Raw genomic sequence first — 288,358 nt, 5'->3', positions numbered from 1 at the left:
ATTTCAGTAGAAGGTGTTCTCCTATTTGTTTAGGATTCCATTTATGTGAAATCTCCCTAAAAAAATAAATAAAATAAAAGCCATGTTTTTTAAAACATCTTGAATTGGCTTAAGCTTTAAAAAAGTAATCAATTTTTAATTTTTTTTAATCTGTGGGAGAAATATATTCTCATGATGAACATTTTCCTTTTTGGGACCCGTCAAACAATTACAGTGGGTTGAAAAGAGAAAAAACATAGAAGGTCTTTCTGTATGTACTGACAAAAGGGGATGACAGAGGAGGAAGAGTTATAACTGATTATAAAAATGAACATGAGACATTAGATAAGATACAAAAATGATAGACTGAGGAAAACAATGGACAGGGAAGGGAAAGGGAAACAATAAAATAGGATAAAGGAATAAAAAAAGCTTTAAAATGTATGTAAGAATGAGAATTAGAAAACAAAACAAAATTAAGTAACTGTAATGCAGAATGACACATACATTTGTATAGCCCCTAATTTTCAAAGTGCCTTTACTTATTAAGATGACATTACTTTTGTGACCTTTATTATATTCTATTGTCTTTTTTAGCTCCTACTATATGCCAGGCATTGTGCAAAGCACTCTGCATAAATTAGTTCTAACCCTCACAATGAACCTGTAACCCCCAATTTCATAGATGAGGAAATCGGCTCAGAGATGGTTCATAACTTACCCAAAGCCATGCAACTAGTTAGCGGTGCAACTGGGTCTAAACCCTGGTCCGTATGACTTCAAGTCTATACTATCTGCCTGTACTGCCTCTCATCTCATTTGATACAAGAAGGAATCCTGTGAGGTAAGCAGAGCAGGTACTGTCCTATTTCTTTTACTTACGAGAAAAATAAAGGTCAAAAAGATCACAGGGATATGTTCAAAGGAGAGAGGCAGAATGCCAGGTCTGGAACCAAGGTCTAGGACTGCGTGCTTCCTACCATTTAGGTTACCTTTGGAAACCAGAAAAGAGAGAAGAAAAAGGAGAGAGGCAAGCTGAATGAAGAACAAAAAGGGAGAAAGTTATATCAAGAGAAAAGTCAAAAAGGAGAAAAGAACATGGAGAATAAAAGTGAAAGTAAAAAGGAGGCGGTGGGCGGGGGGAATGAAAAGACAGACAGAGGGGATGGAAGGGAGGGGAGGGGAGGGAGGAAGGCAGAGTAATAGAGAAAAGGAAAATGTAAAATAAAGGGGAGACTGGCTGCCACCTGTTCCCCTGATGACACTGGCACCCATGTACCACGGCCACAGCAGGAACCTGAGAAAAACATTTTCTATTTGAAATGAGTAAGTATGACAATCATAAGGAGACAAAGGAATATATTTTATACTAAAAAGGTAAAGGAAATTAATCACTGATAATGTAAGTGCTCTAAAAACAAACTCAGTACACTTATGGCATGGGTGGTATGTGAACTTTTCTACATTTTTCTAGGAGACTGAAAGGTCTGCAGAGAAACTTGTAGACAACAGAACAACCATCTCTGATTCATATAAGACCTTAGAGAGTGTTCTGAGTCACATTCTGATTAAGTTAATACCAGAATACTATATGAGGCCTGAACAACTATCAAAAACTACAGCTGGAATGACATTTAATGATTAAGACGAAAACTGTAAAAAAAAGATTAGGCTACTTAACTTACTGACAGTGACTTTATGATTATAAAACAATGCTAAATATGCTAAAAGTTTTATAAATCTTCTGGGCACTTCTATTACTGTTACTATGGCCTCAGAAAGGGTTACCACAGGTTACTATGACATTAAGTTTGCGCACTCCATTAACATTATGGATAGATGGGTCTGTGACCTGCATTTCTGTAAGGACTGGGCCACCTTTCCTTTGAATACTAATTACTCCTGCCGGTTCGTAAGATCATTAGGATTAAGGTAAAAAGACTGAAAAAAGAAATTTAGAATCAAGTATAAAAAAAAACCTGAGGGATTCCCTGGTGGCGCAGTGGTTGAGAGTCTGCCTGCTGATGCAGGGGACACGGGTTCATGCCCCGGTCCAGGAAGATCCCACATGCCGCGGAGCGGCTGGGCCCGTGAGCCATGGCCGCTGAGCCTGCGCGTCCAGAGCCTGTGCTCCGCGATGGGAGAGGCCACGGTGGTGAGAGGCCCGTGTACCGCAAAAAAAACCCAAAAACAAAAACCTGAGATGCTCTTCCTGGTATCTGCTTTCTACTCCTTTATAAAATGTGTAAATCTTATTGCCACAGCTCTAGAAATTTAAATTAGCACATTTAAATGCTTCAGGAAAAAGGGTAGTGTAAAAATCTACTTGTGATTAAACCTTTTTATATTTCACCATCAAATACCAAAATATATAAGTATATTTAACTCGCTATTTTCACAAGCAAAAACTGCCCTTCAAATGAGCAACAAAATTAAGTGAAGTGACTTACTTTTTATCAAAGTTTTTCATTTGACAGACTAACACACATACTCCCATGCATATTCAATACACAAAAGCAATAGAATTTTTAAATAACGCTCTATTTATACAGTCTTTACTTTCCATTGCCTCTTATTTTCCCGTGCTCAAACAACTGCCCTCTTAAAAAAAAAAAAAATCTTCCCTCAATGTAACCCAAGCCCCTCATCTTCCAGCTCCTTCTCTTCATCTCTCCTCTTCACAGAGGACTGTCTAAACTTGCTATTTCCATGTCCTAGCTTCCCACTCACCTCTGAACCCATTCCAAATTGGCTTCTACCCTATTATTCTACAAAAACAGCTCTTGCCAAGGTCCCCATAACCTCCACATCACTAAATCAAATAGGCATTTTAAGGTTGTGCCTTATTTGACCTTTCAGCAGCCAACATGCACTTGTGTTCTTCCCTCCTTCTGGAAGCACTCCCTGCCCCTGTATTCCACTATCCCATACTCTTCTGGTTTTTCTCCTCTCTTCTGGTCTCTACTTTTGACTCCTTTGCAGGGGCATTTTTCTTAACTCAGCAACCTATTCTGGAGTTCCTAAAGGCTCAAGTCCTGTTCTTTTCTTACTATATAAGTTACATTCCTTCCCCAGGCAATCTTACCCAAGATGATGTTTCAGAACCTCCCAAATCTATTATCTTCAGTTTAGACTTCTCTCTGTGTCAAAATGAACTTGTCCAAAGTCAAACTTATAACTTTTCTTTCTTATTCTTAGACTCTTTTACTGTTCCCTAATTGAGAACTTAATCAGAAAGGAAATCTATTGAATTGGAGAAAGAGTTCATTGTATTTAAAATGGAATGTGTTTAAAGTCAGTGAATTCAGAGGAGTCATTAGGAGAAACAGACAACATGAGGAGAAAACAGTAAAACAGTACTGGTACAACTACAAATGTGAGATGAGTCAAACTAAGCTGGAGTTCAACTAAATGGATTCTGTGAGAGACTGAACTATACAGGTAGCCTTGGTTAGAGGTGCTCCTTATGCTAACGATTTGAGAAATGCCACATGAAAGGAAAGGGTACTTCAGGGTAGAGCAACACAAAGTCTAACTCACTCCACCTGGGGGAAGGTTTGGGGAAGGATTTAGGAGGGATCTGAACAGTAGATAAAGAAAGAGATCATAGATGATGATCCTGGGCTTTATACATTTTCTTTTTTTAAATGTAATAGGGGCTTCCCTGGTGGCGCAGTGGTTGAGAGTCCACCTGTGGATGCAGGGGACACGGGTTCGTGCCCCGGTCCGGGAAGATCCCACATGCCGTGGAGTGGCTGGGCCCATGAGCCATGGCCGCTGAGCCTGCGCGTCCGGAGCCCGTGCTCCGCAACGGGAGAGGCCACAACAGTGAGAGGCCCGCTTACCGCAAAATAAATAAATAAATAAATAATAAAATGTAATAAATACTGAGAAACTATAATGTGATCAGATCACAAATTCAGATGTGATCATAATCAGTATAAAAAAATATTGGTGAATCCAGACTGTCTCACCTATTGTACTTAGTGATCACCGTGAACCTCAGTCTCAGAGACCCTAGAGCTCATCCTCCTCAAGTGGTAACTTCTGTGAAATGCTTTGGGTTTCTGCTTTAATACTGTGTCTGCTGTGACTTTGTTTTCCCCCAAGAAAAGTCAACCTTGCCCAAATAAGTTAGAATTAAAAAAAAAAAAAAAAGAATGTTTACACTGTATGTCTGAGAATGGCTTTATTTGACATCTAGTTACACAAGCCAAAATCCTATAAGTCATCCTCGACACCTTGTCTATCATCAACCAACTTTAATCCATCACCATGTTCCATCAATTTTACCTAAATATATCTCAAAATCATCCATTTACATCCATCTCAAAATATACCATCCTAGTCCTAGTTACCATATTTCTCACCTAGATTGTGATAGCTTATGAACATGTATCCTTTTCTCTACATTGGTCCTCCTGTAATCTTTTCATCTCCACTTACAATGACCCTTTAAACACATAAATCTGATCATGTCATTGACTCCTGCTTAAAACTCCTCAATATTCTTAAAGTGGCCTACAAGGCCAAGCACAGATTGGCTCTTGCTCTCCATCCTGCTCTATGAGCTCAAACCCTGTGAGTCTTCCCTCAATTACAGGAATTCTCCACATTCCCCCTGCCGCATTGCCTCTGCACCAACTGGTCTGTGTCTCCTGAATGCCATTCGGATCTCAGCTTAAGTGTCATTTTTTTAGGGACACTGTTCCTAACACTCTAATACTGTCACAGAACCATATTCTTTTCTTTTAGAGAACAAGCCTCAGTTTGTAATTATTCATTCATTAGTGGGATTATTTTACTTAACGTATGTCCCTTACACTAGATCCCAAGTTTCATGGTCACAGGTACCTTTTGTTTCTTCTCCTCACTATATACCTGATTTCTAACACAGAACCTAGCACATAGTAGGGACTCAGGAAGTATGAGCTAAATAAATAAATGAAGTAACGAGTGAGATTTACCACAAAAATTTAACCCAAGTAGAATACCACAAAGATAACCTTTTCTGTCTTCTTTAGTAAGACTCAAAATGACCAAGAGACAATACATACCCACACAACTGATGTGTCTCTATGTCTACAGAGTAAGAAAGTTAGATAATAAAATTTAACAAAATTCTGTGCCCTCTCATTCCCATTTCTCTTTTCCCTTCCCTTCAACCTGAAGTTAAAGTTACTACTTCATCTCTGCTTTAGAGAAATGGTGTTACTTGCCTAAGGTCCCAGAACTAAAGAGTGGAATAGTCAGGACCAACAGTGTTCTGACTGCAAATACAGAATTCTTTACTCTTTGCCATATAGAAATTACTGAATTTTGTTAAATTTTTATAGAATTTTGTGTTTGTGGGAGAACTTCAAGAACATTTGATGACAAGTACTAAGTTTTGATCTTATCCTGTGATATGAAAAACAATGGGGTGAATAAAGTTAGCCAAGGGCAGAAATTCAGATTTTTTTAAGTATGAGAGGAGAAACTTAGCTGACAAAACATTTTTTGTTTTCTCTGTAACACTCAGCAAAGCTGTGTTAAAGGTTGCACCTCACACTTCCTTGTCAATCCAAAAAATTCACCCTGCCAGGGGCCAATTTTGGAATAACAAACCACTCGGTCTTTAACTCCATCCCTGGGATTTACTGTTGATACAGAAAATCACAGAGTCCTTCCAAATAGCACCTAAACAAATTTATGATCTCCAACATTATCTCTTAACATTATTTTCATGTATTCCTTGTAAGGTCCCCTTTCTGCTACTCATAGCTGTGACTGTCTCAAATGTCTATCATTGTTCTTATGCTCTATCTAAATAACCCCAGTACTCATCCTTCTTTCTTCACCTGTATCCTGTTTCAGAGAGAAAATATACCCAGAATCAAACATTCCAATTTCTCTACCGTCTCCCTCCAAAAGAATCTACAATTCTGATTCTCCTCTCTTGGCTTGCAGGCCACTGTCCTACAGCTTACTGCTCTTGTTAATTTTTTTTTGTGAACATCTCTTACTACTCCCCTCTATTACCTCTCCTACCACACACACACACACATGCACTCACACATCGCCCAGGATTCTGTCCTTGGTCCACTCTCTGTCATCTAGTCTACACGTCCTCCTTAGGGAAATTCATCCATCCTAAAGCTTCAACTGCCATTTTTGTGCCATAACATTCAAAGCTATGCCTCCAGCTTCAAATTGTCTCTGAGACTCTGATCCACAGTTCCAACCACTACTAGGCACGTCCCCCTAGATGTCTTGCATGAATCTCAAACTTTATTTATTTATCCAAAAACATTTATTTATTTATTTATTTATTTGGCTTCATCAGGTCTTAGTTGGCAGCATGTGGGATCTTTGTTGCAGCGCGCGGGCATCTCTCGTTGTGGCGTGCGGGCTTCTCTCTAATTGTAATGCTCGGGCTCTAGTGCATGTGGGCTCAGTAGTTGCAGCACGTGGGCTCAGTTGCCCCACAGCATGTGGGATCTTAGTTCCCTGACCAGGGATTGAACCCACGTCCCCTGCATTGGAAGGTGGATTCTTAACCACTGGACCACCAGGGAAGTCCCTCAAACTTCATTTATTGACAGTTACATTCCTTATCTTCTTTCCCACTACTCTTCTTTATGAATTCTCCAACTCAATTCCAATCTAGAAATCTGTCACTGCTGCTAATTCACTCTCCCATAATCCCATTCCCAGTCTATCACCAATTATCTATTATACTTTAGAAATGTTTATCCAGCTCCTCCCTTCTGTTCTACTCCATAGTTCAGACCCTTCTCCGTCTGGCCTAGATTACTGTAACAGTTCTCCGTAAGTCTCTGTCTACAACACTCCATGTTTTAAAAAATCACTGCCACTTGAGAAATCCTTGATCAAAGAACCCATATATTAAACAAAAAGAAACAATCCCCACCTTAGATTCCCAACTCCATAGACAATAAAGCCTAAGTCACTTACAAAGGCAGAACCATGCTTTAGTCTAGCACTTCCGCCTCTTTTCATGTTATTCTACTCCACACATGCCCAATATTCTAAGCACAAGACACTTATCACCTGGATCTTCCAACTTCCATAAAATTGGGCATGCTGTCACCTCTACTTGCTCTCCTTCTCTGCCAAGTTATTTCCTACTCATAATTCCAGACCTAGCTCAGATTTCAAGCTGTTAAAAAAATCTCTGCCAATAAATCCACGCAGTGTCCCCTGCACTCTGAAAGGGGTTTGTTTAATTACGGCACTAATCACGATGTACTAAAACTTGCTTACATGTGTCTCCTTCACCAAACTAGCCACTTAAATAACAGGAATTGCTCACATACTCAGGTTTGTTCCTTAGTTGATAATTGTTGATATATAGCAGTAGGGGCTGAAAGAGCTCAATAGATACTAGACCAGGAAGCATTTTCTTTATCACATACTAATTCCATAAGATATAATTAATTATTTATTCTCAGTTTCTTCTCTTAGCTACTTCAGGCAAGTTTTCAAATTCAAGGTATTTTTAGCAACTATCATATTTTGTCATATATTTAATATGAAGTTAATCTGAGAAAATGCCAAAAAGGTACCTCGGTAAAGGTGTGAATTCACTGATTATTCCCTCTGCTCCAAGTGTGACTCCCTGAACAATAAATGTACTTCCCATTCCTTTCCAAAGAGCCCGTGGTCCCTAAAATGAACAAAATTTATGGTTATTTCTGTTAATGCCTAAAAAAGAAACCAAAAAAGGTCTTAATAAAACTTGATATTGAATGTTTACTGATATTTTCCAGTAAGGCATTATTCAAAAGGACATTTTAGTAAAGAACTACAGCTAAAGTAAATCCTATCATTATTTTAATATTTGTTGGGTGGCCTACATTTAGGTGAAGATAAACACTCCAATTAATTAAGTATCTCTAATATGGATTAAATACCCCTAATATTTCATTAATTTTGGCAAAGGTGTGAATTTACTGATTATTCAGTGATATCAAGAAGATGTCATTATCATGTTAAGTTAGTTTTAGTATGAGTTACAATATCTTTAATAACTAAAAGGAATTATTGTTGCTTTAATTATTACTAAGGCAAAATGGCACATTACAAATAACTTTAATAGAATGTACAGACTAATTCTCACCTGAGTTTTGTTGAAGCTGTACATAATATTGATGACTGTAAATGGAGTGAGATGATAATGCCGAGCATGGTAATTAACCTGTAAAAAAGATATTTCATGATTATTTTCTGTTATTGTCTCGTTAAGAAATAAAAAGTCATGAAAGATACAGTGAGTCATAGCATAAATGAAAGTTCAATTCTAAAGTCAGCATAAATTACACATAAGCAAAATTACTCTTGAAAGTGCTTTAAATAACTTAAAAGTACAGTACATGAGGTTATACAAATACAGCCCTGAAGACCAATGTGCGATATACATAGTAATGTAGAATATATAATAAAGAGGGCCTTGGTGTTTGATATTTATGTTTCCTTAAACACCAGAATTACGTTCAGTGTGGCAAAATGCTCATGCCATTAACACACAGGAACCACGAAGAACTCAGGGAACAGCAGATTCCTGTCTACCAATGGCAAGCAATAACAAGCTACAAACAATTGGTAAATTATGAAATCAGTATAGGGGGTCAGAACTAATACTTATTAAGTGAAATAATAAAAAATAAAGTAACAGAATGCATCATACATTCTGAAGGTATTATTTACTAAAACGTTTTTAAAAGTTCCTCATATATAAGTATACACTGGATCACATTGTGATATTGTCACAATGTAAAATATATGCCTGAAATTCACTGTTCTAGTGTATGTAACACTGTTAGGGCTATTTAAATAGCTATTTCTCTCTATATGCTTACTTTTTGGTGCTAAGCATAAACAGCTTAATTTTTAACTATTTCTATCTTGTCTAACTCAATTTTCAAAGAAGATAAGTTATATTATAGGAGCTTTTGCCAGTGTGGTCCACTAGCCCTCAAGGGCCTCATTACCCTTTCAGGAGATTGACAAGTTCAAAATTACTTTCTTGATACTAAGGCATCATCTTTCTTTTTTATTGTGTTGACATTTTCAGTAATACTGCAAAAGCAATGGTGGGTAAAATTACTCACTCCATAGCATGAATGAAGGCAGTGGCACCAAACTATATTTTTGTACTTATTGCATTCTTTATCTGACTCATAAAGAGGCAAAAGCCACTTTCCCTAAAGAATGCCCTTGGTGAAGCAGTAAGACACATTTATTTTATAAAATGCTGACTCGAGTACACATCATCTTTCTCATTAATATTCTGTGTGTTGTATAATGAAGATGGCTGTCATAAGGAAAAGAACTTGTCCGATGGAGTTGTGAGCCTGAACTAACCACTTTTTTCATGGATCACCATTTTTTTCTGGAAAAACTAACAGAATATAGTTATTCACACTTGGGACAACATGTTTTTAAAACTGAACAAAGTGGGCTTGTTGATTAAACAACAACAACAACAACAGTATTTGTTGCCAGTGATAAATTTGAGCTTACAAGCAAAAATTATAATTATGGAAAACCTATATCCACTATCAAGATCGTATGAAAACTGAAACACTTTTCTGGTGAGACTGGTAGCAATTTTAATGATGGTGGTCTTTTGATACTGTAAAATCAACTGTCATAACATTTAGATCTATATAATTCAGTAAATCAATATTTTTCAATTAATCAATGCATGATGTAACAGAAGCATGCATGCATAAAAAAATCTATTCAAGGGCTTCCCTGGTGGTGCAGTGGTTGAGAGTCCACCTGCCAATGCAGGGGACACGGGTTCGTGCCCCGGTCTGGGAAGATCCCACATGCTGCAGAGCGGCTAGGCCCGTGAGCCATGGCCGCTGAGCCTGCGCGTCCGGGGCCTGTGCTCCGCCATGGGAGAGGCCACAACAGTGAGAGGCCCGCGTACCGCAAAAAAAAAAAAAAAAAAAATCTATTCAACATGAAGTACAAATCAATAGATTTTAATGTAACAGGGTATAAAAAGTTAATTGACATGGTTTCAGATTTCACATTGCAAATAACTTTTAAAAAGTTACCACTTATTGAGTTTTGATGTAGTATCAAAGAAGAATATCTGCCAATTACCTCTTGTTTCTTTCAAAAACAATTACCTCTTGTTTCTTTCAAAAAAAAAGTGTTGCAACAAATTGACTACAGAAGCAGTGTGAAAATCTGGCTGCCTTCTATTATGCCAGACATTAAAGATATTTTCAAAAAAGTAATAGTGATTTTTCATAAAAAGGCTATTTATGTCAGTATCTAATGAGTTTATTAATACTTTAATGAATTAAACATATATATATATATATATATATATATATATATATGCATAAATTTTTCCAGTTTGGGGTTCTGAAATGGCAAATATTGATAGATATAATCCATATAAACAATTGTTCTTTGGAGACCTCAATAATATTTAAGACTTAAGAGCTTTCAAAGACCAAAAAGTTTGAGAACTGATATATTATAGATTTTGGTGCATGTCACATGGGATAATGGTTACATGGTCTCAGTCATTTATCTGAGGTCTGTACTTCAAATCAGGGTTAGGATTACTGTTTAGAAAATCATAGAAAGTACATTTACCTGACATTGGCGGCGTAGAACAATGCAGGGATGGGCCAGTACATTTTCTGTAAAAAGACTATAAAATAATAATTTATAACATTTAATTTACAACACATATAAATCTGAATTTATTCTTGAAGAATCATGCATTATTTAAGTTATGCATTTTTCTTAAAATTAAAAAAAAAAGTTTTCAAATGTCTAAACATGTTTGCAAATCATTGTACCAATAACAAGATTCAATATGAAAAAACTAAAGCCAGATTCGCAAACTGGTGAGCAAAAGCAACAACATATAATATTAATACGTACAGTATAACGACAAAACTACATCTTGTATGCCTGATATGGAAAACTTCTTTCCTAGACAATTTAAATGCCCCTTTCCATTTCTTTCAGAGGATGTCCTATGAACAAAATTCCTATCAGAAGAGCCATCTGCCCTATAAATTCTGTAAATTTTGGTTTTGATGTACTTTGCACTTAAGTTATATGGATTTTAACAGCCATGTAAGTAAAACCTAGATGCTATGTTGCTAAATATCTTGTTATAATTCTAATATTCAGCAAAAAGGTTCAACGCACAATTACTTTTTTTTGGAAGGGAAGACAAGATTAGATGTTATTTTATTCTTTGGATAGACACATGAAACTTCTTACAATATTCCTTACAAAATTATTTTGTGTTTATAAAATTGAATGACTATTCTCTATCCTTACTGAGGGAAAAAATCAAGTTATTGATTTTAAATAATAATTTTTTTCTGCAAAATATTTTTCAATATTTTAACTACTGCTCTAAAGAAAGCAATACTAATTACCTAACATTATAAATTACATTAAAGAAAGAACTTTAAATAAAAACTTGAATTAAAAATCTTTAGACAAAATTACCTTGCAAGTCCAATACCAAATCCAGCAAATCTATTCAGCTGTTCTAAAACAGAAGGAATAAGATTACTCATAACCATTATTTAGGTTTACTGTGAAAACAACAAAAAGTATTTTCTTTTTAACATGATATTCATTTAAACTCCATGGACCAAAATCAAATTCTGATAGGGGCCAGAGAGGCCATCTGAGGAAGTGAAGAGCTCTGTGGAGGCTTGTGGCAAGTTGCAAGGTGTAGACCTTCTAAAGGCCCAACTGCTTTTCAGCTCCAATCCATTGTTGCCACATGGGACTCTGAGTCCAAGGTTTCAAAGCTGTGATTTTTCTAAAGAGATATTCTCATTTTTATATAGCATCTTCCAATCTTAAAATACTAGCAACTATTTTAAAAAGCGTTAAAATGTTGTGTGGACCAAATCAAACACATTTGCAGGTAGAATCTAAGGGCTACCAGTTTTCAACTTCTGACTACAAATAATTTAAAATTTTTTCTAGAGAAGACTCTGACTGATACTTTCACCAACTTTACCTCCCATGTTGTAAAATTCGTCCTTCACTGTTACTGATGGAGAGCACCTATGTTAAGCCACTAGTTGCAAGCAAAAATACCCATGAAAATTATTAAATTGAAAGATCACTTAGGGTAACTGAAATGGGTAAATAAGGCTCTCGTCTCTATTTCTCCAAGTTTTAAATACTTTGATAGTAGCTGCTTAATTAGGTCTCGGTGATAGACTACTGCGTCCATATGCACTATAGCTGATGGCGTATCTATAGTCTTATTAGAAGAGTTTACAGCTGGAAAATTCCTATGCATATGTCAAAACAGAAAATAAAATCTTTTTCTCCTTAACTGGAAAACTTAAAATCATAATGGTGAAATATCATAACCCCAAGAGACCACACATTAAATTTCAGCTATAATACAATATTCACAAGGGATAATTTTTCTCTCATCCTCTTTTCTCTCTCCCCTCTCTTCTCCAATCCCTCCCTCTCATCTCTGCTCTTCTGAATGAAGTAATGCCCTCACTATTCCCTGACAGACAGAACAAGGTCACGTAAACAGTCTCTGGGGAAACCACTTGGTTCACTATTGCCTTGAAAAACGTGCAAGGTAGAGAGAAGCTCCTTTTGCCCAATTAAGATACTTTCCTTCTTTCAGCTTTTCCCTTTTTGTGTGTGTATAGGTCATCTGCTAATATTAACAGAAAATACCACTGACATTTTCTGGAAGGTGTCAGGAAGGTTTACTATTGTTAACTGTGTAAGTCTCTCAGGCTTCTATCCTCTTTGCAAAGTTATTCACCAGCCTTTAAACTGCTGAAAAACCCCCCACAAAACCCTGGTTATTAAGAGCTCCTCCTCATTGTAACCATCAAAGCATACATTATGAAAAGATAAAAACATCAGCTTTACTGCCTAAGAAGGTAACTGTGTAGCAATCGTACATGCATTTTCAATCATTTATAACTTTCCAGCACTCCTTCTGGGACCTGTAGGAAAAAAAAAAACTAGACAGAGTGAAAAAACTAACTGTATGACACTGTGTAAGTCACTGATCCTCCTCCATCTATCCTCACTGGATGACATTTGAAGTCTATTCCTCCCAGTAACCCAAATCAAATAAATATTACTGTATTTCCAAGTCAAAATCAAAGAAATGAGAATACAATTTATGTCTGGAATATACATAATATTTAAGGATGTAATCTATTATTCTAACAATTTCAGGAGGATGGGAAGATGCAGGCATTATTTCCATTTTACGAATACAGCAGATGTTGACAATATCTAGATCATACAGTGTTGAAATTAAAACAAGTCTTCTGACATCCTACAGAGAATAATTATGTCTTGATTCCAAAGACTTATCTTGAAAATCTCTTAGTGATTTTGACTTTTTAGTGGAGTTAAGTCAGAGAAAGAAAGCAGGAGGTGGGAAAATACAGGGGTAGTTTGGGGATCTAGAACAGATATAATTACTATGAGTAAATGGAAAAAGGAAAGATGCACATTTAGCCTATTGTGTGCTCCATACTGTACTAGGCATTACTCACACCTCATTTTTTTGACACTTATAAAACCCTGAGTTATTCTCCTACACACCTTAAGATGAGAACACTAAGAAATCACAGAGGTTAAGAAAGTCTCTCAGCTTTTAAGAGTGGTAGAGGCAGATTTGAGCCCAAGACTGCCTTTGCTGGAAATACTTCTCTTTCCTTCCACATTTCAAGGAAATACAGCTGTTGGTCAATTAGGCATTTTTCACATGATTCCCAATAAACAGTAAACCATTTCCGTCTTTCTTGATTCAGGTCATGGAATGTAATACGCCAAAACCCTCCGAAATCCTACCATGCAGACCACAGCTAAGTCAGTCGTCTTCTTTTGGAGGTGATCCCAGAGAAAACACTGGTGTGAAGAAGCGGGAGGAGGCCCGCTTCGGGGACAGAGGACTAAAGGAGGGCACAGGGTGTGGCGCGCGATAGGCCGGGAGGCCCGGGAGGCGGGACCCTCCGCGCGGCTTCCGGGGTCTGCAGGACCCGTGCTGCGGCTCCCCACTCCACCCGCCCCTACCGTGCGCCCCAGGTCCCTCACCGCTGCTCTGCCCGGGCACGTTGCCGCCGCCGCCGCCGCCGCCGCCGCCGCCGCCGCCGCGGGGAAAGGGTTCCTCTGCTGGGCCCTCGAGCGGGGTGGAGGGGGCGGGCACACCGTAGGGCGGGCTCTTCTCGCCCCAGTGCAGGTTGCGGCTACCCGGGATGTCTGGGGGAGTTGTCACCCAGTGGCTCAGGTCCGACGCGGAGCTGAAGGACCTTGCAGGGAAAGCGCCGCCAAAGCCCTGCTCATCCCGGGCACCACTCCGATAGCCCAAGCCATCGAATCCGTCCGGGCGCCGCGGATGCATCGCAGACGGGGCAGGATGAGAAGAGCCCACCCGGAGCCCACCACCCCTGGGGCCACGGCGACCTCGGGCCACACAGCTTTTACTACTCGGCAGTCGCCGCGTCTGGGGAAATTCTGACAACCGGAAGTCACGTTACATATCCGGACGTTCGGGGAGCACGTGATCGTAGCCTCTTCCGGTGGCCATTAGAGACACGGTTGCTAAGGTGACGCGGCAGAAACTCTTAAAACTGCGGCCCTTAGTAGGGATTGGGAAAATGACTGTGCGGTTAATGAAACACAGTACTGAGAGATGCTGTGAGGGAATTGGGGCAAGAGGTGCGGCCTGGATGAGAGGAGGTCGAATAAAGATGTTTCCTAGAGGGAGTTGACGCGTGGATGGAGCTGACGCCAGAAATCGGATCTCAGCCAGAAATGCCCCGCCCCACACAAAGGCCCCAGGTCTAGCTCTTTTATTTCTTCGCTGGGCTGGTGTCCCGCCTGCCACGAAGGAGCTATTAGAGGTTAGAGTTGCGGGATGTTCGTACATCTGGCTTTACCTCCCGCACTTAGCGTTTTGGGTAAAATCTATTGAGAGTTCTGGTTCGGCCCAGTGAACCCAAAAGTATTGTGGACGGCTAGAGCAAGCGTTAGAATAGAGCGTCGCGGGAGAAAATCCTCCTCTTCCCCTCCCCTCCGCAATCCACCCCAAGAATATAAACTGTTCTCCGGGATTTAGGAATTAAGCATTTTGCTTTTCTGAGGCCACAAAATAACAATAAATAGTTTTCTGTAGCTTTTTCTTTCTTTTCCTGCTGCATCTAAATCACTCAGGGTATTTAAATCCAAAGCGATACCGTTCAAAATCGAGACCCTAGTTAAAAAATTAAGAGGACTTCTAAAGAGAGTCTCCTACTACCTGTTTTCATCAGCTCCATGGGCTTTTCTGGCAGCATCTCTCTCCCTAGATCTGTACGAGCCTAACATGGGTTCTTCCTGTGTCCCTTCTGACCCGTTGGACTCCCAGGATTCTGAAGGCTTTCGGAAGAGAACCCTGACGCACTATTCTGAATCTTCCAGAAGCCAACCGTTTTTTTTTTTTTTTTTTTTTTGCGGTACGCGGGCCTCTCACTGCTGTGGCCTCTCCCATTCCGGAGCACAGGCTCCGGATGCGCAGGCTCAGCGGCCATGGCTCACGGGACCAGCCGCTCTGCGGCATGTGGGATCTTCCCGGACCGGGGCACGAACCCGTGTGCCCTGCATCGGCAGGCGGACTCTCAACCCCTGCGCCACCAGGGAAGCCCGACATTCTTAAATTGAGTTGTAATGTGGCTTGGGCAAATGTATTGAGTCATTTCCTTAATAAGTGTATCCAGTATTACTCGAGTACTAATACCAAATTACTGTGTACCTAATATCAAATTAGTTACTGGACGTAATAAAAATATTTCTGTGTTCCTTAAGAATGATTGGTTCAAGATTGGGATTGGCTCAGGTCCAAAACGTATTGTTTATTAAAAGAAGGAGAAAAAGGCCTGTGTGTGTGTGTGTGTGTGTATACATACTTATATAAAAACAATGGCATCTCACAATTTCACATCTACTTCAGTGGAGAAAGGATGAGTTATTAAAAGGAGGACAATTGGGTAGCCACTTGAGGGGAAGAAACAACAGCCTCACCTTACAGCTTACTCCCAGATGAATTCCAGCTGTAATATATATATTTTTTTCTTTAGTTTTTAAAGATTGAATATTAGAAGAAAATAATTGGTGAATATGTTTCAAATAGTGGATTGGGAAACTTTCTAAAAGTGACAGCAAAAGTCAAAAGCCATGTAGGGAAAGAGTAATCAATCTGACCATATAAAATTTAAATTTCTACATGATAAAAAAGTAAAAACATAATAATCAAAATTTAAAGACAAACCACAAACTGGGAAAATTACATTTTAACATGGTTTAGACAATGGGTCACTTTATTGTAAAAAAAGAGCTCTTACCAGTAAGGAAAAATTAGTAGAAATGTAAGCAAAGGACATGAAGAGGCAATTTATTTAAAAAAAAAATGCAAATGGATAATAGTTACATGAACAAATATCTGCCCTCTAGTAACTGAAGAAAGGCAAATTTGAATAATAACCATTTTTCCTCTATAAAAATGATGATGTTTAAAAGGGAAATGTACATCATTATGCAAAGTGAGAAAAAAGTAGCTCTCATTCATTTCTGGAATGGTATAAAATAACTTTTTGATGGAGGTCAGTTTGGCAGTTTGTATCAAAAACCATAAAAATGATATCTTTTGACTCCTAAATCTTAGGAAACATATAGGGTGTAAATACTTACTTATGCACATGTTCATGACATAATTGCCCATAATAGGAAAAATTGTCAGGATTTTAAATATCAAGTAATTATTATGCATTAATAATTAAAATGGTACATCCATATGGTCCTTTAATTAACATACATTTATTGAGCACCTAACTGTACCAGGTACTGTTCTAAGCAATGTGGATAGAGTGATGAATAAGCCAGATGAAGTCCCTGCTTTGTTGGAACTGACATTCTTTTGGGGAGGCAAATAACAGGTAAATATATCGTGTCAAATAATGAAACAAACATATACTACGATGTTAGGTAATGACATGTATTATATTTTAAAAATTAAATGATAGAGGCAGAGTTTTTAGATTGGGCGGTCAAGGAAGATTATTGAAATAAAGATTATTTCTCTGAGGAAATAATCTTTAAACAGATCTAAATGAACTGAAAGAGTGAGCCATATATGACTATCTGGGAGAAAATTTTTCAAGGCAGAGCTAAGTATAAGGTCCTGATGACAAACTAGGTAGCCAGTGAGCAAGGACTCACTGAGAGCTGAAAGGAGGGCAGGGGCCAAATTTTTCAGGGCCTTGTTGGTGATAGACAAGAATTTAGGTTTTTTTAAGGCGACCTTAATGATGTTCTAGAAGGATCAACCTGGCTTCCGTATGGGGCAAAAGTGGAAGTCTCCTCTACTTGGCAGGCCATTGCAAGCTGCTGAGGCAAGAGATAGTAGTAATCTGATGGAGACTGATAGTGGTGAAGGAGGTGACAAGGGCTAGAGTCAGCATGTTTAAAGATTACAAGAGAGATAGATATCAAATGACAAGTGGACATGTTAAATTAAAAATATTGTGCACAGTATGATTTCACTTTTGTAAAAATAATAATAAAGATGTACACACAATGAAAGGATATATGTTATGTCTGGGTGTAGGATTGCTTATGAGTTTTATTTTTTTACTTTGCATTTTCTAATTGTTCTAAAATAAGGTTTTTATTTTTTGCTAAGAAGAAAAATTATTTTCAAAAAAATTAATAGATTTAATTATGGGACACAGCAATAAAGTTCTTTCTAGATTATTAAATCTGTTCATAGCATTTAATCAGCAGTCTCTAGAGCACTATCAAAGTCCTTCCATCCTATATGTCTTTAAAATCTTTCTAAAATAATGATGTTGAAATGGTCCAGAGTATATGGCTTCAAACTAGTTTGAGAAAGACATAACACAGAAATTAATACACGTAATTCTCTATAGCATTTAAAAAGATGGTCAATATGCCTTTTATGAGATTAACGGTGTAATATTTGTATTATCTGTTTTGGCATAACAAATTACCCCCAAACCAAGCAGCTTAAAACCTTTATTATCTCGTAGTTTCTGTAATTCAAGAATTTGGAAATGGCTTAGATTATTAGTTTTGGCTCAGGGTTTCCCAGATGTTGCAGTCAAGACTTCAACTTGGGGTACAGTCATTTTAGACTTGACTGGGCTTGACTGAGACTGGAGGATCCATTTCTAAGATATCTTGCAAAACATTGTGGAATTCTTGCTGGTTTGTTGTTAGGAGGTCTCAATACCTTGCCACATGGATCTCTCCATAGAACTTCTCAAGTGTCCTCATAACAAGACAGCTGGCTCCTTCCCAGAGCAAATGATCTTAGAGAGAGCAGGGATGAAGCCACACTCTCTTTTATGACCTAATCCTACCTCATCACTCCTGCCACATTCTATACTCTAGAAGTGAGTCACTAAATCCAATCCATCACTCAAGGGGAAGGGATATAGCTTCATCTTTAGAAGGGAGGGTTATCAAACAATTTGTGTTCATATTTTAAAGTCACCACAATTAAACCATTATATAACAATTAATGGATAGAAGATATTGTAAGCACCAAAAATTATTAGGAACATTTTCACACAATCATTAATAGAATGATATGGATTGTTCCTTAGTAAATAGATATGAAAGACTGGTTTTTGGGAAAAGAAACATATGATAGAAATATTTATATCATGAAATAGTATAATAGATATTTTTGAGTCCAATCATTATTCACTTAGATTTGAGTTAAAATACAAGTGAAGATTAGCAGACTATTTTGACAGTTTTCAAGAGTTGGCACAGAATGATGTGACCTGCTAAACAAAAGTACAGAATAAGCAGATCATTCATTTATATTAATATTTTACTCAGAAATTCTGACACTGAATAAATACAGATCACAGGATAAAATAAAAATCATCTACATTTCTATTCAAGAATTCACCCAGCACTACTTATTAAGCATGTACTATGTTTAAGTCAATGTATTAGGTACTGTGATGCAGCTACCATTTTCGAGGATGGAATCTGAAGATATTTAAAATATTTTATTTCTAGAGCAGATATGTGGGCCAGTAAACAGTTTTCACAGTAAGTTTTAATATGTAGTAAGCCAAGCCAAGCCCTCCTGTGCTTGCTTCTTTTTCATAATTTTTTTTGGCTAACCTGCCATTTATTTTTTCAGATGAACTTTAAAATCATTTCATTTTTCACTCTCACTCTCCTAAAACACACACACATACACACACTTTGAGATTTGAAGTGTACTTGCATAAAATTTATATGGTAACCCTAAGAGGTTTTTTTAGTTCTGTGAAATATTTCCGTCAAGGATTCATGATTTTCTATTTGCTGAGGGCTATATTTATGCCACTAAGTGTTCTCTTCCAAAAACATGATATATATTTCTATTTATTGAAATCCATCATTTAGTGTGAGTTGAGGATATAAATGAATTCCCCCAGCCTACAGCAGTGGAACATCTTTACTTTACACTCCTTTGTGAAAATTGAGAAATACCTTACTGCTTCTCACACTTCATTATTTTAACCTGAATTATAAAAACTATAAACATATCATCTTTTTGGAAAATTTTTTTGCCATTTCATTTGTGGCCAAGGAAAAATTACCTTGTTTAGGTACATCTTGTTTTAGGGCTCAATATAAATTCTTTCCAACTTTTACATTTTTTAGTTCTTAATTTTGATTAATGTCTAAGTGATCTGTCCTTTGGTTTACTTTGAGTGGTTTAATCTTAAAGTATAAGAAAAATAGGGGACGAATTGGTGAATTCTTTCTTATATAATCAAGTTCTTTAGTTATCTTCCCCACAGAATTCATGGGTAACTACTTTTTTCTCTAAATGCTTAGTAGAATCAACTGATTTTTATATTATGACGAAGAATTTTTTAACTAACCTGCTTTTTATTCCTTTGAGAGTAACCTGTTTAACAGTTTGCTTTTTTTATGCTTTTAACATTTTTCCTAGATCTCTTGGAAAAAAACAAAAAAAAAACCCACCAAGCTATTTTTAAGTGCAGCAGTCTTTACACATTCATTTTATTTGAAATATAGTAGGAACTCTTGATTTGCTACCTCAAGTCTTTTTTTTTTTTTTGGATTAAAGAAGTTCCCCCCTACTAATTCTTTAATATTATTTATATTTTCTCTCTTTTTGAAACACGTTCTATGTGAGTTAGCACTCTAGGATCTGCTTTCTAAGAAATATCTTCATAGTCTCTCTCAATTTCACTTTTGTTCTTACCCTCAACTTACTGCTCAGTTAGGAGGACGTGTTTCAGAGAAGCCTGGGATCAGCTACTGTAATTTATGGGTTTTTTTTTTTAACTCTTATTTGAAAATAATTAATTTATTTGAAGTCTTTATTATTACCATTTTTAGAGCATTTCTAGGTTCACAGCAAAATTAAGAGGAGGGTAGAGTGATTTCCCATTTACACCCACCCCTTCCCCCAATGGATAGCCTCCCCCATTGAACATCCCCAATCAGAGTGGTAATTTGTTACAACTGATGAACTTATATTGCCACATCATAATCACCCAAAGTCCATGGTTTATACTAGAATTCACTCGGTACATTCTATGGATTTGGACCAATAATTTTTGTTTTAAATATCAAAATGTAGTTTAAAAGAACCAAAAGACTTATTTGGTGCCTATTATGAACAGAAATAATTCAGGACTGATGTATTTCATCAGGATTAGTTAAATTCTCTTTTGAAGTTCTTAACTTTTTTAAGGCAATTTATTTCACCAGGACAATCCCCACGCCTTAGCTTTGAATTGAATCACAATTGCTCTTAGTAAAACCCTTGTGAACATTAATAGAATATTTGAAGTTGTTCGCCCGTTAATAGAGATAGACATTTTGTAAGAATTTAAATTGGATAATTTTTTGCTATGCTACCTTTAAAATTAGGCATTCCTTTGTGCTTGAATTCGCCCCCCTGTGGTTAGTACATATAGAACACACTGGAAGCTTGGTTTATCCAGTTCCCTCATTGAGAAAGACACTGGCAGGTTTGGAGTTCTATGTAAAAGGGGCTCACGAACAGCAATTTGATTAAAAGACATGGCTACCTTTGTATAGCATGCATACTGTTTTTATTTTTTAACTTAGATTTTTTCCCCCCCTGGAGGAGAGGCGAGGCTTTGGAGGAGGCATTTAGACTTTGAGGAGACACTAAACCACCGCCAAGGCACTTCTTGCCGCAGCTCCTGGCCGGATAGCCGACGTATGCACAGTATTTAAAACGAATCACTACCATGTGCTTTATGATTGTATTTTAAAGCTAATAAAGGTCCTTCACACATCATTGCATCTAGTCGTTCGAAAGCGAATACAGCTGTGGTGAGGGCGGGGAGGGGAAGGTGGAATTGCACTAACAGGTCCTGATTGGCTAAGCCCTGGTCAGGAGACTCTAAAAAGCGCAACCTTCCAACTCTGAGAGCGACTCCCACAGCGTCCTTAACAACTAGTCTTGGTCCCCAGCGACCCCGAGCACCGCGGTGAGTGACTACTACGTCCAGCTTCTGATGTCTTGAGAGCTAAGGTTATTGCCATATTCACCATCCCGGGGCAACAGGGAGACCCACAGAGGCTCACAAATGGGGCACCGAGCCTTGTTTCTTAGCGTCCCGTAGCGCTGGTTGTTGGAAGAAACCTTTGCTACTCACGCTCCTGGCCCAAGCCCGCCATCCAGGCCCCTCCTACGAATCTAGGCGAGCTCGTGGAGACACTCCAGCGGGGGTTGAGGGATAAAGTGGGGGATCAGCCTCCAGTTTCGCTTATTTGGTAGTCTCCCCAGCAGAAAGCTATTTCCCTAAAAGAGGTGGGTGAACTTTCTCATTGCTATCGGTTGGGAAATTCTTCTAATTTCCTCTGGACTTGGGCTTGCTTGTCCTCCGGGGACCCTTAACTCAGAATCCCGCTTTCTGCGCTGGACGATTTTCAAGTCCTTATATTCTTGATGAAATGGCAGCCCTCCCCGCAGACTCTTTTGGATTTCAAAAAATTTCAAAAGTTCGGAGAAGTGGGGGTGGGGTGGGGAGGATTCTTGAGGATGTGAAATACAAGGATTTTTAAAAAGGCAATTCATCTTGAGAAAAGGGCACAAGTTATCTATTAGGAAAAATTTCTGGGAGGGGGTAAGGTAGGATTCCATTTTTTACCTTATCTCAACGATTTATCTGAATGGATTCCACCTTTTTGGTCAATTAACCTTCGTTCCTTCCTTCAGGTTATAGTCTGCGTCTTGTATTTCCTAGTGCACGTTACCTATCCAAAGGCTTACTATAATTTTAATATTGTCTAGTTCTCAGAAATTATTTTTTAAAGTGTACCTTTCCAACCTTGTTTCAACTGGAGCTTAAAAAAATACACTAGGGATTAATGTTTAAAAACTTAAAAAAAAATTCTGAGTCTATGCCAGTTAGGTATAAAACATATCTTATCCATACTTAAATTTGACTATTCTCTAGCTCCTGTCATATTTATAGAATGTCATTTTGATCACATAATTTTCTTGGGCATTTTTTGCCCTCTGAAATCACCTGGAGTACTGTAATGGAATTCAGTATCTTCACCTGTGATAATGTTGATTTACAGGCCAGTCCTTTTTCTCTAGATTATAATTTCTTAAAGTAAGGGACCGTATTTTAATTGTCTTTGTATCTCTCAAACACAGGGACCTCAAACATCATTTGAACTTTATTTTTGTGAAAACTGAACCAAATTGAATTTCCTAAATGACAACCACTTAAAATGAACAATGTGGTTACTAGTTGGTAGTGCTGAAAATGGTCAAAAACATTCTTTTATTTCTAGTTTATATGTAAGTGCATGTGTGTCTGTGATATAGTTTTTTAAATTTCATATTGTATGTTGAGTGTTGCAAATATAAAGCACTGGCATACAACGGAAATCCAAAAAAAGAATTCATGGACAGTTATATCCATTTTTGCAGTTCTTTCACAAACCATTCATCACATGAGTAGTTTGCATCAAAGCCAAATGGCTTCCTATGGTGGGTATCAACCTAAATAAAGAGGTAAATTGAGGCAAGCTGGAATTACCAGACATTGAATTTATTCGGGAATAGCAGAGGAATTTTAATTCGGGAAATAAAAACCATAGCAAGCTACAGATGAGTCCATTGAGGATTTGCGGTGGGCTGTATTTTTTGCGGAGGGAGTCCAAAGAGTGGGAAATCCCGCCAGAGTCTGATTAGTAAATTCATTGGCTTAAGGATGGGGAAGGATTCTTGGTGGATATTCTTTGGTCAGGAGATAAGTTCTGGTTTTCTATAAGCTGGGCATTTATGGGAAATCAATAGCTTTATTTTTCTGAGGGCACATGTGTGAGAGTCTCTGGTTCCATTTTAGATCGAAATCCTTTCAGTAAGTAAACAAGATTTAAGATATTTAACCAAGTCAGAACAAGACTATCATTTAAGTATCAGCTCATTGCAATTTTCCTGAATAAATGAGTAAATAAGTGACTCATGAGAAATGAACGGAAATAGTTCATGTTTAACTTTAATGGTACCTTTCAGTTCATTTTCATCATTGTCCAGGGCTTTCTTAGTCATACCTGAATAATTTAACCACTTCAGTTTTCAGTGTTTTGGATATTGCTATTTCACATTGATTATGGATTATATTTATATTTATTTCTGGAAAAATGTCAATTACTTTACTTACTAGTACAAAGATGAAAAGACATGAAGTACTTATGAATCATACTTGGACTTATGTGTGCAAGAAATATTTCTGTACTTTTTTTTTTTTTTTTGCGGTACTCGGGCCTCTCACTGTTGTGGCCTCTCCCGTTGCAGAGCACAGGCTCCGGACGCGCAGGCTCAGCGGTCATGGCTCACGGGCCCAGCCGCTCCACGGCATGTAGGATTTTCCCGGACCGGGGCACGAACCCGTGTCCCCTGCATCGGCAGGCGGACTCTCAACCACTGCGCCACCAGGGAAGCCCCTGTACTTTCTTTAAATTGACTATGTACCCTCCAAGCCTCTGTTCTGCTTAGCTGGTTGGATATTCAGTCTTAGTTTTTACTAAGCCTGCCTCTGCCCTGGGGTTGTACAAAAGTCCTGGGCGCTTATGTATCAACAAAGCACTGGAGGGGCACCAGGGGACATTGGGCCAAATGTCGCATCCATATGGTTCCCTTTGTTTTGGCATTCCTCTTTGGGACCACAACTAGGCCAGGGGAAGATTTTATGCCTCTGCTATGCTATGGGGTCCAATCTCTCAATGTTCAGTGCCCAGACATTTCTTCTGTGACACTGTCACCTCCCGGGGGTGCTGCTACAACAGAGGAGTTGGCTCTGAATGACCTCTGTTATCTCCAAGTCTCAGGAAAATCTCTCTCTCTGTTACTGACCCTCTCAGATCAGGTGGGCCCCAACTAGGACCTTTCCTTGCCTGGTGCCATTCATGCCAATTGAAGGAGACCAGGTTTGGCAAAGCAGAGCGGAAACTTTATTCATTGATCAAGGAATGGGGAAAGGATAGACCATGCTCTGAAGACCTCTTCTCCTCCAAGAGAAGAAAGCAGGAAGCTTTTAAGTGGTCACAGCTGGGTGCGCCATCAGAACTCAGGGAAAGGGGCGGTGATTTTTAGAAACAGCCCGAGCATGCGCAGGCCTTTGGGTTCCTGTGCGCATGGCACTAATCGTGCCTAGCAGTGCAAGTGCCCCTTTGGGCGGAGGTCTTAGCATGATAATAGGCAGAGGCGACTTTCCCACACTTCGGGTCTCATCTGTGCAGGCACTGCCCTCGTGGTCAGGCTGGAACCCATTCAGGTCAGTTGATTGTCGCTATTTTGGGCTTTTCTGGCTCAGGCTAGTTCTGTGGTTTATGCAGACGTCTGCTTTAGTTTCTGTTAAGTAAGCACAGCTGTGAGTATTGATGAACCAATTATGGTGTCGAAAAAGCAAGAAAGTAGGTTAGCCTTGGTATAAGTGTGGGTCGTGGTGACATCTCCACAATCCTAGGAGCTTTTTTCCTCCCTACAGGGCACCCAGTGTCAGCTCTACAATAAAGTTAATTTTTTTTTTTTTTTTTTGCGGTACGCGGGCCTCTCACTGTTGTGGCCTCTCCCGTTGTGGAGCACAGGCTCCGGACGCGCAGGCTCAGCGGCCATGGCTCACGGGCCCAGCCGCTCCACGGCATGTGGGATTTTCCCAGACCGGGGCACGAACCCGTGTCCCCTGCATCGGCAGACGGACTCCCAACCACTGCGCCACCAGGGAAGCCCTAATTTTTTATTTTTGTGTTTTTAAGTCAGGAAAAAGCCAGTGACTTCAGGCAGTTTCACCTTTCTGCCTTGGAGAAATTCAGGCAAGAAAGAAAGGGAAAAAAATTATCTATCTTCTCAGAATAGAGAAGTACAAATCAAATGGGAGAGTTCTTAAAAAAAAAAAAAAAAAAGATTTCATACCTGAGGTATCAGTGATACCCCATCACCCAAACTTCTCTTTTACAAAGTAAACATCTTTAGTTTTTTTTAACTATTTGCAAAAGGGACATGGTTTATATTTCCTTTTTTCCATCATGCTGAAACCAAGCAGGACCCTGTGGGACTTTGTTGGGTGCAAAAGCCTTCCCATGTCCTGTTTCTTGTTTGTAGGAAAAAGGTTTTCAGCCTCCCAGACCTTCCCTGAGTTCTAAAGTGTAGATTCAAACAGTTACTAATTAGGGGAGTTTGGGCTTTTTGAGCATGAGCTGCTCATTGTCCTTGCTTGGACCTGCAGTAAACCTTTCTCTGCTCCAAACTGAGCATTTTGGTTTGTTTGGCCTCACTGTGCATAGGGCCCATGAACTTGGGTTTGACAACAGTGGGGATGGGCGAAGAGTGAAATGATCAGGAAATTTACGTTTGGAATAGTTACTCTGGCAGTCATGTAAAAGATGAGCCTAGAGGAAGAGAGATCAGGAGGAGACTGGAAGATAAGAAGGCTCTGTATTAATCTGGAACAAAGATAATGGCATCCTGATTGAGGAGAATGGAAAGAGGAATGAAAAGGAGACTGAATTAACAGAGCTCCCTTGAGGAAAGGAATATAGTGACCAGTAGTGCCTCCCCAATGATTTGATGCTACATGAGCTGGGGAGCAACCTGAAGCCAGGTGAGGCTAGACAATAACCATGAAAGGACGATTTACATGGAGCCTTGGTTTCTTATGACTGTGAAGCTGGTGCATAGACCCTAGATTGTCTAGCTTTAGACTTAATTTTTTTTTTTAACATCAGAGAGAAATACACCTCTATCTTGTCTGAGGTATTGTCATTTTTACTTCTGTTATATGTCACTAAACCTAATTCTAATATATGTTCTCTTATAATCTTATTTTTATTGAGGTAAAATTTGCATATAGTGAAATGCACAAATGTTCATTGTACGGTTCAGTGAGTATTCTGGGTTATCTGTTGCTGGCAGCAATCACTAAAACTTAGTGGCTTAAATAATTTTTTATCAACTCTCATGGGTCTGGAGTTGATTGTTCACAGCTGGGTAATTCACACTTGGGATCTCAATTGTGATTTCAATTAGATGTCAGCTGAGGCTCTAGTCTTTTGAAGCCTTGACTGGGTTGGACATCCAAAATGGCTCACTTACATGCCTGGCAGTTGCTGCTTGCTGTCACCAGGAAGCCTGGTTGGGTACTCAGGTAGAGCTATCAACCAGAGTGCTCACACATGGCTTTCCATGTGGTGTTGGTCTCTTAGCATGGTGGCTGGACTCTGAGAGAACATCTCAAGAGACCTAGGAGGAAACTGCAAGGCTTTTTTTTTTTTATGGTCTAGCTTCCTATGTCCCAGAGTATTATTTCTGCCGTACTGTGTCAGTCAAACAAGTCACTAAGTTAAGCCCAGATTCATGGGGAGAGTGAGTTAGATTCCATCTCTTGTGGGATAGTGACAAGGCCACATTGCAGAACAATGCACAGTATGGGAGGTATTGTTGTACCATTCTGAAAAATGGAATCTGCTACGCTGAGTTTTGATACATATATACACCCATGTTACCCCCAATATAAATCATTTCTATTCAGTCCCTACTCCAGTACTACTTCCCATCCTCTTGTGGATCATCACCACGTAATTGTTGTTGAACTTCATGTATATGGAATCATGCAGTGTGTACACTTTTCTGTTTTGCTTCTTTCATTCAGTGTAATATTTTTCACTCAATGTTTTTTTGTTGCATGTAGCAGTAATTTTTTTTTTTTTACTACTGGGAAGAATCCTGTCACATAAACATATCACAAATTTGTTTATCCATTCTCTTACTGATGGATGTTTGAGGTGTTTCCAGTTTGAGACTATTGTGAATAATATTCCTATAAACATTCTTGTACATGTCTTTTTGTAACATTGTTTTCATTTCTTTTGGAATGAAATTTCCAGGTCAAAGGATAGGTATGTGATTAACTTTCTAAGATGGAAATAGATTTCCAAAGTGGTTATGGCTTATTTTCACTCCTATCAGCAACGTATGAGAGTTCCATTGTTCTACACCTCACAAAACCTGGTACTGTCAGTTTTCAAAAAAAATTTAGCTGTTCTATTTGAAGTGAAGCAGAATTTAATTGTGGGTCTAATTTGAATTTTCTTGAAGATTAATGATTTTGAGCATACTGACTTTGTTGATTTTCTCTGTCAGATTTTGTTCTGATATCATTAATTTCTGTTTTTAAGAATTCTCTTCCACTTTGGGGGAGTATATCTTGCGGTTATTTTTCCTGTAACTTTTGTTAGCTAATGAATTTTTAACCTTTCTTTGTTGTTAGAGATAAGTGTTTAACATTTCCTCTGAAGTGCCACTTTTGTTGCACTTCGCAGGTATTTATATGTAACGTTTTTATTATCATTTAGTTTTAAGTGTTTTTGAAATACCGTTTTTTTTTGTTTTGATCCACAGGTGACTTAGAATTGTTTTTTATTTCCAATATATGACTTAGAATTGTTTTTTATTTCCAATATATGGAGAGTTAATTTATCTTTTTATTACAATTTTCTAATTTAACTGTGTTTTGATATCAGGATTATAATCTACTCATGTAGATTACCTACTCTTTGTAATTTAAGACTTGCTTTAGACTAGAATTTTTAGATAATTGTACTTGTGTGCTTGGGAAAAATGATATTCTCTAATGATTGAATGCAGAATTCTGTGTGCATCATATTAATTATACTATTTAAATCTTCTATACCTTTGCTGATTTTCTTTTTGTTGCCTACTGGACTTACAAATAGTTAAGAAAGCATAGCTCACACTACATTTTACTAATTTATTTTCTCAGAGCCACACTGGCTAACTATCAATACTTCTTTCTCTACCCATATACAACCAATTCCTAATAGCCTTTCATTTCCCCCTGTACATTAGCTCAGGGTTTTTTCCCTTATAATTTCTTGGATTTCAATATTCCTTCTTAGTCCTACGAAGTTGTTTTTAAAGACAGGATCCAAAGCCTATGTTAATTGGTCATCTTTTCTGGAACTGAAACCCATATCACTAATTTTTCTATATTAATTGTTTATTCATACATCTTTTTTAATTGAATGTAATCTATATTTTGTATGTGCAGAGTCTTCTGAGATTTTTATGCAAGTATTTTTCAAGTAAATATACTGTTCCTCTTTTCCCATGTTTACGCCTCTTTTTTCCTTATATTTTTGTTGGCTAGGACTACCTATAAAATGTTGAAGAGTGGCAATAATAATGGATATTCTTGTGTTGTTCTTGGCTTTTTAGATAAAGCTCCTAAAGTTTTCTTGTTAATTATCATGATTCTTTTAGTTTGTCCTAGATACCTTTAATTAAATTGAGTAAAACTCCTAATCCTAACTTGTAGAGTTTTTGTTTGTTTTTATAATCATGAGTGGAAACTGGATTTAATTGAATTATTCTTTGGCATATATAAAAATATTTTCTACTTTTTTGCCTTAAATCCATCAATGTTATAGTCTACAACAATAGATTTTATAGTATTAAATTATCTTCACTCTTTTGAGACTAACCTTCCTCAGTTATAAAGAACTATTTTTTATTGGTATTGCTGGATTTGGTTTCCTTAAGAATTTTTGCACCTATGTTAATAGGTAAGATTTCCCTATGAATTTATTTTCCCATACTGACCCAGATCCTGTAACTTTGGATGATCTAAAAATTTATTTCTTTTTGTATAAAATCTGATAATATTGTTGAAACTCTAAAAAGGCATAAAAATAGTAACACTATGAAAAGCCTTAGAAAGTTATTCTGGAGAGAAAGAATGAGCATAAGAGTAAAAGAAAATGACAAACTAAATAATTTTATTAGCAGTTTTAAAGTAGTTTTTGTTCAAGTGTTCTGGTTATTCTTTTGGTGTTAATGTTAGATATTCTGTCTTTTTTTGGTTTATTAACATTTAGAGTAAATTTGATATATAGCATATACTATATCTATATATAAATATGGTGGCCTTGTGATTTTTAGTTAAATGCTGAGAAAAATTGATTAAATCTATGTAATTGTGAACCAGTACTTTAAAATATTTTATTATAGGGAATTCCTTGGTGGTGCAGTGGTTAGGACTTGGTGCTTTCATTGCCAAGGGCCAGGGTTCAATCCCTGGTCGGGGAACTAAGATCCTGCAAGCCTCATGGTGTGACCAAAAAAAAAAAAAAAATATATATATATATATATATATATATGTGTGTGTGTGTGTGTGTGTGTGTATGTGTGTATATATATATATATATACACACATATATGATTATAAAAGCTTAAAATCATGCAGAAAAGAAAAGTTGGGAGACTAGTAGATGAATCCCCATTTACTTTTAAGCCAGATTTAACAATTATCAATTCTATCCATACTTTGTATTAATTATGTAATAATTTTGTCTAAAGTGTTTATTACTTAACACATTTATATGATTAGTTAGAAGAGTATTACACAAAGAACAAATAGTAATGAGCTGTACTCTCCACTTGGATAATAAGGACAGAAGACACTTTTATATTCATATTTATGTTTACATTACATTTATATTATAGATGAGGAAACTGAGGCATCTGAAAGTTAAGTAATTTGCACAGTAACAGACATAATCTGTGCTGGAAACAGAATTTAAAGTAAGCTGTTGATTCCTGCACTTGCACACTTATCTATTACTGATAAGGAGACTTCACAGAGGCAGGGAGACAAGCCAAGGGAGGAATGTCATAATAAATGAAAACGACATTTATTTCTAGAAGGGATGGTAGACAGAGTCAGTAACTATAGAAGGATCAATGAGATCAGTACTGAAAAACTCATAATTGAATTGTCCACCTGGAGATGATTGTCAGCCTTGGAAAGATTATCTCAGCATTGGGATAACAGAATTCCAGACGTGTTTTGTGCACTGGAATAAATATAAGGGTAAATATAATTTAATATAAAAATAACGTCTGATGTAAGTAAAAGGTAAAACAAGCTGTTTATTTGCCCACTTCAGATAAATATGCAAGGTAAATATTCACAATCTATTTAAATTATTGAAAATCATCTCTGGAAGGTGGTAGAGAAAACATGAATCACTGCAGATCATACTCTTTGGTGGAATGCTGTATATGCTAAGAAATTAGAGCAAGAGAAGAGGCAGGTCTTAGAATAGTTGATGTCAAAAATGATGATTTTTTAAAAATTAATTAATTTATCTTTGGCTGCGTTGGGTGTCCGTTGCTGCTCGTGGGCTTTCTGTAGTTGCGGTGCGCAGGCTTCTTATTGCTGTGGCTTTTCTCGTTGCACAGCACAGCCTCTAGGCGCGCGGGCTTCAGTAGTTGTGGCTCGCGGGCTCGAGAGCTCTAGAGTGCAGGCTCATTAATTGTGGCACATGGGCTTAGTGGCTCCACAGCACATGGGATCTTCCTGGACCAGGGCTCGAACCCGTGTCCCCTGCATTGGCAGGCAGATTCTTAACCACTGTGGCACCAGGGAAGTCCCTGATTTTTTTTTTTAACCTTTCTTTTCAGAATTTGAGGGAAGACTTTATCTAAAAAGATCAATTTTAAGATCTTTTGATCCAGTCTTTAAGATCAGTTTTATTCACATAAGATTTTGTTTCCATTTCAATCCACAAACTCGGTCAGTACCCTGCATCTTTGGGTACCATAGAGAATAAAAGGATATTTAAATTGTAAAGATCTATTTAACTTATAAAAAAGCTCATTTTTACATTTACATCACATTTTGCTAATTCAGGAAACATGATTATTTCTTGACAGTGATCTAAATGTGAAATAATCCAATTTAACAAGTCCATTTTAATCTCTTTACATTTAATTGTGATTTCCCAGCAGTATAAATGAAATGAGTTTTTGTATTTGATAGCATAAAACTAAAAATAATTTGGCCTCACTTTAATTTTCTATTCCTGCTTTAAGGTGATCTGGGTGTTACTGGCTCTGGTCCTTGGACTCTTAAATCAATAGAAATTGATGAGGCCAGATGAAGAATTCAGGCAGCACAAGGGAGTGAAAACAAAAACAGGCGCCCTTGCTCACTTTCCCAGAGGAGGGCGGGCAGGTTCCTTAAGTGGGGTGAGGGTTAGGGGCGGATCCGTGGGTGGGGCTGGAGGGGTGGCTTAGGTCGTCTGCCCACCCCCTTGGTGGTGCTTTGTGCAGGGATCATGCATGGGTACCCTGCTTTTCCTCTTGGCACCTCAGAGATGACAGTTGATTTGTGGCCTTTTTGTATCTAATTGTTCATAATTTGCCCCAAATGTGCATGCATGCAGTTATTTTTAGTCCCTTATAATTTCTTTGTATTCTTTTGCTGGAGATGTTTGTCCAGGTGCAAGCACTGCAGTGAAGGGTACCAGGTCCCCCACTGTCTCATAAGGTTACTAAAGAGCATGAGATAGGCAACTGTGTTTGTCCCCTTCTATACAATTCGGAAGTCAACATCACTACATATAACTGTCCTGGGGAGGCATAAAAATGGTACAGATGATCTCTCCTGTAGGCTTTAATAAATGGTTCAAAAAACCATTTTATCAAATAGTGTATTAGAAGCTGAATGTTTTAGCTTGACTAATGATTAATATGTGTGACTCTGGTTATATTAATACAGTGCAAAAAAGCCCTGCTGCACATACGATCTTAGTAACAATAACAATTCCTTGATGATGACTTAAGGTTTTGGAAGGTACTGAGAATTTGAAGAATATTCTTATGGAAAGACTAAAACTTTTGTGAAAGTTGATAACATTTTTTTTTTTTTTTTTTTTTTTTGTGGTATGCGGGCCTCTCACTGTTGTGGCCTCCCCCGTTGCGGAGCACAGGCTCCGGATGCACAGGCCCAGCGGCCATGGCTCACGGGCCCAGCCGCTCCGTGGCATATGGGATCCTCCCAGACCGGGGCACGAACCCGTATCCCCTGCATCGGCAGGCGGACTCTCAACCACTGCGCCACCAGGGAGGCCCTGATAACATTTTTATGTTCTATTTTTTGAGGGTTTTTTTTGGCGGGGGGAGAAGGGAAGTCATTTTAAATCTTATTTTCTTTGTTTAGTTACCTGACTGAGCGTTTAATTCCAATATCTCTATGGGGGACATTTCTGAAGACTTTGATCTTTTCTTTTCGGAAATTTGAGATTATTTGGTTACTGTTTCTTTTACTCTTAGTCAAAAGCAATCATAACTAATAAAATACATTAGGGAGTCATATTATCTCTCTCATATATCACAGTACTATTCAAATAGTGGTTCGTAAACTAGTGTTCATTAAGCACTTTTACTCCCAAGGTAGGTACTCCTAAGATACGCCAGAAATCGAAAGTAAGCATGTCTTTTACAGCAATTTGACATTTTCTACCCATCCAGTCTGGGGAAGTCTCATCAACAGGGTGTTGTGGAACTTGCATGTTGAGTAGATGGTGCGAATACCCACCACTTTTACCCACAGATGTGAGGACTCTTTGGATAGTAGGTTCAGTGATCAAGGGAGAATTTCTAAAATAATTAGTCTCTAACTTTTGCAATTTCAAAAAGTATGACTAATCATAGTCAGTCCTCTGAAATATATCAGGAGACAGCTAAAAGCTCTAGGTCAATATGCCTAACACAAGCACATAAAGACCCATTTGCCTTCAATTCACTTTCCCATCAATTATTTTCCTCTGGGTGGCCTGTACCTTTTACTTTCTATTCATTTGGCATTAAATGTTTTAAATTTATCTAAGAGTATGTCTGACTGACGTTTGTATTTCTAAGCTCTATTTCTGAAATATGTAATGTTTTATGAGTGCTGGGGTTCCTTCGTCTTTTGCAGAGTTTGTCTACCTAGTCTACTTAAACATCTATCTTCATAATTTTATATGATTCATAATGAATACTTATGTACTTATGTAATTTGTAACATTTATTACTAGATTTATCAAATTGTTTCTACATCTTTATTCTGTGTTTACATGTATTTTATCATGAATTCATTAATAATTGTTTGCAGTTATTTTCCTAAGTGCCTTTTAAGATGAAAATATTCAATGTGATGTTAACTGTTAAAAAAAAGAAACTCCTGAATATATCAATCCTACTTGAAAATAACTTGTATTTTATATTAAAGTTAGGCCAACTCTGAATGATATTCCTGTAATAGCTCAGTGCAGCTGCTGACTTAAAAATGCATTTGCTCTATATCCTAATGGATACAGATTATAAGAAGCAGACCTTGCTGTAACCAATAGCAATAAAAAATGATGTTTTATGTTTATAATCTGTTTTGCTGGATATTTTCCCATTGCCCCTCCAGATCTACCTTCCATCCTTCTCCACTTTGCCCTGAACCTTCTGGCTTCTAGTTTGGTTTAGCAAATGGGAAGCACAGGTAGATGACTGGAGTGGAGTGCAGGAAGGCTCCTTCTTAGCAGGCAGCCTCAGATCGGTTGCATCTCTCCACCAAAGGCCAAAGATTTTTATTAAGCACCACTCTCCTACAGCTGTTCTTTCTGGGTCTCTGTTCCCCTTAGTCCCGAGAGTAGTGACAGTTCACCCTCTTCTTGCCTACCCCTGAGGATGGCACCATCTTGGGTTTTTTTAAACTATATATTTTTTTCTTGAATAACTCTGCCCACATCTTTGGAAAGTCTCTTTATTCAGTTACCCCATTTGAGGGTGCTGTTTCCTGCCAGAACCTTGACTCATCAGTTTTAAAAATTGGCTATCTTAAAAAATGAAATGAAAAATAATTCAATGTAAGTATGACTATCCAATTACTTCATTACGTGTTTGATACTCTGCTAAACACAGGTAGTATGTCCTAGTTTTGGTCATACTCATAAATGTGCTCAGATATACTTCAAGAGGGAAATAAATCTGGATGTGAAAGCAAGCAGAGGAAGCGTAATCTAAATGGCAAAAAACAGACATAGAAAGTACTTTACCATGCTTTCTCTTTTTTTTAAAGTTACTTGTAATCTAATGATTATCACAAGCACTTAGGTAAAGCTTCCCATATACCAGGTTCTTTTCTTTTTTTTTTTTTTTTTTTTCTTTTTGCGGTATGCGGGCCTCTCACTGTTGTGGCCTCTCCCGTTGCGGAGCACGGGCTCCGGATGCGCAGGCCCAGCGGCCATGGCTCACGGGCCCAGCCGCTCCGCGGCATATGGGATCCTCCCAGACTGGGGCACGAACCCGTATCCCCTGCATCGGCAGGCGGACTCTTAACCACTGCGCCACCAGGGAGGCCCCCAGGTTCTTTTCTAACCGATCTACATACATTGAGCTATTTATTTCTTCCCACAACTCTATAAGGAGGTACTATTCCCATTGTACAAGTGAGGAGACAGTCACAGTTAAGTAAATCAGTTAGTCTGGTTGTATTCTCTTAACTACTATGCTGTGCTGTTCTTTCAGTGGTTTCGCTGATAAAACTGTTAAGTATAATAAAGACTGAATATTATATGAAAGGATAAGTTTATAATAGTAACATCATAGAAATAACATGGACTTTCAGTTCAAAGTTGGGTTTGACTCCTAGGTCTGACAGTTTAAATTCTTCCTTAATATAATTTTGCCTTTAAGCTTGATTTTTTTTTTGTTGCCACCCTTTTCCCCATAAATCATGAATTTGTGTGACGTGCATTATTTGGTACTGTGAGTGCATTTGTATTCTAATATAAAATTTAATATTTCTCTTTAGGTTTACGATCTGTGAACATGCCTGCTAACAAATCATCTGTGATTAATAAATATGGAGTAGTATCTTCCTCTTATGAAAAATCAAAGTAAGTTTGAAAAAAATTTCATATTGTTAAAGTAGTAGACCCATATATATTGTAGAATTTAGAAGGTTACAGAAAATTGAACAGTAAAAAATAATCACTCATAGTTCGATATCTAAGAATAAAAATGTTAAGGTTTACTATTTTATAAATAAATAGCTTTGGAATGATTTTTTGTAATGATTATTTGTAAAGATCATATATTTATAAAATTTTGAATTCTATACTTTTTAAACTAAGCATTTTTTCTATAATCAGTGTTTTTTTTAAATTAGTTAATTAATTTTTGGCTGCGTTGGGTCTTTGTTGCTGTGCGTGGGCTTTCCCTAGTTGCGGTGAGCGGGGGCTACTCTTTGTTGCAGTGCGTGCGCATCTCTTGCAGTGGCTTCTCTTGTTGTGGAGCACGGGCTCTAGGCACGTGGGCTTCAGTAGTTGTGGTGCATGGGCTTAGTGGTTCCAAGGCATGTGGGATCTTCCCAGATCAGGGCTCAAACCCGTGTCCCCTGCATTGGCAGGTGCATTCTTAACCACTGCGCCACCAGGGAAGTCCCTATAATCATAGTCTCTCTTTTTTTAAAAATTAATTAATTAATTTTAAACTTTTTTATTGGAGTATAATTGCTTTACAATGGTGTGTTAGTTTCTGCTTTATAACAAAGTGAATCAGTTATACACATACATGTGTTCCCATATCTCTTCCCTCTTGCATCTCCCTCCCTCCCACCCTCCCTCTCCCACCCCTCTAGGTGGTCACAAAGCACAGAGCTGATCTCCCTGTGCTATGCGGCTGCTTCCCACTAGCTATCTATTTTACGTTTGGTAGTGTATATATGTCCATGCCACTCTCTCCCTTTGTCACAGCTTACCCTTCCCCCTCCCCATATCCTCAAGTCCATTCTCTAGTAGGTCTGTGTCTTTATTCCTGTCTTACCCCTAGGTTCTTCATGACATTTTTTTCTTAAATTCCATATATATGTGTTAGTGTATGGTATTTGTCTTTCTCTTTCTGACTTACTTCACTCTGTATGACAGACTCTAGGTCCATCCACCTCACTACAAATAACTCAATTTCGTTTCTTTTTATGGCTGAGTAATATTCCATTGTATACATGTGCCACATCTTCTTTATCCATTCATCCGATGATGGACACTTAGGTTGTTTCCATCTCCTGGCTGTTGTAAATAGAGCTGCAATGAACATTTTGGTACATGACTCTTTTTCAATTATGGTTTTCTCAGGGTATATGCCCAGTAGTGGAATTGCTGGGTCATATGGTAGTTCTATTTGTAGTTTTTTAAGGAACCTCCATACTGTTCTCCATAGTGGCTGTACCATTTTACATTCCCTCCAACAGTGTAGGATGGTTCCCTTTTCTCCACACCCTCTCCAGCATTTATTGTTTGTAGATTTTAAATCATAGATTTTAAATCATAAATTAAATCATTTTAATTTGCCATAATAATCCATGAAATGCATGAGAGAAAGTATTCAATAACTACTGAATTGTGAAGCATTTTAGTTATTTCTAAGCACTTTTCTATTTCAAATTAAACCACGATAGAATATTTTTCTGCATTTCAAATTATTTCCTTGGGATAAAGTTTCTGAAATTAAGTTACTAGATCAAAGTTTGTTGATAATTTAAAAATTGATTGTGATTTTAAGAAATTTTTACAAACTTAAAGAACATGATAGAATACATAATAAAACTTATGTGTTGACATATTGTTATGTTTGATTCCAATATTTTTCTTTAATAAAGAATAGATCAGCAGATAAACTTGAAGCTCTTTGACCACATGTCCTTCCAATTATAATAATTGTGGCATATATTATTTCCATTCATTTTTGTACTTTAACATACAAGAATGTAAAATTGCATTTTCCTGGGCTTCCCTGGTGGTGCAGTGGTTAAGAATCCGCCTACCAATGCAGGTGACATGGGTTTGAGCCCTGGTCCGGGAAGATCCCACATGCTGCAGAGCAGCTAAGCCCGTGCGCCACAACTACTGAGCCTGCGCTCTAGAGCCCGCGAGCCACAGCTACTGAAGCCTGCTTGCCTAGAGCCCGTGCTCCGCAACAAGAGAAGCCACCGCAATGAGAAGCCTGCGCACTGCTATGAAAAGTAGCCCCTGCTCGCCGCAACTAGAGAAAGGCTGCGCGCCGCAACGAAGACCCAACGCAACCAAAAAATAATAATAATAACTAAAAAAATTGTATTTTCCCGTCTGTTTCCTAAAGTACATAACTAGGAATGGAATTGTTGTATATGCCATTTAGTAAACAGAACTTATTAGTTCTGTCTAATGATTAGTCATTTTTGTATTTTGGTTATAAAATCTGTCTCTACCACAAGATCATGTAGATACTGTTATACATCATTTAAAAAAAATCTTACTGTTTTATCTTTAATACATATGGAAATGATTTTTGTTAGTGGTGTTAAGCGCAGGTCCAGTTTCCCTTTTTTTAATGTACATACCAGCTTGATCAACGCCATGTATTGAAAAGAACATCCTTCTTCACTATTTCTCTAGTACAACAGTTATGTAAATCAAGTGTCCACATATAGTGGGTATGTTTCTGGGCTCTCTTTTCTGTTTCACTGGCCTCCCTTTTTAATATTAATACCACACTACTTTAATGACTGTCACTTAGTGATAACATTTAATAGTCAACATAGATTTTTCCAAGTTTCTTCTTCTTCAGTGATATCCTGCATATTCTATTTAAAAATTTTTAAAAAATTTATTGAGGTGTAGTTGACTGCAATATTAGTTTCAGGTGTAGAACATAGTGATTCAAAATTTTTAGAGATTATACTGCTTTTAAAGTTTTTTTATTTATATTCCCTGTGCTGTACAATATATCCTGGTAGCTTATTTATTTTATACATAGTAGTTTGTATGTCTTAATCCCCTACCTCTATCTTGCCCCTACCTCCTTTCTTCTCCTCACTAGTAATCTCTAGTTTGTTCTCTATATCTGTGAGTCTGTTTCTGTTTTGTTACGTTTATGTTTGTTTTATTTTTTATTCTCCAAATATAAGTGATAACATACAGTATTTGTCTCTCTCTGACTTATTTCACTAAGCATAATAACCTCCAGGTTCATCCGTGTTGCAGACAGCAATGTTTCATTAATTTTTATGGCTGAGTAGTAGTCCATTATATGTATATACCACATATTCTTTATCCATTCATCTATTGATGAACACTTAGGTTGCTTTCATATCTTGGTTGTTGTAAATGCTGCCAGTGAACATTGAGGTGAATGTATCTTTTCAAATTAGTATTTTGGGGGAATTCCCTGGTGATCCAGTGGTTAGGACTCTGCGCTTTCACTGTCAAGGGTGCGGTTCCGTCCCTGGTTGGGGAACTAAGATCCCACAAGCCGCGTGGGTTGGCTAAAAAAAAAAAAAAAACAAAAGAAAAACCAAACAATGCCAGAACAAGTCAGTGTTTTCATTTTCTTTAGATGTATACCTGGGAGTGGAATTGCTTGATCATGTGGTAGTTCTTCTTTTAGTTTTTTGAGGAACTTCCACATTGTTTTTCACAGTGGCTGCACCAATTTACATTCCTACCAACATTGTACAAGGGTTTCCTTTTCTCCACATCCTCGCCAACATTTGTTATTTGTGGTCTTTTTGATGATAGACATTCAGACAAGTGTGAGGTGATACCTCATTGTAGTTTTGATCTGCATTTCTCTGATTAGGGCTATTAAGCATCTTTTCATGTGCCTGTTGGCCATCTGTATGTCTTCTTTGGAAAAATGTCTATTCAGGTCTTCTGCATATTTTTTAATCAAGATGTTTGGCTTTTTTGATATTGAGTTATATGAGCTGTTTATGTATTTTGGATATTAACCCTTTATCAGTCATATCATTTGCAAATATTTTCTCCTATTCAGTAGGTTGTTGTTTCTTTTTGTTGATGGTTTCCTTTGTTGGGCAAAAGTTTTTAAGTTTAATTAGGTTCCATTTGTTTATTTTTGCTTTTGTTTCCTTTGCCTTAGGAGAAATATCCAAAAAAATATTGCAACAATTTATGTTAAAGAGTTTTCTGCCTATGTTTTCTTCTAGGAGTTTTACAGTTTCCACTCTTACGTTTAGGTCTTTAATCCATTTTGAATTAATTTTGTTTATGGTGTGAGAAAATGTTTAATTTCATTCTTTTATATGTGGCTGTCCGGTTTTCCCAGCATCACTTATTAAAGAGACTGTCTTTTCCCCATTGCGTATTCTTGTCTCCTTTGTCATAGATTAGTTGGCCATAAGTGCATGGGATTATTTCTGGGGTCTCTATTCTTTTCCATTGATCTATGTGTCTGTTTTTGTGCCAATACCATGCTATTTTGATTACTGTAGATTTGTAGTTTTGTCTGTGAAGTCAGGCAGTGTGACACCTCCAGCTCTATTCTTCTTTCTCAAGATTGTTTTGGCTATTCAGGGTCTCTTGTATTTCCATACAAATTTTAAAATTATTTGTTCTAATGTGAAAATTGCCATTGGTATTTTGATATGGATTGCAATGAATCTGTAGATTGCCTTGGGTATTTTGGTCATTTTCACAATATTAATTCCTCTAATCCATAAACACAGTATATCTTTCTATCTGTGTCATCTTTAATTTCTTTCATCAGTGTCTTAGTTTTCCCAGTACAGGTCTTTTATCTTCTTAGTTAGATGTAAATTTTTATAGAGGTACTGTCTATCTTTTCTTAGATTTCTTCCTCTGTATTTGGTATTTGTGAGCCTTCTGTAAGTTTTATGCACATATTAAAAAAAATGTCTTCTCTAGCTGCTGCCAGAAGAAAGACAGTTGATTTTTGTGTATTGATTTTACATATGGAAATACTGCTAAATTTTCTCATTAATTCTAAACATGTTTATCTCAGTCTCAATTTAAAAAGAATAAACATTTCATGATTAAGCATGATCTTTTTTGAAACCTTATCTGACACTTAAATTGTATTTTGTGTGTTTTTTTTAATTTCATTAGACTTCATTACTATTTTAAGCAGTTAATTTTCCTTTATATTTTATTTATTGTTCATCACTTTCCTTGCTTTTCATTCTTTGTTACTTCTTAGATCTGGTTTTTCTTTTGCCCGATGTACAACTTTTTGTTTTGGCCGTGCTGCGCAGCATGTGGGGATCCTAGTTCCCCAACCAGGGATCAAACCTGTGCCCCCGGCAGTGGAAGCGTGGAGTCTTAACCACTGGACTGCCAGGGAAGCCCCAGATGTACAACTTTTTGAACTTTGCTTAGTGAGATTTCGTTGTTGAGAAAAATCTTAGTTTTTGTTAGTCTGAATATACCTTTATTTTATTCTTATTTTTGGAAGAAATTTAAAACTGAACATGGAATTGTCTTTGGTCTGTTATAACTTTTATTGTTTTTTCCCACCAGAACATTGATGATATCGTTCCACTAACAGCTTCCATTAGTGCTGTTGGGAAGTTAGCTGAAATTTTGATGCTATTTCTTTAAAGTTTAATCTGTTTTCCCCAACTTTGGGTGCTTTAAAAAATTTCTTATTCTCTTGTATTCTGCAATTTTACTATGTTGTGTTAGAATGTATTTTTAAAAATATTCTACTTGGATTTCTTGCACCTTTTGTATCGGTGGACTGTGTCTCTTGTCATTCCTGAAAAAATATCAGATATTGTTCCTTTAGATATTACCTTGACAACCCATTCTCTCTTTTCTTCTGAGACTGTTGATTGAATGTATATTAGACGATCTCATTTTATATTTCATATCTTTTATTTTGTCTCCATTTTCTATATTTTCGTCTCTACTGTATTTTGAATAATTTATTCTGATATGTGCTGTTTTCCCATGACTAACTCTCTCTTGTTACCAATTTATACATTGAATTTTAAAAACTATATCTTACATTTCTAGCAATTCATTTATTTTTCTTCAGATCTTCTATGTAGACTTATAGTTTCTGGTTGCCTGTACATACTTTTAGCATATTGTGGAAATAAGTATGATGGTTTTATAATTTGTGTTGATCCAGTGAATGGGGTATAAATCTATGTTGAGACTAATCTTCTCAGATATATATATGTGTGTGTGTGTGTGTGTGTGTGTGTGTGTGTATTTTTTTTCTTTCTCTTTCCTTCTCTGTGGAGCAGCAAGGCGGCCTTTTCTACAGCTCCCTGAGGTTGGGAGAAGGGATAGCGATTAGTTCTGATTGCTCTTACCTCGGATATTTAGTCAATGTGGAGGGAGTCTCCTATAACTTTTCCCCACCTTGAAAATCCTGGATTTTTTTTTTCTTACTGTGCAGTCATTTAGAAAACACGCTTTGTTTTGTATCAGTGGCCTCTTGTATCAAGGTAAACCAGATTCTGCCCCTGGCATCAGCTGTTTGGGATGAAGCGGAGATCTTGATATCTTGCATGAAAAGACATTACGTTTGGTTTTTTAATGTGTTGCCTGAATTGTCATAGACCTTGTACTGTATTTGCTTCACTTATTCTTCTTAGAAACAAGAGCTTTGCAGGCTTAGTGTGGGTTCTGTTGGAGACGCATGTAGGGCTCCATGTAAATCCTTCAAGTGAGGTACTGAAGTCCACCCATTTCTGGACCAAAGGTTATTTTATATCTTTCTCACAGAAGCTGCTCTTGAGGTTTTTTTTTTTTTTTTAATCTGGAGACTGTAGTCTTCAAAGCTTCCTGAAATGTCAAAGCCTGAAATTTTTCCTTTTTATTAATGTTTTTGACTTTTGTATTTAGTAAAGTGTGCTCTACAAATGTGCTCTAAATATTTAAAATATTATATATTTATAGTATATATGTATATAATGATTTTGATATATATACATTTATAATACCATGTAGCTCTATAGTGTGGGCTCTAAATTTGTGCTGTCAGAAGCAGGAAGAAACTTTTCTACACTCATATTTATATTCTTGTCATTTGTTTATTTGATCTGTGATCTGTAGTCTTTTTCAATTATCTGAATTACTATAATCTTTTAAGTGAAATTCTAATGGTTGAGACCTTGTAATTAAGTCTGTTAATTTTAACCTAGGACATCTGTATTTGTAGCATTTGGGTTGGCTACAAATGATTTAGCCAAAAATATGGTAATTTAGGAGCTGGGAGGCCATAACGAGCATGAACACATTCAGTATATATTGCAGTGTAATTTCCTTTAGGATGAATTGCCCCAAATGCGATATCAGCAGCTACTTATGAGATTATCTGTATAAAGTAAGTAGGATCTTGCAAGATCTTAGAAACCACAGTCCTCTTATACTTGTGCGTACACCACTGTCTTGGCTCAAATCTGTAAATGGCAGGATATGAGAAGAGGATTAATATTTTAATACTAGATTTGTGGTATACAAATTCAATTCAGTGAAGCTGGAAAAAAAAAAAAGGAAAATGAGGCAAAAAGGCTTGATGTATTACCACCCTGATCACTAAATCACAACTTGCCTTAAAGAGACACAGCAGAGCCTTTTCTATACTTGACATTTGGAATTTATCAAGACAGATTTCAAGAAAAAACTCTCAAAATGGACCATAAAATGGAGACTCAAGGAGGGGTATTGATCTCCTCTGCTCCCTCCTGTCCAGCATTTTCCTTGGTCAAGATTCACCCCAGAGGTGCTCACTCATCCATACTTCCAAGTTGTGTCACCCAGCCCTTGCTACTCCAAATGTGCAAGGGGAGGGGCAGCTCAGTGTTTGGGGGCATGAAGGTTATGCAGGCATCAAGTCAGTCTGAGACTCTGCACAATGTTTATGTCCAGTGCAGCCACTAATCATGAAGGTCTTCATTTGGGGGAATGTTTTCAGACATCAGATTTTTCTTACCTCTAAACTCAACTCAGTGTCAGTTATTCATAGCTTAATCTAGAGGAAAAAGTAGAGTCATTGCCCAAGTGTTCTATAATAGTTATTCAGTCTTTAGTCTTCCATTATCCTGGGAAACATGTTTTCCTACAATTATCCTTTTATGTTTTAAAAACTCTTTAGATCTGGGATGTTTTCAAGTCTGCTTCTCACCATGCTGCACCCCCAACACATTCACCAAAGCACTAAACTTTTCATTAGCTATGGAAGGAGGCACATCATATCCCAAATGTTGTCCATTACCCCCTTTATCCTCATAGAAAGCTGATGTTGTCAGGATCACAAAAAAGTGATGCTCTAATGAAATGAGTCTTTCCTCCATGGCCTGCCATTTGTTTCAAAAAGGATATCATTGAAAGTTAGTCCCATAGAGCACCAATGATGATGATCTGAGGAACTATCAGTCAGTACTTAATGAGTGGCAATTTGTGCTAGTATTTCAGTCTATTTATGATAAACTATGATCACCAATGCAAAGACTGCTAATTGTCCCTTCTCCCATACCAATTTTCTCCTTTTGTATTAATAGAAGTTGTATTTGGACACATGAGCAACCATTAAAGAATACAGTTCTCAGCTTCCGTTGCTTCTAGATGTGGTCATGGGTATAATCCTGGCCAATGATGTATTAGCAGAAGTGATATGTACCACTGGCATTTTGTGCCCTTTTGAAAGGAGTAGTATGTTTTCCTGTTCCTCTCCGTGTCTCTTCCTTTTAGTCGGAATGAGGATGTGATTGCAGCAGCTGGAGCAGACATCTTAGACCATGAAATGAAAGTTGAGAATAGCAGAGTAACCAGGTATAAAATGTCAGATACCAATATCCTGGAACTGCCATATCAAGCCTGGATTGCTTATCTTGGTCTTCCGCATGAAAGAGAAATGAAGGTCTATCTTGATTAATTTATCATAATCTTGTCCTTCTAATAGCAGTTAAACTGGTTTCCTCACCCTTGAAATAAATGTTTCTGGGTGTTTTTTGAGGTGAATCTTCTAGAATGAAGCCTCCAAGCAGTGCTCCATAGCTTTGGTTATCACATCAGCTTTATTCTGTTGCCAGATGACTCATTTACTATGCAACTGACTAAGAATTAATTTGTTTTTAAGCCTTGATCCAGTTGGATGAGTAGGGAAGGGTTGGCTATAATGGCCCACATCCTAGGGGATTGTTCCAAAACATAGTGAAAGGATGATTATTCCCTTGCTCATGTACAGTACTGAAATTATTGTTTTTCTTATTAATATTCCTCCACTGACCCTGCTGTGTTCACTCAGACTTGCTGACCCCACTTCCTAACATCTCTGTCTCCACCTGAGCCAGCTGATTCTTAGGGTTCTCTGGCAGACACCCAAGTTACAGAAGGCGAACAAGTGCTGCCAGGTTCTACTCCATTTCCTTCTTGGAGATACTGCTACCCTTACAATTTTGGTGAGGTCTTCCCCAAGAAGGAGTGTCCTTGATTTCATCAAACCATTCTTTGTGGAATTAGAGGAAGATGAACCCATTTTCAACTTCTCTTTGAAGAGACAAAGTTCGAAATTCTTCTCTAAGCAAAAGAATGCAGGCAGAGGTTATCTATCTTTAGTAGTTAAATATGTCACCTTGGGTACTGTTACCCATGCCAACCAGTCAGTCCTTTCTGGTATTAATAATTACATTTAAAAAGAGATGACATTAAACTTTAGAAGTCTAGTTGTTTCTTACAGACCACCTTGAAAGGACCACTGACTGTTAAATGCAGAATAGAATGGTTGCAAATAGAAGAACATTCATTAGGAAAGGGACTAGGTTTTTATTCTTGTAAATATTTTTTTTAGCCTTCAGTTTCTTCCAACTGGTTTTCTGTTCAAAATTCAGTCTCTATTAACAGCCCCCTTGCCCCTTATCTGTTTAGAGTTCTCTTTATTCGCAACTACCAAGAAGGAGGGTTTGCGTTTTCAGGGCTTAAGACAGTATTCCATTTGCTAAGACTGAATCAAAATTTAAGATCTAAAGAAAAACAAGGACCTAATAAAAGAATATATCAAACCATAGATATGATGTTTTCAGAAGTGAATCTGAGTGGCAATTTCTGGCCTCATACCATAAAGCCTGTTGGATATCCACAATATGAAAATGCTGTAATCAATTACACAGGTATCAGGAACGACAAAATATATTTTCAGTGTCTGACTTCAAAAGCCCATACCCAAGATCAGTGTATCACGGATGATAAATTTAGGGGAGGCATTTATAGAGTAAATTTATATATATGGCCATTATCACTGACTCTTTTTTTTTTTTTTTTTGACCGCACTGAGCGGCATGTGTGATCTTAATTCCCCCACCAGGGATTGAACCCATGTCCCCTGAAGTGGAAGTGCAGAGCCCTAACCACTGGACTGCCAGGAAATTCCCACCAACTCTTTATGCCTTTTAGGTTAATAAATCTGTTCCTGAATTCCTTACACATTCAGTTGTATCATATACATACCTGAAAGGGCTAGACTGTTCTCTAATTGTGCTGGTACTTTTGGTTTTTAGGAAGTACCAGCCAAGTTAGTTGTTATTCAAAATTTCTATCTGTTTCAGTTCCATTTTTTCACCTTCCCATAATACCAAATTTACCAAAGGTATAGCCAGATTAATTTTTTAATTCATCTGTTTATTAGCACTATCAAATCTGGTTTCTGTTTTTATTTATCTAGTAAAAGTACTCTCTTAATGATCTCTACTGACTTCTTAAACATTAACTCTAATGATATTTTCACTGTCCTTAGTTTTTATCTCTGCAAGATGTACATTTTTGATCATGGTCTGCATCTTCAATCTATTCTTGCTTGGTATCTCAGTCTAGGATTGTTTGTTTGCATGGAACAGGCACACATTCAGCTTAACTGAAGCAAAAGAAAAATGTAATGGAAGGATGTAGGGCTGTCTTGTGGAACTTGAGAGTGGAAGGTATAACCAGGTCTCATTTATTCATTCAGTGTCTCTAAGAGACAATGGAGATAAAATGATCAACAGGTATAGTCTGTATCTATACTAGACTACAAACTCTGGCTGTACATCAGTAAATCATCCAGCAAACATGGATCAGGGCTACGATGGTGAACATATTGCTATAAAACTACATACCCATAAAGAAGAGGCATATAACATTAACTAGTAGTACGTGAGAGTTGTATTGCATAATACATGCTGAAAGACCATCATCTGTAAATCACACTTATAAATTAATACGTAAAATATTCTCCATTTTTCCGACAGCCAACAAATAGAGCAATCCCTACCTATGCAGTACCCTTATTATCTAGTTAAATGGTTCCAAAATATATGGAATAAACAGTGAGCATGTTCTATATTCATTAAGTGGGATCAGAGGAAAAATTGCAAAGGAAAAGCAAACAAGATATAATGCAGACAAAGGCATATCATGAAAAACATGACAGAATACTAACATATCTTTTTCTAAAGCTCTGTGCTTTAGGGTATTTTGTTGTCTTGAACAACATTTCAACGAAAGCCACCTCTTGACTCCACATAAACTATCAACTCTGACATCAACTAATTAGAATTATTAGCTTATTATTTAAAATCCCTGAAGAGAAGATTGGATTGGCCTAGGGTGAGCCAGATGTCTATTGTGACCCTGTCAGCTATGGCCAAGGTAGGGGAGGATGGAGCCAAATGGTGCTAATGTCGAAGTTAGACCCACTGGCCCAGCAGGGACTATGAGTGATGAACAATTCTCAGAGAAAGAGTTTACACCCCAAATTGTACAAATATTTGAATTCCATTGTAGTATTTCCCTGAATCGCCTATCATATTTACCATTCTTTTCCTCTTGCCTCCTACCTGTAGGATTTGTCCAAAGATCTCCCTTGATTCTTTTTTCTCAGTACTCTTCCTCTTGAGATTTCATAGCTTTGAGTATGTAGGTGAATCTTAAGTCTTTATTTCCAGATCTTATCCACTTAATGTCTGCCTCACAAGTTCACTTAGATTATAGATCTCTGCACTTGGTTGTCTCACAGGTAAATCACAGTCAGTACATCCAGAATGGCACAGATCATCTGCCCAGATTTTTCCATCTAATTGTCTTGATGACAACTCTCTACTACTAATCATGTTGGCTCAAAACCGTAAGATTATCTCTATGTCCACCCTCACAATTTCTTTTCTCACATCTTGGTAGTCATCGAGCCCTATTGATTTAACTTCCAGCTAATCTCTCACATTCATTTACTTTTTGTCATTATTATTGCCCAAACTGTAGTTCAGACCTTTATTACTTACCTAAATTGTTCAAATAATTGTCCAACTTTTTATCAGTAGTCACTCCTCACTCCAAACCATTCAACATCGGACTTTAAGTTTAGTCATCCTGAAGCACAGCTGTAATCTCATCACTCTTCTGCTGAATAATTCTCTTATTTATCAAATAAAACTCAAAAGTCTATGTGTAATATAGAATTGGTGGCCACTGCAACTAAGAGAATCTAAAATAGCAATGATACTTAAAAATAGTTTATTTCTCTGAATATAGTCAGTCCAGAGCTGGTATGGTGATCCAGGATTTAGATTCCTTTTAACTAGCTGGTCTGCTACACATGACTTACTCCTGAGGGCATTTCATGTTCTATCCTGGCTGCTGAAAATCCAGACATCACAGTTGTGCTACATGCAGCAGAATAGAGGAAGGATAGAAGAAGGGTTTATACACTTTTTCAGGAGACTTCCAGAGCTCTCTGAATTTACTTATGTTTTATTGGCTGAAACCTTAGACATCTGTGCATACCTAACTGCAAGAAAGAATATTTTAGTAAGAAAGGGAGGAGAATAGATACTGATGTAGGTAGCTTTAAGTCTACCACAGACTACCATTCAATGCCATTTGTATGTGTCTCAACCTAACATTTCCATCTTCATTTCCTATCTTGATTTTAAGCATTCTGTCTCTATGCTACATTAAGACTGTTTTTTTTTCTTTGTTTCTACTTGTGTTAGGGTAAATTTGAAGTGACTATAAAAAGAGGTCTTAATTTCAGAGGCTTAAGTAAGATAGAAGTGTATTTATCTGACATATGAATCCAGTGGGTGTAGGCTGACAGGATAGCTCTGCTTTTGCGGTCAGTGAGAAACTCACAACCCTCATTATCTCATAGTTGTACTGATCTGCCTAATCAAAGCCAATTCAGCACCATTTTTGTATTCCAGTCAACTGGAAGGAAGAAAAGTTTTATTCTAGGGAAAGTGGCCTGTCTTTAAGTTAAAGGTGACCTGAAATTTGCATATATTGTATCTCCTCACAACCTGCCAGAAAGACTGGGAAATATAGGCACTAGCTGCGTGATTATGTGACCAGGAAGAAACAGAGAAAAGATTTTGAAAGGATAACTGCCATTCTGTCACATTCTAGTTCCTATCTTCATATCAAGGTACAGCTCAAGTGCCACTTCTGCAATGAAGCTTTTTTGAATCTTTAACCAAAAACAGTAATTCTTATAACTAATAGTTATCCAGTGCTGAATCTATGTAAGGAACTAGACAACGTGTTCCAGTTCATTGTTTTTCAAAATTCTGCAAATTTTGCCCTCATTTCCACAGATGGAAAATTATAGCTCACACAGAGTAAATGATTAAGCAAAGATTATAGCATCAGGAAGTGTTGGAATCATGACCTTCTGAACTCGCCACAGGATTTTATTTCCTTTTTTTTTTTCTTCAGTGTGTCTCCTTTATGTTACATCATTTGTGATTTGTCTCACTTCCCTCCTAGAATGTGAATTTACTGAGGCCAGGCCTGATTCCTCTCTTAGCCCTCATTATATCTAGTGAAATATCTTGTATGTGGGAGGCTTTCATTAAATGTTTATTGAACAAATGAATTGTCAGCTAAAAAAAAGTTCTGAATTCACAGATAACATAAAGTCATTTGGATTGATATCCGTGCAGTCAGAAGACTTTAGTATATTTCCCTTATATGAAATTGGCATGATGACCTTAACTCATTACCTTTCCACAGGACTGCACTTATATACTTACAGTAGATTACATTTATCTTTGTGAAATCCTTTGATAGTTTAAAGAAATTAGAATGTGTGAAGTTAAGATATATTTTCCTTTCACATGCCTATATTTACTTTTTCAAGTTTCCTTTTGCTTCTTATCATGGGTTGTATTTATCATTAAATAAGTATTAATTTGTATAACCCCTATTTGTGATGGGCAAGAAATAGTTTAAAAAGCTATATTTATTTCCTGTTAAATATTTATTGACATGAGCTGAGGGAGTCCAGTTAAGGTACTCAATCTCTGTACAGGAAGCTGGAAAGCATTAGCTTTCCATATTTTTAATGATTCACTACAGGCCTCAACCATACTGAAAGAGAATTGGCAAAACTAAAATTATTTATAAAATATATTCTAAGCGTAGAAATTTTATTAGATATTATTTTTACCCTGAGGCTTTACTCTACTTTAAAAATAAAATGATACAAATGCATTTTTCTCTATATCCATTTTCCCTTGGATATAGTGTATGTATTTGTGTGTTTGGAGTGTGTATAGTGTGTGTATTTGTGTGTGTGTGGGGGGGGACGCTGTGTCTTTGTGTGTTTGGAGGGGTTTCTGTGGTCGGTGGTAGGGAAATCTGCTTAAACGAGATGGTTTTAATTTGAGTTTCCCTATTTATGATGTTAATCATTGTTTAACATAGTTATTGGCCACATGGATTTCTTCTTTTGTCAATTACCTGTTTAAGCCTCTTCTCTATGTTTCTATTGTTTGGGAGTTCTTCATACATTCTGGTTATATTATGGATATGAGCCCTTTGTCAGTTGGATGTGTTGAAAATATGTTCTTTCCTTTGAAGGTTTGCCTTCTAATTCTCTTAGGATGTCTTTATATAGATATATTTACAAGCAGAGGTGGTAATCAAAATATTTAACTATTGATATAGTGTGGAGATTGATAAATCAGAATAGTGTGCACCTACTAAATATCAGGCCTATGTACAAGGATTTAAAAAAATTACAGCATCAGTTAGCATGGCCAAAATTATACTGGAAGTGATGGGAAGTGTCAGTCAATAAAGACATTGTTGCATTTGTTGGGTACATCCATACTACTGCATGTTAGGGTCAGTTGAACTTTAATGTCTGATAAATTTAATGAAGAAAGCATGCTACAGTGTTGCATACATGGTTCTATTTACTAAAAACAGTACACATAGGTTGGTTTATATTTGTGAGTATTGAGAAAGATATGAAGGATACACACTGACCCATTAATCTTGGCTATTTCTAATGGGTAGAATTGGAGATGGTAGTGTTGGGATGCATCCCTGAATGTTTGGTTTGTTGTAAACAGCACTGTTATGTTAATACGTTTTTTTTTTTTTTTTTTTTTTTTCGGTATGCGGGCCTCTCACTGTTGTGGCCTCCCCCGTTGCGGAGCACAGGCTCCGGACGCGCAGGCTCAGCGGCCATGGCTCACGGGCCCAGCCGCTCCGCGGCATATGGGATCCTCCCAGACCGGGGCACGAACCCGTATCCCCTGCATTGGCAGGCGGACTCTCAACCACTTGCGCCACCAGGGAGGCCCTATGTTAATACTTTTAAAGAATCTAATTTCTAACGAAAATTAGAAAAATTTAAATGGATAAAGGGACTATCTTATTCCCATAATACTCTGTACAAATGGGAAGACTGAAGCTATTTTGGACACTTCGCGAAGAGTAGGTCCATGTCCATCAAAGATATGTCATCCCAGATGACTCTTGAGAAGAGTTTTCAGCCAATCTTTACCATATACATCTAACCTCATATCTCCAAAAGCAAGATAGCAGGTAGTCAAGAATGAAGTTATTCATTTCAAATGCCCAATTCTAGCAGACTTTGTGAGTTCTAACACCTCAACTCTTCTGCTATACGCTGCTTGAGGGCAAGGTTGTTTGTTGGTTTCACCGTTGTAGCCCAGTTCCAAGGTTAGTAGCACCTGATACATAGAGATAGTCAATAAATGCTTACTGATTGAATGACTGAATAAATGCCTCCTTTAGGGTGGCAGTTAAAGAGCTGGTCATTTCATTAATTGTTCTTCACTGGGATGTCTATTTGGCTCTAGTTTACAGAGCATCATGGTTTTATCTCTGCTTATCCTGTGATCATGTGGCACTGTGATTACTTTTACATACATCTGGCTTCCCAACTGGACTATGAGTCACTCAGAGGCAAAATTTGATTTTTATTCATGTTTTTTTCCTATATGCCACAGAGCAACTAATTCAGTAAATTATAAATACAGTAAGTTGTTGAAAGATGTTTTATTTTCTCAGATCACTCCTTTTAATCGTATGACTCCAACAATTATTTTATCACATAAACAACTCATTGACTCTACTACCCATTTTCTATTCCTCTGATATCACTTTTGATTCCATGCCATTTTAAATGCCATGATACATCATTATAATCACTTTACTCATTCTCTTGCATACAGCCTCAACTTTTCTCACTTCTCTTTGAAATACTTGTCTACCCTCTCTACACTTTGCCCATGGAATCCTTTCCATTCACAAGACTTTAAATGCCATATGTGTGCTAATGACTCAAAAATTGATATATTTAGCCTGAACCTTTCCCCCAAATTCAGACTCATATCTAACTTCTTACTCTGCATCTCCATTTGGATGGCCATGGTCATCTCAAACATAACATGTCCAATACTGAACTTATTCTCTACCCTCACCTCAAATCTGCTCCTCTAGCAACCTTTCCCATCTTGGTAAACAGCAATTCTATCCTTTCCTTTCCATTACTCAGTTCAATCATGACTCCTTTTTTTTTTTTCTTCCCTCTCATGCCTATTTCTAATTCATTGGGCAGTCTGGTTGGAGCTAATGTCAAAATATATCCATTATCCAAACTCTTCACTTTAATTACTTTGCTATAATTCTGATCCAAGCCAAATTACCTCTCAGCTAAGTGTATATGTGCTCTCTCCCTTGCTACCTCCCCACACTCCAGCTCTCAACACAACATCAGAATGATCTTGTTAAAATATAAGTTGAATTATGCCACTCATCTTATCAAAACCCTGCAATAGATTCCCATCTCATCCAAAGTTAGTATGGCTCCTTGTCACCTCTCTGACCTTACTACATACATCTTTTCTGTCCTGCCTACTTTACTTCAGACACAGTTCGACTGATTCCACTTGCACGGAGCTTAAATTGAACCAACACTGAAATACGTGAGGAGTTAAATCAGTCTTCCACATAATGAAGCTATGCTGGATTTTTTTCAAAGGCTACAAAGTTCTTCAATGTCATGAGAATTATATTTCTCAATCCAAGAGTATGATAAGATCAATCTAGGAGACATATATATATATACACACACACACACACACACACACACACACACACACACACATATATGTACATAAATATTTTTACTGATTTTTGTGTGTGTGAAACTTTCTCATTAAGGTAAAGTGCTTTTTCAGAAAATAGATACACTTAGCCACTGGATATTTGATTAATTAAAATTTGGAAGTGATAGCTATAATTATTGATTTTTTTTTCTTTTTTGGTTTAGGCCACCATTTTCAATCACAAAAGAATTCATCTTGAGACCCAACCAAACAAAAAATCCAAAAGAGGAGGAAGAACTGTTGGACATAGCTAGAAAAAACCTTATCAAATGTAAGGTAATGGCACACTATTGATTACTAAGTATGTGAACTTTCTCTTCCAGTTGGTGGATAATTACATGTTCTAAAATATTGAAAGAAAAAGATAAGAATACACCTTTCTTTAATCATAAGTAGACATAGTTAAAAATACTAATGCAAATTAAAGTTAAAACTTATGACCAAATTATTCAATGTCAAATGGCTTTTTGGATGAAGATTCTTCATAAATTATTGGAGAATATAGTTGTTGGCACTAATCCGAGAGCCCACAGCAAAATATCAACGGCTGGTAAATAAATTTTTGTTTATGAAAATTACACTTTTTACTAAAAAAATGTTAACTGATATATGATGTTTCCTAAAGAGGAAAGAAGGGTCTCCTAAACATTCACTAGACATGCACAGAGTACTCTGTTCTTTCTCTGTAACAAACTATTCACCTAACTTGTAGAAAATACATTCTTTAAGAATATGTCATTAATTCACAAAATTTCAAATACATATAAAAACAGAACAGAAATTAAAATAAGTCCTGTTTTACCTTTTCTTCATTAGATCCAGTTTAAGTTTTGGCAGAGATATAATATACATATGATTTTGCTTTAACACTAGATAACTGGTGAAATAAAAGCTGCACAAAACTGAAGCATAAATTAAGCCAACTTTTTTTTGTGGCTGTTATTTCCCAGCATTTTGGCTCATGACTGACCATATATTTAAAAATTTTTTAAAAATCCATGAAAAAAGTTGATTAGAAAAAAGAATATACTTTATTAGCTTTGCATGCAGATAGTTGCCAGCAGGTACATTCATCAGTGAGTTTCTCTTCAGTTGGCCAACTGGGGCAGCCCCAGGAATGGTCACATTAATATAAGGGGGGAAATCTTCATATCTCTTTTATGTTCACTAACTTCAGTCCATCCACAGTGAAGTAGCCGGAGTTTTCCAGAAAATTTGCATCAAGCTATTTTTTTCAATATAGTTACCCTTTTAAAATCAGAGATGCATTCTCTTGGTGAGGAAATGAGACAGAAGTAATCCCTAGAAAGAAAGAGTGAAAATTATTTTCAGCAGACACTGATATTACTCAGAATATTAACATTCTCTATATTTTAACACTAATACAGTTTACATAAAATGTCAAAAAATAAATATAATAAACGCAAAAATATACAGCTTTAAGAGCATCAGCCTCATAGAATGACTTTCAGAATAAAGGGATAATACAAATAAATAAGTGAATAAATAAAAATGAAAATAAATGATAAAATAGTAATAAATAAAATTCAAATAATAGAATTAATAATAAAATATAAATAATAATATATCAATCATATATATATATAAATAAATATATAGATAGATCAATAAAACAAAGAGCTGGGCTTTTGAAAGGGTAAACAAAATCAACAAACCTTTAGCCAGACTCACCAAGAAGAAAGAGAGAGGACCCAAATAAACAAATTGAGAAATGAAAGAGGAGAAATAACAACTGATACCACAGAAATACAAAATATTCACAAGAAAATACTATGAACAGTTATATGCCAACAAAATGGACTACCTAGAAGAAATGGACAAGTTTCTAGAAACATACAGCCTACTAAAACTGAGTCAGGAAGAAACATAATTTGAAGTGACTGATCACTAGACCCTGAAATATGTAATAAAAAACTCCCTGCAAACAAAAGTCCAGGAGTAGAAGGCTTCACTGGGGAATTCTGCCAAACCTACAAAGAAGAACTTATACCTATCCTTCTCAAACTCTTCCAAAAAACTGAAGAGGAGGGAGCATTCCCAAAGTCATTCTCTGAAGCCACCATCACCCTGATGCCAAAACCAGACAAAGACACTACCAAAAAAAAAAAAAAACAACAACAAGAAAATCACAGGCCAATATCTTTGAATATAGATGCAAAAATCCTCAGCAAAATATTAGCAAACTGAATCCAGCAACACATAAAAGGATTGTACACTATGATCAAGTTGGAGTCATCCCATGGTCACAAGGATGGTTCAACATATGCAAATCAATCAATGTTTTAAACCACATCAACAAAAGAAAAGATAAAACAACAACATGGTCATTGCAGAAAAGCATTTGATAAAATTCAACATCCATTCCTGATAAAAACTCTCAACAAAGTGGGTATAGAGGGAGCTTATCTCAACATAATAAAAAGCCACTTATGACAAACCCACAGTCAACATAATACTTATTGGTGAAAAGCTGAAAGCCTTCTTGCTAAATTCTGGAACAAAACAAGGATGCCCACTCTCACCAATTCTATTTAACATAGTGTTGGAAGTCCTAGGCACAGCAACCAGACAAGAAAAAAAGGTATCCAAATTGGAAAGGAAGAGATAAAATTGTCATTGTATGAAGATGATATGATACTCTATATAGAAAACCCTAAAGACGCCACACAAAAACTATTAGAACTGATAAATGAATTCAGCAAGGTAGCAGGATACAAGATTAACATACAGAAATCTGTTCCATTTCTTTACAGTAACAAGGAAATATCAGAAAGAGAAAGTAAAAAAAAAAAAAATCCCATTTAACCTCATGTCAAAAAAAATACCTAGGAATAAACCTGACCTAGGAGGTGAAAGACTTACATGCTGAGAACTATAAAACATTGATAAAGGAAATTGAAGATGATTCAAAGAAATGGAAAGATATCCAATGCTTTGGATTGGAAGAATTAATATTGTTAAAATGGCCATACTGCCCAAAGCAATCTACAAAATTAATGCTATCCTTATAAAATTACCCATGAGATTCTTCACAGAGCTAGAACTAAGAATCCTGGAATTTACATGGAACCACAAAAGACCCAGAATTTCCAAAGCAATCCTGAGGAAAAAGAACAAAGCTGGAGGCATAACCCTCTCAGACTTCAGATAACACTACAAAGCTACAGTAATCAAAAACGGTGTGGTATTGGCACAACAGACATATAGATCAGTGGAACAGAATAGAGAGCCCAGAAGTAAATCCACACACATAGAGTCAATTAATCTTCAATGAAGGCGGCAATAATATACAATGGGCAGTCTCTTCAACAAGTGGTATTGGGAAAACTGTACAGCCACATGTAAATCAATGAAGTTACCCTCACACCATAAACAAATATAAACTCAAAATGACTTAAAGACTTAAATATAAGACATGACACCATAAAGCTCCTAAGAGAGAACATTGGCAAAACATTCTCTGACATAAATTATACCAGCATTTTGTTAGGTTAGTCTCCCAAGGCAATAGAAATAAAAGCAAAAATAAACAAATGGGACCTAATCAAACTTATAAGCTTTTGCACAGCAAAGCAAACCATACACAAAATGAAAAGATAACTTGTGAACTGGGAGAAAGTATTTGCAAGTGATGCAACTGACAAGGGCTTAGTTTCCAAAATATACAAAACAGCTCATACAGCTCAATATCAAAGAAACCCCAAACAACCCAATCAAAAAATGGGCAAAAGACCTAACTAGATGTTTCTCCAAAGAAGATATACAGATAGCCAACAGGCACATGAAAAGATGCTCAACATCACTAATTGTTAGAGAAATGCAAATCCATACCATAGTGAGGTATCACCTCACACTGATCAGAATGACCATTATCAAAAAGTCTACAAATAATAGATGCTGGAGAGGGCATGGAGGAAAATGAATCCTCCTACATTGTTGGTGGGAATGTAAATTGGTGCAGCCACTATGCAAAACAGTATGGAGGTTCCTTAAAAAACTTAAAATAGAGTTACCATATGATCCAGCAATTCCACTCCTGGGCATATATCTGGAAAAGATGAAAAGTCTAATGCAAAAAGATACATGCACCCCAATGTTCATAGCAGCACTATTTACAATAGCCAAAACATGGAAGCAACCTAAGTGTCCACTGACAGGTGAATGGATAAAGAAGATGTGAGATATATATATATATATATATATATATATATATATATATGAATATTACACATCCATAAAAAAGAATGAAGTATTGCTATTTGCAGCAATATGGATGGATCTGCAGATTATCATACTAGATGAAGTAAGTCAGACAGAGAAAAACAAATATCATATGATATCACTTACATGTGGAATCTAAAAAAATAATACAAATTAACTTATTTACAAAACAGAATCAGACACACAGACATAGAAAACAAACTTATGATTACCAAAGGGAAAAGTGCCAGGGAGGGATAAATTAGGAGTATGGGATTAACAGATACACACTACTATATATAAAATAGATAAACAACAAGGACTTACTGTATAGCACAGGAAACTATATTCACTGTCGTGTTATAACCTATAATGGAAAAGAATCTGAAAAAGAATATATATTTATTGATGTATATGTATAACTGAATCACTTTGCTGTACACCTGAAACTAAAACAGTACTGTAAATCAACTATATTCAATAAAAAGAAGTAAAATATTAATAAATTATAAATAATAAAATAATAGAATAAATAAAATATAGATAATAAAAATAAATATATATTAAATTTAAAAGCTGTACATTTTTGTTTGCCTCTTTTATCTTCCCCATAACAGAGGAAATTGGGTCTCAAAACCTTAGGTACTAGGAGGCATGTGCATCTTCCTATGACATGGACTGAAGTAGTATATCTGGCTCAGTGCAAAGGAGAAATCCAAGATGGTATGTCCTCTAACTAAGCTCTTCTTAGTTACCGTAAGTGTTTTCTATATTAGCAGTGAAGGCATAATTTGACAACTTTAATATTTAGAAATTGTGCAGGAGCCAAGGAAAATCTACCTTTCTCTATTGAAATACCTGATAATGTTTCATTATGAAAGGTCCTTTTGTAATTTTGAATTTATGAATTTGGCTGCTCAACTTTTTAATTATGAGATTGTTTTAAAAACTTTTGCTCAGCACAGTCTTTATTGCTTTTTTCTAAAATTAGTAACTAATTAAAAAGTAATATAAAATGTCATTTAGTGATTTTCAATAACACTAGGCACTATACTTTAGAGAAATTCGTTTCTGCATTTTATAATTCTTACTCATAAAACATTAACCAAATGGCCATTTGTTTTTCACTTGTTTTAAACAGCCATTTTACTCATTACCTTTTCATTTATCACTTATTTCTGTCTCCTTTTAAACCACCCTCCAACCAATCTAAAAAACATTAAAAAACATTATTTTTAAGGAAATAAAGTTTCTTCTATATTATTCTAAATTTTATGTGTATGCCTTTTAAAATGAGTTTTAGAATGTTAACCATATGAGGTCAGAGAGTATTTTCCCTTATAAATTGGGTTTTGTAGTGCTATCTGGAGCTTTCAAGCAACAGGAAGAATAAGAATGATTTTGTATTTAACTTGCCTTTATGGCACTTCATCACAGTGCTGTCCACAACCTGACCCTATTAAATGTTTAAATGATATTGAAGTAAACAATCTTGGCTTACCAACAACCAGCAGCCCCTTGCTCTTCTTTGTCAATTAAACCTCAGTTTTGTTCATGAAAGCGCCTCAAAATCTTTGTATAGGCACATTCTTGGAGATATTGTGAGTCTGGTTCCAGATTACCATAATAAAGTGAATATTGTAATAAAGCGAGTCACATTAATTTTTTTGTTTCACAGTGCATGTAAAAGTTATGTTTACACTATACTGTAGTCTATCAAATGTGGAATAGCATTATGTCTGAAAATGTACATACATTAATTAAAAAATAATGTTGTTGGAAAAGTGGCACTGATAGACTTGCTAGACGCAGGGTTGTCACAAACTCTCAATTTGTAAAAAATACAATATCTGCAAAGCATAATAAATCAAAGTGAATAAGATGAGGTATGCCTGTAATGACGTGAGGTGCAATGTTCTGTAGGGCCTTAGCGCTATATTCTTCCTTGTTCAGCTCCATTGGGCCTTATTTCCTCTGCTTTGATTTTCTAGTCTTCTACTTTTCTCTTCTTTAGCACTTATCTTGAGCACTGTCTTTTGTCATCCAGTTCTGTCCTATTTCCCCACCATTATATATGTGGCCTCGTGATCTATTTTGTGTTGGGTGGAAGAGGTGGAGCTCCTAGGGCATTTCTCTCTCTCCTTGCCTCTTCCCCCTCCCCACCCTCCCCCACCTCTGTAGTCTCTCCAGCTTAGTGACTTCCGAGTAGTTGAATGTCCTACATGGCAGCTTAGAATTACAAAGGTAGTATCTTGACAACGAGGTAGAGGGGGCAACTGTATTGCCTTTTCTGATCGAGCCTTGGAAGTCACACAGTGTCACTTCTGCCACATTCTATTAGTTAAAGCAGTCACAAGGCCTGCTCAGGTTCAAGGGGAAGGGGGTGTAGACTTCACCTCTTGATGGGAGGGATGTCAAAGACTTTGTGAATATTTTAAAACCACAATGTGGTCTTGGTGACTGAGCAGATAGTTAATTAGAAGACTTAATTGTAGTATGTAGAAAAGCAGCATAATTTATAAATTATACTTTTTAATATTTCAGAAGCTTTAAATATGCTTTATGCTTCCCTGGACCATGCTACCTTTGATTACGATCATCTGCCTGCCTTATTATTTTTGCGGAATCAGTTTTATATAGACTCTGTTGTGATGCGTTCCTAAAGACGTACTTATACTCAGTTGAAATAAAGCTTGCAAAGGTAAGTTTTAAAATAATTTTAATGTGTTTTAATTGCTACATGTAGTACATCTAGCCACATGATATCTGTTTCAGGAGCTAAACAGGCCATTTGGTTTTATTACAGAATATTCTCGTTTGGTAGCTTATTTTAATCTCCTCTAAATGTGGACATTACATTATTGCTTGATATGCAGATGGAGATAGTTTGAGAAAATACAGTTTCACCAACTATGTAAGAAAATAACATTTAATTAAAAATCAAGTTTGCACTTATTTCTGAGTATATATAGCTTTTCTCCTCTCTTTATTTTTTTTTAACATCTTTAGTGGAGTATAATTGCTTTACAATGGTGTTTTAGTTTCTGCTTTATAACAAAGTGAATCAGCTATACATACATATATCCCCATATCTCCTCCCTTTTGTGTCTCCCTCCCACACTCCCTATCCCACCCCTCTAGGTGGTCACCGAGCTGATCTCCCTGTGCTATGTGGCTGCTTTCCACTAGCTATCTATTTTACATTTGGCAGTGTATATGTGTGAATTCCATGCTCTCACTTCATCCCAGCTTACCCTTCCCCCTCCCTGTGTCTTCAAGTCCATTCTCTACATCTGCGTCTTTATTCCTGTCCTGCCCCTAGGTTCTTCAGAACCATTTTTTTTTTTTTAGATTCCATATATATGTGTTAGCATACGGTATTTTTTTTCTCTTTCTGACTTACTTCACTCTGTATGACAGACTCTAGGTCCATCCACCTCACTACAAATCATTTCTTTTTAAGGCTGAGTAATATTCCATTGTATATATGTGCCACATATTCTTTATCCATTCATCTGTCGATGGACACTTAGGTTGCTTCCATGTCCTGACTATTGTAAATACAGCTGCAATGAACATTGTGGTACATGACTCTTTTTCAATTATGGTTTTCTCAGGGTATATGCCCAGTAGTGGGAATGCTGGGTCATATGGTAGTTCTATTTTTAGTTTTTTAAGGAACCTCCATACTGTTCTCCATAGTGGCTGTATCAATTTACATTCCCACCAACAGTGCCAGAGGGTTCCCTTTTCTCCACACCCTCTCCAGCATTTATTGTTTGTAGATTTTTTATGATGGCCATCTGACTGGTGTGAGGTGATACCTTATTGTAGTTTTGATTTGCATTTCTCTAATGATTAGTGATGTTGAGCATCCATTCATGTGTTTGTTGGCAATTTGTATATCTTCTTTGGAGAAATGTTCTCCTCTCTATTTTAAGGATTGCTAAATGCCACTTTTCCATTTAAAAATACTGACTGATAATTCTTAAACTGTTGCCTGATTTGAGAAGATGAGTTGTTCTCTCAGTATTCTGTGTCATTTTAGAGCCATAAGATGGGAAACTATGTTTATGTAGCTCATGTTTCATAAGGTCCTAGAAAACATATGGTTCTACTTCCTGTGATGATCAAGGTTGCCTGCTGCAAAATTTATTATTAGTCAAAGAAATTTAGCTTAACTAATGGTTTTATTGCAAAGAAAAGCAAGAAGAATAATTTTAAGAATAAAGAAATATATACATATGTCTATATCTCAATTGACATGTATGTGTATATATATCATTGGAAATTAAGTATGGTATTACTTGCAAAAATATATTTTTTCCTTATTTAATTTTGTTTATGAACTGTTAGAAAATGAGCATGAAGATATTCATGAGTCAGCCACGGCATTTTTGGAAGATATGTATTTCAGACCTTATAAATTAGGTCTAGATCTTCTCTGATATGTTTGGAGGTAAAAGACTTATGGACACCAGGCAGGATACAGAGAACACATAACAGAAATTGAACATGCAAAGAACTGATGCTTTGCTAGAAGAACAGGAGACAAAGAGACAAGTAAAATTATAATGTCTTTTTCTTCTTTCCTCTTTACTTCCCAAACTGTTCATTATGGCAATATTTAAGAGCTTATATTTATATAATCATTTTTGGATTTCAAATTTATATATGATACAAAAAGATGGGTATATTAGTTTATGATGGAAAAAGAGTGGAGTGGAAAAACAGAGAAAGTGTGGCCTTTCCTTTCCTTCTCAGCCCCTTTACTGAACGTTTTCCATTTTTTGCCTTTTATATTTCTGCCAGCAATAAAAATGGCTATAAAATAAAGTTTTTGCCATTGCACATATTGCTTACAATTTACGTATACCATGGATTCATTGAATTTTAAAAAGATGCCTGTATCCTCTCATCTGGATGTTTAGACTATTTGCATTGCACAATGATCAGTGCTTTAGCTATATTAGACACAATAACTTATTTAATCTTTGCAAAAGTCCTAAAAGGTAGGTGCTATTATTATCCACCATTCCACAGACTAGGCATTGAGAGTCTAAGTGAATTACCCAATATCTCAGCAGAGAAGATTTTGAAACCCACAGTCCAGTGGACTCTCAGCTATGATTCTACTCATTTACCTTGGCTGTCAGATTTACTAATTTTAGTGCTTACTTTTTATTGTTCTAGATAATATAAATTAGCTAGTAGAAATCAGCATGCTTTATAAGTGCCTTTGATTTCAGGCAAGAAGCCATTTCAATTATCCTCCTTGTCTTTGTAGGAATTTCATTATATATCTAACCGTCAGTTGGAAACTTCCCTTTTGATCTCTTCTTGTTGACAGAATGGTATATTTAATGGTATTGCCATAAAGGCATTACTCACCTTAATATGTACCATTTTGTTTCTCTTTTCACAAAGAAGTATGTAGCTCAGGGTTGGGAAGAGCCAGAAATACCTGATTCCCTAATATTACTTACTTTCCAATTTTGTGTGCATTCTTTCCTCATTGTTTTCCTCTGAGTGTAGAATCTTAACTACTGATGTCTACTTATTAAAGTATAGGAATAACATATAAGCAACAGTAGGTTTAATATATTTTATTTTTATTTATTTCTAATTAATTAATTAATTAATTTTTGGCTGCATTGGGTCTTTGTTGCTGTGTGCGGGCTTTCTCTAGTTGCGGTGAGAGGGAGCTACTCTTCGTTGCAGCGTGTGGGCTTCTCATTGCAGTGGCTTCTCTTGTTGTGGAGCATGGGCCCTAGGCACATGGGCTTCGGTAATTGTGGCACGCATCCTCTAGAGCGCAGGCTCAGTTGTTGTGGCACACGGGCTTAGTTGCTCCACAGCATGTGGGATTCTCCTGGACCAGTGCTCGAACCCGCGTCCCCTGCATTGGCAGGTGGACTCCTAACCACTGCGCCACCAGGGAAGCCTGGCTTAATATATTTTAGATGGGAATATAAGCAGTGTTCTTCAAGCTTCTATAAAGAACATAAAACACATCACTAACTATTACAATGTAATACATAATAAATATTATTCAGCATTTCTATTTCACGGTTAGATAACAGAGAAATGAAGATAAGAAAAGATGAAAAGAGAAGGAAAGAAGGGGTGAAAGAATAAAGGAAGAAAAGACAGGGGAGCAGGGAAAGAAACTGACAAGCAGAAATTTACTCTAGGAGGCAAAGCTTAAGTTGTCAACCTACAGAGAGAGTATCTACACAAATGAAACATGAGGACAAATGCATAGAAAGTTCCAGAATTCCTTAGAGATAAAGACTGGCATATTTTTCAACAAAAATCTGGCTTTTCAGAATATTACAGATGAAAGGTTATAAAACCATTTTTCCAAGCATAGTTGTATAGAGTTTCACTTCTGGATAAAGTGAAACTCATGACCAAATTGGTGTATAATACAGCAGTTTTGCAAGCTGATATGTTGATTATGTATTTTTCTCTTCAGACCCACTTTAAAGTTTTAAAGTATTGCTTCCAATATCCTTCTCTGATCCCTTGCAAAATCTTAAATTATTTTTCTTCTGATGAATTTATTATTTCCAACTTTAACATGCTCACTTAGAGTATTGCAATATTCTTTTAAATGATCTGTTGATCTCCACTTCCTTCTCATCTAGCTTCAGTCTTTTGGAGAAGCATAGTACTATATCAAAGTGCTTTATATGAAGAGATCCCTTGGCATGATATAAACATTTTATTTTTTTTATTTTTAAAAGTCGATAAATGGTGCATGTTTATAATTTATGGATGTATTTACAAATATTCATGGTGCATTCTTAGCATTTATTTTAATGATAGAAGTTTTTGATAAAAATATTTGGGGGCTTCCCTGGTGGCGCAGTGGTTGAGAGTCCGCCTGCCAATGCAGGGGACACGGGTTCGTGCCCCGGTCCAGGAAGATCCCACATGCCGCAGAGCAGCTGGGTCCGTGAGCCATGGCCGCTGAGACTGTGCTCCGCAACGGGAGAGGCCACAACAGTGAGAGGCCCGCGTACGGCAAAAAAAAAAAAAAAATTTGGAAATCACTGCTGTAACAGAAATTCTTGTCTTTTGATGCAAAACACACATTCCTGGGTTTGAATTCCAGTAATGCTACTTATTTGCTTAATAGTTTTGGGTGAAGCACTGAGACTTGGTAGAATCATCTTTTGAATTTAATTTTATTTTTTTACATGTAGATCTAATAATACCCTGCATTATTGTTAAGATGTTAAGAGGATTTGCATATATGTATATCTTGATAATGATATAATGGTAGTTATTATTATTATTTGGTCCTTTTCTGTAATCTTATCATTTAGCAATTTAGGCATTTACATTCCATTTATTTCTATAGTGTGTGTTTTTTTTTCTCATTTTCTGTGAAATCATATATTTTTGCAGATATTTAATTTTCTGTTGTCTATGTAAAACAGTTTAAACTATACATGTATTTTGAACTTCACAGAAGTACGATATGAAAGTGTGTATTTAGTAATGACATTGTGTGTGTGTGTGTGTGTGTGTGTTTTCATGAGGGAATGGGGACTTCGGTACAACATACTATGCACAGGCAGAATATTTCTCAGAACTATTGCAATCCACATTCATCTATATACTGAGACAAGGCACTGTGCAATGTACTATGATATTTTCTCTTTTATTTTACTTAAAAATCCCCTTTCTATTGATTTCATGACTCACTTAAGGGGCATGATTTGCAATTTGGAAAATACTGTTCTAAAGGACATAGAACAAAATAGTATTCAATATTGGTCATTATATGTAATGGAGAGATGATTTTTGAATTTTTTTTTTGCTGAACCAGTATTTTAACCTTGATACAAATGTTTTAAAGTTATTTCAAAAGCATACAATCTCAAATGAATTTGAAATTGTTTCATCAAAAGCAAATGTGTAATGATAAAATGGTTTATTTTCCTTATGGTTTTTAAACATTTATTGATGCAACACAAAAATGCTTTTTTTTGCTTTTTTGACAGATTGGCTATTTGGTCTTCTTACGACTTTTTATATATTTCCTTCATGGTCACCTGGAAAGTTTTAAACAACATTTACTTAGGCTTCAACCATATTTATATGGTAGACTGTCTTTTATTTTCTATATTTAAAAATGTTTTATGTTATTTTGAGAAGCTCAGACTATCACTATAAAGAGTATAGGCTGGGGCTTCCCTGGTGGTGCAGTGGTTGAGAGTCCGCCTGCTGATGCAGGGGACACGGGTTCGTGCCCCGGTCCGGGAAGATCCCACATGCCACGGAGCGGCTGGGCCTGTGAGCCATGGCCACTTAGCCTGCGCGTCCAGAGCCTGGGCTCTGCAACGAGAGAGGCCACAACAGTGAGAGGCCCGCGTACCGCAAAAAAACAAACAAACAAACAAACAAAAAGTATAGGCTGTATATTATTTTTCGTGAAAGATAATAGGTACAGTACTGAAGAGCACAGCTTCTGGGCGAGACTGCTTGGGTTTTACTTTTAAATTTCCTACTTAACTAAGCGTATGAACTTGTCCGTGGCTCAATTTTCTTATCTGTAATATCTAACTCACTGGATTTCAAGAAAGTTAAATTCATATTTTAGTAAGGTAACCCTAGTGGTGATGTAGTTGCTGGACTGAGTAAGGAGAGAGTGGACGCAGGGGGTCCATTAGCTATGACATTCATACAGGCAAGAGATGTTAAAGGTATGAACTTCTAAAATGGGGATGGATAGAGTAAAATAGTTTTGAAAAGTTTTTAGGAGATAAAAAACACTGAACTTGGTGATCCCTTGGATCTAAGCTATATATACGGGAAAGTGACAAATTCAGGATGAATCTTAAATTTTACATATTGACTAATAAGGTCAAGATAATGGTGCTCTAAACTGAGAAAATTTTGGAGAAACATTTGGACATACTGAATTTGAAGGTCACTCAGGTGTGTATACCCAGTTGGAAACAGAGGTTTGGAACTAGGGAAATAAGTGAAGCCTGGGAATCGCTTATTTCATGGGTATCAACATGGATCATTTGACAGTCAACTGTTAACGTGGATGAGATAACCTGGGAATGGGAGGTGGTGGTGGGGAGGAATTTATTCTAGTAGTAGAGTCTTGGGGGACATAAACATTTAATAGATTATTGGAGTAACAGACATCAACCAGTAGAGAAGAATTAGTAGAGAAAGGCGTGAGTGATGATATAGAAAGCCAAAGAGGGGAGAGTCCAGAAGATCAACATTATCGAGCTGTAAAATCATTAAACAATAGGAGGTCTGAGACGGGTGATGGGTTTCTGAAGTCAGAAAGTCATTGTTCTTGGGAGCATTACCTAGTGGAAGCAAAGTTCAGATTGGAGGTAAACTGAGTGAAGGGAAAGTTTAAGCATAAGACAAAGGTGGTGAACTGTTTTAAAAAGCTTAGCTATGAAAGGAAGGAGAAATATGTCAATAGTTTGGATGAAAAAACAAGGTCAAAAGAGGAGAAGATTAATATGTTGTAGGATAAGAAATCAAGAGACTCAAGATGCAAGAAAGGGAGTAATATTTGATGGGAAAAGCCATAGAGGAGGGGAGGAGAAGGTAATAGTGCAAATGTTTTGGATACAAGTTTTGATAGGGTCTGAAACCAAGACATGGCTGTAGATTGACAGTATAGGAATTTGTGTCTACTGTATCACTTGTTTTGCTTTCTTCATTACATTATAAATCTCTTTTAACTCCTCACAGTGTTCAGCATAGTGATTCATCAAGTATTCAGGTAGTGGTGGCAAATACATTTTGAAAGATTATTTGTATAAAACCTCAAGTTCTTACACTGGCTTGTTATTGTTGATATATCGCAAGAACACCAACATTTTGTTTCATATAAGGATAAAATCCTAGATATTGCCCTCTTAGCACATGCTGTTAAGTGGAGCCCTACTGAGGCTACATGTTCATCTTCAGCAACAGGTGGATTCCTACCTGAGGCTATTAGTTACTGCTACTACCTACCCATACAGCCATCCAATAGAAGAGTGGTTATTACTAATTTTTCCACTCAAAGATTGTTTAAAAGTTTGTAAAAAGAACAGCACAGAGATGGTTCTGTTAAATACCACACAGTCTTATCTTAAATGACATAATTGTTGCTGTTGTTAAACTATGTATTTTTAAAAACAACAATGACATCTTGAAAAGAATTAAACTGGAGAATGTTGGTTTAAAAGCAATGACATTGATTACAATATCAGATTATCCATTATGAATAGTATCTATTCTGACTTGATTTATTTTCATCTGGAAGTTTCCAGGGATTGTTGTGTAGTAACTATACTTAATTGGGCATTCAACCATTATGTAATTGCTGTTCTGAATTATATGAACTCTTATGTATGAATTATTTACCTTGTAGTTTTCTATTATACCACCAGGGGTCATACATAACATTATTAATCTTCAATAGATGGGGAAATATACAGCAGTTTCAGCTTCTTAAGTACTGAATTTAATTATATTTTAATAACTAAAAGACAAATGAAATGCAGTGTGAGATGTTAATGAAATATTTCTCTCAAATTATTTTTCTTACAATAGCAATTTCTTTCTCTGGAGAATTATATTGCAAGTATCCAAACATCTTTTCAAATGCGCAGTGTATTCTGAAAATCGTGGAAATTGTATGTAAAAGAGAACTCCTTTCTCAATCAATTTTTAGCCCTGTGGAAGATAAGAATTTAGATTCTGAGATGGTGAGTATATCCTAGCACATGATGAATCAGATCAGATTACTATGCTTAAATAATCATGTTTGCTAATTCAGTAACATGGCTGAAGATGAATTTAGCTGCAGAGGAGGAGTGAACAGCACAGACATTAAAGTCATGTGCACATTTCCTGGACAGTAGTTAGTAGGATCAGTAGTGGGGCATCAGTATCCACCACTACTACTTTAAATGGAGTAATGCCATAATACCTTCTTCCTTATAGATTCCATCTCAGCTGATTAATTAAAAATTGCAACATAATTTAGATTGACTTTTTTTTTTTTTTTTTTCTTTTTGCGGTATGCGGGCCTCTCACTGTTGTGGCCTCTCCCGTTGCGGAGCACAGGCTCCGGATGCGCAGGCCCAGCGGCCATGGCTCACGGGCCCAGCCGCTCCGCGGCATATGGGATCCTCCCAGACCGGGGCACGAACCCGTATCCCCTGCATCGGCAGGCGGACTCTCAACCACTGCGCCACCAGGGAGGCCCTAGATTGACTTTTAAATGAGCATTTTAAGATATTACATTTTTATTAAAGGGAGAGTGTGTAAAGTACAGGCTGTTAATGAGAGCAAGTGTAATACTTTTATGCTTCCATGATTCATATGTAATAACATTTAATATGCTATTAAAATCAACTGAAATTTTTTTAATGGTTCAAAATTGAGAAAGTAATACCTGGTATATGATACATCTCCTTTTAATTTCTAACTTAGATATTAATGATCAACATTAGAGAAAACTATCTGTCCCAATTAAATATAATTCCTTGGTATGTAATAAGCTATGATTTTACAAACAGAACTCCAGTGTTCATATACCTTATAGGCTGATGTACTTCAAAAGTCAAACTTCAATCTTTGGGGCTTGTAATGCTTTTATTTCCTTTTCTCACATATATTCCAAAAGAAAGCAGTGAACACTTCAAAACCTTGATTCTTTTATTATTTTATTTTTTCTTATATATACTTATTATTTTATAATTTATAAATAGAAATTTTGTTTTTCTAATAATTTCTTAAAAAGGAGAAAAATGCATTTAATATGATGCTAGTTGGAGCAACTAAGGAAATTTAAGGAAAATTCTTTTTTAAAATAATTTTGCCTGTGAGCTGCCTCACAGTTTCCCTGTGCTTCCCTTGGGCCCTTTCCACAACTATCTAAAATTTAAGTCTATAAGGAGGAACATTTAACCACATCTATTTGTGTTCTTTCTAGGAGTTAGTGTTTTCTTTTTGGCTCATAACTTGGTAAACCATTTATATAAAGAGTGACGTATACTAAGCCATTTGAACCATTTGATTATGCTTACTAATGAACACACATTGCTTCATGCATAAAAAGGATCTTGTTTTAAAGTTTCAAAAATGTTTTAACAATAAATTTATAACCCAAGATACTGAGCAACAGAAAAAGCACTGACTCTCAAGAGGAAGGGCCTGTTCACCAATTGACTATGTGATCCAGAGTAGGTCCATTAAGCTCTCCAAATCCCCATTTGCCTATCTTTAAAAAAGATACCACCAGGTACTTCGCTGGCAGTCCAGTGGTTAAGAATCCACTCTTCCACTGCAGAGGGCACGGGTTTGATCCCTGGTTGGGGAACTAAGACTCTGCATGCTGCACTGTGCAGCCACAAAAAAACATATATATATATATATATATATATATATGAAGTGAAGGAATAACTTCAAAAAAAATAAAAAGACACCACCACGACCATAATCATTATCATCATCATCATCATATTTGCCCTAACTAATCTACAGAGTTGTTGTGAAGACTGCAAAAAAGCATGTGCCTTATAAATTATTAAGAGCCATGCAAACATAAATAATAATTATTGAAAAATATACTTAGGAACTCACTTTAACTTAGTCAGTTAAATGTAATAATTTTTTGTCTAAGGACATGCTTATGCTGACTAAATAATTGTGCTTAACTGTGTAGTTAATTGCGCTTAATATAGTGATGATTTGAGTGTTCTTCCTTTAAACAAATAAGATCCTGTGAAATCTTGACAACATGAGTGTTCCACTTGTGAGGCCGGCAACTTTCAGTGTTAATTCTGCTTCTCCTTGAATCAATCTGTTTTTGTCACTCTTGGTGCACATATACAGCAAGGAAATGGAAGTTCACTGCTTCTATACAGTTAAGATCTACCTTGGTCTGAAGTGAAAGAGGCAAGAATGTCAACACATGAAAAGAATATATCTGCTTATAATGGGACAAGTCACTAAGTCTCTGTGCTTTTTTCCACTTTTAGAACAAAGAGGCATAGTTTCAGTCTTTTTAAGTTCTATTTCACCTCCATACATGAGATTCTATGAAGGTATTATAACAGAATTTAGCCTCTCAGACTTATTGCCCTCCTTTGTCTACTCCCATTACCTCATAATATAAAGAATATAAAAGGTAGTGTAGCCACAGTGCTGCTGAAAATTGCTGGTTCAAATGATTCAGTGGTGGATGACTTTTTTTTTTTTTTTTTTTTTTTGCGGTATGCGGGCCTCTCACTGCCGTGGCCTCTCCCGTTGCGGAGCACAGGCTCTGGACGCACAGTCTCAGCAGCCATGGCTCACGGGCCCAGCCGCTCCGCGGCATGTGGGATCCTCCCAGACCGGGGCACGAACCCGTGTCCCCTGCATCGGCAGGTGGACTCTCAACCACTGCGCCACCAGGGAAGCCCAGGATGGCATATTTTAATGTTGTCCTCCAGTTTCAGCCCAATTTCTCCAGTACAGTTTAATCTAAGCCAGGCTCCCTAGTTCCGCTGAGTATTTACCCATTCAGTACCCATCTGTCTCAACTTCTGGGAGAAGTAAGGGTGAAGAAGAGAGAAAACTGGGACTATAAAAGATATACCTGTATTCATCCTCTCTCCCTTTATTATTCATATGCTACAGTAGAGGATTTGTGGGTTTATTCTTACAGCTCATATCCTTCAGTAATGCTAAGGGGTCCATGACAGCATATTTTGGCCACTGTAAAATACTTTATTTTTAATATATTATAAGCATTGAAGTAGAAGCATAATTTGTTTTCAAAGTGCTATTATAAAATTGCTTTTAAAAAAGGAATTCTGTAGGATATAGGTATTAGGATACACACAATATGGGTGTTGGTTCTGTATAAGAATAGGAAATCTCCTTTCCCTGCTGCTGGGACCCATTTCTCCTTTTAATGTTCTTTCAAGCTGATCCAGACACAGGGTTTCCATTGACTTTGACAAATGTTACACTTTAATTGGCTCTGTGAATTGCAGAGCCTGAACACTGGATTGGGTTTTCCACTCTGTCCTTTGCTCACTAGCAGAGCTGAATTTGTTAAGCACACTTGTCACATTATAATAATAACATGGTTCTTTGGAGTAGGTAGATTCAAATTCAACAAAAATGCAGTAGACCGTTTACTAAATAGTTGCATCCATCCTAAAGTATTGGACAAATAGTTTTCTGAAAACTAAGAAACATATAGGATTTACATTCAAATGTATTAGCAGTCTCATCCTTTAGTGCTTTAAGTACAGTACTCAGTAAGCTAAAGGCACTATCTAAATTTGGGACATTTTATGCTGTACTGTAATTATAAATGGTTACTAGGAATTGGGTTAGACTGAGACACAGGTTCTTTAAAATTAGGAGCAGTATCCTATGATTCATGCCCTGTTATTCAGGTAATGCATTTGTATTGAGGGGTCCTATCATGGCAATGTCAGCTATCCCCCAAATAACTGAAAACAAGGATGAAACTCAGAAAGCTGTCTTCTAGCAGCCACAATAGAGCCCATGCTTCAGAGTTCATTTTTGTTATCAAAGAGAGCCTGGTCAGACACTCAGAGCTTCTCAAATTTGCACAAAATTCAAGCTGATAGGGTTACCTGAGTTCTCAGCCGACAGCAGATTGGCAACACTTTGGTAGGTGGGCTTCTGTCTTTAAAATGTACGCTCTGCCCACTGTCTCCACAGTGGGAGCTGGTTCCAAGGATGCAGCCTTGAGACCGTAATGTGTTGCTGAGACCATTTGGATGGTATAGGTGATTGAACCTAGTTAAAGCATCTACATAAACCTTAAGATTCTGGAGGGCAGGTGTGGAGATCTACTCTCTTGCAGCTGCCGAAGAGAAGTCTCCTGTGTAAGTTTCCTTGCTTGTTGAACTGCCACCTGCCAATCTGGAGTGGCCTGCCTCTTTCTCAGGTCTCCCCCAACCTTGTTCTCCATGTATGGCGGCCAGTTTGCAAACCAGCATAGCCCAAAGCTGGGCAGCAAGTGGGGGAGATGAAAGAACTATAGGAAGTGGGAGCACTTCCTATAGGAAGCACCCCCCCACACACACACCAAAAAGATGGAAGGGGAAAAATAAGTTCTAGTTCTCTGGGAGTCATTTAATGCAGTGCTCAGTGCTTTTCAAGCTATCTGTGTAGAGGGTAAAAATCCCTCTACAATTTTGTAAGGAATTTTCCAGACCGTCACAGGCTGATACTTTTAAAACTACAATAATAGTAAATTACTAAAAATAAAATTAAAAAAATAAATATATAGGCATTAATTTTTTTACTAGACTGAAAAGAAAATTAACTCAAATTTTGTAAAAGTTTCTAAATATATATTCTTTATTTCTGTACTCTAGTTAAGTTTGCAGAGGGGATTTATCTGCCAGCCTCACCTTGGGTGGGACTCATTTAGTGTAAAGGCAAAGAACTCTACACCACCTAATAGTTCAGAGCATTCCTTCCTCTTGGTCTGCTACACGGATGATGTACGTGATGATTGTATTAAATTACATCATCATTATTATATTAATTCATTCTAGTTTGGCAAATACATTTTTTCTTTTGAAAAAAGTAAAAAGCAGGGAAGAAACTTTAGCAGAATTTCCATGCAAATGCTTGAAATATATAAGGATATAATGCATAAGGATAAGAGATAAGCCTCACTTATTTGGAAAATTCCCATGTGTGGCGGGTTCAAGAACCCTTCAGGAGCACACATGCAGTTGGTAAAACTGGTTTTATTATTTGTTGCAGAGAGAGAACACACATCCAGAGGACTATGTGATGTCTCAGTTAGAGGGTGCTAGCATAATTCTGTTATAGGATTTGGACTTTGGTTGGGTGATTTGGGGGAGGCTCTAAAGAAGCAGGGATTCTCTTTAGATTTGATGCTGCCAGAAAGTAGGGGCAATTCTGATTGGGTGTTTTGTGGGTGGCACAGTGACTTTTTGTCTGTGCTTAGAAACAAAAATATCAAGTGGCTTTGTGTATTTATCAGAGCAATATTGTCTGAGGTTGATATTCTGTGAGTTTATATCCAGCAAGAGAACAAAATGACTTGACTGTGAGCGCCAGACCAGCTTGTAGTAATATTGATGTCAAATCAGTTCCGGAAGTCAGAGGCTTCTTTTTTCTTTTTCAGTGATAAGTAAAAATGGTATCATATAAAATTAAAAATCAAGCTTAAATATTCTTCATTATCTAAATCCTGATCATTTCTTTACCAAAGGCTTTTGGGAATTTTCTCTGGTGATGGTATATAAGCTTGTTAACGAGAATTTTTGACCTAACTGAATAGTCTCTAGCCATGCAATGCACAACACATGATTTAAAAAAAAAAACAAAGTATTGATTGTTTTAAATTAATTAGTCAAGCCATCCACAAGTTTCAAAACATATCTACCTACATATGTATTCAGAATGTTTGCAACATGAGGGATGTCAGGCATCCAGGCTCAGACTGCTAGAGCAATTTGAGAAAAGAATTTCATTTATATGGGTTCCACTTTTGGGCAAGACTCTACCACAAAGCAGAAAATTGAGTTATTTAGATGAAATATGTACATATACTGAAGTCTGCATGTCTCAGTCTGATGTCTTACATTATTGTAGGATAAAGCTTTTTGGGGGGAAATTCTAACATTCTAAACACCGACTGGTTTCCATTTGCTTTTGTGGATGATTTTTCCCGAGTCGGTAGCCTTGTGCAGAGACTTTATCTTACTCCTGTCTTTATTGCCAGCGTCTGTGTTCCTGACATAATGCAAATCAATACACATCTGTGAGACTTAAATAAGCAGTTGACTAGAAACTTAAAACTAAGTTTAAAATTTTAAACTTAGTTTAAAATTTATACATGAACTCTGGCTTTCTCTCTTAAGAGTACTCAACATGAAAACTTTCTTTAAGTATAGTCTTGATGTTATTTTGTATAGTAAATGAGAGTTGTAAAATCCTTTGGAATCTCTTTAAGTGTTTCTTTTGAGCATAAAAGAATAAAATATCAGCTAAATTAGTAATTTGAGTACATATCACAGGATGTATATTTGAATCTTTACTGTTGACAAAAATTCAATGGGAGTGCTGTGTCTAAAAATAAAATCAAGTTTCTTTGTACCATTTACTTTAGCAGATCAGCTAAGTCTATGAAACTGTTAGGAAGCACTCTAAGAAAAAAACATATAGCCCATTTGTTTTCTGATTTTGTAGCCTTTTAAAATAGTTACTTTGCAGACATTGACCACATCCAGCTAGGCAATATTTTGGTCCTTAAAGTGAAAATCCACATTTTAAAACCCAGTTTGCTGTTTGATCATTGTTCAAACTTTCCCCTCTTCCCTCCCCCAGGTGTCAGGGAGAACTAAGTCATATAGGTTTTAAGAAGCACAATTGTGTCTAATAGTTGTCCCTTAGCAGATACAGGATTTTTGTCACATTGTGGAACTGATGTCATTGAACACAAGGGATCCATGTGAGAATATATTAAGAATTAAGTTCAGATTAACTATATATACTTACAAAAATGTATTTAAGTAAATGTATTTAAGTAATGTATAAAGAATTAAGTTCAGATTAACTATATATACTTACAAAAATGTATTTAAGTAAATATACTTACAAAAATGTATTTATGTAAATGTATTTAAGTAAATATATACTTACAAAAATGTATTTAAGTATATTAACTATATATACCTACAAAAATGTATGTAAGTAAGACATTTTGTAAGTAATACTTACAAAAATGTATTTAAGTAAAACTGTATTTAAGTAAAACGTCATTGAACACAAGGGATCCATGTGAGAATATATTAAGAATTAAGTTCAGATTAGCTATATATACTTACAAAAATGTATTTAAATTGCTCCACTTGGTGTAACGTGGCGTAGAAAAAATATGCATTTAAAATTTATTTTCATGTTTATTCAAGTCAAAGAACTCTTTCTCAGGTATATTTTATTTACAGGAACATTTGCGACTTAATCAGGAAGGATATGAAATTAACCACCTGCTCTGGCACTGTGTTGCTGTCCAGACTTGTGTTCAGAAGAATAGTCCCCAGTTGAATAAGGTGCTTGAACATCTCATCTTTCATAAAACCCTGCATCAAGAGAAACACTGGTAAGAGAGATCCTATAAATCCAAAGTAACTCATGGGGAAACCTTTGTGTTTAAATGTTAAATAACCTTTGTACTTAAATGTTAATCACACCTTAGTTGACTATGAAAAAAATTTATAATCTCAGTTCCAAAGGCAAGAGCAATTTATATATTTTGTATTAGTTCATTTCATCAATAAATTGTTCTTATCTTTTTTTTTTTTTTTTTTTGGCTAGATGAGCATGCTTGTATTGCGTTGTTTGTCTTTATTAAAGGAAATTTGCTATTGGTAACTTCATTCCCACATTTAAAACATCTTTTATTTTCCAAGTTGTTAAACAACAATGAAGTACAGCTTATTATCCTTGGAGGAAATATACTAAGATTCTGTTTCTTTATGCCTTATTTGTAAAGTAGAAGAGAAATGACTGATAAGTGTTAGTTTCCTCTTATACATATGTTAATTTGAAAAGGGAAAAAGAAGTCTTAAATTACTACAAAAGAGGGCATGGGTTAATGGAGGAAAGAAGAATTTTAAAAGAGTATTTCTGAGGAAATTGATCAGAGGATATCCCTTTGCAATATTTGAGGATGATCAGAGATTTGAATTCCTTTTCCACTACTAACAATAACAATAATATGTTGTGCCTTAGCAAGTTGCAAATTCATATGTTTTTCTTAAAATTAGTTCCAGTTTTTAAGCCTCTGGCAAGCCCACTCTGCACAACCAATTTGTACATGTAAATTCTAAGAATCTGGTATATTTCTTTTGGACAAAAGCTGTTTTCCAGTTTCATTTGGATGTTTTGGGGATTCTAGATCAAGTAAAGATTACTGGAGAATGGCTTAGAGCGTGTCTAATTCCCTTGAAATAGCCTATTTTAGAGTCTTGGAAGACTCTAACTTGATTTAAAAATAGCCAATTATATTTCAACATATAAAAGTAAATATTGTATGACTTGTCAGTTTATTTTCAAGGTATTCTAATTACCAAATAAACATGTTTAGATAACTGCTGAGATAGTAAAAGTGGCTGATTTAAAATATCTAATTCTGAAAGTCAAGAAATTGTTTCTTTAACCAATTTTCATTTTTACTGCATTGCATCAAACTTGATTTAATTTAATTTTTCAATTATTTCTTTTTGATAGTTTTTTTTTAAAACTTAGTATTTAATAGATTTAGGGGTTTTAGGGATAATACAAGAGTATTCATACTTTACAAATGAAGAAACTGAGGCCAAGTTTATTAGGCTTACTGGTGACTGGAACCAGATTTCAAGGTCCAGCGTAGCATTCTTTTTGGTATATCATCCTGCTTTCATTGTGGCTTCATTATTAAGGAGGTAACTGCTTAAAGGCATCTTGTCACTGAATCCTGACTTTTCTTTTTCTGGGAAGACATTGTGGAAATCAAGCATGGGAGGGAAAGTCAGTGTTTAGACAATGCTGAATGAACAGAGGAGTAAATGGAAAAAAATGGTGAAACACAGCGACTGTTCATAATAGACTGGAAAAGGGAATTGTTTAAAAGAGCACTGCCAAATAGTTTTGATTGTATTTCTTATATTTACTATTTTTTCCTCTTTTTTTTTAAGTCTTATTTACTGTTGTTTTTTAAGAAAAGAATTTGACTTTTTTAAAAAAAATGACTCTAGTAAACAAAAATAACCTGTTGACATTAAAAATTTGTCTTTTTAAGTTAGCAATTTGACTAACTTCGCTATTAGTCAAATTTTCTGTTATAATGATAACATTATACCAAATATTAAAACATTAATTTTTCTTTTTAAAAGTATTTAATTTATTTATGTGACAGCCTATACAGTTTTCAAGAAGTCATTATTCCAGGCAAAACCAAACAAACTGTGATGTAATTATCAAAATCAAACCAGAAATACTTTTACATTTATGGGAAAACTTTAATATTGGTCTTGTGTGCTCCTAAGGTTAGGTACATGTGAGAAATTTTAAAAATGGACTGAACATATTTAGAATTAAATAGAAAAATTGAGGCTTCAGGCCCTGATAGTAAATTAAGACTTTGTTAGGATTTGCTAGTCCAGATAGCCTTAAAATTGTGATAGTTGGTGGAAGGTATTTTTGGTTTAGGACCTGAAATTCAATGCCAAGTGACTATTAATAGGAATAATGTAAGCAGCTTCATTTTCCATGCATATTAGTAAAGTACCACATGATAGAAAAATGATCAGAGATTTAAAATGCAGAGGGAGACCATTCAACTGATTGATCAAAAGAAATTTCATTAATAGTGGCAAAAAGTGCTTGGGCCAATACTAGTGAGTGGTTTTCATCTGCCCCTCTCCGATGCTATCCATCAGCAGATAATTCATCATGTATGTCCCTGCCTGACTTCTTATCACCCCCTTTATAAAGATCATACAACACAAAAGGAAAGAAACAGAAGCCAGTGGTTTCAGCAGAGGCTGGAAAAGAATAGGCCCAGGATCCATGAAAAGACTCCAGGAAAGACTCACAGAATTAGAGCAACCTCTGCTCGATGAGAGACAGGGAATAAACTGAGGAAAGGAAATGTACTAATTACAATAAATTATAAAATAGGGTGAAGAAGTAGAGAAAATGAGAATACACGAGCCACTCCCAGTGTCACGCACCAGCCTTTATCTTGGAAGTTTAGCTGCCTTGTGCCGCAGGTAAGCAGCTTGTGTAAGGCAGATTTCCATTTAATATGGTTAAATTTTATATGATGCTTCATACTCTCAATACTCCACCCTGTGGTTTGGCCTTTTACGAACTGCCCCATTTGCTCTGGGGAGATAGGTCAAGCCACTGCAAAAGGTTTTCTAATTGAACATGAAAATAATGAATTGTGTTAATCATTGAATTATTAGCCAATGTGACTGCTGAGAAATGCAGCATGGCACTTCAGGAGAGCAGTATAACATATAAAATTATATCTCCCAAAGCAAAATAGCCGATTTAATCGCTCCATGAATGTATTCCTAAAAAGCTTGACAATTTAAAATTATACCGACATTGCAAGTGTTTTCCAGACATACAATGTTTGTGTTTGCATCGAAATAAATTGAACAAAGAATCCACTGCTTTGTATGGGCAGCAAGGCCTTTACTTCTGGACACATCACTGCCTCTGCAATATCTATCTCCCTGAACCCCAGTAATTATAATGTTGTGTGATAGTCTAACCAAAACCCTTCAGACCAAAGTTTTCATCAATAATTCCTCTTCATGAGCTGAGATGTCAGTGAAGGTCCTCAGTCTTCTGATTCATTTCCTAGATTTCTTATTGACCCTTCAATCCTCTGAGCTAAATGTAAACATTTAGTCTGTATCAAGGGTAAATATATAATTTATGCTTTGCTACCTTACGGTGCAGTGAAAAAAGCATTCAACTTCAAATCAGAAGGCCTGAGTTTTAGTCTTATCTCTCGCTACCTGTCTAATTTTGATTGAGTCGCATGACCCCTATGAACAGGGTCTGCTCAGCAGTTAAATAGAGGTAGTAGCCATCTCAAAGAGCTTTTGGGAGATTTAAATAAGGTAAGTAATATGAAAACACCTTTTAAACTCTGACTCTCCCCTAATACTTCATTTCCTGCTAGTGCAGATCTGAATGAATTTTTTTCGTAAACTCCTACCTACTGAATTTCTGTCTCAGTACCTGACACATGTCTTCTCCTTAAGTTAACCAACTTGGGCACCTTGACTACATTTCAGAGCAGTTCCCCTGCTCTCCACTCCCCACCTTGGCCCAGGACCTTATTGTCTCATGACTTCTGTAGCTTATTAACTGGTCTCTTGGCCTTATGTTTTCTCTTCAGTAATCTGTCATACTCTTCTGCCAGGGTTACAACATAAACGTGATTATACCCTTCTCCATCTTAAAATTATTTAATAAGACCTGTTTTTACATGACGCAGGGGTTGCAACTCCAATCAGGGTCTCTTAAATTGCCATGATTAAAAACAAACAAACAAACAAAAAACAAGAGCAAAAACAAAGACTGAAAGAAGGATCCTGCTACTGGGATTAATTACCACCAACTAGCCACACAGGCAGACCAAGTGCCTGAGTGACTGGATGGAAGAAAGCAATCAGTGAGCACCTAGGCCTTCTAAGATGAAACAGCCATCATGGCCTGTCGACACTCCATCCTTTCATTCTCCCCCACTACCTTCCCTGGTGCACCAGGAATGTTCTGTGTGTAGGAGAAAGAACCCTTTTAGCAGATCGGTTAAAGACTAGATTTTCATGTAGCCCATCTCTTCTGAATATCAGAAATCAAGTAATGGCAAGAGAAACATATTCTTTAAACTAGTTTTCCTAAATGGTCAAAATCAGGAAAGAAATTCTGTCTGCTTTCTTCTCCATGTACCGTGAAGATTGAGACTAATTTATTTGTACTAATTCTCCCCTCCCTAGCCTGTTAATGTAATCTTGAGTTTCTGATAACATTATAGTTAAATCATTACTTAAAATGTTCATTCTTCTCCTTAAAGAATGGTTTATATATTTATTTAATTTTGGGATCATATTTATAAAATAATTTTGACTTATTAAAATGTATCTATTTTTCCCACTCACTATAATCCATTTAACACTAGGATTTTCCATTCTTAAGCTGTTAAATACTGTTCCTTTCTTGGCTGGCTTGAGTAAATTTCTAAGCATGGACATAGGTGACCTATTTCATTAGACAGGCCCTTGATTACATATGACCCTTGGCTGAATATAACATTTGTCACCATTTTTCCCCCTAAAAACTTTAAGTACATTTTGTCTGGAAATAGGCTTCTATGCTCACAGGTTTTTAATTCCCCTCTTTAAATCTCTAAATGTTGCTATGCTGTTTCCTACCTTTTAGTTATTATGAGATGTTCAAAGCCAGTCTGCCCCCTTTTTATCTGTTTTATTTTCAATCCAGAATATTTTAGGAACACCTTTGTGATTTGGTAACCAGGAGATAGATGCTTCCTCTTATGTCTCACTGACCGTCTTAGGAAGCTGCTGGGGCAAATCCTCTGCTTTACTTAGAGAGAAGCCCCCAGTGTGTGAAGCTGTGCACAAATGCTGTGGCTACTGGGCTACATTTCATGGAGGATTTCCATTGATAGCTCATGGTTCACATGTGTTCCCAACTCCTGCCTCTCTGTGCTTAGGGTTTTTCTTACATGGTGGTGGAAAATCCATATATGCCTGCATTACATTTTAAATCAAACTTTGGGCTTCTTGGCATTGGAAAGGTTTGCCTTCATTTAGATTACATTTTCTTCATAGTTTTAAAACCCTTAAAATTTCTTTCTTTTTTTTTTGTGGTACTGTGGGTTTATTTTTCTTTATTTTATGTTTGGTGGTTTCAATAGGAATTAGATAGTAATGGATCTCAGTTTACGGGTGGTTGTCTTCCTCTAAATTATTGAAGAATTGTTCAAGTTTTTTTCCCTTCCAAGTGTCATTTTTTGCAGTCAACTTCATTCGTTATGAATTTGAATTATATTTCTGTAATTTTAATTTCCTGCACCCTCTTGTTTTCTTATTATACCACCTTTCATCTCAGTATCAAGGCTTTTCTTTGTTGTTTGTTCTTCCTGGGCTTTATTAAAGATGCTTAAGAGTCTTGTAAAAATGTCTTTTGGCTCCTGGAAGAAATTACTTTCAGAGGTATGATCTTCTCTTAGTATTCAGACTGATATTCTCTTTAGCCCTTGCTATAATATATTTTTAATTGGTCTCATGTAGGGCCCCCTCCTCCATTTTCTATTTTACTTATCTCAGAACTAGGGAAAATTTATATAAACTTGTCATTTTTAAAATAAGAGGTTTGTGTTCATAGCATACATTACAGAGGTTAAAAGCTACAACACTCCACATGCAGTATCATAGGGAACTTCCTGCATTCTCCCTATTCTTTTCTATTTAACTTGTGAGGAGAAAATGCACTCCAGCATTCCCATTACAGCACTCCTCCTCTCCACCCCATGGCCCCTTTTCCTACACACATATCCCCACAAGCACTGTTTTCTATCCTTTGGTCATCTGGAAGTTGCTATCTCTGAATAAGTATGGAGAGATGAGGATAAAAAGCACAGAGATAATAATCTGGCTCCTTAAAAATTCAGTACCTCAAAGTTAAGGATTGGCTTTACTTATTTCTATGAAAAACATGGTAGACAGTAGAGATAATTTTTTCTTTACTTTTTTTCTTTTAACCTTTTGGGAAGCAAGGCTGCTGTGTTTCTTGAAGTGGCATGTGGCTACTCCTTCTTGCTATTCTTAATCCAGCTCTATCAATTCTATGGTTTATATCTTACAGGAAATTCCCTGTAAGATAGTGACATTTGTTTCATTCTCAGTCTCCAGGATTGTGTGGATTTTTGACATTGTCAGTGTTTTCCAAAATATCTATTGAAAGTTTCAAGTAACCCTATGAAAGAGTTGCAACTTGGAGACATTTTAATTCTATCTTTTAAAATAATAATTTTGTCATAGAGGAAACAGATATAGAGGAGTAAGGAGAATCTAGGAAAACTGTTCTGAATGCTGATGTTTATAACCTTTTTATAAGGTGGTGTGCAGACAGATATCTTTTTATGAAGCCCCTGGTTATTATATGTTAGTTCATTTATATAAGTAGAGAAGGAACACTGGACCACAGTCAGGATAGCTGAAGTCCAGTCCAGGTCTGGTACCGTTTAGCTGTGTGCAGTGATTCACATTAATTTTAAAAGCTAACACAATATTGTTCCCTTTTCTCCACACCCTCTCCAGCATTTATTGTTTGTAGATATTTTGATGATGGCCATTCTGACCATGGCCATGGTGACCATGGTGTGAGGTGATGCCTCATTGTAGTTTTGATTTGCATTTCTCTAATGATTAGTGATGTTGTGCATCTTTTCATGTGTTTGTCGGCAATCTGTATGTCTTCTTTGGAGAAATGTCTATTTAAGTCTTCTGCCCATTTTTGGATTGGGTTGTTTGGTTTTGTTGATGTTGAGCTATATGGGCTCCTTGTATATTTTGGAGGTTAATCCTTTGTCAGTTGCTTCATTTGCAATATTTTCTCCCATTCTGAGGGTTGTCTTTTCATCTTGTTTATGGTTTCCTTTGCTGTGCAAAAGCTTTTAAGTTTCATTAGGTCCCATATGTTTATTTTTGTTTTTATTTTCATTACTCTAGGAGGTGGCTCAAAAAAGATGGTGCTGTGCTTTATGTCAGAGTGTTCTGCCTATGTTTTCCTCTAAGAGTTTTATAGTGTCTGGTCTTACACTTAGGTCTTTAATCCATTTTGAGTTTATATTTCTTGTGTGTGGTGTTAGGGAGTGTTCTAATTTCATTCTTTTACATGAAGCTGTCCAGTTTTCCCAGACCACTTATTGAAGAGGCTTTTTCTCCATTATATATTTTTGCCTCCTTTGTCATAGATTAGTTGACCATAGGAGCATAGGTTTTATCTCTGGGCTTTCTATCCTGTTCCATTGATCTATATTTCTGTTTTTGTGCCAGTACCATACTACCTTGATTAGTGTAGCTTTGTAGTATAGTCTGAAGTCAGGGAGCCTGATTCCTCCAGCTCCATTTTTCTTTCTCAAGATTGCTTTGGCTGTTGGGGATCTTTTCTGTCTCCATCCAAATTTTAAGATTTTTTGTTCTAGTTCTATAAAAAATGCCATTGGTAGTTTGATAGGGATTGCATTGAATCTGTAGATTGCTTTGGGTAGTATAGTCATTTTCACAATATTGATTCTTCCAGTCCAAGAACGTGGTATATCGCTCCATCCATTTTTTGTCATCTTTGATTTCTTTCATCAGTGTCTTATAGTTTTCTGAGTACAGGTCTTTTGTCTCCTTAGGTAGGTTTATTCCTAGGTATTTTATTCTTTTTGTTGCAATGGTAAGTAGGATTGTTTCCTTAATTTCTCTTTCTGCCCTTTTGTTGTTAGTGTATAGGAATGCAAGTGATATATTGTTCGTAGGAATGTAAATTGATACAGCCACTATGGAAAACAGTGTGGAGGTTCCTAAGAAAACTACAAGTAGAACTACCATATGATCCAACAGTCCCACTCCTGGGCATATACCCAGAGAAGACCATAATTCAAAAAACACATGCACCTCAATGTTCATAGCAGCACTGTTTACAGTAGCCAGGACATGGAAGCAACCTAAATGTCCATTGACAGAGGAATAGATAAAGAAGTTGTGGTACATATATACAATGGAATATTACTCAGCCATAAAAAGGAATGAAATTGGGTCATTTGTAGAGACATGGATGGACCTAGAGAGTGTCATACAGAGTGAAGTAAGTCAGAAAGAGAAAAGCAAATATCGTATAATAGTGCATATATGTGGAATCAAGAAAAATGGTATAGATAATCTTATTTGCAAAGCATAAATAGAGATACAGATGTAGAGAACAAATGTATGGATACCAAGGGGGAAAAGGGTGGGGTGGGAGGAATTAGGAGACTGGGATTTGCACATTATACATTATTGATACTATGTGTAAAATAGACAACTGATGGGAACATACTGTATAGTACAGGGAACTCTACCCAATGCACTGTGGTAACCTAAATGGGAGGGAAGTCTAAAAGGGAGGGGATATCTGTATGTGTATGGCTGATTCATTTTGTTGTGCAGTGGAGGCTAACACAATATTGTAAAGCAACCATAGTCCAATAAAAATTAATAAAAATAAATAAATAAAAGCTAACACAACATTGTAAGTCAACTATACTCCAATAAAAATTTTAAAGAGGAAAAAAATTTAAAAAGCAAAGCTACAAAGTAAAATAAATCAAGTAACTATGTTATTTTAGACAAGCCAGTAAACCTCTGCCTCAGTTTATTTACATAATTAGGGGGACATCTATAATATATATAAATTACTTTATATGTACATGTTTAGTTTCATGGCATTGTAAAAGTAAGTCAGTGTACTGGTAATTGAGACTTGGTGTACTGCAATGAGTTCACAAAGAAGCTAACACTATTTAAATTACTAACCTAATTCAATTTGAAAACTTCTTTTTACATGCATTGATTTTCAGTTTTGATTTTTAACAAACTTTAATATATAAGTATTGGTGCTTTTATTCTATTTTTGTCAAAGACATTTTCCCTTATAGAAAATTTTGCAATCAGCAGCATTGGTTGAAACAGTGTTTCTGGTGAAGCATTTTTCTACCATAGGTGGCTGACACTGATGGAAATTCTTCAATCTATGTTTCAGTGAAAGTGCCCTAGCTTAGCTACAGTTTTCCAGACTTAAAGGGGAACAGAAGAAACAAAACCTTATGACTATGAGGTATATTCATGGTAAAGAAGTTTTGTGAACTCTGAGACTGTCCTCTCCTTTACCTTATCATGAAACCTCTGTGATGAAAATTCTGGGGAAGGACTCACCTTTGTTCATCTTGGAAAGCATCTAGACCTTTTCCTTCAGTCATCACAGATTAAAAAAAAAAAGTTACTGAACTCATATCCGTTGACTTCAAAATAATAGTATTTTTGTAATTCAGTTCAGTTCAGCCTTTGAACCCAGTCATTTTATATAGAGTATTTCATTTAAATCTCATAGTCTCTGAAAAGTAGGTTTTGCTATATTTACTTTATAGATGAGTAGATTAAGCTAAGGTATGAACATTGCCCTTTGCCATATATCTAGTTAGTGACAGAGCTAAGATTCCATCTCTGATTTTTCAACTCTAAATTTCATGCTTGTAAATATGTTTAAATGTATCAGCTAGGCTTTAGTTCTTCTGAATGTAATAGTAATCTGACTGCAATTGCATACCAAATAGGGCTTTATTTATTGCACGTAACAAGCAGTGCATTACTGATGCAGGTGCTTAAGGGAATCCTCAAGATCCAGGCTTCTTCTAGCTTCCTTTTATTCCATTCTTAGTAAGTGACTTTTATCCTCATTGTTGCAGGTTGGCTGCTCTACCTTCTGGTATCATGTATGAATTCCAAGCAGGAGGAAAAGGATGAGCAAAGGACAAAAAAGCACCTGTTATTTAAATTTAAAAATAATAGCTTATATGGAAGGCTTTCATAATATATTTTCATTTATATCTCATTGACCAAATCTAAATGTAAGGCCATTCCAAAGGAGTCCGGGGAGTCATTTTTTAAAATTAAGTTTCTTGTGGTATAATTTACATATAATAAAATTCAAACATTTTATGTATACAGATCTATGACCTTTGACAAATGCATACACCTGTGTAATCACTATCCCAGTCCAGATGTAAGAATGTTTCCATCTTGAGGAAGCAACATTAACTGAGCACTCTGCCATTTTGAACAAAATTGAGGTTTAGTTTCAAAGGAAGGAGACAAATGATATTAGGTGGGCAATAGGCAACATTGTAATACTAAGGTTAAATATTAATGTACTTAGATAATGGCTTATAAAAGCAAAATTGAAAAACAGGAAATACCCATAGGTGGGAGAAGATTTCAGTTATTAGTTAACCTAACTTAAAACATGAACTTGGACAAATCTCCCAGATCTATTTAAGTCTCAATTTTCTAATATTTAAAAAAAAAGATTTAAAAAAGTTCTTGAATCTGTCAAAAACTGTGGTTCAGATCAAAGGAGGTATTTGTGTGAAAGCACATTGAGATCTGTAAAGCTCCATTCAAATATAAAGAATTGTCTTTATTTCCGTGGTTAGAGGTATTTCCTTTTGAAAATGATCATGAACTTGACTAACCTGAAATATCACAGTTGTGAAATTCAAATATAATTGTAGAATATATTAACTTTTTAACTGATTAATGGCTTATAAATCAAGGCAATATGTAGCTCTATGCAGAGGCAATTTTATATTTGCATTATTATTAGCTCTCTTTCAAACTATGTCTCTTTCAATTGGGTAGCAATAGCATTAAATATAATATAAATTATATAAATTATAAATTATATAAATATAATTTCCTGAAACTGTTAGAATATATGTACGCTTATGGCTAAAAAATTCTTATATGATTTCCCAGTTATATAATATTTTAAATCTTGACAATTTTCCATTTAATATGAAATATAAATTTTATTCTGAGAAATTGCACTTTTTGTAAATATCAAATAACACTGGACTTTTAGAGTATTTAGGAAGACCATTTTTTTATTCTCTCTTTTGAGAAGAAAACACTCTCTTGAAATTCACCCCTTGGAATCTGTTATAAAAGGTTAAAAATCAAAACCTATTGTGAGATTTGGGGGACACTCTAGAACCAGAGGCCTTGATTGCTTGTTATACAGCATCTGTGAAGAAATGTGATCATTTGTAATATTTATCACTCTCAGTTTTGTCAGAACACTACTGTGAACTCAACATCTTGCCCGATGTGGCCCTTTCCTATAAACTTTTATCATAACTAGTGGCAAACAATACTAGTCTTTGTTGAAAATAAATGTATCTAGAAATCCAGGTTAGTCATTTCCAGGTTGGATTCAGCACTGTCTTTCTTGGTCCTTAGGGAGGCTGCCAAATTACACATAGCCTGTTTGAAAGCTTTCATGGACCTAATGAGAGATTTTCTTTTAAGCATTATGTCTGTTCAGAATCAGGTAACAGTATATTGTTAATTTAGGTATGCAAAAAGACCTAAATTGAAACAAATTTTACTTTTGTCACTATTTTAACTGTATATCATTTAGGATTTATAATGAGCATGACTTTGTAATAATAATTTTAATTAAATGTAAAGGTAAATGCATATTTACCATATATCCCAGTATAAATAGATATAGATGTAGACAGAGATCCAGAAATAGGTTATACTCACATGCAGACATGCACTCACACAAGAGGGATTTTTAATTTTATTAACACACTTCAGATCATATAGTCATATATGGTTTAGTTCCCTATCTAAAAAATGTTTTGTTGTCATTACATATTATTAAGATTTTAGTGAGGATGAGATAAACATTTCTCTGTTGTTGAGCTTTGAGCTTATTTCTAATTCACAGTTAATTACAAATAATGTTGAACTGGTATTCTCATCCAAAAATCCTTATCTGCATTTATGACTATTTCTTTAGAATAGATTTATAAAATTAAATTACTGAGTGATAGACTATGAACTTTCTTTTAATGTTCTCAGGATGGCTGTCCAGATTCCTCTCCAGAAGACATAACTTTCTTGCTTTCCTATGAAAAAATGTATAAGAGTGAATACACAAGAATTGAGCTATATTAAAAAAAGATTCTTTTACAATATAATATGGAAAATAGTATCTCATTGGGTTAATTTATGTTCCATTGACTACTAAGGAAATTGAAAAGTTGATGTTCTCTATGTACTTTTTAGCTATTTTTATTTTTTATTCCTTGAACTTGGTTTTATGCAATCTACCCATGGAAAGCTTGTTTTTACTGAGTGCATTTTAAATATATTAGTTGATTATGATCTTTTAACAACTCTATAAAATTTGAAGACATTTCTTATAAGTACGGTATATAGTTCTTCATTATGGCAGAGAGTACTTTGATTGTCTAATAGCTATTTTCTCATTTTAGGAAGAAAGCTGCCAGGTTGATGATTTTTCCTGGGCCTGGAATGTAGTCTACATATACATAACAATTCTTGCAGAAATCTGCTTGAATGCGGCCAATTCTGATTTGTGAAAAACTGCTTTAATTGGTTTCTGCGACTAAAAGTTCACAAAAAGATTTTACCCACGGACAAATCAGAAGAAATGCCAGAATTGAGGGAAACAAGTATTTTAGGTCTTTTGGAATATTTCTCTTCAAAAATGTCCGATAATTGTAAGTAAGTTATTTTTCAACTTGATGAAAAATATTTTTAAGATGTCCCTGTCTGTATATAATAATAAGCATTTTACAAAAAGTTAACATTTTGAAGTGGGAGGTAATTTTAAATTCACTAGGACTTCCTACAAATTTGGGAAGTCTATTTTATAACATGGAAATTTTTGATCAATAATTTTAAAACAACTGAAATGTAAACTAGAGTTGGTTGATGTGTGATTCAAATTATATTCTTTGGAAACAAGAGATGACCTTAGGAAAACTTATGGAATGTATATAAAGTTTGTTTTATTCTTTTCCCCATAAGGCCTTCTCATCCATCGTCTCAATTTTCATCTACTGTTTCTCTTGTTCTCCCCACAACCCAAGAGCATTTCTCTTTTAATCACTCAGGTATTATAGTACATTGTGTCTCAAGACTAAAGGTCATTTCCCTACTATTGTTTATGGGGGAACTATTAGAATAAAATACTTTTGTTTTGAAAAGGGCACTATAGGGACAATATTAATTCAAACGTGTCCTTTAAGGTTAACTAGAACTCTTCTTTATGAATATCATGTAGTCTATTATATTATTATAGTCTCTTATGTATATGACTCTCACTTCCATTAAGTTATGAGATAATTGAGATTGGAGAATCATGTCTGAATTATATTTGTATTAACCCAGTATCTACCATATTATTTAGCACACAGTAGGTGGGCCATAATGATAGTGGAGTTATTATGTAGTTAAATCACTGAATTTCAAACATGATAGCAAGATTATTTGAAAGTGTGGAAGGAGGCAAGATACTGCCTTTCCTTAGAACTGTAATTCACTGATTCGGGATAAATTATGCTTGAATATAATTTTAAATAGTAAGACTTTAGTAGCAGATATTAATTTCATTCTCAAAAACTTGCTTGCTATTTTAAAATTACTTTCAATATAGTTTTGGTTTAAACAGTAGATTGGAACTTATCATTTCGAAGTGCAATTTGCTTGACCTTTGCCCACTTTTCAAGAAGATTATGTTTATTTTTTATTAATGCCAATTTTAAACAGATTTTTAGTCATTAGCAGATAAATTGTATTTCTCCCATGTTTATAGTATTGATAAAGTGAAGAGGTATTTGCTTCTCTTGCTTTTCACACTTTTTAAAGTATTCAGAATGGTCAGAAGTCTTCCTGTATAGCAGCTCAACATATGATTTTTAATCTGCCACTAAACAGATTCATATAAAAATTGGGGGCCTTCAGTTTTTTGGCCTAGGTGTGTAGAATTAGTTCTTTCTGAAAGAAGACAGAAAGAAGACTGCTTTCTTCAGTGATGGGTCCAGAAGATTATCTTCCATGTGGAGGATCTTTCCTTCTAGAAGCCTCTTGGCCTCCCTCTGGCCATGACCCCTGAGCTCTGGTAAAACCTCACAATGATAGGGTTTCATGTTTCTGTGGACACTCGAATATTTATTCCTTCTCAACAGTCTGATTTTTTTTTTCCAGCCAGTTGATGATTTCAGTGCATTTATTTGCTCATTGTTGATCTTTCTTTGAAGTTTCTTATCTTCTCCTGAAGACTTTATTTTTTAACATCTTTACTGGAGTATAATTGCTTTACAATGTTCTGTTAGTTTCTGCTGTATAACAAAGTGAATCAGCTATACATATACATATATCCCCATATCCCCTCCCTCTTGCGTCTCCCTCCCACCCTCCCTATCCCATGGATGCTTTCCTTGATGTTTTTCTTATGCTTATACTTGAACTTAGCAATGAAATAGTTAAACAGTATTTTATCAATGTTTTCTCAACCCAAGTGGGAAAATTGATGTTTCTAGCTGTGGAATACCTTTAAAGATTTGATCTGCAGTAAAGAGGAGAGACATATCAAAGTTGTTTCCTCTGCAGTCAAAAGTCAATACATTTTCTTTGACATTAGCTTCTTGTACAAGCCATAAATAATGCTAGTGGCATTTGCCACATTAATAATTCTGAGTATTTTGAAACTCTCAATACTTAAAGCATCATTGTGAATTCTTGTGGGGAATGTTTAAAGTAAGTTGATTATCCGATGATTGTTTTGCTAAAGATGTCTCAAGAGTGTGAGAAAATTCTGCAGTTTTCTTCATCTCTGTCAGAATCAGAGAAGGTACCTCTACTGGACATAAGCTTTTGGTCTCTTCTTCATGTTCATACAGGATTTTTGGCCTTCCTGTATCAGTCACTACCATGAAAAGCCATTACTTTACATGACTATACACATGCATAGTCAAATATTTCACCAAGTGATAGGGCTTAAAATTTTTGTTGATGTGATTCATTATAACTTGATTCTTTTTTTTTTTTTTTTTTTTTGCGGTATGCGGGCCTCTCACTGTTGTGGCCTCTCCTGTTGCGGAGCACAGGCTCCGGACGCGCAGGCTCAGCGGCCATGGCTCATGGGCCCAGCCGCTCCACGGCATGTGGGATCTTCCCGGACCGGGGCACGAACCCGTGTCCCCTGCATCGGTAGGTGGACTCTCAACCACTGCGCCACCAGGGAAGCCCTAACTTGATTCTTTGTAGCATCCCTGGTTGATTTTCCCGCACACGGAAAATGACTTTGTCTGGGTTGTCCTGTATGCCTGATCATTGATAATGATCACCACTTCTATCAGACCACTGAAAATAGATGGCTTCAAAAGTAGTGTCATCTGTTCAGGCCTTGTCAACGTGATTACTGGAGAGGATAGGTCCATCTTTTTGGAAAGTGACACAAAGAAACTGGAGTGCTTCTTTATTTAATTGAAAATAATTTTTTTTCCTCAGAATTTTACCCTTCAAGTAAGTAAATTTTTCATTTAGACTGAAAGAACCAATTCTGGAGTCACACAGATTTGTATTTTGTATCTCAAAATCCTAGGTCAAATTATTTAATCTTGCTGACTTGATTTCTTTACCTGATAATTAAGATAAAAATACTATTCATATCATGGGACTTTTTGTGAGAAAAAACTATGGAAACATACACACTTGACATAGTGCCTCATGAATAGTAAAGGTCCAATAAGTATTAATAGATGTTATGGTTGCTAATGTAATTAATATTGTTATAATGAGAGAGACCTTAGTGAGGAAGGGTTTTTTTCTAACACTTATACCTGTGTACACTTTGTATCCTGGGGAATCCTATTTTATTTACATATAAAGATATAAATGAAAAACTGAAAAACACTTAAGAATGGTAACAATAGCCTTTACATGAATGAATCAAGCAGTGTTCTTATAGACCATTTTTATATAAAGCCCTTAATATAAAGAAACTCTTATATCATAGTTTTGTGAAGGCAATGTTATAGGAAACTGAAATAATAACTTCCATGAAGATAATTTCCTGGCGATCTTATTTGATGTAGGAGCAGAACCTGAAGCATAGATGGCTACTTAGCATGTACCTTTTTCATTTTAAGGTTTTTTGTCAGACACACTTTTCATAGAGTCAGATATCTATTAATTCTAGAGTGAGGGCTCTGGCCACTGATGGAAGTGTTGAGTTTTGGTGTTTTGGGTTGAATAGGAATTTCTATATATGCTTATCAATACCAACTATGCATTTAAGATCTGGTTGAAACTCAAAGTGTCTGACCTGTAGCATTGCCTTCGTGGAGGACCATCCTATGCACCTTACTGCTATGGACTGAACTCTACCCCTCAAGCCTCAAAATTTGTACGTTTGAAAGCATAACCCCCAAATGTAACTGTATTTGGAGGCAGAGCCTACAAGGAGGTAATTAAATGAGGTCACGACGGTGGGGCCCTAATATGATGGAATTAGTGTCCTTGTAAGAAAGACATCAGAGAGCTCACTCTCCACTGTGTAGGGCACAGTGAGAAGGCAGCCATCCCAAAGCCAGGAAGAGAGCCCTCACCATATACACAGTCAGACGGCACCTTAATCTTAGACATCCCAGCCTCCAAAACAGTGAGAAAATAAATTTCTGTTGTTTAAGAACTCCAGTCTATGGTACGTTGTTATGGCAGCCCGAGCTGACTAATACACCTCTCAGTGGTGCTGAGCTGTAGGCAGGTTTGAATATACTCAGGTGCCTAAGTAAATTGTTATTGGAAAAAGGGCTTTGCAGCATATACCTAGAAAAGACAATTTTGAACTGGAAAACTATGAGGGAAGGTGATAAAAATTAATTAAACACACAGAATTTTTGCCTGATCCCTGTTGAAATTATGATTTTGAGACACATTTTGTCCTGATGGGTAACAGGATAATAATAATTAATATTAACACTTACTATGTGTCAGGCACTATTCTAGGCATGTAACATGCATCACCTAACTTATTAATCGTTACAACAAGACTACATTGTAGTTATTCATATTATCCCCATTTGATAGATGAGAAAACTGAGGCACTAAGCATTTATTTGTCCAAGGAAATTGAGTTAGTAAATGGTACGTGAGACTTAACATAGGCAGTTTGACTTCAGAGTCTGCACTAATAACTACTAATAACTAACTAGGTTATTTGACCTTTTGAGTGAAATTTTAAAAAATGCTGTCCATTTGCATGTTGAAGAATCTGAAAAAAGATGACTGAGAAATTCTCTGACAGTCTTTATCCTACAGCAATTCTTATAAAAGCATTTTAGACTTTGTATTACATGGGTCTTTATTTCCAACATAAATTCCTGGGACTTGTTCAAGAACTTTGGATCGAAAAATCCTAAAAGTGGAGTCCAGGAATCTGTATTATTAAACCACTCCTGACACTATATTTTGAGAAAACATAGCCTATAAATTTCGCTGTAAACAAGGTGGTAAAATGTTGTCCTCATCAGAGGAAAAGGCTTTTCCTACTTGTTACAGACCTTTATGCATCCAGCCAGTTAGTCCTTACAGCAGATGAGATATATATATATATCATTACAAAGAGGGAAACCCAGCTTTGTGTTGTACACTATATTTGAAGTGCTATCTTCTATGTTCCTACTTTGGTTTTCATAGTGATAAAACAATAGTTTTTAACAAGACTTAACTATCTGAAATCTGTGCTGTGAAAATAAAACTTGAAAATGGTCTATTTGGTGAGAAACCAGCAGACACTGATTTAGTGTGTCTTGTATAAGAAATAGACAATGAATGGCAGAACCAAAAATATCACAGAATAGTAAAAATCTTGTCAGTCACGTAGTTCTCATCCAGTGCACAAATCTCTTCTAGACCATTTGCAAATAGCGCACAGCCAGCAGAGATATGGAACTCCCTATTTCCCAAAGCAGGTCATTCCACTTTCGAACACTGTGAAAGATTTTTCCTTATATTATAATGAAATCTGTCTTCCACATTTTCCAAACTTTTGCTTGAATTTTGCCTCCCAGAAGCAATCACAAAAAGTCTATTCCATTTCCCACATGCAAGCCCTTCAGATATTTGAAGGTAATTGCTTTGGTTCTTTTTCTTCACCTCTTCACTCTACAATCATCGCCCATCTCTTTGCTTACTGCCAAGTTCCTATGGTAACTTTTTGTAATAAATGAAAAACATATTTTCAATATGGTTTATAGTTAAGTTTGCTAGAAGGTTGTAGTGTTGTTAAATTTGTCTGAATTTGTAGTAATTTATCCCAGTGTTATAGTATGATGTGAAGACAGGTGGGAGCCAAGTATTTTTCCATTCACTGTTGTCTATGAATGGAAAAAGTAAATATGACATTTTTCCTATCATTTTGTTGAGAATTATTTTCTTAAGCTGGTTCTACAATGACGGTAGTGAATGAAATACGTGTCATGGTTGTAAAATAACCTTGTATGTTTCATTTTGATTCTTTTTTTTTTTTTTTTTTCTTTTTGCGGTATGCGGGCCTCTCACTGCTGTGGCCTCTCCCGTTGCGGAGCACAGGCTCCGGATGCGCAGGCTCCGGATGCGCAGGCCCAGCGGCCATGGCTCACGGGCCCAGCCGCTCCGCGGCATATGGGATCCTCCCAGACCGGGGCACGAACCCGTATCCCCTGCATCGGCAGGCGGACTCTCAACCACTGCGCCACCAGGGAGGCCCCATTTTGATTCATTTTAATTTAGGAAAAAACATTAGCACAGAGTAATATTTCTTTTTTAAAAAGTAAATGAAAGTTAATTAGAATCTTAGAACCAATTGAAACTTTTAATGATACTCTATTAAATCTTCAGTATACCTCTTACCTTGGTGAAGGTTATTCATAAAAATATTCAGTAATAAGATTTTGTTTTTATACATGGAAAGTATTTAACTCCTTTAATAATCCATGTACACGTTAGCCATAGAATTCAGGCAATCCTTATGATTCACAATTCTGTGTGTTGATAAATCTAAAAGTATAGTACTGATTATATTATATATACGTAAGGCCGTTAAACAAATGTATCTTATCTATTTGTCTTTTTCTTCTTTTAAATTTATTTTATTTTATTGTAGGGAAAGCACTTAATATGAGACCTATCTTAAAATTTTATGTGTACAATGTGTTATTGTTGACTATAGGTACAGTGCTGTACACCAGATCTCTGGAGCTTATTCACCTTGCTTGACTGAAACTTTATGCCTGTTGATTGTTAACTCCCCATTTCTCCTTTCCCTTGCCTCCTGGAAACCACAATTTCACTCTTTGATTTTATGAATATGACTATTTTAGGTACCTCATGTAAGTGAAATCATGCAGTATTTGTCTTTCTGCGACTGACCTACTTTGCTTCGCATAATGTCCCCAAGGTTCATATGCATTGTTACATATGGCAAAACTTCCATCACTTTTAAGGCTGAATAGTATTCCATTGCAGGAATATACCACATTTTCTTTGTTCACTCATCTCTTGATGGACATTTAGGTTGTTTCTATCTCTTGGTTATTGTGAGCAGTGCTGCACTGAACATAAGAGCTAATATTGCTTTGAAATCCTCCCCTTTGGATATATAGTCACAAGTGGGATTGCTGGATCACATGGTAATTCTATTTTTATCTTTTTGAGGAACTTTCAAACTGTTTTATGTAGTACCTGCACCATGTTGCATTTCCACCAGCAATGTGCAAGGGTTCCAGTTTCTCACCATCTTAGTGAATACTTGCTGTATTTATTTTTTTTGGATAATGGCCATCCTGACAGGTGTGAGGTTATATCTCATTGTGGTTTTGATTTGCATTTCCTTGATGATTCCTGACATTGAACATTTTTTTCGTTTACCTGTTGACCGTTTGTACATCTATTCAAGTCCTTTGTTCATGCATTGTTTTCCTGACCTTGGTGAGCATCTTTGTGAAAGTTATTATCAGTTCTCTGTCATGTAAATCATATAGTGCTGTCTCATTAGTGTTTGTTTCTGGAGATTTTTCTTGATCTTTTGTTTGGAACATCTTTGCCTGATTGTTCAGTGAAGAGATATATTACCAAGAATTCCTGTTTTCCTTTGACTCTTAATGCAGTTTTGACTGTATGTGATCAACATAGTTATTAATTTCATTATCATGTAAAAATTATCAGAAATTCTGCAAGTCTTTCAAATGAAATTATATTTTCCTAAGATGTAATGGTGTTCAGGCACTTAAGAAGGGTTGTTATGCAACTTAATGAGAATATCCAATAAATGTAGCTTTTGATATCAGTTCATTTGGTAAAGATTTGTATTTTTAGGAAGGTTTAGGCTGCAAGTCACAGAAGACCCAAATCAAGATGGCTTTTAAATATCTTTGTTTTATTTTTCTGGAGAGTTGTACATGTTACATAACTTCCTCCAGGGTGCCATGCCTCATCAATCTATAGATTTCAGGTTTATTTATAGTAATCCTTTAGCCAGGGCTGTCCTAAGAGCACTCTAGATAAAGTCTCTTCCTCCTAGTAAATGTAACTAGTCTATTTATCTGAAGATCCCATTGACAAAGGGATTAACCTGGGTCACATGCCTTATTTTTTCTCCCAGAGATGCCTTCCAGTAAAGGGGGTGAGTGGATCATAAGCCACCTGTTCAACTCATACTTCCTTACAAGGGATACAGGGTTTAAGGTTGGTTAATTTAGTGGCTCAAAAACAACACTGAAGGCCCAGGTTCTTTCCAACTTTCTTTTGTACCTCTCTAATTTACCAAATTGTAGCTTATATTTTTAATAATAGTTATATAGTTCTTTGTCAGGAGTAGATTTGGCTACATGTAATAAAAAATACATTAGATAAAACAAAAGAAAATTTTACTTCTCTCCTACATAAAATAAATCCAGAAATAGGCAGTCTAAGGATGATTTGAGGGTTTAAGAAATTCTCAGGCAGGTTCACTTTTTTCTGCTGAGTGTGTAGAAGGGAAGAATAATAATATCCATTTTCTACTAAGTCTTCTTAATACAAAATATCATGTAGCTTTCCTGCTGTAAACTTATTGGCTATAATCAAATGGCCACACAAGGGGGAGTTTTTGTTTGTTTTTAGCTAAGTGTCAATGAGCCAAGCTCAAAATAGTGATTCATATTACTAAGGAGGAAGGAGAGAGTGGATAGTGTGAAGAAACTTGCAATCTGAGCAAAGCATATTTTACCAAATTACATTCTCTTTAGGTCAGGGAATATACGTATTTTAGTCTTTAGTGCATCATTACATTACCTAGCACATTGCCTTGCTCAGAGTAAGCACTCAGTAAGCAAGTGCTGAATACATGAATGGATGAAGGAAAGGAAATGGGCACTCTAATAAGATTTTATTAAGAGATGACATTTTCAATTCAAAATTGTTATTAAACACCATTGTTACACATTGTATATGTAAGTGCTTCATTTATTCTCATTATTTAAAAAGACATATTTAACACCAGTTCTTTTCACTCCAGAAGAGAGAAGTCCATTTGTTTACTCATTATAATGGGAGTATGAACATTCTTTATGTGCATCATTCTATATTAATGACTCATGGAACACCACAGACATTTAAAAACAACTTTGGATAAACCTGGGTACAATTTGGTTAGGGAAAGTAGGACTCAATCTGTAGTTTGAAGAATCTATTTTGCTTAAGTCAGAATTTGGAGAAAGGAAGAAGATGGAGGTGGGAAGTAAGGATGGTGGTGCTAAATAAACATCACAAGTTAATAGGCGATTATGGAAACCAGCCTGTCTGATGGATCTTTGGTTCTGGAATCTAAAGTTTGATACATACAATTACAAAATACCTTGGATTTCAAGATGAATCTGTATTTCTTTTTAAACATTGGAAGCTTTAATAACACTTGACAAAACTTTCATATGGGGAAAATTCATTTGGACATCAGACTAGCCTAGCTAAGTAAACATATTCTACTCTTATTCTGGACTTTTGGAATTCTCTTAGTTAACTGGAGGCAGGGCTTGTTGTGATGATTATAGATTCCTACCTCAAAAATGTCTTCTACATCTGTGACTCTATTTCTGTTTTGTAAATAAGTTCATTTGCACCATTTTTTAAGATTCCACGTATAAGCAATGTCATAGGATATTTGTCTTTCTCTGACTTGCTTCACTCAGTATGACAATCTTTAGGTCCCTCCATGTTGCTGCAAATGACATTATTTCATTCTTTTTTATGGCTGAGTAATAATCCATCATATATATGTACCACATCTTCTTTATTCATTCCTCTGTCGATGGACATTTAAGTTACTTCCATGTCCTGGCTATTGTAAATAGTGCTGCAATGAACATTGAGGTACATGTATCTTTTTGAATTATGGTTTTCTCCAAATATATGCCCAGGAATGGGATTGCAGGATATATGGTAGCTCTATTTTTAGTTTTTTAGGGAACCTCCATACTGTTCTCCATAATGGTTGTACCAATTTACATTTCCACCAACAGTGTAGGAAGGTTTATTTTTCTCCACATCCTCTCCAGCATTTTTTTTTTTTTGTGGTACGTGGGCCTCTCACTACTGTGGCCTCTCCCACCGTGGAGCACAGGCTCAGGATGCGCAGGCTCAGAGGCAATGGCTCACGGGCCCAGCTGCTCTGCGGCACGCGGGATCCTCCCGGACCGGGGCACGAACCCGTGTCCCCTGCATCGGCAGTTGGACTGTCAACCACTGCGCCACCAGGGAAGCCCTCCAGCATTTATTTTTAGTAGATTTTTTTGATGATGCCCATTCTGACTGGTGTGAGGTGATATTTCATTGTAGTTTTATTCGCATTTCTCCAATAATTAGTGACGGTGAGCATCTTTTCATGGGCCTCTTGGCCATCTGTCTGTCTTCTTTGGAGAACTGTCTGTTTAGATCTTCCACCCATTTTTTGATTGGGTTGTTTGTTTTTTTGATAATGAGCTGCATGTGCTGTTTGTATATCTTGGAGATTAGTCTCTTGTCAGTCACTTCATTTGCAAATATTTTCTCATATTCTGTGGGTTGTCTTTTCATTTTGTTTATGGTTTCCTTTGTTGTGCAAAAGCTTTCACGTTTAATTAGGTCCAATTTGTTTATTTTTGCTTTTATTTTCATTACTCAACATTTTAAATCAACTTTACTCCAATAAAAATTTTAAAAAAGAAAGGAAGAGATTTTTCAGGAGTTTGGCAAATACGTTACTAATTAAAGGGATGCAATATGTATTTTTAAAGCATTGTTGGTTGTGGAAAAACAATATATACTCATTGTAAGAAAAATTTTAAACAAAGAAATGTATCCCCCCAAAAAAGCTATAAAATAAAATTATGCAGCAGAGCTAAAAAAAAAAAGTCATCAACTTATCTGTAGAAAAATATTCTTTAATTTCCCTATAAACAGAGGTTTATTTAGAGAGAAACCATTGACATTTAATTTGCAGGGCCTTTCACCACATAAGACCCTTCTAAAATCTTAGGAAGGGCAGTAGAAATATCTTCTCATGGAAAAAATGTCTTTTTAACCTGAGAAAATAAGATTTTTTAATAGTTTTTGTAAAAGAAGTCTTCATAATTATATAAGCTTTAGCTCTTATAAAATCTAATTCTGCCCCACCCACAGGTTGAACTACCTTAGAAACTAGCAACTTATAACCCCGTACATATTAACATTGTTCTTTATATCCAGTAAGCATTCTAAGAAGTTTATGTTATTGAATTAAATTAAATATCTGACAGCCTTTCAGCTAACTGAGAAAAAACTTTCAATGTGTTGAGGATAATTATAGTTAGCCAGAACAGTTGTAACTAGAGTTGAGGAGTAATTTAATAAAGTTATTATTGAAATGATTTCTGAATCATAATGAATATATGTTTCCCTATGAGGGTATTAATGTGGTTGCTGGACCCAAACCTTGTCATTAAAAATGATTTATTCTGGATACCCTCACAACAGCTTTCAGGGGAAAGTAATAAAATATTAATGCAAAATACTAATATTAATTAAAATACTAATACAAGGAATATTTACTTTTTATACAACTTTTACTTACAATGATAAATATGAAAGGACTCTTGTCAGGTTGCCACAGTTCAGTGTTCTCTTTACCTACCTGAATGCACATACACACTCAAAACATATCTAGCATTAGGTATATGATTAGAGTGTGCTGGACAAATTAAACTCACAATACTATATTTAGGAAAATTTTGGGGAGTAGTTTCTATAATTCAAAATGTATTTACTCCCAATTCCCAGACTTGGTGATGAGAGTATTAAAAATAGACCACTCTATCTTATGAATGAAGGTACATGTACGAATCCTAAATAAAATACTAATAGATCAAATTCAGCAGTGTGTTAAAAGAATAATATACCATATTAGTAGTGTTTATTCTAGGAATCCAAGGAGAGTACAATATTAGGAAATCTAAATCTCTCATAATTGACTAAGGAAAAAGGAGTTTTTCTGAACAGATACCAAAATGGAACTGATTAAACTAAAAACTCATGCCTGATTTTTAAAAAAAAGATAGAGCAAAACAGATTAGAACTATAAGGGCACTTTCTTAAATTGGTAAGTATCTATTAAACCAAAATCATCTCCTTAGGTTTTCATTCTTAAGAAACTAAAGGTGATCCTATTTAAGGTAAGTAAAAGGCCACAATTTCTACATTATTTGCTGATAGTTTACCACATTCTGGATGTCCTAGCCAATATGAAAAGACAAGAAAAAGGAAAGAAAAACAGGTATAATATTGGAATAGCATTTGTGGGTGATCTGAATGTCTATTTTGGATATCCAGGGGTATGAAAATTGTATTAGCACTAATTAAAGTGGTTAGTTACAAGAAACATATTACTGTCAATAACTTTCCTACATTACAGCTGTAACTAAATAGAAAAAATAATGCACAAAGAACAACTAACTGGCAACAGCATTAAAACAGCAAAATTCCAAGGAATGTGTGCTATATAAAGAACAAAACTCATAAAACTTTATAAAGACATACTCATAAAACATTCAGGTCTTCAAAGAGGACTTGAAATAAGTGAATATGAAGCTTGGTATTGTAAAGATGTAGATTCTCCCTAAATTAATCTATAAATTAAATGTAATTCCAATAAGATTTCAAAAGAATAGAAGTGGCCAGTTAATTCTATAGACAATCTGGAAGAAAATAGTCAAGAAAACAGAAAAAATAATGGGCAGTTTCTTAACCATAAAATAACAATAATTCTATCTGCATTATACTAATAAAATAATCTATTACCCTATCAGGATTAATAGGTTTTCATAACAGAGTATAAAATATCTATATATCTGTATTTGTATCTATGAATATGGTGATCACATTTTGCTGTATTTTTTGATGTATAAAATGCAGTAGTATACAAGATGTCTTAATTTTATGACTCTTTGAAAATATTAAGTAGTTTTGTTATAGAAGCATATACTAAAAATTATTTTAATGTGTCCCTTTATAATTAAACCTATTATTTTGTATATTTAATTAGATTGTATTATATGCTGGAATCAATAGGAAATCATAAAAACTGGCGATATAGTCATATTCTGCTGGAAATTATGATGTACATTAAAAGCAAATAATGGTTCTGCAATTTAGTGAACACTGAAAACTAACAAGCAAACCAAAAAATTCTTAAAAAGATGAATAAATTCTTGAATAACAAACCACAGTACAAAGTATACAGCAAAATGGTCCTTTCAAATGAATTTCAATATCCTTATTCTTTGGGAAAAGTATCATGTTGAATGTTAGTACACAGCCAAATTCGGGAGAAAAAAGAGATTCTATTAGGAAGTTGCATTTCAAAAACTTCATATTGACAAAATGGTTTGCAGCCTATGGTACTTATAATGGTTTTAATTTTTATCCTCAAATCCCAGAGGATCATTATTTTCAGAGTTAGGTAAATAATAATTCCAAAATTGGAAAACCCTTCATCCCTGCAACAATCCAAACTGTCTTCATTGCTGACATTCACTGTTTCAGGACCTGGGTCACCAGAGTCACCACATTGTCCTGCTGTTATTAAGGACATCTCTAATTCCATTTTTTAAATGATTCTATAACGCTTTTTTGTTTTACTCAACTCTGACATTTAACACACTCCAACTTTAGTAGTATTTTAGGTCTCATCCTTTATAACTCTCACTTTAAAATATGGAGGTAGCATTTATTTGTCTCACTCATCCTCCTTCAAATGCATTATTGATTGACACATCTAAGGGTAGAAGTTTGCTGGTTAATTTGGTGGGTAGTAATTCTCTTCTTAACAATTTCTATCATATGATGCCAGGTTTCTTTAATAGCCGGATGCTTGGACAACACTTGTGTCATCATAATTTCATTCCTTCCTCATTCATCCAATGTTTGCATTAGACTTGGGTAAACAGATATCACTTATCAGGATGTAAACTATTTATGGTTTTATCATCTTGCTTAATGAGGAACAGAGAGACTTTTATTGCTCAAAGATATGTCATCAAGAACCTGTCTCTTTACATCTTTATATTCTGACAGCTCAGGATGTTGGATTTTCATTCCTGTGCTTGTTGCCTCATTATTAAAAGATGACTTTTGGGCTCCAGACATCACAGACCCATAGAGAATTGCAAAGCAAGAAGAAAGAGATGGGGTGATACTGACTCTCTTCTAGAGTCTATCTGCCTTATTATAAACAATTTTCCAGAAGGACTTCAGAAGACTAGCCCGCATGTGAAATTGTCAGGACTGGATACACTGGTCACCACTAGCTACAAGGAAGGCTGGAGAAGTAAATGTCTGGTGGAGAGGGAGGCATTTATGATAGCCCATGAGAATTCATTCCTAGGATCTGAGTACAAAATAGGATTGTATTTTCAAGGAAGGGGCAGGGTATGGCAGGTAAGTAGGCAACTATCTAATGACTTTCTTTCAGGAAATAGAAAAGATGGCAAGTTTGTGCCATCAGCACAGCATACTAACACAACTTAGTAATGCATTTTATCATCTGTAAGTTTTAATAGTCACAGTGTTAGCAATTTGAATAGTCGTAGTATCTACTCACTTTAAGTTTACCATCTTGTTTGATAACATATCCAATGTCAGAAGGGCTTTGTATTTGCTTGATATGTATGAAAGTTGAAGATTAGTTTGTTTCACATCATTGGTCAAAAACCTGTAAAATATATTATTTTCATATTCACCTGGTATCTTTCATGCTATTTTTGTTTTGACCCAAATATGTAGTACATATAGTCTTTTTTTTTTTTTTTTTTTTTTTTTGCGGTACGCGGGCCTCTCGCTGTTGTGGCCTCTACCGTTGCGGAGCACAGGCTCTGGACGCGCAGGCTCAGCAGCCATGGCTCACGGGCTCAGCCGCTCCGCGGTATGTGGGATCTTCCCGGACCGGGGCACGAACCCGTGTTCCCTGCATCGGCAGGCGGACTCTCAACCACTGCGCCACCAGGGAAGCCCCTATATTCTTAATAAATATGAAACCCCTTTCTTTATGTTGATTCTCTAAAATGACTGATAACTTCTATCCTTGTTATCATTTAAAACTGGTGAGTTGTCTTTTTTTGGGGGGGGTACTGTATTTACTTTAGTTACATGTCTCTAATACCATATTTTCAATTTCTCTTTTTATGATAACTTTACAATTTTACCATTGAGATTGTTTTGCTTTTTCATTTGCTCCAAATTCTTATTTTCTTGGTTGGTTTTTGGAAAAAATATCACTCAGAAGCTCAATAACTGCATCCTTTGAGGGAATGGTATAACGTTAGAATTGATCCTAATGCTTCTGAGCCTTGGACAATAGTAGTGATAAATCTAAACCTAAAAATTTATGAGGAGTAACATAAATTCTACTTCTACCTATGTGGCTTATGACTTACTATTTTTGCTAACCATGTCTACCAATAGGATGTGAAAGTCTTTCCTTGTTGGACAATTTTGTGTTGCTATGCTCTATCTTTAATGGAATCATTGCTAAGCATCTCTGGCTTTTGGCTATCTGTGTCTGATTCATATCAAGAATGTTTTGGATGTAAAAAAATCTTGGTATACATTTGGGTAAGTGTGTGTGTGTGTATGTAAATATGATGTCTATGCTGACATTTAGTTTTTTACCATTTGAAATCCCATATTTTATTTTATTTTTTTAATTAAAAAATTTTATTTTATATTGAAGGATAGTTGGTTAACAATGTTGTGATAGTTTCAGGTGTACAGCAAAGTGATTCAGTTATACATAGAACTTTTTAATGGCTGAGTAATATTCCATTGTATACATGTACCACATCTTCTTTATCCATTCACCTGTCGATGGACATTTAGGTTGCTTCCATATCTTGGCTATTATAAACAAAGCTGCAGTGAGTATTGGGGTGTATGTATCCTTTTGAACCATGTATTTCCTCTGGATATATGCTCAGGAGTGGGATTGCTGGATCATATGATAGCTCTATTTTTAGTTTCTTAAGGAACCTCTATACTGTTCTCCATAGTGGCTGTACCATGCTGACATTTGCTAAGGAAGGAAAGAATGGATTATCAACAAATTATGTTTTGATAAAAATTTACAGTTGGATTCTTAAAAGTTAAGTACCACACACCATAACCACACATAAGTTCAAAAAATAATTTTCACATGAATTAAAACCTTTAAAATAACTAGAAGAAAATATAGCATAGTCCTTTTATAACTTTAAAGTGGGAAAATGTTACATAAACAACAGAAAAATCATAAAAGTCATGATTGGAAGATAACTACATAAAAATGTACAACATATGTGCAGAAAAATGAGAAAAAGTTAAAAATCCAAGTAAAAGTTTGGAAACATATATATACATATATGAAATAGAGATAATAAAAAGAAATATCACTTTTATTATTGTTGCCATCCTCGGTTTTCAGTGGTTTCAGAACTTGTTAGATGGCTGCATTTGGACCAACACTAAATCTGAACTTGACTGTATTTCTTTCTCTTCACTGACCACCTTCCCTTGTGATTAGCCTGTAAATCCATGGTCTGGAACATCAAACATGGTTTCCTAAAGCTAGAAAAGTTCTCTGAGAAAATGTCTGTACCATCCAGTCTGAAATCACTTGGTCAAATCTCTAGGATGCAGCAGGATACTTTCCTTTCTTTTTTTACATTAGTACTTCATGGTGGGAGTGAGTAGGGTTTAGAACTGGACATGCTGCCAGGAAATTGGCTCTGAGCCTGGACCTCAGAGACTGCACAGAATGGGGTGAGGAACTGCTGCGGGCACTCTTTCCTCCTTTCCATTTACTACAGCCATTGGCCGAGCTGCTGCAGGAGAGGAAATAGTTTCTGCCTAAAATGTGTGAGAAGAACTGGAAGTTTGAAATATGAGGTACAGGACAAAGGGTCCCTGTGGTCAAATATTCTGAGGCTGCCCACTGGTACTTCCATTTTGCAAACCTCAGATAGGAGCTGTATTTTGTGATCTAAGATTACACTCAATAAACATGGAGAAAGCTAACCATTTTCTTACTTATCAACACTGCCTCCTACGATCAAAGCTTAATCTGTAGGAACCATAGAAAATAGTTATTAATTGTGGAGGTGAGACCTCAACCTCTAAATTTACATGAGAATCTTCATAAAACCCCAAATAAACAGGATAAAGCATTATCATAATTATTGAAATTTAAAAAGTATTGCTACTCTTCTCAGGAAGTTTTGCTTTCATTGCTACAAATTAATCTTCATTTAGTTCTGTATATGTTTAAACTAAAAGATTCCTACTATCACATTCTCTTTATTCCCTGGTATGGTTGCTGCTGTTCCTTTTGATTGTGGCAGGCTAAAACACAAGCTGGACTCTTCAGTCAAAAGCTTTTGACCATGTAGAAGTCTTTTCCTATCCAAATATAGGTGCTAAGAAGCTCATGGAAACATCCTTCACATTTTTAAATCATAAATACAAAGATGTATCCAGTTTGATCCAGTGGTCTAAAATCCATCTGTAGCTGAATATAGTGGCAAAAGACTCATGAGCTAGAAATCCTGCAGTATTTCCAGAAGTGTTCATGGTGCTGAAGTATATTCTAAAGTGACGTCTTAAAAATCAATTTTTGTAATAATATATCTTAGCAGAGGAGAAAGAAATAAGATTTTGCCTCCCTATCCAAATTAATTAAGAAACAAATGTGCATACATTCACAAAAATAACTTACTAGGTACTTGTAACTTTCTGTTATGCAAGTCAGAATTACATTAAGATCCTCTAGACTGCTTCAGATTGATTTTTTTCTGTCATTTAATCTGGCCCAGAAATGAATACTAATTCTCTAGAGTCACTTTCTTCTTCACCTCTCACATCCATCAAGAGTAACCTGATAATATGTTCACGGGTACAGAAATCTCTGATTTAGTCTGACACATTATTTCTGTGTTTGGTCCAGGTGTTTCTTAAGGTTTGGGGTGAATAGTTATTTCATTAAAGATATCTGAAGTAGCTACTTACTGGAAGGAATAATAGAAGGTCCCCATATGGGGTGAAGGGTGAGAGATTTAGGTAAGAAGAGGAGGGAAAACAGCAACAAAATTGTTCAGTTGTAGATGAATAAATGTTCACTGGACTGGATTTGGTGTCAGAAATTTGGGGTGACTCAGCTTAGTTGTCAAGTTCTGGATGGTGTTAGGCAACTTGATTTATGTCTCAGAATTTTAGTGTCCTCAAGATTATGGATTCTAAAAGAGTTTTTGCATGTAATATGCTTGTAAACATTGTTTTTATTGCTTTCTTAATTTCCAAAAAGATCTTTGTTATTTTCTTTTTCTTGTTTTGTTGCCTTCAGATACAAAAATCTATGAGGATTAACTACTTCCATAGAGATAGTCTATATATCTCGGTGGTATTAATGTAGTTTAATGAAATTTAAAATGATTCCAAGAATCAGAAGTCTGATATTTCTTTATTTATATGAATAATTGATGTTCTTGGAAAGCAGATAAATTACTTTCTCCTTTGGTTCCCAGTTGTAACTCCAGCAGATAATTATTTTTAATTAAAAGATTTCCATAATTGACTATAGAAAAAGGTCATAAAATTTAAGCAAGACAGGTTCTAATAAGTTCTTTAAATATTTGTCAACATTTTGGCATCCTACTTGCCATTACATTTCAATTAACTGTCATATGTTAATAAAAGAATCAGCTGACTTTTGCTTTTGCTTTATGTTTTCTGTCATACCTGCAACAGAAAAGGGCATATTAGTAATACTTTGGTTCTCTTTGCTTTATTCTGGTGGATACTGGTTTAAAATGTATAATGATCAAATATGATTATACAAAATAACTCTCTGATCAATACTTATTTATTTATTATAAACTGGTTTTCCCATTTATTACTTGAGGGACTTGTGGTAGATGTGCTGCAGAACATGCACAATTAAATACATCCTGACTTTCTATTATTCCATGTTGTATTACAGCCTCTGTGCTTATAGGTCACTTATACGTTTTTTTAAATTTTTATTTGATATTGGAGTATAGTTGATTTAAATTGTTGTATTACTTTCAGGTGTACAGCAAAGTGATTCAATTATACATTTATCTATTCTTTTTAAAGTTCTTTTCCCATTTGGGTTATTACAGAATACTGAGCAGAGTTCCCTGTGCTATACAGTAGGTCTTTGTTGATTATCTTTTTAAATATAGCAGTGTGTACATGTCAGGTCCAAACTCCCAATCTATCCCTCCACCCTGCTGTTCCCCCGGTAACCATAAGTTCATTCTGTGAGTCTGTTTCTGTTTTGTAAATAAGTTCATTTGTATCATTTTTTTTAGATTCCACATATAAGTCATATCATATGATATTTGTCTTTCTCTGTCTTACTTCACTTAGTATGATAAGCTCCAGGTCTATCCATGTTGCTGCAAATGGCATTATATCATTCTTTTTAATGGTTGAGTAATATTCCGTTGTATGTATGTACCACATCTTCTTTATCCATTCATCTGTTGATGGACATTTAGGTTGGTTCCATGTCTTGGCTATTGTAAACAGTTCTGTAATGAACATTGGGGTGCATGTATCCTTTGAAACCATGTTTTTCTCCAGATATGTGTCCAGGAATGGGATTGCAGGATCATATGGTAGCTCTATTTTTATTTTTAGTTTTTTAGATTACATGAGCTGTTTATATATTTTGGAGATTAATCCCTTGTCAGTTGCATCATTTGCAATTATTTTCTCCCATTCTGTGGGTTGTCTTGTCATTTTGTTTATGGTTTCCTTTGCTGTGCAAATGCTTTTGAGTTTAATCAGGTCCCATTTGTTGATGTTTCTTTTTATTTCCATTACTCTGGGAGACGGATTGAAAAAGATACTGCTGCAATTTATGTCAAGGAGTGTTCTGCCTGTATTTTCCTCTAAGAGTTTTAAAGTATCCAGTCTTATATTTAGGTCTTTAACCATTCTGAGCTTATTTTTGTGTATGGTGTTAAAGGATGTTTTAATTTTACTTTTTTTTAAATGTAGCTGTCCAGTTTTCCCAGCACCATTTATTGAAGAGACTGTCTTTACTCCATTTTATATTTTTGCCTCCTTTGTTGTAGATTAATTGACCATAGGTGCATGAGTTTATTTCTGGGCTTTCTATCCTGTTCCATTGATCTATATTTCTGTTTTTGTTCCAGTACCATACTGTTTTGATGACTGTAGCTTTGTAGTATAGTCGGAAGTCAGGGAGCCTAATTCCTCCATCTCCATTTTTCTTTCTCAAGATTGCTTTGGCTATTCAGGGTTTTTTTTTTTGTCTCCATACAAATTAAAAAAAATTTTGTTCTACTTCTGTGAAAAATGCCATTGGTAATTTGATAGGGATTGTATTGAATCTGTAGATTGCCTTTGGTAGTATAGTCATTTTGACAGTATTGATTCTTCTAATCCAAGAACATGGTATATCTTCTTATCTGTTTTATGTTCAGTTTCTTTTATCAGTGTCTTATAGTTTTCAGAATACAGGTCTTTTGTCTCCTTAGGTAGGTTTATTCCTAGGTATTTTATTTTTTCTGATGTGATTGTTTCTCTAATTTCTAAATGGAATTGTTTCTTAAATTTTGCTTTCTGATTTCATTTTTAGTGTATAGAAATGTACTGTGTATTAATTTTGTGTATTAATATTGTATCCTGCAACTTTACTGAATTCATCAATAAGCTCTAGTATCAATAGATTACTGATAGCATCTTTAGGATTTTCTTTATATAGTATCATATCATTTGAAGACAGTTTTACTTCTTCTTTCCCAATTTGGATCCCTCTTATTTCTTTTTCTTCTCTGATTGCTATGGATAGGACTTCCAACTATGTTACATAAAAGTGGTGAGAATGGGCATCCTTGTATTGTTCCTGATCTTAGAGAGAAAGCTTTCAGCTTTTCACCATTGAAGATGATATTAGCTGTGGGTTTGTCATATATGGCCTTTATTACATTGAGGTAAGTTCCTTTTATGCCTACTTTCTGGAGAGTTTTTATTGTAAATGGGCATTGAATTTTATCAAAAGCATCTTCTGCATCTGTTGAGATCATATGGTTTTTATTCTTCAATTTGCTGATGTGGTGTATCACATTGATTGATTTGCACATATTGGAGAATCCTTGCATCCCTGGCATAAATCCCACTTGATTATGGTGTATGATCCTTTTTATGTATTGTTGGAGTTGGATTGCTTGTATTTTGCTGAGGATTTTTGCATCTTATGGTCATTAGTGATACTGGCCTGTAATTTTCTCTCTTTTTTGTGGTATCTTTGTCTGGTTTTGGTATCAGGGTGATGGTGGCCTTGTAGAATGAGTTTGGGAGTATTCCTTCCTCTGGAATTTTTTAGAAGAGTTTCAGAAGGATAGATGTTAATTTTTTTCTAAATGTTTGATAGAATTCACCTGTGAAGCCATCTGTTTGTAAACTTTTGTTTGTTGGGAGTTTTTAATCACTGTTTCATTTTCAGTACTTGTGATTCGTCTGTTCATTTCTTCCTGGCTCAACCTTGGAAGGTTATACCTTTCTAGGAATTTGTCCATTTCTTCTAGGTTGTCCATTTTCTTGGCATATTGATGCTTGTAGTAGGATCTCTCATGATCCTTTGTATTTTTGTGGTGTCTGTTGTAACTTCTCCTTTTTCATTTCTAATTTTATTAATTTGAGTCCTCTCCCTTTTTTTCTTGATGAGTCTGGTTAAAGGTTTATCCATTTTGTTTATCTTTTCCAAGAACCAGCTTTTAGTTTCATTGATCTATTCTATTGTTTTCTTCATCTCTATTTCATTTATTTTTCCTCTGATCTTTATGATTTCTTTCCTTCTACTAACTTTGGGTTTTGTTTGTTCTTCTTTCTCTAGTTGCTTTAGGTGTAAGGTTAAGTTGTTTATTTGAGATTTTTCCTGTTTCCTGAGGTAAGATTTTATTGTTATAAACTTCCCTCTTAGAACTGCTCTTGCTGCGTCCCATAGGTTTTGGATCATTGTGCTTTTGTTTTCCTTTGTCTCTAGGTATTTTTTGATTTCCTCTTTCATCTCGTCAGTGATCAATTGGTTGTTTAGTAACATATTGTTTAGCCTCCATATGTTTATGTTTTTTACATTTTTTTTTCTTGTAGTTGATTTCTAATCTCATAGCATTGTGGTTGGAAAAGATGCTTGATATGATTTCAATTTTCTTAAATTTACCAAGGCTCGATTTGTGGCCCAGCATGTGATCACTCCTGGAGAATGTTCCATGTGCCCTTGAAAAGGATGTGTATTCTGATGCTTTGGGATGGAAGGCTTGGCTCCATAAATATCAATTAGGTCCATTTGGTCTAATGTGTCATTTAAGGCCTGTATTTCCTTACTGATTTTCTATCTGTATGATCTGTCAATCAACAAAAGTGGGGTGTTAAAGTCCCCCACTATTATAGTGTTACTGTCGATTTCTCCTTTTATGGCTGTTAGTATTTGCCTTATATATTGAGGTGCTCTTATGTCGGGTATGTATATATTTACAATTGTTATATCTTCTTGGATTGATCATTATGCAGTGTCCTTCTTTGTTCTTGTAACAGTCATATTCTGAAAGTCTATTTTTTCTGATATGAGTATTTCTACTCCAGCTTTCTTTTGATTTCCATTTGCATGGAATACCTTTCTCTATCCCCTGACTTTCCGTCTGTATGTGTCTATAGATCTGAAGTGGATCTCTTGTAAACAGCATATATACATGTCTTGTTTTTGTATCCATTCAGCTAGTCTATGTCTTTTGGTTGGAGCATTTAATCTGTTTATGTTTAAGTTTATTATCAATATGTATGTTCTTATTGCCATTTTGTTAGTTGTTTTGGATTTGTTTTTGTAGGTCTTTCTTTCTTCCCTTCCTCTTTTGTTCTCTTGTCTTCTGATTTCATGACTAACTTTATTGGTGTGTGTATCTATTGTAGATTTTTGGTTCACTGTTACCATGAGGTTTTGATACAGCAGTCTATATATAAACAAGATCATTCTAAGTTTCTGGTCTGTTAATTTCTAATGCATTTCCAGTATCCTACATTGGTACTCTCCTCACAATTCCTGGTTTTGATATTATATTTGTGTGTAGATGATTTCCTACCTTTACTGTATGTTTGCCTTTACCAGTGAGCTTTTTCATTCGTAATTTTCTTCTTTCTAGTTGTGCCTTTTTCTTTTCTGCCTAGATTTTCTTTTCTGCCTAGAGAAGTTTCTTTAGCATTTGTTGCAAAGCTGGTTGGGTGGTACTGAATTCTCTTAACTTTTGCTTGTCTGTAAAGTTTTGATTTCTCCATTGAATCTGAATGAGAGCCTTTCTGGGTAGAGTATCCTTGGTTGTAGGTTCTTCCCTTTCATCACTCTTAAGTATATCATGCCACTCCCTTCTGTCCTGCAGAGGTTCTGTTGAGAAATTAGCTGGTAACCTTATGGGAATTCCCTAGTATGTTATTTGTTTCTTTGCCCTTGCTGCTTTTAATATTTTTTCTTTGTCTTTAATTTTTGCCAGTTTGATTATCATGTATCTCATAATGTTCCTCCTTGGGTTTATCCTGCCTGGGACTCTGCACTTCCTGGACTTGGGTGATTGTTTCCTTTCCCATGTTAGGGAAATTTTCAGCTATTATCTCTTCAAATATTTTCTCAGGTTTTTTTCTCTCTCTTCTTCTGAGACCCCTGTAATGCAAATGTTGGTGCATTTAATATTGTCCCAGAGGTCTCTTATGCCGTCCTCATTTCTTTTCATTCTTTTTTCTTTATTCTGTTCTGTGGCAGTGATTTCCACCATTCTGTCTTCCAGCACACATATCTGTTCTTCTGCCTCAGTTATTCTGCTATTGATTCTTTCTAGTGTATTTTTCATTTCAGTTAGTGTATTGTTTATCTGTTTGCTTGTTCTTTAGCTTTTCTAGTTTTTTTTTTTTTTTTTTTTTTTTTTTGCAGTACGTGGGCCTCTCACTGTTGTGTCCTCTCCCGTTGCGGAGCACAGGCTCCGGATGCGCAGGCTCAGCAGCCATGGCTTATGGGCCTAGCCGCTCTGCGGTATGTGGGATCCTCCTGGACTGGGGCACGAACCCGTGTCCCCTGCATCGGCAGGCGGACTCTCAACCACTGCGCCACCAGGGAAGCCCCTCTTCTAGGTTTTTGTTAAACATTTCTTACATCCTCTCAATCTTTGCCTCCATTCTTTTTCTGAGGTCCTGGACCATCTTCACTATTATTACTCTGAATTCTTTCTCCAGTAGATTGCCTATCTCCTCTTCACTTAGTTGTTCTTGTGGCATTTTATCTTATTCCTTCATCTGGGACATATTCCTCTGCCATCTCATTTTGTCTGACTTTGTGATTGCAGTTTCCATTCAGCAGGCTAAAGGGTTTTAGTTCTTCTTGCTTCTGCTGTCTGCCTCCTGGTGGATGAGGCTGTCTAAGAGGCTTGTGCAGCCTTCCTGGTGGGAGAGACTGGTCCCTGCCCACTGGTGGGTGGAGCTGGGTCCCTCTGTTGGGCATGGCTGTGTTAAGGGTTGTGTTTACTGGACAGCTGTGTTCTCAGGAAGACTGTAAGTATCCTGTCTCCTGATGAGTGGGCTGTGTTCCTGCCATGTTGGCTATTTGTCCTGAGGTGTCCCAGCACTGGAGCCTACAGCTGTTGGGTGAGCCCAAGTCTTGATGATAAAATGGTGACCTCCAGGAGGGCTCACACCAATGTATACTCCCCAGAACTACTGCCACCAGTGTCTTTTTCCCCACAGTGAGCCACAGCTGTCCCCCACATCTGCAGGAGACCCTCCAATACTAGTAGGTAGGTCTGTCCCAGACTCTTATGAGGTCACTGCTTCTTTCCCTGGGTCCTAGTGCACATGAGACCTGTGTGTGCCCTCCAAGAGTGGATTTTCTGTTTCCCACAGTCCTGTGGAATTCCTGAGATCAAACCCTGCTGGCCTTCAAAGTCAGATTCTCTGAAGGCTCCTCTTCCTCCCATAGCATACCCCAGGCTGGGGAGCCTGACGTGGGGCTAAGAGCTTTCACTCCTGTGGAAGAACTTCTGTGGTATGATTATTTTCCAGTTAGTGGGTCACCCACTTGATGGTATGGGGTTTAATTTTATTGTTATTGCACCCCTCCTATCAAGTTGTTGTGGCTTCTTCATTGTCTTTGGATGTAGGGTATCTGTTTTTTCGTAGGTTCCAGCTTTTTTTTTTTTTTTTTTGTCGATGGTTGTTCAGCAGTTAGTTGTGATTTTGATGTTTTCGTAAGATGAACTCACATCCTTCTACTTTGCCTTCTTGTCTCTGTCCTTATGATCAGTATTTAAATATGTGTGTATTTGTGTGTATAGTGATAGATATGTCATTATAATTATTATAGTAAAACGTTCTGAAAACAAAGAGTACCCTCGAATTCCTATTTATTCTACTATACATCCAAAATATATCCCCAAATTTCCTACATATCTCTATCTCTATTTTTGACTCCTGTGAAGTTCAGGAGTCCTTAAGACCACCCTCACTTCTGAAACTACTTGTGAGTTTGGGGACCCCCAGGACAACCCTCATGTTTCATAATTTGTGGAAGAATTCACAGAACTCAGCAAAGCCATTTTACTCATGAGTATGGTTTCTTTTTTTTTTTTTTTTTTTCCTTTTTGCGTTATGTGGGCCTCTCACTGTTGTGGCCTCCCCCGTTGCGGAGCACAGGCTCCGGATGCGCAGGCCCAGCGGCCATGGCTCACGGGCCCAGCCGCTCCGCGGCATATGGGATCCTCCCAGACCGGGGCACGAACCCGTATCCCCTGCATCGGCAGGCGGACTCTCAACCACTGCGCCACCAGGGAGGCCTGAGTATGGTTTCTTACAGTGAAACGATTAAAATCAGCCAAGGAAGAGGTGCATAGGACAGAGTTCAGGAGAGTTCCAAGCAGAGAGCTATCCACTGTCCTCTCCCAGTGGAGTTGTGTGGAAAGGATTTACTTCTCCAAGAAACAATGTATGACAATTTGCATAGCGTATTGTTACCTATGGAAAGTCATTAAGCTTTGGTGTCCAGAATTTTTATTGGGCTTCAGTCACATACATATGGGTGACCCCAGTCTCTGGCCCTTTCAAAGGCAAATTGATAATCACAACCCATGGCTCCCAGGTTAATAAGAACATTCTTATCTGACAGGACATTAGAGGCATTAGAGGCATTAGAGGTGACCTCCCAGAAGCCAAGGGTATAGACCATTGTACAAGTTTACTGTACAAATCTAAAGTCTATACAGTCATCACTTTTCTTATAGATTAATTGCAAAAAATGAAAAATCTTCCTGTCTTCCTTATAGTCCCCCTTTCCACGAAGATGCCAAAAAGATTTTTTTAAAACATAAAATGGGTCAGTTCCCTTCTGTATTTAAATGCTCTGTTAGCTTTTTATTACACTAAGAATAAAATCCAAACTCCTTTCCATGGCTTACAAATTGGCCATGATCATTGAGAGTGTGCCTCTGCAAAGGGCATGGCTATCTGATCTCATCTTGTCCCAAGGACTCCCTGGTGTCTTGTACTCCATCCATTCTATCCTTTCTTCTGTTTCTCTAAACTTTCAAGCTATTCTGGGTCCATATCCTTTGCATTTTCCATCTCTTATGCTGGGAACACTTCTCCCTAGCTCCTTAGATGTTTAGCTTTTTTTTTTTTTAAATCAGATTTTAGCTTGAATACTATGTTCTCATGGAGGTCTTTCTTTCACTCTGTCGGTAGTGGTTTTCTTTTCCTAGTCATTGTTGGTCACATTATCATCTATTATTTTTGTAATGATATTTTTAAGTTCACTTTCTTAATATCTGACTTTCTCCCCTAGAATTAAGTGTCCATAGAGCAGTAACATTGTCTTTTTCTTTGGTACATAAAACAGTGGTTGGCACATAACATTGACTCAGTAAATATTTATTAAACAAATGGCTGGCTTACTGAATAGTTCTCTTGGTTTCTTTTCTTTTTTTTTTTTCTGGTACGTGGGCCTCTCACTGTTGTGGCCTCTCCCGTTGTGGAGCACAGGCTCTGGGCGCGCAGGCTCAGTGGCCATGGCCAATGGGCCTAGCCACTCTGCGGCATGTGGGATCTTCCCAGACCGGGGCACGAACCCGTGTCCCCTTCTCTTGGTTTCTTGACATTGATCTAGTTCCTCCACACTACATGGCATTTCATAAAGGTAATGTTTTAAACTACATCTTGCATTCAGGTTACCTTTCAGTGATACATTCAATTCTGTGGTGCCAAGTTATATTTGTCAAAATTGTAAAAGTTGTGTTCATTTATAATCATCCATATAAGTAGAAATATTCATATTTTATGTTCATTGAATATGTGAAATATAAGTATCTAGGCTGGCAATTAACAGCTTCCAAACAGTTCAAACGCTAAAATAAAACATTCCTACAGAGAAAGGATCATAAAGTATTGGTTTTCAAATGGTATAATTTAATAAATTTTTAAGGTTTATTAGGAATTTTGTTTTGCTTCAGTTTTGTTATTTCCTAGCTTAGCTGCAGACGGAGACACATTTTTTTCTCAGTACATTTAAAGTAACATCTTTGATAGCTGCCACAGGGTCACACAAAGCAGAACAGAAAAGTGCCTTATGTTACAGTCTGGTCCTTGGATGAGAAGTTTCAGAGCAGGCATGCTTCTCAGCAAGTGTGTAGACATGCATATGAGAGCACGTTCTACTTTTTATGACAGTTGTAACACATCCCATCTGTCTTTATAAGATATTTTTTCTTCGTTAACTGTCAGTCAGTTGGATGTAATAGATTCTCCCTACAAATATCTGTAAGCAACACTTCACTGTAGTTTAAATCAACAGGTGAACAGCTTTCTTTTACATTCTTCAGTGGCATTTAAAAATTGAGTTTTGAGAACACAGTTATCAGAATATATTTTATGGTTTCATGACTGGTCTACTGGCCTTGTTTATTCTAAAAACAAACCATATTCAGTTCGGTGATTGTAGGGTTCTAAAATATTGTTCCTCAAAGAACAATTATTTAAAATATATGAAGGAAGGTAATTTGTATGTACTTTTGTCAATCATTCTTTTTAATGTAAAGAGTTGGGAGTTTAGGGCTTCCCTGGTGGCGCAGTGGTTGAGAGTCCGCCTGCCGATGCAGGGGACACGGGTTCGTTCCCCAGTCCGGGAAGATCCCACATGCCGTGGAGCGGCTGGGCCTGTGAGCCATGGCCACTGGGCCTGCGCATCTGGAGCCTGTGCTCCACAACGGGAGAGGCCACAACAGTGAGAGGCCCGCGTACCTCAAAAAAAAAAAAAAAGAGTTGAGAGTTTAGAAATAAATTAGAAATAAATTTATAAATGGGTTAAAATCCACAGTATGTTTTGTTTATTATACTGTTCAAAAACTGTGTTTGTATTTCTGAGGTTTGCAATTCCAGAATTATTTATTAAAAACTCGTTGTTTCTCTACTAATATTGAGTTCAGGCCTTATTTTTCTGCTAATGACTCACAAATCCATAATTTCAATTCTACTATTTTACTTGAATTATAGCTCTGTTTTTACAACAAGCTGAATATCAGATTCCCCTTACCCATCATCATACCATATTTATTTATCTCCTTTCTCCCCAAACCGGCTTTTCTATATAATCTCATTTCTGCAAGTGATTTCATTATTGTTTCAGTTTCCTGAGCTTGAACATGCACTTGTCCTTTTCACTTCACTCTGTCTTCTTCCTCCATAGCAAAGAAGTCTTGTGAGATCTACTCTCCAATCTCCTGCTGCTCATCACAGTAAAGCCCTGGCTTACCTCATAAAACTCCCATATTGGTTTCCCAGTTTCTTGCTTGAATAGACATAACATTTCATTGAGCAGATATAACATTACTCTTTTGCTCAAATATCTACCAGTTAATCTGACCTAATTTATCTTTAGTTATTTTACCATATACATTTCTAATATGAACTCTCCACCTTAGCTCCATTTGAGATCCTCCCTATCCTCCTCTCTTCTTACAGCTCCCTCTCTGCTGGGGGTAAATGGGCCTGTTACTGGGGAGCCTGAGTGGGGATGGTTCCTGCGGGTCCCTGAGCAGATGGGAGCTCCTCTGGGACTGTGGTGGAGCAGGGCTGGAGCCTGGTCACGGGACCACTGCTGTGTCTGCGGGTCTCAGGTCTTACCAGGGGTACAAATGCATTTGGCTCCCCCCAGGTTCCTGAGCATTCTCCTGCTAGGTCCATGGGTGGGTTCCTGGGTGTGCAGAACCGCCTCTGGACCATGGTAGAGTGAGGCTGGAACCAGGTCACAGTGCTTCTGGGTCCACAGTCGGGTCCTCAGTCAGTGGGCCTGTTACTCAGGGCACAACAGGCATGGGTCCTCCCGAGTCCTTTGGTGGATGGGACTGGTGGCAGGACCATGGACAAGCAGAGCAGGAGCTAAGTTCATGGGGGGACAGGGGTGCTACTAGGTCCACAGCTGGACCACTGTTGAAAGGCCAGCCACCTGAGTCCAGCCTGCCTTCTTGAAGTGGCCCTCCTGAGTCTTGGGTTCCATTGGTGTTTTACAACCTATTACCTGGGTTCCAAGGTCTCCTAAAAGGCAGTTTTTTTCATGGATGTCTGCCAAGTTGTTACTGTGAGAGGATGAAGGCTGGGGACTTCCTAGTCCACCATCTTGCTAACATCACTTCCTATATATAATTTCAACTATTGCAATACACCGAATTTTACTGGTAAAATTTTTATGAGGAGAAAATTATATTTTCAAAAGAATTTGCTGCTTAACTGTAGCCTCATATTTGCATGTTTTACTTTATCAACTTTAGATAGAAAGGGTGGAAGCTGGACACACGCCTTCCTCCTCCCATTTCTAAGCTGTGTACATTCTCTCCTGCATCCTCCTTCCACCTTCTAGTCTATCTTCCTTTCCTATGAATGGAATAGAGGGCAGGATTGGAAGGAAAAGTACTTGTCTGAATTGGAGAGGCTGTGCTTCATGGGATAAAATTATCCCAGCCTTCACCTGCCTCTCTCACTCATCAGCAGTGTGTTGCTAGGGAAATTTCTAACCAAGTTGAAGCTCTTATGTTCCCTTCTATTATTGTAAGTATGATATAGTCTTCATAGAAGGATTGTAGTGAGGAGTAACTAGAATATGGCACATCGTAGGTACTCCCAACTATTCTAGTTATCGTAACAATGATGATTATTATTAGCCTGGATTATTAAATCCAGATTGAATTAGGAAAAGTTGAAGATTGTGACTTTTCAGATTGTGCTTATAACTTTATTCAAGAGGGGCATTGATGAATTCAGTGTCACACTAGCTCTCACCAGGTTACCCTCCATCTTCCTTTCTGAACCTTCTCTTCCTCTTGCTCCTCTTACTTGCTTCACATATACTCAGTACCCTCATGTTGCTCTTTAGCTAACTTAAGCTCATATACCCTTTGAGACCTGCATTAATTTATTTATCCCATTACTAACTAAATGAGAATTCTTGTTTCTTGAATAGTATTGCATAACAATATATCATCTAGTGAGAAATAATTAAGATAAAGAGTAAAGAGAAACTTCTTCCTCTTTTCTGTAGGGGAAATGCATATTTTGAAAGTGGAACTTGATAACTTATTTAAATTGCTAATTGGTATATAATTTTTAGAAGGACAAGTATATTAGACTTAAAGAAAAACTCTCTGAATTCATTACTCCCTTTCCCCTATTTCATTTGATTTATTTCTCTATTAATTAAAAAAATCTTCCAGCTTATAATTAAATCAGTAATTTTTGTCTGCTTTTTACATTATTTTCAAAGGTTTCTTCTTGGTTCAACTGCCATATTTCATAGAGCTTGATCATTTTTATAACAGCCAGTGATTTTTCTCCTGTTTCTCTGATTTATTGTAAAAATTCACCATGGTGGTCTAACTGTTCATACTTCCTTGAATAAATTCCTCTTTACTTGAATTCCAAAAATGTGTTTATAGGGCTTCCCTGGTGGCACAGTGGTTAAGAGTCTGCCTGCCGATGCAGGGGACACGAGTTTGTGCCCCGGTCCGGGAAGATCCCACATGCCAAGGAGCGGCTAGGCCCGTGAGCCATGGCCGCTGAGCCTGTGCGTCCGGAGCCTGTGCTCCGCAACGGGAGAGGCCACAACAGTGAGAGGCCTGCGTACCAAAAAAAAAAAAAAAAAAAAAAAAAAATGTGTTTATAGTACATAGTTTCACAGTTTACCTTTTTAACTTTTAAATTTATTAGGTATAATATTAGGTGCAGTTCATCTTTTCATAGTGTTAGAAGTTTTATTTATTTATATTTTTTTTAAAAGACACATTTATTCAGCATCATGATCACACTCTTACATTTAGCAATCAACAGCATGGGTGCAAAAACAAAACAAAAAAACTACATTAAAACCCTTTGTTGGAGTGCTTTACACTTTCCACAGAACAGAAACTAAAATAACCTATTATACAATTAGTCACAAATACAGTCCTCGAGTTTTTTTTGCCCATACACGAGTATTGTCTAAAACATGACTTCTTTGTAGCAGCTAGGCCCTGCCACCACTGTGCTTGGCTGAGTTCACAAATCTGTTGTAACCTGTAGCTTCCCTGTCAGTTCTCTGGCTCTCCTCTCCTGCTAAGCTTTGTTTCCTGGCAGTCATCAAAACCTTCTGCCACTGCCATAGCTACTGCTGCTGCTGGAACCACCATAGCCACCTTGGTTTCGGGGTTTGGCAAAGTATTGGCCTCCACCACCATAGGGGCCAGAACTTCTGCCTCCAAAGTTTCCTCCTTTCATGGGTCCAAAATTTGAAGATTGATTGTTGTAACTGCCAAAATCATTGTAGTTTCCACCACCTCCAAAATTGCTTCCATCATTACCAAATCCATTATAGCCATCCCCACTGCCACCATATCCACCACCACCGTGGCTGCCGCCAAAGCCACTTCGACCACTGAAGTTTCCTCCATGACCAAAGTTGTCATTCCCACCAAAACCACCTCCATGACCACCACCAAAGTTTCCAGAACCACTTCGACCTCTTTGGCTGGATGAGGCGCTAGCCATCTCTTGCTTAGATAGGGCTTTCCTTACTTCACAGTTGTGGCCACTCACAGTGTGGTATTTCTGAATGACAATCTTGTCTACAGAGTCATGGTCCTCAAAGGTTATGAAAGCAAAGCCTCTCTTTTTGCCACTGCCTCGATCAGTCATGATTTCAATCACTTCAATTTTCCCATACTGTTCAAAATAATCTCTTAGATGATGTTCTTCAGTGTCTTCTTTAATGCCACCAACAAAAATCTTTTTCACAGTTAAGTGGGCACCAGGTCTTTGAGAACCTTCTCTTGAGACGGCCCTCTTTGGTTCCACAACTCTTCCATTCACCTTGTGTGGCCTTGCCTTCATGGCTGCATCCACCTCCTCCACAGTGGTATATGTGACAAACCCGAAGCCTCTGGAACGTTTGGTGTTTGGATCCCTCATTACCACACAATCTGTGAGCGTTCCCCACTGCTCAAAATGGCTCCTCAGACTCTCATCGGTTGTTTCAAAGCTCAAACCTCCGATGAAGAGCTTCCGCAGCTGTTCGGGCTCTTTGGGTGACTCTGACTTAGACATGATGGCAGTGGAGGGGAGGGGTGGGGAGAAGTCAATGATGCTTACTCGGCGGCATCCATGAGCAGAAAGGAGTAATCTACCGAATGTATCTCTGTTAGAGGTTTTTAAACGATCTGTGAGATCTTTCAAAATTAAAGGAGCAAAAGTAGTGAATGGTAAAAAGAAAATTCCAAAGCTCAGAATTTCAAACTTTAAAACATTAATAAAATCAAATTTCTTCTTTTTCACACAACCATACATTAATAAGATGAATAAAATATCTTTCTAAAGAACCTTTCTTTCTAAACAGGTGATCAAGTGAAATGGACTGGATACTATGGCTTCGTGTATAACCTGATGAAAATGTCATGGGAACTTCGAGGAGATAAGGAGCAGGATGGACTTAGAAACAAAATATGGCAAATGTTACAGAAAACAAAGGATCATGAGAAAGATGGGCGAATCTGTAATGCAGTAAATATTGCCCAGGTAAGATAAAACACTGGCCATCAACTGGTACGTCTGTCACCAGGAAATATTTGTCCTTTGTCTCTAAGGAAAAAGGAATATTCATATTCAGTGAATATCAGTGATTCACTGTTGAGAACATGATTGTTAAAAGTTAATACCAACCTATTTTTTAGTTAAAGATAAGAGGGTTGACAATCTTCTGATTAAGTAGCTTGAAGAAAGGAGTTGATTTGGGGGAAGACTAATTGTTCTGCTTTGAGAGACATCCCTAAGTAGGCTGCCTGTGTGTTCCAATTTGCTGAGGTTAGCCTGAGTCTATGCCTAATTTTCCAACTTTCTTGTTAGTAGTGAACTAATTCACTCTTAATAGTGTCTCAATTTGGATAATAAATTATTTAGTGAACTTATTTAGCAGTTTTTCTTTCCAGCATTAGACAATATAACTTGCAAATCTGGACTCAGTAAATCTAATGTCTTTTTCTTTAAAGTTAAAAACGTATATTACAAATTCTTGGTTTTTCTAGCTCTGTTTGAATATATATATATATATATATATATATATATATATATATATATATATATATATATATTCACATTCAAAGGAAATCATTATGAAATTAGCTATCTGTTCTTCATAAAATGCAAATATTATTTTCCAGTGATTATCCATGTGGTATCCTATGATATTTCAAAACTCCATCAAATAGTTTTTTTTTTCTCTTTATGTCTTATTTTGAGCCAGGTTAATTTGTTATCCTAAAGTACACTTTTTTCTGTCCCTGAAAGTTTCTGGTTCTTTCTAGCTTGCACAGATGCAGTTATTCTAACATTCCTTTTTTTTTTTTTTAATGTTTATTTCTTTTATTTTATTTTTTGCGCTGCATCCGGATCTTAGTTGCGGCACATGGGCTCTGCATTTTGGTGCACAGGCTTCTCTCTAGTTGTGGCACGCGGGCTCCAGAGCGTGTGGGCTCTGTAGTTTGCAGCATGTGGGCTCTCTAGTTGCGGTGCGTGAGCTCAGTAGTTGTGGCGTGTGGGCTTAGTTGCCCCGCGGCATGTGGGATCTTAGTTCCCAAACCAGGGATCAAACGCTCGTCCTCTGCTTTGGAAGGCAGAATCTTAACCACTGGACCACCAGGGAAGTCCCCTAACACTCTTAATATACTGTTTTCCAATAATAATTACAGATGTTAATTAATATTAACAAGAAAAGCAAAAATGATTCACTCTGCTTAATTGATTGTCCAAGCTTATGGGTGGGCCATTATTGCAACACAAAATATCTACACTCTAGATTCTTAGTAGAAAACAAAACCTTAAACTCTTTGTTTTTGAACCATAAGTCTGATTTGGAGTAATCATCTTTATGGAGGACTATCTGAAAACATGCAGTCCAACCTTTTCTCTGGATTTCTAATATTTTTTTCATGGACAAAGACAATCAGATTGCTGCCCACTTCAACAGTGTTTTGGATTTCATGGACTTGCTTTCATGCAACTTGCTTCAGCTTTGTCCTTGGTTTTGGTGAGAAGCACAGAAAAAAAAAAAATAGAAAAACAAAGAAAATTATTGTACCTATTATAGTGGTGACCACTATATCACCCAGCATCCTCTTTACTGGGTTTTAGGAAATAAATCCTTCTTAGTTTCATGTGCTCTCTGAACATTATTATTGATTTTGTATAAATGGCTTGCTGGAGTTTAAAAAATGAGAGTCAATTTTTTGACCAGTTTCTGAGAGAAATAGAGGATGATTAGTTCATCTCACCCAGTCTTTTTTTTTTTCTGTTTCCATGATCCTTTCCATTATTTGTTATTATTTATGTTATTATCTGCTTTTGTATCTATTTTTATATGCCACTTCATATCTCAAATGGATTACACTGCAACTAAATAAATAAGCTAAGTCAAATTTGTCATTTCTATAATTAGAATTCTATTTATATGCCTGTTTTCAAGGCCAATCATTAGGTGTAAGATAGCTTCTTTCTTCAAAATTTTAGTAAATATCTGTAGATAATTACATTTGAAATTCATAAGTCAGTTAATCAGACATAGTAAATATTTTTTAGATGCTAGATCCAAGTGAAGACCTTATTACTCAAGCAGTCAGCACTGAGAATAAAGGAATAAACAAAAGCCTAACCACTAGATGTGCTAATTAGTTTTCAGTGCTTAGTGAGGCTTCCAAGAGATGCTTTCATTCATTTTAAATAGTAAATGTGTGGGGAAGGCAAGTTACCCTCAGAGAAAAACCTAAATTAGAAATTTCTAAAAGCAGTTATATTAATTTATGCATAGTACATATTTAACATAAAAATAAGTTTAATTTGCATTAGATTAAAAGATATCTTATTATAAACATGGTTTATATAAAGTTTAGCTAGAGAGAGACACATTTGGATTATTAAACAATATAAATAATATAAATGTAAATAAGTGATAAATTATAAAGTATCTAGTTGGTAAAATATCACTTAATTTAGTTTGATTCTCTTATTTAATATTAAGATACTATGAGTATGTAAAGTGAGAAATTATATAAAAATTTCACCAAAAACAGTAAAAAAATATGAAGCAAATGTGAGTACTTACTAAATCTTTTATGCCATAGTGAATTCTATGGAAGAAGCAAGGATGTCCAAAAAATAACCTTTACACGGCAAATTTTACTGTTTCATCCAGAAGACCTATTCTTCAGAAAGACAGGGAACAACACAAATGGGTATTATATATGTAGCTGGCCCCATGAAAGTTCATAGCACAAAATGGGAGTTCAGATAAATGTTTGCGCTCTAACTTTTTTCTAATATTAATGAGGAATAAATTACTACTATCTTTAAGTAGTATTTGAGCTGGAAACTTAAATGATGAGTTACATGAAATGATTCAAGGAAAGCATCTTTCAGATAAGGAAATGGCATGAGCCAAACATAAATAAGAATGCTTTAAGAGAAAGTCATTGGTTGACTTTGCCTTGTTGGGGAAAAAGGTTTGGATTGGGCAGTATTAGGCATCAAATTTGAAAGCTATGTTTTGGTTACCAAGCTGAGGTCTTAGAGACTTAGGGATGGTTTGATAAAACTGGAGATGCTAAGTAAAGGAAACATTTTGGGGAAAAAATTGTTTTTTCTTATTGGATTTTAATGGTTTGGTAATTTATGTTGGATAAAAATCATGTATACAATTTCCTATATTTTTTTTAATGAATTACTGCTTTGGAACTTGTGGTACACTGTTAGAGTAATTGTCCCCAATTTATTCAAGGCTCCCTATATCCCATCCTTCCTTCCCCACTCAAATTCTAGGCTTGACCATGTGATTAATTTAAACAATTCTAATGCTATACAAGTAGAGATTTGAGAAATGCTTACACATTGGTGCCTGCCCTCTCTTGTTCTCTTGGGACCCTGTAACTGATATGTAAATAAGTCCGAGTTAACCAGGTGGAAGGTGAGAGACAACATGGTAGAGAGACAAGCCATCCTAGTTGTTCCACGGACACCTCTCAAAACTAGCCAGTCCCTACCTGACCTAAGAGCTGATCATAGACACATGAATGAGAGCAGAAGGCACATTCTCCTGTGCCCAGCTCAGATTGCTGACCTTGGCACTGTGGACTAAATAAATGGTTGTGTTAAGCCTCTAAGTTCTGGGTTTTTTGTTTTGTTTTGTTTTGTTTTTTACATAGTAGGAGTTTTCTGATTGAGTGCTACATAAATGAGATTTTAATCTGCTACATTGTTCAGTATAAACGTTACTTCTTTCATATTTATCATTTTTTAAAAGGCACTAATAATGATAGCTAAGATTTGTTGGGCATTTACTGTGTGCCATGTGCTAAACACTTTACATGCATTAATTATTTAATCCTCAAAAAACCCCCATATGATACATGAGTTGTTATAGTCTTGATTTTACTGATGAGGAAATTGAAACTTTAAATGAGGACAGTTAAACTTTTTGAAAGGTAAAGTAATTTGCCCATGGATAGTGTGGTAGATTACATTGTTTGATTTTCTTATGTTTAATAATCATTGCATTCCTAGAAGAGAAACACTTGATGATGTAGTAATCTTTTTAATATGGCTATATTTGCTTTGATATTATTTTGCTTAAGATATTGCACCCATAATTTTTTTTTTTACTCTTCAGTAAGATTTATTTATGCTTTTAAAATCATCTCTGAAATATATAGGACTTAAGTAAGAATTCTTCTTAAGGTGTTCCTTTAATTTTTTAAATATTTTATTTATTTTTTATACAGCAGGTTCTTATTAGTTATCTATTTTATACATATTAGTGTATATATGTCAATCCCAATCTCCCAATTCATTCCACCACTACCACCCTGCCATAATGTTTTTCTTATAATGTTTTCTTATAATGTAAGGGTTTATGTCAAAGTTAGGCTGAACTAATAAAATGAATTTGGAAGTGATTATCTCTCTATTTTTTTTTCTATTCTCTGGAAGAATTTTGTAGTATTGTCATGATTTCTTCCTTAATAATTTTAATTAATTCCTTGAATTCCCAAGTGAAGCCATTTGGTCATGGATACTTACAGAAAGGTTTTTAATTTGTGGAAGAACTTTTCAGTTATATGCCTGCCTAGACTTTATTTTCCTTTGCATCAGTTTTGGTTGTTTTTTCTCTCTAAGAATGTGTTTATTTCATTTGCATTTTTAATGATATTTTATAAAGTTGTCCACAGTATCCTTCTGTGATATTTTAACATCTTTAGAATCTGTCATGATGCTCTTTCTTTTGTTCTCCTTTTAGTGTATCATGCCAAGTGTTTATGAACTTTGTTTTTGAAAAACAAGTTTTGATTCTCTTGATACTGATACTTATTACTTCTATTTTGAACAATTTGTTATTCAAGTTTCTTAATAGCTACATATATGGAGCTTTTGTTGTTCTATTTATGATTTTTGATTTCTAGTTTAATTCTACTGTGTTCAGGGACAATAGTCTCATCATTATGAAATGTTCTTCTTTATAAAAAGTGTATCTTTTCTATTATGAGTATACCACTGTACCTTTCTTTTATTAAGTTTCTTTTGGTTAGTATTTGCATGGAGCATCTGTTTCCTTTTTTAAAATTCCAAGCTCTCTGAATTCTTACATGTATATATCTTCAGAGAAGCAATATATTTTAACCTGAAAATTATTGACTTTATATTTGAATGCTTATTCTATTTACACTTAATGCCATTAGAATATATTTGTGTTTATTACTACATCTTTCTATTTACTATTCTGTTTGTACTTCCTGTTCCTGGCTCTCCTTTTGTGTTTATCTTTTTTTTTTTTTTTTTTGCTTTTCAATTCCATTCTTTTTTATTGAAGTATGGTTGATTTACAGTGTTATATTAACTTCAGGTGTACAACATAGTGATTCGATATTTTTATAGATTGTATTCCTTAAAGTTATTACAAACTATTGGCCATATTCCTTGTGCTGTGCATTATATCCTTGTATCTTATTTGTTTTATACCTAGTAGTTTATACCTCTTAATTCCCTTCCCCTGTCTTGCCCCTCCCCACCCCTCCTCCTCACTGGTAACCACTAATTTATTCTCTGTGTCTGTGAGTCTGTTTCTGTTTTGCTTGTCATTGATTTGGTTTAATTTTTAGATTCCATATTTAAGTGAAAATATACAGTATTTGTCTTTGACTTACTTCACTAAGCATAATACCCTCCAGGTCCATCCATGTTGTTGCAAATGGCAAATTTCATTCTTTTCTATGGCTGAGTAATATATATATATATATATATAATATCACATCTTCTTTATCCATCCATCTATTGATGGACACCTAGGTTGCTTCCAGTTCTTGGCTATTGTAAATAATGTTGCCATGAACATTGGAGTACAGGTATCATTTTGAATCAGTGTTTTTGTTTTCTTGGGATATATACTTAAGAATGGAATTGCTGGATCACACGGTAGTTCTTCTTTTAATATTTTGAGGAACCTCCTTACTGTTTTCCATAGTAGCTGTACCAATGTACATTCCCACCAACAGTGTGCTAGGTTTCCCTTTTCTCCACATCTTCAGCAACATTTATAATGTGTTCTCTTTTTGATGATGGCCATTCTGACCTGTATGAGGTGATATCTCATTGTGGTTTCAGTTTGTGTTTCCCTGATTAGTGATGTTGAACATCTTTTCATGTGCCTATTGGCCATCTGTATTTTTTTTTTTTTGGTAAAATGTCTAATCAGGTCTTCTGCCCATTTTTTAATTGAGTTGTTTGTTTTTTTGATATTGAGTTGTATGAGCTCTTTGTATATTTTGGATATTAACTCCTTATCAGACATATCATTTGCCAATATCTTCTCCCATTCAGTAGGTTGTCTTTTTGTTTTGTTGATGGTTTTCTTCACTGTGCAAAAGCACTTAAGTTTAATTCAGTCAATTTGTTTATTTTTTCTTTTGTTTCTCTTGCTTGAGACAAATCCAAAAATATATTGCCAAGACTTACATCAAAGAATGTACTGCCTATGTTTTCTTCTAAGAGTTTTATGGTTTCCAGTCTTACATTTTAGGTCTTCAGTTCATTTTGAGTTTATTTTGTATATGGTATAAGAAAATGTTCTAATTTCATTCTTTTTCATTACCTGTCCAGTTTTTCTAATACCACTTCTTTAACAGATTGTCTTTTCTCCGTTGTATAGTTTTGCTTGCTTTGTTGTAAACTAATTGACCATATGTGCATAGATTTCTTTCTGAGCTCTCTATTCTGTTCCACTGATCAACATGTCTGTTTTTTTTTTTTTTTTTTTGCCATTAGCACACTCTTTTGATTACTGTAGCTTTGTAGTATAGACTGAAGTCAGGGAGCATGATACCTCCAGCTTTGTTCTTTTTTCTTAATATTGCTTTGGCCATTTGGGTGTCTTTTGTGGTTCCATACAAATTTTAGAATTATTTGTTGTAGTTCTATGAAAAATATCATTGGTATTTTGATAGGTATTGCATTAAATCTGTAGATTGCTTTGGGTAATATCCACATTTTAACAGTATTAATTCTTCCAATCCATGAACACAGGCTATCTTTCCATGTATTCATATCATCTTCAAGTTCCTTCATCAGTGTCTTATAGTTTTCAGAGTATAGGTCTTTCACCTCCTTGGTTAAGTTTATTCCTGGGTATTTTGTTCTTTTGGATGCAGTTTTAAATGGGGTTGTTTTCGACTCGTGGACATAGAGAACAGACTTGTGGTTGCCAAGGGGGAGGCGGGGAGGGAGAGGGATGGACTGGGAGTTTGGGGTTCGTAGACGTAAACTATTATATATAGGATGGATAAACAACAAGGTCCTACTGTGTAGCACAGGGAACTATATCCAATCTCCTGGGATAAACCATAGTGGAAAAGAAAATAAAAAGAATGTATATATGTGTATAACTGAGTCATTTTGCTGTACAGCAGAAATTAGCACAACATTGTAACTCAACTATACTTCAATAAAAAAATTTTTTTAATGCAGGATGTACCAAAAAAAAGGGATTGTTTTCTTGCTTTCTCTTTCTCATAGTTCATTATTAGTGTATAGAAAAGCAACAGATTTCTGTATATTATTCTTGTAGCCTGTAACTTTACTGAATTCAGTTATTAGTTTTAACTTTTTTTGGTGTAGACTTCAAGGTTTTCTACGTATTTTGTCATCTGCAAATAGTGACAGTTTTTACTTCTTCCCTTCCAACTTGGATGCTTTTTATTTTTCTTGTCTGATTGCTGTGGCTAGGACTTACAATACTATGTTAAATAGAAATGGTGAGAGTGGGCATCCTTGTCCTGTTACTAATTTTAGAGGAAAAACTTTCATTTTTTAACCATTGAGTATGATGTTAGCTATGGGTTTTACTATGTTGAGATATTTTCCCTCTATGCCAAATTTGTTGAGAGTTTTTAAAATCATGAATGGGTGTTGAATTGTGTCAAATGTTTTTCCTGCGTCTACTGAGTAGATCATGTGATTTTTATCCTTCATTTTGTGAATTTGGGATATCACATTGGTTGATTTGCATAAATTGAACCATTCTTAAATCCCTGGAATACAGCCTACTTGTTCGTGGTGTATGATCTTTTTTATATATTGTTGAATTCAGTTTGCTAATATTTTGTTGAGGGTTTTTGCATCCATGTTCATCAAAGATACTGGCTTGTAATTTTCTTTTTTCTAGTATCTGTCTGGTTTTGATATCAGGGTAATGGTAGCCTTGCTGAATGAATTTGGGAGTGTTCCCTCCTCTTTAGTTTTTTGGAATAGTTTGAGGATAGATATTAACTCTCCTTTTTTTGTTTGGTAGAATTCTCCTGTGAGGCCCTCTGATCCTGGACTTTTTGGAAGTTTTTTGATACCAGATTCAATTTCATTTCTACTGATCAATCTGTTCAGACTGTCTATTTCTTCCTGATTTAGTCTTGAAAGATTATATGTTTCTAGGAGTTTGTCCATTTGTTCTGGGTTATGCAATTTGTTGGCAGATAACTATATGTAGTATTCTCTCATTGTTGTTTTTCTGTGATATCATTTGTAATTTCTCCTCTTTCATTTCTTATTTTGTTTGTGTCCTGTCTTTTTTTCTTGATGAGCCTAGCTAAAGGCTTATCAAATTTGTTTATTTTTCAAAAAAATCATCTCTTGGTTTCATTGATCTTTTCTATTGTCTTATTGGTCTCTATTTTATTTATTTCCTTATTACCTTTATTATTTCATTCCTTCTGCTGCCTTTGGGCTTTGTTTGTTCTTCTTTTTGTAATTCCTTTAGATGGTTGTTTAGGTTGTTTATTTGAGATTTTTGTTGTTTCATGAGGTAGGCCTCTATTGCTATAAACGTCCCTCTTAGAACTGCTTTTGCTGTGTCCCATAGATTTTGGAAAGTTTTGTTTTTATTTTCACTTGTCTCAAGGTATTTTCTGATTTTGTCTTTGATTTCTTTGTTGAACCATCGTTTTTCTTAGTAGCATGCTGCTTAGTTCTCATGTGTTTGTGTTTTTCCCATTTTTCGTCTTATAATTGATTTCCAGTTTCATACTGGAAAAGATACTTGATATAATTTTTATCTAAAATTTGTTGAGTCTTGTTTTGTGACCTAGTATGTGATCTATCCTGGAGAACGTGCCATATGCACTTGAATCCAATATGTATTCTGCTGTTTTTGTATGGAATGTCCTGAGATATCTATTAAGTTCAACTGATCTAATATGTCACTTAAGGCAAATGTTTTCTTATTGATTTTTTGCCTGATGATCTATTTGTGTAAGTGAGCTGTTAAAGTTTCTTACTACTACGGTATTGTTTTCAACTTCTCCCTTTATGTCTGTTGCTATTTGCTTTATATATTTATGTGCTCCTGTATTAGGTGCATACATGTTTATGAATGTTATATCTTCTTGTATTGATCCATTTATCATTATACAATGCCCTTTTTTGTCTTTTATTATAGAATTTGACTTTAATGTTTACTTTGTCTGATATGAGTATTGCTATCCCAGCTTTTTTTCATTTCTATTTGCATGGAATACATTTTTCTATCCCCTCACTTTCAGTCTGCATGTGTCTTTAGTTTGAAAGTGAGTCTCTTGTAGGTAACATGTAGATAGGTCTTGTTTTTTAATCCAATCAGCCACCTCATGTCCTGTGATTGGAGAATTTTGTCCATTGACATTTAAAGTGATTATTGATAGTTACATACTTGTTGCCATTTGTTACTTGTCTTGTGGTTCTGTCTCCTTTTTTTATTTTTATTTTTATTTATTTATTTTTGTGGTACATGGGCCTCTCACTGCTGTGGCCTCTCCCATTGTGGAGCACAGGCTCCAGACGCACAGCCTCAGCGGCCATGGCTCACGGGCCCAGCCGCTCCGCGGCACATAGGATCTTCCTGGACCAGGGCATGAACCCGTGTCCCCTGCATCGGCAGGCAGACTGTCAACCACTGTGCCACCAGGGAAGCCCCTCCTTTTTTTAAAACTCATTTTGTGCCCTTTCAGGAAGATTTTTCATTAATTGTTTCATCCCACCCCCTTTGTTTGTTTACTTGGTGGTCACACATTCCTTTATTTGTTACCCTGATGTTACAAAATGAATCCCTTATTATTGAATCCTAATGTAGGGAGATTTATATTTTCCTGGACCATAAAATCATCTTATAATATTTTAACTCCTTTTCTTTCTCTTAAACAATTTTCCTGTTGAGCATTTAAACTGTGTGTGTTTCTCTGGGTGTGTTTCTGTGTTTTTGTGTTTGTGTGCATGGCTGCATGTGTGTGTGTTTACAGATACCAACATATTAATATTGTCTTATGCACTCAGTATTCTTTAGATTTACTTATATATTTACATGTTTCTCTCCTTACTTTTCCTTCTTGAATCGCTGACCTTCCATATGGGATTAATTTTCTTTCGCTCAAAGAAAATCCTTTCATATTCTTTCCATAAGCATCTGCTGGTGGCTAATTCTGTCAGTTTTTACTGACAAAAGGTTTTTATTCAATCTGATTTTGAAGGATAGTTCTATTGGCCAAGAATTCTATATTGGTATAGATATGACAAAGTTAAGTGTCTGACTGCAGTGTTTGTTCTTTTCCTAGCTAATGGTTTTCCTTGCTTCATTTTTATGATTTTGGTCATAAAGCATTTTTTTTCCAAATTATTTTTAGCTAATATATTTTTAATGTAAATTGCATAATAACATGTCTATACTAGGTTTCAGGAATAATAATGTCTAAATTAATGCCTTTAAATTCTCCACAGCTAATTATTCAAAAGACCAAAGTGATTAGCATCTATGCAGTTTTCAGTTTTTCTCTTCTAAGGCTGAAACTCCCTTTTATGCTTAATTTCTCTGAGGGAAATGATACTTATATTTATTTCATGTTTTAAAAACCTGCCTTCGTATGTGAGTTAATAATGGTGCTGTAGAATAACTTAAACAACTAAATCACATATGTGAATCAGACAAAGCAAGATGATTTCAAAAGAATGAGTACATTTGGTCTATAGGTGTAATGTGTTAGAACAAATATTTTGAAATTATTAAAGTTGTACTATCTTGTCTGGAATAGTCTGAACACTTTCTATATAATTTATCTTTATAGGTGTGTTTAATTTTACAGTACAACATGAACATGATATAATCAAATTTCCTTTCCTTTTCTTTCTTTTCTTTTTGGCACTATCATGGCAACACTTATTTACAGTAATAAAATACAAAGGTTAGGTACTTGTTTTTAAACATGCTTAGTTTTTAAAAATTACTTAATAATTCCCACATACTATTAAACCACTTATATTATTGTCCTGTGATACCTCTTTGGGGAACAAATTCTATGGCATAAAATAGTTAGAAGCTTTCTTTTACAAGTGGTAAAAACCTTGTTAGTCTTTAGATGCTGCCTCTCTGCTCAATGTGAATAGAGAACATCTAAAAAAAAAAAAGAGCCCTATACAGTTCGTACAGTGAAGGCTTGTGCCTCAGATGCTTTGATCTGAAATAAAATATTTATTCCACTTTTATTTCAGTTAATGCAAATGACTATGCTTATAGCAAAACCTTTGTTTATTCTTTCCTTCTTAACACCTTGCTCCCAGAACCTTACCTTGTGTAAGGTAATCATCATATTACCTACACAGAGTGAAACATAGCCTTAATTATAAACTACTCTACATTAGAGTGGAAGGATTTATTTCACTAGGATTGATGATACTTGTATGTTTATGGAATTAAGAGAGATTTTCTCTCTTTATACTTTAAAAATAAATATGCAATTCATATGATAAACTATTGATTTTAATAAATTAAAATTTATACTTAATACCTCAATTTATCTACATCACTGGTAAATCCTTTACTAACTGTATTATGTACTTAAATGTCTTATATTTTTTTATCCATAGTAGCATTCTATCATCTACAATTCTTTTTACATCTGTTCATAAAATTTGATACCTAATGGAGGTTAGATGAGAGGTGAGATATTTAATAGCAAATTTGAAACGAAAAACATTTCTAAATATCCCTAAACATGAACCTTCATCTGACAAATTCAATATAAACCCAACTGTTGCCTGAGTATTTGGGAAAGAAATAAAAAACTGTCATATAGTCACAGTGGCATAATAAACAAATGTTAATTGATGTGCTTTGTTTGAAATACTTCCATGGAGACTTGCAATGAGCAAGGATCTTCTGTATAGGCAATTCAGCAGCATATGTTGGCACATCTAGAAAAGTCATCATGTATAAATGCTTTCTGCCATCTGGTATATGACCTAAAATATCAAAATGAAATATGTACAACTAAAATGAATATGTGACTTTATTCAGAGTACTTTTGACGCATTAGGTAAAGCCCTTGCTTGTTAACATTTCATGGTGATATCTTTAAAATAAAATTTGTTTTTATTCTTAATGATATTTCCATACTCCTAATGTACTTTTTCTAGTTATTGGAGTATAATTGCTTTACAATGTTGTGTTAATTTCTGCTGTACAATGAATTGAATCAGCTATATGTATACATATATCCCCTCCCTCTTGGACTTGCTCCCCGCCACCATCCCACCCAGCTAGGTTGTCACAGAGCACCAAGCTGAGCTCCCCGTGCTATATAGCAGGTTTCCACTACCTATTTTACACATGGTAGTGTATTTATGCCAAACCTAATCTCCCAGTTCGTTCCATCTTCCCTTTCACCACCATGTCCACATGTCGGTTCTCTACTCTACATCTACATCTCTATTCCTGCCCTGCAGATAGGTGCATCTGTACCATTTTTCTAGATTCCACATGTATGTGTTAATATATGATATTTGTTTTTCTCTTTCTGACTTACTTCACTCTGTATGACGGACTCTAGGTCCATCCACAACTCTACAACTGACCCAATTTCTTTCCGTTTTATGGCTGAGTAATATTCTATTGTATATATGTACCACATCTTCTTTATCCATTCATCTGTCATTGGACATTTAGACTGTTTCCGTGTCCTGGCTATTGTAAATAGAGCTGCAGTGAACATTGGGGTACATATGTCTCTTTGAATTATGGTTTTCTCAGGGTATATGCCCAGTAGTGGGACTGTGGGGTCATATGGTAGTTCTATTTTTAGTTTTTTTAAGGAACTTCCATACTGTTCTCCATAGTGGCTGTATCAATTTACATTCCCACCAGCAGTGCAATAGGGTTCCCTTTTCTCCACACCCTCTCCAGCATTTATTGTTTGTGGATTTTGTGATGATGGCCATTCTGACCAGTGTGAGGTGATATCTAATTGCAGTTTTGCATTGCTCTAATAATTAGTGATGTTGAGCAGCCTTTCATGTGTCTCTTGGCCATCTGTATGTCTTCTTTGGTGAAATGTCTGTTTAGGATTTCTGCCCGTTTTTTGATTCGGTTGTTTGTTTTTTTGATATGGAGCTCCAAGACATGTTTGTATATTTTGGAGGTTAATCCTTTGTCAGTTGCTTCATTTGCAAATATTTTTTCCCATTCTAAGGGTTGTCTTTTCATCTTGTTTATAGTTTCCTTTGCTGTGCAAAAGCTTTTCAGTTTCATTAGCTCCCATTTGTTTATTTTTGTTTTTATTTTCATTACTCTAGGAGGTGGGTCAAAAATGATCTTGCTGTGATTTATGTCAAAGAGAGTTTTCCCTATGTTTTCCTCTAAGAGTTTTATAGTGTCCGGTCTTACATTTAGATCTTTAATCCATTTTGAGTTTATTTTTGTGTATGGTGTTAGGGAGTATTCTAATTTCATTCTTTTACATGTTGCTGTCCAGTTTTCCCAGCACCACTTATTGAAGAGTCTGTCTTTTCTCCATTGTATGTTCTTGCCTCCTTTGTCATAAATTAGGTGACCATATGTGCGTGGGTTTATCTCTGGGCTTTCTATCCTATACCATTGATCTATATTTGTGTTTTGGTGCCAGTACCGTACTGTGTTGATTACTGTAGCTTTGTAGTACAGTTTGAAGTCTGGGAGCCAGATTCCGCCAGCTCTGTTTTTCTTTCTCAAGATTGCTTTTGTTATTCAGCGTCTTTTGTGTTTCCATACAAATTGTAAAAAATTTTGTTCTAATTCTGTAAAGAATGCCATTGGTAGTGTGATAGGGATTGCATTGGATCTGTAGATTGCTTTGGGTAGTATAGTTATTTCCACAATGTTGATTCTTCCAATCCAAGAGGATGGTATATTTCTTCATCTGTTTATGTCATCTTTGATTTCTTTCACCAGTGTTTTATTGTTTTCTGAGTACAAGTTTTTCATCTCCTTAGGTAGGTTTATTCCTAGCTATTTTATTCTTTTTATTACAGTGGTGAATGGAATTGTTTCCATAATTACTCTTTCTGATCTTTCATTGTTAATGTATAGGAATGCAAGAGATTTCTGTGCATTAATTTTGTATCCTGCAAGCTTAACAAATTCATTGATTAGTTCTAGTAGTTTTATTGTGGCATCTTTAGGATTTTCCGTGTATAGTATCATGTCATCTGCAAACAGTGACAGTTTTACTACTTCTTTTCCAATTTGTATTTCTTTTTTTAATTTTTACTTTTATATAATTTGATCTTTATTTTTTGAATTTTATTTTATTTATTTATTTTTTATACAGCAGGTTCTTATTAGTTATATATTTTATAATAATAGTGTATATGTGTTGTTCCCAATCTCCCAATTCATCCCACCACCACCACCCTCCCCTGCTTTCCCCCCTTGGTGTCCATATGTGTGTTTCTCTACATCTGTGTTTCTATTTCTGCCTTGCAAACAGTTCATCTGTACCATTTTTGTAGCTTCCACATATATGTGTTAATATACGGTATTTGTTTTTCTATTTCTGACATTTCACTCTGTATGATAGTCTCTAGGTCCATCTGCGTCTCTACAAATGAACAAATTTTCTTTTTTATGGTGCAATATTCCATTGTATAGGTTTACCACATCTTCTTTATCCATTCATCTGTTGATGGGAATTTAGATTGCTTAAATGACCTGGCTATTGTAAATAGTGCTGCAATGAACATTGGGGTGCATGTGGTTTTTTGAATTATAGTTTTCTCTGGGTATATGACCAGTAGTGGGATTGCTGGGTCATATGGTAATTCTATTTTTAGTTTTTTAAGGAACCTCTATATTGTTCTCCACAGTGGCTGTATCAATTTTTATTCCCACCAACAGTGCAAGAGGGTTCCCTTCTCTCCACACCCTCTCGAGCATTTGTTGTTTGTAGATTTTCTGATGATGCCCATTCTAACTGGTGTGAGGTGATACCTCATTGTAGTTTTGATTTGAATTTCTCTAATAATTAGTGATGCTGAGCAGCCTTTCCTGTGCCTCTTGGCCATCTGTATGTCTTCTTTGGAGAAATGTCTGTTTAGGTGTTCTGCCCGTTTTTTGACTCAGTTGTTATTTAATATGGAGCTGCATGAGCTGTTTATATATTTTGGAGATTAATCCTTTGTCTGTTGATTCATTTGCAAATATTTTCTCCCATTCTGAGGGTTGTCTTTTCGTCTTGTTTATAGTTTCCTTTGCTGTACAAAAGCTTTTAAGTTTCATTAGGTCCCATTTGTTTCTTTGTTTCTATTTTGATTACTCTGGGAGGTGGGTCATGAAAGATCTTGCTGTGATTTATGTCAAAGAGTGTTCTTCCTATGTTTTCTTCTAAGAGTTTTATAGTGTCCGGTCTTACATTTAGGTCTCTAATCCATCTTGAGTTTATTTTTGTGTATGATGTTAGGGAGTGTTCTAACTTCATTCTTTAACATGTAAGTGTCCAGTTTTTCCAGCACCAGTTATTGAAGACACTGTCTTTTCTCCATTGTATATCCTTGCCTCCTTTGTCATAGATTAGTTAACCACAGGTGTGTCGGTTTATCTCTGCCTTTGTATCTTGTTCCATTGATCTGTATTTCTGTTTTTATGCCAGTACCATATTGTCTTGATTACTGTAGCTTTGTAGTATAGTCTGAAGTCAGGGAGTCCAATTCCTCCAGCTCCATTTTTTTCCCTCAAGATTGCTTTGTTTATGCGAGGTCTTTTGTGTCTCCATACAAATTTTAAGATTTTTCATTCTAGCCCTGTAAAAAATGCCATTGGTTATTTGATAGGGATTGCGTTGTATCTGTAGATTGCTTTGGGTAGTATAGTCATTTTCACAATATTGATTCTTCCAATCCATGAACATGGTATATCTCTCCATGTTTATGTCATCTTTGATTTGTTTCATCAGTGTCTTGTAGTTTTCTGAGTACAGGTCTTTTGTCTCCTTAGGTAGGTTTATTCCTAGGTATTTTATTCTTTTTGTTGCAATGGTGAATGTGATTGTTTCCTTAATTTCTCTCTCTGATCTTTCATTGTTAGTGTATAGGAATGCAAGAGATTTCTGTGCATTATTTTGTATACTAAAACTTTCCCAAATTCATTGATTAGCTCTAGTAGTTCCGGTGGCATCTTTAGGATTTTCTGTGTATAGTATCATGTCATCTGCAAACAGTGACAGTTTTACTTCTTTACCAATTTGTGTTCCTTTTCTTTCTCTTCTCTGATTGCTGTGGCTAGCACTTCAACAACTATGTTGACTTCAGCAACTATGTTGATCAGGAAAAAGACAAGACATCCTTGTCTTTTTCCTGATCTTAGAGGAAATGCTTTCACTTTTCCACCATTGTGAATTCTGTTTGCTGTGTGTTTCTCATATATGGCCTTTATCGTGTTCAGGTAGGTTCCCTCTATGACCACTTTCTGAAGAGTTTTTATCATAAATGGGTGTTGAATTTTGTCAAAAGCTTTTTCTGCATCTGTTGAGATGATCATATGGTTTTTATTCTTCAGTTTGTTAATAGGGTGTATCACATTGATTGATTTTCATATGCTGAAGAATCCTTGTATCCCTGGGATCAAACCCACTTGATCATGGTGTATGATCCTTTTAATATGCTGTTGGATTCTGTTTGCTAGTATTTTGTTGAGGATTTTTGCCTCTATAATCATCAGTGATATTGGTCTGTGAATTTCTTTTTTGTGTGTGATATCTTTGTCTGGTTTTGGTGTCCAGGTGATGGTGGCCTTGTAGAATGAGTTTGGGAGTGTTCCTTCCTCTGCAGTTTTTTGGATGAGTTTCAGAATGATGGATGTCAGCTCGAATTCACCTGTGAATCATCTGGTCCTGGACTTTTGTTTGTTGGAAGATTTTTAATTATAGTTTCAATTTCAGAACTTGTGATAAGTCTGTTTATATTTTCTAATTCTTTCAGGTTCAGTCTTGAAAAATTGTCCCTTTCCAAGAATTTGTCCATTTTTTTGTGGTTGTCCATTTTATTGGCATATAGTTGTTCGTAGTATTCTCTTATAATACTTTGTATTTCTGCAGTGTCAGTTGTGATTTCTCCTTTTTCATTTCTAATTTTATTGATTTGCATCCTCTACCTTTTTTTCTTGATCAGTTTGGCTAAAGGTTTATCAATTTTTTTCAATCTTCTCAAAGAACCAAATTTTAGTTTTATTGATCTTTGCTATTTTTCTTCATTTCTATTTCACTTACTTCTACTTTGATTTTTATGATTTCTTTCCTTGTAATAATTTTGGATTTTCTTTGTTCTTCTTTCTCTATTTGCTTTTGGTGTGGGTCTTTTTCTTCTCTTGTGTTTCCTGCCTAGAAAAGTTCCTTTAGCATTTATTTGTTGTAAAGCTGGTTTGGTGGTGCTGAATTCTTTAGCTTTTGCTTGTCTGAAAAGCTTTTGATTTCTCCATTGAATCTGAATGAAATCCTTGCTGGGTAGAGTAATCTTGGTTGTAGGTTTTTCTCTTTTATCACTTTAAGTATGTCCTGCCACTGCCTTCTGGCCTGCAGAGTTTCTGCTGAAAAATCAGCGGTTAACCTTATGGGGATTCCTTTGTATGTTATTTTTTGCTTTTCCCTTGCTGCTTTTAATATTTTTTCTTTGAATTTAATGTTAGTTAGTTTGATTAATATGTGTCTTGGTGTGTTTCTCCTAGGGTTTAACCTGTGTGGGACTCTGCACTTCCTGAACTTGGGTGACTATTTCCTTGCCCATGTTAGGGAATTTTTCCACTATAATCTCTCTGAATATTTTCTCAGACCCTTTCCTTTTCTCTTCTTTTTCTGGGACCCCTATAATTCGAATGTTGGTGTGTTTAGTGTTGTACAAGATGTCTCTGAGATTGTCTTCAGTTCTTTTCATTGTTTTGTCTTTACTCTGCTCCTCATCAGTTATTTCCAACATTCTCTCTTCCAGCTCACTTATTTGTTCTCCTCCCTCAGTTATTCTGTTATTGATTCCTTCTTGTGTATTTTTCATATTAGTTATTGTGTTGTTTATCTCTGTTCTTTAGTTCTTCTAGGTCTTTGTTAAACATTTCTTGTATTTTCTCGATCTGTGCCTCCATTCTGTTTCCGAGATTCTGGTTCATCTTTACTATCATTACTCTGAATTCTTTTTCAGGAAGGTTGCCTATTTCCTCTTCATTTATTGGTCTTGTAATTTTTTACCTTGCTTCTTCATCAGTGACATATTTTCTTGTCGTCTCAGTATTTTTTTTTTTTCTTTTTGGTGGGTGGGATTGTGTTCCTGTCTTACTGGTTGTTTGGCCTGAGGCTTCCAGCACTTGAGTTTGTGGGCTGCTGCATACAGCTGGGTCTTGGTGTCGAGATGAGGACTTGTGGGAGACCTCACTGTGATGAATATTCCCTGGGGTCTGAGGTTTTCTGTTAGTCCAGTGGTTTGGACTCGGAGCCCCCATTGCAGGAGCTCAGACCCGACCCCCAACTCATGAACCAAGATTCCACAAGCCACGCAGTTCTGAAAAACAAAGAAAAGAAAAAAAAAGGAGCAGAACAATAACAGAGTAAAAAATAAAATAAAATTAGAAAACTAAAAAAATGGAAAAAATAAATTAATATACAGATGAAACAACCAGAAGGTAAAAGAGAACCACAATAGAAAAAGACAGGAGGAAAAAAAAGCCTGAAAAGGCCTTGGCTGTGTGTGGCAGAACTTAGGTAGGGGCGGGGTTTAGGCAGTAGGCAGGGCCTATGCTTCAGACCCAACAGGGCCATAAAGGTGCTGGGAGGGGTGGGTGGTGGCGCTTAGACTCAGCACGGTAGGAGGCTCCAGCGGTGCCTCTAGCCTTGGAGGGTGGAGGACCAGGTCCAGGACCCCAGCAGGCTCCCTGGGCCCAAGTAGGTGGGGGAAATGCTAGGTCTGTTCCCACAGTTCTTCTATCCCAGAGGCTCCCTCCCCTTTGGTCTCTCTTCTTCATCGCTCACTCCCTCCCCTCCTAGGCCCACGTGGCTGGAGAGGGCCCAGGAAGGCAGGGGACCAGACCTGGAAGCCCAGCAGGCTTTCTGGGGCTGAGTGGGTGGGGGAAACGCCTGTGGTGCTTCCCCTGATCCTCCGGTCCTGGAGGTTCCCCTCCCATCTCCCTCTCCTCCTCTTCCCCCCTCTTGCCTCTCTCCTATGACCCTAGGACCCCCACGGCCAGAGGGTGTCTTGGAGAATGGAGAACCATGGCTGGGAGCCCAGCAGGCTTCCTGGGGCCCAAGTGGGTGGGGGAAACACCCTCTGTGCCTCCCCTGATCCTCCACCCCAGAGGGCCCCTCCCCTTCCACCTCTCCTCTTCTCCCCCTTCCTCCCTCCTATGCCCCTAGGACCAATGCGCCCTGGAAGGGGCCCTGGTGAACGAGGACCTGGCCAGGGAGCCCAGCAGGCTTCTGGGGGCCCAAGAGTGTGGGGGAAATGCCCACGGTGCCTCCTGTGATCCTCCGATCCCAGAGGGCCACTTCGCAACCACTCTCCTTTTCTTCCCCCCATTCCAGGACCAACACAGCTGGAGGGGGTTCTGGAAGGCAAAAGACCTGAACCAGGACCCCAGCAGGCTTCCCAGGGCCTGAATGGGTGGGGGGAATGCACTCCACACCTCTGCTGATTTTCTGGTCCTGGAGGGTCCCACTGTCCGCCTCTCCTCCTCTTTCCCTCCTCCCTCCCATGCCCCTAGGACCCACAAGGTCAGAGGGGGCCCTAGAGAATGGAGGACCAGGACTGGTAGCCTAGCAGGCTTCCTAGGGCCCAAGTGGGTTGGGGAAATGCCCTCCGTGCCTCCCCTGACCCTCCAGTCCCGGAGGGCCCCTCCCCATCCTCCTCTCCTATTCTCCCCCCACCTCCCTCCTATGCTCCTAGGACCCACGTGGCCCAGAGGGGGCCCCAGAGAACAGAGGACCAGGTCTGGGAGCCCAGCAGGCCTCCCAGAACCCAATTGGGCAGGGGAAATGCTAGGTGCACTCCCCCCGATCCTCCAAGCTCCCAAGGGTCCCAGCATGCATGGGAACCCCTCCCCTCTCCCAGCCACCCCTCAGGGACACTGGTCCTGTCTGGCCTCCACTTCCCCTCCCCCTCACCCCTCCACATTCTACCCAGTTGCTTGGGGTTCCTCCCATTTTCTTGGGTATTGAGGTCCCCCACCAGCATCCAGCAGGTGCCCTGGTTGTAGGGAGACGTGAACTCCGCATCCTCCCATGCTGCCATCTTCCTAATGTACTCTTTAAGCAGCAAAATAGAATAAACAGCACTATTAGTCTCTATTCTCGCAATAACAATCTCTCTCATCCCCCATATATGGCTCTTCTTTTGACATAAATGGAAACTCTTAAACGTGGAAAGGGAGGTGTATTTTTGAAAGAGTGTGGTTTCTTTAAATACTTATGAATAGAATTCCAGTATAACAGATAGGTTGTTTTAAGAAAACAAAAATATTTGTAGAGTTTTTACAGTGCACCAGCCACTGTGCTAAGTATCTTACCTTTATTAACTCATCTAAGCCTTATAACTCTCCCACCACCACCATCACACATACGGATAGAGGATCTGAGTCTAAACGATTAAAAGAAGTAGCTGGTGGTGAATGCACCTATGAGTGAGTTTAACCCAAAGGCTTTGCCATTTCCATGTCATCCTGCCTCCAAAATTAGATATAAACAAGGAACTAACATTTATTGAAGAACTTTTGTGTGCCAGACACTATGCTAGAAAATATATTCACGTTTTGTGTTTAATTTTTACAGTAACCTAGAAAGGACAGTATTATTTTTATTCTATTTTAGGAATGAAGAAACATGCTTGGAGTGGTTAAGTAACTTGTGCAAGATCACACAACTTATAAAGTGGGAAAATGGATATTTCCATCTAGTCCTTTTCTTAATCTACTACATCAGTCCTTTTAAACTTTAATATATTCAGGAGTAGGGCCTGAAATTCTCTATTTAGAACATGCTCCTAGGTAATGACAATAATAATGGTCTAAGGACCACAATTTTAGTAACAAGGAGTTACTCATGCTGTCCTCCTTTGTGAGATTTTATAACTCCTGTAGGAAATAACCTTTTGAGACCACCAGTAAGTCACTTATATTTAAATTTTGAAGTTTGAAGAAAAAATTATAATTTTTTTCACAAATAAGTTAAATGTTCCCAGGTCTAAGACTACTTAAGGGCAGGTGGAGACCAAAAACAGAGACATAGTAAGAGATGGAGACAAAATTTAATGCAAACTATGCCACAGTGGCTTAATATCCTATTTCTTTCTCTTTTATTCCATCATGTCAAGGGTAGTGTGGGTTAGCTTAAATTTCGGTACTACATTTCCCTAATTATTGATGGAAAATTCAGAACTCTGGACAGGCTTTTATTTTCTTTTGTATTGCTACTACATCATAATTCCTTGAATAATTTCACCTGCTCTGACATCCATCTTCTTGCCAACCTAAATGAATCCTGGTTTTTACCATCATTATGCCCAATATAAAGACAGAAGGGTGGGTATCTGACCTTGCACGTTGCTACAATCTATGTGAGAGAGAAATATTCTTCAGGAATACCACTTTTTCAATTTTAATACTAAATCAGTAAAATTATCAGATAATAAAATTTGCCATTTGTTTCTTAATAAAAAATGTCAAGTTTCAACAATGCAATAAGAAAGATCCTGAATTTTAAAACTTGCATGGCATTGCTAAGAAAATAGGCACACATGATAAAAATGTATAAATAATGTATAAAGATTGGAGCTTGGGGTAGTATTCATTGGCAGTCAATAGTAGTAAATTCATGAATTTGGAATCTAAATAATGGTCATTCATATTTTGGGTAAGTTTACTTCCAAGAAGTATAGATTTATACTTATGCACCATTGGCATAAATAAATTCATAGTCTCTGAATTTTAAAATGAGAATAATATCTTTAAGAGAAGGAAGACTCTTTAGAATAGAGATGACTGGAAGTGTAATTATAATCCTATTTGATAGATTTGTTAATGTAAAAGTGGCTTTGTAACAAATTTGTTTTCAGCATGAAGAGGTTAGATCAAGTCTTCTCAAGATTGGTGGTGGAAGGATCTTATAAAAACCAGAGCATCAGTGTCTGTCTTAGGGTAGCCCTGAAGCAACTGATGCCTATTGAGCTTCTCACTATTGGCTAGACAGATCATCCTTTGTCGTCTAGGTGAATCCTCACAAAACTCTGAGGTGGTAATTATTATCTCCACATCACAAATGAAAAACAAAATGGAACCAAACTAAACACAAAATATAGACCTGGAGAGGTTAACTAAATTCCCCGTTTGCATTTTAAATTAGTAAATGGGGGCTTCCCTGGTGGTGCTGTGGTTAAGAATCCGCCTGCCAATGCAGGGGACATGGGTTCAAGCCCTGGTCCGGGAAGATCCCACATGCCACGGAGCAACTAAGCCCGTGCACCACAGCTACTGAGCCTGTGCTCTAAGAGAGCCCATGAGCCACAACTACTGAGCCTATGTGCCGCATCACTGAAGCCCCTGCGCTCTAGAGCCCATGCTCTGCAGCAAGAGAAGCCACCAGAATGAGAAGCCTGCACACCACAAAGAAGACCCAACACAGCCAAAAATAATAAATTAATTGAAATAAATAAATAAATAATAAATAAATAAATTAGTAAGTGGGATAGCCAGACCTGATTTCAGATCTTTCTAACTGCAAAGCCCCATATTCTTTCCTGGCTTTTTCCTGCAGGAAAACAAACAAAACCTTTTATAGATAGGCAAATATGCCTTTGACTGATATTTGAAGCTACATTTCCATAAGTTGAATGCCTTGGACGTCATTGAGGGCGGAAAATTAACCTGGGCTTTCAACCAGGGAACCATCATGAAAGATGTGGCAATGCCGTCATTTTGCTATTTGAGAGAGCTGGCATCTGGATCTATATAACCTATCCAGTCTGGGAGGGAAGAAAGCAAAGCATAGCCAAATGAGACAAAATGAAAAGAGCATTAAGATTCTATAATGCAGGGTAATGCTCTCCTGGAAACAATGTATTTTACCAGAAATTATGTGATGAGAAGACATTATTTTTGTTGGTCCAGTCACTTACACATTTATTAATTCATCATTCTCTCAGCAATGGAAGAGCTCATAGTAGTATGTTTGTGCAACTATATGTTGTTACTGATTTTGAAGTACCTTTTCTTATGAAAAAATTAATCCAGAGAAACTAAGCAGAATAAACAGCCCAGGTATTGTGATTAACATTTTACAGATGAACATGCAGACTTTGAGACATTAAATAATGTCCTAAAAATCACAACAGCTACTGAGTGTTCTTGGCACAATTTAACTTCTTGTTTGAAATTGAATGCTCTTTCCATGATTTCGACCTAGTTAATAAGCAAGATACACAACTGGGAATAGTATAAACATAATTGTATACTGATTTCAACATCCAGAGATAATTGAAATCAAAGATATTTAAGAATAGGTATATTTCAATGAGGGCTAGTGATAAAGTTCCTTTACTGAAATAGTGAAAATACAGCTCTCTTTTTTAAATGTCAGTATTAATTTTCTAGCACTTTGAGGCTATTTTGAGCCCTCATTTCATTTTTTTGATGCTTACCTATTGCATGATTTTCACCGTATTTTTTTTTTTTTTTTTTTTGCGGTATGTGGGCCTCTCACTGTTGTGGCCTCTCCCGTTGCGGAGCACAGGCTCCGGACGCGCAGGCCCAGCGGCCATGGCTCACGGGCCCAGCCACTCCGCGGCATATGGGATCCTCCCAGACCGGGGCACGAACCCGTATCCCCTGCATTGGCAGGCGGACTCCCAACCACTGCGCCACCAGGGAGGCCCTTCACCGTATTTTTTTACACATGTTTTTTGCATGTTATTCTTTCTCATCATTTCACAGTATTCCATATATATATTTACTTTGCCTTTTGCTGTTTTCCTTATTGCTTTAAACCTTTATTTTTTCAATCTTTATTATAAGATTGTTCTCATTTTTTCCACTGTAATTTTGTCTAGATAATGCAATAGTCAGTCTTTAAATAGTAATTTCATTGAGCTAATCCTGATCTTGGAATCCTAAAGAGGTTAGTTAGATATTCATATGCAGAAAAAAATTTTTCATTCCTTTGTTTTCTACCATAGGATCTATAGACATTTAAAATGAATCCTGAGTGACTGGTAATGAGCTGCCCAAAGGTGGATAATATTAAATAAAATGGAAAGAACTTAAATAATAGGAGGCAGCACCTAACTTTGTTATGAGAAAGAGAGTTTTTAATATTAGCATATTGTAAACACTAAAAAAAGTATAATACATGACATTTTGAAACTTACATCTTCATTTATTATTACTGATACCAGCCAAGGAAAACATGCCTCTAGCTGTCTCAAAAGAAGATATGATTAAAAATCAGTCATGGACTGATATTTATTGAATATAAATAGGAAAATTCAGAAAATTGCTCTTCCCTGAATAAAAATTGCTTAAGTATTGTGGAATTTTTGTGTTAGGTTTTTTTTCTATATTAGGACATATTCAATTTAATATAAATCTAAAGCCTAAAACATCTCCAATGAAAGCTAAATATAAAGCCCTTTTTGTTTTTTTACTTTACTCAAGTTTTGTGCTATAGAAGTTTTCTGTTGACTTCAAGGAAAGTTTAGATTATGCACAGAGAAATGAAATTCTGACTTAATAAAACATTTGTATTACTTCAACTGATTGCTTAATTTCTTATTACATATTACAAATGCTTATGAAATTCTTGTGTGGAAGTATACAAATTTAAAATAGAAATTATATCATTACATTTTTGAAATTTCAAGACTGATTTCCTTCATGCTTAATTGTTTATTTCATTGAAAATTCTTGTTACGATTTTTAAAATCTTTTGGGGAACTGCATTTCTCTATTAAAGCTTATTTTAGTAGGAAGAATGCAACATTAGTCAAAGAAAATAAGCATACATTTTAACTTTAATAATAATACATCTTTTTTTCTCATTTAATTCTATGTCAACTGGTTACTTTTTCTTTTCTTTCAACAGGCTGAGATAAATGACCCAACTGATCCTTTCACAAGTTATAGCACAAAAGTTTCATCAAATGTAGGGGATGAAAATGTCTCCTAATATATAGGATGGAGAATTGCCAACATACTTTCCAAAGTATTCTTCCCTTCCACTGATACCTGTGTTCTTCCTTTGAAAAAACCATCGATAAGACAGCACCAAATGAAATATCTGAACAAAAAACGGGATTCCATGAAGAAGAGAGTTCTACAATTTACTGTAAGGTAAAGTGAAGCACTATTCCAAATAGTTCAGTTATTCTAACATATTAGATTTTGGAGTTATATAAATTATATATAATCATGTGCCACATTATTTAACTCAGTTTCTCTTTTTTAATTCAAATCTTGGCTCCACCACCTCCTAGATATTTTATCATAAGCAAGTATTCCTTTCTCAGAAAGTATTTCCTTATGCTTAAAATAGGTATTATTATGTAATATAAATCAATGTTTTAATAAAGTGAAAGCCTCTCTTCCATAGTGACCTACATTTGCCTAGTTTACCCCCATCTCTCCCTATCATTAAATGCTACGTATCCTTCCAGCGCCTATAAAATGTCAATATAATAAATTATAAGTATATTTAAAATTTTCTCTCCATTTTCCACTATGGTTTATGGATTTTTAAAAGTCTTTTTAGGAAAGTTCTTTTCATTTTAAGATTAAAATGTTGTCACATTTCTCCTAATACTTTTAAGGATTCATTTTGAACACTTTAATCATTGGTCCATTTGAAATTTTTTCTGGTATGTGGTGTGATGTACAGATCCATGTGGCTACTCAATTATCCCAGCAATATTTATTGAGTGATCTATCTCCCTTCAATATTTTCCCCTGATTTTAAATATCTTTATCAAATATGAAATGCCCATTTATTTTCTTTTTCTATGTTCTAAAATTTCAATAATTTGGAATTATCTACTCTTTTAAGCTTTGGTAGAATTTCCTCTTAAACCATTAGTACCTTATAGCTCTTCTAAGGGTAGTTCTTTGTCAAATTCTTCTGTTTTATGTGGCTCTTGGCAGGGCTTATGTTCAGCCATAATGTGCAGGTACAGCTGGATTCCGTTCTTACTGTTTGAGGCCCCTGCCATGAAAGTATCTGGAGTATCAGTCCTGAATATCGGTCTCTTTAGATCTTTCTCCTTCTTTTTAAGTCAATTTTAGCAAATTATGCTTTCTTTAAATATTACATGTTTTATTCCATTTTTCTGAATTTTTTGGCCATAATTGAACAAAATAGCATCTTAAGATTCCTTCTATTTTCTCTGTTTCTGTGGTTATCCCCTTCCCCTTAACTAATTCTCATTTTGTGTATTTGCATTTTGTCCCTTTTACCCTTCTTAAGTTGTTTGTTTGGTATTTTATCTATTTTATATTATTTTTTCAATGAACCAGCTTTTGGATTCTAACTCATGTATTTTTGTTCTTATGTTTATGAGTCTGTTACTACTTCTTGGTCTATTTTGTGGCTTACTTTATGATTTCTTGAAGAAGATGCTAAATTATTTGGGAAGTTTTCTTCCTCAGCATTTGCCTAAATCATTATCTGAGTTCCAAAATCATGTGACTGTTGCTGCCCAAAGGTGGACTTTAGTGCAGGGTAATAATTGGGTGAAACAAAGCAAGGAGTCAAGTTTTCCTTTTGTGCACACAAGTAGTCAAGAGAAAAATAGACACATGCTTGAGAAGAATTTTGACATAGGTTTAAGCATTTTTTCAAGAATTCTAAAGCCAGTGAGGAATATATGTAGAGCTGAGATTAAGGATCACACAGTCTGCACTTTAGTAGTCTCGTGTGGTGCAGGAATAAGTAGTATAAAAATGTTCTTCAGCATGTGTTATAAATATCTATAAAATTGCAATATGTTCAAGGTGTAATGGAAAGGCCAGCTTTAAATGTTATGAGTATTGAGATTTACTTTTGAATCCCCAAATGTCTTCTGTACATTTTCAAGGACCACAGACACAGAAGAAAAATCAGTGTGGGACCAGAGAGGACACTGTACTTTGGTTTCTCATCGTGGTCAGTTAAAGGAAAAGATAGAAAGAAAGAAACTAGAAAAATAAAAGAAATGGGGTATTGACCAAAGGAGATTAAAGAAACAGTGGGAGAAAGGGTAAATAGACAGTAAAAAGGCAGCTGGAGATGAATGATGCCCACTGGGACACAGAAAGGAAGGACCTAGAGAGATAGAGATAAGGTGACATATTGGGAATGCTTAAAATAGCAGAACAGAGAAATAAATGTTAGGAGCAGAGAGAAAGATGAAAGAGATCAAAAGGAAAGGGAGAAGATATAAGTAAGGGGAGAGGTATACCGAGAATGGAAAGTACAATGGAGACATATGCACAGGGTTTGGGGACAGGGGTAGAGAACATGCAGGGTCAGAGAAGGAGGCATAAGAGGCAAGGGGTGGGGTTAAGACCCAAAGAGTCCTGTAGGTTTTGAAGGATTAGTATATGAGATTTCTCCTCAGCCTACAGTTCATTACATAAATGAGAATCATCCATCACTGATCTTTAAAAAATGTTATCTTCTTATCCATTTTTTCACAGCTCATTACAGCCTCTAGAAATTAAACTTAGGGTCTCTGCCTTGAATGAGAGCCACAGCAGCACAGCAGTCTGAGCTTCCCTCTAGCAGAAGTCCCTTGGGGCGGCACAGGGTGACTTTCACATTGCACCCTTCACACTGTAGAGCATGGGAACTGTGCCCCCTGGAGTTGTGCATTTTGACAGCTCCAGTAAGGGATGAACTGATCCCTGGCTACACCAGATGTGAGTGGAATAGGGCTAGAGTTCAGTGATATCAAGACAAAGGCTAGGTCAGTCCTGGTTGAACAGTCTCTACTGTCTGTTTGGGGTAAGGGATAGACCTGCTTTTAAAAAAGTTGTTGAAAAGCATGTTTAAGCTTTAACTTTAACTTTTAGTGCATTGAAAAAATGGCTCTGGCTCACTAAACATTAACTGTGGGAAATGTTGTTTCTTCCATTTGCTTGATTCTCCATCTAGTGAACGGTCCCGTAGCTATAGCTCCTTTTGTCATTTCTCCACCTCCTCCCACGTCCAGGTCCACAGACTGGAATTAATGCAGTTAATGAACTTCTGAGCATGATGGAATCCTATAGATAAAGCATAAAGACATAATTTAAAGCCCACTGTATGCTTAGCTCTTTTTCACCTTTTAAAGGTCTTCTTGCATAGGGTCATATCACCAATTCCTTATCATGTATTCCTAGAAAGCTCCGTTTTGTGTTTTCATCAAAAAGCAATGTGTAAGATAGCAAGAAGGCCAACATTTAAGGACTCCTACAGAAGATGGGGCACATTTAAGAGGTAGGAAGACAGGAAATTTAAGATAATATGTTTGTGTATTGCCATGGAGCACTGAAGTGTACCTATTTCAGTGCAAAAATGTGAACATTTACCAGTAAGGAGAACATAGGAGCTTCCTTATTGCTGAAGCATCCACTATTCCTGATGACCTATCACTTTTTCCCCAAAATATTTTTCTTCACTTGTGTTTTTAGCCTGTAAAATTCTCTCAAAATGGGAATTCTTTCTTTATATGTTTACAAATATATATATTTTGCTTTGAATGACTTGCAGATCTGATCTCTTTCCTTTACAAAATTTTTCAAAAGAAAATTCATTGTTTTGCTTTTGTACATTGAATTTTGGGGGTTTTGCTTTGTAGTGGGACATGATGTTGGATGCATGCTCTTCTTGCCCCTCAGCATTTTTTTAAAAAATGAAAAAATCATTATGTTCCTTTACTATATCATAAAAACTGCAGCCAAAAACCGAGGCATAGTATACTTCTACTTCAAAGCATAGTTTTTTCCTTTTCTCTCTTTATCAGTAAAACTATCTTAAATTTACCTTAAGGCTGAGAATTCAGAACTCTGAAGATCAAATTTTCAAAAACCAGTTTCTACATCTATACTTTTTGGCTTCTGAGGTTTCTTGTCAGTGTATTTTCTAAGCTTATGCCTTGAAACCCTAAAAACTCACAAACAACTAATTATTCGCACACATGTAAAGACTAGGAGAATATTAACTTAAAACTTTATCTCTGATTAGGCTTAGTTTGCTCACAAATTTTATATCAGAAGACTTCATTCATAAGACCAGCACCTGGAAGAGAGCCCAGCTGAAACAAGCAAGAACTGACTGAGAACATCTGTAGTCATTCAGGCAGGACATTTTACATAGCTGACTTCATAACAGGGTGGTCGTACCAAAGGCTACTGTGTATCCTATGAATCCTCCTTTATATAAGGAGCCAATTCCAAGGTAGTGGAGCTAGGAGTAGCTAACATTTGCTGAATGGAGACGAGGTGGGAAAAGGTGGATACCACAGTGTCCCGGGAGATAGGTTTTACTGGAAAGACCAACAGTGAGCAGCAAAAAGAGGCACGTGGTCCCCATTTCTCATTGTCTCAGTGGAAGGGATGCTGGAGTCTGGGCAAGCAACTGGACATTAAACTAGATTTGCGTTTTGAGGGGAGAGACACTACATGACTGCTATTCTACATTCTTATAATGGAAGGGTGAAACTGCCTTCTCAAGGAAGAAATAAACATTTTGGGCCCAGTTGCCAAGTCACCTGAGGTAGGTGGGCATCAGCTGGATAGGGATGCTAGAAATGCCAGATGCTCAGGACTTGGAGCCCTTGGGAAGCGGTCTTAATGGTTGTAATAGGAAGCCACTGGCCTCCCTGGTGAGTTGAGTTTACAACATGGGAGATGCTTAGGACCCCTAATTCTAGCTTCCAAGTTGCCGGGCAATTCAAGATGAATCTCCAGTGTTATAGTCAAACAATTCTGTTTGCCACCCTACATGAGTACATTTTATAAACAAGGCACTATGCTAAGCACTACCCTTAGATGTAGATTGATTATTTTATCCATTTTATAGATTTTATATATCTATAAAATCTCTGTTTTGTAGATATGAATACTGAGAGGTTAAGTAATTTGCCCAAGAATTTATAATCATTAAGTGCTAGAGTTTGAATTTAAACAAATGCTTTCTGATTCCTGAGTCTACTCTGCTGATGTCTTTCCCCTCATGTGGGACTTCATGTGATGGTAAAGCCTTGAGCAGTTGTTAAAAAAAACTTATCTTCAAGTCATAAGAAAAGACTTTTTATAAGTATTTTTTTCAATTTCTGTATCTTGATTTTCAGAACTTGACTTTGATTAAGGAACATTTTTTTCTGGGCTCTGCATCTTTCTAGCTAATATTAGGAAATCTATGTCAGATGAGGCACTTTCCATTAAGTAGTATGATTTTTAGCTAAAGTCAATGGAGGAAAAAAAATATATTATAAATATATCTATTTGGAGAGAGAGATTTAAAAAAGGAGAGCTCCAAAAGATTCTTAAATAAAATGCTTTAAACACATCTGTCTAGTTCTGTTTCATGCAGGAGAAAAAAGTCTGTGCCTCCTTTACAGAATATCAAGAATGTTTATCTTATAGCTTTTTTTCTGATTGATTTAGAGTAAGTTACTTAACTTCTTTGAGCCTTAGGCTCCTAATCTTTAAAAATGTAAAAGTTGTACATTCCTCTTAGGTTTGTCCTGAGGATAGAAAGAAAGAATGTATGTAAAGAGTCTGGACATGTTAGTTTCTTATCCTTTTGTTCTATAATTGAGTAGATTTTCTAAAATATTTATTTTCTTCATAACATAATATTTATTAATACAATCGTGATAAATAATATGTGGAAAATTTACAAAAGTTATGAATTACTGCTAGAAACTTTTAAAAAAGAACATACAGTTTCCCGATGATTTCATTTTTGGTTATGTTTTGCTTCCCTTCTTGTTTCTGGTTTTCGAATTAAAACACAGTTCAGATCTGGTTCCAAGTCATACATGCATTTTGAGGGTACAGTATCAAGACCCATTATGGAAGAGTAAAGTTTGGAATCTTGATAGTTCATATGGCTGATTTTAATTTTTCAGCTGAAGAGAAATAGAGAACGTGAATGGGTCTTCAGAGATGGGCCTCTATGTTTTGAATTTTGTGAAATATTTTATTATTAAAATGTTGGTTAGATGATCAGCTCAGATCAATCATTTAAAGTGTTAAAATTTCTAGAGTGAAGTAGTATTGGAAGTGAAGTCCAATTGCCAGTGACAGGACTGTGCAAAATACATCCATTTCCAATACATGACTCTGTTTACCTCCGGTCTTCCCTAGGAGATAGGTCAGTCCCCATCTATCTTAAGTTGTCTCCTCTCCTTTCCTGCCTTTCCAGTGGAACCTTGGTCTGAATAGGAACTCTAGGTGTTATCAGTGGGGCCATAGCTTTAGCTGCCACTTTCACTGCAGTGGCTTTGTGCTTATAAGACAGGTGTCCAGCTTCAATACGATCATCAACCCCAGGAGTTCTCCATTCACAGTAACATGATGTAATGCAGAATCTTAAAAATGGCACAGGTATTAAAATGAACTGGAAGAGATGTAAAAACATTCTATTGATATGTTTCAAATACAGATCAATTAGATTCAAATGACAGCCATATGAGAAGACAAAAGTTGTGCAACAGAAAACAAAAACAAAATCTGTTTTTTTGTGTTTTGTTTTTTTATGTGCACTTTGCTCTTTCAAAGAAAAGGGCAGTGTTGTTTAGCTTGTGATGAAATGCTTTTGCAGTGGTTGACAAGTGTTTATTACCTGCTTTAATTAGAACGTAAACTTGGATATGACGTTAATCAAATTGGAGTAGTCTTCCCACTCTCTAGATTCTCAGAAAATATGAAGTCAGTCAGTTAAAGAGCTTAATCTTCCCCAGTTTCTAAATGTCTCCTTGGTAGGATCAAGTACTCAATCGGGCATATGAATCTTTGAAAACCTTAGTACCCAGGGCAGGTGCTTTCTGTCCACCTGTCAGAGCAAATGTCGCTCCCCAACTAACCCAGTCTTTCCTGGGCTCTTGGTACGGATTTAAATGGTAGGGAGAAAACAGAACTCCTGATACACGTTGCATATTCCTTCAGTAAGCATTAACTATACATCTCTGTGTGCAGGCACTGTGTTAGGCACTAGGAAGACAAAGACAAACTACGCTTAGAGTGTAATTGATGGTTTCTTGTTCAGAATGACTGATTGTGTATCTAGCATATTGGTTTTCCACCATAAAGACATTTGGGACTTTGCACCCACAATTTTCTATTTTTTTTGTATTTTCAGTTATTCAATACAATTTAGTAGTACCTGACCTATAGTAGACATTTAATAATTATTGAATAACAAATACTAAGCAGAAGGGCACAGGATGTGCAAAGCCCCCCCCCCCGGTGAAATTGATCATGAAGCATTTAAGGAACTAAAAGAACAGTTGTGTAGCTGGGTCACTGAGACCACAGGAGGATGAAGTTGAAGAGTTGGTCATGGTTTTCAGCTTTATCTTAGAAGCCATAAGAAGGCACTGAATGTGTGTTATATGGTAGAGTAAGGAGTGAAGAGTGGTGTGTGTGTGTATGTGTTTGAGGTTGTGACATGACCGTTGGTGTGATGTACCTTGGGCAAGTCACTTAACTTCTCTAAATCTGAATGTTTTTGTCTATAAAATGGGGTAATGATAACACCTTTCTTGTTGGTACTTATGAGAAATCAATGAGGTAGTCAACTAAAAGTGCTTACTATAGTATCTGGCACAGAGTAAGCACAAAAATGTTTATTATTATTGTATTAATAAATATATGGTGGCATAATTATAAATGTAATATAATAATATACTGATATGTTATTGATCAGTATAATAAATATATTAGTTTTATTACTATGTATCATAGTCATTTTCATTGTTGTCATTGTTGGCTTTGTTACGTTGGGAAAGTGCATAGGATGCTATTGTAATACAGCGTGCACTAGGTTGTTGGCAATACAGATGGAAAGGAGGCAGATGGATTTGCATAAGATTTGGAAGAAAAAGCAATAGAATGTGATGATGATTAGATAGAATGACAGGAGGTGCGGAGAGGAAAATGTCTTTTCCAGATTGAACAACTAGTCTAATAGTGGTGCGATTCACTGAGACAAGGGGTGATGGGGGAGAGTAGGGTGTGGTTTGGGTTAGGGAACGATGCTGAATTTGAAGTAGTGCTTTGGAGAGCTTTAAGTGGAGAAGTCAAATAGAAAGTGAGTTTCACAGTACTGTTACTCAGGGACACAGTCTGGGCTGAGTCACTGAATGAAGGTGGTGACTAATGTCATGGGCACAAGCAACACTGCCTTGGTAAAGAACATCAAGTGAGATGAGAGGCAGACCTGGGGTGGAATTTTGAGGAATACCACTGTTTAATATCTGGAAGGAAGAGAATGATAGCAAAATAAACAACAAACCAAACCTTAGATATAGCCAGAGAGGTTGGAGAAAATCTGCAATTTATAACAACTTGAGAAAAATTCTGATGGACGGTTCTGATAACTAATTAGTATATAGTAATGCTTTAAAAATTTTTTAAGTCTATGGAGATGTTGATTTCAAGGATGGACAAGGGAGAATTTCCAAAATAATCTACCTAGATAGTGATCGAATATCCCTCTTTGAGTATCTCTGAGCAGCACTTTCTGCTCACTACACAAAAAATATAAATGCAGATGACAAAAGGATTGCAGTGTTTTATATTTGACGCATACTTCCAAAGACCTTGCAGTATCTACCTAACAACAACAACAAAAAGTTAAGTGCCAAACCAATGCATGAAGCTTTCTAAGTTTATAGACAAGATCCATTGGTCAGGAAGGGCACTAATACTGTATACTGTATATAATATATGTATATGTATGTACACATGACAGAAATGAATTTCTAACCTCTAATGAAATATATGCATGTATCAAAATACCAAGAAATTATGAAGTTAGATTATCACTTAGAAACATATCTTAATGGTCTTTCTGGTTATTTCATAGGCTTATCGGCCTTTTGAAAATTTCACCACTCTTTCCACTCTTTTTAAAAGATAAGATTTGTTAATGCTGTATTTATATCATTAGCAGTGGCACAGTGTGTCTCTTCTGTTAGTTTATCCAACAAACAAAGGACGAAGATAAACATTTAGGAGATTAATTTCTTCCCATAACATTTTTAGGTCCAGTACTTCATGTCCTCCATTTTTATTTGAGAAAGTAAAACTCAGACCAAACAAGTTAACCTGACTATGTAAAAATGTTCATGCCAAGGACTGCAGTGAAATCAGAGGCCACAGAGCAGGTTCAAAATGTCCTCCAAACAGGCCCTGGATGTTCTATAGTATGGAATCTGGTGGAGGATAGCAGTGACCAGAGGAGGGCATGAGGGAAGACCCAGTCAGGAGAATGAGAGATGGTGCCATGAATGTATGAGAATTGTGTGATAAATCTGTTTCATGCATGTCTTCATTAACTCCAAACTACATTGCTGCTACATTTCTAGAATTTCTGCATTTGTTTATAAATTCGTGCTGCATATTATATGTGCTGCATTTTTTTTTCTTCCCCAAACTTAGTTTTCACATTATAAATTCCCTTTTCATTTGTTTTTTTTTTCTTTCCCTCATCTTCCATCTCCTTCTTAAAAGGGTGCATCTATATCCAACGCTAATCATGCCTTATATCTTTAATAAATTGTCATATCCATTTATCATTCTGAACAGCTTCCACCTTCAACGCCAACTCTCACTGCAATATAAGATCAGTAATTGCTAAGCATCCATCATATCTGAAGTGATATGTCACTAAATTCTTGGCTCTTCACAATAGTTCACTAACCTGAGTCTTGTCGAGTTAGAACTGATGTTGATTGGTCCTCTTTCTGTTTTATTTTTTCCTACATCAAGCTATTCAAAGGAAAAAGCCTATCTTTAACCTTGTAATTTTACTAAACCATTTATACAAGCAAACCAGTATTGTCACACAGAAGTCTAAGCACAGCTGGCTGACAAATCTACCACCTATCAGCATACTGATATCTAGCAAGGAAAGCTTGTAATAAGTGAATTATAGCAAAAAAAAAAAAGTCACATATAATGCTTTCTCTAGCTTCTTTTCCTGCTGGGGTATAAAAAGCATGTGTTGCAGCCAGCAGTGATTTTTCAGGGGCCCCTCTCTAAAGGCCAAGCATTTAAACAAAAGTTGACATAGTCATCCTTATGAATTCTCAGATGCCTATGGGTCTTATTCCTGTAATGTTCACCTTCTTCTGTCCATAGATAAAATATAGGAAGAAGGACAATAAACAGTGAATTCCATTTGGCACTCAGACAACTTACCTGACAGAACCATATCTGGTTGTGAGAGAGGAGTCTGGGAAGTGACACAGCCCATGGGCTTAGGCAGGGTCATTAACCCCTGCCGGGAAGCTGGGCCAGCACCTCTCTGTTAATATCTGCATGTTGACCTCTGAGGCATTTTAGTCTAATGTGAGTTGCGTACTTTCAGGTTTATTTTCAGCGTATCACTGTATCACAGCAGTGGTGATAGAGGCGATAGGGAGCAGTGGAAGTGGCAGCAGGAGCAGCTGGCAAAAACCAAAACAACTGAGCAGGCCCAGCCTTCTTAAATCTACCGGCAAGACCCTCTGCTTCATTTTAGAAAAGCTACCAACATTTCCCTATTCATCTAGCTGTCTGCAGTCATCACAGAGCACTTTGCTGTCACACACAGTTCTAAACACAGCTGGCCAAAGAATCAACCACATGGTAAACATCCTGATATCCAGCAGGAAGAGGATGTGACAGGTGCATGCATATAAAAGAAAACCTCAAATAAAGTAATGCACAAGTTCCCTTCTCCCTCTCTTGTTCCATTCCATATACTACTCTATTAATAATCCCCACGTTACGAAAATCTCTAAATTCTTGATGCTAGAATACCCATCGATATTACACATGACCCCAGATAGAACTGGTGAGTAGTACTATTACCGTCAATTCTTTCACTACTGGCTCAAGAAGCAGTCACTTTAGCCTCGTATTTCAGAGCTGTATTGCCACTAGGTCAGATATGTTCAGGAGTATGATAAAGTGATAGGCCCCAAGTCATGGTAATTTGGCTGGAAGATATGAAAAAGAAGCATATAATTGTTTGGGGGAGGATATATAGACAGAACACTCTGTATTTAGGAAAGAATATACTTAAATAAACAGAAGCACTAAAAGAGTTCTCAAGAAGGCATTTTCTTTCTTTCCTTTCTATAGTCAGGGATGCATCTAATCTGTGACTCAATAGGGTTTGCAGTCATCAGAAACAGAAATTATTCAGTATTCGTATGCTCTGTTGCCAAGCAAACCTCACTGTCAGAAAGCTGTTCCCCTTTCATGTGGCTATATGGTACCGCATGAATGGGAATTGGACAAGAGGGCAGTTAATTTGATTAATGTAGACCGCCAATGTGGGCAATTCAGACGCCTGAAATTCCCTTTAGGACTTGAATGATCCTATTTGCCTGTTTTGGTGATTTACAACAGTGGAATAATAGGAATATTTTCTCTCCAGTGTGTGGTAGGCCACCTTCAGTGCTCTTTTCTCAGCCCACTTGCATTTAAATTCAATTGGAGACTAAAATGAGGAAAGGTAAGATTAATCATAAAATATATTATTATTTTCAAGTTCAAGTAGATTTTTAAAGTAACTAGACAACAATCTGAGGGAGAACAGGCAGGCACCGAAAACAAAACAAAACAAAAAACCATCACTACCACCACAGCAGTATAAGGTTGCTGGAAAAAAAATTGGTCAGTTTAACACCTACTGGTGTCTGTAAGGTGTGATAGAAAGTGCACTTCTAGTCTTTTTGTATAACTGGGACCACAAAAGATTACTATGGTTGGCACTGTCTTGGTAGAAAATGGGTTACTATTAGGGAGTCACTGAGGAGGAAACTAGCCCAGAGCAATAAACGTTTTCTATGTTTTAATGGTAAGGAAACTGAAGTCTGATTTGGTCAGGGAAGTAGGTAGCATTGTCGCACCAGCCAGATCCCTTCACCTCTCATTCTTCCTTTCTTCCTTATCACTCCCCCCTCCCCCTGCTTAAATTCTGGTAGACATGTGAGTGGACTAACAAAGGAAGAATGGTTTAATTTTCTATAATTATGTGGATCTCAGCGTGCCTGTTTGAGAACATCTGGGGGTACTGCAGATCTATTGTTTCTTCCATATTTGAAAAACTCCCATAATTTTCATAGAGAGGTAGCAACATTCTAATAGTTGAAATAGACTCCCTTTTAAGGGTACACAGACAGGATGCGACTAAAATTTGTAACTTTATAGAGCTAAATCTTTAGGAATTATTGAATGAGAATGAATGCCTAGTCATATTTATGTGGCAGTTTTCCGATTATCTTCGATGATACAGCTAAGCTTTGCCCTACCCCAGCATCAGCATCTGTCTTTGAAAGTCCAGCATTTTAAGTTTACAAGGAACCACTTTCCCCTGCGCAAGAAGCTATATTAAAATGTGTCCTCCATATTTATTTTTTCTGATTGGTCTTCTATAGCTCTGTATCTCGAAGGAGAATTTTAATAGAGGATGGTAGAATGTCCACATTATAAGATGAAAACTAGTGCAAAAAACTATAATTTTTTCAGATTAAAAAATTTTTTTTTAATTTAGATGATTAAAATGGCATTATCTAAAGTACCTATTCTATCTAAAGACAGACAAATAGCTATTTTCATTTATAGCTGAACACATGCACCCTGTTTCATGCTTACAAACTGCCTCATAGATTTAGGCTTATAAACTGGCAAGATATTCCAAGGAATGCAGTGTATGACTTGGAAACAACAAATAGGGAGAAGAAAGGAACAATAGATACGTATAAAGGATCAATTATCCCATGTTCTTATACAATTTTAAGGGTTAATTCCTTGCATACTCAGGAGTTAAGTGTATCATCTTCCTCTTTAAAAAGTTGCACAGCTCCATTTAATAGTCAGTAATTTGACAGTCACACAGATTAGTATTTTTAAAGCAGAAGATAAGGTGAAAGAGAAACATTTGCAGGCCCCCAAAATTTGGGGCCTGCTGTGTATTTTTGAAATGCAGAGCTAGAAGAATGGGCTTACGGAGAAGAACAAATATCTTGGCCAAATTTATCCCATAGAATTTCAACCTAGGCAAACCTGAGTAAACTAGGCATATAGCTGAAGCATATGGATAAAAAGTGAAATAAATCATTCAGTTAACTTAAGTTAGTGAGGTTCATAATGATAAACATTTTTATGTTGGTCTCTTGGTCCCTTAGGAGTCTAATTTTTCCCTTGGATTCTGTACTCAGGTGTACAGCCATTTACATTGTGTTTTCATTTAGATGGGCTGATAAGCTCCTCAAATTTAACATATCCAAAACTGAACTAATCTCCCTCTGACCCCAAACTGCTCATTCCATTATTTTCTCAGTGAATAGAAATTTTTTCCTTCTATTGAGTCAGACCTTGAAATCATCTCTGTCTCTATTTCACTCACATTCCATGCTTAATCTATCAGACAAGATAGTCTTTACCTTCAAAATACTTCCAAAATCTTTCACTAGTGTTCCTACCTGATTCAAAAAAGAAGAAAAAAAATTGACATTTGGGACAAGGACAGTCTAGCTGTGGAATCGGCTTTTGTAAAGCTTTGCAATAATGGTAAAAATAGTGGAAAGCTAAACAACTGAAATCTCTCTGTAGGCCAAGCACTGTGCTAAGCCCTGGAGACATAGTGGAGAACCAGACAAATATGCTGCCCACCTTCATAGAGTGTATCATCCAAAATAGAGAACGGAGAAATCAGTAAGCAAATGAGGTAATTACAGACTGTTTTAAATCCCGTGGGTGAAATTAACTGGGTGATAAAATTGAAAGGAATTGGAGGATTCCACTTTAGATAGCCAGGAAGGATCCCTTTGAAGGAGTGATTTTGGGTGGAGACCTCTTGGGGAAGGAGTGTGTAGGGTGAAAGGGTGTGTAGACAGGGGGGACAGTGAGAGCAAAACCCAGGGAAAGGAAAGGGCTCACCAGGTGTGGTAACTAAAGGTGGTCAGTGTGGCTCACTGTTAGAGGACAGTGAGAAGAGGTGAAGTTGTCTCTGAGGCCGGATCTTACAGGGCTGGCTCTAAGTCCAGATAAGGAATTCTAGTTTTATTCTGGCAGAAAAAGAAGTCACTGGAAAATTTTAACGAGAGGAATAATAAAGCCAATTTACTTTTTTTTTTTTTTTTTTCTTTTTGCGGTATGCGGGCCTCTCACTGTTGTGGCCTCTCCCGTTGCGGAGCACAGGCTCCGGATGCGCAGGCCCAGCGGCCATGGCTCACGGGCCCAGCCGCTCCGCGGCATATGGGATCCTCCCAGACCGGGGCACGAACCCGTATCCCCTGCATCGGCAGGCGGACTCTCAACCACTGCGCCACCAGGGAGGCCCGCCAATTTACTTTTTAAAGGGAACAGATTATGGTCTGAAGGTGAAAACTGAATTAAACTGACATTTCTTCTACTCCTTTTATCTCCTTTTCAAGATTTAAGACTGGTCTTGAAAGTGATGTAGGTTTATACCCAATGCCTGTTGAAAATTTCATCGTTGGGACCTATGCTTCCCAATCACTGACTGGAATTTCAGTTTGCGTCTACAGCTGTATTATTTGGCCATAGTTTCAGCCCCTGGCAACTACAGAAATTTGCTGGTAAACCATTTCTTGCCTGATGAGGGCAACATTGGATCAATTCATTCAGTAGGATTGGAATAACAAGAAGAATAGTATTTATGAAACGATCTGATATTTTTGAATTATTATAATTCTAAAAGGTGAGACTGTTGAAATTGGTCTTTAATTTTAGGTATTTTGCTTTAATGTAGATATTTGCATGCATTTAATTTGTTTAAAAATCATACATGTACACACTCCATAGGGAGTTTATAGTAAAAACAAAATAAAACACACATACACACACACAGACAAAAATATTAGAAATAACTTACATCCTCGCACCTGTTTATGTGTTTATACTTATGATGTTTGCCATCCCAGCAGTAACGGTAACATTGTGCACTTACTTCTATGGTAGTCATCTCTTTTCTGTTATCATACAATTTCAATCTATAAGCAAAGAAAATTCCTATTTTGGTAGTGATTTCAATTCTAAAGTTCACTTTATATTGCATACACTCTTTATACTTTAGGCTCTCAGATTAATCTACTAGCTGTAGAATAATTCAGTACAGCTCTTTTAAAAACAAAACTGAATTAAACAAAACTTTACTTCCCTCCAACAGTCTCCATGCAGATTGAGCAAATTGGTTAAATGTGGTAGTGTTCTTTCCTACTTCTGATGCTGCTCATTTTTCACAACCACCTCTTGTATACTTTGCTGGCTCCAACCAGCGAGTTTTGAGATGTTAGTTTACAATGTCTTACAGCGTTTTCTTCCAACAGTTACTGAAAATTTCATGGAGGTCTCTTGAAGGCCCCAAAGCTATTGACCCTACAGAATGAATTTTTAAAGGGGGAAATTCCAGGAACATAGCCAAGTCACGTGGGGCTATTTGGGATCTGGAAAGTTTTTCTTTCCTTAAATTACATCCACCATGAGAACCCTTATGCTGCATTCATCCTAAGGCTACACCTGCCTGAAATAAATTTCTCTCATGATAAGTTATCCTATAACTTTGTAATGTAGGCACTCAAAAGTTTTTTTCCTTGATTTTACTTCAAATGTCCTCATAACTGCCTCTTAAGTGTTATATAACATTATCACAAGGATAAAGAAGTACAATGATAATTATAATAAGACTAATTAGTATTTACATTCTACTTTTCTCTTGCAATACCTTTACAAACAGAAGCTAATTAATAGCTTAGATGTCAATATTTTGTCTTGTCAAAGAGTTTAATGCTTTAGATTATGATTTATTTTTAGCTCAAGTGCTTCCTTAGCATTTTTATTTGATGCAGCATAGTATAACAGAAGGCAGATATTTTTCTCTTCTGTTCCATTGTAAGCAAGTAAAAGGTGTTTGGAATCACTTATTACACCTATTTGTGCATACGACACCCTAGAAACTATGGGAAGAATGTCACTTTTTCTGGAGGAAACTAAGTGGGATATAATAAGTAAATTTATTCCAGAAATAAAATGTATATCCCTGTAAAACAGGTGAAGGAAGATTTGTAAACAGATCACACCATTCCATATCTTGTGTTTTGACCGACTTATAAGGATTTAGAAAAGTGGCCAAAGTTCTCTGCACAGTGGAAGAACTATTTATATGTCTAGAAATCCTTACATTTTCACAGAACCATTTATCTGGAGGTTTCAGCTCCCCAAGTGGCGTTTTCAGCGCCATGATGGGGCAGTGAGTCTGCTATCTCCAAGTTTAAATAGAGATTGTACCCTAGCCTACCCTTTATCTTTCAAAGTACTTATTGTGACTATTTGGTGTCATAATCCCTTAGTTGTTGGGTTTTTTTGTTTTTCTTAGATTATTATCTATTTTCTCTTTTATTTTTCTTCCCTGTTATTTACTTTGTCTCTCTTTTTCTTTAAGCTTTTTTAGGTGGAAACTCCAAACATTGATTTTAAAACTCATTTTTTTCCAAGATATGTCTTAAAAACTATAGATTCCCTTTATACGCTGCATTGAGATGACATGTTGTGTTTTTATTATGACTCAGTGCAAAATATTTTCTTCTTTGAATCATGGTTGTTTAGAACTATGCTTTTTAATTTCCAAATATGTAGGGGAATATATAACTATCATTTTACTCATATAGAATTTAATTCCATTGTTAACAGAGGTCATACTTTGTAAAATTTGAATTTTTAAAAGTTATTGAGACTTGGTTTAGTACTTGGTCTATATTATTGAATGCTCCAGTGCACTTGAAAATAGTAGGAATTCTGCAGCCGTAGTGCAGTGTTCTATAAATGACAAATGAGCTCAAAGTGGTTGATAGTATAATAAAAATCTTTTCTATCTTTACCAATTTTTTCACTATTTTTTTTTTTTTAGTTCTATCTGTTAGTGAGAGAGAGGTATAAAAATCTCCAAGTATACTTGTAGGTTTGGCTGTATCACCATTTTATTGCCAAATTTTGCTTTATGTTGATTGAATCTCTCCTATTAAGTACAAATACATTTATCATTTTAATGTTTTATGAGGAATTGACCCCTTTAATATTATGAAATATCTGTCTTTACTTCTGGTTAATCATCCTTCTCTGAAAATCTACATTGTTGGATATTAATATTTACACATCATTTTTTACTGCTTGGCTTTTTCATGATATATATATTTCTGTATTTTTCCTACTCTTTTCCTATCACCTTCCTGTTTTTCAGTTTAAAACATATCTTTTGTATACAACATACGGTTAGGTCATTTAAAAAAATTCTAGTTCAACATTCTTTGTCTTTTAATTGGAATCTTTCATCCCTTTAAATTTAATGTAAAAAATTGTTATGGTTGTATTTAGAGCTACTACTTTTCTATTTGTTTCTTACATGTTGCATCTTGCCCTCCCCCTCTGTACTTCCTTTCCTGTCTTATTTTAGGTTAATGAAATATGTTTTATTATTCCATTTTATATCATCTACTGGCCTTTTTTGGCTCACACTTTTATATGATTTGGTGGTTGTTTAAGGTATTATAATATGCCTTTTCAACATAGCAAAGTCTCCTTAGTATCATACTACTTCATGTAAAATGGAAGACCATTCAAGAGAGTCTGGATTCTGGAAACTTCCTGTGAAGAGTTTTTATTTTTGTTATTGCTAGCAATTTAGTTGTTGACTGATCACCTTGAACTTGTGGAGGTTTTGTTTTCACTATTAGGAGGGACTGTTTCAGTTTAGCCTGTAGTCTTAAGGGAAAATTCTTTAGTCCTGGAACGTATTCTTCACTCCTAATGTGTGTCTTTTGGAATTCAATGGCCAGCTAACAGTTTTGGCCAAGCTCCTCAGACTTAGCAGTATGTAAATTCTAAACTCTCTTTCCTGCAGTGGTCACCAGCTTATATTTCTGCTTAGCTCTTCAGCCTTGCAGCTGCTGCTTCACCCTCTGCTCATTAGAGTCTCTTCCACATTAATACAGTTCACAGACCATCCAAGGAGTGGAGGGAGGTTTATGCACAGACTTTCTGGCTTCCTTTATGGTACCCAGCTTCCTGAGATTTTCTGTTATTTTCCAACCACTCTGGAGCCTCAAACACCATCCTCTGACACCTAAAACACCTAAAGGCTTGTGCTTGAGTATTAGCCATTCTGAATCTGGGAAGACTGGAGTATGCCCTCAAGAGAAGTCACATAATGTTTCTATCACCCACTTGCATTCCTTTTCTTTCAAGAGTTGAGCTCTCTTCAGTTTGCCTACTGTTTGTTGGTCTCTAGTGCCTTTAAATAGTTGTCCAGAGTTTATGATTGTCACCTTTGGGAGGGGGGTTAACTAACTCCATTATTCCCAGAACTGGAATTGGAAAAATGATTTTTTTTTTTAATATCAAGGCTCCCTTATGAAAACGGCTGAGGTAGATTCTGAGCCACACATGGCTTAGCAAGTCATATGGTCTAGATATATCATGCACAAACTCTGTGCACTGAGATGATCAGCCTGTTTTTTTAAAATCAGTTTCATTATTGGCTTCTTTATTCTCACGTTGAATCGAATGATATGGCTACAGAGACATAGTTTATTGAGTAAAGCAGACATTATTGTTTTCTTCTTGCTTTAATATGAAATTCATTTTATAAGATTAGGGAGTATAAAAGCTTCCAGATTTGGGGATACCTTATTTTATATATACCCTACATAATTTCCCATGCTTATTTCAAGAGTCTTTAACTTAGGTTTCATAAAATAGTTAGTTACATTTAAATTGTTATTAAACACCGAAAGTACCCACTCTTATTTCCTAACTGTCCTTTGTTCTTATTCCCTTCACTGTGGCTTATATGACTCTATATCCAGGAGTTGCAAACTCAACAAATTAATGCCTACAGGCCTAGAAAAATAACATAAACCTGTAAAGCAGGCCAGCATGGGGAAACATTAGAGAATTCTAGAGAATGAGGTAGATTGGGGAAGGCATGCATTATCTAGAAGGTCAACCTTCCCAGCTTTTGTGATGTAGGGAATCTATGAAGCAGTGTTGACAGAACTTCTGCTTCTATGAGGAACTGAAAATATGAATTTCTATGTGAAATTTCCTGATTATTAAAATACCCTTCAGGTCAAATCAAACATGTTTGATTAGTATATTAGTTTGGGCTGCTGTAACAATGCCATAAAGACTGAGTAGCTTAAACAACAAACATTTATTTCTCATAATTCTGGAAGCTAGGAAGTCCAAGATCAAGCTGCTGGCAGATTCAGTGTCTAGTGAGGGCCTGCTTCCTGGCTCATAGCCAACCGGGTTCTCACTGTGTTTTTACATGGCAGAAAGCACAAGGCTGCTCTGTGTGGTCTCTTTTATAAAAGAATACATCCCATTCATGAGGGCTCTGCCCTTATGACCTAACCACCTCTCATAGGTCCCATCTCCAAATTCTATCCCATTGGGGATTTCAACATATGAAATTTGGGAGGACACAAACTTTCAGTCCAAAGCAATTAGTGTGCAGAGTCTTTGTCTCTTTCATTGCTTACTTGTTTCCATTGTTGGCTCTTCTTCCATTTGTATATTTCCCCTCACTCCCTTGGAATGCTCCCCCAGGCAAATCTACCCAGATGCCATTTTTTCTATGAGCAATTCAAGTTTCATATCCCCATAAAGCTGCTGAGAGTCTTCCAGTCTTTGTTGTTCATCTTCCCCTTATGTGAAATCTATATATTTATAGTCTTAGAAGACATTCTATGACTTAATTTTACTGCCTTTTTACACTGGGAGTTGTGCTTCATCCCAGTGTCTTGTTTTTATTTCTCCCATAGGTTTTCAATTTTCTTTTATTAATTTATGGTTGGTGTTGATACATAAGGGTTTTTTCTTGTTCTTTATTCTTTTATTTTTTATACAATTTTTAAATGTTACTTTCCATTTACAGTTATTACAAAATATTGGCTATGTGCCCTGTGTTGTGCAATACATCATTGAGCCTATCTTACACCCAATAGTTTGTACCTCCTACTCTCCCACCCCTATATTGCCCCCTCCACACTGGTAACCACTAGTTTGTTCTCTGTATCTGTGAGTCTGCTCCTTTTTTGTTATATTCACCAGTTTGTTGTATTTTTTAGATTTCACATACAAGTGATATCATACAGTACTTGTCTTTATCTGTCTGACTTATTTCACTTAGCATAATGCCTTCCAAGTCCATCCATGTTGTTGCAAATGGCAAAGTTTTATTATTTTTTATGGCTGAATAGTATCCCATTGTATGTGTATATATACACTACATCTTCTTTATGCATTCATCTGTTGATAGACACATAGGTTGCTTCCATATCTTGGCAGTGATACATAAGCTTTTTAAAAGTGTGAGGGAAGGTGAAACTTAGGAGGATTATTGATTTGAAGGAGATCATTGATATATCCAATCCAAATTCTTTATTTGACAGAGGAAACTAAGGCCCAGTTAGTTAAAAGTGATCAATGGGAAAGTTAATGGCCAGATCTCAGGAACCTAAGCCCCTTGTATGTTTCTCTTTCCACCAAAGACCCTCCACTCAGTAGATTTAGGAAAAAATACTTTTCCATTCAGTATCAAAAGATGTATTTTTTCTGTTTCTTCCTTTATGTTCTTTCTTCTTCTTAGGCTTGGCTGAGTGACATAGAATCAGATTCTTTAGCTCCAAAGAGATAAAAATATCTTTCCCCTGAAATTGGGACTATCTGATAGCCTCATCCCATCACTTAAATTTGGAAATGGGGAATATTATTAGTCCACTTAACTCTGTTGTTTATAGTACCCTTTTCCCCTTATGAGCCTGACAGACAGGGAGGTATCCTGGTTGTGAAAGAACAGAATTTGTCCTAAAATCTGAACAATCTATTCTTTCATAAATTCTTAAGCAGAATCAAATTTTATTATGAAACCTGTAGCAATGCTATAATAGATACATAGTTTAGTATGCAGTTGCCTTTTGAACATAGTCATTATACCACAGGATGGCACCCTAAATCAATTTCTGTAACTCTAACACTGAAGTAAAAACATAAGGCTTTGCATATATGAAACGTATGCTTGTCTAATCCAAAAACCAAGATGAGTAACATTATTATGAGCTTCAATTCACTAAAATTATTTGCACCTTCTTTGTTCAGAGCCTGATATGAAAAAAGTAGCAATTGTTTTTATGAAATAAAACTGCATTCATTTTAAATAATTAAAGAGTTTAAATATTTACACTACAAGTAAATTTAATATATTCACCTAATTTTTAGCACATGAAGAATGAAAATCTTGGGAAATTTCCAGGTGGTTCAGTGGTTAGGACTCCATGCTCTCACTGCTGGGGCCCTGGGTTCGATTCCTGGTTGGGGAACTAATATCCCACAACCGTGTGGCTTGGCCAAAAAACAAACAAACAAAAGAATGAAAATCTTCCTATAATTAACTACAAAATAAAATGATCAAGATGATTAAGATTTTTTAAGAAAACCTCTAAGTTTCCAATAGCAGTTTGTGGTTTCAATGCAGTATTACTAAGAAATCACAGGATTAAATTACAAATAATCATATCTAACTTGAAAAATAATGCCAAAAGGATAGCCCCCACTGTGCTTGAAATGTTTAAGTTCCCTTATATCTTTGTTGACATTGTATTGATACTTATAATTCACTGTTTCTTTACTAGTAAAGAGAACATATATTTGTCCTTTTTAAAAAATTGAATAAATATTTACTTCCTTCAATTGTTACTTAATAATAGAGTCATTACTTTTTCAAAAAGACCAGACCACTTTTATTTTGGTGCTAGTAAATATAATGGTTATAAATGTGGCATTAAATTAATGATGTTCATTTTGTTTATTCCCATAGTAGCTCAGCAATGTCTGTATTGATTTCTTGGAGCTCAGTATTTTATTCAATTTTATATTGCATTTATTACTATAATAGTTATAGTAATATATATTTTGGCCTCATCTAAATTTTTGAATTAGAAATTATAATTTTCATATCTGCAAAGTCACATTTTTATTTCAACATTTCCTTCATACAAAGTAGGATATTTGGGCTTAATGTAATTTTTATTTAATCAATATGTGCATTTTCATATTGTTCTTTCAACCAAATGAGATCGTCTCTGTAGCATTATCATTTCATCTATCTCAGAATATATCAGCAGTTTTTATACTTTATTGCACATAGAATTAACCTTTAAATGTCCTATGTCAAGGCCATATTCCAGTCCAGGTAACCAAACTCTAGAGGTTGAATCCAGATGTCACCATTTAAAAAAACCCTTTGGTGATTCCAGTATGCATCCAAATTTGAGAACCAGTGGAATAGATGATAGAAGGTTTTTTACATTATATAGGATAAGCCTGATCTAGTTTAAATGATAGATCTCTTTTACTTTTGTTATAGTCTTTGAAAGTACTTAACTTATCTAAGCTTCAATTTTTTTTTTTTTTTTTTGTGGTACGCGGGCCTCTCACTGTTGTGGCCTCTCCCGTTGTGGAGCACAGGCTCCGGGCGCGCAGGCTCAACGGCCATGGCTCACGGGCCCAGCCGCTGAGCGGCATGTGGGACCTTCCCGGACCGGGGCACAAACCCGTGTCCCCTGCATCGGCAGGCGGACTCTCAACCACTGCGCCACCAGGGAAGCCCTAAGCTTCAATTTTTTATGTAAAATTTAATATATGAAAATATATGCAATGTAAATGTAAGTTATGAAGTTTAATTAAAATACTAAATATCCATGGGCCTAGTATATAGCTTCAGATCTAAAAATTATAATGTGTGCTTCTTATTCACAATCCTATGTAACTGCCCGACCTCACAAATAACGCCTGTCCTGAATTTTGTATTGCATTGGCCAAAAAGTTCGTTCGCGTTTTTCCATAAGATCTATGGGAAAACCCAAATGAACTTTTTGGCCAATCCAATATTTATCTTTCACTTGTTTTTGTGAAAATATTTACAACATGCATATGTTTCCATTATCTATAATAGTTTAGCTTGATTTTATGCTTTCCAAAAATATTCCTTACAATATATAATATGTTAAGACTGATTATTCTTTTTTTTTTTTTGGCTGTGCCCTCAGCAGTGAAAGCATGGCCTCCTAACCACTGGACGACCAGGGAATTAACTGGTTATTATTCTTGTTCAATCAATATTAAGCGATCCTCTCATGGCTTTTTTTGTAATTATAGTAAGTCATTTATTTTCACAGAAGTATAGTATTTCTTTGTGGGAATATGCCATCATGTATTTTTCAATGCCTCTGTCAATAAGCATTCAGGATTTCTTCTTTTTAATTTTTGTTATTGCAAACAAAGCCACCACGAACATTTTTGTACTGTCTCCTGGTGCACACGTGGTACTGTTTTTCTAGGATATACCTAGGAGTGGGTCACAGGATAATGTGCATGTCTGATTTTAAAGATAATGCTGTTTCCCTCCCTGCTCCCCAAATGGTTGTATTGATTTGTCCTCTCACCAGCAGTTATTAGACTTCTCACTGCTTCACATTCTCACCAACACTTACTACTCTCAGACTTCTTTATTTGGAGCAATCTAATGGATGAACAATAGTTCACTGTAGTCATTTTTAATGGGTTTAATTTTAATTTATTTTTGTGTATTTATCTATTGGATAACTTCTTCTGAAATGGCTATTATCATTTACCCATTTTTCTTTTGGTGTATACATTTTGTTGGCTGAATTGTAGTTTGCTTTTTCACACTTATGATGTTATTTAATGATTAATGTAAGTTCTTCATTTTAATGAGCTTGAATTTATTGCTTATAATAAAGCATCCTTCCCCACACCTGTGTCATAAAAAAATATGCTGCTATATTTTCTCCCAAAAGTTTAAAAAGTTTGCCTCTCATACTTAAGTCATTAAAGAATTTGTGGTAACGGTGTTGGGTGGGAATCTAGAGGGTTTTTGCCCATATGGATAGCCAATATTCATACACCATTTATTGAAAACTCTGTTCTGTTCACACTGATCAGCTATGCTATATGTTTTATATATATATAAATTTTCCATATAGATGATGCAATTTATGTGGGCCTTTTGATATATTCCGTTTGTGAATTTATCCCTTTGTTAATATGTCATGTTAGTTATTTACTACAAATTCATAGTCAGTGTTTACATTTTGTGAGCCAGTTCCTTCTATTTTATTCTTCTTCTGCAATGTTCTTGCTTTTGCTGTAGTCTTCTGTATAAATTTTAGAATTAGACTGGTATGTTTCTTGAAAAAGTTTGTAAGGATTTTGCTTTAAATTGTACTGTTTATCAATCAGTTTTGGGAATTTTACTCCTTTATGATACTAAATTTACTCTCTATGAATATACTATAGCTTTTGATTTAATCATGGATTTCAAAATAATTTTCAAAAAGTTTTGAAATTTCCAGCATAAATATTACTTCATCTTTTGTTGGGATTAATTCTAGAATTTTTACTATTATGAATGTTCTTTTTATAAACTTTTATTATGGAAAAAATTTTAAATACAGAAAAGTAGAGAGAATAGCATAATTAATCCCCTTTTACACAACCTCTAACCTCAACAACTATCAATTATGGTAATCTTGTTTAATGTATCCTACCACCTATTCTCTCTCACCAACCCCATATTATTTTGAGGCAAAACCCTAACATATTATTTCATTTATAACTAATAAATGGTGGCTTTAAAATATTTTTAAGGAAAAGTATGTCTCCTAATAGTCATAAATGTAGGGGAGTAAATATGTTTTGCTATAACTATCTTATACATAGCAAATTTTCTAAAATCTCTCAATAAAACTTTCCCTAGAGTGTTTTCTGTGAAATTTGTGACTGAGATTTTTTTTAATTCTTCCTTTCAGATTATAGCTTTGTTTCTCTTGACTCACTGCACTTTTTGGTGCTACATTAAATTTTGAATAGAAGCAGTATTAGTGTTTTGTTTCCAAATTTAATGGAAATATTTTGAAACTTTCACCATTAGAATGATATTTGCTGTAGGTTTTGGTAAACATGATTTATCAGAGTACAAAGAAATCTTTAATTCATAGTTAACTGTGACTTATGAATAATTAATTATTTAATTTTATCAAACTATTTTCTCCATTGATATATAATTTTTTCTTTTTTGATTTGTTATATATATATATATATATATATATATATATATATATATTTAATGGTACTAACATTCCTGGCATAATTCCAAACTGGTCATTATGTTTTATTTTTCTGAATGCATGCATATTCAGTTTATTTATGTTTTGCTGAATTTGGTCTGCTAATATTTTGATTAGGATTTTTGTGTCTATATTAACTAGAGATATTATTCTGTCATGTTCTTTTCTTGTAATTTCTTTGGTTTTGGCATCATGATAATATCGACCTCAACGAATAGTGTCCCCTTCTATGTTTTTTTTTTTTTTTTTTTTTTTCTTTTTGCGGTATGTGGGCCTCTCACTGTTGTGGCCTCTCCCGTTGCGGAGCACAGGCTCCGGACGCGCAGGCCCAGCGGCCATGGCTCACGGGCCCAGCCGCTCCGCGGCATATGGGATCCTCCCAGACCGGGGCACGAACCCGTATCCCCTGCATCGGCAGGCGGACTCCCAACCACTGCGCCACCAGGGAGGCCCCCCTTCTATGTTTTGGAAGAGTTTATGAAATATTGATGCTAACTCTTCTTTAAACACTTCATAGAATTCACCAGTAAAGCCATCTGGTGCTGGGCTTTTGTTTATAAGATTTTGTTGTTGTTTTTATTAATTCAGTCTCTGCTTGTTATGTAGGTCTATTCAGGTTTTCTCTTCTTCTTGGGTCATTTTAGAAGTTTGTAGCTTCTAGGTCCATTTCAACTAGGTTGTCTGTTTTGTCGGCATATGACTGTTCAAGGAAATATAAAGTATTCCCTTGTAAATTTTTTGATTTCTCTAAGGTCAGTAGTAATGTCTCCTCTTTCATCTTGATTTTGGAACTTTGCATCTTCTCTTTTTTACTCAGTCAATATAGCTAAAGTTTTGTCATTTTTGTTGATCTTTCAAAGAACCAACTTTTGGTTCTGCTTATTTTCTCTATTGTTTTTCTATTCAATATTTTATTTATTTCCATTCTAATTTTGTTTCCTTCCTTCTGCTGGCTTTATGTTTAGTTTGCTCTACTTTTTCAAGATTCACACAAGGTGGAGGTTGGGTTATTGATTTGAGATTTTTCTTCTTAAAAAAAATCTTTATGTTGTTTTATTTTTAATTCATTGCCAAGTATTTTCCAATTTCCTTGGTTATTTGTTCTTGTCCCAGTTGCTTATTTATGAATGTATTGTTTAATTCTACATACATGTGAATTTCCCAAATTTTCTCTTTACTGATTTCTAATTTCATTCCATTGTGTGTAAGGAAGATATTTTATACAATTTCAGTCCTTTTTAATGTATTGAGACCTGTTTTATGGCCAACGATATGATTTATCATGAAGAACATTCCACGTACACTTGAGAAAAATGTTCTCCTATTCTTGACATTATTATGCCTGTTTGGTTTACAGTACTATCAAAGTCTTCTATTCCTGTCTAGTTACTTTATACATTATAGAAACTGGGGTATTGAATTCTCCTCTATCATTGCTGAATTGTCTATTTCTCCCTTTAATTCTATCAGTTTTTGTTTCATGTATTTTGGGGTCTCTTATTTGGTGTACGCATATTCATAATTGTTATATCTTTTGGATGGGTTGACCTTTTTATGATTATTAAATGTCCTTTTCTCCTCTAGTTGCATTTTTGAAAATGTCTTAAAAATCTATTAGTTTCATATTAGTGTATTTTGACTAGTATTTGCATGGTATATCTTTTTCATCTTTTTACTTTAAATTTACATGTCTTTGATTCTAAATTGTGTCTCTTATTGATAGCAGATCAATGTTTTAAAAAATATTCTCCCAACCTCTGGTTTTGGTTGCAATGTTTGACCCATTTATATTTAATACAATTACTTATAAGGTAGGACTTTTATCTGCCAGTTTTCAATTTGTTCTATATGTCTTATCTTTTTCTGTTCTTCTATTCCTCTATTACTGCCTTCTTTTGTGTTAAGTAGATATTTTTCCAATGTACTATTTTAATTCCCTTTGAATTTCTTTTACTATTTTGTTAATATTATTTTCTCTGTGGTTGCCCTGGGGTTATAATTAATATCATAACTTATAATAATTTAGTTCATGTTTAGTTCACAACTTAATTTCAACAGAATACAAAAGTTTGCTCTTCTATAGCTCCAGTCTTTCCTCCATTTTGTGCTATTATTGTCATGTACCTGGATATAGAAGACCAAGATCATTGGTCATTTTGTGCTATTCTTGTCATGTAACTGGATATAGAATACCAAGATCATTCAAATGATTTTTTCAAAGTCCACTCTTCATATACACTAGCACCAGTTGCTAGTTCCATCTTTTGAAAAAAGTACACTCCCATAATTTAGGGCTTTGGCTTTCTGCTTCAGTCTGTTAATGTCCACTTTTCACGGTTCACAGACTTATCAGAATGCACCCCCTTTTTTTCCAGATCTAATATTACATATTTATTTTGTGTATATGTGTGTTGGGTGGGGCATTATTTATTTTCATGGATTTGGCAAGAAAGAGGGAGGAGAGAGACTGTTTCCAATCTTATCACCATAAGCCAGTGGTCAGTGTCTTCATTTTAATTACAAAATCTATAGCCCAAAGACAAGTTTTTTGTCTAAAAATATTCAGCTTTTTTGGTAAGAGGTCTAAGAATGTAAATTTGATTTTTCTGATTTCTCTTGCTTTTCCCTATATCATATTGGTCTTTTCAATGAAACAATAATCTGTAAAGTTGTTTTATTATCCATATATAAAACAATGAAATTTAACATTGGAAAGCTTACATCATAAGCAAAATAGACAGTCCTAATGAATTTCTAGAAACATATCAGTATTATACTTTAAAGCCACAGTTGAAATCACATGGAGGGTATAATTTTGCATACAAACACAAGGTCTGAGATTCACTATTAACATTACTTAAGTTGCCAATTAGAACGGATGTATTTATCAAATAACTGAGTTATTTATTAATATTTAAAGATAACAGATATCAAGTGCATATAAATTAATTATACAAGACAAAATGATATATAGTAACCTTCTAATTTCAAGTATAAAACAAGTATAAATCAAAGAAGCAGGTATTTGAATTCAAAATAAACTGTTAATTAACTTGCCAATACTGACCAGTCTTCAATGTTAGAGAAAAGACACTTCTTAGTGTATATGCTACTGTGAAATAGGTTGATATTTATTTTCATTTTACAAATACAAGTAGGAAATGGGATATTTTAGTTCAAGAGGCACTCATTTTAGATGATGACCAGAAAAGTTGAACCTCTTTACTCTCACTCTCAACATCTCCTTCTTATGCTATAAAATAGGAACCTCTATTAAGGCTGTCTGCCATTTTTTTCCATCTTGCAACGTACTCCAGAGAACCAGTTAAAGCAGAGCCCCTAAGTACCAAAGAAAATGAATGAGAGACAACTCCCATTGCAATAAGAGTATTATAGTCCTCTTCCATATAGGAAAAAGTAGGAATCTGGAAAAATCTCTTCCCGTGCAGTCTCTTAAAAAACAAGTGAACAAAACTCAAACCTTCTACTTAGGTGTGGTCAGTAGCTTAATATGAACTCTCTAACTGTTCATCATTTTAATTATCTCGCTCTAACTTCTTTGGAGGAGAAATATCTTTAAGTTCTTCTTCACACTAGTAGGATGAGTTACTCAGAGCCTGGTATCTGGATGTACATAAAGGATGACAAAATATACTGGTAGAATATTCCAGTAAGAACTGAGTATAAAAAAAAGGAACTAGTGATTCATTTCTTTATCTCTGGGATGATTTCTTTCATGGAGAATATAGAGGTTTTCCTTTCCTTCCATTGCTGTTTATTTAAGGAATGCTGAAGTAGACTGCTCTTTACTTTAACGTCCAAGTTTTGTTTTTATAGGATGTAAAACAAGCTATATGTGTCTTGAGGATTAAAAGAAACAGAATACAGAAAAAAAAATAGCCATTTCAAGGATGAATGTTTAAAGTAATATATGAAAAGGAACTATTATTAATACAATTAATTGAACAGATTTAGGGAAGAAAAATTAGGATTATATATTTTTCCTCTCAGCTGAAAAGAATTATATATTTAAAAATTATTTTGAATTTAAGTATGTGTATAATACACGCCTAATACATGTGGGTATAAATATACGTGAGTCCTTTATTAAACAAAGTAATGGATTTTGGGATAGGGCACTTAACTATACTCAGAAAGTAAGTTGTATTCAGTTGTGCCTTAGCAGATACTGACAGAACAACTATATTTTGAAATTCATGTATTTAATAGACAACCACCACAAAACAGATACTATTAAGTAAAAACTAATGAACAACTGGAAAAATCCAAAATACTCACTGATAGTAGATAAGACAAATATGTTGTGGTATAGTCAATAGTCATCAAATGTTATATAATGAAAACAATGAAAGGAATATAATTACATGCAAAATAATGTTGAGCTAAAGAACTGAGACACGAAAGTTTATGTACTTTAAAATGCTAGTTATGTGAAGTTCAAAAAGAGTCACAATTTATCTATAGTGTTATAATGTAGGATAAACGTTATATTTGGGAAGGAATTACTGACTGGAAAGGGGGCATGAAAGGCCTTCTGTTATTTTGATAATGTTTTATTTCTTGATACAGGTATTATTTAATAGAATGCATTCACTTAGTGATAACTCAAGTTGTATAATTATGGAATGCAGTAGTTTCTGTATATTCATGTTATAATTTAATTGGTTCTACATGGTAAAAAATATTTAGAGTATATGGCTAAAAGAAAATATTTTCCTACCTCTATTATAGGTTATATCTAAATGTATTTTGACAGGATCAGGTAGACATAAATTTTTTTAATTAAAAAATAAATCAGTTAAATGAGTACCTTAGGCTTTAAAGAAATTGCTGTGACTCATGAGTTTTGGATATTTTAGGGGAAAAGGGAAGTCACAAAGCCATGTAGATTGGCCATGGTATACTGGAGCCAGTTGACAATTTTTTTCAGAATTTCTAGTTCTAGCATGGTCTTACAGACCTAACCATAGACTCATTAGCACTTAAAGTCTAACCAAGGAATCAATCTATGGCTTTTTACTACATTATTCTTAAACCACAAAGAGAAAAAAAATCGGTGTCTTCATCTGCCCTTAATCAAAACACTTCTATACCAATGCATAGACAAAACAGTGTTTAGCATTTCATTAGCTAGCTGAAATGTAGTTACAGCAGTGGTCTAACACAAACAAGGCAACTTTGGTATCTTTAAATCTCAATAAATTCAAAACATTGCCTTATGATAGTAACATCTTGAAAACTGTGGTAACTTGCTTTGCTATGCATACAGGCTTTTAACATCGAGGCCCACAAATGAATTTTCAATAGGTCTTATTCTGTCTTCCACTTCACATTTAACAATCTGAATCTTACTATCTGAATCTGCTTTTATATATACACATGCAAAACGTGGTAGAGAATCGAAGTCATTTTCTGGATAATCCAAACCAAAATAGTGGCCTCAGTTGCTTAGATATTTCAGATGAAGTTGTGTTTCTCTTAGTTTGAGTTATAAGGATAATTATTATAGTTCTGTATTTTACGTTCATAGGCAATCCTTAGAATTCAGAGTGTGGAAAATTGCTGAGGGCAGAGATTTCAAAATGAAAGGAAGGAATCTATTTTAAAGTGGAGTAAGAATTTGAACTTATGGTTATTATTTTGGGTTAAAGTTAGAAAACTTTTTCTTCTAATATTTCATTAACATTTTAGTGATCAGATTGATTTCCATAGTATGTAAATTAAAGTAGACACCATATAGCAGCGAAGTTGGGTCGATGTTGATGATTAACACAGGAACAATTCATAGCATGGAATCCAGTCAGCTTTGCTTTGAATACATAAGAATAAAAGATGCGATGCTTGCCAAGAGATTCTTATGGCTGAGACTTGTCACATGGTAATGCTATTCAGAATATAATAATGAATGCCTTTCCACTATAATAATACCTATTCTAATCCTCTCATTTTAAACTGAACATAAATGTAAAGGATATTAAAAATATATTTGAGATGTCAGTGAAATAAAATGTTGTCACAGGATAATGGTCTCCTACTGCTTCATAAAATACCAAGCCAAAGGCAAGACTTACATTTTCAGAGTAGAAGACGTTAATCCCATGACAGTGTTTTATTGCAGTGATTGTATTTCTATTATACAAAATGAGCGTGTAGATTTAATCAATTCATTTGATGTATGTTGAGGTAGTAAATTGACAGTGGTTTATCATCATTATGAAATTGTTCTTGAAGGCAGTTTATCAAAGAAAATACAGACGTTTTAGGAAATTTAACTTTAGGTCGAGGGGAAATAGAGGTTTCTGACTAGCTGGAGGTTGGTTTTCCTTAAGACATTAATAGTTAATATAACAATGGAAGGACAGTATGATAGACATACTCAAAAAGGTTTGTGTAATAGTCTTGTTAATATTATAGTTCCACACTTCAATTTGCTGACAGGCAAAACCCAATAATTAAATATAATTATTTGAGCAAAAAACCACAGTGACATAACAGAAGTTGAACTCAGAATGCTTTACTTAAGTCATTTACAAAACTAGCTTTGTTACTTTGAATAATGATGACTGAAAAACCGTTGATGTCATTAGATGATAGCATCATCCCATATTTCTAAGCACTGCTATAATACAACAAAGACCCATTGTGCAAGACAGCATAAGGCTTCTTATGGAAGCTCAACCATCTAAGCCAAACCAAGCATTATTCTGAATAGAAAATGAAAACTCATTGCTTGTTTTCTTCTTAGAAAATACATTAATGCCAAAATAGTTGGATGTATTCCATTGAATGTGTTTAGAATATTGTGTTTCATTTTGAAATACCTGTTCCTTAATATCTGAAATAGACCTCAGGTTTGCTTTGAGAACCTTTTCCAATTTTTTAAATAAAGTCAAACTACTATAGTTAATTTATTCTCAAACATAGATCCGATTTCCCTTACCTGTTCTGTTTGTTGACTATTTTAAAATAAGTAGATTTTGTATTTCTAAGGCCATCTATGTTATCATCCTCTGTCTCCTGGTGCTTATATAAGGCCCACAAATCTGAAAATTAAAAGCTTCCTCTTCAAAATACAACAAGCAAGGTAACTGAAAAAGCTATTATTTTTTATAAAAATGCAAATCATCAAGCACATATGTCCCTCAGGCCATTAAGGAAAAAAATCAGGATGGCCAGAAGTGCAGTAAGAGTGACATCTGGAAAATGCTCGTGGAGTTGAGGTACTCTTTCATTACTCTTGTCATACTCTTATCATTAGGTTGTTCATTACATCATAGGCCATCCACTGTCAATTCCTTGTGTGAGAAGTAGATCTGGAATCATTACAACAATATTTCTTCTATATTAATCACAAATCCATTTTATGGTAATTTTATTATGAAATCTAGTTTTTATGATCACATACTGCATAGGGCTGCCATCACAAAAGACCACAGACTGGGGGGCAGATCCAGAGGCTACAGGTTCACGATTAAGATGTCAGCAAAGTATGGTTTCTCCTAAAGAGTCTCTCCATGGCTTGCAGGTGGTTGTCTTCTTACTGTGACTTCACATGGACTTCTATGTCTGATGTCTCTTTGTGTGTTCGAATTTTCTCTTCTTTTTTTTTTTTTTTTTTTTTTTTTGCTGTACGCGGGCCTCTCACTGCTGTGGCCTCTCCCGTTGCGGAGCACAGGCTCCGGACACACAGGCTCCGCGGCCATGGCTCGCGGGCCCAGCCGCTCCGCGGCATGTGGGATCTTCCGGGATCGGGGCACGAACCCGTGTCCCCTGCATCGGCAGGCGGACTCTCAACCACTGCGCCACCAGGGAAGCCCTGAATTTTCTCTTCTTATAAGGACACCAGTCAGACTGGATTAGGGCCCACTGTGTGACCTCTTTTAACCTTATTTACCTCTGCAAAGGCTCTATTTGTAAATTTAGTCACATTGTGAGGTACTTTGGGTTAGGGCTTCAGTATATGAATTTGGGGGGACACAATTCAGTTCATAACACATACTAATAAGATTTCCTTTGAATTTTAGTATTATACATAAAAAGAAAACTGAAGCATTGAGTGGTGAAATGGTTGCCCAACACTAGCTGTAATAATATATGATCTTTTAAAAAACATGAAAAAAATGATTTTGTGTTGAAAGAATTCTGTCATTTTATTCTTCTAAATCTTTGACCACAACCCCAAGTATATCATTGTGCTATAATCTTACATAGGTGATGTATTGCTATGTGTATAGAATTCCTTCTCTCCTAGGTCTTATCTTTCCTACAAGGAATAAGTTCCTTGAGAAAAGAAGTATGTGTTTCATATAAGTATGTATTATACAACAAACCTACCACAGGGCCTGGGCACTCTATAAATATTAGGGATATAAATGATGGATGGATGGATGAAATAATTTGCAAGTCACTTACAGATTTAGAGCTGTGATTTAGATATTTTATACCTGAGATTATTGCTAATGAGAAAAACTCTCAATTATGACAGAAGACACCTTAGTAATATCATTCTTTAGTGTACATAAAACTAGCTCTTAAAATATGATTGCCAAACAGATTTAAGAAAGATTTTATTACATGGCTACCAGCCAAAACCATTGAGCAGAAAATAAAAGGAAATAAAATTATACTGTCTTGAAATCCAGGTGGGGTTTTGTACATTCTTTCTCATTAAACATCTATCTTGTTGCCTATCTGAGTTTCAGATGCAAAGGAAGAGCAATGAACATTTGACATATACTTAGTTCCAAACAGACTGCAGATACTCAGTAGTTTGGGTGCTCAAGCCAGGAGATGTGTTTATTTTATTCACTTTCTGCACCATAGTTCTCTGAGCATAAATTTGCCCTCAGTCTTTAGGACTGTTTTACCCATCACCAAGAAACACCTATATCCTAAGCTTAACATGAAAAATTTAAAATATACAAGCAACAGTCATTATAATTCTACTTCCTAGTGATAACTGCTGATAACATTTGTTAAATAAAACATCCCAACATTCAGGTATACTTAAATATGTGTGTGTATTAAATCCATATACATGTGAAGGTGAGTCTGTTTCTATCTCAGATTCAGCAAGGCTCCAAAAGGATGTATATGCTAAAGTGAACTCTATGCAGGACTTCTTGAGAAATAGCTAAAGGAAAGGTTTGATTACCATTTGCCAACAATCATTACTAAGCACACATTACTGAGCATTCCTTCTTGAAGAGTTTAAGGGAGAGATTTCCTTTGGAGAGGGCTGTGCTCTGTGCTCTGCATCTGCCCTCTCAGGAGAGAGTCTACTTTACCTCTTGCCATGTAAGAAGCTACGCATAGAAATCTGGGTGGTGTACTGTGGTGTCATAGTGAGGGGAAGTGGCTCATTTGAAATAGTCAGCAATTTTTGAAATGTGTCGGGCCGGAAGAACACCTGAGTGTTTTTCATGGTCAAGGTGTGGGCCGTCCAGGAGTGAGAGACATTGGTAGCAAAAAGAATGGAGGACTTGAAGTCAATAGCTGAGGGGAGAAGTAAGTGGTCAGCTATAGGAGACATGTTTCATATTAACGTTGCTGCCCTTTGGGAATCTCCAGGAAACACATTTAAGACATGCCAGGCTCAGAAGGCAGAAGTGTCACACCATGATAGTGCTGGGCAACAGAAATCATTTCTGACCTTCACCTCTTCTCCCCATTTCAGCAACTTCCTTCCCTCCTACCCTGGGAAGATCAGAAGTCAGGGATAGCAGGCAGAAGCGCTTTAAGAGAAAAAAGAAGTCATTCATGTCCTCTGTCATTAGCACTGTTACCAAGCTAAAGGATGGTAGAAACATTAATCTAAAATGAAGTTTGTCCATTACACATGACTGGATATTTTAATAATTGAAACTAAATTATAACCAAAGTGACTGAAGAAATATTTTTCTAAAGTGATCATAAACTAGATATGGTCTGACCTAGATTTCATCCAGGATATAGGAAAGAACTAGATCCAACTAAAAACTACTTGGAAAGGAGAGCCTAGAGGGGATTAAAGTGTTATCTTGCTTATACACTGTACAATTCTGTTCTTTCAACATTATGTATACAAATACCCACAAACAAACCAAATATGACACACTGTTAAATATACACAATGAATTACACATACCATAAGTCTATACACATATAAAATGGGACTCTATTTGACACACTGCTTAAGAGTTTTACAGCTTGCCTTTTTCTCTTAATAATCAATTTTTTTTTCTGCAGCATCATTTGTAATTACTTCAAAATAACCCTTGAGTAGTTACCCATATTAGTTAACTATTTCCCTGTTGTTGGCCATTTATATTTTCTTAAGTTTATGCATGTTTAAATTAGTGCTTGCTGAAGTTAATATTCTTACAGTGAAGAAGTAGTGAACGTCTTTCTTTATTACTTAGAATAAAAGAGTGTAAGCATAGATTTGTAGTCAGGGGGATGCACAATTAAGAAAAATTTGGGGGGAGCTTCCCTGGTGGTGCAGTGCTTAAGGATCTGCCTGCCAATGCAGGGGACACAGGTTCATGCCCTGGTTTGGGAAGATCCTACGTGCTCCCAGACAACTAAGTCCATGCACCACAACTACTGAGCCTGTGCTCTAGAACCCACGAGCCACAACTGCTGAAGCCCGCGTGCCTAGAGCCCGTGCTCCGCAACAAGAGAAACCACTGCAATGAGAAGCCCACGCGCCACAACCAAGAGTAGCTCCCGCTGGCTGCAACTAGAGAAAGCCTGTGCACAGCAACCAAGACCCAAGGTGGCCAAAAATAAATAAGTTAATTAATTAATTAAATTAAAAAAATTTTAATTGAAGTATAGTTGATTTACAGTTTTTCAGGTGTACAGCAAAGTGATCAGTTATATATATATACTTTTTCAGATTCTTTTCCCTTATAGGTTATTACAAGATATTGAATATAGTTTTCTGTGCTATACAGTAAATCCTTGTTGTTTATTTTATTTATATATAGTAGTGTGTATCTGTTAATCCCAACCTCCCAGTTTTCTCTCCCTCCCTTTCTCCTTTGGTAACCATAAGTTTGTTTTCTATGTCTGAGTCTGTTTCTGTTTTGTAAATCACTTCATTTGGATCATATTTTAGGTTCCACATATAAATTATATCATATGATATTTGTCTTTGACTTACTTCACTTAGTATGATAATTTCTAGGTCCATCCATGTTGCTGCAAATGGCATTATTTCATTCCTTTTTATGGCTGAGTAATATTCCATTATATATATGTACCACATCTTTTTTTATCCATTCACCTGTTGATGGCCATTTAGGTTGCTTCCATGTCTTGGCTATTGTGAATAGTGCTTTTATGACCACTGGGGTGCATGTGTCTTTTCAAATTAGAGTTTTTGTCTTTTATGGACATATGCTCAGGAGTGGGATTGCTGGATCATATGGTAACTCTATTTTAATTTTTTTAAGAAACCTCCATTGTCGTTGCACCAGTTTACATTCCCACCAACAGTGTGGGAGGGTTCCCAGAGGGACATATATTTTAGTAGTTGTTAAGTACTTCCAAACCACCATTCAGAAGCCTTTACCAATTTATGCTTCCCACCAGTAGTAAATCACGTGCCATTTCCCACACTCTCTGCATTATTAACTTTTAATGCACAGTATTATTAACTTTTTTTTGCTAGATATTTCCAATATTAAAGTGAAAAATGCTGCATAATGATTGATATAATTTGCATATCTCTGGTTACTATTGAGTTGCAGGTGCATTGATTTTGCTAATTGATTTGCCACAATGTTTTTATTTTCTAATTTTATTGGCCACAGATTCCTGTGTTTTTTTGGCCATTTTTTAAAAAGATAGTCTATATCTTTTCCCAATTGATTCACAATTCTTTTGATATGTGAAGAATTTTAACACTTTGTCCCATATGTTGATATTATATTCCCCTGATAATCATTTACATCTGACCCTTGAAAATGTGGCAGTAGAGGCACTGACCCTCCTTGAAGTCAAAAATCCTGTATAACTTAATAGTCAGCCCTCCCTATACGTGATTCCTCTGTATCCTTGGTTCTGTAGCTGAGGACTCAACCAACTGCGGAAGCATGTAGTATTGTAGTACTGAAAAAAATCTGTGTATAAGTGGATCCATGCAGTTCAAACCTGTGTTGTTCAAGGGTCAACTGTATATTTAAATTTCTTTCTTCTTGTGTTAGCCATACAAACATTTAATTTTCAATTTTTCTATGGTCAAATGAATCACCATTATCCTGTATTTTTTTCTGTCTTTATAATCAAAATTAGAATGGCCTTCTTACCTTTATATGGTTATATTTAAGTCTTAAGTCTAAACATAATTAAAAATATAACAACAAGGCCCTACTGAATAGCACAGGGTACTATATTCAATATCCTGAGATAAACCATAATGGAAAAGAATATAAAAATGTATATATATGTATAACTGAATCACTTTGTTTTACAGCAGAAATTAATACAACATTGTAAATCAACTATACTTCAATTTAAAAAAGTAAAATTGATTTAATAAAGTAGGCTATTAAAAGAGTAAAATATATATGTATAAAAAATTGCCAAATATGAACCAAATATCAAAAATAATAGAATATGCACCCCCATGTACTCAGATTGAAGAGATGTGAGCTCATTCTGCATTTTATTCTCTTTGTTTATATTCTTTATTTCTCTTAGTCTCTTTTAACATTCTTATACCTCCATCCATTTACCTTCTCTCTTTAGAACTAATCACTATTCTAAATATTTCAGAGTATTAGTCATGTCCAAGTGTCTATACTTATTCTAGATATCAATAAGCAATCTACTTCCTTTGTTTAGTGTTTTTAATTTTTATTAAAATTTTTCTAATACATCTATGTATTTGCAATATGCTTTTTTACTCAATATTGTTTTTGAAATTCAGTAATGTGGGAATTTTTTCCCAACATTATATATTTTAGAACTACCTATGTTGTTGGTTATAGATCTAATTCATTCATTTTAACTGCTGTCTAGTATACAAATATATGACTAAACCTTAGATCATCTCTTCTGTTACAAATAAACAATTAGGTAATTACAACTTTTTTATTTTTCAATTCCAACCAATGTTAGAATGAATTTTCTAGCTCATGTTTCCTCAGGAACATGAGTAAGAGCTTCCCAGAGTAAGAGCATACCTAGAAAAGGAATTGTTGAGTCATATAAGTGTGAATTTTTAAGCTTTACTAGCTATTGCCAAATTGTTATCCAAAGTGAGGGTATAATTTACAGAATGATGTGTAAGAATTCATGCTAATCCAAATTTTTGCCAAAATTTAGGTAAAAGAGATTTAAATTTCTTTACCAGTATATGAAATGGTGTCCCAGTGTTGCTGTGATTTGCATTCTCCTACTGTTCCTTCAGTTGTGCAACTCTGAATAGGTTGATTGGCTACTTAGAGTCCTCTTCAATGAAATACTGGACCATAGCCTGGGTCATTTTTTTCTACTGTTGTTTGAATTTTTTTCATTAATTAGATTTTTAAATTTAAATTCAAAAGTTGCTCAGATATTTCCCCAAAATATAAGTTCTGTCATAATTTTTTAGAATATCTTTTGATGTTTTAAAGTTTTTAAGTTTAGTGTATTCAATTTATAATTTTCTTTAACTATTCTGCATTTTTATATCTTATTCAGAAAATCCTTCCCTATCTCAATATCCTAAGAATATTCTCCCATATCTTCTTGAGAAATTTTCATAGTTTTGTTTTTCACATTTTGGTCTTTAACCCATCTAGAATATTTTATTTTTGTGCTCAGTATAAGGGATCTATTTTGATCATTTTTCCTTAGGGAATGCAAATCGTCTTGGCAGCATTTTATTGAATATTCTTTTGCAACAGGTTTGTAATGCTATATCTGTCATATACCATACACATATAGTCTGTTTATCTATTCAGTCCTTTGATTTCTGTTTCTTTCCCAGATACTCACTGCTTTAATGATATAGCTTTATAATGAGTCTTTGAGTGTGTAGGGCAAATCCCCTTCTCTAGTTTTTCATGTACAATGTTTTATCTATTCTTGATTCTTCACTTCTTTTATGGATCTTAGGATCAATTTGTCCAATCCTACAAATAGTCTTTGTGGAAATTTGACTTGAATTGTAATGGGTTTATCAATCAATTGAGAATATTTGTGATCTCCATGATAAGTCTCCATTTTATTTAGATCTTTCATCCTGCAATGAAATTATATAAATTTCTTAAAACACTCCTTGCTGGATACTGCATAAACTATTGATCACTCTACATTAATATTGTTTGCTAGAAAACATTTAAAGTCTCTTAATAGTCTTGATAGATTGTGAAGTCTCCTGTTATGTCTAGGTAAACATCATATAACCTGTAAATAACAATATTATTTATATGCTTATTTCTTTACTTATATCTAGACTAGGAAGTCTAGGTAATCTTGGAAAGAAGTGGTGATTATGAGATCTTTACCTTTTTCTTGAATCAAAAAGAGATTCTTCTAAAGTCTCACTGTTATGTGTATTTTTTTTGCTGCAGTTTTAGACTGGTATAGTTTCCTAAGTTAAAGAAGTCCCCCTCAATTCACAGTTTGATTAGAGTTTTAAAATGCGTTTATCGGGCCTCCCTGGTGGCACAGTGGTTGAGAGTCCGCCTGCCGATGCAGGGGATACGGGTTCGTGCCCCGGTCCGGGAAAATCCCACATGACGCAAAGCGGCTGGGCCCATGAGCCATGGCCGCTGGGCCTGCGCGTCCGGAGCCTGTGCTCCGCAACGGGAGAGGCCACGACAGTGAGAGGCCCGCATACCGCAAAAAGAAAAAAAAAAAAAAAAAGCGTTTATCTTGGGACTACATAACTTGACCTTTTTAATATATGGAGATGATCATTTTTTCCTCTAACCTATTAGTGTTATGTTATATTGATAATTTAAAATTTTTTCATTGAATTATAGTTGATGAACAATATTATATAAGTTACAGATGTACAACATAGTGATCATAATTTTTCAAGGTTATATTCCATACATAGTTATTATAAAATATTGGCTATATTCCCTGTGTTGTCCAATATATCCTTGTAGCTTATGTATTTTATACATAATAATTTGTAACTCTTAAGTCCCTACCCCTATCTTGCCTCTCCCCCTTCTCCCTCCCCACTGTTAACCACTAGTTTCTATATCTGTGAGTCTATTTCCTTTTTGTTATATTCATTAGTTTATTTTTTGATTCCACATATAAGTGAAATCATAAAGTATTTGTCTGTCTGACTTATTTCACTTAGCATAATACCTGCCAAGTCCAACCATGTTGTTGCAAATGGCAAAAATTTGTTCCTTTTTGTGGCTGAGTAGTATTCCATTTTGTATATATGTATGTATGTATGTATGGGTGTCTATGTATATACACACACACATACCACATCTTCTTTTCCATTCATCTGTTGATGGACACCTAGGTTGCTTCAGTATCTTGGCAATTGTAAATAATGGTGCTTTGAATATTGGGATGCATGTATCATTTCAAATTAGTGTTTTTTTGTTTGTTTGTTTTTTTTAGATATATACCTGGAGTGGCATTGCTGGGTGATATGGTAGTTCTATTTTTAGTTTTTTGAGAAACCTCCATAATGTTTTCCACAATAGCTACACCAATGGACATTGTCACCAACAGTGTATGAGGGTTCCCTTTCCTCTACATCCTCACCAGCATTTGTTATTTGTGGTCTTTTTGATGATAGCCATTCTGATGGGTGTGAGGTGATATCTCATTGTGGCTTTAATTTGCATTTTTCTGATGATTAATGATATTGAGTTTCTCTTCAAGTGCCTGTTGGCCATATGAATGTTGTCATTGGATAAATGTCTGTTCAGTTCTTCTGCCCATTTTTCAATTGGGTTATTTGTTTTTCTGATGTTGAGTTGCATGAGCTGTTTATATATTTTGGATATTGACATGTTATGGGTCATATCATTTGCAAATATTTTCTCCCATTCAGTAAGTAGTCTTTTCATTTTGTTGATCATTTCCTTTGCTATGCAAAAGCTTTTAAGTTTAATTAGTCCCCTTTGTTTATTTTTGCTTTTATTTCCTTTCCTTTAGGTGACAGAGCCAGAAAAATTGCCACGATTTACATCAAACAGTGTTCTGCCTATGTTTTGCTCTAGGAGATTTATGGTTTCCAGTCTTAAATCTTTAATTCATTTTGATCTTTAATTCATTTTGAGTTTATTTTTGTGTATAGTGTTAGAGAATGTTCTAATTTAATTATTTTACATGTAGCTGTCCATTTATCCCAGCACCAATTATTGAAGACTCTCTTTTCTCCATTGTATATTCTTGTCTCTTTTGTTATATATTAATTGAACATAAGTGTATGGGTTTATTTCTTGGCTCTCTATTCTGTTCCATTGATCTCTGTATCTGTTCTTGTGCTGGTAGCATACTGTTCTGATTACTGAAGCTTTGGAGTATAGTCTGAAGTCAGGGAGCATGATTCCTCTAACTCTGTTCTTCTTTCTCAAGATTATTTTGACAATTCAGGGTCTTTTGTGTTTCCATAAAAATTTTAAAATTATTTGTTCTAGTTCTGGGAAAAATGCCCTTGGTATTTTGATCAGGATTACATTGAATCTGTAGAGTACCTTGGGGAGTGTGGTCATTTTAACAATATTAATTCTTCCAGTCCACCTATTTATGACATTTTCAATTTCTTTCACCAGTGTCTTATAGTTTTCCAAGTATATAGGTCTTTTGCCTCCTTAGGTAGGTTTATTCCTAGGTATTTTATTCTTTTTATGTGATGGTAAATGGGATTGTTTCCTTAATTTCTTTTTCTGATAGTTTATAAAAATGCAGCAGATTTCTGTATGTTAATTTTGTATCCTGCAACTTTACTGAATTCATTGATGAGCTCTAGCAGTTTTATGGTGGCATCTTTAGGATTTTCTATGTATAGTATCATGTCATCTGCAAACAGTGACAGTTTTACTTCTTCCTTTCTGCTTTGGATTCCTTTTATTTCTTTTTCTTCTTGGATTCCTGTGGCTAGGACTTCCAAAATTATGTTGAATAAAAGTGGCAAGAGTGGACATCCTTGTCTTGTTCCTGATCTTAGAGGAAATACTTTCAGGTTTTCACCATTGAGAATGATGTTAGCTGTACGTTTGTCATATATGGTCTTTAATATGTTGAGGTATGTTCCCTCTGTGCCCACTTTTGGAAGAGTTTTTATCAAAATCAATGTCTAATTTTGTTGAAAGCTTTTTCTTCATCTACTGAGATGATCATATGGTTTTTATACTTCCTTTTCTTAATGTGGTGTATCACATTGATTGATTTGCAAATATTAAAAAATCCTCGTATCCCTGGGATAAATCCCACTTGATCATCCTGTATAATCCTTTTAATGCATTGTTGGATTCAGTTTGCTAATATTTTGTTGAGGATATTTGCTTCTGTGTTCATCGGTGATATTGGCCTATAATTTTCTTTTTTATGATAACTTTGATTTTGGTATCAGGGTGATTCTGGCCGCATAGAATGCGTTTGGAAGCATTCCTTCTTCTGCAGTTTTTTAAATAGTTTGAGAAAGATAGGTGTTAACTCTTCTCTAAGTGTTTGGTAGAATTCATCTGTGAAGCCATCTGGTCCTAACGTTTGTTTGTTGGGAGTTTTTTATTACTGATTCAATTTCATTACTGGTAATTGATCTGTTCATATTTTGTATTTCACCTGGTTCAGTCTTCAGTGTACATTTCTAAGAATTTGTCCATTTCTTCTAGGTTGTCCATTTTATTGACATATATATATAGTTTTTCATAGTAGTCTCTTAGCATCTTTTGTATTTTTGCAGTGTTGGTTGTATATTTTCCTTTTTCATTTCTGATTTTACTGATTTGGGCCCTGTCCCTTCTTTTCTTGATGAGTCTGGCTAAAGGTTTATCACCTTTGTTTATCTTTTCACAGAATCAGCTTTTAGCTTCATTGAGCTTCTCTATTGTTTTTTAATCTCTATTTCATTTATTTCTGCTCTGATCTTTATGATATCCTTCCTTCTACTACTTTGGGTTTTGTTGGTTCTTCTTCTCTAGTTCCTTTAGGTGGAAAGTAAAGCTGTTTATTGAGATTTTTCTAGTTTCCTGACACAAGCTTGTATCATTATAAGCCTTCTTCTTAGAATTGCTTTTGTTGCATCCCATAGTTTTTGGATAGTCATGTTTTCGTTTTCATCTGTCTCTAGGTGTTTGTTGAATTCCTCTTTGATTTCTTCATTGATCCATTGGTTGTCTAGTAGCATATTGTTTAGCCTCCATGTGTTTGTCTTTTTTACAGTTTTTTTCTTGTAGTTAATTTCTAGTCTCATAGTGTTGTGGTCAGAAAAGATGCTTGATATGATTTTAATATTCTTAAATTTACTGAGGCTTCATTTGTGGCCCAGCATATGATCTGTCCTAGAGAATGTTCCATGTGCACTTGAATAGAATGTGTATTCTGCTGCTTTCAGATGGAATGATCTATCTATCTATCTATCTATCTGTATCAATTAAGTCCATATGGTCTAATGTTTTCTTTATGGCCTGTGTTTCCTTATTGATTTTGTGTCCAGATGATCTGTCCATTGATGTAAGTGGGGTGTCACAGTCCCCTACTGGTGTTACCATTAATTTCTCCCTTTATGTCCATAATATTTCTTTATGTATTTAGGTGCTTGTATGTTGGGGTGCATATTTACAATTGTTACATCTTCTTCTTGGATTGATCCCTTGATCATAATGTAGTGTCTTTCTTTGTCTCTTGTAACGACTGTACTTGAAAGTCTATTTTGTCTGCTATAAGTACTGCTTCCCCAGCTTTTTTCTGATTTCCATTTGGATGGAATACCTTTTTCCATCCCCTCACTTTTAGTCTGTGTGTGTCTTTAGATCTGAAGTGCGTCTCTTGTCTACAGCATATGTATGGGTCTTATTTTTGTATCTACTCAGCCACTCTATGTCTTGATTGGAGCATTTAGTCTGTTTACATTTAAGGTGATTATTGATATGTACGTTCTTGTTGCTATTTTGTTAATTGTTTGGGGGTTGTTTTCTTAAGTCTTTTTTGTTTCTTCTTTTGTTCTCTTCCCTTGTGATTTGATGACTAGTGTTACACTTGGATTCCTTTTTCGTGCGTATATCTAATACAGGTTTTTGGTTTGTGGTTACCATGATGTGTTTATATAGCAATCAATATACATGCCTGATTGTTTTTAAGTTGCTGATCTCTTACTTTCAAATGCATTTTAAACCCCCTGCATTTGTATTCTCCTCCCCTCACAAATACTGTTTTTGATATCATATTTTACATCTAATGGTTTTGTGTATCCCTTAACTGCTTATTGTGGTTATAGATGATTTTACTACTTTTGTCTTCTAACCTTCCTACTAGGTTTGTGCGTGGGTGATTTCCTACATTTACTATATGTTTGCCATTGCCGATGAGCTTTCTTTTTTTTGTAATTTTCTTGTTTCTAGTTGTGGTCTTTTCTTTTTCACCTAGAGAAGTTACTTTTACATTTGTTGTAAAGATGGTCTGGTGGTCCTGAACTCTTTTAGGTTTTACTTGTCTATAAAGCTTTTGATCTTTCCATCAAATCTGAATGAGAGCCTTGCTGGGTAAACTATTCCTGGTTGTAGTTTTTTTCCCTTTCATCACTTTAAGTATATTGTCCCACTGCCTTCTGGCCTGCAGAGTTTCTGCTGAAAAATCATCTGATAGCTTTATGGGAGTTCCCTTTTATGTTATTTGTTGCCTTTTCCTTGCTGTTTCTAATATTCTCTATTTTTAATTTTTGTCATTTCAATTACTGTGTGTCTTAGTGTGTTCCTCTTTGGGTTAATCCTGTATGGTCCTCTTTAGGTCTCCTGGACTTGGATTTCTCTTTCCTTTCCCAGGTTAGGGACATTTTAAGCTATTATGTCTTCCAAAATGTTCTCAGCCCCTTTCTCTGTCTCTTTTCTCCTACTGGGACACCTCTAATGTGAATATTATTGTGCTTGATGTTGTCCCAGAGGTCTCTTAAACTATCCTCATATCTTTTCAGTCTTTTTTCTGTTCAGCAGCAGTGATTTCCACTACATTGTCTTCTAGCTAACTGATCCGTTCCTCTGTAGGATTTACTCTACTGTTGAGTCCTTCTAGTGCATTTTTCATTTCAGTTATTGTATTCTTCATCTCTGTTTGGTTGTTCTTTATATTTTCTAACTCTTTGTTAAAAACTTCTAAGTTCTCACTCTGTGCATCCATTCTTCTCCCAAGTTCGTTGATCATCTTTACAATCACTACCCTGAACTCTATCTTGGGTAGATTGACTACCTCGTTTCCTTAGCTCTTCTGGGGTTTTATATTGTTTTTTTCATTTGGAACATGTTCCCGTGTCACCTCATTTTGCCTAAGTTGCTGTTTTTATTTTTATGTATATGGTAGGTTGTTTACATTTCCTAACCTTGGAGGAGTGAACTTTTGTAGGAAATGTCCTATGCATCCCAGTAGCACATTCCCCTTTCATTACCTGAACTATATGCCCTAGTGGTTCCCCCTTTGAGGGCTGCTTGGGTCTTTATTTTGTGGCAGACTAACTGTGCGGAAGGTCCGGTAGGTTGGTTGTTCCCCAGTCCATTTGGTTGCTAGGTCCTGCTTCATGCAGAGGCTGCTGAATGCTGATTGGTGGGACTGGGTCACAAGGTGGCTGACTGCAGAACCCCAGGATGCCCCAGGGCTAATACTGGCTCACTGCTGGGCAGAGTCAAGGTCCACAAGACTTCAGTGCTGTTGCCCACTCACTGGTGGTGCCTCCTAGTAAGCAGGGCTGGTGCCCAGGTGGTCCCAGGGCAGGGTCTGGCCTGCTGGTGGGCTTCCTGGATCTGTAGGCTGCAGGTCTGTGGCTTTCTTGCCTCTGGTGTCTGACCCCTGGTAGTTGAAATTGGTCAGTAAGCTAGAGCAGGCTCCCTGGAGGGCAGGACCAAGGCCCAAGGGATCCTAGGACTGGTTTCTGCCCAGTGGTTGGTAGAGCTGGTTTCTGGGCCCTCTGGTGGGCATGGCTGTGTCCAGAGGTGGCTGTGGGCTCAGGGAGTCTTAATGCAGCCTGTCTGCTGATGGGTGGGGCAGGTCCCCACACAGTTAATTGCTTGGCCTGAGGTGGCCCAGCACTGGCACTTACAGGCTGTTGAGTGGAGCCAGTTATTGATGAGCTAGAGGGAGGGTTCCACAATAGCGCCCACCAACACCAGTGTCCATGTGGTAGAGAACACTACCCAAAATGGCTGCCACCAGTGTCTATGTCCTCAGGGTGAGCTGCAGTTGTCTTCTGCCTCTCCAGGAGACTCTCCAGTTTCAGCAGGTAGGTCTCACCTAGGATCCTATCAAATTACTGCTTCTGTCCTGGGTTCTGTAGCATGGGTGATTTTGTTGCACCTGTAACAATGAAGTCTCTATTTTCCCAGCACCCTGGCTCTACCAAAATTAAGCCCCTTGGCCTCCAAAGCCAAATGTTCTGGGGGCTCATCTTCTCAGTGCAGGACTCCCAGGCTGGGGGGTCTGATGTGGGGCTCAGAACTCTCCTGTGGGAGAACCTCTGCAATGTAATTATTCTCCAGTTTGTGGGTCTCCCCCTCGGGGGTATGGGACTTGACTATATTACAGGTCTTCCCCTCCAACCTGTCTCATTGTGATTCCTTCTTTGTGTCTTTAGTTGTAGAAGATCTTTTCTTGTAGGTTCCAGTTTTTTTCATCGGTGGTTATTCTGCAAATGGTTGTGACTTTAGTGTGCCCATTAGAGGAGGTGAGCTCAGGGTCTTTCTATTCCGCCATTATGGCAATCTCCTGGAACTAGTTTCTTTATCACTTTTGTCTTGGTTCTTCCAAACAATGACTGCTTTTGTTCATTGCTAGAAGACTCCAGGAAGTATCTAAACCAGGGAGAGTTAGTAGTTCCATCTTTATAGACAACTTGCATGCCCTCAGAAAGCACTACCTACATTAATAATTTTTATATGTTAAACTATCCTTCCATTACTGATATATATATTGCCATGAATCCTGCATCATTTTTATCGATATTTCCAACACTACTTTTTACCATGTATTTTAATTTTTTAACATTTTTTTGCTTTCTGTGTCTCCCAATATTTTTGTATTATTTTCTCTTCCAATATGCTTTAATAAAACAGTCTATTTTTGCATTTTATTTTATATTTTTCCAATCTCACGTATCTTTTTTTTTTTTTTAAACAAGAGAAAATCAAGCAAAAGTTTAAAACATGTATACATGGGACATATCCAGAAAACTGAGTAACTCAACAAAATGGACAAATCTCCCACCTTAAGTAGCATTCTCAGCTAAAGAAAAAGAAGGATGTTGAGGTTGGGGAGAGTCAGTTATGTGAGGTTCTAGGAAAAGCACAGTAAACAATGGTAAATTTGTGATGCAGATTTAAGTCATTGCCTTCTTCAGTGATAAGAATTTCTAGTGATTTGGTCATCCTCCTCTTCCAGGTACAGCAAGGGAGACTTTCCTTACAAATGTAAATGTTCCTTACAAAAGGGAAACTCAGATTTTTTTTTCAGAGTGTTTTTGATTTCTGCTCTTTCTTAGAAAATAACCAGCTCAAAATAATATTTCAAAGAGACACATTTTGGGATGGCAGATTCTGCTCCCTTAAGTCCCACCTTTGAAGTTTTCAGAGCCTAAGGATCTAAATTGATAGATTACTCCTTATCTCTTTGAATGAGTTACTTAGTTCAGTTAAATGTGTTTTATTTCAGGAGGTGGTAATGGGGCTGCACTCTCAAAGTTAGTTTTATATTATGTGAGAAATCAGGTATTTAATAAGGCATTTCTAAGAAAACAAAAGAAAAACAAAAGTTAATGACTGGAACAAATTATAAACCCAGTGTCTGAGTCCTGAGAGATGCCATTTGAAAAGATTTCTAAATTTCAGGGTCAAAGCGTCTTGTAGAGTTTGAAATATCTCTGGTGATGTCATTGGGTGTGCAGGTAAGCTTTCTGAGTGGCTCATAGAGCAACAGAAATGAAGATTGTCTAATGATGGGCTATTGTGATCTCTCTTAAGTTTATATCAAGTTGTTCAGCTTCAGTTTGCAGGATTCCATAGACAGGGCAGCTTTTATTCTCAATGATTCCAAGTCAGAAGTGGGAGAAAAGCTGGAAATGTTAATTTCAAGAGCTATAGCCAAATATTTGAGGAGACTTGAAGAATTCAGGATCCAGTCCAGTTTGCAGAAAAACAGAACCTCAAAGACAATTAACAGAACTACAACCTGATATCCATAATTGTGTATTAAGTTTCTACTGAAACAGTTTTTTCTCTCTAAAATCACCCTCATTTCTAACAAAGGTAGCCAAATTGAGACTAATATGTTTGCAAAATAAGGTTAGTTTCATTAAACTTGGCCTGAAAATTTACAGAAGTTCAGCAAGATAGCAAATGGCCATTTAGGCCCTTTCGAATCTGTTTTGCTGCAACTTTTTATAAAGAATCTCCAGATTGAACTTTTAAATGCCTCTTGAGGCCAGGAAGCCACACCAAGAACTTGCTATCAGACTCCCCTGTAATACCTAGAGATTTGGGTGAATTCCTCTCTTCTTGAGGTCTCCAAAATATCCTGAGGTTCCTGCACCTGCCAGGAAGTGTCTTCCCTTCCTCACCTGTAAGGCTGCTGGTAACCCCATGAGCAAGGTACCAGGCTGTATTTTCAAGGGGCTTTATGGCTCTTTCATAAAGTTAACCTTTGTTTCTTAAAGGTGTCTGGTCGTATCTGAGTCTATGCACATTCTCAAATACGACATTCCAGTCAAAGCTTTGGTAATATAACCAGTGTTTCTAGTTGTTTCCTCTAACAAGGAGAGCAGATTTTTAGTGAAATTATGTAAATAACTATACTGCCATGAAAATAAGAATATTCATGAAGAGCTTCCAAATTCTGGAGGAATCAGGTAGAGAGAAAAAGATAAATGTTTCCATTCTGCTTACAAATGTATAATTTACCAAATTGCTGTAAATCATAGTTAGCTTAAGAGGAAAGTTTTCCTTATATCTGGAACACAAAGATTAAAAGCCAGTAATATTACAGACAAAAATTCATAAAAATTATATTCATCAGCTCATTCAGTCCTATGTAACTAATTCTTGTTGATCTTGATCTTCTGTTAGCAGTTTTATGAAACCATCACGTTCTCCACTGGGGTTCTGTAATTTCTTACCCAGTTCAGTGGTATGATCTAAAAGTTATCAGAGGCCTGTATTTCAAAAAGTCCTATGAATCTTCTTAAAGAGGAAGCATTTTTGCAAAATCATTAGAGCAAAATAATAGCTCTCTGTAAATGACAAAAGACTTAAGATGACATGGTTAAAGATCTGAATACAAAGCAGTTGACAGGAAATTTGGTTATTTCTGTGGCACACAACATTTTAAGAAAATAACTAGAATTATGACTGAAAACATTATACCAGGACATATCTGAATTTTAGGAATTTCCTATAATTTCTAGAAGTTTATATTAGTAACATTTACCCATACAATATAACTAAAGAAAGTTTATCATTACTCATTTGACAATGCTTCCCATGTAATTTAACATACCTATTAAACCTAATTAGTTAACATATCTTTAATAAGGAGAGAAAATAAATCTCTTGAAGTGTTTTGGGGACCTTCTAGAAAACATCAAAATTATTTCCACATCAGTAACACTTCATTTAGTATTTGTTTTGGGGGAAGTCTGTCAAATATATCAAGGTTTTAGAACACTTGGTCAAGGAGGATCATAGGTCACTGTGAATCAACACTTAGTTATCCACCCAACCAAAGTGACAAAAGATTTCAAAAGCAAACATAGAAAGTTACAACAGATTACTTAAAAGGTAAAGAAACTTATACACTCTGTTATCAAAGGCAAATCAGTAGTTCAAGAAAACTTTGTCCTCTCAACAGAGAAAACCAAATTCTGGCTTCTCACTGCCTTACTTTTGCTATTAAAATTCATTCACTCAATTAAATTCATTCCAATCTTTGCCAGCTTGACCATGCATAACTCTTTTCTCAATGTTCCTTTTCCACAAACCTTTTATCGCTCCCTTTTTAAAAACTCATTTTAGGACAAAAGTATTTTCTTTTAACAAAATGCATTTCCATTCTTTATTTTTATATTAATTTTAGTAATTTTAATTACATACATCAATTAGAATTCTTAATCAGAATTCTTAATCCTTAGAAACATTCATTTCTACTGAAAACAAAGGCATAAGCAATTGTAAACTGCTATTACACCAGTATTTTTTGACTGACAAACTTTATGAATACATACCATAATTTCTAAAAACATACATTTCCACATAGCACAATTTTTTTCAATGTGGTAAAAGACATATTTCTAATAAACCCAAATATCTTTATTTTTTCTGTAACAGGAAGACAAAAGTAGGTAAACTTAGACTTGTTTAGCAATTAGTGTTTCAGTATTTTATCTTACTTGGAAATGATCTAGACATTCAATGAATTCCCATCATTTAACTTAACTTAGCAAAACTGTAAAGGTTTAAGTTACCAAAATATTTTGGAAGGGATTTTTAAGTCTTAGCCCACTTACATCTATCTAAATCATTTGTTACCAAAAAGTATGTTTAGATTACCCGTGAAAACTTCATGAGACATTAGACAAACTCAGCCATCATCCCAAGCTATTTTTCTTGCTGAAAATTTTTGTTACTGAGATAACATGAACTTATTTGACTTTCGGTAAACCTAGTGATGCCAAAAACTTGGCCTCTGTGCACTGGTGCCAAATCAAATCTCGGAGACAGAGTTTTGGGTGAAGTAGAAAAGAATAGCTTTATTGCTTTGCCAGGCAAAGAGGGACACAGCAGGCTCATGCCCTCAAAAACTGTGTGTCCCAACCCTGTGGGATTTGGTGAGGAGTTTTCTAGCAATGGTTCAAGGGTGGGGTTGCTGAAAGGATCAGGATGTGTGCAGGGCCTGCATTCCTATAATCTGGCCTCAGACAGTCTCCTGATGAGCTTCTGTAGTTATCAAGGTTATCAAACTGTGACCTTATCTGTGGAATGAAGAATGCCTCCTCAGTGGTTAACATCTTCCATTTGTTGCGGGTTTTATTTCTGCAGAAAAGCTCAAAGATATTGTTATGGTATGCCTTGAGGCAGAACCAGGACCCTGCCCCAAGGCTGCACTATTGTTTCCTGACTGCTCCTCCCTTGTCTCTGCATCCCCTCCCTTCCTTGCTCAGCACATGTTTGAATCTGCCCTTTGGAACTCAGGAAAGGTCATGGAGGCTGGAGCCTATTCCCTACAAACAAGAAATGGGGGACACAGAAAGGCTTCTGTGCCCAGGAGCTCCACAGGGTCCTGCTCAGTTTCACTAGGTACAATAAAGGAGTTTTACTTAATGTTGATAACTCTAAAGACATATCTGTATTAATTAAGCCAATAAACATAAACTAGCTTTAATACTGAATATTTTCCCAGATCAAGAATTTCAAGCTACAGATTGCCAACAAACACATGAAAGAATGCTCAACATCATTAATCATTAGAGAAATGCAAATCAAAACTACAATGAGATATCATCTCATACCGGTCAGAATGGCCATCATCAAAAAATCTAGAAACAATAAATGCTGGAGAGGGTGTGGAGAAAAGGGAACACTCTTGCACTGCTGGTGGGAATGTGAATTGGTACAGCCACTATGGAGAACAGTATGGAGGTTCCTTAAAAAACTACAAATAGAACTACCATATGACCCAGCAATCCCACTACTGGGCATATACCCTGAGAAAACCATAATTCACAAAGAGTCATGTACCAAAATGTTCATTGCAGCTCTATTTACAATAGCCAGGAGACGGAAGCAACCTAAGTGCCCATCATCGGATGAATGGATAAAGAAGATGTGGCACATATATACAATGGAATATTACTCAGCCATAAAAAGAAACGAAATTGAGTTATTTGTAGTGATGTGGATGGACCTAGAGTCTGTCATACAGAGTGAAGTTAAGTCAGAAAGAGAAAGACAAATACCGTATGCTAACACATATATATGGAATCTAAGAAAAAAAAAAGTCATGAAGAACCTAGGGGTAAGATGGGAATAAAGACACAGACCTACTAGGGAATGGACTTGAGGATATGGGGAGGGGGAAGGGTAAGCTGTGACAAAGTGAGAGAGTGGCATGGACACATATACACTATCAAATGTAAAATAGATAGCTAGTGGCAAGCAGCCACATAGCACAGGGAGATCAGCTCAGTGCTTTGTGACCACCCAGAGGGGTGGGATAGGGAGGGAGATGCAAGAGGGAAGAGATATGGGAACATATGTATATATATAACTGATTCACTTTGTTATAAAGCAGAAACTAACACACCATTGTAAAGCAATTATACTCCAATAAAGGTTTAAAACAAACAAACAAACAAAAAATACCCACAATGAGAGAACACTGAACTCCTACCAGAATGGCTAAAAATAAAAATAAAAGAGATATTAAAAAAAAGAGAATTTCAAGCTGAAAATTATTTGGTTTAGTTTCTATTATATATTTCTGAGTGCTTAATTTTCTTTAAGCTAAATAAATAGAGCTCTATTACAAATTAATTTTGGCAATACCACTTAAAGGTAGAAAATACCACACATTTATAACACATATATTTATAGACACATACAAATACAAACAGAAACCTCATAGCTCCTATTCTAAAATTTCAGCCATGGATCAGGTATGATCATTTAAAACCCACCAGTCACAAAAGAAGTTGGATTCAAACTGGGTTCCCAGCAGATAAAATAAATCAAGATCAGCTGTTCAGATGGCTAAACCCTTTTTACTAATATTTGTGGAGAAGACACTTAAGATTTATATTTGTCCTTAACAAGTCAGTTCCAATGACCTTTTCCCCTTTTGTTTTTTCTTTTAAATAAGAGGAAACTGCTGAAATGTGCATTTTAAAGTGATGGCCTAGATAAGAGTTCCTGTAGTAGACCTGGTAGAATATTTGCATCTCAAAGGCAAAGGGAGGGAAATACAAGATCCTTCTAAAAGGACTTTAGTTCCCTTATAGCCAGATTTTTCTTCTTAATACAAGTCTTTTAAGATAAATATGGGAGATTTGGGGAGTGGTTAAAAAAAAAAAAAAAGATTGGTGGGCTTTGAATTGTTTCTGGAGCCACCAATCTGGTCCTGTAAGACAGTTTGTAAAGACAAAGAAAGCCTGTTTTTAATTCCCCAAAGATTAGGTTGCCACCTAAATGAAATCAAAGGATTGCCAAACTCATCCACCTATGCTCTTATGGTTTTCTTTCCCTCTTGATACATTTAGCTTGGGGAAAAAGGCCTTAAACAATTCCTAGCAGACTCCTAATATCAGCTATGTTCATAAGTTCAGTCAGATCATATGGCATCTCAGTTTATTTTCTTATCTATCTACTGTCTCAGCAGGAAATCCATTTACAAAAACATTTGAGGATCCTCCCTGAGTTTAAGAAATTATTTTTTAAAATTTAATTTAGACTAATTTAAATTTTTTAAATCTGTATTTTATATCAGAGCATAGTTGATTAACAATGTTGTGTTAGTTTTAGGTGTACAGCAGGGTGATTCAGTTATACATGTATCTATTCTTTTTCACATTCTTTTCCCATTTAGGTACAGAATGTTGAGCAGCTTTCCCTGTGCTATACAGTAGGTCCTTATCTAGCAGTGTGTACTTGTCAGTCCCAAACTCCCAGTGTAGCCCTACCCTGAACTCTTCCCCCTAGTAACCATAAATTCATTTTCTAAGTCTGTGAGTTTGTTTTGTAAATAAGCTCATTTGTACCATTTTTTCTTTTTATTAGATTCCACATATAAGCAATATCGCATGATATTTGTCTTTCTCTGACTGTCTTCTCTTAGTATGATAATCTCCAGGTCCATCCATGTTGCTACAAATGGCACTATTTCATTCCTTTTAATGTCTGAGTAATATTCCATTGTATATGTGTACCACATCTTCTTTATCCATTCATCTTTCGATGGACATTTAGGTTGCTTCCATGTCTTGGCTATTGTAAACAGTGCTTCAGTGAATATTAGGGTGGGGGCCTGTATCCTTTCAAACCATGGTTTTCTCTAGTTATATGCCCAGGAGTGGGATTGTTGGATCATCTGGTAGCTCTGTTTTTAGCTTCCTAAGGAACCTTCATACAGTTCTCCATAGTGGCTGTACCAATTTACATTCCCACCAACAGTGTAGGATGGTTTCTTTTTCTCCACACCCTTTCCAGCATTTATTTTTAGTAGAGTTTTTGATGATGGCCATTCTGACTGGTGTAAGGTGATATCTCATTGTAGTTTTGATTGGCATTTCTCTAATAATTAGTGATGTTGAGCATCTTTGCAAGTGCCTCTTGGCCATCTGTATGTGTTCTTTGAAGAAATGTCTATTTAGATCTTCTGCCCATTTTTTGATTAGGTGGCTTGTTTTTTTTGATATTGAGCTGCATGTGCTGCTTGTAAATTCTGGAGACTAATCCCTTGGTCAGTCACATCATTTGCAAATATTTTTTTCCCATTCTCTGGGTTGTCTTTTCGTTTTGTTTATGGTTTCCTTTGCTGTGCAAAAGCTTTTGAGTTCAATTAGGTCCCATTTGTTTATTTTTGTTTTTATTTTCATTACTCTAGGAGACAGCTTGGAAAAGATATTGCTGCGATTAATGTCAAAGAGTGTTCTGTCTGTGTTTTCCTCTAAGAGTTTTATAGTATCTGGTCTTACATTTAGGTCTTTAATCCATTTTCTGTTTATTTTTATGTATAGTGTTAAGGAATGTTCTAATTTCATTTTTTTACATGTAGCTGTCCAGTTTCCTAAGGACCATTTATTGATCAGACTCTTCTTCCCCCGTTGTATAGTCTTGCCTCCTTTGTCATAGATTAGGTGACCACGGGTGCATGGGTTTATCTCTGGGCTTTCTATCCTGTTCCATTGATCTATATTTCTGTTTTTGTGCTGGTACCATACTGTTTTGATGACTGTAGCTTTGTAGTACAGCCTGAAGCCCAGGGGCCCAATTCCTCCAGCTTTGTTTTTCTTTCTCAAGATTACTGTGGCCATTTGGGGTCTTTTGTGTTTCCATACAAATTATAAATTTTTTGTTCTAGTTCTGTGAAAAATGCCATTGGTAATTTGATGGGGATTGCACTGAATCTGTAGATTGCCTTCGGAAGCATAATCTTTTGGAAAATACTGATTCTTTCAATCCAAGAACATGGTATATCCCTCCATCCATTTGTGTCATCTCCAATTTCTTTCATCAGCTTCTTATAGTTTTCAGAGTAGAGGTCTTTTGTCTCCCTAGGTAGGTTTATTCCTAGGTATTTTTTTTGGGTAGTTTAGTCATTTTCACAATATTGATTTTTCTAATCCAAGAACATGATATATCTCTCCATCTATTTTTGTCATCTTTTATTTCTTTCATCTTATAGTTTTCTGAGTGCACGTCTTCTGCCTCCTTAGGTAGGTTTATTCCTAGGTATTTTATTCTTTTTGATGTAATGGTAAATAGGATTGTTTCTTTAACTTCTCTCTCTGATCTTTCATTGTTAGTGTATAGGAATGCAAGAGATTTCTGTGTATTAATTTTGTGTCCTGCAACTTTACCAAATTCATTGATGAGCTCTAGTAGTTTTCTGATAGCATCTTTAGGATTTTCTATGTATAGTGTCATCACATCTGCAAACACTGACAGTTTTACTCTTCTTTTCCAATTTGAATTTCATTTTTTTTTTTTTCCTTTTCTTCTCTGATTGCCAAGGCTAGGACTTCCAAAACTATGTTGAATAAAAGTGGTGAAAGTGAACATCCTTGTCTTGTTCCTGATCTTAGAGGGAATGCTTTCAACTTTTCACCATTGAGTACGATTTTAGCTGTAGGTTTGTCATATATGGCCTTTATTATGTTGAGGTATGTTCCCTCTATTCCCACTTGCTGGAGAGTTCTTATCATAAATCAGTGTTGAATTTTGTCAGAAGCCTTTTCTGCTTCTATTGTGACGATCATATGGCTTTTATTGTTCAATTTGTTGGTGTGGTGTATTGCACTGATTGATTTGTGTATATTGAATACTTGCATCCCTGGGATAAATCCCACTTGATCATGGTATATGATCCTTTTAATGTATTGTTGGATTCAGATTGCTAGTATTTTTTGAGGATTTTTGCATCTATGTTCCTCAGTGATACTGGCCTATAATTTTCTTTTTTTGTGGTATCTTTGTCTGTTTTTGGTATCAGGGTGATGGTGGCCTCATAGAATGAGTTTGGGAGTATCCCTTTCTCTGCAATTTTTTGGAATAGTTTCAGCAGTATAGCTGTTAACTCTTCTCTAAGTGTTTGATAGAATTTGCCTGTGAAGCCATCTAGTCCTGCACTTTTGTTTGTTGGTAGTTTTTTAATCACAGTTTCACTTTTAGTACTTTGTTCTGTTCATTTTTCTATTTCTTTTTGGTTCCCTCTTGGGAGATTGTACCTTTCTAGAATTTGTCCATTTCTTCCAGGTTGTCCATTTTATTGCATATAGTTGCTTGTAATAGTCTCTTAGGATCTTCTATACTTCTGTGTTGTGCATTGTAACTTCTCCTTTATTTCTAATTTTATAGATTTGATCCCTGTCCCTTTTTTTCTTGATGAGTCTGGCTAAAGTTTTATCAATTTTGTTTATCTTTTCCATGAAACAGCTTTTAGTTTCATTGATCTTTTCTATTTTTTTATTTGTTTCTATTTCATTTATTTTTCCTCTGATCTTTATGATTTCTTTCCTTTTATTAACTTTGGGTTTTGTTTGTTCTTTTCCTCTAACTGCTTTACGTGTAAGGTTCGGTTGTTTATTTGTGATTCTTGTTTCCTGTGATAAGATTGTATTGTTATAAACTTCCCTCTTAAAACTGCTTTTGCTGCATCCCATAGGTTTTGGGTCATCATGCTTTCATTTTCATTTTTCTCTAGGTATTTATTGATTGCCTCTTTGATTTCTTAAGAAATCCGTTGGTTGTTAGTACCATATTGTTTAGCCTCCATGTGTTTGTGTGTTTTTTGCAGTTTTTTTTTCTTGTAGTTGATTTCTAATCTCATAGTGTTGTGGTTGGAAAAGATGCTTGATATGATTTCAATTTTCTTAAATTTACTGAGGCTTGCTATGTAGTCAGTCTTGGAGAATGTTCCATGTACACTTGAGAAGAATGTGTATTCTGCTGCTTTTGGAAGGAATGCTCTGTAAATATCAATTAAGTCCATTTGGTCGATTGTGTTATTTAAGGCCTATATTTCCTTATTGATCTTCTATCTGGATGATCTGTCCATTGATGAAAGTGGGGTGTTAAAGTTCCCCACTATTATTGTGTTGCTGTTGATTTCTCCTTTTATGGCTGTCAGTATTTGCTTTATATATTAGGGTGCTCCAATGTTCGGTGCATATATATTTATAATGGTTATATCTTTTTCTTGGATTGTTCCCTTGATCCTTATGTAGTGTCCTTCTTTGTCTCTTGTAACATTCTTTATTTTAAAATCATTTTCTCTGATGTGAGTATTGCTATTCCAGTTTTCTTTTGATTTCCATTTGCATGGAATACCTTTTTCTATCCCCTCACTTTCAGTCTGTATGTATCCCTACATCTGAAGTGGGTCTTTTCTAGACAGCATGTATAGGTGTCTTGTTTTTGTATCCATTCAGCCAGTTGCTTTTTTTGGAGCATTTAATCCATTTACATTTAAGGTAGTTATCAATATGTATGTTCCCATTGTCATTTTCTTAATTGCGTTTGATTTGCTTATGAAGGTCTTTTTTTCTTCCCTCCTCTTTTGTTCTTTTCCCTTGCGAGTTGATGACTAATTTTAGTGTTGTGTTTGTATTCCGTTTTCTTTTTTGTGTTTGTATGTATTGTAAATTTTCAGTTTGCTGTTACCGTGAGGTTTTTTTTTTTTTTTTCTTTTTGCGGTACGCGGGCCTCTCACTGTTGTGTGTTGTGGCCTCTCCCGTTGCGGAGCACAGGCTCCGGACGTGCAGGCTCAGCGGCCATGGCTCACGGGCCCAGCTGCTCTGCGGCATGTGGGATCCTCCCAAACTGGGGCACGAACCCGTGTCCCCTACATCGGCAGGTGGACTCTCAACCACTGCGCCACCAGGGAAGCCCTACCATGAGGTTTTGATATATCATTCTATATATAAAAAGTTGTTTTAATTGCTGATATTTTAATTTCAAGTGCATTTCCAATATCCTGCATTTGTACTCTCCTCACAGTTGCTGGTTTTGATATCATATTTGTGTGCAGATGATTTCCTACCGTTATGTTTGCCTTTACAGGTGAGCTTTTCCATTTGTAATTTTCTTGCTTCTAGTAGTGGCCTTTTCTTTTCCTCCTAGAGAAGTTCCTTTAGCATTTGTTGTAAAACTGGTCTGGTGGTGCTGAATTCTCTTAACTTTTGCTTGTCTGTAAAGCTTTTGATTTCTCTGTCGAATTTCAATGAGAGCCTTGCTGCATAGAGTATTCTTGGTTGTAGTTTCTTCCCTTTCATCACTTTAAACATATTGTGCCATTCCCTTCTGGCCTGCAGAGTTTCTGCTGAAAAATCAGCTGATAACCTTATGGGAATTCCCTTGCATATCATTTGTTGCTTTCCCCTTGTTGCTTTTAACATTTTCTCTTTGTCTTTAATTTTTGTCAGTTTGATTACTATGTGTCTCAGCATGTTCCTCCTTGGCTTTATTCTTACTGGGACTCTGCACTTCCTAGAGTTGGGTGACTGTTTTCCTTTCCCATGTTAGGGGAGTTTTCAGCTATTAGCTTTTGAAATATTTTCTCAGGTCCTTTCTCTCACTCTTTGCCTTCTGGAAGTCCTATTATGCAAATGTTGGTGCATTTAATGTTGTTCCCAAAGTCTCTTAGACTCTCTTCATTATTTTTTCATTCTTTTTTTTGTTATTCTGTTTCTCAACAGTGATTTCCACCATTCTGTGTTCCAGCTCACTTATCCATTCTTCTGCCTCATTTACTCTGCTATTGATTCCTTCTACTGTATTTTTTATTTCAGTTATTTATTGTTCATCTCTGTTTGTTTATTCTTTAAAGCTTCTACGTCTTTGTTGAACATTTCTTTCACCTTCTTGATCTGTGCCTTCATTCTTTATAAATTTATTTATTTATTTATTATTTTATTTTTGGCTGCGTTGGGTCTTCATTACTGGGTGCAGGCTTTCTCTAGTTGCAGCGAGCGGGGGCTACTCTTCATTGTGGTACGCGGGCTTCTCATTGCCGTGGCTTCTCTTGTTGCAGAGCACGGGCTCTAGGCCCACCAGCTTCAGTAGTTGTGGCACGCAGGCTCAGTAGTTGTGGCTTGTAGGCTCTGGCGTGCAGACTCAGTAGTTGTAGAACATGGGCTTAGGTGCTCTGCGGCATGTGGGATCTTCCTGGACCAGAGCTTGAACCTGTGTCCCCTGCACTGGCTGGCGGATTCTTAACCACTGCGCCACCAGGGGAGCCCTGTGCCTTCATTCTTTTTCCAAGATCTTGGATCATCTTTACTATCATTACTCTGAATTCATTTTTTCAGTAGGTTGCCTATCTCCACCTCACTTAGTTGTTCTTCTGGGGTTTTATCTATTTCCTTCATCTAAGACATATTCCTCTGCTGTCTCATTCTGTCTAACTTTCTGTGAGTGTGTTTTCCATTCTTCAGGCTGCAGAGTTGTAGTTTTCCTTGCTTCTGCTCTCTGCCCTCTCATGGATGAGACTAAGAGGCTTGTGCAGGCTTACTGGTAGGAGGGTCTGGTCCCTGCCCAGTGGTGGGTGGAGCTGGGTCTTGTCCCTCTGGTTGGCAGGGCCATGCTTAGGAAGACTTTATACAGCCTGTTTGCTGATGGTAGGGGCTGTGTTCCTGTCCTGTTGGTTGTTTGGCCTGAGGTGTCCCAGCACTGGAACCCACAGGCTGTTGGGTGGAGCTGGGTCCTGGGGAGGAAATATCAGCCTTCAGGAAGGCTCACACCAATGAGTAATTACCAGAACTGCTGCTGCCAGTGTCTTTGTCCCTGCAGTGAGCCACAGGTGTACCCCACCTCCACAGGAGACCCTCCAGTACTAGCAGGTGTGTCTGTCCCAGGCCCTTATGATGTCACTGCTTTTTTCCCTGGGTCCTGTTACACCCAAGACCTTGTGTGCACCCTTCAAAAGTGGAGTTTCTGTTTCCCCCAGTCCTGTGGAGTTACTGCAATCAAACCCTGCTGGTCTTCAAAGCCAGATTCTCTGGGGGCTCCTCCTCCATTTCCAGACCCCCAGTCTGAGAAGCCTGACATGGAGCTCAGGACTTTCACTCCTGTGGGAGTACTTCTGTGGTGTATATTTTCCAGTTTGTGGGTCGCCCATCCGGCAGGTATGGGATTTGGTTTTCTCAGAATTGTGCCCCTCCTACCATCTCATTTTGGCTTCTTCTTTGTCTTTAGATGTAAGGTATCTTTCTTGGTGGGTTCCAGCATTTTTTGTGTTGTTGTTGTTGATGGTTGTTCATCAGTTAGCTGTGTTTTTGTAAGGAGGAGTGAGCTCACATCCTTCTACTCTGTTATCTTGCTGGCAAAATCCAAGAAAATTTTTAATTATCATGCTTGATTTGGCCTTCAACCTAAAGAGGATTGGTTATAGCCTCAGGTGATCCCATTTCCAAAGGCAATGGTTTAATAATCTCTTCAGAATGGAAAGGCAGTTCAGACAGAGGATTACTAGAATGGGTACCCAAATGAAGGAAGATAAGAGTAGAGCAGTAGGAGTTACATTAGTCTTACAGTGTTTTGTCTTAGGTACCTTTTATATTTTTAATTCTTCATAAGCTTTCCCAACAGATCCTTCAGTGAAGCTATTTTGAAAGTTAAAAGCTGTTTGGTGTTTCTGCCTACCAATTAAAATAGGTACAATTGTTTAGGATGAGAGTTCTCTCAAAATTTGCCGATTTAGACATCTGTCCAATTCAAAGGATCCATCATCTGGGTATTGACAAATAGGATCTTATAGCACTCAAATGAGTAAGGTGCCAGAAGGCAAGAGAGTGGAAAGGAGGCAACCCTCACAAGATCCAGAAAGTTCACTCCCAGTGATAGTCTAAGAAAGTAAAGGCTTTCATTGAATGGGCAGAAGCAATGAAGGTTGAGATAAAAAAAGGTCCCTTAATGACTGGGCCCCTTATGACAAACTGCCCTGAATTTGGGTTTCTTACAGCCAAGCTAAGACCTAAGAGGGATGTGCTGTGAGGATGGGGTTTGTGTGTTGCTTTACAGAGTACCTCATTGCATGGAAATTTTCTTGAGGTTGGTGGGTGATCTAGTGTGATCTAACCTGTTCTGTGACCAAGTTATCCTTTCATGGGTGCCTTTTTGAGGTGGCGAGTGCCCTAATGGCCGTTAAATGCTATATCTATGCCCACCAATAGTGCTATTGCGGCTTCCAATGTATCCCTTAGGAATAGCTTTTACCTCATGTTATATTAATCCACAGCAAACTGGTCTGCTAAGGCCCACAGACTCACCAATCTGTGGGGCTGGCTCAGACAACAACAGGCTTTTAAGACGTGTGCCTGAATCTTACCCTATGGAATTTCCTTCTATGACAAATGACACAGGAGACAGAGACAAGGAAATATAATAACCATCTCTGGGAGGTAAAGGATCAACAAACCAAGAGTACTCTACTGAATTTCTCAAGAGTTGCTTAGTCCAGGAGCTAGCCCTACAAATATTTTCTCCTGCCAATCTAAATTTAGAAAAGGGAAAAAGGACTCTTACTCGTTTCCAACATACCTTGCAGGCACAGATCCCAGAGACAGACATGGTAAGAATTCTCACTTTCTGCTTTTGTCAGATGTCCCTGGATCTCTTAACTGCAGCAGCCTTGGGGCGAGTAGTGTCCAGCCAGTAAAGTTGCATCCCATTTTCATCACCAGTTGTAGGGGAGGAAGCAATTTTCCTCTATCCTTCTATGTTCTTCTGGCTGGTCTAAGGATTAAATGACATGAGACAGGAGACAATCAAACAAAATTTAATAACGTGTACATGAGAGAGACATAGAAAAACTAAGTAACCAACATCCTTTTTTTTTTTTTTTAGGAGAATCAAATATGTTACCTTTCTTATTATTTTCTTTACTTTTTAAACCAAATTGTTTAAGTGATTTTTTTCTTTAGTTTTTTTAGTATTTAAAATATTTTTCTTTAAATTTTTGAAGAACATATTTAAAACAGGTTATTACTTAAGAGGGTTAAGTGTTTAGAATAGTTCCTGCCAAATAATAAATGCTCAATAAATGATAGCTATTTTAACTACCTATTACCTATTCTATTTGCAACTTATACAATTAAAAAATTAAACTGTTTTAATTCTTTTAGTCTCCCAAAACTCCCTCCATTTTTTTTTTTTTTTTTAGGAATAACCTGGTTGTTCAGATTCTGGTCACGTTATTAATTTTTTGAAATACACTTTTAGAGCAGTTTTAGATTCACAGCAAAATTGAGCAGAAATGGCATTAATTTTTACATAATTTTAATTTTTTCTGAATAATTATTTTAACATTTCTATATTGGTGTTTGCAAGTACATTAAAATTAACTTTAGGTTTTATGAATTTTATTTTTTCACATAGTTCAGTCTGAAGATGGATTGCTGATCCTGAGTCTTTTCTCCTTTTTTATTTTCCACTTTTTAAGTATAATCCAAATCCTGACTTTTATGTTCTGTAGGTTTCTTAGCTGTAAGATATTTAAAACGTTGTCTCTGGTCTTAACTACTAATAGTAATTAACAGTCTTCTTTACTTGTTAATCAAATGGAAGGAGAAAAATGAAGAATAAACAAAGGAAGGTCTTTGCTATTTGAAGAAGGAACCTTGCATTTCTCAAATAAAACAATACAACTAAATAATATATGTTGGTTTTCCTCTCCATGTCTTCTCCTCAGCAGTATATTCAATTCAGTAGCACTTTTGTGAGCTCTGTGTACAAGATATACTAGAATACATCCATATTTGTCCATCTCCACTGTTATTCCCAAGTCCAAGTCATCATCATCTTTCATCTTGATAATCAAACTAGACTGTGCTTTACTGTTAACCTAGTATTTTACCTCACTGAGTGAATAATTTACCTATGAGGAGACCCTTTATTCTGAGTAGAGAAGTAGAGGGCATCTTGACATATTATGGATCTCTACAATGATAATAAGCATGTCTCCATCCAAGGGAGATATTCTAATATACCTGTCACCTGAGTAATGTCCATCTGAATAGTAATTTTTGGAGTTCATGATGGTTCCTGGAGCTCCTAGCCTGCATAATTTTCCCAACTCAGAAACCTTATAGCACTTAGATGATGTTGTATAGTTTAGATCTAGAATATGGGTTTTTTTAAAAATATGGTTTGTATACTGATAATTTTATCACTTTTTTTATTATTACTCCTCATTGTTCAAAGTTAATTTTTCTTCATTATCTCCTTACCCTTTTAAGCCAGTTTCCCCTTATGTTATACCCAACTCTAGATTGTCAACCTGTTGAGAACTAGGATAATAATATATTTTATTCCTATATTTTATGCATTAACCTGAAAATAAATGTTCAACAAGCCTTCTAATTGATTTATTAATAGGGCTAAAATGGGACTCCTGGGAAAAATGGTTCCTTTAAGGATACAAGTAATTATAATTTGAAGTACATTATTTTGAAAAAGTAGGAGACATATCACACTGGAGCAAATATGTTTGAAAGAGTGAGCGATTAAATCATGATTTCAGTCTTTACAAGAACGAAAAATATTTTCCCAGTGCTTTTGATTAAACTTAATGGGTGGCAACTCATTTAGGTTAACTTGTCTGGAAAAATAAAATAGTCAATTTGATAGTTAAATATATAGACCCTTGTTCTGACATTGATCAATACTGAATAAGCCAGCATTTTTCTCATTACTCTCCTTCAGATTTAAAGAGATTATAATTTTTAAAATAATTTTCACTTAAAGGTCAATTGTTCAGGATAAATTCATTAGCAATATATATCATGAGGTAGCTGTAATATAGCACTAATGATACTTTGTTATTGAAAAACTTTAGTTCCATTTTTAGTTCAGTCACTTACTAAGTATGTGCATTTAAGTAGTGGACCTGTTTACTCAGAGCCTCAGTTTCTTAATATGAAATTGGAATAATTCTGTCTGCCTTATGGATTCCATACAAGAATTAAATGCAATAGTGCCTATGATGAAAGCATTTATACACTCAACAGCATTTCTAGAGAAAAATAACTCTATCTCGAGCCAATTTCATTTTAATAATTCCAAATTCTTATTTAGGCTATAAAATAAAAGGTCATGTCCTGAAATGTATTTTCTAAATAAAAACACCTTTTTTCTAACTAAGAAACTTGATTTCATGTATCCTTTGATGTGCTAATTAGGTCTTCTGACAATCAACAAGATAAAGTAATTTACTTACAACAAAAACTATAACAATAGCCTCTTTCTCTGTTCCAGGTAAGGTTGTTGAAAGAGAGAATGTTAGATTTTATAGACAGGTAATAACTTAGTAAAATGTCGGCATCCTATTATATTTGGATAATTGTTTTACATAGAGTGGATTGGGTGCAGCCAGACTAGATGTGGCCATGGAGACAATGACCTCTTGAACCTCTGTTCTGAGCCTCCTGCCCCATCAGTGGTGAATACTCTTTATAAACAATAGCCTAAATATAACATTTGTTATAACAAAAGATAAAAACACAATCACTGCTTGCTGCAGTTCCAGCCACGAAAAGTGGAGTAATGAAAAGGAGAGAAATAATGTGGTTGATGGGCTCACATCTGTCACATCTGTCATCTCACACTGGCTTTTGTCTAGATGTTAGGATTACTTATGATCATCGTACCAGGCCATAAGCAGCCTTTCTGTGGTTTCTCCCACATATGGCCATTAATATAGCCATTCCTGCATTCTTTTGATTAATGTGGCTTATATAATTAGTGTTAACATGGTATATGGTTTTCTGTCCTACTTTTAACCTATTTGTGATTAGGAGTGAGTTTCTTGTAAACAGCTTGTACTTGAGTCTTTCTTTTTTAGCCAATCTGTCAATCTTTACCATTGAATTGGGGTGTTCAGACCATGTACGTTGAATATAGTTACTGATATTATTTGGTTTAATTACACAATCTTTCTGTTTTCTATTTATCCTGTCTGTTCTTTGCTCTTTTTTTTTTTTGTTGTTCTTTTTGGGCTTACTTTTGAATTAATTCAACATTTCTATGATTGGTTTTATGTCCTTTGTTGGCTTATTAGCTATTGCTCTTTGTTGTGTTATTTATGTGGTTGCTACATGAATCATAGTATACATCTTTAGCTTAACAGTCAACTTTTCAGTGCTGTTATAACACTTCACATTAGTATAAGAACAATGTATTTCTATTTATCCTGGCTTCTGTGTTATTTTTGTCATGAATTTTACTTCTACATTGGCTGTAAATCACATACAGCACATTATAATTTTTACTGTAAATACTGAATTTACAGTAAAAGAAACAATCACTGTTTGCTGCAGTTCCAGTCATACAGGTGGGATAATGAAAAGAAGCAGAGAATGTGCTAGTGATTTAAATAATATGACAACAAGATTTAACATTTACCCCTGCAGCTACAATTTCTGGTACTCTGCATTCCCTTGTATAATCCAGAATTCTCTCTGGCATCCTTTTCCTTTTACCTGAAAAACTTCCTTTTACATTTCTTGTGATGCAAAATATTCAAGCCTGCTGGTAATGAATTCTCTAAAGTTTTTTAAGTTTGAAAAAGTATTTATTTTGCCTTAAATTTTGAAAGATATTTTCTGTGGGTAAAGAAATCTTTATTGATAGGGTTTTGTTTTGTTTTTGTTTTTTGTTTCAATACTTTAAAAATGTTGCTCCACTGTCTTCTGTCTTCCATTATATTCTGTTTTGCTAATGCTATATAATACAGGTAAAATTGCTGTCATCGTTATCTGTTTCTCTGTACATACTGCATATTTTTTCTTTGCTTTTAATATTTGTCTCTTTGTCACTGCTCTTCAGTAATTTTATTATGATATGCCTTGGTGAAATTTTATGTTTCTTTGCTTAGGATTTCTTGAGCTTATTGGATCTCTGGATTGGTAGTTTTAAGCAATTTTGGAAAAAATCTGGCCATTATTTCTTAATTTTTTTGTTTCTCCCCTAGTTCCCCTTTTCTCCAGAGACTCCAACAATATGCATATTCAGCCATCTGAAAAAATTTCACAGTGTACTGATGCTGTGTTCATTTTATTTTGTCTTTTTTTCCCTCTGGGTTTCAATTTTAAGTTTCTATTGACATATCTTTAAGTTTACTAACCTTTTCTTTCAAAATGTGTATTCTCCCACTAATCCCAGAAAATGACTTTTTCAAATCATTTTACTTTTTACCTCTAGAAGCTTGATTTTGTTGCCAAAAAACCAGGCCTCTGTTCATTGGTGCCAAATAGAAACACAGAGACAGAGATCTGGAGGAGTAGAAAGGAGTAGCTTTATTACTTTGCCAGGCAAAGGGGCCACAGCAGGCTAACGCTCTCCAGACTGTGCCCCCCTTCCTGGGAAATAGGAAGGGATCTTATAGTTTCAGAGTGGAAAATAGGGCTGTGGATAAGGATCAGGGCTGACGTAGTCTTGCATTCTTCTTTCCTCCTGAGACACTGAGATCATTAGAGGTGGCGTCAGGTACTTCCGGAACAGGTTCTGGTGGTCCTCAGGTTATCACTCTGTGACCTTCTTTCTGGAATGAAGGATGCTCACAAAGGAAAGGAGTGTTAAGGACTGTTGTCTTGGAGAAGCAAACATCAGGTGCATAGTACAACTTTCGCTAGAGGACAGTCATTTTCAGAGTGCAATTAAGCAAGAAAGAGAGGGGGAAAAAAACATCTGTAGGAGACTGATTGAATGGGCGGAAAGAATAAGGGTTGAATAAGGGCTAGCATAATGGAGGTGTCTCAGCTAGGTCCTGCTACAGCAAATTGGGTCTTCTTTATACCTTTCAGGTTTCTCTGCAGTATGTTCAGTCTTTCCTGCAGCATCTTGAATATATGGAATATAATTATAATAGCTTTCAATGTCCTTGTCTACTAATTCTGTAATCTATGTCATTATTGGATCAGCTTTGATTGATTTTTCTCCTTATAATGGGATATATTTTCCTGCTTGTTTATATGCCTCATAATTTTTTTTTATTTGATGCCAGAAATTGTAAATTTTACCTTGTTGTTAAGTTTTGTTCTGGTACATTGTTAAGTTACTTGGAGTTTGATCCTTTTGGGTCTCAGTTTTTTTTTGTTTGTTTTGGGGTTTTTTTTGCAGTATGCGGACCTCTCACTGTTGTGGCCTCTCCCGTTGCGGAGCACAGGCTCCGGACGCGCAGGCTCAGCGGCCATGGCTCACGGGCCTAGCCGCTCTGCGGCATGTGGGATCTTCCCGGACTGGGGCACGAACCTGTGTCCCCTGCATCGGCAGGCAGACTCCCAACCACTGTGCCACCAGGGAAGCCCCTGGGTCTCAGTTTTAAGCTTTATTAGGCAAGACAAGGGCTGCATTTAACCTGGGGCTAATTTTGTCCCACTACTGAGGCAAAATTCTTCTAAGTGCTCTATCTGACGTTCATGAAATATGAGAGTCTTCCATTTCTGTCCAGTATGAGCACCAAGGATTGTTTTCTCTAATTTTTTTCCAGTAGTTCTTTTTCCAGTCCCTGATGATCCCCTCAAATGTGTGTGCTGCTCAGTACTCACCTAAATGGGGCCTCTGGATATTTCGAGAGTTTTCTCTTCATTAAGCTCTCTCCTCTCTGGTATCTTGCCCTGCAGACTCTAACAGCTTTGGCCTTCATGGACATCTAGCTCCATCTCCTCAATTCAGCAAACCACTAAGTCATGTCTGGATTTTCCCTCCCTAACCACACGTTGATGATTTTCTCTGGGCAGCAAGTTATGACAGTTGGACCTCATCTGTTTCCTATCTTTGGAGATGACTGTCCATCATAGTTTGATGTGCATGTTTTAAAAATATCTATCTATCTATCTATAGATATAGATATACTTTTTTCCTGTTTTAAAAAACAATTTTTTCAGACAGGAGCATAGTAAAGGCCTGTTACTTCATCTTGCCTAGAAGCTGTCATTCTTATTAAAAAACTACAGTCTATAAAGAGCGGAATTTTGTGAATGATGCCATGAGTATCAAAATTTTTCTTCTCTATGGATATCAATGGATCCAACCCAGTTATTGAAAAAAGAAGAAAAAAGATAGCTTTTCTTCATTGCACTGTAGGGTCACCTTTGTCATAAATCAAATAACTGACTATAGGTGGGTCTTCTTCTGGACTGTGTTTTGTTCCATTGGTCTACTTCAATATCTTTAACTAATATCCTCTTAATTTCTGTAACTGTGTAATAAATCTTGATTAAAAGATTTATTCTTCTACTTCAGGATTGCCTTAAAGCTCTTCAGGTCCTTTTAATTTTCATACAAACCTTAGCATCAGTTTATGAATGTTGAATATAGGAATTAATTTGAGAATGAGCATAGTATATTCCTGAATTTACTGAGATATTCCTTAATTTCTGAGAATATTCAGTATAGAAGCCTTAAATATTTTTTATTGGCATTATTACTAGACATTTGATTTTTTTGATGTTTGTAAATGGTACAAAGTTTCATTTGCTATTTATTTGTTGTTATAAAGAAATAACAGTGCTTTTGTACATTAACTGTGTATACAGCAGCCTAGTTAAATGTAGATATTAAGTCTAAAAATTAATCTGTGAATATCTTTATCTTCTATGTATAAAAGCCACTGAGAAGGAGTTCCTTGGTGGCCCAGTGGTTAGGACTCGGCGCTTTCACTGCTGTGGGCCTAGGTTCAGTTCCTGGTAGGGGAACTAAGATCTCTCAAGCTGTGAAGCACAGCCAAAAAATAAAAAGTCACTGAGGATAATACTGCTTTTTTCCTTTCCTCTGTCCCAGCACTTATGGTTTTTATGTACTTGTCTCTTCTCATTACACTGGCTAGGACCTCCAGTTTATAGTTGAATAGAAGTGATGATAGTGTGCATTTCCTGAATTATTCTCAGTTCCATGGATAAAAGGTTTCAATACATCACCATTAAGTGTAATACTGGCTGCAGGTTTTAAAAAATCATTTTTATCAAGTTAAGAAGTAACTCCTATTCCTAATTTACTAAGATTTTTTTATTATGAAAGGACCTTGGGTTTTATCAAATATGTTAATGCATGTATCAAAAGAATCATATGGTTTTCTTTTTTTCTGTTAAATTGGTAAATTATTCAATATATTGCTTGACTTCTGACCAAACTTGTATATTCCTGATATTATACCCATATGACCATGAGATATTATGGTTCTTATATGTCACTCAAATAGGTTTGCTAATGTTTCACTGGCATTATTACATCCTTGTTCATAAGGAATATTTTTAATTATTAGTCTTTATTTTTTACATTAATATTTAAAGTTACATATTTATTTAAGGCAATAATTTGCTACAGGTTCAGTTGTGTCTCCCTAAAATTAGTATGTTGAAGTCCTAACCCTTAGTACCTCAATGTGACCTTATTTAACAATAGGGATATTGCAGATGGAATTAGGATGAGTTCATACTGGAGTAGAGTGGGCCCCTAATCCAGTATAGCTAATGTTTTTATAAAAAGGGAGAATCTGGACACAGGTATGCACACATGGAGAATGCCATGTGAAGATAAAGGCAGCTATCAGGGTGATGCAGCCAAATCCAAGGAATGCCAAAGATTGCCAGAAAACCACTAGAAGCTTGGAAAGAAGCATGGAATATATTTCTCCCCCATACCCCTCAGAAGAAAACAATCCCATTGACACCTTAATCTTGCCTTCTAACCTCCCAAACTGTGAGACAATAAACTTATATTGTTGAAGCCACTTAGATGGCTTTTTACAGCAACCCTAGCAAACGAATACAGATCTTATTTGAAGATTTTTATCTTTTGTTTTCACCAGTTTTAATAGGATATGCCTATGTATTGTTTTCTTTGCAGTTGTCTTATTTTTTGTTTGCAAGCTTTTTGAAATATTTCATGAGGTTTGGAACTGAGGCCTTTCATAGTTTTGAAACCAGGCTGCAAATGCTGCTTTGATTTTCTGGGCTTTCTGTTAGTGTATTAGCTTCCCAGGCTACATAGCTTTGGAATTTGGCAATACCTCTGGAGAAAAACTGGCTGGATTTTGAAGCTTATCAATTATTCAGTTTTATCTCTCCAGCCTTAGAAGACCACCAAAAGTTCCCCTAATTTTTCTGCCCTCCACCAGTAGGCCTATACCCAGGCAAAACCTAGATTTTTGGTCTCTACATCTGTGCTCAGATGCCAAATTACCTGAAGAAATAGTATATAGGAAACATCAGGCTGCCTCCCTGTGGTCCTCTTCTTTCTTATCCAGTCTTCATTGTTTTAGCAGCACTATGATACGTTTAGCTAGGTGAATGAATTAAGCTTGTTTTCTCCATTTTCATGGTGGGAATATTGTTCTGTCACCCACCTTCTTTAACTTTTTTTCTAGTTATAAACATAATAGATATTTTTCATAAAAATTGGGAAAAAGAAATATGCCATCAATTATCCCTATTCCCATCAACTTTAGATAATCATTATTAGTGCTTTAGTATGTTCCCTTCCAGATCTATTTTTTGGAGGTAGTTTATCTAGTACAGACAGACACACATACCATACTTTTGTCAACTAAGATATCACCGTTGCCCTACAAACTTTAAAACCTAGAAATAAGTACATATTAATGGATAAGGAGAGAGATTATACATACCTAAAGATCCCCATTCAATCAACTTATTTAACTCTACTGAGTGAATAAACTCATCTAAAGAAAGAATGTGTACCTCTTAATCCCCTATCCCTATATTGAGAGGTACAAACTATTAAGTATAAAATAAGCTACAAGGATATATTATACAACATGGGGATTATAGCCAATATTTTATAATAACTATAAATGGAGTATAATCTTTAAAAATTGTGAATCACTATATTGTACACCTATAACATATAATATTGTAAATCAACTATACTTCAATTTTAAAAAATGTATAAATTCAGGAGGCCAATGAGCAGTGGAAGCAGAGAAAAGTGAGTACTGAAGAAATCAACTGCCATCTAGTTTCCTTTGCTCTGATCTTTTGCTCATATACATACTTAAAAAAACCGATATTCTGTGTGGAATTGCCAAAAGGGGAGATTATGTTGCTAAATTAGTTCTCTTTTTAAATCAATATCTTGGCATTCTGTTTTTGCCAAGATATTGGCAAAATTCAGTTTATATGAGTCTATCTGAGAGAGTGATCTACTTTCCTGCATTGTTGTAACTTGCTCTGTCTCAGAAGTACTGAGGTAATAAAATTGTGGGAATCCATCAGGGGAGCTATTGGCTTTTCTCAGGCAACACCCAATCTCTACACAAATGGCTTTCTATTCAAATAGCAGTATTCACTTGGTAAATAAATATTTTTACTCTACATAATTGAGATTATTTTGTATATATAATTTTGTAATCTGCTTTTTTCAGTTATTTCTATAATGTGAAATTTTTTCCAACTCATCAGATCCCTCTAGAATGAAAATGTCATGAGAGCAGGGATTTTTCTGTCTTGTTCTTTGCTGCATTGCATTACTAGAGCAGAAGCTGATGCATGGTAGATACTCAGTAAATATTGGGGAAATATGTCAATAAGTGAACTATTATTTTTGTAACCAGTAAATAGTATTGCATACCATATTGCATATAGGAGTCATAGCTCATTTAATCAATTCTCTATTATTGGTCATTTAGTTAATTTCCAAATGTTTTACTTTTATTAATAGTGCAGTAATGAGTGAATTTGTAGATATATAGTTGGGCACATTTTATTATTTATTTAGTTCAAGTTCCTAAATTAATGGTTGTGTATATGTGTTAAATCTTTGGAATTGTCAGATTGCTAAAGCAAAATTTTAAATGTTTGTTTATATACCAAAATACTGAGATGATAGTATTAATAGCAAATTAAAATTGAAGTCTTCATTAAATAAATGGTACTCTAGGGAGGATAAGAAAATAATATCCTGGTACATTCAGACCCCTATACTAAAATGGGACCCATCTAAAATATTAGGCACCCTGACTTCAGTGCTGGTAAAGGGACTGGGCTCCAGACTACCCTTTCATGGATTCTGCCTTGTCATATGACGTTAACCACCAATCTTAGATGACACTGATGGAATGGCTTAAGAAGTTGAATGTGACAGCTTTGTCAGGTGGAGGTCCCAGTGACAAATAGAAAGCTGGACATGACCACAGCTCCGAGGAACTTCCAGTTTGATGCCTCACTGATATATTTTATTAAGACAGCTTCCCAAGGAAGCTGATCTTCTTGACCTGGTTTTCCCTGTCTTTGTTTATTAGCATATTTATTTGACAGTGTGCTAATGCAGTCGCAGAAAGAAAAGACAGTCTTTCACTATGTATCTACATGAAAATCTTTGGCTTTTGGTAGTGCTTTTCTTGTGTGATTTGTTAGATAGCCTCCATTTTCTTCAGGAAAATTGTCTGTTTATAAGGATGTACTGACTTAGGGAAGCCCGTCCCAGGCTTTCCAGGGCTTCCTGTGTGAGCATTACCCGGACAGGCATTAGCATGCTCCGCTTTTGATTTATTATCTCAAGGTCCTTGGCAAACACTTGGAATTTAGTTATCTTGGAAGAAAGGAATTTTGTAGTAGGTTCATATGATATATAATATACAGTTAGTTCATGGCATATATAAGTTTAACTCCCAGGTATTTCCAAATGCTATGGTGATTCGGGTGATCTGTTATTTCTTTTGTTCAATTACTTTTATATGTAATGATTTCTCTTGTTATATAAAAATGATGGTTTTTTTGATGTTTTTAAGTATGAGAATTGTATATCCTCTGACTGATGCTTTGTGGTACACCTGAATACATTTGAGCTTAAGGGTCATCACATATGCTAGTAAGGCTAGACTCCCAGGCATCCATTTATACACTTGTGGCATCCTTCCATTTGCAACCACCTACCAATTAATGGCATTTTGAGCAAACTGGCAGCGGATGTCCAGATCTCAGACTTAGTCTGGTCACTTGATGGCTCACCCAGCCTTGCAGTTTTTCCCTTTTGCTCTCCTCTGCCTGGCTCCTTTATTCTTCAGCCAGCATCGACATAGTCCCAAGTTGCTGACTCAAGCGATGAGTAGTGAGACAGCCTTGTTTAGTAGAAACAACATTACAAGGCTGTATTTCTTGTGTAGCTTTTGTTCATTTTTCACTTGTTTGATAAATACATATTGAGCATCTACAATTCATCAGGCCCTATACTCTGCTGAGAGTGATTGAACAGGCAAGTCCCTCCTCTATGGCTCTTTTAATGGGGGAATAAAAATATCAATATTATCATAAGTCAATGTGTGGTAAGTTCTAGGAAGAAAGTTCAAATAATGTCCTGAAAAATTAGGCATACTGTGGCTTCCTTCCTTATGTAGGGTGGTCAGGAAAGGCTTCTCAGAGGAGGTAACATTTGAGCTAAGGCCTGGATGATGAAAAGAGACAGCCATGTGAGTCCCTGGAGAATGACTATTTCTGATAGCAAGCACACAGGCCCTCAGATGAGGACTGATCAGCCTGGGCTGTGTAGGGGCAGAAGCAAGGCCAGAGTGACTGGAGAACACAGAAGCAGGGAGATCAGGTGGGAGGGAAGGTCTGTAGAGAAGGTGAAATGCAGCAGTGGAGTAGGGAAAGAATAGTGGAGTTAGAGAGTTTTGAAGGTAGGACTAACAGTACACACTAAAGAACTGGGGATGCAGAAAAGGTGGGGAAGAAAGGTCATAGGAATAAGCTGCATGTGTTTGACCTCAGCAACAGGAAGAATTTTGTCATTTAACTAAAATAAGAATGGTTTGGAATGAGATCAAGGGAAAAGATAGGAGTAAATGGGCAAAAATAGTATGCTTGGGACATACAAGGTTTAAGATATCTAATAAACATTCAATTATGATATGCAGAGTAGCGTGTATGTGTGTGTGTTTGTGTGTGTGAAGTGGCAAAGTAACCTTAAAGATAAAATTTTAAAGTATTTTAAAAAATGATTTGAGCAAAAGTAATGATTTATTTGTAACATTTTTGGAATAAATGTTTAGCATCCTAATGCAAGTATTTTGGGGGTTAACTTTTTGTTTTGATACAATTTCAAATATAAGAAGATCTGCAAGAGTAGTACAAAGGGCACCCATATACCCTTTTCCCAGAATCACAAATTATTAGCATTTTGCTGTATTTACTTTATCATTCAGTCCCTATCTATTTACCTATCCATCAATCTATTCACATACATGAGCACTCATATGATGTATGTATGTTGCACATACATATACATTTTTACTAAACTAAATGCATTTGAGAGTGCATTTCTGACATCATGGCCCTTTATCCCTAAATGCTTCAGTGTATTTCCTGAAACAAGAACATTCTCTTATGTAAACATAGAACAATTATCAAAATCAGGAAATTGAAACTGATATAACCCTATTTCATAATTTGTAGTTCATATTCAGATTTTTCCAATTGTCCTGATAATTCTTTTATAGCTATTTTTCCCCTAGGTCCAGGATCCAGTCCAGGATCACATGCTGCATTTGATTGTCATGTCTTTTTTGTCTCATTTAGTCTGGAACCATTCTTTGTTTCTTTATCTTAACTTTTTTACAGACTACAGGAAATTACATTGTGGAAAAACCAAACTCAACCTGAGTTTAATTTCTACTCATGATTAGCTTCAGGTTATTTATCTTCAGCAAGAATAGTACAGAAGTGATGTGTCCTTCTCACTGTATCACATCAAGGATGATATTAATTTATTCGATTATTGGTGATTTTAATTTTCATCTCCTGGCTAGGGGAGTGTCTAATAGATTTCTCTACCAGAGAGTTACTCTACATTCCATTAGTAATTATTTAATTTATGGGAAAACATTTTGATACTATGTAAATGTCTTGTTTCCTATGAAACCTTTACCCACTAGTTTTAGTATCCATTGATATTTCTTGCCTAACTACCATGGTTGCAAATTTGTGATTTTCTACCTCTATCATTTCTACTGCATTTATGAATCAGCATTCTTCCAAAATGGTCTTCCCTCCAACCTTGTTTACTTATTTATTTATTTAATTTTTCATTTACTTATTTGTATCACTATGATTTCATTTATTATTTTTTTTCAAAATAATTTTTTTTCAGTTTTAATCTGTTATTCTCATTACTTACTTGGTCCCATGTATTGCCAATGGGAGCTCTTTCAGTTAGGCTCCTATATCATTTTGATACATCCCAATTTTAAAAAAATGCTTCCATACTTTCTGGAACAAAATGCTCTCATCTTAGATCTTTCCTGCCCCAATTCTGAAGTCAGCTATTTATTCAAGGAAACTTGGTTTCTTTTAGTGGAAAATTGTCTTTAGAAACCATTAAGAAAACAAGGGCTCTTGGTATCTTACCAAGGCAAGTACTTTGAAAAATACTTGGGAGTCCAATTTCATAGCTACTTATTTTTAATATCAATGGCCAGTAGGTATGAGCTGGTAATATTTTTAATTCACTAACATTAGATAAAAAGCAGGACTTATTCCTAAGATTTTAAAATCCTTTGATTTTATATTTTTAAGATCAAACTCAGTGCTATGTATTTCAAAGTTTTTTGCACCTTTTGACCTTAAGAGACATCAACCTGCTAATGGATCAGAGAATAAAAAGCTTTAGTGCCGGGCTTCCCTGGTAGCGCAGTGGTTGAGAGTCCGCCTGCCGGTGCAGGGGACGCGGGTTCGTGCCCCGGTCTGGGAGGATCCCACATGCCGCGGAGCGGCTGGGCCCGTGAGCCATGGCCGCTGAGCCTGCGCGTCCGGAGCCTGTGCTCCGCAATGGGAGAGGCCACAACAGTGAGAGGCCCGCGTACCACAAAAAAAAAAAAAAAAAAAGCTTTAGTGCCAATAAGAGTTGGCTATGTAGTCTAAAGAGAGTTCTACTTTGCCTAGCATCAGGAGGCAAGAAATGCTACTGATACAGTTGAGAGTAGGAGAAAGTTGATATTTCCAAGGCCACAGCATAAAGCATGGCCTTTAATATCTATGTTTGCTACAGGGAAGTATGTAAACAAAATAACAAGACTGGAAAAGAAACGTGCCTAGATCAATTTCTGCAAATGCCATCAAGTGGTTCTGTCTACTCAAAGATGCCTGAAGATCATCCCCCAAATTAATTCTTATTACTCTCACAGAGAGATTCATTTTGATTTGTTGCAAAACATAAGACTGAAAGTAAGGGGAAAAAATAACTCAGTAGAATATAACTGTAGTGTTTCACATTAGATGTAACTTTATGCAAGTCAGTTTAGCAAATGTTTATTTAGAATCTTTTATATACAAGACTTCTAACCAAGCCAGTACAATAAGGTTATGTTTTAAGATCCAGAGCATACCATCTCTCCTAACTGCTCCAAACGTATAGGAGGGATATAAAAATAGTTTTCAAAATACAAAATTTATAGTCATACAAAAAAAATCAAGAAAAGCATATTCATAAATCAAAACCTCAAAAGAAATGAACAGAAGTGAGTGAGGCTGAGCATGGTAGGGACTTCCATGGGTTCAGTGGCACTGGGGGTGTCAGGAAATAAAAGCATCCCACATAAGTTGGGGGGTCATATCCAGGCTCAGTGCCATAACATTGTAATATGAATTGCAAAAGGTTACTTTCATGAAGAGTTTCTATAGAACTGGCATTATTTCTTCCTTAAAGGTTTGGCAGAATTAATTATCAAATTCATTGGGCTTGGGCTTCCCTGGTGGCGCAGTGGTTGAGAGTCCGCCTGCCGATGCAGGGGACACGGGTTCGTGCCCCGATCCCGGAAGATCCCACATGCCGCGGAGCGGCTGGGCCCGCGAGCCATGGCCGCGGAGCCTGTGTGTCTGGAGCCTGTGCTCCACAACGGGAGAGGCCACAGCAGTGAGAGGCCCGCGTACAGCAAAAAAAAAAAAAAAATTCATTGGGCTTGGTATTTTCTTTCTTGGAAGAAATTTAACTATGAATTCAATTCCTTTATATTTATTAGAGTAGTCATATTATACTTATTTCTTCTTGAGTGAACTTTGATAGTTTTTACCTTCAGAGAATTTGCCTGTTGCATCTAACCTGTTGGATTTATGGGCATTAAATTGTTTGTAATACTTTATTATTATCTATTTAATGTTGTAGGATCCATAATGATGTTTCCCTTTTCATTCTGATGTTACCAATTTGTATCTTCCATTTTTTTGTTTTAGTTTTTGTTTGGTGAGTCTGATTCGAGGTTTATCATTTTTATTGATCTTTGCAAAGAACACACATTTGGTTTCCATTTACTCTTATGTTATTTACACTTTCAATTTCATTGATTATTGTGCCTATACTTATTTTACTTTCTTTTACCTCTTAGGGTTTAATATGCTTTTCTCTTATCAGTTTCTTAAAGTGAAAGCTTAGCTCATCAATTTGAGACATTTTTTGCTTTCTGATGTATACATTTAATGTTATACATTTCCCTCTAAGCACTGCTTTAACTGCATTCTACACATTTTTTTGTTTTGTTTTCAATTTAAAATATTTTCTATTTTCCCATGTGACTTCCTCTTTGACTCATGGGTTATTTAGAAGTGTATAGTTTAATTCCAAGTATTTGGAGACTTTCCAGATATCTTTGTTACTGTTTTCTAATTTAAGGTTTTTTTAAATAGTCTTAGAATAAATTTTTTATGATTTTTATTATTTTAAATATGTTAATTATATAAAGTTGGTTGATAGTGCTGTTGCAGGCTTTGATATCCTTATTGATTTTCTGTCTACTTGTTATAATAATTGCTGAAAGATAATTGTTGAAGTATCCAATTATTATGGATACTTCAAGTCCAAATTATGGATTTGTCTATTTCTCTTTTCAGTTCCATTATTTTCTGCTACATGTATTTTCAAGTACAGTTTTTAGCTCCACACACATTCAGGATTGTTTTTTATTCTTAGTGAATCGATTTTTTAAATCATTTTGTAATGTTATTTTTAACCCTGGTAATATTCCTTGTTCTGAAGTCTATGTCACACTGCCTAAGGTGTTTATGTTTTATAACATTAGCCTTTATTTCTTGGCTTATGGAATTAAAACTGAGCCTTGGTTGTTATAAAGTGAAATGATAAAAGAATTGAGCAGGCTGACTATGATGAATAGCTCAGATAAGGAAACCAATGCTTAGTGAGTTCAGACAAGGAAATAGAGGCTCAGATGAGAGGCTCAGATGAGGAAACTGAAGCCCCAGTTTCCTGACATTCAGCTAGTTAGTGGCAAAGCCAGGGCTAATATCCTTACTCTGGGTAATCTTTAGTCCCACCCAAACTGAAAGCATTCTGCCAATGAATTTGCCCTGAAATTGCTCCTTACAATCTAATATTTCTAAAGTTATACAGTAGAGATACAAAGTCAGGTACCTTATTCCTGAGGTCCTCAGAATGGGGAATCCACTTCTCTTTGGTAAGAAATTATAGGGAACAGCTCACTGTGCTGCAGGAAACTGGATCAAAAGAAGTTGTAAAGTTATTTTCCACATTCTCTTTCTAAGATGAAATTGTTGATAAGGCATAGCATTTTCTCATGACATCAATGAAGCAATCACTTTGTGATAGCAATGTGACCCTCAAAGTCTGCTCCAGTTTTTGGCACAGTGGCTTCATGGATTAGCTATTACTTTTTGGTTTTCCAGGTGTTTCACTAAAAAGCTGTCTGTTAAGCACCTCACACATTGAAAAGAGTATATGAATGAATTCAGGTACAATACTTTCCATTCTGTTTGAAAATGATCACTGCCCTTTATTACTTTTGCAGGAGAAATTATGGTTGACAAGTGTAGTTGGCATAAAGTCATTAGTAGATTGCTTTTTAATTTGTTCTTCCAATGTTGTCTTTCCTCCAAAACTGATTAATACAGAAAATAAAAACACTAGGCTATGTACTGGGAAATTCCTTTGTTGAAATAGCATTTTATCTCCTGCCCTTTCTTCCATTTCCTCTTACTCAAAATACTACAGGAATCTTGAGATTTTTATAGCTGTCCCTTTTAAGATACAGTTGCAGAATCTTCTCAGAGAAGATTTGATGGAATCTATTTTCAGTCTCAGTAGGAGAATCCTAATTTACATCTCGTGGGTTGTCATGGCCTAAATTGATCTACACTGACCTGGTTTATTTTAAATCAATTCAAGGTTTTTTTCTGTGTGCACACAGAACCAACAACTACCTGTGCTTCAGATACTGCAAAATCAATACCAAGGAAATATAAGCAATCTGGATGGGTTCTTCAAATAAAAGTATACTCTGTGTTGTACTGTTCAAAATTGAGAGGGGCACTGAGGTGAAACTAGGAAGCTGGAAGAGTTTAACCAAACAAATAGTCAAAAATTGCATCAGTTGTCTGTGATGCAAAATACATTTTGTCCCACCTAATGTCTAATAATTACTTTTTTTTACCATCTGAAGTGATTGCCAAATATCAGTTCATTTTATTGTATTTGTACATACAATAAAATGTAACATTTCATTGTATTTATTTTGATTATATGAAATATTTTTGTGGCAAGATAGACAATTGTTATTTTACTACAATTGTAAAGGTCATACCAGGTTATTTCTTAAAGCCAAGATTCTGTAGCCAGCTTTACTTTAGAAGTGAGATGTGGAAAAAAAAAGCAATCTAAACTGAAATAAGGGTCTGTGGTAGCTAGCTGGGCGAGAGTCTGGGAAAAAGTCTGGACCTGCCTAAGAGGCAAGGAAACCATTGTTTCAGGGTGCATGAGGACAGGGGATTCAGAGCACCACCTAAATGAGCTCCAGAGACGGGCATGAGCCGCGGCTATCAGTGCAGACCCCAGAGACGGCATGAAACCCTAAGCCTGCTGCTGAAGCCACCAAGAAGCCTGTGTGCAAGCACAGGTCACTATCCACACCTCCCCTCCTGGGAGCCTGTGCAGCCCGCCACCAGTCCAGGGTTCCGTGATCCAGGGACAACTTCCCCAGGAGAACGCATGGCGCACCTCAGGCTGTTGCAATGTCATGCTGGCCTCTGCTGCCGCAGGCTTGCCCCGCATCCGTTACCCCTCCCTCCCCTGGCCTCAGTGAGCCAGAGGCCCCAATCAGCCGCTCCTTTAACCCCTTCCTGTCTGAGCGAAGAACAGACGCACTCAGGCGACCTACACGCAGAGGTGGGGGTCAAATCCAAAGCTGAACCCCAGGAGCTGTGCAAACAAAGAAGAGAAAGGGAAATCTCTTCCAGCAGCCTCAGGAGCAGCGGATTAAATCTCCACAATTAACTTGATGTACCCTGCATCTGTGGAATACCTGAATAGAAAATGAATCATCCCAAAATTGAGGTGGTGGACTTTGGAAGCAATGATATATATATTTTTTTCCTTTTTCTCTTTTTGTGAGTGTGTATGTGTATGCTTCTTTGTGTGATTTTGTCTGTATAGCTTTGCTTTTACCATCTGTCCTAGGGTTCTGTCTGTCCGTTTGTTTTGTTGTTGTTTTAGTATAGCTTTTAGCACTTGTTATCATTGGTGGATTTGTTTTTTGGTTTTGGTTATTCTTTTCTTTCTTTTTTTTTCTTATTTTTATTACTTTTAAATTTTTTATTTTTATATAGTTTTTATTTTAATAATTTTATTTTTTTTTTTTCTTTCATCTTTTCTCCCTTTTCTTCTGAGCCATTTGGATGACAGGGACTTGGTGCTCCAGCTGAGTATCAGGCCTGTGCCTCTGAGGTGGGAGAACTGAGTTCAGGACATTGGTCCACCAGAGACCTCCCTGCTCCACGTAATATCAAATGGCAAAAGATCTCGCCCAGAGATCTCCATCTCAATGCTAAGACCCAGCTCCACTCAATGACCAGCAAGCTACAGTGCTGGACACCCTATGCCAAACAACTAGCAAGACAGGAGCACAACCCCACCCATTAGCACAGAGGTGGCCTAAAATCATAATAAGGTCACAGACACCCCAAAACACACCACCGGACGTGGTCCGGCCCACCAGAAAGACAAGATCCAGCCTCATCCTCCAGAACACAGGCACCAGTCCCCTCCACCGGGAAGCCTACACAACCCACTGAACCAGCCTTAGCCACTGGGGGCAGACACCAAAAACAACAGGAACTACGAACCTGCTGCCAGAGAAAAGGAGACCCCAAACACAGTAAGTTAAGCAAAATGAGAAGACAGAGAAACACACAGTAATGAAGGAGCAAGGTAAAAACCCACCAGACCAAACAAATGAAGAGGAAATAGGCAGTCTACCTGAAAAAGAATTCAGAGTAATGATAGTAAAGATGATCCAAAATCTTGGAAATAGAATGGAGAAAATACAAGAAACGTTTAACAAGGACCTAGAAGAACTAAAGAGCAAACAAATAGTGATGAACAACACAATAAATGAAATTAAAAATTCTCTAGAAGGAATCAATAGCAGAATAACTGAGGCAGAAGAATGGATAAGTCACCTGGAAGATAAAATAGTGGAAATAACTACCGCAGAGCAAAGAAAAAAGAGTGAAAAGAATTGAGGACAGTCTAAGAGTCCTCTGGGACCACATTAAACACACTAACATTTGAATTATAGGGGTCCCAGAAGAAGAAGAGGAAAAGAAAGGGACTGAGAAAATACTTGAAGAGATTATAGTTGAAAACTTCCCTAATATGGGAAAGGAAATAGTCAATCAAGTCCAGGAAGCACACAGAGTCCCATACAGGATAAATCTAAGGAGAAACATGCCAAGACACATATTAATCAAACTGTCAAAAATTAAACACAAAGAAAAAATATTAAAAGCAGCAAGGGAAAAATAACAAATAACATACAAGGGAATCCCCATAAGGTTAACAGCTGATCTTTCAGCAGAAACTCTGCAAACCAGAAGGGAGTGGCAGGACATATTTAAAGTGATGAAAGAGAAAAACCTATACAACCAATATTACTCTACCCAGCAAGGATCTCATTCAGATTCAACAGAGGAATTAAAACCTTTACAGACAAGCAAAAGCTAAGAGAATTCAGCACCACCAAACCAGCTTTACAACAAATGCTAAACTTCTCTAGGCAGGAAGCACAAGAGAAGGAAAAGGGTCTGTGGTAGTTTACTTTGCTAGAACATGCTGTGCTATTTAGCCAGATTCAACAAAAATAGCAGTTGGAACTTCTCTCAGTATTTTAGCACTTACTTGTAAACAAATTTTCTCTTAAGTAGACTGCTGAACTATAAAGAGATAATGATTATATATCTCACTGTATTTCAAAAAAGATCTCATACTTGGAAATATATTACATTATTGGGCTTTTAAAATACCAAATGTGCAATAAATGCTGTTCATAAATACTTATTAAGTATTAATAATAAACACTATAAGGAAGGTAAAGGGATATAAGAGTTCCTAGAAGGGAAAGAAAACTTCATGCTGGAAAAAATTAGGAGATGTTTAATTGATAGGAAGTCACTTAAGTTAGGCCTTAGGGAGGAAATAGATTTTGAACATGGGAAAAAAATTCTATGTGAAAAGAACAGTATAAACAAATTCATAGAAGCAGAGAATTATGGGAAATTTTGAAAATAGTGATTAGAAGATTTAGGCACTGAATGAGGAAAAAGTGAAAGATGAGGTAAAATATGATTGCTATGACCAGATAATGGTCACCCTTGCAACCCCCCCAGCTTTCCTTTTTAAACTATGAGGAACCATCAAAGTTTTAGGGCTATTGAAACACATCATAAAATAGCAGGATTTATAAATAAAAGCAACATCTAAAAGGCATATTTTCAGGGTGTCTTTAGCTTCAGGAAAATATGCTGTGTTCTGGAGATAAAGGGGAGTATTCCTTGCTCTCAAGGAATTTTGAGTTTAAAGGAAGAGGTAGATGCACAAACAAAAAATATGAATTATAGGTTGACAGATACAGGGTACTAAGGAAGCAGAGGAGAAAATGACATCATAAGGCAACTCTAGCTCCAAAAACAGATAAATCTAGAATTCTGAAAATCTAGTTTCTGAAGTCAGGGAGCCTGATTCCTTCAGGTCCGCTTTTTTCCCCCCAGGATTGCTTTGGCTATTTGGCATCTTTTGTGTTTCCATACAAATTGTAAAATATTTTATTCTAGTTCTGTGAAAAATGCCGTTGGTAATTTGATAGGGATTGCATTGAATCTGTAGATTGCCTTTGGAAGTATAGTCATTTTGACAGTATTGATTCTTCCAATCCAAGAACACGGTATATCTCTCCATCTGTTCATGTCATCTTTGATTTCTTTCATCAGCATGTTATGGTTTTCAGAGTACAGGGCTTTTGCCTCCTTAGGCATTTTATTCTTTTTGATGCAGTGGTAAATGGGATTGTTTCCTTAATTTCTGTTTCTGATCTTTCATTGTTAGTGTATAGGAATGCAAGAGATTTCTGTGTATTAATTTTGTATCCTGTAACTTTACCGAATTCATGGATGAGATCTAGTAGTTTTCTGGTAGCTTCTTTAATATTTTCTATGTATAATATCATGTCATCTGAAAACAGTGACAGTTTTACTTCTTTTCCAATTTGGATTCCTTTTATTTCTTTTTCTTCTCTGATTGCCGTAGCTAGGACATCCAAAACTATGTTGCATAAAAGTGGTGAAAGTTGATATCCTTGTCTTGTTCCTGATCTTAGAGGAAAAGCTTTCAGCTTTTCACCATTGAGAATGATATTAGCTGTGGGTTTGTCATATGTGATCTTTATTATGTTGAGGTAAGTTTCCTCTATGCCTACTTTTTGGAGAGTTATTACTGTAACTGGGTGTTGAATTTTATCCAAAGCATTTTCTGCATCTATTGAGGTGATCATATGGTTTTTATTCTTCAGTTTGTTAATGTGGCATACCACACTGATTGATTTGTAGATAATGAAGAATCCTTGCATCCCTGAGATAAATCCCACTTGATCATGGTGTATGATTTTTTTTAATGTACTGTTGGATTCAGTTTGTTAGTATCTTGTTGAGTATTTTTTGCATCTATGTTCATCAGTGATATTGGACTGTAATTTTCTTTTTTTGTGTGGTATCTTTGTCTGGTTTTGGTGTGAGGGTGATGGTGGCCTCATAGAATGAGCTTGGGAGTGTTCCTTCCTCTGCAATCTTTCGGAAGAGTTTCAGAAGGATAAGTGTTAGCTCTTCTCTAAATGTTTGGTAGAATTCATCTCTGAAGGCATCTGGCCCTGGACTTTTCTTTGTTGGAAGTCTTAAGTCATTGTTTGAATTTCAGTACTTCTGATTGTTCTGTTCATATTTTTTAATTTCTTCCTGATTCAGTCTTGGAAGTTTGTATCTTTCTAAGAATTTGTCCATTTCTAGGTTGTCCATTCTTTTGGCATATAGTTGCTTGTAGTAGTCTCTGATGATCCCTTGTATTTCTGTGGTGTCCACTGTAATGTCTCCTTTTTCAGTTCTAATCATTTTATTGATTTGAGCCCTCTCCCTTTTTTTCTTGATGAGTCTGGCTAGAGGTTTATCAGTTTTGTTTATCTTTTTCAAGAACCAGCTTTTAGTTACATTGATCTATTCTATTGTTTTCTTCATCTCTATTTCATTTATTTATGCTCTGAAATTTATGATTACTTTCTTTCTACTAACTTTGGGTTTTGTTTGTATTCTTTCTCTAGTTGCTTTAGGTGTAAGGATAGGTTGTTTATTTGAGATTTTTCTTATTTCCTGAGGTAAGATTGTATTGCTATAAACTTCCCTCTTAGAACTGCTTTTGCTGCATCCCATAGGTTTTGGGTCATTGTGTTTTTGTTGTCTTTTGTCTCTAGGTATTTTTTAATTTCATCTTTGATTTCTTTAGTGATCCATTGGTTGTCTAGTAACATATTGTTTAGCTTCCACGTGTTTGTGTTTTTTACAGTTTTTTTTTCTTGTAGTTGATTTCTAATGTCATAGCGTTATGGTCAGAAAAGATGCTTGATATCATTTCAATTTTCTTAAATTTACTGAGGCTTGTTTTTGGCCCCAGATGTGATCTATCCTGGAGAATGTTCCATGTACACCTGAAAAGGAAGTGTATTATGCTGGTTTCAGATGGAATGTTTCAAAATATCAAATAAATCCATTTGGTCTAATGTGTCATTTAAGGCCTATGTTTCCTTATTGATTTTCTGTCTGGATGATCTATTGATATAAGTGGGTTGTTAAAGTCCCCCACTATTATTGTCTTACTGTTGATTTCTCCTTTTATAACTGTTAGCATTTGCCTTATATATTGAGGTGCTCCTGTGTTGGGTGCATGTATATTTATAATTGTTATATTTTTTCTTAAATTGATCCCTTGATCATTATATAGTATCCTTCTTTGTCTCATAACATTGTTCATTTTAAAATCATTTTGACTGATATGAGTATTGCTACTCCAGCTTTTTGATTTCCATTTCCATGGAATACCTTTTTCCATTCCCTCACTTTCAGTCTGTATGTGTCTCTAGATCTGAAGTGGATCTCTTGTAGAAAGCATTATATTGGTCTTTTTTCTGTATCCTTTCAGCCAGTGTATTTCTTTTGGTTGGAGGAGTTAATCCATTTACATTTAAGGTAATTATCAATATGTATGTTCTTATTGCAATTTTGTTGTTTTGGATTTGTTTTTGTAGGTGTTTTCTCTTCCCTTCCTCTTTTGTTCACTTCTCTTGTGACTTGATGACTATATTTAGTGCTGTGTTTGGATTGTTTTTTCTTTTTTCTGTATCTGTTGCAGATTTTTGGTTTGCCATTCCCATGAGGTTTTGATATAGCAGTCTATATAAATACAAGATTAAGTTGCTCTCCTCTTAATTCCAAATGCATTCCCAATATCCTGCATTTGTAAATCATAATTTCTGGTTTTGATATCATATTTGTGTGTGGATGATTTCCTACCTTTATGTTTGCCTTTACTGGTGAGCTTTCCCATTCATAATTTTCTTGTTTCTAGTTGTGGCCTTTTTTTTTTCTCCCTAGAGAAGTTCCTTTATGATTTGTTGTAGACCTGGTTGGATGGTGCTGAATTCTCTTAGCTTTTGTTTTCTGTAAAGCTTTTGATACCTCCACCAAATCTGAATGAGTGCCTTGCTGCGTAAGAGAATTCTTGGTTGTAGGTTTTTCCCTTTCATCATTTGAAATATATTGTGCCATTCCCTTCTGGCCTGCAGAGTTTCTGCTAAAAAATCAACTGATAACCTTATGGGGATTCCCTTGTATGTCATGTGTTGCTTTGCCCTTGTTGCTTTTAATATTTTTTCTTTGTCTTTAATTTTTGTCAGTTTGATTAATATGTGTCTTGGAGTGTTCCTCCTTCAGTTTATCCTGTGTGGGACTCTCTGTGCTTCCTGGACTTGAATGAGTGTTTCCTTTTCCATGTTAAGGAAGTTTTCAGCATATATCTCTTCAAGTATTTTCTCAGGTCCTCTTCTTTTTCTGGGACCCCTATAATTTGAATGTTGGTGTGTTTAATGTTGTCCCAGAGGTCTCCAAGACTGTCCTCATTTCTTTTCATTGTTATTTCTTTTTTCTGTTCCATGGCAGTGATTTCAGCACTCTGTCTTCCAGCTCACTTATTCGTTCTTCTGCGTCATTTATTCTGCTATTGATTCCTTCTAGTGTATTTTTCATTTCAGTTATTGTACTGTTTATCTCTGTTCTTTATAGCTTACAGGTCTTTGTTAAACAATTATTGTATCTTCTCAGTCTGTGCCTCCATTTTTTTCTGAGATCTTGGATTATCTTTACTATCATTACTCTAAATTCTTTTCAGGTAGATTGCCTATCTCCACTTCACTTAGTTGTTTTTCTGGGGTTTAATCTTTTTCCTTCATCTGGAACATATTTCTGTGCTGTCATTTTGTCTACATTTCTGTGTTTGTGGTCTCCTTTCCACAGTCTGCAGGATTGTAGCTCCTGTTGCTTCTGGTGTTTGCCCCCTTGTGGGTAAGGTTGGTCCTGGGGCTAGTGCAGGCTTCCTGGTGGGAGGGACTGGTGCCTGCCCCCGTTGGTGGAGTTGCATCTTGTCCCTCTGTGTGGCAGGGCCATGTCAAGTGGTATTTTTATAGGGGGCTGTGGGGTCAGGAAGACTTTAGGCAGCCTGTCTGCTGATGGGTGGGGCTGTGTTTCCACCCTGTTGATTCTTTGCCCTGAGGTATCTCAGCATTGGAGCCTGCATGCTGTTGGGTAGGGCCAGGTCTTGGTGCCAAATGGTGACCTCCATGAGAGCTCATGTTGATCAATATTACCTGGGGCCTCTGCCACCAGTGTCCTTGCTCCTCCAATGAGCTACAGCCAACCCTTGCCTCCCAGGAGACCCTCCAAGACCCACAGGTAGGTCCAGACCTTGCTCCTATGGAGTTGCTGATTTGCCCTGGGTCCCAATGTATGTGAAACCTTGTGTGCACTCTCCAAGAGTGGAGTCTCTGTTTTCCCCAGTCCTGTGGAGCTCCTGCATTCAAGACCTGCTGGCCTTCAAAGCCAAATGCTCTGATGGGGGCAGGGGTCCTCTTCCCCATGCTAGACCCTCAGGCTGGGGAGCCTGACATGGGGTTCAAAACTCTCACTCTTGTGGGAGAACCTCTGTGATAAAATTGTTTTCCAGTTTGTGGATCGACCACTCAGTGGATATGGGATTTGATTATGTTGCAAAAGCAACCCTCCTACCGTCTCATTGTGGTTTCTTCTTTGTCTTTAAATATACCATCTTTTTGTTAGGTTCCAGTCTTTTTTTTCAATGGTTGTTCAGCAGTTAGTTGTGATTTTGGTGTTTTCATGAGGAGGTGAGCTTAAGTCCCTCTGCCATCTTGTCCAGAATCCAGGGGCTGCTTTTAGTTTGAATGCTTTCTGCCTCTTTCCTCAGTTTGTGCTGGCCATTATTCCCTTGATATGGGGTGTGCAGGTGTGACAGCCCTTGTGTGCTCCTGGGATGGCGGGAGCAGCACTTGGCACCTGCTTGCAGGTCTTGTAGCAGTGACTGCAGCCAGTGCACTCCTGGAATAGCGGGGGCAGAGCTTAGCACCTGCTCTCGGATCTCCTAGGGTGGCTGCAGCCTTCACACCTCCGGGACAGTGGGGGTAGTGCTTGGTGCCTGCTCATGGGTCTTGTAGCAGTGGCGGCAGCTGCAGAGACTTGTGTTTGCCCCCGCAGCTCCTTTAGGCAGTGTCCTGTTGCATGAGAGCACTCACACAGAAATCAGCTCTTATGATGCTCCCACCCCTCTTTTCCTGTGCCCCCCAATAATAGCACCTTGCCTCTCTGGTGGGCCTAGGCTTCTTCCGAGTACACCCTCAGTTGCCAGAATCCAACCTCTTCAGCCTGTCTCTGTGCAGCCAACCCCGGTTTTCTCCCTAGGTCTGACCTCTGAAGCCTGAGCTTCAGCACCCAGCCTGAACTTGCACCAGTGGAGGAACATCTCAGGCTGGTGAGCACAGGGGGGCAGTCCCAACCTTCTGTGAAGGTTACTGTCCATTTTGCCATCTACAAACCAGTTGCTGCCCTCTCCTCCTAAGTTCCAAAGCTCCCCCTCCATCCAGGCTGATCTCCCCACTGGTGAGGGGGCTTCCTTGGGTGTGGGAGCCTTTCCTTCTTTACCATTCCCTCCCTGGGGCACGGGACCCATCCTGATTCCTTTCTTTTTCTTTTTCCTTTTGTCCTACCCAGTTACGTGGAGGTTTTCTTGCCCTTTCAGAAGTCTTCTGCCGGCATTCAGTAGAAGTTCTGTGTGAATTGTTCCACTTTCAGATGTATTTTTAATGTTTTTATGAGAGAAGGTGAGCTCCATGTCCTACTCCTGCATCATATTGAACTGTTAACTCTCCAACTTTTAAATAAACTTTAAAATAATTATTTAGACTGAAATTTGTGTTTGATTTGATTCAATGTTCACTGCTAGTCCTTGACTAGATGTTAGTTTCTGGAACTGCATAACAGATCATTGTCCTCAAAGAGTTTAGAGTCTAATGGCTTTTTCTCAATACTATTACTCATTCTTTTTTAAAAATTAGTTTCTATTGGAGTATACTTGTTTTACAATGTTGTGTTAGTTTCTACTGTACAGCAAAGTGAATCAGCTATACATATACTTATATCCCCTCTTTTTTGGGATTTCCTTCCCATTTAGGTCACCACAGAGCATTAAGTAGAGTTTCCTGAGCTATACAGTAGGTTCTCATTAGTTATCTATTTTATACATAGTATCAAGAGTGTATATATGTCAATCCCAATATCCCAATTCATCCTACCCACCTCTTTCCCCCCTTGGTGTCCATACATTTGTTCTCTATGTCTGTGTCTCTATTTCTGCTTTCCACATAAGATCATCTGTACCATTTTTCTAGATTCCATATGTATACATTAACATACGATATTTGTTTTTCTCTTTCTGACTTACTTCAGTCTGTATGACAGTCTCTAGGTCCATTCATATCTCTACAAATGACCCAATTTCATTCCTTTTTATGGCTGAGTAATATTCCATTGTATATATGTACCACATCTTCTTTATCCATTCCTCTGTTGATGGATAATTTATGTTGCTTCCATGTCCTAGCTATTGTAAATAGTGTTGTAATGAACACTGGGGTGCATGTGTCTTTTTGAATTATGGTTTTCTCTGGGTATATGCCCAGGAGTAGGATTTCTGGGTCATATGGTAGTTCTATTTTTAGTTTTTTAAGGAACCTCCATACTGTTCTCCATAGTGGCTGTATCAATTTACATTCCCACCCACAGTGCAAGAGGGTTCCCTTTTCTCCACACCCTCTCTAGCATTTATTGTTTGTAGAATTTTTTAATGATGGCCATCCTGATTGGTGTGGGGTGATACCTCATTGTAGTTTTGATTTGCATTTCTCTAATAATTAGTGATGTTGAGCATCTTTTCATGTGCCTCTTGGCCATCTGTATATCTTCTTTGGAGAAATGTCTGTTTAGGTCCTCTGCCTTTTTTTTTTTTTTTTTTTTTTTTTGTGGTACGCGGGCCTCTCACTGTTATGGCCTCTCCTGTTGTGGAGCACAGGCTCCGGACACGCAGGCTCAGTGGCCATGGCTCACGGGCCCAGCCACTCCGTGGCATGTGGAATCTTCCTGGACCGGGGCACGAACCCATGTCCCCTGCATTGGCAGGCGAACTCTCAACCACTGCACCACCAGGGAAGCCCATCTCTGCCCATTTTTTGATTGGGTTGTTTGTTTTTTTGATATTGAGCTTCTATTACTCATTCTTGTTCTCTCTTTTGGTTAAATGCACTACCAAACTTTGAGTTACCTCCATTATTAATCTATTAATTTAAGTACTTTATAGAAAGTATAAAGTATAGAATGGGGCTTAAAGAGAGTTCTGTATAGGACTGGTGTTTCCCAACAGACAAGATTTACAGATTGTCCTTGTGTCCCTCTTTATACATTTGCATGCAAGTGGAAGCCCTTACTAAGATCTACAGCTTGGTGGCACACTGATAACCAGAGTGCCTAGCATGGTTCCCAGTCTCCAATAGGCTTTGATCTAATGTGGCTATGCTGGAATGTGAGGAAATTATTTTCCTATCCATTCTACCTGGATCTCAGATCTCTAAACCGTGCTATTATCCTCAGTCTGTTTGGGAAACAGGGCCCTTCCTAAATCTGCAAGATTCTTCTCCCCCTGCCCCCAACAGAATTTTATTTGTGGTGAGTAACCTTTGTAGAATACAATATAATCCTGCCCATCAATTTTTAAATTACTTTTTAGGACCTACAGGAGCTAACTGTGTGTATGGAAGAGCTGATGAGGGGAGGGGGAAAGTGGCTCTCTAAGTGCTGCAAAAACCAGTACTTGTATTGATGGCTGGTAAAGACCTTGGGAGCAAATCATTATAGAATGAGAACTGTCTACTTTCATGAGAACATTTCCCCCATTTCTGTTTGAAGAGTACTGGTGGGTCCTCAATTCCATTTTGAAATCCAGTTCCAGTGACTTCTGTGTCACTAAAGATTGCCTCATAGTAAATATAGATTCTGGGTTATACTCCACTTTTCAGCATGCTCCCCTGATCAGATCCCAATCAAGAACATATTATAATGGATAAGAATGGGAGTGTTATTATATGGATACTGCAAACCTAACATTAGTGTATTTTAAAAATATGACTAATTTCCAGAATTTGGTCCTTAGCTATTATTAATAACAAATTACTTGTAATATACCTCACAGTTATGGAAACATGCCAGCATGTTAAGAAACCATAGTTGAGAACTACTGGAATAACACTGGTGGAATCTTAATATTTAGGCATTCTCAGTAGTTTAGCCTCAAGCCTAAAGTCCTATATTATTATGTTCTCTAACCAGAAAGTTGAGTCATTCGGGAGCAGAAAAGACAGGAAAAAATATGACATCTTATATTTCCCCTTAGCCCACCCCAGATCTGTATTGTTGCTATGGCAATCAGTTGCTCCTCTGGTAAGACAACTCTTCCAATTGTTCATATTCTCTGCCACTGTTCTGTTTCAATACCTCTTGAAATGGTCCCACATCATTAAGTATTTCTTGTTCAATCTGCACAACTGTCAGAGTAATGCTTTTGAAACAGAATTTTGATCATACTATTTCACTGCTTAAAAGACTTCAAAGACTGCAAGGATGTTGTAATGAATGAAGGTAATGTCTTCATATAGAACAGTCAAATTCGGAGCCCCTATTTTTCATCTCTTTTGTTTCCACTTTCCCTGTTTCCTTCCTCTCCCTGGGAGCCAGAGTGACACACCTCAGGTAGGAGATTGGACAATGTCCCTGTCTAGTATTAAAGAAAAGGCCTATAGATACTGATATTTGGGGGGTCCCCAAGAAAATGGCTTCACTTCTGTGCTAGGCAACCCCTAAAAAGGCCTCCAATTATCCCTGCTTCTTGATATTTATGCCCTTGCGTACTCCCTTTTTTGTTTTTAATTTAGTTTTTATTTTATTTTGTAGTTGATTTACAATGTGTTAGTTTCAGGTGTACAGCAAAGTGATTCAGTTATATATATACACATATCCATTCTTTTTCATATTCTTTTCCCATCTAGGTTACTACAGAGTATTGAGTAGAGTTCCTTGAACTATACAGTAGCTATACAGTAGGTCCTTGTGATTATCTATTTTATATATAGTAAATTATATATGTTAATCCCAACCTCCTAATTTATCCCTCCCTACCAACTTTCCCTTTTTGTAACCATAAGTTTGTTTTTTAAGTCTTTGAGTCTGTTTCTGTTTTGTAAATCAGTTGATATGTATCATTTTTTTAGATTCCACATATAAGTGATATCATATGATATTTGTCCTTTTCTGACTTACTTCACTTAGTATGATAATCTCTAGGTCCAACCATGTTGCTGCAAATGGCATTATTTCATCATTTTTTTGGCTAAGTAATATTCCATTGTGTGTGTGTGTGTGTGTGTGTGTGTGTGTGTGTGTGTGTGTATACCACATCTTCTTTATCCACTCATCTGTTGATGCACATTTAGGTGGCTTCCATGTCTTGGCTATTCTAAGTAGTGATGCAGTGAACACTGGGGTGCATGTATCTTTTCAAATTCTGGTTTTCTCCAGATATATGCCCAGGAGTAGGATTGCTCGATCACATGGTAGTTCTATTTTTAGTTCTTTAAGGAACTTCCATACTGTTCTCCATAGTATCAATTTACATTCCCACCAACAGTGTAGGAGGGATCCTTTTCTCCACACCCTCTCCAGCATTTATTGTTTGTAGACATATTCATGGTGGCCATTCTGACCAGGGTAATGTGATACCTCATTGTAGTTTTGATTTGCATTTCTCTAATAATTAGTGATGTTGAGCATCTTTTCATGTGCCTCTTGGCCATCTGTATATCTTCTTTAAAGAAATGTCTGTGTAGATCTTCTGCCCATTTTTTGATTGGGTTGTTTTTTTGTTTGTTTGTTTGTTTTGATACAGAGCTGCATAAGCTGTTTGTATATTTTGGAGATTAATGCCTTGTCGGTTGCTTCATTTGCAAATATTTTCTCCAATTCTGTGCATTGTCTTTTCATTTTTATAGTTTCCTTTGTGGTACAAAAGCTTTTAAGTCTAATTAGGTCCATTTGTTTATTTTTGTTTTTATTTTCATTACTCTACAATGTAGATTCAAAAAGATGTTGCTGTGATTTACATCAAAGTGTGTTCTGCATATGTTTTCCTCTAAGAGTTTTATGGTATCTGGCCTTACATTTAGGTCTTTAATCCATTTTTATTTTACTTTTTTGTATAGTGTTAGAGAATGTTTTAATATAGCTGTCCAATTTAACACGTAGCTGTCCAATTTTCCCAGCAGCATTTATTGAAGAGACTGTCTTTTCTCCATCGTATATTCTGGCCTCCTTTGTTGTAGATTAATTGACCATAGGTGTATGACCTTATTTCTGGGCTTTCTTTTCTGTTCCATTGATCTATATTTCTTTTTTGTGACAGTACCATATTGTCTTGATTACTGTAGCTTTGTATTATAGTCTGAAGTCAGGGAGCCTGATTCTTCCTGCTCTGTTTTTCTTTCTCAGGGTTACTTTGGCTATTCAGGGTCTTTTGTGTTTGCATAGAAATTTAAAATTGTTTTATTCTAGTTCTATGAAAAATGCCATTGGTAATTTGATAGGGATTGCATTGAATCTGTAGATTGCCTTGGGAAATATATACATTTTAACAATATTGATTCTTCTAATCCAGGAACATGGTATATCGTTCCATCTGTTTTTGTCATCTTTGACTTCTTTCATCAGCATCTTTTAGTATTCAGAGCACAGGTCTTTTGCCTCCTTAGATAGGTTTATTCCTAAGAATTTTATTCTTTTTGATGAGATGGCAAATGAGATTGTTTCCTTAATTTCTCTTTCTGATATTTCATTATGTGTATAGGAATGCAAGAAATTTCTGTGTATTAATTTTGTATCCTACAACTTTACCGATTTCATTGATGAGCTACAGTAGTTTTCTGGTTGCTTTTTTATTGTTTTCTATGTATAGTATCATATAATCTGCAAACAGTAACAGTTTTACTTCTTTTCCAATTTGGATTGCTATTATTTCTTTTTCTTCTCTGATTGGCATGACTAGGACTTCCAAAATTTGTTGAATGAAAATGGCAACAGTGGACATCCTTGTCTTGTTCCTAATCTTAGAGGAAATACTTCATCTTTCACTGTGGAGTATAATGTTAGCTGTGGGTTTGTCATGTGGCCTTTATTATGTTGAGGTAGGTTCCCTCTATGCCTACTTTCTATAGAGTTTTTATCATAAATGGGTGTTGAATTTTGTCAAAAGCTTTTTCTGCATCTGTTGAGATGATCATATTGTTTTTATTCAGTTTGTTAATGTGGTGTATCACACTGATTGATATGCAGCTATTGAAAAATCCTTGCATCCCTGAGATATATCCCACTTGATCATGGTGTATGGTCCTTTTTTTTTTTTTTTTTTTTCCCGGTACGCAGGCCTCTCACTGTTGTGGTCTCTCCCGTTGCGGAGCACAGGCTCCGGACGCGCAGGCTCAGCGGCCATGGCTCACGGGCCCAGCCACTCTGCGGCACGTGGGATCTTCCCGGACCGGGGCACGAACCCGTGTCCCCTGCATCGGCAGGCGGACTCTCAACCACTGCGCCACCAGGGAAGCCCTGTATGATCCTTTTAATGTGTTGTTGGATTCAGTTTGCTTGTGTTTTGCTGAGGATTTTTGTGTCCATGTTAATTGGTGACATTGGCCTGTAATTTTCTCTTTTGTGATGTCTTTGGTTTTGGTATCAGGGTGATGGTATCCTCATAGAATGAGTTTGGGATTGTTCCTTCTTCTGTAATTTTTTGGAATAGTTTCAGAAGGATAGGGATTAACTCTTCTCTAAATGTTTGATAGAATTCACCTGTGAAGCCATCTGATCCTGCACTTTTGTTTGTTGGAAATTTTTAAATCACAGTTGCAACTTCAGTACTTGTGATTGGTCTGTTCATATTTTCTATTTTTTCCTCATTCTGTCTTGGAAGCTTGTACCTTTCTAAGAATTTGTCCATTTCCTCTAGGTTATCCCTTTTATTGGCATATAGTTGCTTTTAGTAGTATCTTATGATCCTTTCTATTTCTGTGGTGTCCATTGTAACTTTCCTTTTTCATTTCTAATTTTATTGATTTGAGGCCTCTCCCTCCCTTTATTTTGATGAGTCTGGCTAAAGGTTTATCAATTTTATCTTTTCAAAGAACCAACTTTTAGTTTCATTGATCTATTGTTTTCTTTATCTCTATTTCATTTATTTCTGCTCTGACCTTTATGATTGCTTTCCTTCTACTAACTTTGGTTTTGTTTGTTCTTGCATCTCTAGCTGCTTTAGGTGTAAGTTTAGGTTGTTTATTTGAAATTTTTCTCGTTTCCTGAGGTAAGATTGTATTGCTATAAACTGCCCTCTTAGAACTGCTTTTGCTGCATCCCATAGGTTTTGGATCATTGTGTTTTTGTTGTCATTTGTCACTAGGTATTTTTTGATTTCCTCTTTGATTTCTTCAGTGACCCACTGGTTGTTTGGTAACATATTGTTTAGCTTCCATGTGTTTGTGTTTTTTACAACTTTTTTTCTTGTAGTTTATTTCTAATCTCATGGTGTTGTGGTTGAATAAGATGCTTGATATCATTTCAGTTTTCTTAAATTTACCAAGGTTTGCTTTGTGGCCCCAGATGTGATCTATCCTGGAGAATGTTCCATGTACACCTGAGAAGAAAGTGTATTCTGCTGCTTTCAGCTGGAATGTTTTATAAATCTCAAATAAGTCCATTTGGCCTAATGTGTCATTTAAGGGCTGTGTTTCCTTATTGATTTTCTGTCTGGATGATCTGTTCATTGATGTAAGTGGGTTATTAAAGTCCCCCACTATTATTGTCTTACTGTTGACTTCTTCCTTTATGGCTATTAGCATTTGCTTTATATTTTGAGGTGCTCCTATGTTGGATGCATATATATTTACAAATGTTATATCTTCTTCTCAGATTGATCCCTTGATCATTAGGTAGTGTCCTTCTTTGTCTGTTTTAACATGCTTTATTTTAAAGTCTGTTTTGTCTGATATGAGTATTGCTACTTCAGCTTTCTTTTGATTTCCACTTTCATGGAATAACTTTTTCCATCCTCTCACTTTCAGTCTGTTTGTGTCCCTACATCTGAAGTGGGTGTCTTCTAGACAGCATATATAGGGGACTTGTTTTTGTATCCATTCAACCAGTCAGTGTCATTTGGTTGGAGCATTTAATCCTTTCACATTTTAGGTGATTATCAATATCTGTGTTCTTCTTGCCATTTTGTTAATTGTTTTGAGCTTGTGTTTTGCAGGTCTTTTTTCTTCCCTTCCTTTTTTTCTCTTCTCATGTTTTGATGACTGTAGTGTTGTGTTTGGATTGCTTTTTCTTTTTTGTGAGTATACCTGTTGTAGATTTTTCATTTGCAGTTCCCATAAGGTTTTGATATACCAGTCATGTATATATATAATGTTTTAAGTTGCTCATCTCTTAATTTCCAATACATTTCCAATATCCTGCATTTGTATTCTCCTCTTCTCACGATTGCAGGTTTTGATATCATATTTGTGTGTGGATGACTTCCTACCTTTACTTTATGTTTGCCTTTAGCATTCATAATTTTGTTTCTAGTTGTGTCTTTTTCCCTTCTGCCTAGGCAAGTTCCTTTAACATTTATTGTAAAGTTCCTTTAGCATTTATTGTATTGGATGATGCTGAATTCTCTTAGCTTTTGCTTGTCTGGAAAGCTTTTGATTTCTCCATCAAATGTGAGTGAGAGCCTTGCTTGGTAAGAGTATTCTTGATTGTAGTTTTTTCCCATTCATCACTTGAAATATATTGTGCCACTCCTTTCTGGCCTGCAGAGTTTTGCTGAAAAATCAGCTGATGACCTTATGGCGATTCCCTTGTATGTTACCTGTTGCTGTGCCATTGTTACTTTTAATATTTTTTCTTTGTCAGTTTGATTAATATGTGTCTCGGTGTGTTCCTCCTTAGGTTTATCCTGTATGGAACTCTTGCATGTCCTGGGCTTGAATGTGTGTTTCCTTTCCCATGTTAGGGAAATTTTCATCTGTTATCTCTTCAAATATTTTCTTAGGCTCTTTCTCATCTCTATAATGCAAGTGTTGAGTTTAATGTCCCAGAGACCATCCTCATTTCTTTTTATTCTTTATTCTGTCCCACAGCAGTGATTTCCATCAATCTATTTTCCAGCTAACGTATTCATTCTTCTGCCTCATTTATTCTGCTATTGATTTCTTCTAGTGTATTTTTCATTTCTGTTATTGTATTGTTCATCTCTGTTTGTTCTTTAAAGCTTCTAGGTCTTTGTTAAACATTTCTTGTAACCTCTTGGTCTTTGCCTCCATTCTTTTTCCGAGATCTTGGATCATCTTTAGTATCATTACTCTGAATTCTTTTTCATGTAGATTGCCTATCTCCACTTCACTTAGATAAAACCCCAGAAGAACAACTTTTTCCTTCATCTGGAACATATTTCTCTGCCTTCTCACTTTGTCTAACTTTCTGTGTTTGTGGTCTCCTTTCTGCAGGCTGCAAGATTGTAGTTCTTCTTGCTTCTGGTGTCTACCCCCTGGTGCATGAGGTTGCTCCAGAGGTTTGTGCAGGCTTACCTGGTGGGAAGGACTGGTGCCTGCCTCTGGTTGGTGGAGTTGCATCTTGTTCCTCTGTTGGGCAGGGCTGTGTCAAGTGGTGTGTTTTTAAGTGGCTGTGGGGTCAGGACGACTTTAGGCAGCCTGTATGCTGATGGGTGGGGCTGTGTTTTCACTATGTTGGTTGTTTGGCCTGAGGCATCCCAGCACTGGAGCTTGCAAGCTTTTGGTTGGGGCCAGGTCCTGGTGCCAAAATGGTGACCTCCAGGAGAACTTACACTGGTGAATATTTCCTGGGGCTTCTGCCACTATTATCCTTGCCTTCACAGTGAGTCACAGCTGACTTCTGCATCCCCAGGAGACCCTCCAAGACCCTCAGGTCAGTTCAGCCCAGCCTCCTTAGAGTCACTGCTTTGCCCTGGGTCCCAGTGTATGTGAAACATTTTGTGCACTCTCCAAGAGTGGAGTCTTTGTTTCACCCAGTCCTGTGGAGCTCCTGCACTCAAGGCCTGCTGGCCTTCAAATCCAAATGCTCTGGCGGCTCCTCTTCCCAATGCTAGATCACCAGGCTGGGGAGCCTGATGTGGAGCTCAGAATTCTCCACCTCATTGCTGCTTCTTTTCTTTGGGTGTAGAATATCTTTTTTGGTAGTTTCAAGTCTTTTTTGCCAGTGGTTCTTCAGAAGTTAGTTAGTTGTGATTTTGGTGTTTTCCTGAGAGGAGGTTAGCTCAAGTCCTTCTGTGCATCTTGTCTCCTGCCTCTTGGTATTTCTCCTTATAATGACTTTAATCCAAAGTCACCCAGTGTGATTGATAGGCAGAATAGTAGCCCTCCAAAGATACCACATTCATGTGCGTGGAATCTGAAAATTTACCTTTGGCTTCCCACCTGGCCATTGAGGGGCAGACACAACTTCCACAATTCTGGGCAGCCGCAGTGGCAACCAGTTCTCTATATGCAGATGCAGCAGCCACCATTAGAGCCCATGAGTGTGCCTACTTTTTTTTTTTTTAGTATGGACTGGACTTTTGATTCACTTCTAAAGAATAGAATATGACAGAAGTGAGGAGACGCCATTTCCAAGATTGGGCTACAAAAGACAGTGGTTTCTGTCTTAGAGACTCTCACTCAATAACTCTGAGGGAAATCATCTGTCATGTTGTCCCAATAAGAGTTTTGAGTGGCAAGAAACCAGCAGCAGCAAGGAATGAGGTTCACCAACCATCACATGAATAAGCTTGAAAGTGGATCCTCCCCCATTTGAGCTTTGAGATGTTTGCAGCCTCTGCCAACATCTTGATCATCAGCCTTTTGAGAGACCCTGATCCAAAGGCCAGGCCCAAATTCCTGACCTAAAAAAACTGAAATGATGAATGTTTGTTGTTTTAAGCTGCTTATTTAGGGGCAATTTGTTATTCAGTAACAGATAACTAATATAATCACTACCTAATCACTCCATGATGAGGGCCATTAATCAATAAGCCCCAATAATCCACCCATAGCTTCCCTTTGCCATTTTACTATTTTGCTTTTCATCATGAATAACTGAGAAAAGGGACATGAGAAAAATTTGGGAAATGATGGTTATGTTAATTTTCTTGAAAATCATGGTATTTCCATGGGCATAATATATATGTCATAGTGTATCAAATTATTTATTTTAAACATATGCAGCTTATTATTTGCTAATTATACTTCAATAAAGCTATTAAAATATGAATAGGGATATAAGATAAACCAAATATTTGAAAAAAGACTCCGATATAATAGACAGGGACTGAAATAAATAAAATGTAAAGTCACTCAAAGAATACTGAAACAGGGCAGAAGGTTAGAAGTTAAAAAAAAACCCTATAATAATTATCTTGAGAAATAAATGAAAATTTTTTCATCCATGAAAAAGGGAAGCTATAGAAGAGAATAGTATGAGAAAAAATTCTCAGAAATTAAAAACATAATAATGGAAGCTAAAAACTCAACAGAAGGTTTTGAAGTTAAAGTTTAAGGGATCTCTGGTAAGTATAATAAAGACAAAGAGAAGAAAAATGGGAACAAGAAGATAAAATCAGAGACACAGTTCTGGAGGTCTAACATTTGAATATAGGGAATTCTGAGCATGAAGGGGATAAAAAGAAGACAAAGGGGGAATTATTTAATTTGAAGAATTAAACACACATTTATATATTTAAGGCCCCCAAGTAGTGCTAAAAAAATAAATTTGAAAAGACCTACCATAAGGCATTTTGTATTCGTTATCCATTGCACTGTAATAAGTGACTAAAAAATATAGCAACTAAAAAAAACCCCATATATTTATTATCTCATAGTTTCATTGAGTCTGGAATCCAGACATAACTTAGCTGGGCTCACTGCTTCAGAGTCTCTCACAAGGCTGCAATCAAAGTGTTGGCCAAGACTAGTGTCTCATGTGAAGGCAAACCAGGGAAGACTGCTTCCAAGATTACTCACAAATTAGGATTTAATTCCTTGTGGGTTATTAGACTATAATCTCAACAACTTGCAGGCTTCTGGACATAGAGCATCCTTAGTCACTTGCCTTGTAGATGTCTCCAATATGGCAACATGATTTGTCAAAGCATAAATGCCAAGAAGGCAAAAGAGAGTTTGCCAACTAGGCAGAAGTCACATCTAATCATGGGAGTATTACCTTTGTCATATTCTGTTTGTTAGAAGCAAGTCACTGGGCCAGCACATATTCAAGAAGAGAGAAATACACAGGGCATGAGTACTAGGAGGTGGGACTACTGGGGGCCATCTTGGAAATCTGTCTACCACACACTTCTTTGTGAAAATTGAAAAGCTAAGGAAAAAGGAAGCTTAAAACTTCCTGTGAAGAAAACTGTTAGCAATCCTAAGACGTTTCATGTGTTTCTTTTTTTTTTTTTTTCCAGAAGACTTTCTTGCAGTTAGATGAGTAGTGGTTTTAACCAGGACTGATTTTGCCTCCCAGGAGCCCTGGCAATGTTAACAGCAAAGTAATATCTAGTCCAAATGTCAATATGGTCAAAGTTTAGAAACCCTGGGTTAGAATCATGGATTTTTTTTTTTGGCAAGTACCATGAGCAGAAGTGACATGACACTTCTGAGCCAAAGCAATTAAAAACTAGAGTCTTCCCTCCCAAGTTTTTCTTCCTCTGTCAAAGTGAACTTGAAAGCCACATGTTGAGATGGTGGCATTACAGGAAGGAAAGAGCCTGAATTCCTGGGTCACCAGATGGAGAACTCCTAATGAACTATATCAGATTTTATGTAAGCAAGAAATAAGCATTTGTTTTGTTAATTGTGATTTCAGCATTTGTCTACTGAGAAAATTAGCAATAAACAAATAATACAGTTCCAGAGAGAATAAACAGGCTACACAAATGCCTGGGAATCTGGATGGCATCAGCTGCCACAAATCCAGCATCAGAAACAAGAAGGCAGTGGAGCAATTGCCTCAGTGCACTGAGGTACAATAATATCCACTCTAGAATAATAAGTATCTATTGGTATCTAAATTTATGTGGTTTATAACTTTTGGAAAATAGATAATAAGAGTTCATATAAAAATCTATCTAACTCTATGCTTTTATTCAATTTGGGTAGAGTTCAGATAACAAAAACATATGAATATATCCCTGCCTCAATTTATTAAATGTGAGGGTAGAATAAAGACATTTTCATATTATTTACCTTCTATTCATCATGTGTTCTTAAGAGTCTTCCCCAAATGAAGGAATAAATCAAGAAAAGGAAACAACAGCGAGTTCAGAAAACACTGGCCCCAACAGAGAACAGTGACCAGGAGTGACAGTGATGCAGCAGGTCTAGCAATTTCCAATTGGTGTAAGAAAACACTTAACTTCAGTTTTGAACATGTTAAATTTATCACTTGCTCTCCATCCAACCTGTGTCCCTGAAAGGGCTCTTTGATACATGTACTCAGTTAAGTTTTAGGAACCCTTATTCTCACTAACACAACACTAATTCATACTCATCCTTCCAGGTTTGTTTTTTCTGGAACCATACCTCTGTCTTGGGGTATGTTATGTTTTCTCCTGTCTTGTGAAACCATCCCCATAAGTTTCAATAAGCTGTCCTTAAAGAAACTTAACCTTCTTTTACTATGTCTTTTGGCATCTTTCAGTCAATCACATCACAATCCTATTGTGATAGCCACACAGATTAAGTGTCTAAAATTAGATTAATAAAAAGACTCCAGACTTTAGTGACTAAATTGATTTAGGAGATTATAGACAAATTGAAATAGAAGATGAACCCACAATGCTAGGGTAGCAGAGGACCATCCTTGGCTCAGGGCTGCAAAATATTGTATCTGGAAATGCAGGGAGAATTGTTTCAGTGAACATGTCCATTTTAACTCAATGGACTGAAAAGAAATTAAAATTCAAAAATCCATGACTTTGAGTTCCTTAGTTGCTCTGTAAGCTCTATTCAATGTGAACGTGACATGTGAAACTTTCCAGCATGCACTGTATATGGGAACCACTCGATCAATAGTCTGGCTGACAAGGAAAAATGAGACTGAAACTGAAAAAGCTGGTGTCTGAGACACCTGGGATCATTAGGAATGGCAGAAGCCTGAGGACCCTAGAGACTTCCTTGACTGGCAGTTCTTCATGCCTGGAAGAAATGGGATCACTGCCCAGGCTGAAGATGTTGGAGGGGTGAGAGCAGAACAATTTTTTAATTGTCCCTGAGCAGACAGTATCCATAGGATATTTTAAAATGAAGGAACTACAAAACAATAGCGATTAAATAGGTTCCAGATACTTTTTATGTGGGACCAAGTAATGGTAGTAGTCAAGTTGAGAACAAACTATTTCTCTACTAACCTACTTTTTAAAAGTAGCCAAGGAGATTGATTTGATGTTAGCTTTTTTTTTTTTAAACTTTGGACAACTTTCTTGTAAATATCTGTGTTTTAAATCTTATCCCTTATAGGAAGCTGTGATCTTGAGGTTCTGTTATTTGGGCAAGCTAATTATGGTGAAAAAAAATAAAAATAATGGTCTAAGCATACTCAGGTATAATTTGCTCCCTGAATAAATCACCCTTCCCAAATGGAAAATTAACATTATTTAATTGAGATAAAAATTTTCCATTCATGTGCCCAGAAAATTATTTTTAAACCTCCTGTTTTAAAGATGTATAACAGATTAAATATGACCAGGTGGGGTTCTGAATGTGAAAGTTATTATTAAATGTCATTCTAAGGATATGTTTAGTTTCCAGAATGAACCATGTTTCTTAAGAATACGGGATTAAAATGGAATGGGGAAAATTGCTACCAAAGTATTAATGGATAAATCTAATTTTGTATGCAATCAAAGTTAGGTTATCAACTTAACTAAGCTGTTATCATGATGCTTGAATAAAATGTATCATTAATATAACAACAAAGCAAAAACCTACAGTAGATACCCAAAATATAAATATAAAGAGAAGTGAAGCAAAGCATACCAATACAGAATAGCATCGATTCACAAAGGAAGACAGCAAGAGAGGAGGAAAAGAACAAAGGAAGTACAAAACAGCCAAGAACAACAAAAGATGGAATTAGTACATACCTACCTAACAATACTTGCTTTAAATGCAAAAATATACTAAATTCTTCTATCAAAAGATTAGAGTAGTTGAGTGGACTAAAAAAAAAGACCCAACTATATGCTGCCTAGAAGAGACTTACTTCAGTTCTAAGGGCATATAGAAACTCAAAATAAAGGGATAGAAACAGATATTCCATGTAAATGAAATATAAAAGAGAACAACAATAGCTACATTTGCATTTGAAAAAATAGATTTTAAGTCAAAAACTGTAACAAGAATCAAAGAAAGTCATTATATAACAACCAAGGGGTCAATTCATTAAGAGGATAAAACTATTGTAAATATATATGCATCCAACATTGGAGCACCAAAATATATTAAGCAAATACTAAAAGATCTGAAGGGAAAAAATGACAACACAATAATAGGCAATTTCAATACCTCACTTTCAACAATGGATAGAACATTCTGGCAGAAACATAAAAAGAAACATTGAACTTATTATAATTTATACCAAATGGACTTAATGGATATATATATATATATATATATATATATATATATATATATATATATATATAACATTCCACCCAATAGCAGCAGAATACACATTTTTCTCAAGTGCACATAGAACCTTCTCCAGGATGGATCAGATGTTGGGCCACAGAAAAAAACTTAGCAAATTTAAGAGGACTGAAATCATACAGTGTAACTTTTCCAAACACTATGTTATAGAACTAGAAGAAGGTATAACCATTGTAAATATATATGCACCCCAACATAGGAGCACCTAAATACATAAAGCAAAAATTAATGGACATAAAGGGAATAATCAACATTAACACAATAATAGTAGGGAACTGTGACACCCCACTGACATTAATGGATAGATCATCCAGACAGAAAATCAATAAGGAAACACAGGCCTTAAAGGACACATTAGTCCATGTAGACTTCTTAACTGATATATATAGATCATTCCATCCGAAAACTGCAGAATACACATTCTTTTCAAGTGCACAAAGAACATTCTCCAGGATAGATCACATGCTGGGCCACAAAAGAAGACTTAGTAAATTTAGGAAAATTGAAATAATATCAAGTATCTTCTTCTATCACAATGCTATGAGACTAAAAATCAACTACAAGGAATCTGAGGCTGTGGAACCCACAGATTTGGAAGCCAGATTAAGGAAGCTCCAATTCCGAACCACTGGACTAACAGAGAAATGCAGAATCCAGGGAATATTCATCGAAGTGAGGTCTCATGGAGGTCCTCTTCTCAGCACCAAGACCCAGCTCTACCCCACAGCCTACAAACTACATTGTTGGAAGCCTCAGGCCAAACAACCAGTAAGACAGGAACACAATCCCACTCATTAAAAAACAAAAAGAAAGAGACAGCAAAAAAATATGTCACAGATGAAAGAGCAAGGTAAAAACCTACAAGAACAAATAAGTGAAGAGGAAATAGGCAATCTACCTGAAAAAGAATTCAGAGTAATGACAGTAAATATGATCCAGAATCTTGGAAATAGAAGGGAGGCACGGATTGAGAAAATACAAGAAATGATTAACAAAGATCTAGAAGAACTAAAGAACAAACAAACAGACGTGAACAACACAAAAACTGAACTGAAAAATACACTAGAAGGAATCAATAACAGAATAACTGAGGCAGAAAAATGAATAAGTGGGCTAGAAAACAAAATGGTGGAAATAACTGACAAGGAGCAGAATAAAGAAAAAAGAATGAAAAGAATTGAAGGCAATCTCAGAGACCTCTGGAACAACACTAAACGCACCAACATTCGAATTATGGGGGTCCCAGAAGAAGAGAAAAAGAACAGGTCTGAGAAAATATTTGAAGAAATTAAACTCAAAAACTTCCCTAACATGGGAAAGGAAATAGTCACCCAAGTAAAGGAAGCACAGAGAGTCCCAAACAGGATAAACCCTAGGAAAAACACACCAAGTCACATACTAATCAAACTAACAAAAATTAAATTCAAAAAAAATATTAAAAGCAGCAAGGAAAAAACAAAAAATAACCTTATGGGGATTCCTTTGTATGTTATCAGCTGATTTTTCAGCAGAAACTCTGCAGGCTAGAAGGGAGTGGCAGGATACTTAAAATGATGAAACAGAAAAACCTACAACCAAGGTTACTCTACCCAGCAAGGATCTCATTCAGGTTCAAGAGAGAAACCAAAAGCTTTTCAGACAAGCAAAAGATAAGAGAATTCAACACCACAAAACCAGCTTTACAACAAATGCTAAAGAAACTTCTCTAGGGGGGAAACACAAGAGAAGGAAAAGACCCACAAAACCAAATCCAAAACAATTAGGAAAATGGTAATAGGAACATACATATTGATAATAACCTTGAATGTAAATGGATTAAATGCCCCAACCAAAAGACACAGACTGGCTGACTGGATACAAAAACAAGACCCATATATATACTGTCTACAAGAGACCCATTTCAGACCTAGGGAAACACAGAGACTGAAAGTGAGGGGATGGAAAAAGATATTCCATGCAAATGGAAATCAAAAGAAAGCTGGAGTGGCAATACTTGTATCAGATAAAATAGACTTTAAAATAAAAACTGTTACAAGAGATAAGGAGGGACACTACATAATAATCAAGGGATCAATCCAAGAAGAAGATATAACAATTGTAAATACTTATGCACCCAACATAGGAGTACCTCAATACATAAGGCAAATGCTAATAACCATGAAAGGAGAAATTGACAGCAACACAATAATAGTAGGGGACTTAAACAGCCCACTTACACCAATGGACAGATCATCCAAACAGAAAATAAATAAGGAAACACAAGCTTTAAATGATACAATAGACCAGATAGATTTAATTGATATTTATAGAACATTCCACCCTAAAGTGGCAGGGTACACTTTCTTCTTAAGTGCACATGGAACATTCTCCAGGATAGATCACATCTTGGGTCACAAATCAAGCCTCAGAAATTTTAAGACAATTGAAATCATATCAAGCATCTTTTCTGACCACAATGCTATGAAATTGGAAATCAATTACAGGAAAAAAACTGTAAAAAACACAAATATATGGAGGGTAAACAGTGTGCTACTAAATAACCAAGAGATCACTGAAGAAATCAAAGAAGAAATAAAAAAATACATAAAAACAAATGACAATGAAAACATGATGACCCAAAACCTATGGGATGCAGCAAAAGCAGTTCTAAGGGGGAAAATTATAACAACTGAATCTCACCTCAAGAAACAAGAAAAATCTCAAACAATCTAACCTTACATTTAAAACAACTAGTGAAAGAAGGAAAAAAAAAAAACCCAAAGTAAGTAGAAGGAAAGAAATCATAAAGATCAGTCAGAGCAGAAATAAATGAAATAGAAACAAAGAAAACAATAGCAAACATCAATAAATCTAAAAGCTGGTTCTTTGAGAAGATAAACAAAATTGATAAATCCTTAGCCAGACTCATCAAGAAAAAAGAGGATGCAAATCAATAAAATTAGAAATGAAAAAGGAGAAACCACAACTGACACTGAAGAAATACAAAGGATTATAAGAGATTACTACAAATAATTATATGCCAAAAAAATGGACAACCACAAACAAATGAACAAATTCTTGGAATGGTACAACTTTCCAAGACTGAACCAGGAAGAATTAGAAAATATAAACAGACCTATCACAAGTAATGAAATTGAAACTGTAATTCAAAATCTTCCAACAAATAAAAGTCCAGGACCAGATGGCTTCACAGGCGAATTCTATCAAACATTTAGAGAAGAGCTAACATTGATCCTTCTCAAGCTCTTCCCAAAAATTGCAAAGGAAGGAACACTCCAAAATTCATTCTACAAAGCCACCATCACCCTGATACCAAAACAAGACAAAGATATCAGAAAAAAAGAAAATTATAGACCAATATCACTGATGAACATAGATGCAAAAATCCTCAACAAAATGCTAGCAAACAGAATCCAACAAAATATTAAAAGGATCATACACCATGATCAAGTGGGATTTATCCCAGGGATGCAAGGATTCTTCAGTATATGCAAATGAATCAGTGTGATACACCACATTAACAAATTAAGGAATAAAAACCATATGATCATCTCAATGCAGAAAAAGCTTTTGACAGAATTCAAAACCAATTTGTGATAAAAACTCTCCTGGAAATGGGCATAGAGGGAACCTACCTGAATATAATAAAGGCCATAAATGACAAACCCACAGCAAACATCATTCTCAATGGTGAAAAACAGAAAGTATTTCCACTAAGATCAGTAACAAGACAAGGATGTCTACTCTTGCCACTCTTATAGTTTTGGAAGTCCTAGCCATGGCAATCAGAGAAGAAAAAGAAAAAAAAAAGGGATACAAATTGGAAAAGGAGAAGTAAAACTGTCACTGTTTGCAGATGACATGATACTATGCATAGAAAATTCTAAAGATGCCACAAGTAAACTACTAGAACTAATCAATGAATTTGGTAAGGTTTCAGGATACACAATGCACAGAAATCTCTGGCATTCCTACACACCAACGACAAAAGGTCAGAAAGAGGAATTAAGGAAACACTCACATTTACCACTGCAACAAAAAGAATAAAATACCTAGGAATAAACCTGCCTAAGGAGGCAAAAGACTTGTACTCAGAAAACTATAAAACACTGATGAAAGAAATCAAAGATGACATAAACAGATAGAGAGATATACCGTGTCCTTGGAAGAATCAAAATTGTGAAAATGAGGGCCTCCCTGGTGGCGCAAGTGGTTGAGAGTCCGCCTGCCGATGCAGGGGATACGGGTTCGTGCCCCGGTCTGGGAGGATCCCATATGCCGCGGAGCGGCTGGGCCCGTGAGCCATGGCCGCTGAGCCTGCGCGTCCGGAGCCTGCGCGTCCGGAGCCTGTGCTCCGCAACGGGGGAGGCCACAGCAGTGAGAGGCCTGCATACCGCAAAAATAAAAAATAAAAAAAAAATAAAAAAATAAAAAAATTGTGAAAATGACTATACTACCCAAAGCAATCTACAGACTCAATGCAATCCCTATCAAACTACCAATGGCATTCTTCACAGAATTAGAGCAAAAAAATTTGAAACTCATATGGAAACATAAAAGACCCTGAATAGCCAAGGCAATCTTGAGAAGGAAAAATGGAGTTTTCAGGCTCCCTGACTTCAAACTATACCACAAAGCTACAGTATTCAAGACAGTATGGTGCTGCCACAGAAACAAATATAGATCAGTGGTACAGGATAGAATGACCAGAGATAAACCCATGCACATAAGGTCACCTAATTTACAAAAAAGGAGGCAACAACACACAGTGGAGAAAAGGCAGCCTGTTCAATAAGTGGTGCTGGGAAAACTGGACAGCTATGTGTAAAAGAATAAAATTAGAACACTATGTAACACCATGAACAAACATAAACTCCAAATGGATTAAAGACCTAAATGTAAGACCAGACACTATAAAACTCTTACAGGACAACATAGGAAAAACACTCTTTGACATAAACCACAGCAAGATCTTTTTTGACCCACCTCCTAGAGTAATGGAAATAAAAACAAAAATAAACTAATGGGACTTAATGAAACTTCAAAGCTTTTGCACAGCAAAGGAAGCCATAAACAAAACGAAAAGGCAACCCGCACAATGGGAGAAAATATTTGCAAATGAAACAACAGACAAAGGATTAATCTCCAAAATATACAAATAGCTCATTGAGCTCAATATCAAAAAAACAAACAATCCAGTTAAAAAATGGGCAGAAGACCTAAATAGACATTTCACCAAGGAAGACATACAGGTGGCCAAGAAGCACATGAAATGATGCTCAACATCACTAATTATTAGAGAAATGCAAATCAAAACTACAGTGAGGTATCACCTCATGCTGGTCAGAATGGCAGTTATCAAAAAAGCTAGAAACAATAAATGCTGGAAAGGGTGTGGTGAAAATGGAACCCTCCTGCACTGTTGGTGGGAATGTAAATTGATACAACCACTATGGAAAACAGTATGGAGATTCCTTAAAAAAACTGAAAATAGAATTACCATATGACCCAGCAATCCCACTACTGGGCAAATACCCTGAAAAATACCATAATTCAAAAAGAGACATATACCACAATGTTCATTGCAGCAGTATTTACAATAGCCAAGACATGCAACCAACCTAAATGTCCACTGACAGATGAATGGATCAAGAAGATGTGGCATATATAAACAATGGAATATTACTCAGCCATGAAAAGAAATGAAATTGATTTATTTGCAGTGAGGTGGATGGACCTAGAGTCTGTCATACAGATTGAAGTAAGTCAGAAAGAGAAAAAAACCGTATGTTAATGCATATATATGGAATCTAAAAAAAAAGGTACTTGTGCAGGGCAGGAATAAAAATGTAGACATTGAGAATGGACTTGAGGACACAGGGTGGGAGGGGAAAGCTGAGGCGAAGTGAGAGTAGCATTGGCATATATACACTACCGAATGTAAAATAGTTAGCTAGTGGGAAGCAGCAGCATAGCACAGGGAGATCAGCTTGGTGCTTTGCAATGACCTAGAAAGGTGGAATAGGGAGGATGGGAGGGAGGCTCAAGAGGGAGGGGATATGGGGACCTATGTATGAATATGTCTGACTCACTTTGGTGTACAAAAGAAACTAACACAGTATTGTAAAGCAATTATATTCCAATAGAGATCTATTATAAAAATCAACTACAAGAAAAAGAAATTGTAAAAAACACAAACACATGGAAGCTAAACAATATGCTACTAAACAAGCAATGGATCACTGCAGATATCAAAAAGGAAATCAGAAAATACCTAGAGACAAATGAAAATGAAAACATGATGATCGAAAGCCTGTGGCTTGCAGCAAAAGAAATTCTAAGAGGAAAGTTTATAGCAAAACAAGCTCGCTTAGGAAACAAGAAAAATCTCAAATAAACAACCTAACTTTATACCTAAAGGAAGTACAGAAGAAGTACAAAGCCCAAAGTAGTAGAAGGAAAGAAATCATAAAGATTGGAGAAGAAATAAGTGAAACAGCAACTAAAAAACAAGAGAATATCAATGAAGCTAAAAACTGGTTCTTTGAAAAGATAAACAAAATTGATAAACCTTTAACCAGGCTCATCAAGAAAAACAGGGAGTGGGCCCAAATCAATAAAATGAGGAAGGAAAAAGAAGTTATAACTGATAGCACAAATGACAAAAGATCATAAGAGATTACTATGAACAGCTATATGCCAATAAAATGGACAACCTAGAAGAAATGGACAAATTCTTAGAAATGTACAATCTTCTAAGATTGAACAAGAATAAATAGAAAAATGTGAACAGACCAATTACCTGTAATGAAATTGAATCAGTAATTTAGAAACTCCCCAAAAACAAAAGTCCAGGACCAGATGTCTTCACAGATGAATTCTACGAAATATGTAGAGAAGAATTAACACCTATCCTCTCAAATTATTCGAAAAATAATTGCAGAGGAAGGAATACTCCCAAGCTTTCTATGAGGCCAATATCACCCTGAAACCAAAACTAGATAAAGATATCACAAAAAAAGAAAATTACAGGCCAGTATCGCTGGTAAATATAGACACAAACCACCTCAACCAAATATTAGCAAACTGAACAATACATTAAAAGGATCAGGGAGGAACCAAGATGGCGGAGAAGGACGTGCTCTCACTCCCTCTTGCAAGAATACCAGAATCACAACTAGCTGCTGGACAATCATTGACAGGAAGACACTGGAACTCACCAAAAAAGATACCCCACATCCAAAGACAAAGGAGAAGCCATAGTGAGACAGTAGGAGGGGCGCAATCATAGTAAAATCAACTCCCATAACTGTTGGGTGGGTGACTCACAGACTGGAGAACACTTATACAACAGAAGTCTACCCACTGGACTGAAGGTTCTGAGCCCCACTCAGGCTTCCCAACCTGGGGTTCCAGCAATGGGAGGAGGAATTCCTAGAGAATCAGACTTTGAAGCCTAGCGGGAACTGATTGCAGGACTTCGACAGGACTGGGGGAAACAGACTCCACTCTTGGAGGGCACACACAATGTAGTGTGTGCATGGGGACCCAGGGGAAGGAGCAATGACCCCAGGGGGATGGAACCAGACCTACCTGCTAGTGTTGGGGGGTCTCTTGCAGAGATGGGGGGGTGGTGCTGTGGCTCATCGTGGGACAAGGACACAGGCAACAGAAGTTCTGGGGAGTACACCTTGGCGTGAACCCTCCCAGAGTCTGTCATTAGCCCTGCGAAAGAGCCCAGGTAGGCTCCAGTATTGGGTTGCCTCAGGCCAAACAACCAACAGGGAGGGAACCCAGCCCCACCCATCAGCAATCAAGCAGATTAAAGTTTTACTGAGCTCTGCCCACCACCAGTACGTCCCATCAGGAAACTTATACAAGCCTCTTAGACAGCCCATCCACCAGAGGGCAGACAGAAGAAGCAAGAAGAACTACAATCCTGCAGCCTGTGGAACAAAAACCACATTCACAGAAAGATAGACAAGATGAAAAGGCAGAGGGCTATGTACCAGATGAAGGAACAAGATAAAACCCCAGAGAAACAACAAAATGAAGTGGAGATAGGCAACCTTCCAGAAAAAGAATTCAGAATAATGATAGTGAAGATGATCCAGGACCTCAGAAAAACAATGGAGGCAAAGAATGAGAAGATGCAAGAAATGTTTAACAAAGACCTAGAAGAATTAAAGAAAAAACAAACAGATGAACAATACAATAACTGAAATGAAAACTACTCTAGAAAGAATCAATAGCAGAATAACTGAAGCAGAAGAACAGATAAGTGACCTGGAAGACAGAATGGTGGAATTCAGTGCTGCAGAACACAATAAAGAAAAAAGAATGAAAAGAAAAGAAGACAGCCTAAGAGACCTCTGGGACAACATTAAACGCAACAACATTTGCATTACAGGGGTCCCAGAAGGAGAAGAGAGAGAGAAAGGACCCGAGAAAATATTTGAAGAGATTATAGTAGAAAACTTCCCTAACATGGGAAAGGAAATAGCCACCCAAGTCCAGGAAGTTCAGAGAGTCCGATACAGGATAAACCTAAGGAGAAACACACCGAGACACATAGTAATCAAATTGGCAAAAATTAAAGACAAAGAAAAATTATTGAAAGCAGCAAGAGAAAAATGACAAATAACATACAAGGGAACTCCTATAAGGTTAACACTGATTTCTCAGCAGAAAGTCTACAAGCCAGAAGTGAGTGGCATGATATACTTAAAGTGATGAAAGGGAAGAACCTGCAACCAAGATTACTGTACCCGGCAAGGATCGGCAAGGATCTCATTCAATTTGATGGAGCAATCTAAAGCTTTACAGACAAGCAAAAGCTAAGAGAATTCAGCACCACCAAACCAGTTCTACAACAAATGCTAAAGGAATTTCTCTAAGTGGGAAACACAAGAGAAGAAAAGGACCTACAAAAACAAACCCAAAACAATTAAGAAAATGGTATAGGAACGTACATTATCGATAACTACCTTAAACGTGAATGGATTAAATGCTCCAACCAAAAGACACAGACTTGCTGAATGGATACAAAAACAAGACCCATATATATGCTGTCTACAAGAGACACACTTCTGACCTAGGGACACATACAGACTGAAAGTGAGGGGATGGAAAAAGATATTCCATGCAAAAGGAAATCAAAAGAAAGCTGGAGTAGCTATAGTCAAATCAGATAAAATAGACTTTAAAATAAAGAATGTTACAAGAGACAAGAAAGGACACTATAATGATCAAGGAATCAATCAAAAAGAAGATATAACAATTTAAAATATATATGCCCTCAACATAGGAGCACCTCAATACATAAGGCAATTGCTAACAGCTATAAAAGAGGAAATCAACAGTAACACCATAATAGTGGGAGACTTTAACACCTCACTTACACCAATGGACAGATCATCCAAAAAGAAAATAAATAAGGAAACAGAAGCTTTAAATGACACAACAGACCAGATAGATTTAACTGATATTTATAGGACATTTCATCCAAAACCAGCATATTACACTTTCTTCTCAAGTGCACCCAGAACATTCTCCAGGATAGATCACATCTTGGTGCACAAAGCAAACCTCAGAAAATTTAAGAAAATTGAAATCATATCAAGTATCTTTTCTGACCACAACGCTAAGAGATTAGAAATGAATTACAGGGAAAAAAACATAAAAAACACAAACACATGGAGGCTAAACAATACATTACTAAACAACTGAAGCAATCAAAGAGGAAATCAAAAAATACCTAGAGACAAATGACAATGAAAACATGATCCAAAACCTATGAGATGCATTTCTAAGAGGGAAGTTTATAGCTATACAAGCCTACCTCAAGACACAAGAAATATCTCAAGTAAACAATCTAACCTTACACCTAAAGGAACTAGAGAAAGAAGAACAAACAAAACCCAAAGTTAGCAGAAGGAAAGAAATCATAAAGATCAGAGCAGAAATAAATGAAATAGAAACAGAAAACAGTAGCAAAGATCAATAAAACTAAAAGCTGGTTCTTTGAGAAGATAAACAAAATTGATAAACCATTAGCCAGACTCATCAAGAAAAAGAGGAAGAGGACTCAAATCAATAAAATTAGAAATGAAAAAGGAGAACTTAAAACAGACACCACAGAAATACAAAGCATCCAAACAGACTACTACAAGCAACTCTATGCCAATAAAATGGACAACCTGGAATGAATGGACAAATTCTTAGAAAGGTATAACCTTTGAAGACTGAAGCAGGAAGAAACAGAAAATATGAACAGACCAATCACAAGTAATGAAATTGAAACTGTGATTAAAAATCTTCCAACAAACAAAAGTCCAGGACCAGATGGCTTCACAGGTGAATTCTATCAAACATTTAGAGAAGAGCTAACACCCATGCTTCTCAAACTCTTCCAAAAAATTGCGGAGGAAGGAACACTCCCAAACTCATTCTATGAGGCCACCATCACCCTGATACCAATACCAGACAACGATACTACAAAAAGAGAAAATTACAGACCAATATCACTGATGAATATAGATGCAAAAATCTTCAACAAAATACTAGCAAACAGAATCCAACAACACATTAATAGGATCATACTCCATGATCAAGTGGGATTTATCACAGGGATGCAAGGATTCTTCAGTACATGCAAATCAATCAGTGTGATATACCATATTAACAAATTAAAGACGTAAAACCATATGATCATCTCAATAGATGCAGAAAAAGCTTTTGACAAAATTCAACACCCATTTATGATAAAAACTGTCCAGAAAGTGGGCACAGAGGGAACCTACCTCAACATAATAAAGGCCATATATGACAAACCTACAGCAAACATCATTCTCAATGTTGAAAAACTGAAAGCATTTCCTCTAAGATCAGGAATGAGACAAGGATGTCCACTGTTACCACTATTATTCAGCATAGTTTTGGAAGTCCTAGCCACAGCAATCGGAGAAGAAAAAGAAATAAAAGGAATACAAATTGGAAAGCAAAAATAAAACTGTCACTGTTTGCAGATGACATGATACTATACATAGAGAATCCTAAAAATGCCACCAGAAAACTAGTAGAGCTAATCAATGAATTTGGTAAAGTTGCAGGATACAAAATTAATGCACAGAAATCTTTTGCATTCCTATATATTAATGATGAAAAATCTGAAAGAGAAATTAAGGAAACAATCCCATTTACCATTGCAACAAAAAATATAAAATACCTAGGAATAAACCTACCTAGGGAGCCAAAACCTGTATGCAGAAAACACTGATGAAAGAAATTAAAGATGATACCAACAGATGGAGAGATATACCATGTTCTTGGATTGGAAGAATCAATATTGTGAAAATGACTATACTACCCAAAACAATCTACAGATTCAATACAATCCCTATCAAATTATGAATGGCATTTTTTATGGAACTAGAACAAATCATCTTAAAATTTGTATGGAGACACAAGAGACCCCAAATAGCCAAAGCAGTCTTGAGGGGGAAAAACGGAGCTGAGGGAATCAGACTCCCTGACTTCAGACTATACTACAAAGCTACAGTAATCAAGACAATATGGTACTGGCACAAAAACAGAAACAATGATCAATGGAACAAGATAGAAAGCCCAGAGATAAACCCATGAACCTATGGTCAACTAATCTGACAAAGGAGGCAAAGATATACAATGGAGAAAAGACAGTCTCTTCAGTAAGTGGTGCTGGGTGGACAGCTACTTGTAAAAGAATGAAATTAGAACACTCCATAACATCATACACAAAAATAAACTCAAAATGGTTTCGAGACTGAAATGCAATACCAGACACTATAAAACTCTTAGAGGAAAACATAGGAAGAACACTCTATGACATAAATCACAGCAAGATCTTTTTTGATCCACCTCCTAGAATAATGGAAATAAAAACAAAAATAAACAAATGGGACCTAATGAGACTTCAAAGCTTTTGCACGGCAAAGTAAACCATAATCAAGAATAAAAGACAACCCTCAAAATGTGAGAAAATATTTGCAAATGAATTAATGGAAAAAGGATTAATCTCCAAAATATATAAACAGCTCCTGCAGCTCAATATTAAAGAAACAAACAACCCAATCCAAAAATGGGCAGAAGACCTAAATAGACATTTCTCCAAAGAAGACATACAGATGGCCAAGAAGCACATGAAAAGCTGCTCAGCATCACTAATTATTAGAGAAATGCAAATCAAAACTACAATGAGTATCACCTCACACCAGTTAGAATGGGCATCATCAGAAAATCTACAAACAACAAATGCTGGAGAGGATGTGGAGAAAAAGGAATCCTCTTGCATTGTTGGTGGGAATGTAAATTGATACAGCCACTATGGGGAACAGTATGGAGGTTCCTAAAAAAACTAAAAATAGAATTACCATATGATCCAGCAATCCCACTACTGGGCATATACCCAGAGAAAACCATAATTCAAAAAGACACATGCACCCCAATGTTCATTGCAGCACTATTTACAATAGCCAGGTCATAGAAGCAACCTAAATGCCCATCGACAGACGAATGGATAAAGAAGATGTGGTACATATATACAATGGAATATTATTCCGCCATAAAAAGGAACGAAATTGAGTCATTTGTTGAGACGTGGATGGACCTAGAGGCTGTCATACATAGTGAAGTAAGTTAGAAAGAGAAAAACAAATATCGTATATTAGTGCATATATGTGGAACCTAGAAAAATGGTACAAATGAAGTAGTTTGCAGGGCAGAAATTGAGACACAGATGTAGAGAACAAATGTGTGGACACCAAGAGGGGAAAACCGCAGTGCGGTGGGGATGGTGGTGTGTTGAATTGGGCAATTGGAATTGCCGTGTATACACTGATGTGTATTAAATTGATGACTAATAAGAACCTGCAGTATAAAAAAAAACATAAAAAACAACTAATACTAAACTGTCTTTGGGTTATTTGTATGGAAATATGTTAATATAAATGTTTCAGACATTACATGAAATTTCTAAAAATCTTATATATTCTGGTATAATGTTATAAGTCATAATTCTAGTTATTACTTTAAAATGTATATCTCAGAAATAACTAAATTTCCTTGTCAATTGCATTATTATGAACTTTCATCATATCTTTAACCATGGTCATTTTTAAGTCTTTTGTCATTTACAGACAGTTCTGGGTGTACTCTGATGCTTTTGCAAAACTGTTCCTATAAAAGGGTTTCATCTTCAAGGAATTCATGGAAAAGACTCTGACAAGTACAGGTTTCTGGTAACTGACTATACTGCTGAACTGAATGAATAAGCATTTTCAGAACTCTAATGGAAAACTGATGAATTCATAAAAGTGCTAACAAAAGATCAAGATGAAAAAAAAAAATTAATTACATGGGAGTGAGTGAACTGATGAGGATGATTATAATTTTTGTGACTTTCTGTTTGAATAATAATTTTTAAAATCCCACAAGGACTCAGAGGCAAAAAATATACAAATCAATTTTCACTACAAAATAAAGGAGCTGTTACAGTGGAGGATTACTGGACTGAATGTCAATATTATGACATAGTATGAGTGTGTTTTGTGTTTGTTAATTGCAATCATTGTTGCTTTCATTGTGGTCATCCATTTACAATGCTTGGTGTCAGTTTATTTATCTCTTGTAAAAATAAAATACAGTGTGTATGTGTGAGAAAAGAAAAAGGATCAGACACCATGATCACAAGGGACTTATCCCAGGGATGCCAGAATTTTTTAATATCTGCAAATCAATCAGTGTGGCACACCACGTTAATAAACTGAAGAATAGAAACAGTATGATCATCTCAATAGATGCAGGAAAAACTTCTGCCAAATTTCAAAATCCATTTATTTAAAAAATTCTACAGATAGTGTGCATAGATGAAGCATACCTCAACATAATAAAGGCTATATATGACAAACCCATAGGTAACATCATACTCAATGGTGAAAAGCTGAAAGCATTTCCTCTAAGATCAAGAACAAGACAAGGTTGCCCACTCTTGTCACTTGTATTCAACACAGTATTGGAAGTCCTAGCCACAGTAATTAGAGAACAAAAAAGAAATAAAAGGAATCCACATTGGAAAGCAAAAGTAAAACTGTCACTGTTTGCAGGTGACATGATACTACACATAAAAAATCCTAAAGTTGCCACCAGAAAACTACTAGAGCTCATCAATGAATTTGGTAAAGTTTGCAGGATACAAAATTAATGCACATAAATCTCTTGTATTAATATACACTAACAGACTATCAGAAAGAGAAATTAATGAAACCAACCCATTTACCATCACATCAAAAATAATAAAATACCTAGACATAAATCTACCTAAGGAGGTAAAAGACCTGTACTCAGAAAACTGTAAGACACTGCTGAAAGAAATTGAAGACAACACAAAAGAGATGGAAAGATAAACTGCATTCTTTGATTATAAGAATTAATATTGTTACAAGGGCCAAACTACCCAAGGCAGTGTACAGATTCAGTTCAATCCCTACCAAAATACCAAGGGCATTTTTCACAGAACTAAAACAAATGATTTTAAAAGACCCTGAATAGGTGAAACAATCTTGAGAAAAGAAGAACAGAGCTGGAAGAATCATGCTCTCTGACTTCAGTCTATACTCCAAAGCTTCAGAAAGCAAATCAGTATGGTACTGGCACAAAAGCAGACACATACATTAATGGAACAGAATAGAAAGCCCAGAAATGCTCACACACTTATGGTAAATTAATCTATGACAAAGAGACATGGATATACAATGGAGATAAAACAGTCTCTTTAAAAAGTGGTGCTGGGACAAATGGACAGCTACATGTAAAAGAATGAAATTAGAACATTCTCTAACACCATACACAAAAATAAACTCAAAATGGATTAAAGACCTAAATGTAAATAAAAGTAAAGACCTACATGTAAGACCAAAACCCATAAAACTCCTAGAGCAATACATAGGCTGAACTGTTTTTGACATTTTGGGGGGGATCCTTCTCTTAAAGCACAGGAAATAAACAAATGTGACCTATTTAAACTTGAGCTTTTGCACAAAAAAAGGCAACCGCCAACAAAACAGAAAGGCATCCTACTGAATGGGAGAAAATATCTGTAAATGGTATGACCAATAAGGGGTTAACCTCCAAAATATATAAACACCTCATACAACTCAACATCAAAAAAACAAACAACTTGATTTTTAAAATGGAAAGGAGATCTGAATAGACATTTTTCCAAAAAGGACATGCAGATGGCCAACAGGCACATGAAAAGCTACTCTACATCATTAATCATATGGAAAATGCAAGTCAAGATCACAATGAGCTATCACCTCACACTTGTCAGAATGGCTTTCTTCAAAAAGAACACATATAACAAACATTGGCAAGGATGTAGAGAAAAGGGACCTGTTTTACACTGTTATTTGGAATGTAAACTGGTGCAGCCACTGTGGAAAACAGTATGGAGGTTTCTCAAAAAACTAAAAACAGAACTACCATATGACGTAGCAATTCCACTCCTGTGTGTATATCCAAGAAAACAGAAAACAACAAACAAAAACTCGAAGCACTAATTAAAAAACAAACAAACATACATCCCAGTGTTCACTGCAGCATTATTTACAATTGCCAAGATATGGAAGCAACTTAAGTGTTCATCAGCAGATTAATAGATAAAGATGTGGTATATATGTACAATGGACTACTACTCAGTCATGAAAAAGAATGAAAATTTGCCATTTGCTACATGGATTGACTTGAAGGATCTTATGCTAAGTGAAATTAGTCATACAGAAAAAACTTTATGATATCACTTATATGTGAAATCTAAAAAATACAACAAACTAGTGAATATAACAAAGCAGAAAGAGACTCACAGATATAATGAACTAGTGGTTACCAGTAGGGAGAGAGAAGAGGAAGGGGCAAGATAGGGGTAGTGAACAAAGAGGTATAAACTATTATGTATAAAGTAAGTTACAAGGATTCCAAAAGAGGAAATAGAGCCAATATTGACAATAACTATAAATGCAGTATAACCTTTAAAGTTGTAAATCACTGTATTGTACACCTGTTACTTATATAATGTACATGAAATACACTGCAATAATTTTTTTATTTAAAAATAAATAAAAAATTTAAAAAATGGACACATTAGAAGGATCATACACCATGATCATGTGGGATTTACCTCTTGAATGCAAGGATGATTCAACATATGTAAATCAATAAATGTGATATATACCACATTGATAGAATGAAAGACAGAAACCATATGATTATCTCACTAGATGCAGAAAAAGCATTTGACAAAATTCAAATTTTCACATTTTCATGATAAAAACTCTCAACAAATTGGGTATAGAAGGTGTATACTTCAAGATAACAAAGAATATAAATGATAAGCCCACAGCTAACATCATACTCAATTACAATTATTTGGAATAAGTTAAGTTTAGAATCAGTGAAAGGTCCTATATCCATGACATTTTTGAGAATCATACATCCATGCTGGACCTCAAAAATGAAAATGAAGTATACTAGAGAAAATGCCAACCAATGAGTCTGTGCATGTTCAGTTTCTCTCAAAGAAAAGTGGGATAAGGGATCAAAGTCATTCAATTGCTAAACAAGGATATAATTCTGTGGTTTGTTTAAATAATACAGTATCTTCCCCTCATTGGGTAATTCCAAAGATTATTATAGTCTGCCTGAGATAAAAGCAAACAGAGGAACAGAGTGATAACTAATACTAAGTGGCAGGATGAAGATTTGCTTAGAGATCTGAGTCCAGAACCTGCTGAATTGATTAGGTCAGAGGGGGAGATGCAGGATTAAAGAGGCATGAGACATGGTTATTCACATGTTCCTGGGGAATACCTTCTAAAGGGATGTTCACTCCATATTTTACATCCTCAGAAGAGCTTGGGGACTTGAAAAACCATAACTCTATAAAGAACAGTATTATCCCTTGTTTTGGTTTTTTTGTGTGAGCTTTTTTCTCTTTTTGTAAGTATCTCTGTATATTTCTTATCCTTGGTATATTAAAAAAAAATGAACATGTCCTAAATGTCTTTTCTTCAGTCCGTAATCATTTTATTGGGACAAAACTATGCATAACTCATTCAGTAAATTTTCTCTTATTCTCGGGCTAAGTTAAATTATGTCATCTCCCATGTTTGTCCACCAGAGAACCCTGTTTTACAGCAAATTTTCCAGTGTACTATAAATGTCTCTTTACATGTCTCCCTCCCATGTGAACTTTGAATTTCTGGACTGCAGTATCTAAGTTAAATTTTTTTCTCTTCTCAGTCCTTATAACATTCCTCCTGCAATAAATGTTTGAGCAAATGAATGAATGAGTGAATAAATGAGTCACCTACTCTTCCCTTAAATGTATTCTAGGTTCCATCCTTTTCAGTCTGTGTGTTTCTCCCCAAATAATGCTTTGTTTCCTTTGTCTGAGTTTTTGTTCCTGCTTTGTCATCTATAGTGGGTTGAACTGTGTCCTCCAAAAGATGTGTCAAAGTGCTAGGCCCCTATACTTGTCAATGTGACCTTATCTGGGTAGCTAAGATAAGGATTTCAAGATGAGATCATCTTGAATTAGGGTGTATCAAAGAGAAATTGCACCAGACAAATTAAACAGGCAAAGAAAACTTCACTCAAGTCTTACAATAAGGGAGAGAGATTGAACTTAACTCCCCTGAAACAAAAGACAGGAGGTTTTTTGATGCTGAGGTGACCTAGTGGAAATGTATTGGAAGATGTTAGAGGAGAGGTTGGTCAATGTGATTAGGTCATTGTGTTTGCTAATTGCCACCTAAGTAAGATTCCTACTCTCCCACAGAGACTGGAAGATAGGAGCACTATCTTTCTTGATGATTTTATTTTAAAGGGATGGCTCCCAGGTCCTTGAGAAAAGTGTTCCTGGATAATAAAACTGGCGAAAGGCTGGGAGAAGAGAAATAATTTACAATTGCAAGTTTTCTACAGTAAAAGCTCTAAGACAAGGGAGATCAGGTGCCTAGAGTCAGGAAGAAGCCTGTCTAAGCTTAGTCAAGCTTAAGGCTGTCTTGGTCACATGGGCCCTAAATCCACAGTGTCCTTGTGTCCTTGTAAGAGACAGAAAAGCATCAGACATAGAGACATGGAAGGAGAAGGCCATTTGGAGACAGAGACAAAGATGGGAGTGATGTATCTACAAGCCAAAGAATGCTAAGGATTTCCAACAGCTACTAGAAGCTAAGAGAAGCCTGGAATGCATTCTCCAGAGCCTTCAGAGGAACCAACCCTGCCAACACCTTGATTTAGGACTTCTGGCCTCTAGAACTGTAAGAAAATGGATTTCTGGGTTTTAAGACTACCAGTTTGTGGTAATTTGTTATGGCACACCGAGGATTGTAATATACCATGTTTCTGGGAAGATTTTTCTCTACTTCCCATTTAATTCCAAACATAAAAATTGTACATCTCATTTAAGCCTCATCTTAATTGTTTTGTCTTCCATTAGCTGAAACTTGTTTAGTATTTGCTCCATCAAAGGTATTTATGTCTTATCCCTTTTTAATTTTTATAAATACATAACAAGGAAGGTACTATTATTTTTCTTGTATTAAAATTGGAGACACCAAGGAACAGAGTGATAAATAATACTAAGTGGCAGGATGAAAATTTGCTTAGAGATCTGAGTCCAGAACCTGTTTTTTAACCATTTTACTACATTTTTCTGTTTATATCATTGAATACTTACCTGTCTTATGTCTCATGTTGTACTATAGTTATTTATACATTTTTCTTTTCCAGTACAAACTATTCAACTGAGATAACTAGAAATCAGGTGCACAAGCATAGCCATCTAATCTTCCCATTTTAAAGGCTTTCTAACATTATGTATATTGTTATGCATGTCTTTAAACTTTTATAATTCAAGAAGGAATCTGAGGCAACTTGCTTCAACACCTTTAACCTTTAACTAATTTAAAAGTTCTGTCTCATTTGTTTTCACAGCATTTAGCACAATTCTTTGAATATCAGAAGTGCCCAGATTTTGTTGAATGAATATAGTTAACCCAAGTCTCAGCCGCAGATGCCCCCTAACTCCCCAGCATTCTAGAATCATTTTAATATTTCAAAGAATGGCTAGGGGCCCTATTCTCCATGCAGTGGGAAGCTCACTGCCCTTCTGCCCCACAATACTTGTGAATCTTATGGGTTAGGAGAGGGCTCCATATATTTTCCCTGGTCACCTGTCACTTGAGTTATTTTCCTTTGGATCCATGCTATTAGCTCCACTCTAATGACCTACCTCTTGAGACTGTCGTCTTCTTGCTCTACTGGACACTGCTCTGCTGACATAAGAGTGTTGTGTGGTAGACTCTCATTGATGGCCTGGAATATAAAGGGGATTAAAACATCACAACTTTCATTTATTCATTCAGTAATTTACCAAACATACACACATTCATTCAGTGTCTAGTGGCACTGTGTAGGTCACTGTGGAGTCAATGATAAGCAAACAAACTCTCCACAATCATATAGCTCATATTTCTAGTCAGGAAAAAAAAATTCATACAGGTTCACAGATAAATGTAAAGTTATGATTGAAATAAGTATGATGAAGGAAAGGCCCATGGCGGATTGAGAGCTATGGTAATGGGCTTGAACTGAGAAGCTGAAGAAAAAGTAGGCATTAACTAGCCCTGCAGCAAGAGAGAGGAGGAGGAGAAGGACATTGGAGAAAGGGGTGGTGAGCTCACAATTTCTTCATAATAAATTTAATAATGTAATTATTATGTGGATGGTTTAATACTAAATTTCCACTAGTTTAGGACCCAGCTTTGTACTGCCAACACTTCCATTGAGCTGTTGCTAAACTGTCTGCCACAGTTCCACCCTTATTTGAGAGAAGTATTGAAGTCACATCATTTTTTTTTCTTTTTTAGTATATTTTACATCAAATTCTTAGGCTTAGAATTCCACCAGAACTTCCAGGGTCATGGGGCTGTGTACAGTGACAGGCACTTTCATCTCCCTGTTGGGCATAGTCTACTTCAGGCTCCCTTAAGCCTTTCATACTCTAGCCTCGCATTTGCTACTGACCAGCTGTAGTATTTACATCTCCTAGCAGAAGATTGCCTTTTTATTATTTTCTAGTTCTCATTCTATATGTCATGCCCTACCCTCAGAAATGTCAGTTTTAAGAACCCAAATGGCTTACAGAAACTAAAACCTAATATGTAGTAGTCTACACAGAGTGGCTTTCTATGTTAACAATATAGAATCAAAATTCTTAATAGGGCTTCCCTGGTGGCGCAGTGGTTGAGAGTCTGCCTGCCGATGCAGGGGATGCAGGTTCGTGCCCCGGTCCGGGAGAATCCCACGTGCCACGGAGCGGCTGGGCCCGTGAGCCATGGCCGCTGGGCCTGTGCGTCCGGAGCCTGTGCTCCGCAACGGGAAAGGCCACAACGGTGGGAGGCCCGCATACCGCAAAAAAAAAAAAAAATTCTTAATAATGAGGATTTGTAAATCTACATATTCCGGGGAGGAAGACTATACCTAATATTGGATTTGTTCTTGTGCTATTTTGAAGAGAACATTCTTCTATGCCAGAAATCCCCTTGTTTCCATATCCAGATTTTTTTACCAAGGCAGACAAAGAGTTGGCAAGAATCACTGACCATCACGTGAGATTGACTTTCTTAAACTAGCAGCAAAACCTTTGTTCTTTAAAGGCATTTTGAGTCAGAAATTGTAGTTCTGAGATGGAAACATTAATACATGGAACTCAAAAGTAGAACCATGACTGAGATTTGCTAAACTGAATTATATCTCACTGTACTATCTATATACCTCAGGGCCTTCATTGGGTTACAGAAAATTTGGCTTTCTATCATTTACAAAATACTAGCCTTATCCTGTTTCCTGAATTAGTTCTGATTTTTTTGTGACAGGAATCTGATACTGAATACTGAACACTGATTTCTTCTGTAGTGTAGTTTTAACAACAGAATAAAAATCTTTTGACTCAATTTTCAGTGACCATTCTTTACCCCTGAAATATTAGAAAGACTTTAATCATTCTGTTCTTGGTATCAGTTAAATAAGCAGTGACAATACAAGGCCATTTACTTAACATATTTTAATCCACTGAGCTTTTTTTTTTTTTGGCGGTACGTGGGCCTCTCACTGTTGTGGCCTCTCCCATTGCGGAGCACAGGCTCCGGATGCACAGGCTCAGCGGCCATGGCTAATGGGCCCAGCCGCTCTGCAGCATGTGGGATCCTCCTGGACCGGGGCACGAACCCGTGTCCCCTGCATTGGCAGGCGGACTCTCAACCACTGCACCACCAGGGAAGCCCCATTGAGCTATATTTAATCAAAGATTTCTTGCCAAATCATTTTATGACTACTTCTTTTTAGGAGTAGAGTTGGAATAGGAGAGAGAGTACTTATTTTTGTTCTTTCTTTGAATACAATATAGATTCAATAGCATATAGAATGTGTTTAAATTATTTTTATCACCAGTTCAGTATTATTCCTCAGATTGTATTTATATTCCCATGGTTTACATTCCTTTTAATTAGTGATATTTTGAGAAAGAATAAGTGATTATTTCATTTATTGATCCCATTAAATAGTTATTTATCACATAGTCAATATTTTAGCCACCCTAGCAGTGGCCACAAGTATTGGGGTTTGGAAACTGAAAGATAGCCTGGAATCACAAAATGAGAACTATAGTATTGTTATTTTATTCACTAATAACATTTATGCTAAACCAGTATATCATATGTACAGGGCATTATAAAAATTTCCTAATGGTTCATAAATTGCAACAACTATAATTTTACCATTCACTTCAACTAACTTATCTGGAATATATTACAAAAGATAACAGGTTGCCAATGTATATATACACACACATACATAGTGTAGTTTTAATAACAGAACAAAAATCTTTGCCTTATCATTCTTTACCCTTGAAAGTTTCAAAAGACCTTGATCATTTTGTGATTAAACACATTGGCCTAAAGAGACAGAGGACAGTGTTTTGAGTGACAGAGAAAAGGCTAGGAAATGCCTCCTAAAAAACATCGTCTTTTCCTCCTTCCAAGGGTATAAGCAGTATCTAAGCAATCACTGCCATCAATCTTTATACAGACAGGTTAAGGAATCCTTTCTGCAAATATGTTTGAGAATGGATAGGATCCAAATTGTTTGATCTGTGGCTAGCCTAATCAAATACTTAGCAGTTTAGTAGTATTGATTTGGGAAGGTTTATGAAAATTTCTCTGGATATCACATTTTAAAAAGTATTCATCTGGGCTTCCCTGGTGGCGCAGTGGTTGAGAGTCCGCCTGCCGATGCAGGAGACACGGGTTCGTGCCCCAGTCCGGGAGGATCCCACATGCCACGGAGCGGCTGGGCCCGTGAGCCATGGCCGCTGGGCCTGCGCATCCGGAGCCTGTGCTCCACGGCGGGAGAGGCCACAGCAGTGAGAGGCCCGCGTACCACCAAAAATAAAAAGTAAAAAAACATTAAAAATAAAAATAGGGCCTACCTGGTGGCGCAGTGGTTAAGAGTCTGCCTGCCGATGCAGGGGATACGGGTTCGTGCCCCGGTCTGGGAGGATCCCATATGCCGCGGAGCGGCTGGGCCCGTGAGCCATGGCCGCTGGACCTGCGCGTCCGGAGCCTGTGCTCCGCAACGGGAGAGGCCACGACAGTGAGGGGCCCACATACTGCAAAAAGAAAATAAATAAATAAATAAATAAATAAATAAAAATAAAAATAAAAAGTATTCATCTATATACTATTTCCTTTGACATAGCTATAACTATAGTGCTTTGTAGTTATATCTCACACTTTACAAAATGCTCTTACATTAGTTAATTTAATCCTTACAACAACTCTGTAAAACATTTACCAGTAAGAAGAATGTAGCTTTACAATTCAGTTAATTGTCCCAGGTTTTAAAGTTAGTAAATGACTGAGTCTATATATAAAACCAGATCCCTGGACTTCAAATCTACTTGTCAATTTTTCATAGTTGCTCAATTTCTTGGCTTATAATTACTAACCTAAATGGGGGAGGGAAGGTGGAATCTGTAGAACTGACAAGAAACAAAAACACACAGCTACAGTTTTAACTGTACCTGTTGAATTTTATCAAGTGTCCCTGATATGCAAGGAATAGGGCAGATACCTAATTGTTCAGCAGACATTAAGGTACTGTACCTTTTACACTGCTGGTACTCTATAGCGTGATGAATGAATCCTAAGTGAATGGGCTGAATAAAGCAGTATGGTGCTTCTATTTCCCATCAACTTCAAGCATATCTGCATCCTCCTAGTTGCCACAATTGATGATAATAATGGGAAATAAAAGTAAAGACAATGATTTATCCAAATTGAATTTGTCATAGTCAACAGGGAAAAAAATGGGAAAAAGAAGTTTACATTTTTCTTGGGCTAACAAAAAGAAGGATTATACTGTTATGGTGCATTCCAGCCAAGCCAAATTCTAACAAGGAACTAAAAGAGGAAGAGCTGCCTCCTTGTGGTTTGCAATATGGTACCCCATTACTGCTTTTATACATGCTGTTCAGGAAACCAAAGAATTCTATTTTACTGAGAGTTCTTAAGAATTAATCCTCTGTTGATTTTTCACAAGGTAAAGATCAAAGTCGTAAAGTACACTGAGATCTCTCATAAAGGGTAAATTTTTAGATGTCTTTGTTTATAGGTACTATCATTATTACCAACTATTACTTTTATGTTATAAAATTGGTGGTTTTTTCAAACAATTGATATTACGTAGTTTATAATATGAGAAAAAATTGTATGTCACAGATGGGTATCATAGAATTTTAGACTAAACCAAGGCCTAAATTTTAGCCTATGCTGGAATGTTCTGGATGTTTTGCCTCAATTTTCTGGATATTTCATGTAAAAATGGCTTCTGAGAAATGACACTTATATGAGTAATAACTGTGTGTAGAAACAGTCTCAAGATAAGTGCAGGAAACTTTCCTATTATGTCTTTAAAGTTTAACTGGAAATTTTAAAAGTAGATATGATTTTTTGTTTAATATTTAATCTGAGTGTGTTGACATTTAAAAAATATTTATTGCCTTTGGAAAGCTGAGTGATGAGTTGTGGATTCTGAGGTTTGGTTTTGCTTATGAATATCTGTATATCCCAGATGAAAAATCACAGTCATAATTCCCAGCACTGGTATACAGTAATTTTAAATTAATTGATAGGCTGTTAAGCATAGTCTTGTCGTTTGTGAGTGTGCATGGGCTGAGGGTGACAAAATGATCAATATAGGCTGTGTCTTTAGGAATTTTTAACATTTCATGCTAGGGGTCATTCTGCCCTGAACTTTGTACCTGGCCTGATGAGGTGATTACCACCTCTTTTTGCCACATCCCTCATTAAAGATATTAGAAGGGGAAAAAAATGATTATTTGGTTGATTTAACATCATTACTTCCAACTACTTATTCCTAGTACTCCTGCCTCCAGAGAATGGTATTATTGTCATGAAATAACGTGGTCAATTGAGAAGAATTCCTTAGAAGTATTTTTACTGGTCTATTGCAAAATCAGTCTTTGCCCATTAATTTCATTTTCAATCTCACAAGTAATAAATAATATCACTATGCCTTTCACTTTAATTTGGTTTTTATTTTGCTTTGGCTTGATTTTTCATTTTAGGATTCCATGCTATCATGTAAATACCAATATTAATGATGAAAGGAAATTCCTTTGTTGTATATAAATGTAAACCGTATTACCTCTTTTTTTGGATTGTTGGTTTATTACTATTTTTTTTTTTTTTTTTTTTTTTTTTTTGCGGTATGCGGGCCTCTCACTGTTGTGGCCTCCCCCGTTGCGGAGCACAGGCTCCGGACGCGCAGGCTCCGGACGCGCAGGCTCAGCGGCCATGGCTCACGGGCCCAGCCGCTCCGCGGCATATGGGATCCTCCCAGACCGGGGCACGAACCCGTATCCCCTGCATCGGCAGGCGGACTCTCAACCACTTGCGCCACCAGGGAGGCCCCAGGTTTATTACTATTAAAAATGCTAAGAGAGAATTCTGTTTTTTGTGGGTGTTATACACTTTCTAACAGATGGCTTTTATATTTTTCCAGTATGGTAGAGTATAAATTCATGAAGAATATCTGTGAGAAAAACTAAGAGAATAATTGGATATAAGAATCTGCATTTTGAGAAGCTAAACTCATATATTTTTTTCATGAAAAATCATATATAAATGACACTTTCTCTCTGTAACACTGGCAGGAAGAGCTAAAGATGCAACAAAAGGAAGACGCAATATATGAGGTGGAAGAACGGAAAGATAAAGAGTTAGAGGGAAAAAATTGCTTCCAAGAAATTATGAAGAGAAGAGAAACTACGCAAGCAAACCAAACTCTATGAGCTTCCTCCTAGGACTGAAGTAATTTCATTAGAAAAGAAAATGAGCCCACAAAACTGAGGTCCATATGCCAGAAATCCATTGCATGAAAGAGACCAAGATAGCTACAGGCTAGGAAAAAAATCCTTAATTAACTGTAAGCCATTTCTTAGAAAGGAGTTTACCCTGGTTCAGATTCTTTAATAGTCATATCTTAGTCCCAAATTAACAGTTAGCACTTAGTCACATTTGAGTGAAGTATTTTACTAGATAAATGTTTTCAAGAACGTGGCTAGAACTAATTGACTATTATCTTGTGATCGTACACATACTTAATGATTCTCAGAGTATTGATTTTCATTGGACAGTTAGATGAAAATGAATTGCAAATTATTAATGAGTCACAAATAAGAACTATTTCTTGAAAATGGAATGAACATCAACTGATACTCCTATAATAACTATTATACTAATAAAAGAGGTAAGGCCCCCACTTTGGATTTACATTTCATAGTCAATCTATGCCAAGTCAGATACTCAAGAGACAGATACTTTATCAGGATGTCAAATTCAAATGGCTTCCAGGTAAAAAAGTTCACATAAATTAGTGAGAGGGCTATAGAATACCTACGCCATCTAAAGAAACTTCCCACCATTCCACTATGCAGTGTGTCCAGTGCTGTAGGATCATCTAGTCTTTTAAGAAGATGCCCTCAATCATTTTAAAAATAAAAGTTGCTAAATTTCAAAATGTTGGCAATCGATTTAAAAAAAAATCACATACTTTTGGGTTAAATTTGACATGTGGGCCACAAGTTTGTGACCTATATTATGTGAATTTACAATATCATTCTTTAAGATAACAATAACGTATGGTAGAAAAATGGAAGCAGGGAAGGGTGTTCCTGTTTTGATTCCCTACAGAGCTGATTCAAATTTATGTTGCTGCTCCCAAACCTTTTGACCCATCCTTGTCTTCTCATGCAGAGAATATGTAAGTTCTCAGAAATAATATTCCCCAATGCACCTTTCCAAATACTTTCATCAATCTTTGCTTTCCTCACATGTGAAAAGAACTCTCTCCCCTAGAAGGCCAGCCAGCCCCTTTTCTCTGAATCTGATCCCATCCAAATTCTTCCTCCATCAACTATTTACTATCCCCCTTTAATTCCCTCACTTCTATGCAATGAGGTCTCAATTTTCTACCATCCGTCTATCCACACTACTCAGCGTTACCAAACCCTAACTGCCTTTTAAAGTAATAATCTTTCTTATGGGTTGTAAAGAGATGGAATCACTGGTCTGTAAGTTGTGGGTAAAGGACTCTGGAGATCTAACTGCTACTTATAATTTTTAAAAATCCTGCTGTATCACAACCACCTTTTAGAAATCCAATGTCTGCAATATCAGAACTATTCTGGTGTTCTGAGGCAAGGACTAGTCTGCTTTAAAGCTTCTAAACTGCAGACTTAGGTGGTTTTTTTTTTTTTTTTTTTCCTATTCTGCTTAGTCTGTTCCTAGTTGTTCACCTGCTTTCTAACTTCCACAGTTTTCTTAGTATTTCTGATGGGCTTTTATCTGTTCTCTTTATGGATTCACATCTTTTTTAAAAGAAATAATCCTTTTTCTATCATAGTCGTGGAGATTTGGAAAGGAGCTAAAAAAGAATATACACACACACACACACACACACACACACACATACATATTCACTTGCAATAAATATATGAAGAATATATAAATTCAAGATTATATATGAATAAAGGCATAAGGATTCTGAATAATTAACTAGATAGATAGGTAAATACCTTTATTCTTAAATTATTCTCTAAATTTTTTAAATTCTTAGGTTATTCTTTAAAATTCTTAAAATTTGGCAACACACATCTCATGGATTTCCTCCTGTGTCCTGGGATATCAGCAAAGACGGGAGCTTGTAGCTCTGGGTTCACTGTCTAGCTGTGCCTCCTGGCAGCTATGAAACACTGAGCATGTTACTGAACCTATTTGAGCTTCAGTTACTCACTTATAAAAAAAATTACCATTTATGTAAAGAGTGGTATCAGTCAGAAGCTAATCAGAAAAACAGAAACATGCCAGTCATTTTAACAGAGAGAATTTAACATAAAGAATTGTTTTAAAAGGTGTTAGAGAACTAAGAAAATGAAAAGGGAACATAAAAATAATACAGAAATAGGAGACTACTACCACCTCTAGGGCCAGAGGATCAGAGAGATGAGGGTTGGATAATCAGAATCTAGAATCATGGAGGAAGCACCACACACAGTGGGACTCAGCCCTCTGAGGGGAAGCACTGCCCAGCTCTTGCTGGTACCTCTGATGGGGCATGGTAGGTAGTTTTGAGAGCACAGAAAAAAAAAAAAAAAGGACACTGGAACAAATTGTCTCTTGCTGAAACCAGGGTGCCAAGAGCAAGACAACAAGAGGAATCAAGCTCCTTCTTCTTCACCATCCTAGAACTCTTCCTGGAGTGTGCCTGTCCCCAACATCACAGAGCAGAGAGAAGAAGGGTGGGTTTGGAGCTGAAGGACACTAGTTAAATAACTGGAAAAGTGTGTAGCTCAATGCCTAGAACCTATTAGGCCAAGCAATAAAATTATTCCTTTTTTTCTTCTGCATTTTCGGTCCTCTTTTCTGCTTTTTCTGTAAGCTTTCCCTTTTAAGTTAATGTAAATGGCTTAAAATGAAACTTTTACTACATTTTATCTTTTTAACTAAACCTTAATTATTCTGCTAAGTACTTACTTTAACACAAATTCAACTGGTACTCTTTGTAATTTACTCTTAATATTATTTCTGCCTCAACATTAACAAAGGGTTCTATGAGTCTTAGGGTGGGTTGGACACCAGATGGATTTTTTTCAGCTCCTCTCATGTTGTTCAGCCTTAGTCATTTATTTTTCTAGTCTTCCCACTTTAAGTGAGAAAGAAGAAGGAGAATGAGACACGTACTCCATGTTTATTTACCCTTTACAGCTCCTACAGCTCTTATTCATCATTAAGTGAGTCTACTATTTGGAAGTGTTAACCTATCTCAGGTCAGAATTTCTTTCTATCTAAACCTTGTTTCTATGCTACTCTATGCTCTTTGCTGACTTTTATTTTAAAAGGACAAGTCTAGGTCTTTCTACATTCATTTATTATAAATTCTCTAAAGGATTTCTCTTAGCAACCACCAAAACAATTTCTTTATCATACAGACTACTTCATAGACCTTTTAGCTTATTGAAAATGAAATATTTATAGGAATTTTTGCTAGTTTCACTAGGGTATTAGAAATTAAAAGACATATATTAGGGGAGGAGAGAGAAAAGACAAGTAGTAAATTCTGAGTAACAGAAACATAAATATAAGGATTACTTTAAGTGCATTTAAAAAAGGAAAATCAAAAGATTTACAAGGTTTGTGGAGCATGACAAAAAAAAAGTTTAGGGAAGAAAATATCCAAAACAAATAATTTTGACATTAATGAGTGGGTGTTTGAGAGAAAGGGGTATGTAGGGGTAATAGGTAATTTAAAAAGTCACTCACAGCAACAATTTCAGAAACCCTATGGTAATGTTTAGCAATTACAATTCAAGTAATTGATTCTTCTGCTCTTACATGTAAAAATCCTCTCTGGGACATATGACTGTAACTGCCTACTAGTTGATTTTGAATGACTGTTCTAATTTTTTTTTTAATTATCAAAAAAATCCAAAGGGGACAGGAATCAGGATGTTGGAGTAGGAGGATGTGGGGCTCACCTCCACCCACAAACACATAAAAAATACATCTACATGTGGAACAATTCTCACAGAACACCACCTGGAAACTGGCAGAAGAACTCCTATACAACCAAAGATGCAATACAGATCTCCATGAAACCAGGTAGAACAGAAAAAAATAAAAAGGGAGCAGGACGAGACTGGTGCCCCCTGGGAGGGATCTCTAAGGGAGAGAAGGTCCACACAGGTAGACCCTCGACCTGGGGAGCATCTTTGCCTGAAGAGAAATCTGCTGGGACAGATAGAGGGGCTGGAGAAGCCTAGACTATTCTCAAGGAGTATGCGCATGCAGGGCAGAGAGAGACTGGTGCCTTGCTGCACTTCCCAATCCAAAGGGGCAAAACCCCAGCCCCACTTGCTCCACATTGTAGCCTGGCACAAGATCAGGGCAGAGAGTCAGTCTAGCTGTGCAGAGTCAGACCTGGGTGCCAGGGTATGATCCTGGCCAAACTGTGGAGACCATATTCAGCACACACATGGGGGCAACTGACTGAATGGGGTAGACATTGTCAGCATATGCACTGGTGGCACAAAAGTACACGAAGCAGCTAAGCTCTGAATCTCAGGCAGACAGGCCCAGGGAGAAGACTAAATCTAGGTGCATGGAGACAGACCGGAGGGCCTGGGGTGTAGTCCTCAGGGAAGCATGGAGACCACGGTCAGTGCACACACAGCAGGGGGTAAGCCACAGCAGACATTGCTGGCATATGCACCAGGGGACACCACAGAAACACAGCTTCTGGGTGCTGAGTCTTGCATGGACAGGCCATGGGCAGGAGTATGCAGCTGTTTGTTCCCCAGTGGGAGCACTCCAGCTCTGCCCACTCCACACTGAAGCTTGGAGCCAAATCTGGGGTGGACAGATTCTGGGAGAGGTCTGCCACAGAGCAAGCCCAGGTCCCAGACAGCAGCACAGCCACCTCAATTCTTGTAGCCACAGCCTAGCACTAGGTCTGGGATAAACACAATGGAGAGAGGGACGCAACCTTGGGCTGCTTTGGGTGGAACTGTGGACACCTGCAAAGGCGGCACAAATGTTCACTGTGACTATATAGGCCTTGTGCTTCAGTGCATGGCACGGTATGCTCTCAAGGGCAACAGAGCCTGATTGAACCCTTAGTGCTTCTACTTCAGTAACTGGGGAGCAGACCTCACCCACAACAGGGCAGTAACAGGCATGGAGCAGAGGAAGCCCTACCCCACTTCCAGTGCCAGATCTGGACACCCAACACCAACCACATCCCCTATGAAGGGGATAATGGCCAGCACACTGAGGAAAGATGTGGCTGGTATCCATACAAAAACCAGCCTTCAAACCAAAAATATTGGACTCACACAATCTACACAAGGATGCTCCCACATAAACCATCCCTTCAAGACCACAGTAGATAAATGTTTCTCCTAAATTCATAGAGACAGAGAAACTGAAGTCAAGTGAAGAAGCAGAGGAACTACTCCCTATTAAAAGAACAAGAGAAATCTCCTGAAAGAACAAATAATGAAACTGACCTCACCAATCTACTAGACCCTGAATTCAAAAAGGAGGCACTAAAAATGCTAAAGGAATTAAGATTATTGATAGAAATGCAGATCACTGTAACATGGAACTAGAAACTATAAAGAGGAACCAATCAAAATTAGACAATTCAATTGCTGAGATAAAAACCAATCTAGAAGCAATGAATAGCAGACTAAATGACACAGAAGAAAGAATAAGTGATCTGGAAGACGGAATAATGGAAATCACCTAATCACAACAGCACACAGGAAAAAAAATGAAAAAAGAAAGCAACATACATGATCTAAGGGATAATATAAAACATGCCAACCTACACATAATAGCGATTTCAGAAGGAGAAGAGAGAGAAAAGGGGATAGAAAATGTATTTGAAGACATTATGGCTGAAAGTCTGACACCTAAAGAAAGGAAACAAATATCCGGGTACAGGAAGCACAGAGGGTCCCAAACAAGATGAACCCAAACAGACCCACACCAAGATATATTGTAACTAAAATGGCAAAAGTTAAAGAGATGATTTTAAAGGCAGCAAGAGAAAAACAGAGTCAGTTACAAGCAAACCCCCATAAGGCTATCAGCTGATTTCTCTGCAGAAAATTTGAAGGCTAGAAGGGAGTGGCAAGATATATTCAAAATCCTGAAAGGGAAAAACTTGCAACCTAGGATACTCTATCCAGCAAGATTATCATTTAGAATAGAAGGAGAGATAAAGAACTACTCAGAAAAAGCAAAAACCAAGTAATTCAGCAATACTAAACCTACCCTAAGACAAATACTGAAAGTTCTTCTCTAAATAGAAAAGCAGCAAGAATCTATAGGAAAGAGAAAATCACAATAGGAAAGGATTAAAGATCACTTAAATAGGCCAATAAAAAGATCTAAAAACAAAAATTGTAAAAGCATTTATAACTACAATTAACAACAAAAGAATAAGCATGAAGATGTAAAACGGTACATCAAAAAATCACAAAATATGGGGGAGGGGAGTATAAAAATGTAGAGCTTTTACAATGTGTTTGAACTTGTGTGACTATCAGTTTAAAGCAAGCAGATATAGTTAAGGCTTGACATACTTGAGATCATGGGTAACCACAAATCAAAAATATACAACAGATTCACACAAACCAAAAAGAACTCAAGCATAGTACAAAAGAAAACCATCAAAGCACAAAAGGAAAAACAAAAAGAAGAAATTACTTCTATATATAAAACAGATAATCAACAAGGACCTACTGTATAGCACAGGGAACTATATTCAAAATTTTGTAATAACCTATAAGGGAAAAGAATCTGAAAAAGAATATATGTGTGTATAAAAAACTGAATCACATTGCTGTACACATGAAATTAACACAACATTGTAAATCGACTATACTTCCATTAAAAATAAATAAGTGCTTAATATAAATTAACAAAAAATAAGAAAAATCTCAAATTAACAATTTAACCTACCACCTAAAAGAATGAGAAAAAGAGGAGCAAACGAAAACCAAATAAAACAGAAGGAAGAAAATAATGAAGATCAGAGAAGAAATAAATAAGAGATCAAAAAAATAGAAAAGATCAATAAAACCAAGAGCTGGTTTTTGAAAATATAAACAAAATTGGTAAAGCTCTAGCCAGGCTCACCAAGAAGAAAAGAGAGAGGGCCCAATAAATAAATTAAGAAATGAAAGGAGAAATAAAAACTGACACCAGAGAAATACAAAAAATCCTAAGAGAATACTATGAACAGTTACACACCACCAAATTGGACAACCTAAAAGGACAAGTTTCTAGAAACATACAGCCTGCCAAAATTGAGTCAAGAAGAAATAGATAATTTAAACAGACTGATCATTAGAAGTGAAATAGAATCTGTAATAAATTTTTTATTTCTGCAAACATAATCCAGGACTGTATGGCTTCACTGGGGAATTCTACCAAACATACAAAGAATAATTTCTACCTATCCTTCTGAAACTATTCCAAAAGATTGAAGAAAAAGGAACACTCCCAAAGTCATTCTATGAAGCCACCATCACCCTAATACCAAAACCAGAAAAATACAGTACAAAAAAGAAAATTACAAGACAACATCTTTGATGAATATAGATGCAAAATTATCAACAAAATATAAGCAAACTGAATCCAACAATATATCATTAACCATGATTACATTGGATTCATTTCAGGGTCACAAGGATGGTTCAATGTACACAAATCAATCAATGTGATACAACACATTAACAAAATGAAAGACAAAAAACCTCATAATCAAGAGATGCAGAAAAAGCATTTGACAAAATTCAACATCCATTCATGATAAAAATTCTCACCAAAATGGGAATAGAGGGAACACATCTCAACATAATAAAAACCTTTTATGACAAACACACAGCAAACATAATACTCAACAGTGAATAGCTGAAATCCTTCCCACTAAATTCATGAACAAGATAAAGATGCCCACTCTCACCACTTCTATTCAACATAGTATTGGAAGTCCTAGCCACATCAATCAGAAAAGAAAAAGAAATAACAAGTATCCAAATTGGAAGGAAAGATGTAAATTTTTCACTATTTGCAGATGACCTGTTACTCTATACAGAGAACCCTAAAGTCTTCACATAAAAGCTATTAGAACTAATAAATGAATTCAGCAAGGTAGCAGGATACAAGATGAATATACAGAAATCTGTTGCATTTCTTTACATTAACAATGAAATATCAGAAAGAGAAATTAAAAAAAACAATCCTGTTTAAAATTACGTTAAAAAAATACCTAGGATTAATCTTAACCCAGGAGGTGAAAGATCTATATGCTGAAAACTACAAAACATCCATTAAGGAAAGTAAACATGATTCAAAGAAATTGAAGGATATTCCATGCTCTTGGATGGGAACAATTAATATTGTTTGCTACCCAAAGCAGTCTACAAATTTAATGCAATCCCTATCAAAATACCCATGACATCTTCTGCAGAACAAGAACAAATAATCCTAAAATTATATGGAATCACAAAAGACCCAGAATTGCCAAAGCAATCCTGAGGAAAAAGAACAAAGCTAGACGCATAATCCTTAAAGACTTCAGGCTATACTACAAAGCTACAGTAATCAAAACAGTCTGGTACTGGCACAAAACTATATATATATACACACATTTATATAGATATACATTATATATATAATATATATATTATACACACACACACACACACACACACACCAATGGAATAGAGAGCCCAGAAATAAACCCACTCACCCCTATGGTCAATTAATCTATGACATAGGAGGCAAGAATATACAAATGGAGAAAAGACAGTTTCTTCAACAAGTGCTGTTGAGAAAGCTGGACAGCTACATGTAAATCAGTAAAATTAGAACACTCCCTCATACCACGTACAAAAATAACTTTAGGTTTAAAGTCCTAAATTTAAGACGTGACACCATAAAAACTCCTAGAGGAGAAGATAGGCAAAACATTCTTGGACATAAATCATAGCAATGTTTTCCTAGATCAGTCTCCCAAGGCAAAAGAAATAAAAGCAGAAATAAACAAGTGGGACCTAATTAAACTTAACAGCTTTTGCACAGCAAAGGAAGCAATAAACAAAATGAAAAGACAACCTATAGACTGGGAGAAAATATTTGCAAATGATGCGACCTGCAAGGGCTTACTTTCCAAAATATACAAACATCTCATACAGCTCAATATCAAAAAAAACTAACAACCCAATCAAAAAATGAGCAGAAGACCTAGCTAGACATTTCCCCAAAGAAGACATACAGATGGCCAAGAGGCACATGAAAAGATGCTCAACATTGCTAATTATTAGAAAAATGCAAATCAAAACTACAATGAGATATCACCTCACACCAATCAGAATGGCCATCATCAAAAAGTCTACAAACAATAAATGCTGGAGAGGGTGTGGAGAAAAGAGAACCCTCCTACACTGTTGGTGGGAAGGCAAATTGGTACAACCACTATGGAGAACAGTATGGAGGTTCCTTAAAAAACTAAAAATAGAGTTACCATATGATCCAGCCATCCCACTCCTGGGCATATATCTGGAGAAAACCATAATTCGAAAAGATACATGCACCCCAATATTCATTACAGCACTATTTACAATAGCCAAGACATGGAAGCAGACTAAATGTCCACCAACAGAAGAGTGGATAAAGAAGATGTGGTATGTATACAATGGAATATTACTCAGCCATAAAAAAGAATGAAAAATGTCATTTGCAGCAACATGGATGGACCTAGAGATTGTCATACTGAGTGAAGTAAGTCAGACAGAGAAAGACAAATATTGTATGATAGCACGTATATGTGGAATCTAAAAAAAAATGACACAAATGAACCTATATACAAAACAAATTAGGGTCACAGATGTAAAAAACAAACTTATGGTTACTGGGGGGAAAATGGGAGGGCGAAAAATTGGGAGATTGGGATTGACATATACACATTACTATATACAAAATAGATAACTAATAAGGACCTACTGTATAGCACATGAACTCTACTCAGTGCTCTGTAATGACCTATATGGGTAAGGAATCTTTAAAAAAGTGGATATATGTACATGTATAACTGATTCACTTTACTGTACATCTGAAACTAACCCAACATTGTAAATCAACTATACCCCAATAAAAATAGAATTAAAAATAATACAAATGAGTCAATATACAAAACAGAAACAGACTCACAGACATAGAAAACAAACTATGGTTACCAAAGGGGAAAGGGACAGGGGAGGGATAAATTAGGAGTATGGGAATGACAGATACAAACTACTATACATAAAATACTTAAGCAACAAGGATTTACTGTATAGCACTGGGAACTATATTCAATAACTTGCAATAAGCTATAATGGAAAATAATCTAAAAAATATATGTGTATATATGTATATATATATATGTAGATAGATATAAAACTGAATCACTTTGCTGTATACCTGAAACTAACACAGTATTGTAAATCAACTATACTTCAATTCAAAAAAATCCAAAGAAAGTTAGTGTATAATCTATAAATTCTTATATGGCTTAAAATTCCTTAATTAGTAAGTACAGTTCTTTCTTTCCCATATGCCATCATATTCATCCCATTTAGTTCATACCACAAGGGTCTACAGCAGGGTTTTATCACAGTAGCGCTTTTAATATTTGGGGCTGGAGAGTTACTTACTATGGGGGTGGGGCATTTTGTGCATTAAAAGCTGTTTGGCAGCACCTCTGGTCTGTAACCACTAGACACCAATAGCAGCCCCATCCCTTGTCCCCTATGAGTCCTGAAAACCAAAAGTACTCTGAGGGACAAAATCGCTTCTGGTTAAGAACAAAGGTTCTATACTTTAATTAAACTTGACTTCCCCATTTCAAGGTTAATTTCTTAGTGATTTCTTTCAGCTTGCTTCCAAATTTCATCCAACTGCTCACACAGTTGGTCACAAAAGCTCTCACTTTTGGTCAGCCAGTGACTCTCAATTAAAATCACCATGAGTCTCACGAAGCCTCTTTATCCCTCCTTACATCTCCATTTGCTGAAGTGGCAATATGAACAAGGGCACCCCTGTTTGTTTTTTATGTGATTAATCAATGATATTTACCATCTTCCCCGTGGGCTAAATGCAAAAAATGATAGGAAGTTATGAAAACCTGCTCTGCCAATGCCTATGTAGAAAACACATATCTAGTAATAAATTCAGCCCACACTGTGCTTCTCAGCCTTAGGCTGGCCACTTGAGACTTAACAGTGTTTGTAAGGCTCCTTTTACTAATTCTAGCCATTTTCTCTGACATGAAGTATGTGTTTGGAAACTCAGAGCAAAAGTCATTTTAAATTATCATCTTCTATAACATAAATTCATATATTTATATAGTTTTGCAAATTTTGTTGATGATTTGGTTACTTTTGAGCTACATGCATTTTTCATAGTGACATAGATTTCAAGGATAATTTGGCTTTAATGTTATTCGAGCTTACTTTTTCCTCCAATCATTCTAGCTAAGGGACCTATTTACATAATACCTAGTGCCTTGTTATTTTTTTATTACTGCTTCATTGCAAAGCCAAATATAAACAAAAAGAAACGCATTTCCAAAGCATTTTTTAGTTGGAAGATCATTGTGGTATCCAACTTTCTAGTGAAATTTCCCAAGTCAACGCTATTTTGGAAAAGGCAGAGTCTCTTTTATGAATTAATGAACAAGATAGAGGTAAAACATTTTAGAATCGCCAGTGACATTTTTTTTTTTTTTTTTTTTTTTTTTTTTTTTGCCGTACATGGGCCTCTCTCACTGTTGTGGCCTCTCCTGTTGCAGAGCACAGGCTCCGGATATGCAGGCTCAGCGGCCATGGCTCACGGGCCCAGCTGCTCCGTGGCATGTGGGATCTTCCCGGACTGGGGCACGAACCCGTGTCCCCTGCATCAGCAGGTGGACTCTCAACCACTGCACCACCAGGGAAGCCTGCCAGTGTAACTTTTAAAATACACAGTCATCCTATTAGAAGTCCAGTGATGCTTTGACCATTTACTTTTAAGTTTCTTTTTAAGGACATTCATAGCTTTATTTCGTTGGAAAATTGAAGTTGATCAAATGCTAAATTCTCAGGAGGACTAATTATAGGTAGCTTCCTGGTAGGCCCACTTCAGCCAAAAGTCAAAGAAAGAGAAATATAATGCTCAGAAATTGTCTTTCAATTAAGTTAAACAACTGTCAGTCATTCCCCATACCTGGTTGAGGGAGGAGGGTGAAAAGAAAACTAAAACCTAGTTATTCTTTAATTACCAAATAATAAATGTTTGAAGTCGCTTGAAGAAGAACTTGAAAACCAGTTACAACCCTTGGAGACAACACAGAGCCCTTGCTCATGAGAATAGGGAGACGACAAGAGGAATAAAATAGCTCATTAGATGTTACTCCTAGAAGAGATCTTAGAACTAATAATCTAATGCTCTCATTTTACAGATGAGAAAACTGAACACTTGAAATTCACCAAGTTAAACATGAGATATTCATTAGTTCATTCAATACAAC

General features: G+C 36.3%; 2 protein-coding genes and 1 pseudogene across 2 annotated transcripts in view; 1 reads left to right on the top strand and 2 right to left on the bottom strand.

Moving 5' to 3' along the window:
* Nucleotides 1–14,493, bottom strand: part of SLC25A46 (solute carrier family 25 member 46) — a 22,310-nt gene extending 7,817 nt beyond the window's left edge. The window contains exons 1-6 of the mRNA XM_060093237.1: nt 14,077–14,493; nt 11,479–11,521; nt 10,603–10,660; nt 8,102–8,179; nt 7,548–7,648; nt 1–56 (exon numbers count right to left, since the gene is read on the bottom strand). The exon at nt 1–56 is cut by the window's left edge and continues 1 nt beyond it. Coding sequence (XP_059949220.1) covers nt 1–56; nt 7,548–7,648; nt 8,102–8,179; nt 10,603–10,660; nt 11,479–11,521; nt 14,077–14,383 — 643 coding nt within the window. The 5' untranslated portion in view covers nt 14,384–14,493. The remainder of the gene's footprint in view (nt 57–7,547; nt 7,649–8,101; nt 8,180–10,602; nt 10,661–11,478; nt 11,522–14,076) is intronic.
* A 37,755-nt stretch (nt 14,494–52,248) lies between these two features.
* Nucleotides 52,249–276,292, top strand: TMEM232 (transmembrane protein 232). The gene is given in 16 exon segments (XM_060094374.1): nt 52,249–52,298; nt 52,775–52,886; nt 57,449–57,554; nt 59,376–59,447; nt 59,450–59,532; nt 64,847–64,946; nt 67,422–67,576; nt 74,852–74,985; nt 86,426–86,549; nt 87,505–87,643; nt 87,646–87,753; nt 120,528–120,706; nt 146,095–146,342; nt 271,173–271,263; nt 275,883–275,989; nt 275,991–276,292. Coding segments are annotated over 16 exon segments (1,905 nt in total). The 3' UTR covers nt 276,088–276,292.
* LOC132485329 (heterogeneous nuclear ribonucleoprotein A1-like) lies at nt 119,131–120,238 on the bottom strand (annotated as a pseudogene).
* Nucleotides 276,293–288,358: the final 12,066 nt, after the last annotated feature.

Source organism: Mesoplodon densirostris, chromosome 3 (assembly GCF_025265405.1).
Source record: "Mesoplodon densirostris isolate mMesDen1 chromosome 3, mMesDen1 primary haplotype, whole genome shotgun sequence".
Lineage (NCBI taxonomy): Eukaryota > Metazoa > Chordata > Mammalia > Artiodactyla > Ziphiidae > Mesoplodon > Mesoplodon densirostris.
The sequence above is the reverse complement of the archived record's forward strand: the minus strand, read 5'-3'. Positions and strand labels throughout refer to the sequence as shown.